Source organism: Pinus tabuliformis, chromosome 8 (genome assembly GCF_031772625.1).
Source record: "Pinus tabuliformis cultivar Carrire ecotype Pingquan chromosome 8, CPIR1, whole genome shotgun sequence".
Taxonomy (NCBI): domain Eukaryota; kingdom Viridiplantae; phylum Streptophyta; class Pinopsida; order Pinales; family Pinaceae; genus Pinus; species Pinus tabuliformis.
In genome coordinates, this window is record NC_142294.1 from 736,291,111 (window position 1) to 736,579,468 (window position 288,358).

The 288,358-nt window shown below is 38.3% G+C and overlaps 1 protein-coding gene across 4 annotated transcripts; it reads right to left on the reverse strand.

The window, feature by feature from the left end:
• Nucleotides 1–36,936: 36,936 nt before the first annotated feature.
• LOC149237685 (glycosyltransferase family protein 28) lies at nt 36,937–224,472 on the reverse strand. Of its 4 annotated transcripts, none has more exons than XM_089372744.1 (5): nt 224,319–224,472; nt 223,382–223,485; nt 168,045–168,320; nt 37,686–37,785; nt 36,937–37,566 (listed from the first exon to the last, which is right to left on the reverse strand). In XM_089372744.1, exons 3-5 carry the CDS (start codon nt 168,213–168,215, stop codon nt 37,310–37,312), a joined length of 528 nt encoding a protein of 175 aa, XP_089228870.1. In that variant the 5' UTR covers nt 168,216–168,320; nt 223,382–223,485; nt 224,319–224,472; the 3' UTR covers nt 36,937–37,309. The 4 variants fall into 4 exon arrangements, with proteins under 4 accessions (XP_089228870.1, XP_089228871.1, XP_089228872.1 ...); XM_089372745.1 differs by lacking the exon at nt 224,319–224,472 and adding an exon at nt 224,130–224,310; XM_089372746.1 differs by lacking the exon at nt 224,319–224,472 and adding an exon at nt 223,978–224,120.
• Between the last annotated feature and the right edge of the window lie 63,886 nt (nt 224,473–288,358).

Below are 288,358 nucleotides of genomic sequence, written 5' to 3' on the forward strand. Positions count from 1 at the left end.
ATGCATAAATATCATATATTACAGTTATGATGCAGGATTCCTATTGTTCTTGGCACATATATGGATGAGGATTGTTGGCTGGATACATGGATGATTATTTAATGTTGCATTGTTGGAGACATGATGATGATGAGTTCTTACCTATATGATGATAGGTTGTTTCATACATATGTTGATTGATATTCCCAATTGATGATACTTGGTCCATGCAGATCTGGATGGCTATGGTGTTTCTCACATATGATAGAATGATTTTGTATATACAGAATTCTGTTCAAAAGGATGAGTTGATACGGACATACCTTGATGATTCATGCACTAATACAAGTTGCTGGTGACAGATGCTATGGAGCATATCATTCAGTGTCGTTGCTGATGTTTATCATGATCTTATTTAGGTGTTTGGTCTCTGTTATAAATGTCATGTATATCATTCGATGTAAAGGTCATATCAAGACTCATGATGTAATAGTGTGTCTCTATCTATTGTAGTCATTTTATGAAATATTTCAGTCATATCAAGGTCATGTAACGGCCTATGTTGGTTTCCCTACTATGCCTGGGATGAATGATGTAATGTACTTGGTTGTCATTTTCTGGTATATCCCCACTTGGTTGGGAGATGGATGTATGTATGAGTATTTGGTGATAGGAAGGTCATTTATGATGTATAGAGTCATGTACTTCTTGTAGAACATCTTTTTACAGACCTTGCTTAACAGTCAGGGGGAGCATGAACAAGCATATTTCAGCAGAGCAGAGATTTCAGCATGTTCTCAGAAAAAGCATGGACAGATTGGTGCACCATGGCATATACTAAGGGGGAGCTCATTCAGAGATTTCAGCAGGTACTCAGGGGGAGTATGGACAGCAAAGGAAGAGAATATCTTGGTTCGCCCTTTGCCCTTGATGTCAAAGGGGGAGAGTGATTTGGTATTGTTGCCATCAAGTCCAAAGGGGGAGATTGTTGGCATTATGATACATATGTTGTACTTGATGGCAACCCACTCATCTCAGATGATAAATTATAGTGCAGCAAAGTTCACACACTTTCATGAAGATAAAAGTTTCTTTCATGTAGAGAAAAGTTCACGCACTTTTATGAAGAGAAAAGTTTATTTCATGTAGAGAAAAGTTCACGCACTTTTATGCAGAGAAAAGTTTATTTCATGTAGAGAAAAGTTCACGCACTTTTATGCAGAGAAAAGTTTATTTCATGTAGAGAAAAGTTCATGCACTTTTATGCAAAGAAAAGTTTATTTCATGGAGAGAAAAGTTCACGCACTTTTATGTAGAGAAAAGTTTATTTCATGTAGAGAAAAAGTTCACGCACTTTCATGCAAGGAAAAGCGCGTATATGTTGGAGAACTTACCTTTGGTCCATGGTAGTTAGTCCTTGGTATTTGAACCTATGGACCATGGTACCTCGTCAGAAGTGTTGATCCCAAGTATTGGGTTCGTGGTATTGGTTTATTATGGTTTTGGTCCGTGGTATTGCATGTAGAGAAAAATTTCACGCACTTTCATGCAAGGAAAAGCGCGTATATGTTGGAGAACTTACCTTTGGTCCATGGTAGTTAGTCCTTGGTATTTGAACCTATGGTTTTGGACCATGGTACCTCGTCAAAAGTGTTGATCTCACACACTTTCATGGTTGGTTCATGGTATTAGTTCGACAGTTTTTGATCCTATGGTTTTGGCCCGTGGTATTGCATCCAAAAGGGTTGATCTCACGCACTTTCATGGTTGGTTCATGGTATTAGTCCAACAGTTTTTTGATCCTATGGTTTTGGACCGTGGTATTGAGAAAGGACTAAGGCTATAAAAGAGGAAGGAGATCATTTGGCAAAGTATTATATGAATTATCTGAATATCTGATAAAGTGCTAGATCTGGAATACTGTGATTGGGTTATGGTGCAGATCTGGATCTGAGCTAAAGAGGGATCTCACCGGTTGAAGGAGAACAAGATCTAAGGATAGATCGGGATCAAATGGTTTGAAATGAACTATCTCTATATATTTGATTATTCTTATTCTAGATTTGTATATTGAATGATCTGAACTGGGTATAACTTAAGTTTGAAATCGCTGCAAGTCATGTTTGAATATTTATAGATCTGTACGTGGGTTGGCTTTGGTGTAAGCGCGTATATATGCAGGTTTAGTTCATTGTAGTAGCGTATACAATTTGAGCTATGATATTTGAAGTCACAGGTGGTTATGGTTGTTGATGGGTGCTGACGACAGCTTAAAGATTTAGCTTGAGTATTGATGGATGAGAACTAATATTGGATCATGATCAAAATGACTCATATTTGTGTGATCTGATGGACTAGATCTGGGTGCTAACACATATATTATCCTTGTATATGTATTGATCTGGTGTTTGGGTGATTCAGAAGATTGATTATGTGCTTCAATGATATTAATGGGTCTAGTATGAAAATTGGATGAAACGTGGCCTTTCAGATTATGTGTTGTGCTTCAGGAATATCCAATCTGAAAATGCATGAAACGTGGTACCTGGAGGAGAGAAGATTGTAGGCTGGCGCCTACGTACTAGTATCTAAGCTAGTACAAGAGCAAAGGGGGTTGTAGCTCCCGTACTGGTATGAGACTGTACCAGTACTAATATTGTAAAAGGATTTTCTTATTAAGAAGAAGATTGAGATGACTTGCAGCAGGTGGTTTTCTCCCACATTGGGTTTCCACCTTATATCATGGTGTTCATGTGTGTGACTTATGTGTGATGATCTGTTCTATTTTACAGCACCAATTTACTGTTAATATGGTTGATAATGTTCTAATGCACTCATTAAGGATCAACTAACTGAATCTGTGGAAGTAGCATATATGAATCTGAATATGGAAATGAAAAAGTTTTATTAATGCAATAATACTGATTCACCCCCCCCTCTCAGTATTATTTCCAACATGGAATCCTTCTTTGTCATCCCAAGTGTGACATCAAATCAATTGAGAAAGATGTAATCCTTTGAGTAATAGATATAATAGTTGTATAATTTCATTATTTACATAATCATACATATGTAAAATGTTTCATATCCTTTTGATATGCTAGAAAATGACTCAATGAGGGATAAAACTCAAGGGAAAACTATGAAGGGATTTATCACTTTTGAGCAATGTATAAATCCATAATACAATGACTATTGTCTCAGATTCTCATGCATGAAAACAATTACCACTTTCTCATACGTGCCAGAGACTAAGACACAGTGAAATACAATGATCATATTGAAATATACTGCTCATCTGCTCCACCCAAAACCGTTCAAATAAAGCATCCTTTCCTTGGAGGATATAGTGGTATAAGCATTGAAATTCAAGTCCAATTCCACTGCCATTTTGAGAATTTATGTTAGGCCCCTATACTAGTGTAACCCCTTATTGTTATTAGTACAACCCACTTATTATATTGATGTACCCATGTAGTGCCCATATTGTTACTAATGTGCCCCATAGAAGCCCACTATTGTTATTATTGTGCCCTTACATTATTATTGTTATGTCGGTTCTAATTATGTTATGACCCCTTAGACTCCTATATATAGAAAGGAGGTCTTTTCATTTGTATCATCCAGGAATTGTTCATTTATGTAATGTAAAGGAGGTTGCCCCCTCGAAGAGGCTGAATTCTAAGGCGTTGACCTATCTTTTCTATCTTTTCTTGAGATGGTTTCTTAACATTTGGTATCAGAGCTTTAGATTTTAGGGTTTCACTGCTCCAAACAGGTCATCGTGGCATTTTCGCTATAATTTTTTTTTTGCAACGTTTCAGAAGTTTCAAAAGAAACCCATTTGAGAAGAAATCGTGCTGAACCTTGGGTCCTAATTTTAGAGCTTTTCGCACTATATTTGCGGAGATATGATTTGAGGAAGTTGGTCTTTTTGAAGACTCCTAAATTACATTCCAAACAGGTGACATGGGGAAAATAGTCATAACTTTCTCTCTGAGCATTGGATTGAAATTTCGTAAGAAGGTAAAGAAAGAGGACGGACAGTAGTTTCTTGTATATATTTTTCAGAGCCAAAGGTCGAAAAATTGACACGTGGCACTTCATACAAGTTCGCTCTTCTGGAAAGGTCTATAATCAGGTCATCTTGGGAGATTGTGCATAACTCTTTTTTGGAGAATTCAATTTGGATCAGACTGGTGGCATTGGAAAGAGGACACAGAGGGCTACTACAGGTAGCAATTTCAGAACTTAAATATTTGCAAGTACAGAGTTACAGTCGTTTCAAGATCGAGGTCCTAAAATCAAGAAAAAGCAAGATGAGGAAGTTTGATGGCAAGGATCCGGTAAATTGGATACTTCAGATGAAGCAATATTTTGATCTACATGGTGTACCACTGTTACAAAAGGTATGTATTGCATATTCATATTTAGAACCGGATCAATTTTTATGGTATAAAGGGCTTTGTTCTCGTAAACAACTTGTTACGTGGTCAATTCTCACGGAGGAAATGATAGCACATTATGAGGATACAAAGAGCAACACCTTCTTTAGAGCAACACCACAACAATTGGAAAGAGTAAAAGGGCTTTGTGACATATTTGAAAGTAAAATTATGGCAACAAGGAAGTCTAACCCTCACAACTTTAAAGATGGACGTGTTGTTTCTCCTAGCCTTCCACAACCTACAAGGGTTACACCACAACAATTGGAAGAAAAAAGAGAAAAAGGGCTTTGTTACAATTGTGACAACAAATGCACTAAAGGTCATAAGTGTGCTGAGAAGAAATTATTACATAGAGTATGAAGAGGGGGAAGAAAAGGATCAAGAAACATCAAAAGAAGAGGATATATGCCAGGACCCGACCCCAGAGAAAGAAGAAATGAATCAGAACATATATTGTAAACTATTGGCAAGAATGACCACTCCTCAAACTCTCAAGATAGAAGGACATATCAAGAAGAAAAAGGTGCAAGAAGTGAAAGATCACATCAAGAAAGAAGAAATGAATCTAGCCATATCTTGTAATTCACTGGTCGGAATTACCACTCCTCAAACTATCAAGATAGAAGGACATATCAAGAAGAAAAATGTTCAAGAAGTGAAAGATCACATCGAGCGTCAAGAAATGAATCCGACCATATCTTGTAAAGGATTGGAAGAAATTACCACTCCTCAAACTCTAAAGATAGAAGGACATATCAAGAAGAAAAAGGTTCAAGCAGTGAAAGATCACATCGAGCATCAACAACAAGTTCTCCAACTTTTAAAGGATAACGCCACTTCGGTGCAAAATCAAATGAAACAACAGGTAGATCAACATCATAGTGAAAAATGTTTTGATGTAGGTGACTGGGTATTTTTACTGCTACATCTAAAGCAAGCTATTTATGAGAAGGAAATGTTGGCAATACTACATGCACTTAAAAAATGGTGACCTTACCGAATGGGAAGACTCTTCAAGGATGAGGATGTGGAAGCATTGTTTTGTGCTATTTCTATTATCCAACCAGATTGGATAAATGAAGCAAGGGATGAATGGAAGAAGAACAAAGAAGTATGGCCACTTATTCAAAAGTTGCAAAAGATCCCAATTCAAACAATATTGCCAAATATTGAAAAGGAAGGGAAAATCATATTGGAACCTGGAGCTGTCACAGAAACAAGAACCCGACAGCTACGAAATCGATCAATTTCAGAGTATCTCATCAAGTGGAAGAACTTACCCGCTAAAGATTCCACATGGGAGGACAAGAATTTTATACATAAGCATCAAGAACTACTCAAGCGTTGAGGACAATGCTTTTTGAAGGAGAGGGGCATGTTAGGCCCCTATACTACTAGTGTAACCACTTATTTATTTAGTACAACCCACTTATTATATTGATGTACCCATGCAGTGCCCATATTGTTACTAATGTGCCCCATAGAAGCCCACTATTGTTATTATTGTGCCCTTACATTATTATTGTTATGTCGGCTCTGATTATGTTATGACCCCTTAGACTCCTATATATAGAAAGGAGGTCTTTTCATTTGTATCATCCAGGAATTGTTCATTTATGTAATGTAAAGGAGGTTTCCCCCTCGAAGAGACTGAATTCTAAGGCGTTGACCTATCTTTTCTATCTTTTCTTGAGCTGGTTTCTTAACAATTTATTATTCCTTTTGGAACACATTTAATTTTTTGAAGATCCATATGGTATGTTATACAAGTAAACATTGCATGAAATATTTTCATGTTAGTTTTACTTGCTTCCTTGTGATGCAATGCACTATCAATCATTGGTCTAATATGGATGAGTATGAGAAAAGGAATGTTGACAATATGTTCCCCAATGCCTAATATATTCACCTCTATTAGTTTTATCAATTATATATATATATATATATATATATATATATATATATATATATATATCTTAAAAACCATAGCACCTCTAGTACTTTATACCAACATATTGATAGAAGTTCATTTTTATTTTTTAGTGTTTAGTAATACATCATTGGTGATGGAATACCCTATTATTTTTGCTTGGAATCATGATTGAGAGACAGTTCAACTATAATGAGCCCATCTCTTTAGGTGTTTTCCTTCTCAATGTGATATAAGATGGTGGATGCTTGCAACCCTTTCCACAATTTGTAGTGGTACTCACCTTATCTGAAAAATTGCCTAAATATGAATGACAAGTCACACACACATAGTGATTTGCATAATAATATCATTCCACAAGCATATCCCTTAACTTTGTTACTATTATTTTCTGAGCTTCTTTTTGTGTAGATGAGGTCATGTTGGCTTGTGGAGGTTGAGGATGTCAGAGTTTTATATTAGACAATCTCCTGATATTTGTTCTATTGTTTGACAACTTTAGTCTTGTTTGATAACTCTGCCAAAATGGATTTTAGGCTTGTTTTGTTCATTCACATTTTCTCTTTTGTTTGATATATGGTTGATAACCATAAATGGCCTTGATTTTTTCATCCACTTTCACTCTCTTGTTTTAAAACTCTAATTTGGTTTGGTAACATAATTTCAAAGAGACATGTTGTTAAAGTTGTTGTACGAATTTCTATAGCCCACCATTGTACCTTCTCTGCATGTGTTCAGGTCTTGGAAAACTGCATAGGTACTGACAAGTGTTCCCATGAAGAGAACACTTACAATAATACAAACTCTAACATTCCCTCTTACTAAGGAGTGTGGTCTTTGCCAAATGTAAGATGTTCCCTCTACATTTCAAAAGTCCCCTTTTCTAGGGGTTTGATTAAATTGTTGATCTCTTGCAAACCAAAGGAAACAAGGCACTAGATCATTGCTTTTGTTTTTACTTTGAACTCTTCAGAATATTCAAGGTGAAAACCTTTTGTACAAGGAATATTGCATCAACAACTTGTCAAGCTATGTTTTTCTCCTTGTCAACTTCATTGGTCAAACTCTTCCTACACCACTACATGAATTGTTCTAGATTTCTTGTGATAATAAACTCATCTATATATAGGGCCAAGACAAGTGTATTAGATCTAGCAAATAAATACTTGACATTTGAACTCAGTTTGTTTTTGTTTATTAGTTTTTCTTGCTTGTGTGGTTAGTGGTGAACTTGTTCCTTGAGAGCATCCTCCTAGATACATTCACATTATGTTTCATAGTGCCCAAGGCACCATACATCTCCTTGGAAATGTTCTTCTTGGTGATATGAGGGATCAAATGATCCTTCATATTTTCATTTGTTCCTTTTTAGTTACATTTATGGTTTATTCATAAGTAAAATGGGAAAAAAATTGTTTCTCTTTGACTTACTTATTGCATTTTTAGTAGTGCCTTTCAATTGCATTTCTTATTAAATTTGTTTGAGTGGTAGGATCTTACTATTTTTATTTTGAAAAGGATATAAAATATAAGTGGTGTTTTCATTGCATAGTATGCTTGATCCTTGAAAAGAGTTTGCTCATGTATGTTGTTTGGATGATACCTAATCTATTGAAGGATAAATGTACAATTATTAATTTTCCAATGCTATTAAATTTGCCATTTTAAGCTTCTAAAAACATCATTGACTACACTCTCCCTAAATATTTTATACATACCCCTCTTATCTATTCTCCTAAACCATGTACCTTGAAAAAGGTAGGACATGCACATGGAATCTCCATATTTCCTTTGTTTTCATCTTCCTGACAAATACGGTACTCATCCATTGTAGCATCTCCACAATTCATTAGTGATTCATGTTTAAAAACATAATGAAATGCATTAATAAAACCTGGAACTGATCTTCAAAATTTAAAAAAAAAAGAAACAATTACCACAATATCAAAACAGAAAAGTGAAATTATGCAAATACTTCTCAATTAAAGCATCAATATTGGTCAAGAATATTGTCTCCCGTCTTCACTAGTAGCATTTGTGGCATCTATGCATGAGTATATTTGGAATCCGTAGATGCCTTCGATGCTACTAGTGAAGACAAGATGCAATATTAGTTGTCTTGACCAAAGATAATGCTCTGTTTGAGAAGTCTTTTTAGAATTGCACTTTTCTATTTTGATATTGTTGTAATTGTTTCCTTTTTATAATTTTTGAAGATTAATTCCAAGTTTCATTAACATTTGTCATTTTGTTTTTAATCAGTAATCACTAACAAATGATGGAGATGATACAATGGTTGAATGTCGTATTTGTTAGGAAGAAGACAACAAAGGGAATATGGATATTCCCTATGCATTTTCTGCCATTTTGAAGGTAGAGGGTTTAGGGGAATAGATAAGAGGGGTTTGTATAAAATATTTAGGGCTGTTTAATTTAATGTGTTGATTTCAGCTATTTTCTAGTATAGAGATTGGATATTGGGGAATTGAGAGTGATGTGAGGAGAGGGGGGAAGGGCCATAAGAGCTTACACCTTCATGTGGTTGGCCCTATTCAATAGGGAATAAATTAGGATTTGGGTAATCTTGGAGCAAACCTTCCTCGATCCAACAAAGCAACAAAAAAAAAATGTTGACTTCGTTGTTTCTTTTTCAAATCAAGGAACTTTTGATACAAGATTATACTACTCTGATAACTCATTCTTGAAGCCAAGAGAAAATCAATCAAGTATTCATGCACTCGAATATTTATAATAAATATTTAGTCATAAAAATGTTTGCTAATTTATTTTATTATTTTGATGTTTCTTTATCTACCTTTAATTCAATTTATGTGAATTGCAGATATTTTTATTATCAATTTATTTGTTTTCATCCCAGGTTTGACATCAAGTCAATTGATATGGAGCTTTACTAGTGAATTTTAGGTATGTTATAGAAAGAAAGTCAGAAGTTCATTGTTTTGTCATCAAAATTGTTTAGAATCACTCTGCATATATCAGTTACAATATTTGAATCTACTTAGTTAGTATATTGTTTTTGAATTGTCACTTAGTATTTTTTTCCATTAAAAACCTTGTGGGTAAGTGCAATAAATATTTCCCCATATTTGTGGATGGAATCACAAGTAAACCTGTCAGCATAGGCTAATGTATTGAACCCAAGGACATTCAAATTGGGCACTTGTTGGCATGGAACTAACCAAATGCCCAACAACATTGGTAACAATCACTTAATCCCTTGTGCTTAAATTACCACTTAATGTTGTAGACTTGGTCTAGGTACATTGGTCTAGTCTAATTTTGACCCTGTCTCCTTTGCCAACTCTCCAAATCATCCAATTCATAATAAGTGGAAATGTTGAGACAAAGGCTTTCAAATCCATCTATGGCTACTACCATTCTCTTAGAGATTTATATTATTTCCTTTGTATTTAATGCCAAATATAATATAACTTATTTTATGGTTGTTCATGTTCTTGTGGATCCATATGGACCAATGTTTAGTTTCCATGTATTCTGGATCCTCAATCTATATGCCTTGTCCAATATGACCAACTCAAGTTGTGGGGATCATTTATTTATTATTTTTTGTCATATCAATTTATGAGAGTAGATTTGGGAGGGTTATAAGCGAGGCATATTTGATACATCAAGGAGAGGGCTCCGAAATAAGTATACACTTTCCACATACAATTTTAGACCCCCCACCTTTCATTAACCATCATGTACATTGGAGGGGAAAAATAACTTTCAACCATTGATATGCCTCCATGGATGATGTGCCCAAAAAACAAACTTGCATTTTAATCTATCGGAGAAAGTGCCAAAGCCCACCATTTTTTTTAATAGAAAATGAGCTCTTGTGCATAATAAATTTCTCAAATAGAACTGATGCACACTAAAAAGCTAAAATATTCCAAGCTACAACATGATCGATGCTACAACATTGGAACTCTATGTATCTTAGATGAAACATCATACCTTTTTATATCACATTAGCATGTTATAACTCTACCAACAAGGTTTACCATTGTCTTTCATCATACATTGCTATAATTGTCCACATGACTCAATTTACCAAATCCACATGTGGGTAAGTGACCGAGGTTCTTTTTTATCACACGTGAAGTTTTTTTCACTACTTGACATGATTTGTATTGTACTTTACTCAACCACTCACTTCCTTCATCATCCATTAAACATGAGTGACCATCATTTTAGTTAGCGGGAGGGCTATCATTCCCTACAAAATCACTTCCTTTGAAATCTATCTTGTACTTTCATTGGGATTTCATGTTAGTCCATAGAATTAATTCCATTCTTGGTCTTAACCACCTTCGCTATATTATTTCCCTTTCATTTCTAATTTGGTAAGTTAGGTTACTTTTACTTCCCTACAACTCAAAGTGTAGTGTGTCTTCTATTGCAACCAAATCGATCACAATGCTTCCCCTCACACAATGCAACCATGGGAGCCTCACTCATCCACCATGAACTTACACAATTAATGTTGTTAAAGGCATATGATGAGGTGTGGTGTATTTTCCAAGTTGCAAGGTGGTTGACATATTTTGAAAAGCTATAGGGATTTGATGAAGAAATTGCATTAAAATTTGCACAAAATCTATAGGATACCTAGACAAAGGTAAGGGGGTTGCAAATTACAATGAATAAAGAGGTGATGGCCAAATTCACAGGGTTTTTATAGGTTGGGGAACCCATGGTTTAGTTCCTCTAATATCTTGTCCTCTCATGGCCTCCTTGGTTTCTAGGAAGGTTTATTTGTCCATGTCCCTTAAATCATACCATGGTACCTTGTGTTCTAAATTATATAAGGTGTGGAAAACTATCAAGTGGATGAGCCCATGATGGGATAGTGCCTCTTATTTACCTTCCTTCACCTTGGTGCTTATTTCATTAAGTGATTATAGAAGAAAGTATGTTATGTTGAGAGATTCTACAGTTGTGGGTGAGATTGATGTCTTAGCTGGTAGAGAAGCCTAAATTGATATGAATAAAACACACTTAGTCTACCTTCACAAGAAATATACTTCAGATATGGTAGGCCACTTCATTTTAGGGTGAAGGTAAACTCTCCATTCTTACTCCATTTTTATCCTCCAAACATTCCTCATGTTCAAGGAAGAAATTATTCTTGGCAATAGTGACCTCTTTCCTCTCCCCTTTATCCCAAGGAATCCCTAATGGGAATCCATACACCCTACTAATGATCTCTTCATTTACAAATAATTTGAAGCCTCTTACAGTGGTGATGCATGCCTTTTCTCCAATATTCTGGAAATTCATAGAAAATTATTTAGAAATCTCATCATCATATGCTTTCAACTTATTAAGGTAGTCTATCAAGTAGCTCCTTTATAAATTCTCAACCACCTCTAGGTTTTGGTAAACCATAAAGTGTTATGTAGGTTCCCTTTTGATTAAAATTTGTTCACATTTTTTAAAATCTTGTATAATTCTTTATACTATAGGAAATATGATTTTTTAGATGGAGAGTTTTCAAAGGTTTTTTCTTTTAATTACACACAAGAATAGCTTTAACTAGAAAAGTGGATGGAGGAGCAATTTTTTTATTATTAGAAGCTCAATGATGGTTAACTAGTTTACCATAGAAAAGACACAAGAAATTCAAATTTTGAGAATAAATTGGGAGACCAACCTATTTCCCTATTGTTGTCATCCCATGCTTTGTTCATTGTTGTTAACTCTATTGTTGATCCTATAATGCATGATTCTTGTAGGAGATGGAATAAAACTGTTGAGTATTCTTTTGTGAGCAAAGAGCTAGTCAAGGGATTCTTTTTGCATGGAGGATTGTTGTTTTAGTGATGGCTCCCTCCAAAGGTGGTGATCCTTATTTTTTACTAGGCACACAGTATATTGTGATTGTTGTTTTAGTTCAATAGCCTACTATCATCAAGTTTTTTGTCATGAATTGTCCCTCCCTAATTTACTTGTGATTCTACATCGATCATCAGACGAAGTGGAAATTGTTCACTAATTATGAGTTCATGACATCTTTTCTTACCTCTTTCTACTAACATGTGTGGTCATCAAGCTTCTCTTTGGTACTATCGAGTGGGAGAGTTATGATTTTGATTTATTTTTGTTATTACCTTCTTTATTGATCTTGCAAACATGCATAGTGATGTTTACATGAAAATCAAAGAAGAGTAATCAAACCAAGTATGCCATACCTGTGTGATCAATTGTAATTGAGCCACTGGAGTGAATATCAAAACCAATGATAATGAACAATGTTGTTGTTGTGAAATTTCTTGGTTACAAGGGATCTTGTAGAATTAGAGAGGATCCTATAGAAGGTTTAGTATCCTAATTTTTATTGTTGTTGAGGGTCCCTCTAACCATGGTAACTCTTTTTATTGATGAAGAGATTGAATTTGGTGAAAACTTATCCCTTTTGTAGTTTTTTTTATACACTTGTAAGTTTCTTAGATTTTCCTGTAGGAAATCATGTAAGTGTAGTTTTCCCTTTTTTGTTTCTTGATTTTGAGCCTTGAATGTTCATAGTGGCTAAGTGGAGGACAAGAGGGTTATGAAATTCGTACATGATATTGCATTGGTGATGTAGGGTGAGGGTATGGATGGAAATACAAAACAATGAACTACAACACAGTAAGAATCAAGCATAGCTACAACCTAATAACCACCTCACTGTTTTCCCAATCTATTACCATCTTAGAGCCTCCTAAACTTATAACTCCTTTAAATGTTTAAGAGACACAATAGATAAGAAAGTTTAAATTGCTATAAATTCTACCTTCTTGTTAAAACCTTTTTCAGGAGCATATCTCACTTGCAAAAAATGAGTTTGTGATAAAAACGAAACCACACCTACTTCGCATCCAGGAAAATGGCCTTGTGTTGTCCCATCGAAAAATCCCTAGAGATTGTATTGAACAAACAAAGGCATAATCGAGACTTCTAATTTTAAACTTTGGTGCAACTTTGAATTCAATACAAATCATAACAATTATATCAACCATTATTTCTATTGGGATGTTTTACAAGAAAAAAATACTTGTATTTCTTGCCCAGTATATGCTATTGATCCTATGTTGGTGGATGCCATTTTTTTTTTAATTCCAAAGCGCATCGGATTTCTGACGCATTATCCGTCGGATGTACAGTGGTGCCTTCAAATATGGTTTCCATCCGTTGGATTTCTAACGCATATTGGTTGGATGTCTCTCATCGTATGTACAACGACAACCGTTAGAAATGGTTTCCCTTCATCAGATTTTTTACGCATATTAGTCAGACGTCCCTCATCATATTTTGTACTTTTCCATCCAAGAACTGACACAACATCGTCAGATTGTTGAAAAATTCTCATTGTATTTGGTACTCTCTGATGGCCTATCATCAGAGAACACCCGTCAGATTTTGCACTTTCATGTCAAGTCTCTGATGCAGTTTCATTGGAGAACTCTCGTCAGGTTTTGTAGTTATTTGAAGAATTTATGACATCGTATCGTCGGGTGGCACCTCGGCTATCCGATATCATTTCCATCACATTACATTATAAACACTGATGATATGGTGTTGAACGACCGCCCTCTCCCATAGTTATTTGACGATGGAGGTTGTACAATGGGAAAGCTGGGAAAGCTGTTATTGCAGTGTTTGGGTCTCCAGGGAAATCAGGGAAGCGAGTTTACATTAGACAAAAAAATAGAGAATTCAATAATAGAGACAAAAACAACAAGAACAATATGGACAAAAATTTGGGTCTTATGTGTCAAACTACGTAGCAGTTAAATCCTACCCAGGTCTACCTAAGTTTAGTTTGTTGGAATTGTAAAGGTTACCCTTGGAGGAGGGGACTTGGGTTAGGGCCTATTGCGGAAGGTAGAGACATAATTTGTCTCACGGAAACTTATGAGCATGATGGTTGTAAAACCCCTGTGTTTGATGGTTATTTGAAGTTGGCAGTTTGGAACAAGGTAGCAGAAAATGGCAAAGGGTATGGGGGAATACTAGTTTTAGTGAAAGAAAAAGAAGGCCGTCACATTCAGTTAATTAAAGAACATGCAAATAAACAATATTTATGGTTGAAAATATCTGAGAATGAGAATCACATAAAAATTGCAGCATGCTATTTTGCCCCTCAAGTCTCAAAAACTTACAAAAATAAGGGGCTTGATAGCAAGGATCCATATGTAGCTTTAAAACAAGATATTGATGTGTACTCTCTGCAGGGAGTTCTTTTAGTGAGAGATTTCAATGCTAGAACAACAAATAATCAAGCTAATATCCTTTGTTGCAAAGATGATAACAATCCTATTTGGATCACTAAAGAGGAGAATCCCCAATGGGTGAGGTGTTCAAAAGATGACAAAGTTAGCAATCATTTTGGAGATGAATTGCTTACACTGTGTGGGGCTTTCAATTTAATTATTTGCAATGGCCTAGATAGATGGAAAAGGTCTGGGAACTTCACTTGCAACAAATATAATGAGGCAAGTGTCGTTGACTATGTGATGTGTTCACAAAGCTTAATAGAAAAAATAGATGAAGTTAGTATTGGTGAGCATATTTGGGACTTAAAATTAGACCATGACCTAATTTTTATAAGGTTATCATGGCTAGAAGAAAGGCAGCATAGAAGGAAAACCCAATGCTCTTAGCAATCACTATCAAGGGGCAAAATTCTTTTGACACAAGAAAATGGTACTATCTTCCAGACAATGTTAGAGAGATTAATTCAAAAGGAGAAAACTGGTTGCAAACGCTTCAGCAGCCATGAGTTAACAAATATAATCCAAAGTGCACTTGAGAAGTGCAAAAGAGCAAAAAATAGGAAATTAGAGTCAAATTGCTTTCCTGTAAATGCTTGGTTTAATGAGGAATGCAAAATGGCAAGGAGAATCTTGAAAAAGGTAGGAATAGAGAAGATGGATGTAAAGTTATATAAGAAGATACTAAAAAGGAAAAAAGACGAGTTCATACAAACATGGAGAGAAGAGTTAATATATTTAAACAAGAAATAATCCAAAGCTTTTCTGGCAAGAACTACAACCAAGGAAGAAGCAAATTGAAAATAATATTACATCCAATCAATGGTTTGAATATGCAAGGCAACTCTATGAGAAAGAATTTGAGGCGGAGTCCCCCCCTAGGATCGACACAAATTCAAATCTCTTCACATTATAGGGGGTGGAGAATGGAACTAAGAATATGAAAACAGGGAAGGCAAAGGACTTGGTTGAACTTCAAGCAGAGTATCTAAAATTTGGAATGAACACTTTTGCACCACACATCATGAAAATATTCAACAACATCATTCAACAAGGATTCCCAAGAGACTGGACAACTAGCCTAGCAATACCCCTTTTTAAAAGTGGAGACATTAATAATCCATCCAACTATAGAACAATTATGATTAATTTTTTGTTTGCAAAGCTTTTCGACAGCATGGTAGAAGACAGAATTAGCAAGGGGGGAAAAGTAAAAGAAAAGAGGGCAAGAGGACAAGTGGGTTTTAGGCCGAAACATTCTACAGTGGATCATGGCATCACATTGAGACACATTGTTGAAAAGGTTTGGGAGGACAAAGAAGAAGTATTTTGTTGCTTTGTTGACTTCAAAAAAGCATTTGACACAGTCCCTAGGGATAAGTTGTGGCGTAGAATGGAAGAACTTGAAATTTTTGTGCATTACAGAGTCACTGTCCATAGACTTTATGAAGTGAAAGTCAAAATTAGAACCTCAGCAGGTATTTCAGAAAGCTTTAGAAGTGACATTGGAGTCAAGCAAGGTTTCCCTTTATCCCCCACTCTTTTTGGTCTATATATTGATAAATTGGAAGAGTGGTTAAATCTGCGAGGTGGAGATGGTGTTCGGTTGGGGGAGTTTGTGATAAAGCTTCTTTTATATGCTGATGATATTGTATTGATTTCTAAATCGGCCCATGGATTGCAAATGCAATTATATGCCCTTGAACATTTTTGTAGAGCAGTGGGGATGCAAGTCAATACTAGCAAGACCAAAATAATGATTTTTTCTAATAAAAGGAAGCAGAGTCATCATACTTTCTTCTTTGAGGACAACATTCTTGAAAAAGTAAATGAACACAAGTACCTTGGGATTGATTTCAACAACAAACTCAATTGGGAGGACTGCAGAAAGAAGAGAATTTTAGGAGGGTGGAAAGCATTATATGCTCTTCAAAACAGATGTAGAGAGGCAGAGTTATGGGATTGGAAAACGATTAAAGTGCTTTTTGGACTCCTAGTTTGTCCAGTGATGCTATATGGGTGTGAATTGTGGGCTAGCAGCACTCCCGTCTCAAAATGGAAACAAATTGACAAAATTCAAAAACGCTTGATCATGAGCAAGTCAAAATAAAAAGTTCGGTACCTTATGAGATAATATTGAGTGAAATAGGAGCAACTTCCATTGAAGCAATTGCTATGGTGCGGCTCATAAAATACCTAAAAAGAATTGAACAAATGAGAGTAGGTAGATGGCCTAATGTTATCTTCAATGAAGGCATCAGTGAAAGAAAGAAAACATGGATGAAACAAAACTACACATGGATGCAAAAATGGAATATCTACCTCAATGCATGTCCCACAAATAGCAAGGAGCTAAAGGATTTTGTTATGGAGAAGTTTCGTAAAAAGGTATGGGGAAAAGAGTTGGGTAGAAAGAAGAAATATTACATTAAGGAATTCAACCCTACGTGTGATTTACAACAAAAAGAGTTCATTGGAGCTAGCATTTCGTGGAGGGAAAAGGTTCTTATTGCTCAATTAAGGACCAACTCACATCAACTTCGGTGTGAAACAAGACAGTGGAAAAGGCCTAAAGAAGTTTGGGAAGAACAGGTGTGTACATTTTGCACGTTTAGAGCTGTGGAATCGGAAAAGCATTTCATTTTGGAATGTGATGCATTCAAAGACATCAGAGAAAGTTATGAGAACATGTTAGCATCAGTTTCTTGGCATTGTCTTTTTAGCGAGGAGATTGTTGGAAGGTTGGGTCAGCTCATCATCAATTTGAATCGGAAAAGGACTGAATTGTAAAGAGTGAAAAATAGGGAACTAATGGTCTCATAGACTATTTTTAGTCTCATGGACCTTAAAATATCATTTCATTTCCCCTTGTTGTTAGTTATTCGACATTGGATGTGTGTCAGATATCCGTTGGCTATTTTTCACATCGGAATGTTCCACTGATTTTCATTAACCAACCTAGGAAACACGGTAAGTAAGAGTAATGCCACAAGACCACGTAGTCTAACGAGGCAGAGGAGTTGCCCAGAAAGTTATGGAAATTCCGGTTATATTTAGAGAAAATCCGGCAGGAATTTTTGTAAATCCAAGTTATAGTTGTTAAACTTCAAAATTTTAGGTGTCTTAGTCGTTTTTGATGGTGTTGAATCCATTTCCACCATCAAAAACACAATTTGAACACTACCTCTACCAGATTTTTTGAATTTTTTTTGCCCGGATTCTGGCTACTTTTGGCCGTTCGGGCAATTCCTCCGTCTCGTTAGATGACTCCCCACAAGACTGTCTAATAACCGAAGAAAGGTTGTTGGATTTTAGTGCACTATGCAGTGATGCCAATAACTTATGTATATTCCCAATCCAAACTTCTCTTAGTAATACAATTTCTCCTTGAACCATCTTATATGTTTTCAAACCCTGTTTTTACACCTGCATCTCTCATCTTGCTTATATAAATCAAACTTCTGGCCAATCCTGACATGTGCAGAACCTTAGGGAGTACTCTAATCCTCCTACCCATGAGTTTCAACTCGAATTTTCCTCGTCCTATGATTTTGGTTGTTGAGTCATCTCCTTAGAAAACATTACCACCATCATATATTTTATACTCACAAAACCACTCCTTCTCATGAGTTATATGAAATGATTCCCTTGAGTCAACCAACCACACCTCATGATCTACATATGTGCTTGAAGAAGCCAAGAACACATAAGCTCCATTTGAGGAGGTCTTTGCCTCTATATAATGAGTATCATCAAATCCTTTCCCTTTCTCAACAATTTTTTATTTACAATATTTTTTGTAATGCCCTTTTTTTCTACGCCTCCAACATACCTTTACGATTTTTTCTAAATATTTAAATCTTCCTCTAGATTTAGATCTCCCAATTGTGGGGGAGTTATCTTATAGACAAGCATTGATGTTCTAAATTTCCACATTTTCCATCTCATCTCCTATGATAATAAGGATGAGATTATATTGTTGAAATTTAAAGTAGTTGAATTACTACCTATGGCAACAACCAAACTATCCCACGAGTCTAGTAAAGAACACAACAAATTGATAAATTTATCTTCATCTAAAATCTTAATATCAATAAATAATCATTGACTTACCATAGTATTGAAATCATTTAGACGCTTTGTCATCAAGTCTTCATCCTTTATCCTCAAGTTATGCATTTTTCTATAGGAATAATTTGTTCACGAGGACTCAGACTGATACAAAGTCCCTAACTTTTTTCACAATTCCTTCATCGTAGCTTCTCCCAAAACATTTAATAATACTAAATATGAAAGAAACACTCATATTTTTCTCTTTTCCTTCCGATCCAACTTGGTCTAGTGTCTATCGACATCCCTATTAGTACAAAAACCAGATCCATAATGATCCACCAATCTTTTTTCACCAATAGATCTTCCATTTTGATCTTCTACATCTCAAAACTTTTCCCATTGAATTTTTCGATCTTTATCTTTGAACTAGTCACCATTTCCTTTTACCATAGGAATTGATTCCATAGATCTCCCACTCTAATAAGGCTTACTATAGGCTCGAGAAAAATCCCTTGACCACAAAAGTATCCCCTCGAAGCCAAAATTGTTATGATACCAAATATAGGTTTTAACCATATACAATTAGTTTCTGCAAATCGCTTCTTAATAAAATATATAAGAGGCAATGGGAAACAATATATATTTTCTTACCATATTACAATTATATATATGGTGATGTCTATAAATTTCCAATCCATTTACCCTAGATTAGAATACAATTGTAGTTGCTTATCGACACTACAAAACTATGGGACAAACCACCATGCACCACAAAACTGCTAAAGGAGAAAACTATGATTTGAAAATCACCAAAAACATTTCAAAAAATGCCAAAAAAAAAAGGGGAGGATTTCCCCCCTTGTGACCTCTCTTGCTGCACCCAACGCAGTGTACAATACATGCATATAGTCATGCAAAGAATATAATACATACCCAAAAATTTTCATATGCATACATACATATTTCCTCCTTATTATTCCATAGAGAAATACCCTAGACCATGAAATATTTGAAGCATTTGTTTCAAGAATATAAGGAAGATGATCTTTTGGTAACCTTAGGGAAGGCAAGGATTTTACCTTGGCTTTGATTCTTTAGACTTATTTTGTCATTTCCTGTAAGCATAGATGATATTCTTTTTCAAACTCTTGTACAAATACGTTGTATCTTTTGCTTGTCCCTTATAAAAGTATTTGACATAGTTTAGGACACCAAGAAACATTTGCAGTTGTTTCTTATATTTAATCTCATTAGGGAATGCAACGAGTTTTTGTAGTACATGTTCTTGGAGCTATATTCTTCCTTCTCTTATGATAAGACCTGAGAATTCCATTCTAGTCTTCCTAATTTCCACATTTTTAACAAAGAGGACAAATCCATATTGTTAAACCTTCTAGTAAAGCTTTTCCAAATGTTCTTTATACTTTTTCAAATCTTTTGAGCAAATAATAAGATTATCAATGTATACAATAATGAATTCCAAATCATTGAAACTATCTTCCACCCATTTCTGAAACATTGGTGGAGCATTCTTAAGACCAAAACCCATAACTCGCCATTGGTATTGGTCATGAGGAACTACAAAGATAGTCTTGAACCTATCTTTGATTTTTATTCCTAATTTCCAAAACCCACTCTTAACATCAAATTTACTTAACACATTACATCCTTTAATCTTTTGAAGCAATATATCTTTATTAGGTATTGGATACCTAAGTGGAATTAGTGTTTTATTTCTATTTTTGAAATTTATGATTATCCTTGGCTTGCCTAGTTTATACTCTAAATGGTTGTTGGTATAGAAGGTTGGGGAAGCCCATGTGATTATTCTTTTCTCACTCAACTTCTTCTCCAATAGATATTCTATTTCTTACTAGCAATAAGAGTGTTCTTTGGGGGACATTGTAATGGTAGTTGCTTTATATGGAATAAATTTAAGCTATTATATATATGGAAAATCCACAAAATATTTCTCTCTTGACCAGAAAGTAGTAGGGACTTCAACTATGAATTTTCCTTTTATTTTTTTCACAATTAGAGATAACACTTTTCCTGAATGTGGGTTTGCATTTCTAACCACTTTTTTATTTTCATGATTTTATCAATTAATTCCTCTGGTTCATTGACGCAGATAACACTATATAAAATCCTAATTTGGTAAGTATTCTTACAAGGAACTTTATTAAAAATATTTCCAACCATCATGTTGACTTCATTTTTTCGTAGCGTGAAGGGTAGGTGTTTTTGCAAAAAACATTGACCAAGAAGAATATCCTAACCAATGTTGTATTAATCTATAGTGCATTGCAATTCATTAACAAATATTGAAATTTTTTTAGTGAACTTATTAACCATTAATACCTTACCCTTGTTTATATAGTTTCCCAATAGTAGAATGGGATTACTGCAAACCTAACACAAGAAATCATAGCCCTTATGACTACTTGGGCGTCTAATTATAGGATTTGTATCCTCTAAGCCTTATCTCTATGGGAATAATTACTCAATCTTTGATGCCCTTTGTTTATTGGTATGGGGGAGTATACCGGATCAGACCTTGGCTTAGTTCCTTAGGCTCCTCTTGAGATTCAACTTCAAGAACTACTTTGGAAAGTGTTTGTGCTTCATTTAATGAAGCCTATTCCTCTGGCTATAAAATCGTCAAGCGTTCTTTGTCTTTAATAAGTTCTTATGAAAGATTTTCTAATTTAGATATATTTTCTTTTATTTGTTGTTTCAATTTTCTTATTTGGTATTGACTTTGCTTCCTTTTACTATTGTGTTGAATGTCATGTTGTAGGCTCTAGTCTTTGGAGGAATATTTGGAGTATTTAGGAATGAAAAGGTGGTTGGAAAATCAAACCATATTTTGTTAAGGGGGGAAGTAAAAATGAAGGGGAACAAATGATTGGGAAGATTCTAATGGATTCGCCACAATTTTGCAAGGACACTGTGAAGAAAGATGATTGGTTTGAGCAGAGAGATATATTTTCCAATGAATTTCCTAGACATATGCGTTGGCTAATTGTATATGGAGTTCAATAATTTTAGAGGAAAGATCATCAGAAGACAACAATAACATATTTATACATAAGAAGTCAATATCTAAAACATAATCCGAGGTGGAATGTGCAGGGGATGATTGTTCATTAAAAGAGTCAAAATTAGAGTAGTCAATACTATATACAACTTTTGCATCAAAATTAGAACAAAGGTCAAAGTATGTTGAAGCAATGTGTGATGAAAACAATTATAATATTTTCATACCTTTCATTGATTTCTTCTAAGGGCACTTATTGGTCTAGTGGCATGGATTTCCATAAACGTATCATTTACTTATTTTCCTTGAATTGTTATGCTTCTTAAATGAAACTCTTTTCTTGAAACGTTGGCAAGACTTGGAGCGTTGTTTTTAATTTCCTTTGCCTAAAAGACTGAACAATGACTAGGACCATATGCTTGCTTTGGCCTTCTCTTAAAAAAATCATAATCATAGCTTTCTCTGAATTGGTTATAAAGAGGTTGGTTGATAATATTGGAGTGATTCTTAAGTTGTTTAGAAGATTGGAATTTGACACATGCATCCAACAATATTTTCTCTATTTCTTAATGGAGACCTACAAGAGAATAATATTAAAAAAAAAAAAAAAAAAATCCTTGCTCTTCAAATATATTTCTTTCGAGTTTAGGGATAATCCCTGGTGATGATGCACCACAATATTTTTTTTAGTTCAATATTTACCCCATCTCCATATCAGTATAGCAATTATTGCATCATGCATTTGTATTCATTCCTTAAAGAGAGATCACATAGTATTTGGAAAAGAAATATATTAGCATATTAGTTTTTATCTAATTTGATATCCCATAAAATTTTGTACTGAGAACCTTGACTAGGTAGGTTAGGGGCAGTTGGTCTCCTAGTCCTTGTTGAAAAATGTGTAACGAGGTTCGGTCTTCATTAGTATGAAATGTATTCTTGTATATATAAAATGAAAGAGAAAATATTATTATTATTAGAGCATGGGTTTCATGCTCAAGTTCTTTTATTTTATAGGTCAAGCACCCCTTGAGTGCTTCTAGGGTTTGTCCTAGGTATAAGAGTCATTGTCATATGTGGAAGACCCTGTGGGCACATTGTAAATTGTAAAAGAAAATTTATTTTGTCTTGAAAGTGTCAAAATACCTCCAATATAAAGTCGACCTAATGAGCTATCAAGTCGGCCTACATGAAGAGCCACATCCACCTTAGAAGGAAGCTTATATATAAGAGGAGCTTGTCCTCCATTTGGATCATTCAGTCACACATATCTCATGCGAAGAAGGAAGCAGAATAAGGTCTAAGAACGAGATAATTTCAAGAATTCAAAGCCGAAGTGGAGAACCTTACAGAAAGAAGAATCAAGCTACTAAGATCTGATAATGGAGGAGAATATACATCCAAAGAGATTATAGCATTCTATAAGGAATCCGAGATTAAGAGGGAGCTGATAGTTCCATACAATCCCGAGCAAAATGGAGTTGCAGAAAGAAAGAACAAATTCATTGAAGAAAGTGTAACAGTGATGATACACAATCAAGATCTACCTAAGTTTCTATGGGGTGAAGCAACAAAGAAAACAATCTACATACAAAATCGATGTCCTAATAGACCTCTAGATAACAAGACTCCAGAAGAAGTGTTCACTGGGAAGAAGCCATCTGCCAATCATCTATGAATCTTTGGATGCACTGTGTATATTCATATACCAAAGGACAAAAGAAAGAATTTGGATCCTTCCGGTGTGAAAGGTATATTTGTTGGGTATAGTAACTCATCGAAAGCTTATAGAATCTATATGAAAGATGGACATCACATTGAAGTTAGTCGTGATGTCATATTCGATGAGAGAATAGCATTCAAGAATTCAAAAGAACTTTCTATAGATTCTGATGACGAAGAACTTCCTATGTTTGAGGAAGAAGTCGACAAGGAAGAAGGATCTCACCATGATGAAGAAAGACCTAGTGAACCTATTCAACCCGTGGTCATTCAAGAAACAATGGAAAGACCTAACTGGTTGAAATCTACACTACTTGATGTAGAAGATCATGGAGCAACTCAAGGATCATTTAGAGAAAGTAAAAGACCCAAGAGATATTATGGGTATGTTGCATACATGACAAAATTAATACAAGCAGAACCATCCACTTTTGAAGAGGCTATAGAACATCGAGAATGGAAAGGTTCCATAAAGGAAGAATATCAATCTATAATGAAGAATGGATTTAGGGAGATCATACCTAGGCCTGAAGACAAATCTGTAGTTACCTCCAAATGGATCTATAAGATCAAGCATGCAATTGATGGAAGTATAGATACGTATAAAGCAAGATTTGTGGCAAGAGGGTTCTCTCAAGTTGAAGGCATCAACTATGAAGAAACTTTTTCCCCCACAAAAAGATATACAACAATTCGATCATTAGTCTCTCTGGCAGCATCGATGGGATGGAACATCCACCAAATGGATGTCAAGACTGTGTTCTGAATGGAGCTATAGATGAAGAAGTCTACATAGAAAAACCCTTGGGATTCGAAATCAAAGATAGGAAGGCATATGTTTGAAGATTAAGGAAAGCATTATATGGGCTCAAGCAAGCACCAAGGGCATGCTAGAATGGATGCATATCTACAGAGACTAGGCTTCAAAAAAAATATGTTGACTCAAACCTCTATATTAAGGTTGTAAACAATGAACCTGCAATTATTCTTCTGTATGTAGATTATCCTCTCTTGATAGGTGTAGAAGGTTGAATTGAAGAATGTAAGAAACAATTGGCAGCATAATTTGACATGAAGGATCTTGGGCTAATGCATTGATATCTGGGACTAGAAATCTGGCAGGAACCTAATGAAGTCTATTTAGGTCAAGGTAAGTATGTGATCGAGATTTTGAAGAAGTTCAACATGATGGACTATAAAGAGATGACCACTCTGATGATCACAAATTTGAAAAGACTAAAAAGTTCTGAATCGAGCCTTATGGATCCCTCTAGCTATAGAAAATTGATTGGCTTATTAATGTACATGGTAAATACTCGACTAGACATATTTTTTGCAATGAATGTACTCAATCAATTCCAAGTGGAGTCAAAGCATGATCATTGGATAGCGTAAAAAACATATTCTGAGATATCTACGAGGAACCATCAACTACTGCCTGAAATATGATAGAAGGAATGATGTTCAATTAACTGGTTATATAGATTCCGACTGGGGAGGCAGTGAACAGGATGGACGAAGCACCACAGGAGGATGTTACAGTTTGGGATCATCTATGGTCTCATGGATAAGAAGAAAAAAAAGCATTGTTGCTTTGAGTAATGCTGAAGTCAAATATGTTGTAACATGCAAAGTTTGTCAGGAATCAATTTGGTTAAGGAAGCTTCTATCTGAATTATTTGAAGGATCGATGAACCCTGCAGTGATACGTTGGGATAACACTAGTTGTATTCGTTTGTCTGAGGACCTAGTGTTTCATGGGAAGACAAATCATATCAACAAGTATCACTATATATGAGAGCTAGTACAAAATATTGTGGTGCAGCTACAGTATATCTCCACTGATGAGCAGGTCGCTGACATATTGATAAAATCTCTTCCAAACAAGAAGCTTGTATACTTAAGGGAAAATTTTGGTTTGGTGGATTTTTCCTCCCTAATTGAAAGGGAGAGGTAGACACAATATTCTTGTCTTCACTTCGGAAGAAAGAATGGAGGATTGGGTAACCATCTGGCATTCGATACTCTTTGAGAATGTGGTAGGGCATTCAAGACAAGAGTATTCATGGACCGATATTCTTTGAGGATTAGCTACCTAAGATAAGAATAGTCCAAAGGGAGGTCATACTTTGTGAACACCTAGGTGGGGTATGTACCTTGGAGAAATAATGATGATGGTGTTTACACATCACTGGTCTTGCTAGCATTGTGCTCTGATCTTGTGGAGAGATAGAGTTTTTAGTCAAGACCTTGCTATATGACAATGTTGGGTATTATGATGCTAGACAAATGGGTTACCAATCTGACTCTTCTTATGAAATCTCTTGAGATTGAGAATGATTATGTACCTCCTATGAATACCTCCCTAGTTAAGAGGGAGTGTTGAAAAATGTGTAACTAGGTCTGGTCTTCATTAGTATGAAATGTATTCTTGTATATATAAAATGAAGAAGAAATTATTATTATTATTGGAGCATGGGTTTCATGCTCAAGTTCTTTTATTTTATAGGTCAAGCACCCATTGAGTGCTTCATGGGTTTGTCCTAGGTATAAGAGTCATTTTCATATATGGAAGACCCTATGGGCACATTGTAAATTGTAAAAGAAAATTTATTTTTTCTTGAAAGTGTCAAAATACCTCCAATATCAAGTCAACCTAATGAGTTGTCAAGTCGACCTACATGAAGAGCCACATCCACCCTTGAAGGAAGCTTATATATAAGAGGACCTCGTCTTCCATTTGGATCATTTAGTCACACATATATCATTCGAAGAAGGAAGCAGAAGAAGTTCGAAGAAGGAAGTGTGAAGAAGAGAAGGACGAAGAAAGTCGAAGTGTTTGGGTCTCTCTACATTCTTTTGGAAGTGTGAAGTTAGGGTTTCTACGTTGGGCAAGTCTGAGGTTCGATTTTGGAAGCAAGAAGAGAAGGAACACAAGTGAAGGTCTCTTATGGCTTCCTACTAGCCCTAGGACTCAAGTCAAGGCAAGTGAGGTCAAGGAGAAGGCAGTTAGAGGGATATCTAAGTCTCCTATAGAAGCAGCAACAGTTGTTGGGAGCAGAATTTCAGATCTATTGGGAGGTCAAAGATATTGTAGCAGGATGTTGAGGAAGACTTGATCTTTGAGGGTATTTGTCTAAGTCTAGGTCATGTTATTCATCAATTGAAATATTTGAAAGATAAGAATATATTTTCGGTTTTTCCCCTGAAGAGGAGGGGTTTTGGCCTTGGCTTTCAGCCTATATATTGTGTCATTATTCTTATTGTTTTGATAATTGTTTGATGTATTGCACATTAGAATAAGAAAGATCAAAGCTAATATGTAGAAAGATAACACAAGAAGTTATCAAGTTAAGAGAATTAACATATACATTGCCCTATTGAATTCTCAACAGTCCTACACCTTCTTTGAGGATATTATCTCTATGCTTATGGGATATCTATGGCTACGAGTGTGCCAAGTGACTTGTGAATGCCCAAGATAGTCTTGTAGATAATTCGATAAAGGATAATTTATTATTGGATACAACTCTCTAGGTTCTTATCCATCCTTTCCATGTGTGCAATGCCTTCATGATTTTTGTAGGGGATTTGCAATTGAATTCAAAGATAGGGCTTAAGTTACTAAGAGTTGAAATGGTCGGATTTTCTATAGAATTAGCAGGATCTAGAGGTGGCCTTTGTTTTTTATTAGATGTTGACCAAGTGAAAGGATCAACGAATTGGTATCCCATATATTCTTTTGTATGATCACTTTCATCATAATAATATTTTTTTAGGACCTTGACGCCAGTGACTTGTTCTTTTATTTCCATCCACTTCTGTTGTAACGCAAAGATTGACCTTTGGTGCTTTTGCTACTTGAATTCATTTGTTTATGAATTCTAAGTAATCCACTTCACTGTTTGTACCCTCTTCAATATTACAACCTTAAAAACTAAGTTAGTAGAACTCAATTTTTCCATCCAAATTTTGCTAAGGTTGTGCTCATCATCTCTGTACAAAAAGGGAGGATGCGGAGGAGGAGGTATCACATGGTATTTTATCTCATTAATCACTACTATTTGGATAATGCAAGAGAGACATGTAGTGAACATGGTATTAATTTCATCTTCACTAGATGACCTTGATTTACTTTTTTGCATTCCTTTGTGAATATTAGAGATATGTTTTTTCATTCTTAACATATCTCTAGTTAAATCATCAACATTTTGGTGTAGAAAAGATGGTAATTGCAATAATTCAATTGTTTTTGTTGTATTGAGATATGGTCCTCTCGTTTCTTTTTATAAGAAAGGAAATGCATCTTAGCTATCATGTTATGGTCAAACATGGTGAATTGAGTATTGTTAGGAGGTAGCCCTCTTTCTGAAAGCCCCCTAGGACTAATACTAGATTCATTTCCCCTTGAGAGTGATGGAAAAATAATTTTGATTACTAAATCATAAGATTATAGACAACATTTACAATCAGAGAGGGGTTTGCTAGTTGAATCAAAGTCAACAATTTTCCTTTTCAACTGTGAAATAACCTTGATGGTGTCTTTAATAATCATTTCTTATATCAAGGGTTTGTTGTCTACATTTTTTGCAATTTATTGCAGTTCCTTGATGATCACACCTTTTTGCAATAGATTTTTTTTTGGTCTGGAGGATAGACTAGATGTAGAGAGAGATCTTGATAATATCATAATTTCTTTCCCATAGTTAGATGTTCTAATATTTATTCTCTTGGGTTCTTCAAGAATGCTACTAATTGTTAGGTTTCTATACTCCTTATTCTATTTGGGTGGTAGTGTGATCGGTGTAAATGCGGGGATTATGAGATTCCATTTGTCTTTTCCTACCACAATAGTTTCGTCTGTGTGTTGGGAAATAGATCTAATCAAACGAGACATTGTGGTGATCACAAACCTGAAGAAAACATATGTTTGGAGTTGGGAGACATGGGACTAACTAACCATGTTGAAACCCTTTAACTAGATATAGGCTTGTATGCAAAAGTTAATATGTGGGTTAGTCAAGCTGAGACACTCTTTGGGAAAAAATGATGTCCATATTGAACCATTAGGCAAAGGGGCCTTAAATCTAGCTATAAGTGCACCCTTAAAGCTTAAATGTATTAAATCGATGATACAAAAAAGACAAGAAAAATTTAGGCCAAGTCTAACAAAACCGTTGATTCTGAATCAAATGAGACCAATATGAATGTATTTCTATCTTTTCTTGAAACCGAATTCAATATCTATAGGTTTAAGCAAACAAACATGGTGGGAAAGTTTTTGCAAGGAGACTGTTATAATAGATGAAGTGTATCAAACTCTTTGGAGAGCTTTGAGACCAAAGAGCTTGGCTTCATAAACTTTAGATATAGGAACTTTAAACATACACCTGTTGGGGACAAAACTAAATACATTTATATCCACTACTATACAATCTTGAGTATTTTCATAAATAATTGCCTCATCATATTTTCGCTTTGACACCATCACATTAGAGTTTATAACTAGTAATAAGTTACTGTAGAATTGGGTAATAAGAAGTTCAAAGGCAAATACCAACTTATAATCTGGAATTACTAGAATAGATCTTCAAAAGTCTCCCTAGCTTGGCCTTTAATTGAGCTATGGGGTCTCTATTAAATGAGCCACTCATTTTGAACTTGAACCTTCATGTCTCGACTCCTTGGCTCTAATACCACTTATGAGGAAGCATGATCAAATAAGCTCAATAATGCATACTCAAATTAAAAAAGTGACATAATAGTAGAAGACCACAATGCAAAATAATACAAAACACAGACAAGAGAGCAATCTTCTAAGACTTGAATCTTTTTATTAAAGAAAATATAAGACATACAAAGAAGCTTTTATCTATAATATATAACAAAAAACATAAATAATATATATATATATATATATAATTCTTAAATTAGTTATGTTTATATATATATGCCTAGGTTGATGCCATCCCACATGTTAAATAGAAAAATGATTTGTCCAACAATGGGATGTTGTCACTATGATTATGCAAGACTCAGTGGAGTTTGTATGTCCCTTGGGATAGTGTAACTCCCACAGTTGGCTACCACCCTTAACCATTCCCAGTGAGATTTGAACCCAAACCTTGATGGGGACTAAACCCCCACATACAAACCAACTAGTCTACACCTTATATATATATATATAACAAACATATCATATATTATGTTGTATAACAATAAATATACCTAGCTCCAAGGGTTAGCTCAATTGGTTGAGATCTTGTCATTAAAGCACCTTGATGATGGGAAATTATAGGTTAATTCTCCTAGACACTCGAGGTTAGGTTTTGCTAATAAGTCAGTGGGAAGCGATCCCTTTGGGTGGATTTGCTTGGATAGTTTTCGTGGACATAGCAGCCACCAATCTCGGGGTTAGGTTTTGCTAATGAGTCAGCGGGAAGTGATCCCTTTGGGTGGATTTGCCTGGATAGTTTCTGTGGACATAGCAGCCACCAATCTCTAGTGTACGTGAACCCCACACACACACACAGATATATATATATATATATAACAAAAAAAATATAATATAATAATCATGAATATAATACAATCCCCAAGGGTTAGCTCAAGTGGTCTAGAGCCAAATGTGAATTTCTTTGATATTGTTTCTAGTTGTTGTTGATCACAGGTTCAACTCTTTTTGATTCCCTTGGGGCAAGACTCCGTAATCAAGGCCGATAGTTTACCCGATTCACCATCCACGAAATGTGGGGAAGTACTCCAGGGTTTCCTGTGCTTCATTCCAAGTAAAATAATAATAATAATATAATGAATTTGTCAATAGAAAGTTGGCACACAAAAAATTGGTAGTTAAAAGCCCCAATGAAAAGTGTTCTATTTTTTTAGCTCATTCTAAAGATTGGGTATTCACTTGGGATAGGCTCTAAAGGAGAAGCTTTGAGGGTCCCAAAGTTTTTGCTATTATGTCATAATGTAGCTAAAATTATCCCCCTTTTTTTGTTTTTGGCATGATCCTTCACAAGACAAGTGTGGGATCTCACTGAGGCACAATTAAATATACAACACTTATGAGACAAACAAAACTTAGAGGACTGCTTCAAACCTTACTTTGATATGCACAACCTTAAGATGTCCAAATCCCTACGCATTGTTGTTTCATGGGGCTTGGCTAGCATGAAACAAAAGTTTATTTGAGAACAAAATTACCCCTCTAGTGAAGGTCACGCTACAAGTAATTGCACTCCTTAAATGCATACAAATCACCCAACAAAATAAAACCTCCTCACATTGTGGGTGAGGTTGAAATTAATAGGGATGTCATGGGGCTTTTTCGAAAGTACTAGCTAGGAGAATGCACTTCTTTGTGGTGTGGATTTCATTCTCCACTTCTTAGCAAATCACTTCATTACAGGAAAAACCATTTTGGGTAGCGGCTCAAACAATATCGACGAATTTAGTGTACTTTTTGCAATGCCTAAATGTGTTGTTGAAAGGAACATACAACAACTTTGGGTCTTTGGAAATTTGAAGTCGGTTACTCATTGGATGCAGGACAAAATTTAGAGTAGCAATAAGGGTATTCTTCAAATTGCTAATCAACCAAAATTGAGTGTGGTGCAATTATCGGAGATCGCATTTTCACATATTTTCATAGAACTGAATATGCAAGCAAATGTTATTTCTAAGGCGCTACTACCATAGGACTCTTACATTTGTGAAGAAGAAGAGGATGATCAAATCATTGATCATCATGAGAGCAACTTCATAGACTCTTATCTCTTTAAAGACATATCTATGAGCTTATATGTTGTATCATGTAGTTTCTTAATTGGGGACAATATGACTTGGAATTTCTAGTTGAGTAGTATATGAATATTTTGTTCCTCTTACGATTTGTTATGATGCTACTAAGAGATCTTGACTAATCTAGACGTATACTTATCACATCTATATATGTACTTACAATTTTATTTTGAAATAAAATGTATGATTTTTTCTTTGGAAAAAAATCATGAATATATTATTATATAACTAGCCCATATATATATATATATATATATTGTAAATGCACAAAAAAAATTGAATCTTTCATTCTTATTTTTAATTCTTATCTCATAACTATATACTAAACCAACTTAGCAACTATCATTAATGAGATAATGTACATTTACCTTCACTGGATAACATCTCTAACTTAATGTGTCATGGGATATGATTTATGACACATGCTTAAACGATTTCAACATTTTTCTCAGAGGCCCATTTTAGATGCCAAATTTACCTTAATGCCAATGTAGATTCATCTTAACTCTAGATCTATTGAGCACCAATTGGGATCAAATTCCTCATGGTGCAAACCTTACTCTAAAAAATGTTTGCATTAAGGGATTCGATTCCTCTCAAAACTCAATAGATTTGAAGTTTAGATGGAACTAGTCTAGTGGATACACACAAACACACACTTGATAGATCTAGAGTTAACATGGATCTAGTCTAGTGGATGTGTGTGCTTCAAATGTATTGCAGCTACTATTTAATTTCTTTTAGTGGATATACATGCATGTGTGTGTGTGTGTTTCAAGTGTAATGCATCAAAAATGTAATTTCTTGTGTGTGTGTTTCAAGTGTAATGCATCGAAAATGTAATTTCTTGTGTGTGTGTTTCAAGTGTAATGCATTGAAAATGTAATTTCTTGTGTGTGTGTTTCAAGTGTAATGCATCGAAAATGTAATTTCTTGTGTGTGTGTTTCAAGTGTAATGCAATTGACATGTAATTTCTTTTAGTTATACTACTAATATTATCATTGTCACACATGTTACATGAGAACATCTTCCCCATACTAGGGTGTAGAGTGCCTCTTAGAGCAACTACCTATCTAGCCAATTTATGATAAGCGCCTCCTAGCACAACTATTTATCTAGCCATTTCATGCATGTCAGTTGATTTTATGTTTGATTGAGTCAATGAAATTCAATGTTCAAACATAACTCCATGTATATCAATTAACAAGGTTGTCACCATGGCTTGAGAGATTGGCAACAATATCAAGTCCACCTCAAGCAGGAACTTTTCTTTTATTATCTAATTAATTTAATGGCAAACAACTACAATATGCAAGTTCAAGCTAGTGGATATATATACACACCAACAGAACACATGCATTTGTGTTTTTGCAATTGTAATGCAATTGCAATGTAATATCTTTTAGTTATTATTATTTAATTTTTTTGGTTGTCACACATATGTTACATGACAACATCTTCTCCATAGCGTGTTATAAAGTGCTTCTCAGCGCAACTACCTATCTAACATTTAATGCATGTCCTTTGATTTTAATTTTGACCGAGTCAGAAATTTAAAGCTCAAACATAACTCCAGGTATATCAAGGAACTAGGTTTTCACCTTGCTTGGGCAGTTTGCAACAAAATCAAGTTCACCTTAGATAGGCACCCTTTTCCGATTTTGTCTAATTAATTTAAGGGTAAATGTTATAGATCTGATCCAAAAGATATATGAGAATAGAAATGACCTAAGAATAATATGATCCAAATATAGAAATGATTCACTTTATTGATATCAAAACCCTTAAGGTAGGGCAACACCATACATTCACTCCTTAAGGAAGGAGAACACTCCACAAGCCATATGCCTGTTCATACAATAATCCTTCACTATATTCCATGTGGAGTCTTTAGCCTCTATATAGGCCTCATACATACAATACCATGGGTCATTACCATGGTTCCCTCATACCATCAACTAATACCATGGGCCCATTACATTATTATTAACTACTTGTGGTCTCTTACATGACATGGGTTAACCACCTTATTTATTACTATGGCCCATCCCATTATTACATTATTACCTTGGGTACCTCCTTCGGTACCCCATATTATCCCCCCTAGGTATATAACATTCCACCCCCCTAAGCATGTTTCGTCCCCGAAACATGGGAAGAACATAAATAATAAGATCTACTCAAAAGAGTAGTCCACTGGTACCATGCATGTGCATCTAGCCATCCAAGAGAAAGGTGAACCCTCGATCTCGCTGGTGCCTCACTCGCTTGAGATGGAAGTTGACCATGTCAGCTCTTCTGTGCTGATGTGTAGTAGGTGGATCTTCGCTCCTCGCTATTCATCATACAGGGGTTGTTGTCCTTGTGGCTACTTGGTTGCCATCTTGTTGGTTGTTTTCTTGCGGGGTGATGTGGGTGATGATATGTTGAAGTTTTAACCCACGGTGTCTTTTTCTTTAATTCTCCCTACTGTGGTGTTTGTTGTGGTGTCTTCTTTTCTAATATGACTTCAACCATTGAGCCCTCCTCTAATGTATCATCGCCTGTAACATTTTCTTCTTCAACCTCTGTTTGTGTTTGATTGTTGATCATCAAAGGCTCATCATCTGATAGATAAGTCCCTGGAACATCTTCTGCTTCCGCCTCCATGTACTCTACCTGTTTATTGATGGAAATATCATGTAATGTAATTTTCTTCTTTTTATACTAGAGCTTCAGAAATTTTTTTTGCACATCAATATTGATTGTACCCGCAGATTCCATCCAAGGATATCCCAAAACAACATCCATATTATCCATATCTGAAGCATAAAAATCACCATGAAACACATACTTATCCATAGAAAGCTTCAAATCCTTATAAATTTGAACATCCTCATCATCAACCTGTGTATTTTCAATTTGTTTTGTTGGAACTTGCAATTTTTTTGCCAAATTAACATTGATAAAATTATGTTTACAACTAGGATTGATAGAAACAATGATCTTCTCTTTCTGAATTAATTCATGAACCTGCAATACGGATATACCGATAGGAAATAACCCCACATGTTTCTCCTTATCTTGTTTTCTAGCATGAGACCATCTGTCTAAAAGTAATTTTTCAAATTCTTCATCGGGCAGGTTGGAACACTTCTTTTGGTTAAGTAATCCCCACCATGTGGTTGCCTCATCTCTAAAGTTCTGCACTATCCACCATTTCCAATTGTTGTTCCATAACCACTTCTGTTTTTTTATGTATTCTTCAATAGTAGGACCATTATCTTTTCCTGTAAATAATAGAACCTTGCTAGAAGCCATGAAGAGGGTTTTGAAAAAAAATGGTGAAAATTTGAATTTGTCACAATTCTGTCAATATTGCTCAGAATCCCTATTATGACCTGTTTTCAGAAATGGAACAATCATTCTGCATCTACCCATGTGATAGAAATCTTGATCCAGACACTAGAATTTCAAATCTATGCTGCAACTCTCCCGTCGTCACCCAAAATTTCTGAAAAAAGAGTCTATTTTAAATCAACGATATCTCCCTCATCCGGACTCCGATTCGACTGATTTTTTTTTTTTTGAAATTGGGTATTTTTTCACAAAGAATCCAGATCTGCAATTAGATTTTGCAGATCTTGCACCAGGACGTCCAGATCTATACCGCAAACTCGCTGCCCTGAAAATTGTCTGCAACTCCACTGATTTTTAAATCAGCGATATCTCCCTCATCCGGACTCCGATTCAACCGATTTTTTTTTTTAAATCGGCTATTTTTTCACAAAGAATACAGATATACAATTATATTTTGCAGATCTTTCACCAGAACGTCCATATCTGATCTGCAAACTCGCCGCCCAAAAATCCCTGCAAAAAATAAAAAATAAAAAATTCCACTTTTGTGCCCAAGAAAGTGCTCGATACCACTTGTTGTAGATCTAACCCGGAAATATTATAGATCTGATATGAAAATATAAGAAAATACAAATATACCCAGAAATAAGATAGAAATAAATAGAAATGTTTGTTGTAGCTCTAATACCACTTGTTGTAGATCTAACCCAGAAATACTATAAATCTGATATGAAAATATAAGATAATGCAAATAAACCCAGAAATAATATGAAATGATTTTTTATTGATCAAAACCCTTAAGGTAGGGCAACACCATACATTCACTCCTTAAGGAAGGAGAACACTCCACAAGCCATATGCCTATTCATACAATAATCCTTCACTATATTCCATGTGGAGTCTCTAACCTCTATATAGGTCTTATACATACAATACCATGAGTCATTACCATCGTTCCCTCATACCATCAACTAATACCATGGGCCCATTACATTATTATTAACTACTTGTGGTCCTTTACATGACATGGGTTAACCACCTTATTTATTACTATGGCCCATCTCATTATTACATTATTACCTTGGATACCTCCCTTGGTACCCCATATTATCCCCCCTATCTAGCCAATTTATGATAAGCGCCTCCTAGCACAACTATTTATCTAGCCATTTCATGCATGTCAGTTGATTTTATGTTTGATTGAGTCAATGAAATTCAATGTTCAAACATAACTCCATGTATATCAATTAACAAGGTTGTCACCATGGCTTGAGAGATTGGCAACAATATCAAGTCCACCTCAAGCAAGAACTTTTCTTTTATTATCTAATTAATTTAATGGCAAACAACTACAATATGCAAGTTCAAGCTAGTGGATATATATACACACCAACAGAACACATGCATTTGTGTTTTTGCGATTGTAATGCAATTGCAATGTAATATCTTTTAGTTATTATTATTTAATTTTTTTTGTTGTCACACATATGTTACATGACAACATCTTCTCCATAGTGTGTTATAAAGTGCTTCTCAGCGCAACTACCTATCTAACATTTAATGCATGTCCTTTGATTTTAATTTTGACCGAGTCAGAAATTTAAAGCTCAAACATAACTCCAGGTATGTCAAGGAACTAGGTTTTCACCTTGCTTGGGCAGTTTGCAACAAAATCAAGTTCACCTTAGATAGGCACCCTTTTCCGATTTTGTCTAATTAATTTAAGGGTAAACAACTACACTATGCAAGTTCTTATGGCATTTTTATCCATTATATTTTGTTTTCCTGATGGTAGATTTCAGTGCAATTTTCAATTTTGGAGATTAATATTGAGTTCATGACCTCATGCCTCAAACATAACTACATGCTTATTAGACACCCACATCTTTGCCATGGCTTGGGAGGTCAGCACCAACCTTACAAATTTTCGATCTTAAATCTATCCTTAAACCATAGACCTATCAATCTAAACATAGTTAGCAATAACATGTGAATTTCCTTGTGGTATATTTCATTTGTCATATCCATTTGTAATTTCACTATCTCATTCGTTTTTACTTTTCAAAAGTTGGAGGAGAGTATAGTTTCCATCATAATGAACTATTGCCCTACATAATTTATGTGGCATGTTTTTTGTGTCATAAAAATAAATTTATACAAAATATCCAATCCTTTCAGATGCTTCAAGGATCCAATTCAACAAGATTGAGGTAATATATAAACCCATTCTACAACCATATACTCTTGTTTGGCTAGATATAGACTTCAAACCAAACAAATTGTGTATGTATGTGTTAAAATGGGGTTCTGCACGTAAGGTGGAATAAACTTTGGGATGGCTAATAAACTGCATGTTCTTTCTCTTGGCAATTAACATTTTGTCTCTGGAGTTCTTTACAGAAAAAAAACATCTCAAGATGCCCTGTTGAATTCTCACAACCATGACAAACAACACATATATACAATAATTTCAATCTTCTTCACCTCCCATACAGAATGCTCCTTGAAACAAAATAATAGTTTTAGCTCCAATCTTCATCTCATAAAACATAACTGATTAGCAACTCATAGCATGATTTAAATAGAAAATAGACACAGACACATAATACTGAAGTTCTGCATTCAATTGTATTGAACTTGAGGCTGCAGCTTCACCATTTCTTGCTTTGGAGCAGACATTGGTCACATGAAACAAGCATGCCTTGGACCTCAGTTGTCAGGAAAACCTAAAAACCGGTTGATTGATTCAACTACTGCCATAGGACTTGACAGTGGATAAGGGAGGAGTGACCCTAGATCCATGTGTAGTATAGTTTCTTCTAGAGTTTCAGGGCGAGCACAAAATAAGAACTTTCTCTCTGCAAGTGCTTCAGCTAATTCACTTTGATGATTATCCATCAATGCTTCATTAACAACAACAACAAGTGGCTGACCTAAACGGAGAGTTTCAAAAATACTGCCTGAACCTGCACAAATTTTTAAAATCCTTTACAACAATTATTGCAATGTCAAAAACTAATGACTTTACACTATAGAATGGAGATACGGTTGTAATCACTTCAAAACTTCTGAAATATCAATTTACCTGCATGACTAATCACCAAGTCTGCAGATCTCAAAAACCCAGCAATATTTGGTGAAAAAGTGAAGTAATCAACTTTCAGGCCTCCGTCTTCCCCTTGAGACTGCACATATAGATTTAGTCAAAAAAATATAAGCAGGATACACCATCAACATATAATACTGCTTCCAACTAAATAAATTCAGAACAGGCACACCAGGTCTAAAGGCATATACAACTGGCGAGATCAAACAATTAGAAGGCAATTTTACAAGTCAAAAGTCTCATATTATCCATTGACTTGGGCTAAAAGGGATGATATGATTGTGCAAAGACGGATTTTGACAATTTGACTGCCTCACATTCATTCACGGGACATTAGTACCTTTTCTTCAATAAAGCAACTTGATCAATACAATATGCAACATTTATGAGGAAGACCATGCCTGACAGTAATACAACAGGTCAAGTTATTTTCAAAAAATCATTCAACTATAAAACTAGCTGATAAGATACAGTGATTACAATGGGAAACTGATATTCCAATCTGAGATACCTGAAGGAACTTTAACACGTGACTTAGTTTACAAACTACTACTTGATGCTCAAAAATAGTGCACAAATTTATTTTCCACTGAAAACAACCAAAGTAGAACAAATGCATGATGTGAATGTGCAGTCCCTATACATAGAATTAAATTACACTGGTCAACAAAGCAAACCACAAGCTCCACGGCATGTGGGTACAAATTTATTTGTGGAACTTCATCAAACAAAATATTCATGCACCACCATTTCCTCAGCATCTTGTTAACCCAAAAATTGAATTAATACAAACAATAAATGCTCATAATGTAGTAGTAATCTTCAATCAGAAACTATTACTGAGACTTGCTGAAGCTTAGAAAACGTCTCTTTTTTCCAATTTAGGCATATGGTTGGAATGGCAGCAATCCCACTTTCCCTAATAGGCCAAGTGTTCAATTTTGTAGCAAAGGTCAGTCTTCATAATTAATATTTTATCCCTTGAAATATATGTAATAATTAGTATAAGACATTTTCTTCATGTCGGTTTCAAAAGAGAAATTTTTGAATTTCTAAAAGTTGATTTTTTGGCCTCCAAATGACAAGTCAGCCCTCCAAAAGATGAAGTTGGCCTCAGTGAGGGAACACACCCATTCGGGCTCTTGAAATGCCCATATATAGGCCATTCATCCTCCTCCACAAGGCATTAATTCAGATCACTTCTGAAGCAGAGTTTGGATCATCACAAGGACGAATCTGAGGTCAAACCTGAGACAAGAAGAGGATGAAATCTGAGGTAAAGCATAGACGAATCTGAAGCAGAGTTTCTGGGCATACTAGAGCAGCAGGGCTGAGATCTTTGGGTGCAGAATTAGGCCAAATTTCAACCCTAACAGATCAGACCAGGTCGAATTATCTGGGCTGGAGATTGACTTGTCTAGAGGGCAGTTTGTCCAAGCGTGACTAGGGCTATGTTACTGGTCAGTTTGACTTTATGTTTGACTTGAAGATTTAGATGTATCTCTGTTGAACTGAATAATTTCCCAAAGGAAAAGGTTGTTGGGTTTTCCCCATGTGTGTTTTCCCAGGGTAAAATGTTTGTGTTTCTTGTCTGGCTGTCTCTTTATGAGCCTACTGTCAATTTTGTTCTACTGTTGAAGATCTTCTGTGTAATTTCTTAATGATTAATGTGCACACGGGGATTTAGAATAAAAGTCATTAGAAGTAATTATCGGCTAGAAGGCCTATGAAAAATCAACACCAAGCACTCAAATGACTTGCGGCATATTTGTCAAAATATTAAGGTGGAAAAGGCAACAACATCACTTTGGGCTCTGATTCAGAGGTAATTGTTAACAGCACATGAAATCCAAATTTCACATAGCCTCCATTGTGATAAATAATATGTGCTCAAAGTCAACAGAGACTCTGCTACTTTCTTGCCGATATGAAACACCCCTTGCAAAGCATCTTAAAAAGCATTCAAATATAGAAGAATCACATTAAGCTTGGAGCAACCTGGGTACATGAATGGGTCACACCATTGAGAACATAATGGGAACAATACTGAATATCAAGAAGCAAGGAGAAAATTTACACTGGTATAATTAGAAAAACTTTATCTAGACCTGTTAAAACCCAAGATTGTTATGGCAACAAAGATATTCAAGAAATACAACAATGATTGTCATCGTAAATTGCCAATTGTCTCATTTTTCACTCAGAATTGGTTGCTTGTTCAGAGGATGATCAAGGAGCAGAACCTCCCCACTCTTAGAGGAGGCATAGAAGTTTTGACAAGATCCAGCTAAATATTTAACCATAACATATAAAGAAGATTTCATTAACTAAACTCCAGTGCACATTCTTGCAGAGGACAAAAATAATCCATTATAAAGAACCATCAAACTGTAAAGTTGTAAGATTGATAGTAATACTCAATTGAATAGTTAATTCATTGCATATGAAATTAATGCAATGTCACCAGAATTACTAAAGCTAATAATATCTTTTATTAAATTCTGAGATAATTACTTACAAGGACATGAATGTGATTCCTCCTAGGGCAGGAACACATCAAACTTATTTAATTTATGGAGCAAAAGTTGTTACGCAACACCCATATCAAACAATTGCCAAAGTTAATAACAATTATCTTTTATTAAATTCTGAGATAATTACTTACAAGGACATGAATGTGATTCCTCCTAGGGCAGGAACACATAAAACTTATTTAATTTATGGAGCAAAAGTTGTTACGCAACACCCATATCAAACAATTGCCAAAGTTAATAACAATTCAAGGTGGTTTGTACAAAAAATCCCAAAATAGGGTACTTTTATTGAAGTATGGGGGTTTACGCAGTGCATTATATTAGATATCATTTTGGGATTCAACTGCGTTAAGTAAGTCATTCACGTATGACCATTTCCATGAGAGGTAGTCATAACTGAGTAATTTCTCATGATTTTTGAATAGTTCACTTAGCACTCATTGCATCGGGTGATGCTCACAGGGGTGAAGAAGTGGGATTGAAACTAGTGAAATGAATCACATAGCATCAATCATCAGTTCCGGGGCTTGCACCCGGTAACCAGGACTTCCCAGGAGGTCACCCATCCCAGAACTCCTCTGGCTCAAGCGCGCTTAACTGTGAAGTTTTCCCCACAATCAAGCCCACTTAGCTTGCTACCCCATTTGCAAAACCTTAGCAAGTATTGTGCCTCATGAACCATTCAAGTAGAGATCCCTTGACTCTTTTTGAATTTAAGTATGGGGGTTTACGTAGTGCATTATATTAGATATCATTTTGGGATTCAACTGCGTTAAGTAAGTCATTCACGTATGACCATTTCCATGAGAGGTAGTCATAACTGTCTAATTTCTCATGATTTTTGAATAGTTCACTTAGCACTCATTGCATCGGGTGATGCTCACAGGGGTGAAGAAGTGGGATTGAAAATAGTGAAATGAATCACATAGCATCAATCATCACTTCCGGGGCTTGCACCCGGTAACCAGGACTTCCCAGGAGGTCACCCATCCCAGAACTCCTCTGGCTCAAGTGCGCTTAACTATGGAGTTTTCCCCACAATCAAGCCCACTTAGCTTGCTACCCAATTTGCAAAACCTTAGCAAGTATTGTGCCTCATGAACCATTCAAGTAGAGATCCCTTGACTCTTTTTGAATTTAAGTATGGGGGTTTACGCAGTGCATTATATTAGATATCATTGGGATTCAACTACATTAAGTAAGTCATTCACGTATGACCATTTCCATGAGAGGTATTCATAACTGACTAATTTCTCATGATTTTTGAATAGTTCACTTAGCACTCATTGCATCGGGTGATGCTCGCAGGGGTGAAGAAGTGGGATTGAAACTAGTGAAATGAATCACATAGCATCAATCATCACTTCCGGGGCTTGCACCTGGTAACCAGGACTTCCCAGGAGGTCACCCATCCCAGAGCTCCTTTGGCTCAAGCGTGCTTAACTGTGGAGTTTTCCCCACAATCAAGCCCACTTAGCTTGCTACCCCATTTGCAAAACCTTAGCAAGTATTGTGCCTCATGAACCATTCAAGTAGAGATCCCTTGACTCTTTTTGAATTTAAGTATGGGGGTTTATATTAATGTACCAATACGAACTGGTACTTGCAACATGCAAGAATTGATCCGTATTCACTCAGTCTATCACCAGGGCAATTCACCAGTATAATTCTTAATTTAATTTATATTCTTTTCTTTATGTCTATAAATCAACTATGTTGTTAACATGGACTTTGCATTTAAACAAAGCTATCAATGGAAGAAAATTCGCAATCTCACATATGTAAGGACACAAAGATTTACCTTGGTGAAACCTAATGAGGGAAATAGCTTTGTTGGCTCTTTATTCTCAAGGAGGATTTAAAAAATATATAAAGTCTAGAATGCGCTTCTATTCTCATGTCGGATACATCAACGATCATAGAGCGAGTATTCATTTGCTTCGGTTCAATCATATCAGCAATAATGCTTTGAAAACAGTCTATCAAGATGAATTTCTCCTCCTCTTGCGTGCTCTTCAGGAATGATGGATGTTCTAGTGGTTGATCATGTGTACTTCTCCTTCCTGCTACAAAGTTGTCAAATGATCTGCTACTTTTCCTTCCAGCTGAAGTGCTCCCCAAAGAACCTCTTAATCAAGAATCTATGAACCCAAATCCAAACCCTTTTACTCCTTTGACTATGTTATTATGACAGTCTCTCGACTACACGAAACATCAAGGGAAATCGAAGAGACTATCACTGCTTCTTTTTCCAAGTGATGTTTTTTGTGTATGGATGGGAATTCCACATGGTCGAACTATTGCTTGACAAGTGGCTTCCTCCATGTTGATCAATTGATCAAGTCCCGTCACTTTCCTCGTGCTATTGATTGTTTGGTTACAAGACTGGGTCTGATTGACTAGTTTCTATCCATTTGAAATCAACCATGGTGTAGTTGTACACACATTCCTTGCTAGAGGATCAATCAGTCATGCTCTTGGATGGCTTTGTCATATCCTTATGCATCAATCTACCTTCATAAGTGTCTTTGTCAAGGTACAATGTTAGTTGACTACAATGCTTCTAGTCAATCGATTTTCCTTTGTTTACACTTGCACAATGATTTTCTTGGGTTTGACAATCCAATATTCTCCTTCGGTTGATTTACTCTCAACCCTTTATACTTTTATCAAGCCAACCATTTCTCTAGTCGAGGATCTTTTTGGATCACACCTTCACAATTGGAGGCTTTGGGTCCCAAAAGCTACTAATGAGAGATGAGAAAACAAATTTAGGACTTTGCTTCTCTCATATCATTTTGCTCTCTTTGGTCACTATCCTATGAGTCCAATTTGCCATAATTTAGTTTGCCCTCTTTGAGTTTCTTAGACCACCTTCTGCATCACTATATCCTCCTCCAGCTCCACCAATGTGATTGGTGCTATCTCCTCAATTGTAGGAAGAAATTGGTCTTCTTCTTCCCCATCCAGCATGGACGATTCAACCTGTCAGAAAAATATATCTGCATGTATGGAGGTAGACTTGAATACATATCAACCTGTAATTTCAAATGGTCCATACTGTTGAAAAGTAACTAGGTTCGGTCTTCATAATGACATGTGTAATTATGTTTTTATGTAATTAATGAAAAGAAGAAAAATAAAATTATTATTGTAATACTTGTCTCATGGGTTTCATGAGCAAGGAATTTTATTTTTAGTATGACTCCCATTGTGAGTCCTTAGGATTGGTCATAAAATCAATTTGAGTCTATGTCATGTATGAAAGACCCTTCTTGGGCATATTACACTTATGTAAGAGTCAATAGAAATGTCAAGTAGCCCTCCAAGACAAGCACAAGGCATCCCTCTTCAAGTCGGCTTCAAATGAAATTAATTAATTCCTCCAAACAGTCATGTTGGCTCACACTATTCAAGTTGGCTTATTACCTTGGGAGACAACTATAAATAGGCAGCTCGCATTCCATTCTAAACAGAGAAATTCTGTGAAGTGAAGTCTGAAGTCTGAAGTGCGAAGGTCATAATAGAAGCCCTAGAACCAGCGAAGTGAAGGAAAGGAGCAGCGAAGTCAACAGACTTATTTTGGGACTGTTTTTGGGCAGAACTCCTCTCACACGTGTGGAAAAAAGGGACTGTTATTACTGCAGAAAAGAGCAAAGTCTGCTGAAGAAGCTGAGTTAGAAGTAGAGAATCGAGATCATTCAGATCAGCGAAGGAGATTAAGGGGTTGGATTGCCATAGATATCTCACGTGTGCTGCATCTAAGGTTCCCTAGGAAGCCAAAGTAAGGTACAGGTCTGAAGCAGTGAAGAGGAAACCGAATTCTAAAGGGTAGCCGAGAAGGAGAAGCAGAGGTTTGACTCAAGCAAGAAGGATCCCATCAAGGAAGATTTGTGACTTGGTCTTGGAGTGGAAAATAGGTCAAGGGTTTGGTCTTGGTATTCGTCAATTGGAATCTCTATAAGAAGAAGAATTTGTTCGGGTTTTCCTCTCAAAGAGTGAGAGGTTTTGGCCCTGGCTGATAGCCTATATTCTGTGTCTCTTGTCTCTTTATGGTTTATGCATTGGTAGTTGTTTGATGAAGAAGAACACAAATAACCTAAATAAAAGAAGATCCTAATCTAAAAAAGTAAAAAGCACTCACAAACAGTTACTAATAGAAGAGAAATCATTTAATTGCTATGCCCTAGATTTCTCAACACATTCCTCAAAGGCTTCAACTTCTTTGTTGCCCCTTGTATGGATTCTTTACTAAGATATAGCCAAACCTCATTTGGTACACATTATTTGTGATCATTTATGCTAGCCATAGAGTTTATACTTCTCCTGACTCTTCTTGAGTTGCTCTTCCATCTGTAAGGGAATTTATCTAATCTTGCCTATTAATATTCCTACTCTACTTGCATCCTCATGCAGTTCTTGTTCATCCTCTTATTGTTGCCCATAAAAAATCAAAAGGTGAAAGTGGAAAATATCTGTAGCAAGCTTCAAAAGAATACTTCTGCATTAAAGAATGTCAATGTACTACTTTGTTATAAGAGGGTTGAATATAGACTACTTGTTCATCCCAAGTCTTCGCGTATTTCTTGTTGTAGCCTCTCAATAGTTGCACCAAAGTTCTTCAATCTACCCATCAATTTGTACATGGAAGGCAGTCAAATGCTTCAATTTAGTATCTCCATTCTTTCCCATAAGATTTTCCAAAACTTATCCAAAAGCACTGCATCTCAATGAAAGTCAAATTTGGAAATCCAAAATGTACCGGCACATTTGAAAAGAAAAGTTTCACTACTTCATGACCCTTGATGGTCTTCAAGGGATAAGCTCCCACTTCTTGTTAAAACAACCCCAACTACATAATCATGACCTACTCAAGACATTGGTAAGCCTCCAATGAGATCCATAGAGATACTTTCCCATGGTCAAATGGGAACTTGTAATGGCATGCACAACTGAAGCTTCATGTTGCTTGGTTTGCTAGTGCTATAAAGAAAACATCATCATATATACCTAGAAACTTGCTCTTGCATCTTAGGTAGATTTTCCATGGTACTTCCAAATCCAAAATGTCCATCAATGTGGGAAGTAGGAGCGTGATGATGGTCTCCTCCACCATATCTTTGTTAGTCTTTGGTAGCATCGGAAGTGCTCTAGCCTTGAAAATTGGTGGAGAGGCTAAGGCACATGAGTTCTAAAGAACCCAGAAACCATTTGGTGAAATTCCACCCGGATTGTATTTTATTAAAATAATTTATATTTTTAATGGGGTTCCTAAGTCTAAACTTAGGAAAATTAAAATATTAATGGGTATTAATCAAAATATGGGTGAAAATGATCTGGAAAGCGGATCAAGTCATGTTTTAATCTTAGCCGTTGATTAGAGACTTCATCTCGATCATTGAAGTCTCAATGAGAAAAGTATAAGGAGGCTTGGGGTTCATTTAGAGACACACAGAGAGATTGAGAAAATCGATTTTCTGAGGTGAGAAGTTCTCAGGAAGAAAATCGATTGAGGAGATCTTGCAGTAGAGGGGCAGTGAGAATCCAAGAGAAAAAATTTCTGAAGAGTACAAGGCAGAGAGAGGACAGAAAGATGCCTAGAGGAGGGCTAGCGTTGGCCTACGCAACGTTGACGCAGAGGCAACACAATCAGTGAGGCGAAGTCAAGTTTCTGTTGAGGGAATTTGAAGTTTAGTTACCGGAAGCCGGGTTGTGAGACTGGAGGCAGGAAAGTCGATTTCTCAACTAGCAGAGGATCCAGAGCAGAGAGGCAACGTAATACCCAGGAGGGGTGACACAGAAGCTACCGAAGGTGACGCAGTTGGACACAGAGGGTGACACAGAGCCTCCAGAAATGAAGGATCAGTCGTTGTTTCTCCAGTGACAAGGTGAGATCATTTCACCAGTCTTTTGTCCAGTATTTTCTCTGTAAAGGATTGTTAGTTGAGCATCCTAGATTTGTACTCAAATTTCTTCTCTTGCATAATAACAAACCCTCAGAGCATATACACCGGTTTTCCCGCATTGGTTTTTATCGGGGACTATTTTTTCCAAAAATAATTGTGCCCTATGTATCTTGTTCTTTGCTCAGTTTTCTGTTTCATGTAATCAAATTTAAAGTAGTGTAGGTTGCAGAAGTAATTTGCTTCAGTGTTATTCAGAAAACAACTTGATAATGTATATTAAAATCAAGTAGGTGAAGTAAATTCAAATTTGCTGCAATAGGGGTTCCTTGAGGATTAGGAATTTTCACATGATATCAAAGCATTGATTTTGAAACAAGAAGAGCAGATCCAACACCGAGCAGAGAGGCCAAAAGCTTCACTTGGCAACAACTCAAATCCCCTTGAAGGGATTGCGCAGTCCTTGCCAAGAAGCAGAGATTCCGAGGAAATATCTCTCTGAGAGAGTCGACAGAGGTACGATTTCCAACTTGTGAGTTTGTAGAGGCAGAGGGAGTGATGCAGAGCCTCAGCACAATGCTTGAAGGGCGTAGTTTCTGCCAGGGCAGAAATTCGTCGAAAAAGAGCGAAGACACATAGAAGGGGAATTTTCTCCTCAAAGAACTTTTTGCCAAAAAAAGTTCGAATTTCTCACTTGCTAGGTGTAGCATAAAAACTTATGTTGAAGCACGAAAAGACTGATAGCTTGAAGATTTTAATTATAAAAAATACACAGAGGTATTTAAAATAATAATTTATTATTATATAAAAATGTATAAGATGATTTTGAAGGTACAAAGAAGCCCTACTTTTATACCTTAGCAGGTGACCTTTCGTGAATGGCCATGTCTTTTACACGTCTTTTCACTTAATTTAATGACTAATTAACCTAAATAATATTTAATTATTTAATATTTAATATTTTATTTTATTTAGCTAATTGTTATGAATTATATTCATAACATAGCCTCTCCCTTCGAAAGCTTTGTCCTCAAAGCTTTAATGCTGGGAATTGTCTTTGTGATGGTTGTCTTCTTGGCATATAATCTGGGCATCGTTTTCATCATGTAGCTCGTCAATAATATTACCTTGGAATTTTTTTATTTTTATTTTTTTTGTAACTTCAATTTTTTTTTCTTTTAATATAATAATTATGTTTTCTTTTTTGAATTTTTTTTTCACTGATATATATATATATATATATATATTAGCTATAAATTATATATATACTATATAATTATAAGTTATATATATATATAATATAATTATAATTATATAAAATTGTTTAATACATAATTATATATATATATATATAGATATATAGATATATATATATATATATATATAATTGTCCAAATGGCACGACCGAAGTCCAAACAGCACGACCACATGTAAATTGATTTGTCGTATTGTATGATCCAGCGTACACAAGTAAACTGATTCGGTATGACCCAGCATTTGAAATAACGACGACTCACTTCCTCCCCAAATGATTCCAGTGGAAACCTGAAGTTTCTACTACACATTTGCTTATACAAGGGAATCAGATCAATTTCAGTAAACGGATGATATGTTTTGATGCCTGCGTTTGCAATGTAGCTAACTGCACGGTCAATTTCGAAATCACTTTCAGTAGGCTTGCACTGCAATTGAACAGTCTGCCCCACCTGATAATTTGTCCCTCCATATATAAAGCAACCGGGAAGGTTTCCAGACTCAAAAGAGAGAGAATTATTATTCCCATCCAATCCCGGGAGTACATTGAAAATGGTTGATTCAGCTTTCTGTGAAGCAATCAAATTATTATTCATTCCTTGGTGAGCAATAAATATTCTAGGACGTTCAGATAGCTCTAGAGAAACATTTTTTTCCATTAAATCCATGGCCGAATATGAATGTTTTGTGTCGTTGAGAGGATTTTTTGAATCAGAATCTACAACTCCAAAAGTAGCATGAGCTTCCTTATCTGCCCCCTCATCTGGAAAAGAATCCATTATTACTGATTCCGAACTATTGTTGTATGATAAAACAAGTGTATTGTTGTTGGATTCATTTGAACCAGATATCTTCCATTCTTGACTGAAGGTGAATAACTGAGAAGCATAGCCAGCAGGTACGGTTGTGATCCACCCAGAAAATGAAGTTGCATTTCCTATTTTTAGGTCCCAGTCTCTATTAGTCATGCTAGAAAGCAGGTAAGTGCTAAACAGAATTGCCTGAACTGATTAAAACCGAGCCCGATCATCTTTTATTCGTTCAGTCCTAAGGCTAGCAGGAAACGATAAAGATAACTTGTCCCTTGGTATCCATTTCCTTGTAACTGTCAAAAAATTTCCTGTGCCTGGAAGTACTAGATTTTCTGCATTCAGTGTTGCATGCGCGCGGCCGATAGTTGTCCATAATGGTATTCATATGTTGACAATAGACATAGCCTCTGACTGCGAAGTCTTTAGGTTTGAGAACTCACGCATGACCGGGTCCCATGATGACAATGGTTGCACCACTTGTTTCAAAGTGACTCCTGTTGCATCCCATGTACTTGTGCTAGATACGAATTGTATAATATATATGCTAAGGTTACTGCCGCCCTCCTCGAAGTATATGGAGTCTCCCAGCTTTGACAATGACTCGATTCCAAAAATGCACCCAACAGCCCGCATATCACGTGCAAAACTCTGTTGAGGGTCTCCTAAGACCTGCTCTGGAGTAGTGTAAAAAGGAATCCTGTGAATGTTGCTAAAGCAGCCTTTGGTTCCAACAATAAGTCATCCAAGCCCCCAGTCTGCAACCTTTAACAGGCCTGTATTCTCATTTACCAACAAGTTGCCGGGTTTTAGGTCTCTGTGCAAGATTCCATTCCTGTGGCAGTGTTCAACTCCCTTAAGCAGCTGATACATATAGCTCTTGATGGTGAGAGGAGATAAGTCATGTTCTCTCGTATTGACCTCACTTGAACTTGAAGCTGGTCCCACATCCGTTGTATTTTCGGGCAATGCAACTTCTCTTTTGATGATTACTTCCTCATCATCAATATAATCATCAGAATCTGTATCATCATCTTGCTCTACATAATTTTCAATGACTTCATCCTCTTTGACATAAATATCAGCTTCATTGAAATCATTATCATCATTCCGGTCAACATCTTCTTCTTTTTCTTCTTCCTTATTTTTCTCTTCATCATCTTCCTTATTATTCATTTTTTCGACATTCTTTAACTTCTGCATTTGATTTTTCTAATTGCTGAAATGTTTCTTGAATTTCACTAAAATGTTCGACGCGTTCACGATGTGAATGTAATGGCACATTGTGAGGCGAACTGCGTTCAAAGGCCTGCATGATTATATCATGTGCCATGGCTCTGATACCACTGTAGCATAAAAACTTATGCTGAAGCACGAAAAGACTGATAGCTTTAAGATTTAATTATAAAAAATACACAGAGGTATTTAAAATAATAATTTATTATTATATAAAAATGTAAAGATGATTTTGAATGTACAATAAAGCCCTGCTTTTATACCTCATCAGGTGACCTTTCGTGAAGGGGCATGTCTTTTAGACATGTCTTTTCACTTAATTTAATGACTAATTAACCTAAATAATATTTAATTATTTAATATTTAATATTTTATTTTATTTAGCTAATTGTTATGAATTATATTCATAACACTAGGTCACTGAGCAGTGACTAGAGGAGTCAATTCGACAGTTTGGGTGAGATGGCATCGCATGGGTTCAGAGATCAGGACAGGTTAGAAGGAGCTTCCAACTATGTCATATGGAATCTGGAAGAATACGATCTCGAAGCGTACGTCAAGCGTGTTGTGTTTATTCCTACAGAAAATGATCAAAGGAAGAAGTACAAGGCCGAGCAGGGGAAGGCGAAGAGGTTCATACTCAATGGAGTTCGAGATCATTTGGTCACACACTTGCAAGGCAAAGATACAGCCTGAGAGATGTGGGAAGCTTTGTCTTCACTGTATGAAGGCTCTTCCGAACAACGGAAGATGTACTTAGAACATAAATTGCAGCTGACATTGATGCAGAAGGGAGGAGGGGTTAGCTTCTATCTTCAACGTCTTCAGGACACCAGAGACCAGCTTCCTGTAGTGGGGTCCACTCCTCAGTCTACCGCGATGGTAAGGATGGCCCTAAATGGAGTCTCGGATGAATGCAAGTCTTCGTCCAAAGCATATTGGGTAAGGAAAGACTACCTTCATGGGAGGAGATGTGGGCAACCCTTCAACAGGAGGAATTACGGAGGGACCTAGTAAAGGTCAACCTCAATGGCAGCAGTGGGAATGGCACGAAGACCAAGGAGGAGGAGGAGAACGCAACCCTAGCATCAAAGGGACAGCAAAAGCAAAAGAGGAAGGACATTTCAAAGGTGAAATGCTTCAGATGTGGTGATATGGGCCACCTTACATCCTAGTGTCCTTTGAAGCAAAAGGCTAAGGATGAGAAACAAGACGCTAAGGTTGCTCTGGCAAAGATTGACGAAAATGAGTTTGCCATGAGTGCCCACGCATCTCCAAGAGGGAAATGGGGCGATATTGAGCTGTATTTGGGAGGACTACATGTGGGCAGGATCCTTGAGGAGTCCACCTCTTGGATCAAATGCATGCTACGAGAGCCTGAAATTCAGTAGTAGCGAGATGGACTTAGTGTCATATGATACAGTGGATTGTTTGGAGGACAGATGCAATAGCCGGAGACCAGAGACTGATCAATGTAAAGCAAGGTTGGCAGCAGTGCAGTTGGCATGGTGCAAAAGTCAACAGCGGCGCAAAAGATTCAGAGAGTCAGATACTAGTAGCAGTCAAATTCCAACATTCATGATATTATGCTGAACATAGTTAAGTTCAATTAATTTTGGATGTTTTTCAGTTGCTTCTCTCAACAACTGAGTTGCAGTATGAATGCAATGTTAACAGTGGCAGTGCTAGCAACATAGCAGATGCAGCGTTTGAGAGGGAGTTGTAGTATAGATGCAGCAGTGACATTGGCAGTGTCACGGGCAACAGCACAGTGTTGGTGGCAGCAACAGTGCGGAAAGGAGATGCTTCAGACACAGAGCAGCATGGAGGTGGACATTGTTGCTAGAGCACTTTCCTCGCTAAGAGGGAGTGTTAGTTTTTGGTAGCATCGGAAGTGCTCTAGCCTTGAAAATTGGTGGAGAGTCTAAGGCACATGAGTTCTAAAGAACCCAGAAACTGTTTGGTGAAATTCCACCCAGATTGTGACGTGCTATCTAACTATTGTGAAAAAATGCATATGGTCATATGTTAAGTTTACGTATGTTCTATGCTTAGAGCAATTTATTTTAATTTTCACAGTTATATCAATATCTTTTCCAGATTAGCAATCACATCAGGGTTAAATTAAACTGCAGATAGAACATAAACATAAATCGCAGAAGACAAGAGGACACATGATGTGGCGCTAGCCAGGGACAAACCCCAATGTGGGGAAACCCTTCGTCAATTCTTCTTATATGATATTCAGTAGTTCAGCAGAGAGAGAGAGCGAGAGATAGTACATTTACAACAGAAGTCAACACTTTGACTTGCCTAGATAAGAGCATAGATCATCTCTAAGAAGATGATACATGAGATTAGTTGAAGACATGCTGCTTCAACTGATTCTCCAAGGTGACTCCTTCACCTATCATCATGCTGCATCTCGTCATCATGCTGCACCTCACCGTGCTGCACCATGTTGCACCCATCATCACAATGCTCCATCTCATCATGCTTCATCAATCATGACAGTACCCATCACTGTACTGCATCATGTACCATCATGTGCCATTGCTGCACCTTGTTTTGCCACCATGTGCTTGCTGCATCTTGCTTACCATACTGCTGTCCCAATTGCTATTGCAGCACTATGTCTTGCTGCTATCCCAATTGCTATTGCAGCACTATGTGTCTTGTTGTTGTCCCAATTGCTATTGCAGCACTATGTCTTGCTGCTGTCCCAATTGATATTGCAGCACTATGTGTCTTGCTGCTGTCCTTCATACTGCTGTTCTTCACCTTTTAGTTGTTGTGACCATGATGACTGGTTAGGGCACCAAACACTGTTGTAACAGTCCTTCAATAGTCAACAAAACAACCCTAAAATCTGCGGTCCTCCTTGTGTAGGTGTTCTCCACTTCGTTGAAGGTGTAGGGCACAAGATAGCCCTCAAATCTGCCTATGCTACCCTTGGCTGTGGTGGTATGGCCTGCGGCCTACCACACAGAAATCCTGTAGGTTTACAGCAGCCTTCACAAGGGTTTATTCTACACAAAATAGTCCTTAAACAGCTGTGGTTTAACCTCCAGCCCTGCGGCCTTCTCTGCTCATCAACCAGCCCTTCAATGCATCAGAAACAACCCTTAAACATGCCATAGAACAGTCTGTTTTACCCCAGCAACTTGGCCTCCCCTTTACAAATGCCCACGCTGTCCTTAAGCTGTCTCTCCTTGCTGCAGTTAGGGCATTTCTCTTTGCTGCAGCTAAGTCTACTAAACCTGCAGTGGGCTCTTTAAGGGCTCCACATGACAATGGATCTTGCTGCGTATAGAAGCTCTTCTAAACAGTGGTAGATCTCCCTTCTTTGTTGCGGTTAGGGCATCCTTTAGGCAGCGTATAAGGGCAGGTTTGGGCAGCGTATAGGAGCCCCTTTAGGCTGTGTATAGGAGCCTCTTTATTGCGGCCATATCTCCTTCATGACTGCGTTTTAGGCTTCCTTTGGACAGCGTATAGCTAGGGCATCATTATCATCTTCATGTCTGTGTTTTAGACTTCCTCTGGACAGCGTATAGCTAGGGCATCATTATCATCTTCATGTCTGCGTTTTAGACCTTTCTCTGGACAGCGTATGGCTAGGGCATCATTATAACAGCGGTTAGGACATCCTTCTTGACCTACGATTAGGGCTTCATCCTCTTAGATTTCTCTTGCCACTAAAACCCAAAACAAGTGGAGAGAAATCAAGAGTGAAGTGTGTGTCTAAATGACTATCAAGTCATCTCCTTTTATACTAAAACGTTGAGCACATGAGGGGTTTATTTGGTTGCTGGCCGACCTTGACGAATTGTCTTATAACACAAATAAATTCATAACTCCATGAATACTTATCGGAATCGGATGATCTTTAGATCAACCCTACACCTCTCGATGAGAGGGATCCAAGAAAAATATCAGTTGCCATAAATAAGATGACCCACATGGAGTTTGGCCCTAGCTGCCAATTTTAACATCGTAAGACCATAACAACATAGAAAATGCACAAATTGACATAGGATATACATGGTAGAGTGCAAAATCCTTGAAAGAGAAACATCCACAAAGCAATGGGAAAAACTCAAGTATTTCTCTCAATGTTCTTCTTTATTTACAATGAGGACCCAAGTCCTTCAATTGTAGAGTAGATGCTTGCATGAAAACTGCTCTTTTATTTCTAGTTCACCAAGCCAAGCCATTGGATCTATCCATGCAATCGATCATTACAATTTATTCATTTTGCATGTGCATGATTAATTAAATAATGTGCACATAATCATGCACCAACATCCTCATTATCAGATTGGCTTGGAGTTGAGAGGAAGGAAGGAGATTGTACATGCTATCCCCATAAGGGGGATATTTGTGCATAATTATGTGCACATTATTTGATTAATTCTGCACATGCAAATAAAGTAATTATGCACAATAAATGTAATTAACCATCCTATGGATAAATCCCAAGTTCAAGTAATCTTAACTTCGAGAATATTTGCGTCACTAGCTTAGTGAACTAGAAATAAAAGACAACTTTGCATGTAGTTTGCATGCAAGCATATGCTCTATAAATAAAAAACCCAAGTCCTCATTGTACATGAAGAAGAAAGTTGAGAGAAATAATTGAGCATTGTCCCCTTGCTCCATGGACATTTCCCTTTCAAGGGTTTTACCATGTGTATCTCCTACATCAAATTGTGTTTATTGTTTTGCTATGTGGGCATGTGAATTTTCTCACATGGCATCAAGGCAAGGGGTTTGACACTTAATTGATAGCAAGTTGACGTAGGCGTGCAATCTTCTAGGTGAAATCAGTGAAGAAGGTTAAGAGCATGCTTAGGTTGAGAGACAAAGATTCCCTTATCAAATTGTTAGATTTAAATACCAGGGAGATAATGAATGAGGCTTAAGCCAAACTTCTCAAACTGGTGCATAAGACTAAACTTCATATGGTTGATCAAATGGTGATTATTGCCAATGATAAGTAGGTCATCAACAAAAAGAACAAGGATGAAGAGTTCACCATTTGCATGTTTATTGTAGCACTGGGATCGCAATTAACATCTGGAGAAACTGAAACCAAGAAGGTAACTATCCATCTTTTCATACAGAGCTTGGGGGAGTTTTCTTTAGACCATACAATGATTTCTTAAGATGGAAAACAAGGGAGCATTCATCTTGAGAAAAATCTAGAGGTTGTTCCATGTAGATTTCTTCATTCAAATCCCCATGTAGAAAGGTATTTTGATGTCCATCTAACACACTTCCCAACCTTGAGAAGCAACAAGTAAAAGAACATGTTGTACTTAATCCATCTTTGCAATAGGGTAAAAAGTTTCTAAGTAATCAATACCTTCAACCTATGCGAAACCTTTCACAACAAAGCAGGCTTTAAACATAGCCACAGTTCTATCTATAGAATACTTGGTTCTATACACCCACTTGTAACAAACTATCTTGCAATCTTTGTGAAGAGGAACAAGATATCAAGTGTCATATTCCAATAAAGAGTTCATTTCTTCTTGCGTAGCTACTTTTGATTCAAGTAGACCATTTCCATCTTTATAAGCTTTAGGGTCTTATGTACAATCATCGAGACTGGAGAAAAAATGCCTATTATTGGCCATATGATGAGAGGCCTGTGATTTGGTTGACATGCCACCGTAGAATTAGAATGAGACTTAGAAGAGGTAGAAGGGGAAGAAGAATCTCATTGAATATTATGCTTTTTCATCTTGGCTAATTTGACCACTCTAGACACAACTATGTAAAACGTATTTGAAACTATGGATCTAAGAAGTTCCCATGTGACCAGTTTTCAAAAGGACTGGAAATCTAGCTTGATCTAGAATTGAAGTTTGCCCTAAATCGCTTTGATACCATGTGACAATATGTACATATCCACAATATCATAGCAAAACAACAAACTCAAAAAATGACACAAGATATACATGGTGAAACCCTCAAAAGGGAAACATGCACGGAGCAACAATGATATGACCCCAAGGAGCGCATATATGAGCTTCAATGTATATGATAAGAACCCAAGGAGATGCATCTATGGGGTTAAATGAACATGTAAGGCATAAATGTATATGTAATAGTAGTCAGCCTAATGATAAAGGGGCCACATGTGCAATGTGTAAATATGTATATATATAGAGATCATGTAGTTATTATGGAGGAGATGTGATTTGAATGTATGAATGTATTGGGGTATTCGGAGGAGGTTCCATATTATTTAAGGAGTTATTGTGTAACTTATCTCTCTTATTTATCATTGTATCGTTTCATCAAACAGTGTGTGCTATTGGCTGTAGGTGCATATTTATGTAATTTATTCCAAACAAATATATACAGTGCCAAATAAATGCTCCACAAAACACTTCCTGTAAGATAACCCTTTGGAAGTACCCCAAAATTGCCCACTAATATTCTGAGCTTTGTTGGGTTTTTCAGTGAGAGGTTTCGTCAAATAGTTGTTATGTGTTTGGCTGTAGGTGTCCCTCCGTTATATTTTATTGCAAGTAACAAATACAGTGCCCAAGAAGCTATGGATAGACTTCAAATCATCAATAATAAACTTGTATTGCACTCAGGAATTACAGTCCTTCATTGAGTACGTGTAACAACCTTTTCAATTATGATAATAACTCAGAAATGTACATTACGTACTCCGGCATTTTATTAACTTATGAGTAGAAATTACAAAGCACACTAAAAGAGGAACCTGAGATTTATCTCAGCAAATAAAATGCTTCAGTATATCAGACACAAGTTTGAATGGTCCAGCAGTAAAGTCTTCAAGAGTTACAGCTCCAAGATGACTACGAAATATTTCCCTTTGCACAGAAATATCAATCCCCCATTGTACGAGAATTCTCATCCAATGAAATGAGAAGGTACTCAACCTCCGCTAGTATATGAAACTCGTCCCTGAAAACACCACACTTGGTCCTCTTTGAAGTATGACTCTCGACCAGCAATACACTAGGAACTTGACCCTCTGTTTGTCACTGAACTAAGCCCCTTTATGCTGATAATATTCGGCCCTTGTAACAGCCCTTGGTACAGTAAGCAACTTGACCCCATTTCTTAAAGAAACTTGGCCACTATAACAGGGAAACTCGAACCCTCTTGGCAGAGACAGAATTAGCTATTTCGACCCACCAATCCAGCTAGCAAGGGATATGAACTTGGTAGCTCAGAACTTGATCATCCAGCAGATATACACTTCAGTAGCTAACTCGATCAGCAAGGGGAAAGAAACTCGAACCACAGGAAGAGCAGAACTCAGCCTCCATAAACATCATGGCTTGGTCAGCAAATGAGAGGTAACTCAACCTCTTCATGGGTATGCACAACTTGTTAAAGAAATGCAGAACACCAAATATTAGTCCATAAAATCAACTAATAACACTATGGACTTACTGTCTTTACCTGAAATCTCCTTCTCCACTGAAGCACAATGGTGAAATCTGAGTGATTCTGCTCCCAAACTAGCAAGGGTGTATGGTTTCAACAACAAAACCAACAACAAGCAATAAGGATTTCCAAAAACCTTAGACTCTTTCTCAAGATCTGTCCAAAAAAAAAAATCTCGAGTGAGAAAATGCACAAATCAGGAGAGACTCCTCAATTTTCCCCTTTTTATAACTCATTTGCCACTTTTGCCATCCTTTTACCCTTTTATTTTAATAAAGTCACTTTAGCGGGTTTTCTCACTTTATAATTTAAAAGCGTTTTTTCATTAGCCTAAAACCCATGTCCCATTTTCACCATTTTAGCTTCTATAATGTTTTCTCCTAGGCAAATCATGTTCCCTTGATTAATTTTTGTCATCCTAGCCTACGGGAACCTTATTAGGCTAGTGGATCCCCTTTCTTCTGACTCCTAAGAAAATAGGGACATTACAATCCTCCCAGCCCAAGATTGCTTGTCCTCAAGCAGCTTTAGCCCTGGATGTTGGAGCACCTACTCCCCTTCCCATATGGCATCTTCAACAGGCAAATCTTTCCATTTCACCAAGTACTCCTTTATCGTCCTGTTCCTCAAGCTTTGTTCCCTCACCTCCAGAACTAAGATCAACTCCCCTTCCTTGCCTAGTGGTGGAAGCTCGATAGAAGTGACTACATGTTGTCCCAAAGCCTTTTTGAGGCTAGAAACATGGAATACATTGTGAATCTTACATCACTCTGGAAGCTCTACCTCATAGGTCACCCCCCTACGTGCCTCACAATCCTGTAGGGCCCATAGAACTCGGGCTTCAACTTCTCTACCCGTTGCATTTTGAGTGATAATTGCCTGTAGAGTTGTAGATGCTTGTCTGCATAGAATTTTTGTTTGTCTTGAGCTATCTGCAAATTGTCTTTGAGGACCCACAATATGTCTTGGCTCTCATGAATCCAATCCTTAGCCAGAGGGGCTCGACTATCCCCAAATACCCAATACATGAATGTTGGAACTTCCATACAGGGCCTTGAAGGGTGTCATTCTGATTGACATGTGGTAAGTGGTGTTATAATAGTGCTCTCCCAGGTGTAACCACTTAACCCATGCTTTTTGTTGGCCAAATACATAATTTCTGAGATAGCCCTCCAGCCATTTGTTGACTATCTCGATTTGTCCATCAATCTATGGGTGGTATCTAGTACTAGGAGATAGCTCCATCCCAACCAGCCTAAACAACTCCTTCCAAAATCCTCCCATGAACCTACTATCCCTATCACTCACAATGGTCTTAGGTGGCCCATGCAACCTATACATCTCTCAAAACAACAACTCTACTACCTGTGTTGTTGAGTATTTGGAAAGTATGCAAAGAACTGTGCAAACTTAGTGAGCTTGTCCACCACCACATAAATACAGTCCTTCCACAACACCTGTGGAAATCCTGAGATGAAGTCCATGGAAATGCTTTCCCATTTTTGCTTCGAGATGGGAAGTGGCTAAAGCAACCCTACCAGGTGAGCATGCTCTGCTTTGTTTTGTTAGCAGATGTTGCATTCTCTCACAAATCTCAGCACGTCTATCTTGAGGCCCTTCCATGTGAACCTCTCCCTGATTTGTCTACAAGTCTTCAAGTAGCAGGGTGCCCTACTATGGGTGAGTTGTGTGTTGCCTGCATAATCTTTTCCTTGAGCTGAGACTCTGGTACCAGATAAATCCGGTCTTTGTAGTAAACAATGTCATCAACGACACGATACCTGTCATCCTCGATTAGCCCCTCGAGGATATCACAAGAAAAATTGTTCTTGGAATACTCCACTAGCATGATGGATTTCAGTCTCCCGTAATCTCCATGAGAGAGAGAGTGGATGGAATTCTAGAAAGGGCATCTTCTACCACATGGTTCTTTCCCTTCACATACTCAATCTCAAAATCGTATGCCTGTAGTTTGTTGATCCACTTTTGCTGCCTCTTGGTCAACTCCTACTCCATGAGGAACCATAAGCTGTTATGATCAATTTTCACTTTAAACTTGTTCCCCACTAGTTACTGTATAAACTTGGCTAGTGCCTACATAATGGCCAACATCTCTTTATCATATATAGGATACTGTCGCTCATAATCCTTGAGTTTGCAGCCCTCAAACACAATAGGGTAGTGATCCTGCATTAACACTGCTCCTATCCCTATCCCTGAAGCATCACACTCGAGAACGAATGTCTAAGTGAAATCTAGTAGTGCCAGCATAGGTCATGAACTCATTACCTGCTTCATCCTCTCGAAGGTTCCCTTTGCCTTATCAGACCAACTAAAAGCTCCCTTCTTTGTGAGGTCTGTAAGATGTGTTGTCAGCTGTGAGAACCCCTTAACAAACTCCCTGTAATGTGCAAATGCCCAAGAAGCTCTTCAGTTCAGTCACATTCTTTGGGGTAGGATACTCAATGATTGCCCAGATCACTGAACCTCGTTCTCCCGATCACATGCTCCAAATAGAGCATCTCAATCATATTGAGCTCGCACTTGGACTCTTTTGCATAGAACTCTTGTTCCTCCTAAATTCGCAACAAAAAATACTTCCGCAACTGTTTGTTGAACACATGGTTCATGCAACACTGAAATGTTGTGGGTGCATTGGCTAGCCCAAATGGCATAACCAGAAACTCTAGTGCCCATAGTAGCAACTGAGAGCAATCTTCGGGATATATTGCTCACGAACTTGGATCTAATGGCAGCCCAAGAGAAGATTTATCTTCAAAAAATACTTTTCCCCCCTCAGTTCATCCATTAGCTCATCAATCCTTGGAATGGGGTACCAGTTTTTTATTGTCCTTTTATTAAGTGTCGGGTAGTCAATGCACATCCTCAAGGTGTCATCCTTCTTCTCAGCCATCACCATCTAAGAAGCAAAGGGGCTAGAACTACGACAAAAGTGGCCCAATCTAAGCACCTCCTTGATAGCCTTCTCAGTTTCATCCTTATAGACCTTGGGATGACGAGAAGGGTTGGTCATAACAGCGTGTACCCCCTCTTCCAACTCTATCACATGCTCAAATCCCCTATCTAGAGGTATGCCTGGAAGAATGTTAGCAAAAGAATTTTGATGTTTGTGTAGTAATACCTGAATGTCCTCTGAATACTGTCAAGGTTGCTCCAGTTGTCCCACTTTATGTCTCCATGTTGTAACGCTACCTCCATACTCTGACATGACACTATCTTAGGTGGATACTAATGCATGGTCTGCAAAAATATCTTCTAGTCATCATGATCTATGAACTATATCTCAATCCTCCTCTGATCAGTAGTGTATCTCCCAAAGGAGTAAAGCCACTAAACACCAAGTACCACATTGGTATCTAATACGTCCACCACAAAGAAATCATCCATCAATGTGTAGTTCCCCATGGTTATTTTTAGTTTGGGGACCCATCTAGTGCACTCCATGTGATGACCACCCCCATATGACCACCGTGAATCCATCAAACTCCTCCATTGGAATCTCCCTCAGAACCACCAACGTTGTATCTATAAAGTTGTGGAATGCCCCAATGTCAATCAACATTGTCACCTTCTGCCCCAACATGACCCCCTTAACTCTAAATACATGGTACTTGCGAAGTCCTAACATGGATGAAATAACATGGCCTTTAGCCCCAGTGTGTGATGACTCCTCACTTGTTGCCGGATGTCCCTGCTCCTGTATTTGTCCCTGTCCTGACACCTCATCCTCATCATCACTATTACTCTCTGAGTAGAACTTTATGTAGTGTGCTTTCCCAGCTTGTCCTTCCTTGCACATCTGTGTCCTAGCACCCAAGGCTCCTAACAGCGGAAACAAAGCTTCATCTTCCTCAACTCCTTATAGGGCTCCTCATCTAGCTTTGATTTCCTGGTGTACTCCCTTTAAAAAGGTTTAGCCTATTTACCCTTTTGAGGGAAGGATGTATTTGGAGGAAATCTACTCGTAGGAACAACATCTTGCATATCTATGCTTTTGCTGACTGCATCCCGTAGAGTGGCAAGTTGGAAACCTTTAACCCAACCACGTAGAGACTTAGGTAGCCCCTCAACAAATAACATCACCATTCGTGCCTCAAATGTGTTATTTTCCCTAAAACTCAACTATTATAACTTCTGAAAATTGCAAGTAAATAACAAAACTAAAGTTTAACTTCTTTTACAAAAGCATGTTGAGTTTTTTCTAACATGCATGCAACAAAAAATAACAATAATACCCAGAAATAAAAACACAGTCACAACAACATAAAAAAACACAATTTTACCCAAGAAACCCACAAGGGGAAATCCTGCTTTTCTAGTGGCTTCTATTAGAGTGCCCTTAGTGAAAATTCTTCAGAAAAAATTGCAGTGAGAAGGAAAAACTTTCCTTTTGATAGATCTAACCAAGAAAAACAAATTGCCCCAGCAGGAAAATAACCCATCTCACAGCCTCCATGCGCATGCTACACTATACAAGTTTGGTACAGGTCGTACGACCCCCCTATGTGTCTGTTTTGCACTTTTTTTTAGCGTTGGTCACTGCTACTTGGTCATGTAGTTGTTATGCTCTCTTGCTCTTGTGCCCTAGCGTGCTGCTAAAGCCCTGTCTTTGCTGTAGCTATGCTGCCCTGATTTCTAAAGCCTTCACCATACAATCTAATGCATAGCAATTCCCTTCAGTGCCTTTTTCCCTCTTCTAAGTCGACTTGGGCCCACAACAAGATCTATGGCTGGGATGCCATTGATCCAAAGGCTCAGATCAACTCAAATTTAACTTAATGAAATTCAAATATTTCCAAAGTTAACTTTAGAGAAAAATATTAAAAAAAATTGTGCCTTAGTGGAATGTGGGTCCCTTGCCAAGTTTAGTTCACTTCCAAATCTGGCTGGACAACTTTCTCTCCAACTTCAACAATATGTCGATGACCACAACTACCAACCTGTAAAACTCTGAGATATATGCCCCCAAACTACCAGTCTGCTTGAGCTTTTCCATCTCTCTGAAATGAATCTCCGACTCTTTCTGTAAAAGAGCTCTCTCAATCTCTGAGTAAACTCGGAATATGAGGTTATGCTGTCATGACCAAGGTCACTAACCCATGGTACCATCATTCATGGGCCTCTCCATCCAGATGTAATGTAGCCAACTTAATGGCATCGACCACTGTCATCTAATGTAGATGGAAGTATGTGTCCAGATTTTGAACCCAAGATCTAGCTAAGCATTTCAATGACCCATCAAAACATGGGATAGACACTTTCCCAGTGTCTTCTGAAGCTCATTATTTTGTCTCACCGCCTTCTAAACACCTTTAGGCTTGTTTTTCATCTGGAGATTGCAAAAATATGTGAAACTCATGGTAGCTTAAAAGTCTCGTCCCAACCTCCTATACTCCACCAAATAATCTCCAAAAGATATTTCCGAGTCATTCTGCTCAACTTGGTCATCTGCTACCTCATTAAGAAATTGTGGCATAGTGGGTCTAGATGACCTACTATATATGTAGAGGTGGTTTTGCATGGTATTGCGTGCAAGGATGGCTTCTTTGCGATTAGACCACTTTCCATTAATGGGATCCTTAGTATGTTGCTCGCCCATCGGAATCTTGACGGAACCCCCTTTGTTAGCTAAGTTTCTCATCAGCTCCACCATCTTCTTTTTGCCCTTAGCCAAATCATTCAGGACGCTAAGAAAGTTGTTAAAATCTTGATTCTTCTTGTCTCCTATGATTGTTTTACCCTTCTCAAACGATACTTCTTCCTCTAAGATTGGAGTGGGTTCTATGACCTTGTAGTGTCTTTTATAAGTGAAGTATGGGTGGTCTTCGGAACTCATCAACTATGGTTATAAACAACCCCTCAAACCACACAGCTATCCAAGACCATGCTCTTATACCACTATAAGATACCCCTCCTTGGAAGTACCCCAAAAATCCCCACCAATATTTTGAATTTTGTTGGGTTTTTTAGTGAGAGGCTTCATCAAACAGTTGGTATGTGTTTGGTTGTAGGTGTCCTTCCCTTATGTTTTATTGCAAGTAACAAATACAGTGGCCATGAAGCTATGGACAAACTTCAGATCATCAATAATACACTTGTATTGCACTCAAGAATCACACAATCCTACATTGAGTATGTGTAACAACCATATATAACCTTTTCAATTATGATAACTCAGAAATGCACATTACATACTCAAGCATTTTATTAAATTATGAGTAGAAATTACAAAGCACAGTATAAGGGGAAACCTGGGATTTATCTCAACAATAAAAAGCTTCATTATATTAGTCACAAGTTTGAATGGTCCAACAGTAAAGTCTTCAAGAGTTACAACTCCAAGATGACTATGAAATATGTCCCTTTGCACAGGAATATCAATCCCCCCTTCCATGAGTATTCTTAGCCAATGAAATGAGAAGGTACTCGACCTTTTCTAGTATATGAAACTCGTCCCTCAAAACACCAGACTCGGTTCTATTTGGAGTATGACTCTCAACCAACAATACACCAGAAACTTGGCCCTCTATTTGTCACTAAACTCGACCCCTTTATGCTGATAATACCCAACTCTTGTAACAACCCTTGGTACAGTTAGCCACTCAACCCTTTTTCTTAAAGAAAATTGGCAACTATAACAGAGAAACTCAGCACCCCTTGGCAGAATAGAACTCAGCGATTTCAACCCACCAATCCAGCTAGCAAGGGCTATGAACTCGGTCTCTATGGTAGCTCATAACTCAGTACTCCAGTCGATATACACTTTAGTAGCTAACTCAACTAGCAAGGGGAAAGAAACTCAATCCATGAGAAGAGCAGAACTCGACCTCCATAAATATCATGGCTTGGTCAGCAAATGAGGTAACTTGACCTTCTCATGGACAATGGAACTCGACCTCTTCATTGGTATGCACAGCCAGTTGAAGAAATGCAGAACACCAAATATTAGTCCATAAAATCAATTGATAACACTGTGGATTTACTGTCTTTGCTTGAAATCTTCTTCTCCAATGAAACACAATGGCAAAATCCGAATGATTGCACTCCCAAACTAGCCAGGGTGTATGGTTTCAACACCGAAACTAATAACCAACAATGAGGGTTTCCAAAAAACGTAAGCTCTTTCAAGTGAGCAAATGCAAGAATGAGGAAAGACTCCTCATTTTCCCCTTTTTATGACTCATTTGCTACTTTTTCCACCCTCTTATCTTTTTATTTTAATAAAATCACATTAATGGGTTTTCTCACTTTATAATTTAAAAGTGACTTTTCATTAGTCTAGGACCCATGTCTCCTTTTCACCACTTTAACTTTTGTAATGTTTTCTCCTAGGCAAATCGTGTTCCCTTGATTGATTTTTACCATCCTAGCCTATGGGAACCTTATTAGGCTAGCAAATCCCCTTCCTTCTGACTCCTAAACAGATAGGGACATTACACTTCCAACAACAATATAATATTTATTTATAAGCATGAATGAGATACATACCACTGAATAATGTACACCAACAATATTAAGAAAAATAGAATGATAAATACCAACAGACCCTTGGAGTGTGTATGGTTGTAAATGACTCTCAAAAAGTCTAGGAAGGTAACAACAAACAATATTATCTTCACCAGAAGCAACAACACATGTTCAGTGTCGGATTTGGTACATATAACTCATGAGAATGTTTCCCTCACACAACAATATAATATCAACTCTTCCATCACCACTTTAGCAAGTAAACATGGGTCTGTTAGGCAATTCAAACAGGCACCACAGAGAGGAACTCGACCACCCGAAAACAGTATCTTGACCCCATTACTAACTCAACCATTTTTATCAGATCTTTGCACCCATTACAAGCACTGTACTTAGTCCCACAAGAGATGAAACTCAGTTGCAAGGTAAGGATAGAACTCGATCCCTTTTTAACCATCTCAGCCTCCACATAGAAGAAAGACTCAACCTAATACTCAACAATGGCTATGGAACTCGACCTCCTCAAGGGTGTGGCTCAACCTATATAAAGAAGATAGAATACCCATAGCTAGAACATAAAACCAACTGACAACATTATGAACTTTCTTCTCCTGTTAATGTCTTCTTCTCCGCTCAAGCACAATAGCTAAATCTAAGTGATTCCTCTCCCCAAACTTGCTAGGGTGTATAGTTTCAACACCAAAACTAGAAACCAAAATTAGAGTTTCCCAAAACACTAGACTCTTTTGCAAGAGCTCTCCAAAAATTTTATTCTCAAGTGAGCAAATGCAAGAATGAGGAGAGACTCCTCATTTTCCCCCTTTCATAACTTGAATCTTTTGCCCCCTTTTTTCCTTTTTCTCCCAAAAGCACTTTTCACCTATTTTATTTAATAAAGTGACTTTTTATTAACTAATTAAAGTCACTCTTAACTCCAAAAAATGCTTAATTCACCAGCATGATCACATCGTCCTTCTAAAGCCCTTTTTTATCATCCTACCTTGTAGATCTTTTCGCCTTGATTCCAACAAGCTATTATAGTAAGGTGTTTCTCCAAGTATTCAACCCAAAATAGCACCTTAAACGTAATTAATTAAAAAATGCCCCTTAATAACTTTGTTTTACAAAGATCATCAGAATGCAGCAGAACCAAGATCGAACTTTGCAGAATTGATCCTCATGGTGAGAAATGGCAAGTGATCCTAGTCAAACCCCATAAAACTCCTCAAAACCCTCCGGGGCCACCAATAATGCAATCCTTCTTCTGTGACCTAACTGACATAAGCTCTGGAAATCACTCCTAATCTCATCACAAGGTAATGGAAAAACTGGGGACATTACAGTCTCCCCTCCCCAAAATTGCTTGTCCTCAAGCAATTCCATCACATGTTGTTGCTCCCCAAATTGATCCAAACTAATACTGGGGTCCCAAACCATCCTAATCATCGTGAAGCATTCCTTGCTCCACTCACTGCCCAACAAGGTATAGGCACCAAAAGCCCTCTACATGTTGCCAATGAGTATGGCATCTTAACAATTCAAACCCTAACCAACTCCTCGAGAAAATGCCATACAAGGAAACCAATCTCGTGTACCTCAAGAGTGAACCACTGAAGGTACAATCTAACTCCTGCTAAGAAGGATCCTCACCTGCATGAGCTAACCACGACCACCTCTTGCTGATCATGCTGCCACACTAGTGAGGCACCCCATAACAACAATGAATCACTAAATGAGACACTCTCCAAAAAAATGAGGTCCAATAGAAGATCTGATTATTCTTCCCTTGTAAAGGTTAGCTCATCCCTAACGATAGTTGAATTGCCAAGCCCTGTAATGCCTAGGTCCCATGCTAACCTCAAAAAAAAACTGCAAAGCTAACATTGTGCTACTCTGGTCATAATTATTTGCCCATCGTGCTCATACCAAATCCTCCTTCCCTAGAACCACATGCAAAAATATCTATAAGGTTTGAACCCACAAACATAAGGCATATCCTGCCAAGGCATCTCAGTGAGGTCAAAGTCTAGCGGTTTACAACTAGGCTCAATCCTAGGTAACAACAGGGTAAACCTATCTCGCCTTACGGTGTAGGCCTCCCACACGTCAACCCGGGAATAAACTAGATCACTTGCAAGTTGTTGTCATAACCCCACTCATGAAAAGGTGGAGTGATCCATCAATCAATTGGATCCTTGGATCCCATAGCCAAACTAGAAGCTCACAACTCCCAAACCCTATTGACTGCTATAGTGAAGCACTGCTAACTGTTGGAATCCATTCGTGCCTCATCTCTGATCCCTATATGCAACCAATAGACGAACACCATGTATCATGAATCAATCTGGTATGCTAAACTACCCTGCTCGAGCCAGATCACACAACAAACTCTATTATCCCGTCCCCTGATGATGTATCCAAATACTACCTAGAGTCTAAACATCCTCCTATAAGAGAGGTGTTAATTTTAGGCAACAATGGTATGTTCTATGCTTTAGAGAAATTTTAATTCAATTTCTTTATGAGCCCAATATCAATTTCAGTTTAGCAATCACATAAACATGTACGTAAAATGTTGATAGAACATAAACATAAACAATAGAAGACAAGCCAAGACAAGAGGACACAAGATGTGGCACCAGCCAGGGACAAACCCCAATGTGGGGAAACCTTGATCAAATCTTCTTTTAGTCTTCAATAGTTCAGTAGAGAGAGATAATACAATTTACAAATTTTGATAATTTATAACAAAAGCAAAAGAGCCCTAACCAAAAAAGTCAACGCTGGTCAACAGGGCAAATTTGACCCTCAAAGATTCGGTCAACTTCAGTCAACTTTGGCCTCCAAACAGCAAGATGAAACAACCCTCAAAACAGTCGAATTCTGCCCAGTCAAAGTCTGGTCAAACAGTCAACCTGCGGTTAGCCCTAACCACAGTCAATGCTGGTCAAAACTCCTTGATTTTCATGCCCAGAATTGCGGCTTGCTTAGACAGAGATTCCTCACCCAAACCGAAGTCAAAATAGGTCAATGCATCAAGTCAATCTAGTCAAACAACCTCCCAGCAACTCGGTCAATGCAGCAAACAAAAACCTAGGTCACACGTGGGGAGAGAGGATTGCCTCGAATAGTGTACCCAATCACAAGAGGAGAGAGAGATATGTGTGATGAGATGATGGTGAAAATGACTTGAGGTCTCCTTTTTATATGCAACGTTGAGGACAAATTGGGGGCTTGTGTGCCTATTTTGCTTGCTAGTCGACCTCAACAATTTGTCCATAATATAAATAAATTCATATCTTCATTTGTACATGTCAGAACCAGATGATCTTTAGATCAATCTTACACCTCTCCGAGAGAGGAATCTAATAAAAATATCAGTTGTCATAAATAAGATGACCCATCTGGAGTTTGGCCCTAGTTGCCAATTTTAACACTCCCTCTCAACTAGGGAGAACTCCCCCTGTTAATCCATCTACCAATCTGTACCATCTCTGCCATCCATGCACTGCTTTGCTCTGCTCTGTTGAACTATGAAGAAGAAGAAGTGATCGAGAATGTATCATACCATTCTCTACTGACCCAAAGTCAATCCCAATGAAAAGAGAGTGTCTCATACCACTCTTATTGACCTGAAGTCAGTTCCCATTGATCCTAGATCAATATCGGACATCCTAGCATAGGGAGTATGGTAGTACACGATGCGTCCATTGGTAGTACTATGGTCCCTATTCTCATTTCCCTACTCATTGGCCAGATGAGAGGTACTTCCCATGAGTCCCAAACTGCATGGGTAGGATGTCTTGGCAGGAGAAGGATGAACCACTTGTCCTGCTCACATGTCGCGAAGGGGTATCACAGGGGAAGAATGAACCACTCACCTTGTACACAACAAACCAGTGTTGATAATATCGCCGAAATATCGGCGATATTCGCAAATATCGCGATATTTTCGGCGATACGAAATATCGGCTACGAAAAATCGCGATATTTTCATGTTTTCAATTTCTCGCGAGAATTCCGAAATTTCGCCGATATTTTCGTAAAAATCGCGCTACGACAGGAAATATTGCCAGGTTAGGTTAAAAACGAATTATAAAATGGTTATTGTGTTTTCGATGCCCGTCACTTTGTTTTCGTGCGAGCTGGAGAGTGAGACGGAACCGGTGGCGGTCGGTGCTGCGAAGGAGGGTTCACCCGGTGCTTAAAACTTAAGGTATGAATCTTCAATCGTTCACATTGAATCCGACGTCTTCACTGTTCAACAGTCAACTTCAGTGCCGCTGGTTTACAACTGTGTTTCAGTTTTATAACATGTTGCAATGTGCATATAGTTCAAACTTCAAAGTTTCAAACTTCATAATACATATCACATAACTTCGTTTTAACTTTTAATCACCGCTACCAGCCTACCACTATATATATTATAACCGTCAGGAATCCACGAAGAATGAAACTGCCTTACCGCTGCATAGTGATTCATCTTTGTGGGTCGATTTCTGCTGAGCATTTCGTGTGTCAAATATTCCTGGAAGGGTCAAGTTATCAGTCACAATCAGCCTGTGCGTGTAGCTGAGTTTATTTGCTAGGTGGTGGTGCCTATCATCAGAAGTACCTCTATTTGTGGACTGTCAAGGGACTAGTAAAAGGGATGAGTTATTAAAGGCTAAGCTGCGTATTATTTACCTACAGTAGACTGAGTTCCTGACTGCCATCCTGGTGCTATTCTATAACCAGACTCCCTGAATTTAAATGTTGATATATATATATATATAATATATATAGTTGTACCCTCTTCAATGTTGAACTTGCTGTAGCATGTTTTCCATTGGTATATATACAAACATTGGTTTACATTTTACAACTGTGTTTTATTATTTATACAATTTTCTAGCTCATGAAATGTCATGATTTTTTAAGAGGAAGTTGACCTCAAGTAGCCAACCTATTGTGTTGAACCTGAATCTGCATTTAAACTTGTGCTTGTTCTATGAAACATCCACTCAGGTGTTCTGGAAGTTATTGCAGCTTTGTCTATTGTTGTGCTTGTTCTATGTTCGTCCTTTCTTCATGCATTTAGAATGAAGTTCAGTTTCTCCATGACATCTTACCATTGCTTGAGTATATAATTTTCAGTCACTGAGATCCATAAGAAGATTGGCAGGCTCTATGTCTCTTTGCTATTTAGGAAATTCAAAGTAGGACATTTTCCAGGTTTGAGTCCTTGATTGGACAATTATCACTATCAGGGATCAGCAGGATATGTGATGTTATTTTAATTTTTGTTTGAGTCCTTGATTGGACAATTATCAATTTATCACTATCAGGGATCAGCAGGATTTGGTATCGCCTTTGAAGTTTGATGTATCATTTCTATTTGACATCATATATATCAGTGTTTTCTTCATATTTATGTGCCAATGTGTTTAGTTCATGTTGTTATTGCTTTATATGTTTAGAAATCTGAAAAAAATGAATATATTATGCATTTTTTATGCTTGCCGATATTTGCCGATATTTTCGCCGATATTTCCGATAAGATATTTTCCGGACCCTCGCCGATATTTTCCCGATACCGATATTATCAACACTGCAACAAACCACTAGGGGAAGGCTGAACCACTCACCCTATGGTTTCTCACTGCTCCAAGAAGTACCCCAAGCCCCTCGGAGCACCCAGAGCTCAATGTCCATCTCATACAGGATTCTCATAAGAGGGTCTCTCCATGACTCCAAATCATTCTCGGAAGGCTAAGAATTTGACCTCCCCAGGAGCTTTGTCAGAATATAGGCGACCTGCTCATTAGTCCCAATGTGATGGAGCCTTATTGCTCCTCGTTGTACCATATCCCAGATAAAGTGGTACCTGATATCTATATGCTTGGAGTGATCATGAAACACAAGATTCTCTGATAAATGGATCCCACTCAGGTTGTCACGAAAGATCACGGTCGTATCCAGTACATGTCCAAATTGCTCACTAAAGAGCTTCCTCAACCAGACAACGTCACAGGAGGCCATAGTAGCAGCTATGTATTTGGCCTCGGCGGTGCTCAAGGCAGCCGATTTGTGCTTCCTACTCATCCAGGATATCGAAGCAGAACCCAAAGAAAAACAACTTTCAAAAGTGCTCTTGCGATCCACCACATTGTTAGCCCAATTAGCATCAGAATAACCATGCGGCCTCACATTTCCGGCAGTGTATCTCAGTCCATTAGTGATTGTTACCCGAAGATATCTCAGAAGATTCTTGGTGACAATCCAATGTATATGATGAGGCTCAACCATATATTGACTCAATGTGTTAACTGCAAAACATATGTCCGGACGGGAGTTCACCAAGAACATCAGTGCTCCTATGAGATGACGATACTCAAAAGCATTTCTCAATTCAAGTCCAACAGCACTACCACATAACTTCTTAAAGTTAAGTTCCATTGGAGTAGTCACAAGCTTGTAGTCCACCATCCCAAATCTTTCCAATATCTTCACAACATATTTTTCTTGAGAGAGGAAAATTTCAACTAGATTTTGCCAGACCTCCAACCCTAGGAAATAGTGCATCGGTCCTAGGTCTTTCATCTCAAATGTAGAAGCCAACTCCCTCTTACATTTGTGAATGAGAGGGTCTACACCTGTCAGAAAGAGGTCGTCCACATAGAGTAATAGATGAGAGGTTTATCATTTTCAATCTTAAAGTAAGGTTTCGTATCGACTTCACTTCTAGTGAATCCCAGCTTCATCAAATAGCTATCGATCCTCTCATACCAAGCTCGTGGTGCTTGCTTCAATCCATAGAGAGTTTTCTTCAACCTGCATACATGAGATTCCCGATCATGAACTTCAAACCGCTTAGGTTGTTTCACATAGATTTCGTATTTGATTGAACCATGCAAGAAGGCGATCTTGACATCCATCTGATGTAGGTTCCATCGTTGCGAGGTAACAAGGGCTATGATCAAGCGGATGGTGGTGTATCGAGCAACAAGTGCAAATATCTCATCATAATCTACACCTTCCTTTTGAGAGAAGCCTCAAGCAACAACGCGAGCCTCGAACTTTTCTGCACTTCCATCATCCCCATGCTTGATTTTGTAGAGCCATTTAGAAGTAACAACCGATTTGTCCTAGGATCTAGGGACCACATCCCAGACATCATTCTTCATAATTGACTCGTATTCTTCATTCATAGCATCCTTCCATACTTGTTGCTTCATGGCTTCTTCGAATGATGAAGGCTCATTTTGAATGATAATGCTCATGGCAGTCAAATATCCTTGGTACCTGTTCGGTTTCTTGCTTTCATGGAAAGTTCCCCTTGGTGCAATGTGCCTCTCAACATCTTCGAGAGTCTCCCTAAGCCATGAGGGTCTCCTCTTGGAGGAGGAAGGCTCATGAGGGAGTGGATCAATAGGATCCATAGGTTCATCAACATCAGGCATTGTTTCGTCCTCTTTTTCACCCTGATTTCCTGTGTCAGCTTCTTTGTCCTTCCTTAGGATAGGAAGGTTGTTGATCTTCCTGAGGGCCATATCTTCGTCAAAGGTGACATCATGACTTATCTCAACTTCCTTTTGACTAGCCACATAAATTCTATATCCCTTAGAATTTTCACTATAGCCCACAAAGATTCCTTTCTTCCCAGATGCACCCAATTTGCTTCTTTTCTCTTTCGGCACATGAAAATATATGGGGCTTCCAAAAATTCTAAAATGAGAGACATCGGGTTTCTTACCAGTGAACATTTATTCGGGAGTCTTGGAGTCCAATTCTTGATGAGGGCATCGGTTTTGAACATACACAGCGGTATTTGCAGCTTCACCCCATAGAAACTTCAGAAGGCCTTGATCATGAATTATCGCACGGACAGCGTCTACAATAGAGCGATTCTTCCTTTCAACCACACTATTCTGCTCGGGAGTGTATGGCATTGTAGTCTCCCTCTTAATGCTGGCTTCTTTGCAATAATCTTGGAATTCATTGGATTCATACTCGGTCCCATTATCAGTCCTCAATATCTTGATTTTCTTCCCAGATTGGTTTTCGATCAAGGCTTTGAAATGTCAGAACCAGGTGAACACTTCATCCTTCTTCTTCAAGAAGTAGATCCAAGTCTTGCAAGAATAATCATCCACAAGGGTGAGATAATATAAGTATCCTCCCAAGGAGTTTATGGGCATCATACCAGATATGTCGAAGTGGATCAATTGCAATATGTTTGTGGTCTTGCTATTACTTGAGGGGAATGGTCCCCTTGTAAGTTTTCCTTCGGCACATCCCGGACATACACCTTCATGCTCTACTTTGAACTCGGGCATACCTGTCACCATCTTTCTCACATTGGGTAGGGCCTTATAATGAAGATGGGTGAACCTCCGGTGCCATAAATCATATTGTAGAGATGTGTCGCAAGACATGGCTCCCAATGGACTTCCTCCAACTTGATACAAACTATCAACCCTGAACCCAAGAGTAAAAGCATCCTTGAAATTTCTTTTCCAAACATGTACCTTTCCATCGATAAAAGCCACCTTGAATCCTTTATCTTCCATTGTTGAAATGGACACCAGGTTCTTCTTGAGATCGGGTACATATAGTACTTCTTGCAAATGAATAGTGTTACCTTGATTCAATTGAAGGGTCACAATCCCTACTCCCTTCACGGGATAGTTGGCATCATCTCCAAGGATGATCTCCAAGTTTGTCTCCTTTTCTATCAGATTAGAGAGGGCTTCCTTGTATCTGGTGAAGTGCCTTGAGGCACCACTATCAATCAGCCAATTTCCCAAACTGTCTAGAGCAGAGGCAGTGGAGAGGGTTGATATAAGATAGTACTCCTTTTGCTTATTGTTAACAACATTGGATTCATCCTACCTGGAGTTCCTTGATTTCTTGGAGGGTCGACCATTTCCTTGATGTCCCTGAATTCATTTTTCCTTTGCCATTGGACCTACCATTCCTTTGATCATTGTTGTTGTTGTTAAAGTTGACCATGGAGTTGTTATGATAGTCATCATCTCGAGGTGTATGCCTTTTATTAGGACACTCCCTTACATAGTGGCCAAACTTATTGCAAACAAAGCACCTGCCCTTCCTTCCTCCCTTAGATCCAAGCTTTCCATGGAAATGACCTTTAGACCCTGCGTTATTCCTCCTTTTGGCATGAGTGGAGAATGCAGTGGGGTTGCTTCTATTAGAAGGCATTTCTTGCTCCACCATTCTTGTTTCTTCTTGAATGCATCTCGACATCAATTCTTCAAACCCTGGAATTCGATCATTGTTGAGTATAGTGGTTGTAAATACATAAATCTCAGGTGGGAATCCTCCAAGGGTGGTGTAGAGCCTTGAACTTGTACCTTCCCATACACCTCTTAGCCTCCTTTTCCCACTCATTTCATCCACCAAGTTGATTAAATCATTGTATTTTAGGACTTTTTACATGGTTTTCTAACTATGCTAATGACTGTTGTTTGGTTTAGAATTTTGGTTCAGAGTGCTGCGTTTCCGCAGCCAACACAGGTTTCCGCAGCTGATCCAGGTTTCTGCAGCCAGCACAGGATTCCGCAGCTGTTTTATTAAACGATATGTTACAGGTGTCCTCTGAGAAGATGAGCCACATGGGCAAGTTCCAGGGGTCAAGGACATGGCACGTGTCCCTCCAGATCACCCAGAACAGCCATAAAAGCCCGCGGTCAACGAAGAGGCAAATACCGGTCAACAGAAGTGTTCAGTGGTGGCACGGCTCTGCGTTGCTCTGTTTTTGGGCACGTGAAGCTAGGTGGCATCATCCTCAGCCACGGAGACAATCTAGAAGCACGAATCCAACAGCCATACTCTCCAAATTGAATGAACACGATGACAGTTACCTAGATCCAGGGACGCAGAGGATTCACGTGTTTTTAAACAGCTGGTTGAATAGCATAGATCTCGTTAAAGTAGTTTGCTTTCTCCTTATAAATAAAGCGTCCTTGAACGCTGTAGAGTTAATTGTTTGGTAATCGTTTTTAATGTAATTTTGAGCTCCCCACTGTACTTTTACATTTGTTGTCAATACATGAGAAGACTGTTTTGCATTTAAGCGTATAACTGCTCCTTGAACCGACTGAAGTAGGCAGAGGGCCCCTGTTTGCTGAAGCCCTGTACAGTAACCTTTAATTTCCTGCATTTCTTTTTCTTGTTTCATGTATATTAGCTGTACAGATGTCTTTTAAATTGCTGCGTTTTTATTTCTTTTCAACATGTATATTAGCTGTACATAAACTTTGATTTCTGTTGATTTACATTTCTGCACTTTTATGTTCATGATTGATCAGTGTGTTATGCAGGTTTCTTAGGCAAGCCCGGGACAGTTTTCCTTCTTTTCTTTTCATAACTAGTGGCATGCGTGATCATCTTGTCTATGTTGTTGACCTTCATTGTTTTGCAGTTTTGATTTTCCTTACTGTCATTTCTTTAACTTGCATATTTACTTTCTGCTCTTAGATATCAAGTTGTTCATCTATTGATGGTTCCTTTTCCATAATCAAATAACTTTATTGGGAGCCAAAATATCACTTAGTATAGCTTGATTTAGTTTGCTTTAGAACTCACATTACTTGACTTATTCATAACTGTTTCTTACATAATAAATTCAGCTGAAAGGCAAAAGGTTAAGAGAAAGTTAACGTATTGTGACTAGTCTCTTTTATGTAGTTTCACTTAGATTTCACATTGCTTAACATTTCATGATATCTTTTCATGGAGAAGATTAAGTTGAAGAGTTGAAATAGTGTGAGATAGTTGTTCTTACTTTTAGTTGGATTTAATATAGATTTCATTTTCATTTTCATTCAGCAGTAGAGATACTGGGCCGATGTCATTAGTCCTTTATTTGATGTCTTTATTTTCCTTTAAGAGTTGATTTTATTGCAGTTGTTATTCAAGCTTTCTTGTAGAATACTTTTTAAGTTTTGAGAAATCATTTAGAGATCACCACAATCATCCACATTTCACTTGCTTTATTACATTTCCATCACATGACAGTAGGAAAGATACATTCGAAAACAAATTTAAAAAAGCTAAAAACGACAAAAGACTAAGAAAACGGTTACCTAAGTACATATAGTACACCTCACTTCATCAGCTTACGAGCCCCGGGTTGACATTTAAAAGTTGCAATTTAGACATCACTAGATTGACCAAACAGGTGGTGAGAGTAAGTTCCTTGTCAAGAATGACTTCTCCAATTGAGAGTAGATCATTTTTTATCTCAGTAATCCTCAAGAAATAGGATTGAATGTCCTCATCCTTGCCCTTCTTAATATCCTTCAACTTATTCTTGAGAAAGAGAATTTGATTAGCATTACTAACCTTGAACATGCCGACCAACCTGTCGTATATCTCCTTGGAGGTCTTCAATTCAGAGATATAGGCCACCAGATGCTTGTCAATGGAATCCCTGATAATCTTCTTCACTTTGACTTCAGCCTTATTGTACTTGGTCTTCGCAGCAGCCGGTGCATTTGAAGGAGGCTTAGGGATTTTACCCTGCACATAATCCATCACTTCCTTCTCTTCCAAGGTCAAATCAAGAGACATCTTCCATCCATGATAGTCAGATTTATCATGGAGCTTGTCTTCAGTCAGGAAGTAGGATGAGGAACCCATTGAGTCTTTTGTCCTTGTCCAACTGTCTTTGGTGATTGCTCTTTCACTCTTGCTTGGGCTTTGTCTTCACCTCAGCTCTGATACCATGTTAATTTTAGGAAACAATGGTATGTTCTATGCTTTAGAGCAATTTTACTTCAATTTCTTTATGAGCCCAATATCAATTTCAATTTAGCAATCACATAAACATGTAAGTAAAATGTTGATAGAACATAAACATAAATAGTAGAAGACAAGCCAAGACAAGAGGACACAAGATGTGGCACCAACCAGGGACAAACCCCAATGTGGGGAAACCCTTGATCAAATCTTCTTTTAGTCTTCAATAGTTCAGCAGAGAGAGATAGTACAATTTACAAATTCTGATAATTTATAACAGTAGCGAAAGAGCCCTAACCAGAAAAGTCAATGTTAGTCAATAGAGCAGATTTGACCCTCAAAGATTCGGTCAACTTTAGTCAACTTCGGCCTCCAAATAGCAAGATGAAATAGCCCTCAAAACAGTCGAATTATGCCGAGTCAAAGTCTAGTCAAACAATCAACCTGCGATCAACCCTAACCACAATTAATGCTGGTCAAAACTCAATTTTCGTGCCCAAAATTGCGGCCTGCTTAGATAGAGATTCCTCACCCAAACCGAAATCAAAACAGGTCAACGCAGTCAAACAACCTCCCAGCAACTCGGTCAATGTTGGTCAACACAACAAACAAAAACCCTAGATCACGTGTGGAGAGAGAGAAGATTGCCTCGGATAGTGTGCCCAATCACAAGAGGAGAGAAAGATGTGTGATGAGATGATAGTGAAAATGACTTCAGGTCTCCTTTTTATATGCAATGTTGAGGATGAATTGGGGGCTTGTGTGCCTATTTTGTTTGTTGGTCGACCTTGACAATTTGTCCATAATATAAATAAATTCATATCTTCATTTGTACATGTCAGAATGGGATGATCTTTAGATCAATCCTACACCTCTTCGAGAGAGGAATCTAATAATTAATATCAGTTGTCATAAATAAGATGACCCATGTGGAGTTTGGCCCTAACTGCCAGTTTTAATAAGAGGTCTACCATCCCCTGTGCCTCATGCTCATACAAGGCCGCAGAATTTCTTGTCGAAAGTGTAGCATGCAACTCCATCAGACTCATCTCCCTAAGTGTGAACTCAAGAGTAAAACATATGCTAAATCTGTAGTAGATCACTCCATACCTAAGCCTAAATCCATCAACTCACGCACTAGCCCTATGACTCAATAGGGAAATTTCTCTCTTAATGCAGTGTGTCTCATCCAACAGTTTTGAGTGAGCCTCCGATGTCTTGATGTTCATGATGAGATCAGTAAGGGGTGACAACCAAACCCTCTACGATAGTAAGCAGTACTGAAGAGTGATAGGTATGTGAATTCCCAAAGGTATGATCAGAAGTCCATATGGATATCCAATGGTAACCTTGTGAATGCCACTCTCTCTGTCTCTAATCTGTTGATATCTCGATGGAAAACATGATGCTCATCCGTCCCCTCACTGATCCTAGAAAAACAGGAGCGACATAACTCCTCCCATGCTGATGGGGATGATATTGTTTTGTTGATCCTTAGTGGCTCATGCGCCCAATACATCAATGGAAGAGAATCGTCTCCATACAATGCCCTACTTGGTGGTATAACAATGGCATCCCGTTCGAATGAAGCCTGTGAGAGCACGTTGATCATCTTGTAATCCCATAAACGGACAATGTTCTAGGATATAACTCGACCCCTTTTTAACCATCTATCTCAGCCACCATGTAGAAGAAAGACTTGGCCTAATACTCAACAATGGCTATGGAACTTGACCTCCATCTATACATAGGAACTTGACCTCTTCAAGGGTGTGGTTCAACCTGTATAAAGAAGATAAAAGACTCATATTTAGAACATAAAATCAATTGATAACACTGTGAACTTTCTTCTCCTACTAATGTCTTCTTCTTCGTTGAAGCACAATGGCGAAATCTGAGTGATTTCGTTCCCTAAACTAGCTAGAGTGTATAGTTTCAACATTGAAACTAGCAACTAGAATGAGGATTTCCAAGACTCTAGACTCTTTCTTAAGAGCTCTCCAAAATCCTAATTCTCAAGTGAGCAAATGCAAGAATGAGGAGAGATTCCTCATTTCCCCCCTTATATAACTCACTTGACTCTTTTGCCCCCTTTTTCTCCTAAAGGTACTTTTCACCTCTTTTATTTAATAAAATGACTTTTTATTAGCTAATTAAAGTCACTTTTAACTCCAAAAATACTTATTTTGCCACCATGATCACACCGACCATCCAAAGCCCCTTTATATCATCACGCATTGTAGATATTTTTGCCCTGATTCCAACGAGCTATTACACTAAGGTGTTTCTCCAAATAATCAACCTAAAATAGCACCTTAAGCGTAATTAATTAAAATATGCACAATAATAACTCTGTTTTACAAGAATCGTGGGAATGCAATGGAACCAAGATTGAACTATGCAAAACTGATCCTAATGATGAGAAATGGCAAGCGATCCCAGTCAAAATGCGTAAAACTCCTCAACCCTCCAACCCCACCAATAATGCAATCCCTCTTTTGTTCCCTAGCCAACATAAGCTCTAGAAATCTCTCCTAATCTCATCAAATGGTAATGCAAAAATTGGGTTCATTACATTGTAATTGTGCTCCACACTCACATTGGTGTACATGGTGTGTACTATTTTCTTGTGATATTTTAAGGTTTTGGTTTATGACATTTGGTGTTGGAGCATATGATCCTAGAGTTAGGGTCTTTCTCCTCAATCAACAAATCTTTACATTTTCACTATGCAAATTTTTTTTTAAATCTTAATATAGGAAAAATTTTGGGAAGGTTGAGGCAACATATCAAGATACCTAAGGTCAAATTTCCAGGATCTTGTTCATTATACTTATTGAAATATGGCCTGTAGAAGTCAGGGTTTATGACTAGTCCTAAAAATTAGTCTCAAACAAGTCATCTTTTCATTTTCGCTATAATTTTTTGTCGATAGAGATTCAGATTGTGAAATTTTCAAGAGTAACGTAGACATAGTAAGTACTTGTTGTATAAATTTAAGGTTATGATTCCTTGTAATTTCAAAAATACAAGGGTTTTTTTAGGATTCTTGACTAGCCCTAGCATCAGTATCAAACAAACATTCTTGGTACAATTCTCATATCTAAAGCTAGAAGGAGCCAAATTGAGTGCGATCAATTTCGTTGTTAAGACAAACTATATTACTCTCGAATCTCAATTAAAAAAATTAGAATCCTATCAAAATGCTAATGAGGGGGGTAGAGCTCATGGTAGGCTTTTTCCCATGTACAAAGTATGTCCAAGCCATCTTTTGCATTTTTCATTTTCTTTATTTGTGACTTCATATGCTTTTATCTTTCTTTTAGTTGATTAACATTTGGGGGAAATTTTTTGGGTCTTGACTTAGAGATGAGGATATAGGGTGTCAGTCCCAACAACAAATGACAATAAATCCTAAAAATTAGTCTCAAACGTCATCTTTTCATTTCCGCTATAATTTTTTGTCAATAGAGATTCAGATTGTGAAATTTTCAAGAGTAACGTAGACATAGTAAGTACTTGTTGTATAAATTTAAGGTTATGATCCCCTGTAATTTCAAAAATACAAGGGGTTTTTTAGGATTCTTGACTAGCCCTAGAATCAGTGTCAAACAAACATTCTTGGTACAATTCTCATATCTAAAGCTAGAAGGAGCCAAATTGAGTGCCATCAATTTTGTTGTTAAGACAAACTATATTACTCTCGTATCTCGATTAAAAAAATTAGAATCCTATCAAAATGCTAATGAGGGGGGTAGAGCTCATGGTAGGCTTTTTCCCACGTACAAAGTATGTCCAAGCCATCTTTTGCATTTTTCATTTTCTTTATTTGTGACTTCATATGCTTTTATCTTTCTTTTAGTTGTATCAACATTTGGGGGAAATTTTTCGGGTCTTGACTTAGAGATGAGGATATAGGGTGCCAGTCCCAACAACAAATGACAATAAATCCAAAGAATGGATGTGGATAATAAGAGAAAAATGGGAGCTATATCAATCAGTCCTATTAGTGTCGCTCTTGAAGGAATGACCTCAAGGGAAGCCACACTGGACTAGGGGCAAATGATAACCTCCTAGGTGATGCATGGGAACAAAGATACAATCAATATCGGTCCATCATCCAGCTTAGCCCGTGATCCATATTAGTATTCCCCAAAACATTAAATGAAAGCACTTGATTACAGAAATGGTTATTGTACTTGTTGATAGATGACCCACCATCCTTCAAAAAACATTGGTTGTAGCATAGGTGGAGCCTTTTGAAGGAAATCTATTTTGTGAGCCATCATAGGGCTGCTAGTTATCTGGTTAACTAATGGGGAGAAAAATTTTCTTCTAGGGGTTACCCACTTTTGGTGGGCATCAGGTAGAAGTAAACCCACAAAGCCATGTAAGTAAGAGATAGTAACCTATGGAGTAGGAAGGTCAATCTGGAAACGATATTGAGGTGAAGACGGTGTTCCCAAAACTTTGCCTACATGATGTCATAGGAAATAATTCATTTGCAATGGATCATTCACTAGAAGAGGATTTGGATCTTCTTAGTCCTATTCTAGTAAACTCTTGGTAAACAAGGTCCCCAATCCTTGGGTACATAAAGGACTGCGGATCTAATGATTATGCCGAAGAGATGCATCTGGGAAGAGGAATCTTGGAAGTAGATTTGAAAGCACTATTGTTGAAGCTATGCAAGGGATCCAGATCTGTTGCAAAGTTTGGAAGGAAAACATGTCTCTATTTGAAGCATAGACTTGAAAATTGGATGTCCAAGTCTATGAAGGTTCATATGATTTAATTTCTTGCACTCAAAAAATGAATTATAGTTGTTAGTTCACAATTATGTCCACATTATTTAATTAATTGTGCAAATGCAAATAAATTAATTACACACAATAAATAAATTGTAATTATCCATTGCACAGATAAATCCTAAGTTTCAATACTGTTAACTTGGAGAATCTTTGAGTTATTGGCTTAGTGAACTAGAAATAAAATGACAATTTGCATGTAGTTTACATGCACTTTTTTGGTTTATAAATAAAGGACATAGGTCCTCATTGTATGTAAAAAAGAAAATTGAGATAAATAATTGAACATTGCCCAATTGTTGTAAACCAAAACCTTAGAGTATCACAAGAAACCAAAACAAAATACAATGTACACAAATGTGAGTGTAGAGCAAATTACAAGATAGATATGAGAGAAAAGTTACACAACAACTCCTCAAAATTTTGGAATTGAGGGTGTCTCCTCGGAGGAACAAAGAGAAAGATATGGATATCTATTCTACCTAGCAGTAGAGTCCCCCAAAGTGTGGATCCTGAGAAAGAATAAAACAAGTCTATAACTGTTCTCCAACATAAATGATGGGCCCTATTGCCTCAAAATATAGCAAGCCTTGTGAAGGGAAATCACAAGGCAAACACTAGACTAAGGTAGGGACTACCACAACCACTACGTCTTACTCTTTTGTGGATTTCCACCACTAGGGAGGCTTCCCTTTTGTAGCTCACCTAGATTGATATGCTAAGTACATGGAATAAGGTGACAAGATACGCTAATGGAGGACAACTCTTCCTAAGAACAAGGCTTAGCAAACATGATAGGGAAATTTGCATCCTCCAATATGCCTAGTTAAAGCACAACATGATCTAGGGCTTGAGTAATACCAAGCCAAAAAGGACTCACCTAGAATCACAAGGCCAAGAAAAAGGTTTCCAAGCAATGAGTACGTTCAACCTATGGAACAAGAAGACTTCAATGGGCCTCAAGTTAAAGCTTGTGGAAAACTAGGGCAAGATCTACCTAAGTCTGAAGAGTTTAGCCTTAAAATGGATGAATTAGCCACTAAAAGGAGTTTATTTTGAGGTAATCAACACTCCTTCCAATGTTGAATCCTCCCACAAGCAAACAACTCCAATCCTAGTTGAAATTTGTGTGCTAGCCCTAGTTAGCAACTTATCCTTAAGGAGTCGAAAATCAAATTTAGAGAGAGAAAATGAGATTTAGGGTAAGTTTTGTGGATGATCAACAAAGTGACCAAGGCTAGTGCCTAGTCTTTGGGTGATGGAGTCTATGGGATTGAAAGATTTAACAGATCTTGGCAAGGAGTAAGGGAATAACAAAACCCTAGCTATCACTTTCGTGAGGGAGCAAAATGAATTGGGAGAGCTACTTTAAATATTCACCAATGGGATTGCCATTCACATTCTATAAGTAATGCATACAGTGTTATCATCTAGATTCCATACAATGATTTTCAACAATAACTAGTACAATAAAAACCCTAGATAATTAACCATTCCATACATTAGACACAACAATAAAGATTTATCAAATCCAAGGTACACTTACAAGATAGAATGCATGAACAAGCTTTTATTGCTCCAAAATGACATCACTAAAACCAAACAAATAGCTCCAAATAACAAAATACACCATAGAATCACATCTCCACAAGATACAAGAAGGTCAAAAATCTCCAAGAGGGCCGAAAAAAGTCACAAGCCAATGATGATCAAATGAAATGTATCTATCCTCTTTATATGAGGATTATTACTAATAATTATGCCCTTAAAGCCCCTAAAACAAGTTTGATGCTAAAATGTACTTAGGTTTTAAGCCAACCCATTAGCTTTATCAAAATATGCCCTAATTTTCCCACACCTGTGAGTTGTAGCTTCCATAACACTGACATCATCCATCAAAGATGCTCCAAATAACATGTCCAAGGGTGATGAGGTGTCCAAGAAGGTGTAGATGCCTATGAAGTCCAAAATTTGAGGGTTGGCCCTCAAATTCACATCATTACTTCTTGTGGAGTTTGAAGATTTAGTTGGGGTGCCACAAAGTGGTCTCCATGGTTTTCCAACTGCTAAATGAGGCGTCTTCTCCGATGTTATGGCTTCCTCTAGTGCAACAATCCCTCCCTAGTCTCTCAGTGTGAAACCATCTTCATCTAGGTTCTGAATCAGTTGCTCCCCATCAAGTTGTGTCATGGCCAGCTTGGGGGCATGTCGGGTCCAACTATGTCATCCTAAATAATCCTCAAATCTAGGTCAGAGTCAAACAATGTTCTAGGTGTCGGAGGTGCTCAGGGACATATGTCCTCTAATAGTGTTGCTATGAGGCTCCAAACTCTCAACGCTTCATTTGTTTGGCCAATGTACTCCTCTGAAGGGCCTTGGTACCTATGGAGTGGGTGCCTAAGGCTTGACTTGCTAAACCACTTGACAAGAACAATGTGGATTCTAGCACAAGCAACCAGTCATTATGGACAAAGATCAATAATGCATCTAACTTAACCAAACTTGGATGTTAGAAACAATTTAATACTTCAAACAATGATCCCTTTCCAAAATCAAGGTCGTGATCTCGGAAAGGTGTTTTCACCCTAGGTAGGGATGGATAAAGGTCAACCCTATTAGGTGCTTTTAGCCCCTAAGGGGAAGTAACAATTCCCTGGTCCACCCTTCAATTGATAGGTGTTAGTCAATAATAATAATGTGGTAAATGGAGGAGAGAAGACTTCATGGCCAAGTGTCATGGTCAAAGGGACTTGTTGATGGGGGTGTTCACATCCCGAATGCATAGAGATGTGAGGAGGGAGCATTCGTGGATGCATGAGTTACCAGCTCGAACTTGGTTTTTCCACCCCTCTTCTGTGCCTTTTACTTCTTGATTATTCCTTGTATTGTCGCTTAAAGCTCAAGGGTTAGAGCTTGCTTTGTATGATGTGGCAATTTTATTACCCCATTAAGATGAGTCAATTGATCGCTCATCAGGGTTGGGCCCAGTGTTTTCAAAACCGTTTTTAAAAACCGGTTACCGGTCTAACCGGCCGGTTAGCAAGGCCGCCAGTCTAAACCGGCCAAAAAACCCGGTTGGAAAGGCCATTTCGCCATTTTTTTGCCCTAACCGGTGAAAATTGGCCGGTTTAGGACAGAACCGGCCGGTTTTAGGCACGCCCACCGTAAAGTTAAAAAAGCATATTTTTCACTGTGTTTCAAGGGTTTTGGGGGAAACTAAGGGTGTTTCAACCCTAACAATGTTGGCAATTAATGCTAATGTTAAATTCTTAAAGTAAAAGTGACATTTCCTTTAATTTTCATTTTCATCATTTTACTTAAATTTTTAACATTACCATGAAATGACTCAGGATGTTTGAGAGTGGTTTCGACCTCATTGGATTTCATATGGAGAAACTAGAATTTTAGATTTCACTTAAAATTCAGCAGACTTAATGGTTTTCAGGATTTCATGGTTTGGGGGTAAACAATAAATGCAATCGGAACTCCAAATGATGAGCAAAACTCCTGATCTAGATCCCATTGTGTTGGAAGATATTGATCCAACATCAGAATGGGTGGAGGAGACTGAAGAACCTGTGTTTGAGGTTGATTTTGATATCGAAATGGCTTTAGCGGGGGATGATGCAGATTATGCGGTGGCATCAGAACTAGGATCAATAGCGGCATCAAGGAAAGGCAAAGAACCAATGGAAGGCACTAGTCATGCAGGTCGACAAACTTGTGCTTCCATTAGGTCTGCTTCTATTGTCATTGGTGGCATTGATATTGAGGTTGCAGATCAGGTTGAGGCATCCTCAGACTCTGAACCAGATGATGTCTATGTAGCTCCTGATGATGACCCTGTGTCTAGTAGTGGTGATGAACTTGATGATTGATCATGTGTACACTGTAGACTTGTAGTAGGCCAATGGCCTCATAGCTTGCAGTATTGTTTTTGGACTTTATAGGCCATTTAGAGCCTCATTTCTTATGTATTTTTCTATTTTGTCGATGATATGTATTGTACTCGGTGCCATTTTGATATATTCACCTTTACATGGTATATAAATGAGCAAACTTTGCATATTTTGTCTCTATTGGCTTGGAATCATGGTTTTACATCTTAAAAATAGTTTTGTTTCATTAAAAATTAATTATTTAATGTATTTTTTTAAAACCAGTTCGTTTAGACCAAACCAGTTCCGATCGGTAAACCGGTTCATTAGGTGGACCGGTCCGGTCACCGGTTCCGGTTTTAAAAACATTGGTTGGGCCATGGAAGGGTTCATCTTGATGTAATGGAGCATCATGTGCTCAGGAACTAAGTGAGCCATTTGAGGTAGGTACTAGGTAGAGCTCATGCTAGGCTTTTGCCCACATGCTAATTCTTATTATCCCGACCATCTTTTCCATTTTCATTTTTCTTTCTTTTATTTTGTTATGGCCATGATATGTTTTTTTTGTTTCTTTTAGTTGCATCAACCTCCCAGGGAAAAATTTCCAGGCCCTGCTCAAGGTATGTGAACATATGAGTTCCAAATCGCCAAGAACCAATCACAAGTTGTAACTAAAGAATGGGGTTGAGATATAGGGCTTGTAATGTGGAATGGAAGGTGTTAGGAAGGTGTTAAGTATGTATAGAGAAAATGGAACACACTATCCCAATCATGGCTTCCCAGGTAGTGCCCCACCTATAACCCAAAGGGCCTTAATGGAGGTCCCACTAGACTAGGGTCAATGATTAACCCCGCGAGTGAGTTGAGAGAACATGAATACCGTCAAGGTCTATAAATCTTCCAGACCACCCCATAATCCATACTAAATGCCCTAAAACAAACAAGTATAAGCATCCGGTTACAAAATGATCAAAGTACCTTTTGAATGGCAGACCACTTTCATCCAAGTGATAATGTTGGATGGGTGAGAAGCGCATCGTTGATACAAGTGGAGAGGGCACATGGCATATCATCAACTAATGGTGGCTAGCAATGGTTGTTGGTTGTATGACCAACCAAATGGTTGTCAAATGTAGGAAAATGTTTCTCCTATGGGGTTACCCATTTTGGTGGGTAACATTTGGCTCTAACTTAGGGACATCAACTCACCGTAGAGCGCATGATCCAATAGCTCATACGTTCATGAGAACTCCAACAATCCCTGATCATGCAAACATGTAACCTACACATTCCAATCAACTTGTTTGGGAGCATGTGCATTGGGTGTAGGGCATAACCCACGTTTTATGTGATGATATAAATCTGCATAGAAAATAAAATCTATTCTAAATGCAATCTAATCTATAATGAACCATGACATGAGAATGCAAAATTTTAGGATGCTCACACAATATGCAATGCAACTAACTACTATGCACGAAATAGTCAATTTCCATCAAACAAATTTAGGCAACTCCCTTTTACCAGTGAAGATAAAATTTCACCATCATGTTTAGCAACGTAGATCCCATTCCCACTTTGCCATGGATCCTAATAGGAATAGGGCCTTTATCAACCAAGACAAGGTCACCAACTTGGTATTCTCTCTTTGGTCTTTGGACCCATTGCTTTTTGGTGATGGTTGGCCTTGCTTTAGACTTCTTAATATGGAAAACCTCTTGTGAACTAGGGGGACTATTTGACTTCGAGGGCCCACAAGAAGGAGTTTGACTCACAACCTTTGGATTCTTGCTAACTATGGCCTTATTATTATTAGGGGTAGGGAACAGGAAGGGCTCAATATCTTCAACATGATCAGGAATTTGAGACTCCATATATAAGACGAAATGTGTCCCATCAAATGTGGGTACGGTGGCATATGATAGATCCATTTGCAATTGGCCACCTATTGAAGCACACCATTTTCTTGATAGTAACATACCCCATGCATCAAGAACATCAATGACTACAATGTCCATCAACACCGATATATCCTTGTTAGTTGCCAAAGATACCTTCACATCTTTAAGAAGACCATAGACAGGTATTGATTTAGAATCAAAATCACATACATTCTCATATGGTCTAGTCATATCCATTTCTAACTAATGCATAGCTTTTAATGGAATAACATCTGCCGAGGCACCTGAGTCAAGCATACAGTTATGCAATATAAGATTATTGATCACTAGAGACAAGAAGAATGGTTCATGACCTCCATTTTTCCTATCAAAGTACATGTTTTCCAATATGATAGGAGAATCCTCACGTTCATCCTCAAATTCAAAGGCCTTCCTAATTTTCCTCCTTTGAGTAAGAAGCTTCGCCATCTCTATAAGAGGGACTTGCACATTAACCTTAGCCAAAACATTTTTCATATCCACATCCAATGCAATATCATTGTTCCTAGGTTTTGACTTAGGTTTATTTTGAGTTTGCACTTGAGAATTGTCCTTATTTTGGGATGCATTACCAGAGCTAGAACTTGCTTGGGCTTGGTCAATATTTCTCCTAGAATATTGTATACCCTTGAATCTTCCACTATTCTCAAAAACCATGCTTGGTTCAACTTGATCACTAGTATCTACACTATGGACTTGATCAGGCTCTGGTGGAAGTAAGTATCATCACCAAGCAAGATATTAAAGGGAGCACTATCATTCACTATGTTCAAGTGCTCAGGAACTTCCTCCTCCTCCACTTGGTTGTAAGGGCGGTCTTCCTAAGAGTGATACTCTTCACAAGGCTGACACTAGGGGGACTCTTCTTGGCGTTGAGGCAAGGGTGGTTAAAACACTTTACTGATATGCATGGTCTCCCTCGGGGGACTTTTTCTTGAAGGACTTGTCCTTTTCGATCTACGATTTAGGAGGTAAGTTTGATGGAGTTACACTTTCTCTCTCGATAATGGATAATTTGTTCATCAACGTCTTTTGCCCTCGCATTAGCTCATTTGTAAGTTTATAAATTTCTAGGCAAAAGCCTACAAAGTAGGATCCACTTGAGAGCTAGGATTATCCATAGGTTCAATCCTAGCCCTAGGGTAATTGAACAAATTATCCTAGTAGCATTTATGTTTTGCTTCACTTCAGCAGCCATGAGTTTAGCTTTTGTTAGGTTTTTAGGACCTTTGTCTCTACATGGCATAAGTAAATGTCCATGGAGAGATCTAATATACCTATCAAGGATGGTATCATCAATAGCCTTATATCTTCAAGGATCTCTTTAAGGAGGTTTTCAAACCTTTGAGTATATTCCTTCAAAGATACTTTCTCAATTATAGTGATTTTAGTGGTCTTCCTAGTAGTCTTTCTCTTTATTGGAGCTACAGTATTGTCTAGAGAACTACAAGAGGATTTGGTATGATTTGATTCAAGAGTCGCCATAAGAGAATCTATATTGTCATTTTTAATGTTCTCTTAAAAGAGGGTGAAGCTTAATCTTCAAATTGTGAGGAGGCTGACTTAAATCCTCCCCAGCAACGGTGCCAAAAATGTTGCCTCAAAACCTATTAGGTCTTGTGAGGGGAACTCACAAGGAAAAAACTAGACCAAGGAACAACAATATGAGGTGTGGCCCACTGTCACCATAGCCACTACCTCCTACTCTTTTGTGGACTTTCACCACTATGGAGGCTTCGCTTAGGTAGGTCACCTACTTGGATATGCTAAGAACATGGGATAATGTGACAAGGTAGGCTAACCGAGGACAAATCCTAAGAACAAGGCTTAGCAAGCATGATAGGGAAATTTGCATCCTCCAATATGCCTAGTTAGGGCACAAAGAGATATAGGGCTTAAGTAATAGCAAGCCAGAAAGGACTCACATAGAATCACAAGGCCAAGAAAAAGGCTTCCAAGCAATAAATACCTTCAATCTATGGAACAAGACGCCTTCAACAAGCCCCAAGTTAAAGCCTAGTGATAGATTTGGAATCAAAACCACATACATTCTCATATGGTCTATAGTGATGTCCATTTCTAACTGATGCATGACTTTTAATGGAATAACATTCGCTGAGGCACCTGAATCAAGCATACAATTATGGAATATAAGATTATTGGTCACTAGAGACAACAAGAATGGCTCATGACCTCCATTTTTCCTATCAAAGTACATGTTTTGCAACATGACAAGAGAATCCTCAGGTTCATCCTCAAAGTCAAAGACTTCCTAATTTGCCACCTTTGAGCAAGAAGCTTAGCCATCTCTGTAAGATGGACTTGCACATTAACCTTAGCCAAAATATTTTTCATATCCACATCTAATGCAATATCATTGTTCCTAGGTTTTGACTTGGGGTTTATTTTGATTTTGCACTACAGAATAATCCTTCTTTTGGGATGCATTACCAGAGCTAGAACTTGCTTGGGCTTGGTCAGTGTTTCTACTAGAATATTGTATACCCTCGAATCTTCCACTATTCTCAAAAACCATGATTGTTTCAAATTGATCATTAATATATAAACTATGTACTTGATCGGGCTCTAGGTTGAAGTAAGTATCACCAAGCAAGATATTAAAGGGAGCACTATCCTTCACTATGTTCTAATGCTCAGGAACTTCCTCCTCCACTTGGTTGTAAAGACAATCTTCCTAGGAGTGATACTCTTCACAAGGTTGACACTAGGGGGACACTTCTTGGCCTACCAAGTTGGTTGGGGCAAGCGTGGTTAAAACACTTTGCTAGTTGGCACGGTCTCCCTCTGGGGCCTTTTTCTTAAGGACTTGTCCTTTTCAATCTGCTATTTAGGAGGGAAGTTTGATCAGTACCCCTTTCTCTCTCCATAATGGATAATCAAATTTTTGGGCAATATCCTACAAACTAGGATCCACTTGAGAGCTAGGCTTAACCTTAGGTTCAATCCTAACCTTAGCGTAATTGAAAAAATCAATCCTAGTAGCATTTATGTTTTGCTCCACTTCAACAGCCATGAGTTTAGCTTCTGCTAGGTTTTTAGGACATTTGTCTCTAAATGGGATCGATAAAATGTCCATTGAGAGATCTAATATACCTATCAAGAATGGTGTCATCAGTAGGCTTATATCTTTAGGTATCTCTTTAAGGAGATTTTCAAACCTTAGAGTATATTCCTTCGCAGATACTTTCTCAGTTTTAGTGGCTTGAAGGAACTTTCTCAAGAAGGATGCCTCCATCTAATGCTATAGCCCATCTTTTCTTGAATGCTTCACGAAAGGTATCCCAATCATCAATTCTACCATGTGGCAAACTAAGATATCAATCCCTGCCATTCCCATCATAGGTCAAGGCAAACAACATCATGACTACATCTTCTTCCATTATTAACTTTGCAATCACTACGAGTAAAACTCATGAATATGTTTCTCTACAGTAGTGGCATCCGACAACCACTCGTAATACTTCTCAGGTAATGGATGCAAGGCATCAAGGAGTTTTCTCAAATCCAAGGGCCTGAATGCAACTACAAGCCATGGCTTATCCATGGTGAAAGGGGTGGTGTTATCTACAAAGAGCATTCTAATCACCAGACTGTTCAAGGTTGATGTAGATGCTTTAGTTGTCTTCCTAGTAGTCTTTCTCTTTCTTGAAGCTTCGCTATTGTTTGGAGAACTACCAGGGGTTTTGGTATGAATTTATTCAAGAGTCGCCATAAGAGAATCTATCTTGTTGTTTTGAATGTTCTCTTAAAAGAGGTTGAAGCTTAATCTTCAAATTACAAGGAGGTTGACTTAAATCCTCCCCGACAATGACGCCAAAAATGTTGCCTCCAAAACTATCAAGTCTTGTGAGCGGAACTCACAAGGCAAAGACCAGACCAAGCAGCAACAATATGAGTTGTGGCCCACTATCACCATAGCCACTACCTCCTACTCTTTTGTGGACTTTCACCACTAGGGAGGCTTCCCTTTGTTAGGTCACCTACCTGGATATGCTAAGTAGATGGGATAAGGTGACAAGGTAGGCTAATGGAGGACAAATCTTCCTAAGAACAAGGCATAGCAAGCATGATAGGGAAATTCACATCCTCCAATATGCCTAGTTAGGGCACAATGTGATCCAGGGCTTAAGTAATAGCAAGCCAAAAAAGACTCACCTAGAATCACAAGGCCAAGAAAAAGGCTTCCAAATGGTGAATATCTTCAATCTATGGAACAAGAAGCCTTCAACAAGCCCCAAGTTGAAGCCTAGGGAAAACTAGGTCTTTTTAAGGCAAGATCTACCCAGGGAAAAAGAGTTCAGCCTTAAAATGGATGAATTAGCCACTAAAAGGAGTTGATTTTGGGGCAATCAAAACTCCTTCCAATGTTGATCCTCCCACAAGCCAACAATTTCAACTATGATTTTGGGGCAATCAAAACTCCTTCCAATGTTGATCCTCCCACAAGCCAACAATTTCAACCCTAGTTGAAATTCATGCCCTAGTCCTAGCTAGTAGCTTATCCTTAAGGGGCCAAAAATCAGATTTAGAAAGAGAAAATGAGATTTAGGGTCAGTTTTGTGGATGATCAGGAAAGAGACCAAGGCCAATGCCTAATCCTTGGGTGATGGAGTTAATGGGATTGAAAGATATGTTAGATCTTGGCAATGAGTAAGGGAATAATGAAACCCTAGGTTCCAAAACCCTATCTATCACTTTTTTGAGGGAGCAAAATCAATTGGGAGAGTTAGTTTAAATATTCGCCAATGGGATTGCCATTCACATTCTATAAGTGAGTAATGCATACAATCTTATCATTTAGATTTCATATAATGATTTTCAACAATAACTAGCATAATAGAAACCCTAAATAATTAACCATTCCATACATTAGACACAAAAATAAAGATTTATCAAATCCAAGGTATGCTTACAAGATAGAATGCATGAACAAGCCTTTATTGCTCCAAAATGACATCTCCAAGACCAAAGAAATAGCTCCAAATAGCAAAATACACCATAGAGTCACATCTCCACAAGATACAAGAAGGTCGAAAATCTCCAAGAGGGCCGAAAATAGTCACAAGTGATGATGATCAAATGAAATGTATCTATCCTCATATGAGGATTATGGCTAATAATTATAATTATAAAGCCCCAAAAACAAGTTTGATGCTAAAATGTACTTGGGTTACAAGCCAACCCATTAGCTTTATCAAAATATGCCCTAATTTGTCCACAGGTGTGAGCCATAGCTTCCACAATGTTGACATCATCCATCTAAGAAGCTCCAAATTCCATGTCCAAGGGTGATGAGGTGTCCAAGAAGGTGTATATGCCTGTGAAGTCCAAAATTTGAGGGTTGGCCCTCAAATTCACCTCATTATCTCTTGTGGGGTCCCAAGATCCAACTAGGGTGCCACAAAGTGGTCTCCATGGGTCTCCAATTGCTAAATGAGGCATCCTATTCTCAAGCGTTATAGCTTCCTCTGGTGCAACAAGCCCTCCCTAGTCTCTTAGTGTGAGACCATCCTCATCTGAGTTCTGAAACAGTTGTTACCCATCAAGTTGTGTCAAGGCCAACCTGGAGGCATGTTGGGTCCAGTTGTGTCATCCTGAAGAATCCTCAAATATGGGTCAAAGTCAACCTGCATCCTAGGTGTTGAAGGTGCTCTGAGACATGTGTCCTCTACTAATGCTGCTAAGAGACTCCAAACTTTCAACACTTCACTTGTTTGGACCAATGTACTCATCTAAAGGGCCTCGGTACCTGTGGAGTGGGTGCCCAAGGTCTAAGTTGTTGAACCACCTGACAAGAACAACATGGATTCTAGTGCAAATAACCAGCCATTAGGGACAAAGATCAATAATGCATCTAAATGAACAAAACCTGGATGTTAAGGGAAATTTAATACTTCAAACAAGGATCCCTATCCAAAATTAGGACCATTATCTCGCAAAGGTGTTTTCTCCCTAGGTAGAGGTAGCTAAAGGTGAAATCTATTAGGTGCTTCCAACCCCTAAGGGAAAGTAACAGTTCCTTGGTCCACCTTCCAACTGATAGGTGTTTGTGAATAATAACAATGTGGTAAATGGAGGGAAGAAGACTTCTTGGCCCAGAGCCATGGTCAAAGGGACTAGCTGATGGGGGTGTACACATCCTAAGTGTATAGATGTGAGGAGGGAGCATTCATGGATGCATGAATTGCCAGCTTGGACTTGCTTTTTCCACCCCTCTTGTGCGCATTTTACTTCTTGATTATTCCTTGTATTACTGCTTATAGCTCAAGGGTTAGAACTTGCCTTATATGATGTAGCAATTTTATTATGCCTTTAAGATGAGTCAGTTTACCACTCATCAAGGTTGGGACATGCAAGGGTTCCTCTTGATGTAATAGCACATCATGTGCTCAGGAACCATGCTATGGCCATATGAGGTAGGTGGAGCTTATGCTATGCTTTTGCCTGTTGGAAATACTGAGAGGGGGGTGAATCAGTATTTCTTACTTTTTAATTTTTTTTTAATTGTTCTAGTGATTGCCAACAACATATATAGATATGTGTATGTATACACAGAACACAGAAATCAATAGCTGAAATTAATGCTTTTATTAAAACTCAAGACGGTGCAATGAAATAAATAAAATATAAGTATAAATCTGATTGTGAATAGTTGCCAAGCTCCAACTTGGACTTCAGTGAGGCTCCAACCTCCAGAGCACCAACTTTGTTTTGCAGTGGTTCTGCACTTAGGAGCACCTACCCCCAATGACTTCAGTCCTGTTCAGTTATGAGGCTCCAACCTCTTGGGCTCCAACCCAACCTTGGTATAAACAGGTATGTTGTTGCACACTATTCAGCTGAGGTTGTCTCACTCCTGCTCCTGCCTCTGCTGCTTTTACTACCTCTACAGCCTCTGCTGCTTCTACTACCTCACACTTTGGTTCTTCACCACACCAACAGCAACAACAGTTCTCTGTTTTTACTGTTTTATACATTCTCATGCCTTTGTCCATTCATTTCCGCTTACTCAATGGCTCTTTGGCTTCCTCCTCGCTCGCTTGAGCTTCGGCTTCCTCAATACTCGCTCGACCTTCTGGCTTCCCTCCTCCATTCGCTTTAGCTTCCTCATGTTTACCTTCGATTGATGTGCTGAAAATATAATGTCGTCGCGGAGAAATTGGTGTTTCAGCAACGCCGCAATCGGTGTTTCAGCAACGCCGAAATTGGTGTAACGGCAAATTTTTCACAAGTGTTCAACAGCTGCGGAAAAGGTTGGTGTTTCAGCAACTTTTCTCCAAGTGTTTCAACAGTGTTCAACAGCTGCAGCAGCCTTCACCAGCGTTCACCAGCAACTTCATACAACGCTTAACTACCTCTGCTCCTCTTGGCTCCGATGGCTCTGTGTGCTCCTCTTCTTTGGCTCTGTCTCCTTCCTTGAATATTGCCATATTGATATCAGTGACAATCTATGTCCAACATTGCCCACGTGCTAATTCTTATTGTCTTGGTTATAATGTTCCCAGGAAATTAATTGCCCAAGAGACAAAGTAGCCTATCGATTCTCGTAGGCTATAGTCCTCAATAAAGGGGAAAGCCCCAAAATACCCAATGTTGGTGTAGCGAAGGGCAAGTTTTGGGGCAGCCAAACAAAAAACCCGAAGTTGAGGCTTGGTGTGAACCTAACTCAATCAATTAAGGAGAAAAATCCCCTCAAAGAAATCTATAAATATAAGAGGGATAGATTCATTTGATCATCATTGGAATGGATCATTTTGTCTATGTTATTTTTTGTTAGGGTCCCACCCTAACCCCCTTATTTATGTCATGGGATCACGTCATAGTCAAGAGTCAATAAAGCCCATATTAATATTTGTAAGTGGTTAACCCGCAATTAATGACGGGACCACAGTTAGTTGCAAATGGGCGGTAGTATTAGATAGATGGTAAATGGGCGGTAGTATTAGACCGATGGTATTAATAAAACCTACGGTGTTGGCCCGTGGTATTGCATGTATGAGTCATATATAAAGGATAGAGACTCCCTGCGAGGAGTATCGTGTCTTGTTTTTGTGATCGAGCTCTGCTCTATTGGAGGTTGCCCCCTCGAAGAGGCCTGTGAACATTTCTCTCTGAATAATAAAATCATTGCTATTCTGTGTTCTGGGTATATTTTCTTCGCATATTTTGTGTTCTCGGTATCTTTTCTTCGCAAATTCTATGTTTGGGTATTGCTTTGCAGGTTAAGAGCATAACAAGTGGTATCAGAGCACTTTCCAGGGCTCAATGGGATCTCCAAATTTTAGCAAAAATTTTTTTGGCTAGAGACGTGTTCCGGCGTCTTTAAACCACGGGATCTGTCGTTAAGCGCATAAACCTGCGGATTTGGGGAGGCATGCACGCAGGAAATACAAGAGGTGGTCACGTCTGTTGGACTCCCTTGTAACCCCTGTGGGTACCCCTTCGAGTAGTAGCGCATTAGACAGAACCGCGCATGGACTGTCTTCCACGTACCCTCTGGGTATATAGGAAGCCCCCTAGCTACCTTGAAGCCTCACCATAGATAAACCTTCGGCCGTCTTGTGGCTACAGTACACCGAGAACAGCACTCGGAGAGATTACTCGCCCGTACGATAAAGTAGTCGGGTTGTACGGCTAAGGGTACGGTCGATCCTCCTTAGTTAGAGCCATGAAACATTGGGCCGAGTACTACTGTCAGACCCTTATGTATATTGCGATCTGTAGCACCTGACACTCCCCAAGACCATAGTTCCCTTTCTATCGAGGGATCACACATCATCTATTCCAGAGCAGCAGCAGCAGTTGTTCCACCATTCAGATCTCTCAGATCCACCAGATCGGATATTCCAGATCAGCAGCAACAGTTGTTCCACCATTCAGATCTCTCAGATCCACCAGATCGGATATTCCAGATCAGCAGCAGCAGTTGTTCCACCATTCACATCTCTCAGATCCACCAGATCGGAGTAGTTGTGAAGGGTTCCTGTACCTGGATATAATTTTCGCAGGACGTTTGGCGGCATTGACATTTTGAGGATTTGGCGACTGCAGTATTGATCAGGAAGGAGTAAAACTCCGTTAGGAGTTTTCCAAAAAAAAAAAAAAAAGTCTGAGATCTTCCGAAGTGCTTATTTGTGATCTAGCCCATCAGCATCAGGACAACGAGCTGAGCACGGTGGTACCATTCAATTTCTTAGAAAAAAAAAAAAAAATTTGGCGGTCCCAATTTTTCATCAAGTTGGTGTATGGTAGAAACTAGAGCTCAAGCAATGGCCAATGAAAGACTAGACAAACTTGAAACAGATATGAACGAGCTCAAAAATACGCTTGATTGACTAGCGAGCATGGTACGGCAAGCACTCGATAAGGGCAAGGAGCCAGCTCTTGAGGAACCCTATAATGACCATATACACCATGAGGGTGAGTCTAGCCACTCTCCTCACGTCTGGCACACCCATCCACCACCTCCCAAGTTGGATAGTCAGCGACCTCCCAAGTTGGATATGCAGAAATTTGATGGTTCTAAGCCGTCCGCATGGCTAGCACAAATGAAACAGTATTTCAAATTGAATCGTCCCCAAGATGATTGGACTAAGATTGGAGTGGCGACCATGTACTTGGACAATGAACGATGGCAATGGGCGGAATGGCATCAACATCGCAATGCACCTTTTTCGAGTTGGGCCCAATTTGCCAAAGCTCTTCAAGATCGCTTTGAACAGGGAGACTCCTTTTTGGGCCGTCTCACTAAGCTCCGACAGATGGGTACAGTGGATGAATATATCACCGCTTTTGAAGCCTTAGCCTTCCGCACTCAGCATCTCTCAGATGAGTTCTACACGGAATGTTTTATCAGTGGTCTTAAAGAAGCCATCAAAGCTCAAGTTCTACTCCACCACCCTCCCACATGGACGGAGGCTTGCCAGGTAGCCTGTAAGGTGGAACGTGCCATAACAGCCCAATACAGCCGCCCCAATTTCCCCACTAAAGGTCGTCCCCCACAAGCTCACACCACGACTCAGACACTTAAGGTCCAAAAGGTGTCCCCTCAGGAAATGGCCGAAAGAAGGAAGCAAGGACTATGTTACTACTGTGATGAAAAATATTCCCCTGGTCATAAATGCAAGGAGCCCAAGTTTTTTCAAATAGATGCCACTGACTACAGCTCCACCGAGGAAGATCCACCTCTTGAGGAACCGGAGGCGATCGAAGAAGACAGCCAAAAGGAGATTGTATCTGACGACCCAGTTATTTCGCTCAATGCGTTGGCAGGAATCTCTTCCCCGCAAACTCTCAAAATCAGGGGTTTTCTTAAACATCGCCCAGTAATAGTCCTGATTGATAGTGGAAGTACCCATAATTTCATCCATCAAAAAATCGCCGAAGCAGCGCACTGTTTTGTAAGGGCAGTTTCTAACTTCCAAGTCCAAATTGCAGATGGGGGCACAATGAAATGTGAAGGCCGTTGTGAAAATGTCAAACTTCAAATGGGGGATTATCAGTTGAAAACCCACATGTTTGCCATACACATGGGGGGATGCGACATTGTCCTCGGTGCTGAATGGCTCCGCACCCTTGGGCCAATCACAATGGATTTCCAGGAGTTATATATGAGTTTTAAGCAGAACAACTCCACACATACCCTCCGTGGCCTCCAGGCGGGAGCCCCTTCGGTCATCAGCTCGCATCGGATGGAGAAATTGTTAAAAAAGGGCCATCATGGAGTGGTAGCACAATTTAATGCCATCCAGGTAGTCGAAACCAGACCTTTGCCAATTCATCCTGAGATGCAGCAGATTTTAAATACCCATCGGACGATCTTTGACAAGCCTCATGAGCTTCCACCCTCGCGAGGGGAACATGATCATAGCATCACCTTGGTTCCAGGGGCTCAACCCCCAAATGTGCGGCCATACCGATATCCGTTCACTCAAAAGAATGAAATCGAAAAAATCATCAAGGAATTATTGGAAGCAGGTGTCATTCGTCCCAGCATTAGTCCTTATTCATCCCCAGTGGTCATGGTCCTCAAGAAAGATGGGGAGTGGAGGATGTGTCCCGACTTCAAGGCCCTCAACAAGTTGACAGTCAAAGATAAATTTCCCATTCCGGTGGTTGACGATTTGCTGGACGAACTCAATGGGGCTCAATTCTTCACCAAGTTGGATCTTCGCTCCGGCTACCACCAAATTCGCATGAAGGAAGTCGACATTCCCAAGACGGCTTTCAGAACTCATGAAGGCCATTATGAGTTCCTGGTCATGCCATTTGGTCTTTGTAATGCCCCTTCTACTTTTCAGAGTCTTATGAATCACATCCTCAAACCATATCTCAGAAAATTTGTTCTTGTCTTCTTCGATGACATTCTCATCTATAGTGGCACCTGGGCGACACATCTTCAGCATGTAGATCTACTCTTGCAACTGCTCCGCAAGCATAAATTATTTGTCAAAATGTCTAAGTGTGCGTTTGGCATGGAAGAAGTTGAGTATTTGGGCCACATTGTGGGGCGTGAAGGTGTCAAGGTGGACCCCAAAAAGATCCAGGCAATACAAGAATGGCCGCAACCTAAGACTTTGAAGAGCTTGAGAGGATTTTTGGGTCTCACAGGCTATTATCGTAAATTTGTCCACAACTATGGCCGCATAGCGAAGCCCCTCACTCAACTCCTAAAGAAAAATTCCTTCTTCTGGACCGAGGAAGCACAACAGGCATTTACAGCGCTCAAAAACGCCATGTGTACCACTCCAGTCTTAGCATTACCTGACTTCACCAAATCCTTTGTCATTGAAAGTGATGCTTCGGGTACAGGTATTGGGGCGGTCTTAATGCAGGAAGGGCGACCATTGGCCTTCACAAGCCAACAACTCAGTGGGAAGAATCTGGGCCAATCTACCTACGAGAAGGAAATGATGGCCATCTTACATGCAGTCGAGACTTGGCGACCTTACTTATTAGGGCGACGCTTCCAAATCCGCACAGATCATCACAGTCTTAAATATTTTTTGGAGCAACGCCTATCCTCCCCACAACAAAACAAATGGTTAGCCAAAATGCTGGGATATGATTATGAGATCATTTACAAGAAAGGGAAAGAGAACAGGGTAGCAGATGCATTATCGCGCCAATTTGAGGAGGAAAGTACTCTGCTCGCAATTTCCCTTCCCATTCCAGACTGGATTGAAGAAGCTCGCAGGGAATGGTTTTCACACCCAGGGCTCTCCCAACTCATTTCTCAATTGCAGGTAGATCCTAATTCCAGCACGGGCTACTCATGGCAGAATGATATTCTTCGCTACAAGGACAGAGTCGTCATATCACCAACATCTACCCTCAAAAGTCGCCTTTTGGCAAAATTGCACTCATCTCCCATTGCAGGACATTCGAGCTTTCAGAAGACGTATGCTCGCACCAGAAGATCATTCTTTTGGACAGGCATGAAAAAAGACGTCCTTACTTTCGTAGCCGAATGTGATGTCTGTCAATGCCACAAAGGGGAAACCGTCAACACACCAGGCACCTTACAACCATTGCCCATTCCGGCCTCAATTTGGACGGAGGTTTCTATGGATTTCATTACAGGTCTTCCAAAGTCAGGGAACAAGTCAGTCATCATGGTGGTTGTGGACCGACTCTCGAAGTATGCTCATTTCTGTGCCCTACCCCACCCGTTTACACCAACCTTGGTTGCTCAAACTTTCATGGATCAGATCTTCAAATTACATGGCATGCCCACTTCAATAGTGTCCGACCGCGACCCGATCTTCACCAGCAATTTTTGGCAGGAACTCTTCAGATTACAAGGCACTCAACTCAAACTCAGTACTTCATATCATCCGCAAACAGATGGTCAAACCGAAGCTGTCAACAAATGTCTAGAAACCTACCTTAGATGTTTCACTTCAGAGAAGCAACACCTTTGGGCACAGTGGTTACCTCTGGCTGAATGGTGGTATAACACCAACTATCATGCTACCACCAAAATGACTCCCTATGAAGCAGTATATGGTCAACTTCCGCCTTCCCCTACTTCTTATCTCAAGGGATGCTCCAAAGTACAAGCAGTGGATCAACTCCTACAACACCGCGCAACCATGCTCGCCCATCTTCGCGAGAATCTTCATCAAGCTCAGAACCGCATGAAGCAACAGGGCGACCAACATCGCTCAGAGCGCCAATTTCAAGAAGGGGATCAGGTCTTTTTGAGGCTGCAACCATATAAGCAAACATCACTCAAAGATAAGGGTTGTCAAAAGCTCGCTCCAAAATTCTACGGACCATACCAAGTACTTCAGCGCCTTGGAGAAGTAGCTTACAAGTTGGCTTTGCCACCTACGGCAAAAATCCATCCAGTTTTCCATGTATCGTGCCTCAAGAAATTGATTGGGAACAATTGCCGAGTTCAAACCAGTCTACCTGAGTTAGACGAAGAAGGGTCAATCTGGCTTCAACCTGAACAGGTTCTAGACACCCGAGACAAGCACCTGCGCGGCCGCATGATTAAGGAGGTCCTCATCAAATGGAAAGACACCTCTCCGGAAGATGCAACTTGGGAACCAGCCACTATTCTTCAGCAGTTTCTGCACCTTCAGCCTTGAGGACAAGGCTAGTCTTAAGGGGGAGGGCATGTTAGGGTCCCACCCTAACCCCCTTATTTATGTCATGGGATCACGTCATAGTCAAGAGTCAATAAAGCCCATATTAATATTTGTAAGTGGTTAACCCGCAATTAATGACGGGACCACAGTTAGTTGCAAATGGGCGGTAGTATTAGATAGATGGTAAATGGGCGGTAGTATTAAACCGATGGTATTAATAAAACCTACGGTGTTGGCCCGTGGTATTGCATGTATGAGTCATATATAAAGGATAGAGACTCCCTGCGAGGAGTATCGTGTCTTGTTTTTGTGATCGAGCTCTGCTCTATTGGAGGTTGCCCCCTCGAAGAGGCCTGTGAACATTTCTCTCTGAATAATAAAATCATTGCTATTCTGTGTTCTGGGTATATTTTCTTCGCATATTCTGTGTTCTCGGTATCTTTTCTTCGCAAATTCTATGTTTGGGTATTGCTTTGCAGGTTAAGAGCATAACATTTTTTGACCCTAAGGCTCTAGAGGTTTTAAGACCCCTTTTACCCTACTAATTTCAGTGGTGAAAGATTCCAGCCTAATTATCTATCTAAAACTGCGAGGGATATTGGATAAATATTTAAGGAAATACATGGCCAATTCCATAAAACAGACTAAGGAGACTCTAAACAAAAAGCACCGAAATTATCCTAGATAACATGCATTGGTCTTGAAGTGTATTTCCTATAGGCAGAGATCTCCTGAGGCAAGGTATTCGTTCATCATTCTAAAGCAATGCAAGTGTCTGAGGTATATAGAACAGTGAGTTGAAGTAGGTCGAGACTCTTTCTGAGACCAACATTGGGTAATTTCGTTCACTGTATTTCTGGTCAAATTTTGAAGTTGTGCAATTAATTTCTATGGCTGCATGGACAATTTTGGAGCAGTTTGCAACAATTTTGGAGCCACTTTGACTAATTTCCCTAAAGCAACTTGACCACCTTTTGTAATATGCCTGGATCGATTAAATTGCAGTTTGACTTTTCTCTGTGGTCGCAGTCCAAAATAACCTGGAGTCGCACTTGCTAACCATTGAATCAATTTGACCTTGTAGTATTTTTGGGCAGATTAATTACGAACAAAGCGCACATTGGAGCAGTCACCAGAGAAAAAAAAAATTGGTGAGACAAGTGTGGATACGCTACCGGAGTTTAATTAAATTTATATAGCTAGAATTTATTTGGATTAGTCCTCAAATCGTAGAAGATAAATCTAAGTCATGGAAACTGTTAGAAGGGTTTTTTCAAACAAAGCATGAATTTTCATATGTGATGGATCAATAAAATATTGATTGAACATTGGTTTGTTGGATCATTAATTTGTTTATTGTGAATTTTAAAATATTATCATCCATTACTTCTTATCAAAATAATATGTCTTTTATGAAGAGGTGTTTGTTGTCATGTGAATGCATTAGACGTTGTTGGAAACCCTAAGTGAAATAAAAAAACCCTAGGAGAAATTTTGCCCTAGGCCATTACAGTTGTATCACAGTTGGCTCTCCTGTAAGCCTAAAGGGTGTTTGAAGATGGGATAGCTGGAAGCATTTTTTGGCAAGGAATATGAAGTGTCTTGGAGGAAGCTGGAAGAGCAGCAAGTTAAAACTATGAAAAATTGCAATATTCGAATTTGGAACAAAGTGGTTCTTACAAAAATAGAGTTGGACAAGGAAAATGAAGAACCCAATGCTAAGAGCACACAACAGAAAGCAAGTATAAGGAAATGGAACGATTTTTGGGTTAGCTACAAGAAAAATAGATCGAGTGATACTAATGGTGAGCCCAAGACCGAAACTAAAAGTGCAAAAGAAGTTGAAGCAAGGATAAAGGCATACCCAGAAAAGTGGTCATGGCTATACAAGAAGCAGACAAGTGCTTGGGAAAATCTAGCAAAAGAAGAAATGGAGCATGATGATGATTTTCAAACATCTGCTTCAGATCATTTAGTAGCTACAAACATTGAATATGGAAAAGATACAGGTGTGGACTAGTCAATCTAACTGCATAAGTTGTGATTCAATAGAAGAAGAAAATATTGAAACCCTAAGTCCCCTGACACTGGGACACAGGACACAAATACGAGAGACCAACATGAGACACGAAGACCCCCCCGAACATGACACGTAGGACATGTTATATACTATTATTATTATTATTATCCAATTTTAAGGTCACAGCCAAGCCAGACACCAAATTGGTGCATGAGACCCCCTTGTTTATGGGACAAGAGACCCACCTCTGCACAACAATTTGACTACCAAGTCTACGAAGGCATACATACTCTACCCCCTGTGATTTTGAACCTATGGCCACTTAGGAGGAAACACATGCTCTTAACCATTAGGCCCATTCAAGCTGTATAATATATATATATATCTATCTATATATATATATATATATATATATATATATATATATATATAACATTGATAGATATTACACACATTCTCATGGTGATACAAATTCAATCATACATGTATATTGTAACATTATGCATATAATCATGATTCATGATTCATCAATGATACAAGTTTACAACTAGAACTTACTACTACATCAATGACAAATACAATAAATTGACATTAAACAACACAAGAAATTAACCATAAACTGTAGTTTTCTCATTAAGTCATCAAAATCAAAATGTATTACATAGGTATCGAGTCCTAAGGACTCCCAATTAGGAATGCCAATGGAAAATAGCAAATACAAAATAGTGTAGACACTAGAACCCGAAACCACAGAACAAGAAGGAACAATCTCATAGGTTGTTGCTAGCAGGCTATAGGTTATGCCTATAGCTCATCAACGTCAAAATCAACATCAATACCTCCACTGCTATCTTCTGCAACTTCCTTCTCTGCATCTGCTAGTATGGAGCATGACCCCTCAAGAGTATCACCATCTTCAAAACTGACAAGCCCTAGCATTGGCTCATTAAGATCCAAGTTGGCCAATGCCAACTCAACACTATTGTCCAAACCCATATCATCAGGAAACACATCCCACATCTTTGTCTTTCCCTTCAACCACTCCTCCCTCTGCCTATAAATAAGATGCAGGTTGGATTGCACATACACCATTGTCTCTGCCCTGGACTGGCAAACCTTGATGAAATTGAAAGAGGGGGCATTTCTGATGGGGACATTCCTAGGGCTTGTCACTTTTGAAGATAGTGATACTCTTGAGGGGTCATGCTCCATACTAGCATTGGCCCATTAAGATCCAAGTTGGCCAATACCAACTCAACACTATTGTCCAAACCCATATCATCAAGAAACACATCCCACATCTTTGTCTTTCCCTTCAACCACTCCTCCCCTTGCCCATAAATAAGATGAAGGTTGGTTTGCACATACACCATTGTCTCTGCCCTGGACTGGCAAACCCTGATGAAATTGAAAGAGGGGGCATTACTAATGGGGACATTCTTCCCCTTCTTTTGCCCCTTCCCTACTACCCTTGATTGAGCCATGAATGTTGTAAAAATAAAGAAAAAATGCATTGTTGTAAGGTTGTGCATGTAAACAAAATGGACAAGTAGACTATTGTAGCAAAACTAGAAAAAAAATGGAAGGGAAATCCACTTACCTATAGCTTGAATCACCTCCAAAAAGACTCCTATCACCTTTGTTGGTTGCTCCCATAGTCCCACAACACCCAAACAGCGAGAGCAAATGGGCAAATGCAGCCCAATTCCATCTTTTATCAAGCCCGTTGGTCGCTTTTCAATAGACACATGTTCGAAAATCGTGATTCTCTCTAGGCACAAATCAGACTCCTTCCTAACACGACCCCGAAATTCAGACATACACAAACAGTGAATCGAAGACGTGTCAGCAATGAATCATGTCGAACACACTGGATCTGTGACACATGGGGGGGCGACGAATCTAGTGACTTAGCTGACATCATTAAGCAAGAAGAAGAAGAAGATATAAGTGATATCATCTCTCTAGGACAGCAAGAGAAGGAGCTAGGACCCAAATCATTGTCCCCAAGAGTTTCCATTTGCAACTATAAAGGTAGTGGAAAGACTTTTACAAATGCTTTGAGGAAGCATTCACATGTGCATACGGGACTACATGTTTGTCATTATGAAGGCTGTGGCAGGAAATTTCTAGATAGCTCCAAGTTGAAGAGACATTTTCTCATCCATATGAGAGAAAAACATTTTACATGTTCACATGAAGTTTGTGGTAAGGCATTTTCTCTAGATTTTAACTTGTGTGCACATATGCGAACACATTCACCAAAGAACTATCATATTTGTCCATTCGAAGAATGTGGAAAAAGATATGCAGGTGAATACAAGTTAAAAGCTCACATTAAGTCCACACATGAGAGGAATTTGGCCAATGCGATGAAGCTACCCCCTCAGACAAATGGATTCGTAAACTTCTTCAAGGTGTCAAACCTTCTGATCATCGAGTATTCGTTGCTCAAGGAAATGGTTGCCTTTCATTTCAAAATGACGAGCAGTGGCAATATCATGAACGTGCAAGAAGGATGGGCTATTGTCAATAGAGCCAAGACAACAAAATCCTGGATATGGAAAAAAATTGGGCTATTATTTATAAAGCTACCCAAGAGCTAAGAAGTCGGTTAGAAGAAGATCTCAATTGTCAGGTGATTGCGGACAAGAGAGTGGTTATTGGCACCATCGCCTCCTATATGTGCGATTACACAATTCGCAATGAACCATCCTACCCCATCTACCTCTATAGTAGATACAAGGATTCTCCACTTGAGCCATATGCCCTTCCAAAACCTGTTTTGTATTATGTTATTTGTCCAAATATAGATCCGCTACTTTTCGCATCAGCTGAATTTTTTCAGCAGTCGAATATTGTATATGAGGCGTGTAAACTTGGGACACATACTTCCGTGAATACTGGGGGGAAATCAAGTTTCAATTCAAGCAGATGGGACTCATCTGTTGTTGTACGTATCGAGTGTCCAACACAGATTTGAAAGACAGACCACAATTTGTCTTTCATTGGTTTGGTAAATGATTACTTAATGACACTTGAACAAGGTTGGGATGTCAGCAGCTACAACAAATCTCTTTCAAGGGTGTTTAGGAACCCTCAAATTGGTATAAATACACCAGGAAATCAGAAAGACACTGAGAGTCACCCTTGCATGGTGCTTTTATGATATGCCCCTTTGCTGAACCATCTACAGTACTTCAGATTGTTGTGGAAGCTCGCAGTTCTTTTGGAGCAATAGTTAATAGTCTAGACAGAGAGGAGGTTGTTAAATTATAGTCAAGTTGGGAAGGCTCTAGACTATGCTGCTACCCTAGATGAAACAGTGAATTTAAGTGTTCCTAATCTATTTGGGTTCAGTGTTTCTAAGCTTGTTTTACAAGTCCTCATGGCTGAAACGATTCTCAAAGCTAGCAGGCCTCCAGTTACTGAGTTAGTCACTCATAAAGAAACAACTTTAACTGTGTATAACAAGGATTCTCAAATCCCTCACTTGACTCCTATTTATGACACATCACAACAACCCACAGTGTCACATAGAGCTCTACCAGGAGCTATGCACCTGAGCTTAGTTGTTCAAGGACATTGGAATGATTGTGGTATATCTCACACAACTAGGGGAACACCTTCATTATCAAGAGACAACTTGATACAGGATGCTTACAGTCCAGTGGTTGAGATAATTCTTGGAAAACCTGGCAGGGAGAGTCAACTACATGTGATTCTAGCAGGTCTGGACAGTTTTCTTCCCAAGATGATGTGCACTATCTGTTTGAGCCACTGTTTATTTTGGCAGAACCTGGCTCCTTGGATAACATTGTTTCTAACCCTGTGACTAGTGCTGCTACTCTGGATTCGGTAAGAACCACATCTGATGATGCAAGTGGGAGTACCCATCCTTCAAATTCAATTGGACCAAGAGATATTGGTTCAAGCATTGTTGCAGAAGGACTAGAATCTGACTGTATAGGAACTGGGAACCAGAAAGCATAGAGCCTTGATTGCTGTTATGGTGGGACTGAAGATTGGAAATGGCTCATTTTTGTGTGGATGGAAGATCGTGGAGAACTACTAGATGTCCATATATTTCCAATTGGTGGGGTCAGTGGGCGCAAGATACTAAATGCCTTGGAAGTCTTTTTATTCAGGTTTTGCAGCAAGGATGCCAATATCTATCAGTTACTCCTGATGTAGGTGGTTGCAGACCAAGGAATATTGTGATTGCACGTATTGGATGCTTTTATGAACTTGAATGCCAAGAATGGCAGAAAGCAATTTTTGCAGTAGGTGGGAATGAAGTTAAAAAATGGCCTATACAGTTGCGGCAATTTTCCCTTTGATGATAACAAGTGGCAGTGGTAGTACACTTCAACAGCAGGAAATCAATATGATCCAAGATAGGGCTTTGACTTCTCCCAATCCATCATCTTCTCCTTATAGTTCACATTCAAAGTCATCTAGTTTCATTAAAGGCAGCCTTGGGCAAGTGAACACAAGAAAGCATACTATGCCCGGAAATTTATAAAGCGTATCAAAGGGTGCTTTTCTATGGGTCTGGTACATCAATCTAGTGGACTTGTCATTGCTTGAGGACAAGCAATGTCAGGAAGGGGGGACCGTAATGTTCCTGAGAGATTAATTGCCCAGGAGATGAAGTAGCCTATCGATCCTCATAGGCTATAGTATTTGATAAAGGGGAAAACCCCAAAATACCCAATGTTGGGGTAGCTGAGGGCATGTTTTGGGGCAGTTGGGCAAAAAACCCGAAGTTAGGGTTTGGTGTGAACCTCAATCAATTAAGGAGAAAAATCCCGTCAAAGAAATCTATAAATACAAAAGGGTTAGATTCATTTGATCATCATTAGATTGGATAATTTTGTCTCTGTTCATTTTTTACCCTGAGGCTCTAAGGGTTTTAAGACCCCTTCTATCCTACTAATTTCGGTGGTGAAAGATTCCACCCCAGTTAGTTTTGTGTTTTCTATTTCTACTTGTTCTAGCAAACAAGGAGTTATTTGTCTAACACTAAGGTATTTTGGGTAAATATTTAAGGAAATACATGTGGCCAATTCCATAAAACAGACTAAGGACACTCTAAAGAAGAAGCACTGAAATTATCCTAGATAATGCACATTGGTCCTGAAGCATATTTCCTAGAAGCAACTGAGATCCCCTGAGGTAAGGTAGTCGTTCATCATTCTGAAGTGGTGCAAGTGTTTGAGGTATATAGAACAGTCTGCTGAAGCAGGCCAAGACCCTTTCTGAGACAACCATTAGGTAATTTCGTTGGCTGTATTTTAAAATTTTTGGTCAAATTTTGAAGCTACGCAATTAATCTTTGTGGCCGCGTCGATTATTTTGGAGCAATTCTAGAGCCACTTTGACTAATTTCCCTGACGCAGCCTGACCACCTTTTTGTAATATTCCTGGATCGATTAAATTGCAGTTTGACTTTTCTCCGTGGTTGCTATCCAAAATAACCTAGAGTCACACTGGCTAACCATTGAAGTAGTTAGACCTTATAGTATTTTTAGGTAGATTAATTACGAACAAAGCACACCTTGTAGTCACGAGGGAAACAAAAATCCAATAAGACAAGTGTGGATACGCTACAGGAGTTTAATTAAATTTATATAGTTGGAATCTAATTGGAACAATCCTCACATCGTAGAATATAAATCTAAGTCATGGATACTATTAGAAGGGTTTTTTCAAACAAAGCGTGAATTTTCATATGGGATGGATCAGTAAAATATTGATTGAAAATTGGTTTGTTGGATTATTAATATGTTTATTGTGAATTTTGAAATATTATCATCCATTACTTGTTATCAAAATAATCTATGTATTTTATGAAGAGGTGCCTGTTGTCATGCGAATGCATTAAACATTGTTGGAAACACTAAATGAAATAAGAAACCCTAGGAGAAAAATTGCCCTAGGCCATTACACTGGCCATCTTTTGCATTTTGATTTTTCTTTCTTTCATTTTGTTATGGCCATGATATTTTTTTGTTTCTTTTAGCTACATTAAGGTTGTGGGGGAGCGCCCCCCCTCCCGTCCCTGTTCTGAATTCGCGCTCTGGTCGGGAGCTATTCGAGAATGCGCTCCCAAAATCGCTCTCGCCTCCCCCTCCTGTCCCTGCTCCGAATTCACGCTCTGGTCGGGAGCTATTCGAGAATGCGCTCCCAAAATCGCTCTCACCTCCCCCTCCTATCCCTGCTCCGAATTCACGCTCTGGTCGGGAGCTAGTCGGGAGCGCACTCCCGAAATCGCCCCCCCCCCCCCAATCTCGTCCCTGCTCAAAATTCGTGCTCTAGTCAAGAGCCATTCGGGAGCTAGTTGGGAGCGTGCTCCCCGCAAAAAAAAAACGCTCCCTTCTGGTTTTTCAGGAGCGTTTAGGAGAGCGGTCGGGAGCATTCACTCCTTGACTGCTCTCGTACGCTCCAGGAATGATTTTTAAGAGGAGGGAGCGATCACTTCCCCCTCTTAAAAAGCGCTCCCATCCGATTCCGAAAAAAAGGTCGGGCAGCCAAGAGGGAGGGGCGACGACCAACGGTGAAGAGGGAGAGGAAAGGAAGGGAAAGGGAAAAAGATAATAGACCCTCTCCCCTCCCATTATTCACTTCATCCATTGGAAAGCAAAAGGAGCAAGAGAGTTTGGAGCAAGAGAGAGTTTGGAGCTTGGAGAGAGGATCTTGGTGAGTGGAAGAGGGAGGAGCTTGGAGGAGCTTGAGGAGATTGCAAGGGGTGATTGGAGCTTGGGATTGAAGGCCAAAGAGGTAGGATCTACACTTTAATCTAACATTTTTTTATGTTCATATCTAAATAAATAATTTCTCTATTTCCCATTCTTATTCCTCCATTTTTTTGCAAACTCAAAACTTCAAAGTTCAAACATCATGGTTATATGGCTTGGCATTTTCTTCTTCTTGGTTCCTTTTTTGGTTCTTATGGTGTTGGAAAGTAGAAGGAGAGTTGATCATGAAGGAGAGGATGAAAAAGTGGGTTATAGTGGACTTGATGAAAACCCCAAAGAGGAGTACCTTGGTGAGGAGAAAGAGACTGAACATGATTCAGCCCAAAAAACTAAACAATACCAAACCCCGGTGTGGAAATATGTTTCTAGGCTTGAAGGAGGGAAAGGGGGTGGAACCACTAAATTTGAATGCCCCCATTGCAACAAAACTTACACAAGTTCATACACCCATGCCAGAAGGCAACTCTGTGGGAAAAGGGCATGGGATGAAGATAAACCAATAGGAATCAAAACTTGTGCAAGTGTGTCAACAACAGATAGAGCCAAATACATAAGGGAAGAGGAGGAAGCCCAATACAAATCTAAAAAATCAAAGGGTTTCTTTGAACATAGCTCACAATCACATCAACAGGCACAAAGAAATCCTTCAGCATCCTCCCATGGCAGTGGATATGGAGGCATAGGACCAAACATCTCTTTAAGGCATAGAACTATATCAGATTTCCTTGATGAAGGGTGTAGGAATGATGTGGATTCAAAAATTTACCGGTTTCTCTATGCATGTGGGATACCATTCAATGTTCTTCACTCACCTTATTGGCATGAAATGGTTTCTGCCATAAATGATGCCCCTAAAGGATACAAGAGCCATGGGTATGACAAGGCTAGAACTGTTGGACTTGATCATGAAAAAGCAAAAAATATCACATTCTTTGAGTAGAATGACAAATTCTTGGACTGAGCATGGGGTGTCCATTGTATTTGATGGATGGACAAATGTAAAAGGCAAGCCATTCATAAGTGTTCTTGATGTGTCTGTTAGTGGTGCCATCTTTCTTTCAGCATATGATATATCAGAGAAGTTCAAGACCTGCATCAACATTGCAGAACTATTACTTGAAACAATTGAATATATTGGGCCATACAATATCATCTAAGTCATCATTGATAACACTGCTAATTGTAAGGCAATAGGAGCAATTATTAAGGATAAATACCCCAACATATTTTGGTCTGGGTGTTTGGTTCACACAATGAACCTTTTGATGCATGATATTATTAAGAACAAAAACCAACAATACAAATGGATTGGTGATTTGTACAAGAGAGGCAAACAAATGATAAAATTTATTACAAGTCATAGCAATAGCCATGGACTTTTCCGCAGTCACTCAAGATTCGAGTGGTTGAAGATTGTTTAGAGTAGATTTGCTAGCTATTACCTCACCTTCAGGCACCTTTTGAAGGTAAGAGAGTCATTGGCTAGCATGGTATCAAGTCCACACTAGCAGGTATTAAAGGAAAGGGTTACAAATGCCACTGACAGGCAAGTTTTTGAACAGGTGGAGGAGACCGCTCTTGATGGTCTGTTTTGGGCACATGTGAGGCAAGTATTGGAATTCACCAGGCCCATTTATAGCATGATTCGTTGTGCATATATAGATAAACCAGTGATTGGAGAGGTGTATGAGCATATGGATACCATGTTGGGGCAAATAAAATATATTGTTTAGAAAGATGATCCCAATTTGTATAGACTTATTCATAATTGTGTGTGTACACGGTGGAATAAAATTAATGTTCCACTACATGCCTTGGTGTACATCCTTATGCCAAAATACTATTCTCCATCTTGGTTGGGCCAACTTGCACCTGGGAGTGGGGTTAGGGTCAAACCCCATACAAATCCAAAGGTATCTACAAGATATATGCAAGCATTAGACAAGTTAGTACCTAATAGGGAGGAGTGTGCTAATTTACGTCTTGAATTAGGCAGATACTTCAGTTGCACTGGTTTGTTTGGTTCTTTGCATGCAATGGAAGATAGAGGCAGATTTGATGCTCTCACATGGTGGGAAGCATATGGCGACATGGGACTTTTGCCAAAATTGGCAAAAAAATTCTCTCACAGGTTGTAAATACTTATTCTACAAAGAGGTGTTGGAGCACCTACAGCGTCATACATAATGTGAGAAGAAACAGACTCAATGAAAACCAGGCAGAAAACTTGGTTTATGTGCACTACAACTTGAGGTTGTTGAGTCATTATTGTGATCGAGCTTATGAGGATCCAACATATAAAATTTGGGACAACCACCCAGAGGACGATAATTTGGAGGATGGCACTATACATCTTGAAGAATTGGAAGCAGAACTTATGAGAGATGAAGATGAAGCAACAACAACCATGCCACCCCCACCATCCAGTAGCAGTGCCAATGCTCGAGTTCCAAGTCTTGTTCCTTTGTTGTCGCCACCTCCATGTACATCCTCATGTGGAGGGCATGTGCCTTCTGGTTCTGGTCGTGCGACTGTGCGGGAGGAGACTCCTAGAAGACCACCACGACCTGCTCAGAAATTAGACATTTCTCGTGGCGGCAAGAGGAAGTTGTAGATGATAGATTTACTTGTCTTTTCTAGTTTCTAGTAGTTTTAATAATTGTTGACTCTTTCATATTTATTATGATATTTTTTGTAAACAATATATGACAATTTAAGTTTGAAGTTTGAAGTTGGCAATTATAACTCATTGGTAATGAATTATGAATATGATGCTTCGTGAAAGTTGAAAGTTATTTCATTTCATTTCATGTTAGATATTCTTTGTTGTAATGGTTACACTTAGCTTACAAGTACAACTTTGGTGATCAATTATGATAAATGTTATATATTGAATTTTGAAAGCTTGAAAATTTAAGATTGATGAATCATGAGACTGAATATGTTGTATGTTACTAACGTGTGGATGTGGTTGATGAGGATTATAACTTCTAGATGATTGTTGTTATATGGTTCAATCTATGTTTTTTATGCTTTTTATATCTAATTCATCATTCCACGTGCTTTTGTTGACATATATGTATCAAAATATAAAACATACAAAAAATATATATATATTATATAAAAAATCGCTCCCAAATCGGGAGCTTCTGAAAATGTCACTCCTGCTCCCGCTCCCAAGTAACCTTGAGCTACATCAACCTCCCAGAGAAAAGTTTGTAGGCCCTATTCAAGGTATGTGAACATATGAGTACCAAATACCCAAGAACCAATGACAAGTTGTACCTGAAGAATGGAGATAAGATATAGGGCCTGTAATGTGGGATGGAAGGTGTTAAGCATGATATAGGGAAAATGGAACACGCTATCTCAATCATGGCATCCCATGTAGTGCCCCTCCTATAACCCAAAGGGCCTTAAGGGAGGTCCTAGTGGACTAGGGTCAAAGATTAACCCCCCTAGTGAGGTGAGAGAACACGAATACAATCAAGGTTTGTCAATCTTCCAAATCATACCATACTCCATCCAAAATGAACAAAAACGAACAAGTAAACACCTAATTTGCAAATGATCAAAGGACCTTTTGAATGGCAGCCCACTTTCGTCCAAGTGCTAACGTCGGATGGGTGAAAAGTACATGACTAATGCAAGAAGCAAAGGCAAATGGCATATCAACAACTAATGGTGGCTAGCGGGGGCTACTGGTTGTATGGTTGACCGGTTGGCTATCAAATGTCGAAGAAAATTTTTCTCCTATGGGGTTACCCATTTTGGTGGGTAATAGGCCCTAGACTCAACATGGACAATGGACTATGGCACTTTTCATTTGGAATGGATCATATACTTGAGCATGATAGATAGCACCCTTTCAACACATGTCCAATCTACAAAGGAGAAAAATAGTGCCCAAATCTTGGCCTAGTAAAGCACTATGTATTTTGTCATGGTGACAAAAACATACATCTTCACAAGGATGTCTTGAAAATGCAAATGGAAACAATAGCACTTGGGCTTGACCAAGGAATAATACCCCTTGCAAAGTCAAGGTTGGAACACAATGCTCATGGTGAACCTAGGGCCCATGAATTGGATGCCCAAAAATGTTTAGGCCATAGTAATCTCCATTTTTCCCACAAGAAAAAGAAGTGAATAGCCTCCAAATATTGCTTGTAAGTGCAAAAGATCATGACCTCAGTCTTGGTTAGGCTGACCACCATCCACTTGAGATCATGGAAACTAGCAAGGGTATCTAACTGCCTCAGAAGGCCCTCAAGGGAGGAGACTAGAAGGAGCATGTCACTACAAAGTTCATATCTCCTAGAAGAGATCATTCCTTATGGAAATATGAACTAAAGTTGTTTATTGTTGAGCTTAATGATAGAACAATTGTTAAATTTGGAAACTAGCGCCAAATTCCACCTCGGCACAGCTCATTTGTTGGAGATGATGATTGCATTGGATTCCTCTTTTCGAGAGGTTCAAGATTGATATAAATATCATCTCATTCGGACAAGCGGAAGTGTGATTTTGAATTTATTCCCTCACATGTGTAAATTCTACAGGTCGGCTTCATCATTATGTAGGCTCAAGAAGCCCAATGGATGTGTCTCTTCACCCACAATGAAGTGTATAAATAGAAGAGACCTCACACCTCATTTGGACATCCATCACTCACACATTCTTCTCTCTTTCTTCATCAGCTTGGTTCACACAACTTGGGCAGCTTCTCTCTTTCTCACACGTGCGACTAGGAGAACAAAATTTATGGGCTAAATCACATAACCAAAATTGCAGAATTTCAAATAGTTTGATCAGCGTTGACCGAGGTTGTTTTGACCAGTTTTGAGCGCAAAATTTTGATTTCCTTGGGCCGCATTGATTGGCACAAAAATCAAAGTTTTCTGGGAAGTTTGACCTACATTGACTGCAAGTTGACCAAGTTTACCAAAGTTTTTGACTGTTTTGGGTTGACTTTGACAATTGTTGGAGGCCAAGTTTGACTACCTTTGACCGAGCTTCAAAGGAGGTATTTGACTGTTGTTTTGACCATAGTTGACTCTCTAATTAGGGCTGAAGTTTGACTACAGAATTTGACAGGGTTGATTTGACTTTGTATTGGGTTAGTCAATTTGACTTTTGTACTCTCTCACTCTGCTGAACTATTGAATAATAATAAGAAGAATTGATCAAAGGGTTTTCCCCACATCGGGGTTTCTCCCTCGCATCCGCCAAATCTGGTGTCCTCTTGTCTTGGCTTGTCTTCTGCAATTTTGGTTTATGTTCTATCTGCATTTACTGTCAATGTGATTAATGGTTAATATGACTGCTACTAGAAATAATTGGAAATTGTTATTGGGATACTAAAGGAACATTGAAGTAAATTGTGCTAAGCATAGAACTTTGCCATTGTTATCTAAATGAACATGGTATCCGAACCCAGGTGAAGACAAAGCCCAAGCAAGAGTGAGAAAAGCAATCACTAAGGAAAGTTGTTGGACAAGAATTTTGAGCTAGCTTTAATGACGACTATATCATACTTCAAATCCGACTATCATGCTTGGAAGATGTCTTTGGATTTGACTTTGGAAGAGAATGATGCTATGGACTATGTAAAGGGAAGAGTGGTGGAGCCTCCTTCAAATGCACTTGTTGCTACAAAAACAAAGTATAAGAAAGGTGAGGTCAAAGCTAAGAAAACTATTGTAGATTCCATTCACAAGCCTTTGGTTGCCTATATTTCTGATTTGGAAACATCTAAGAAGATGTATGATAAACTAGTTGGCATGTTCAAAGTAAACAATGCAAATCAAGTCCTCTTTCTCAAGAACAAGTTGAAAGACATCAAGATGGATAGAGGAGAGTCCATTCAATCCTACTTCATGAGGATTACCGAAATCAAGAATTTTCTTCTATCTATTGGAGAGGTTGTTGGCGACAGGGAGCTCACTCTTATTGTGCTTGGAGGTCTTACAAGAGAATGGGATGTGTTTAATACCACCATCCTCAACAATGACAAGATTCCAGGTTTTGATGAATTATTGGCTGGATGCACTCAAGAAGAAATAAGGATGATGGAAAGAGATAAGCCCTCAAAAGGAAATAATCCTACTACTTTCTCCACTCATGCTAAAAGGAAGAACAATGATGGTACAAGGTCAAGGATTTAAGCCAGGATTCAAAGAAGGAAAAGGAAGATGCTTCAATTGCAATAGGGTTGGCCACTATGCTAGATAGAGTCCTCAACTCCAAGGGATGATGACAACAACAACCACAACAACTACAAAGGCAATGGAAATCAAAGGAACAACAAGTTCAACAACAAAGGAAAGAGGAATGCTCCCGCTGCTCGATATGGAAATGGTCGTCCTCCCAAAAGGTCAAGAAACTCCAGGTATGAGGAAACTAATGTTGTAGATAAGCAAAAAGAATTTTATCTTATTTCTGCCCTCACCACTGCCTCTCCTCCGGACACTTTGGACAATTAGTTGATTGATAGTGGTGCCTCAAGGCACTTCACTAGGTACAAGGAGGCCCTCTCAAATTTGGTTGAAATGAAGACAAATTTGGAGATCATACTTGGGGACAATGCCACCTACACCGTGAAAGGAATAGGTATTGTCACTCTTCACTTGAATCAAGGTCAAACCGTCCATCTTCAAGAAGTATTGTATGTGCCCGATTTGAAAAAGAACCTGGTATTTATTTCTGCGATGGAAGATAAAGGGTTCAAGGTAGCATTCGTTGATGGAAAGGTATGTGTTTAGCAAAGGAACCCGAAAGATGCATTTACACTTGGATTTAGGGTTGAAGGTCTCTATCAGGTTGGAGGAAGTACTTTGGGACCTATGACTTGTCCTACTTCTCTTCAATTCGAATTATGTGTGAGGTCCTATTTTACACAATATATATATATATATGATAGTTGTTGCTACAAAAATATGACATTTATAATTTTATACTAACCAATATGCCAAAATCCATAATTTACCTTAAATATATCATTAATCAGATATTGAATTTGAAGATTAAGTGCAAAGGAACACCTGGAAATTAGCTTGGAGATGTTTCCCAGTTTGCTCCCGCTCCTGTTACCAAAATACCAAAACCTTCTAGCCAAGCTGAGCACAGCCTTGGTACTCAGCTCCAAAATACTTCCGAAATGCAGTATTTTGGTTCCCCGTGCCCAAAAGCTTCAGGAATAATCGAATCTCTGGCTCTGATTCAGATTTTTCGTTCTCCTTCTAGTCTTTCTTTCCCCCCAAAATTCCTCCCCCAGTGGCTCTGCGTACTTGGGATAAATACCCTTCTTAGGTGGTCACTACCCTCTTCCACCGCCCATCAGCAGATTTTTTTTTTTTTATTTGACATTCATAGCTTTACGTGTAATCAGGAGGTGAGGGTACGAATATATATCTTAAAGTATTTGACATGTTTTAAACTATAATAATTTTATCTTTTATAAAATTTTAATTATAATACAAAGTCAATAGTTATCAAATGTTTATGATATTAATTTAAAAACTTTAACTTATAAATATAAATACATATTTATATAAATATATATATTAACAATAATTAACATATAACTTTAAACTCTATATGATCAATATTTATATTAGAATGATTGGAATTGTAAATTTTATTTAACAACCTTAGAAGTACGAAGTATTTCATATGTATCTTTTGAATGTCAGATTTTAGGTAATATTTCTCTTCTTGATAATTTAGGTGTTTTAGACCCTTTTCATTCATTTAAACATTTTTCCTAATTATTTAATAAGTATACTAGTGCAAGGCATGAGATGTGTGCATATGTAGCTATCATATGCATACATCATATGCATGTTAATACTCTTTTGCTTATAGATTGAAATGGGTCATTACATTATGGCACTGAAGATTTGCTCAACTTCATTACAAAGCCTTACCTAATGTAAGAAAGATGGTCACAGGTATCCCTGAATTCAACACAGATCATGAAAGTTTGTCAAGGTTGTGCAGCTAGAAAACATACACAGGGACCATTCACTTCAAGTGAAAGTCAAACTACCGATATTTTTCAATTGGTTCATTTTGATCTATCAGGTATGTTGCCCGTAACATCTATGGGAGGATACTTGTACTAGGAAATTTTCGTGGATGACTTCTCTCGCAAAAACATGGATCTATTTCTTGAAGAAGAAGGATGAAGGGTTCAAATGGTTCTGCTCTTTCAAAGCCTTTGTCGAAAATCAAATAGGGAAGAAGATCAAAATATTGAGGACCGATAATGGAACCAAATATGAGTCAAATAAATTCAATGACTATTGTAGAGAAGCTGGCATTAAGAGGAAGACCACTACTGCATATACTCTTGAGTAAAATCGACTTACCGAGAGCAAGAATCGAACAATCATAGAAGCTACCCGTGCTATGCTTCATGACCAAGGCCTACCGAAGTTCTTATGGGGAGAAGCTGCCAACGCTATTGTATATGTTCAAAATAGGTGCCTGCATCAAGCATTGGACTTCAAGACACCTGAAGAAGTTTTCTCCAGTAAGACACCTGATGTTTTTCATTTAGAATTTTTGGTTGTTTCGTATATTTTCATGTGCCGAAAGAGAAAAGAAACAAGCTAGATGCATCTGGGAAGAAAGGAACTTTTGTGGGCTATAGTGAAACTTCGAAGGCATATAGAATCTATGTGCTTGGTCAAAGAGAAGTGGAAATAAGTCATGATGTCACCTTCGATGAAGATTCTGCCCTTGGTAAAGTCAAAGATCTTCCTATACCTAAGAAGGACAATGATGATGATGCAGGAAAGAAGGATGAATCTCTAATAGATGATCTGATGGCCGATGTTGAAGGCTCGATTGATCTCATTGATCCACCTCTTGGTGAGCCCTCTACCTCAAGGAAAAGACCTTTGTGGCTCAAAGATACTCTCGAAGATACTGAAAGACATGTTGCACCAAGGAGGACATAGCCACTTTCTATACCTACGTGGGTTATGCCTTTGCCCTAGCTACGGGTGGTGCTAGTGCTAATTAATCGACAGCCGAGATCTCATTCGGGCACAGAAGTGTATTTTCTTTTTACTCAACTAGGCCATTTTAGAACTTTTTACCTAGGATAGGTAGGATGTCGTCCCCCCCCCCCCTCATAAGTGAGAAAAAAGGCCCACATCAATAGACGAGAGGTTATCACTCTCAAGCCTTGCTCTTTTCCCACCACTTCGAAAACCATCACCTGGCCCGGAGATGGATCCTCTAGTTCGAAAGCCAGCATACCTCATCACAAATATATGATAGAAAGAGATAGGGTATATTATCTCAGTTATATATGTAATTATTCTCCATATTTCCACAATCGTGAAAGCAAGAAGCCAAATAGGTACCAAGGGTACTTAGTTGCGATGAGTACCATTGTTCAATCTAAGCCATGTATGTTTGAAGAAGCCGTAAAGCACCAAGTATGGAAAGATGCGATGAATGAGGAATATGAATCGATCATGAAGAATGATGTCTGGGATGTGGTTCCTAGACCCAAGGACAAGTCAGAGGTCACTTCAAAATGGCTTTACAAAATCGAACATGGAGCTGATGAGAGTGCAGAAAAGTTCAAGGCCAGGTTCATTGCTCGAGGCTTCTCTCAAAAGGAAGGAGTGGACTATGACGAGATATTTGCACCGGTCGCCCGATACACCACTATCCAATCCATCATTGCTCTTGCTGCCTCTCAAAGATGGAGCCTACACCAAATGGATGTCAAAATCGCATTCTTGCATGGATTGCTTAAGGAGGAAGTCTATGTAGAGCAAACTGAGGGGTTCAAAGTTCAAGATCGAAAGACACACGTATGCAGGTTGAAGAAAGCCATCTATGGGTTAAACCACGCCCCTAGGGCTTGGTATGAGAGGATTGATAGTTATCTTATGAAGTTGGGTTTTACAAGGAGTGAAGCTAACCCGAACCTATACTTTCAAGGTTGAAAAGGAAGGCCTCTCATTCTGGTCCTTTTTTTGGATGATCTTTTTCTTACAGGTGCAGACCCTCTCATTTATCAATGCAAGAGGGAGTTGGCTTCCAAATTTGAGATGAAGGACCTAGGTTTGATGCACTACTTCCTAGGCTTGGAGATCTGGCAAAAGCCAAGTGAAATTTTCCTTTCTCGAGGAAAATACATTGTGAAGCTACTCGAGAGATGTGGGATGGTGGAATGCAAGTTCGTGTCTACTCCGATGGAACTCAACTTCAAGAAGCTATGTGGAAGTGTTGTGGGCCCGTTTTCGTGAACCCTTCTGAATATCAACAACTTGTGGGGGCCCTAATGTTCTTGGAAACTCCCGTCCTAACATATGCTTCGTTGTGAACAAGTTGAGTCAATTTATGGTCAAACCTCATCACATACATCGAATTGCTACTAAGAATCTCTTGAGATATCTCCAGAGCACAATCAACTATGGTTTGAGATACATGCCAGGAATTTGAGGCTACATGGATATACTAATGCTAACTGGGCTAGCAGTGTGGTGGATTGTAAGAGCATGTCTGGATTTGCTTCTCATTGGGATATGCTTCGATTTCTTGGATGGGCAGGAAGTAGAAATTGGTTGCACTAAAAACCGTCTAGGTTGAATACATTACTGCTAGTATGGCCTGTTGTGAAGTTGTTTGGTTGAGGAAGCTCTTTAGTGAGCTATTTGAGCACGTGTTGGATACCACCGTGATCTTCTGTGACAACCAAAGTGGGATTTGCCTTTCAGAGAATCTCGTGTTCCACAACCGCTCCAAGCACATTGATATCAGGTACCACTTTATCCGAGATATGATACAACGAGGAGCAATAAGGCTCCAACACATCAGGACGAATGAGCAAGTCGCAGACATTCTCACGAAGCCTTTAGGGAAGGTCAAATTCTTAGCCTTAAGTGAGAGACTTGGAGTCGTGGAAAGACCCTCATATGAGGGTCCCGCATGAGTTCGACATTAACCTCTGGGAGCTCCTAGGGGCTTGGATACTTCTTGGAGCTATAAGCGACAATAGGGTGAGTGGTTCACCTTCCCCTGTGATACCCCATGATGGTTGACATGTGCGTAGGGTGAGTGGTTCACCTTCCCCTGTGATACCCCATGATGGTTGACATGTGTGTAGGGTGAGTGGTTCACCTTCCCCTACGATTGCGGACACATGTATGTAGGGTGAGTGGTTCACCTTCCCCCACAATGGACATATGCATAGGACGAGTGGTTCCCAGGAAACATCTGCCCAGGAAACCACACTATTGGTTGCAAGAAATGCTTGTTAGGGCCTCCTCCGTTGCTCAAAAAATTCCACGAAATTAACCTCTGGCTCTCCTCCAATAACCAACAAAAACCCACGAAGGAATTAGCCAAATGTTGACCTCGAAATTTTGGCCCAATTTCCCTTAGCTCCTCTAACTGTTGGGTATTTTGACCCACCTGTAAATATTGCTGTTAAATTCCCCCAAAATCGCTAAGATATTCAGCAAAACTACCTCTCAGGCCTATCTCCCAAACTCAACCCCAAATTCCTCCTCCTCCTTGTGTCCCACATGTGGCATTAAGTAGGACTGCACAGGCCCACACAAACTGAGCTGAACCTGCCCCAAAAACTCACTTAAATGCTCCCGGATTGATCTGAAGCTGATGGATACTCCCTACTAGGGTTGGCACTCGAGGTCCACCGAAGCAAGGGTGAGATTCTCGCCTGAAAATCTCTTGTGCTCAACAGCGCATGCAGACTTGGCTTCCAGCTCAAGCGTGCTAGTCAAGGTGAGTGTTCAAATGATCAAAGATGCCCAAAATGAGTGCCTCCTCTTATTTTGTCATTGTGCCTCTCAATTGCCCATGTGGGGCCCAGCCATCGAATCCTTCATCTTTTCCCTCCAAGGAATGCGTATTTCCAAGAGTGGGTCGTATTTCCTCCTTGGAGTGGTCCCCACCATCCACTAACCATTTGATTTTCCCTTTTCTCCTAAGTTGGGCCCTTGCCTTAGCTCCAAAAACTGAAGTGGGGTCCCACAACCCACTTTTCCTAAGTGTAAGTGCAAAATATGACAAAATTGGCAAAATCGATATTTCCCCATAGTAATATTGCTAAGTGGGAATATCACAGTCCTCCCCGCCAAAATGCTGCTTGTCCTCAAGCAACTATAATGATGGATGTTGTAGTATCTTCTCTCCCTCCCAAGTGGCATCCTCATCGGGCAGATTCCTCCATCTGATCAAAAACTCCCTGATGACCCTGTTCCGCAAGTGTCTCTCACGGGTGTCCAAAATGGCCTCTAGCTCCATAACTAAATGCCCCTCATCATCCATGGGCAGTAACTCTATAGTTGCTGTCACCTACGACCCCAGTACCTTTTTCAGGCAAGACGCATGGAAAATGTTGTGACTCAGCTCCCCGGGAGTAGCTCCAGCGCATACACCACCTCCCCAACTCTCCTGGTCACTCTATACAGCCCATAAAAGTGGGGCTTGAGCTTCTCGCCACCCTTCTGTTTGAGTATGGATTGTATGTACGTATGAAGTCTCAGGAAGATCAAATCCCCAACCTCAAACTGCCTTTCTACTCAGCCTCTGTTAGTGTAGAGCCTTTGTTCGTTTTGCGCAATCTATAGGTTATCTTTTAGAGCCCGCAAAATATCTTGGCTCTCTTGAATCCAATCCTTGGCCTTTGGGGCCTTGTTGTCCCAAACATCACATCAGCGAAAGATAATGCATCATAATCGTAGAAAGCTCTAAATGGGGACATACCTACGGACATGTGGTATGTTGTGTTGTAGCAGTACTCGCCCAAATGCAACCACCATATACATGCACATTACTGGCCCATCACATATTTGCGTAGATAACACTCCAACCACTTGTTTACAATCTCCACCTGCCCATCAGTCTGGGGGTGATAACTAGTACTCGGGGTGAGCTTTGTGCCCACCAATTAGAATAAATCTTGCCAAAATCCCCCCATGAACCTACTGTCTCGGTCACTGACAATAGTCTTCGAAAGACCATGAAGCCGAAACACCTCCCCAAAAAACAGTTTAGCCACCTGTGAGGCCGAGGACCGGGCTGAAATAGTGAAGTGGGCAAATTGCATCAATCTGTCTACCACCACATATATGCAATCCTTGCCTTGGACTGTAGGCAACCCGGTGATAAAATCCATTGAGATACTCTCCCATTTCCCCTCAGGGATGGGAAAAGGTTGTAACAACCCAGCAAGGTGTGTTTGTTCACCCTTGTTCCTTTGGCACATATCACACTCCCAGACGCGTGTCAGAACATCATCCTTAAGGCCCCACCGTGCAAAGCACTCCATGATAGTCCTGTATGTATTGGTGAACCCCTGATGCCCTACTAACGGTGAGTCATGGGTAGCCTGCATGATCTTCTCCCTCAGCTAAGAGTTGGGCACTAAATAAATTCGGTCCCACTAGTAAATCACCTCTTTCATCACCCTATACTGGTCATCCATCACTGCACCATCAAGGACCTCACATGCAAATCGGTCCTTGGAATACTCCACTAGCAACTGTGCCCTCCAATTTGGGTATAGACTTTAAACGGAAAACATACGCTATAGAGGAATACTTGTAAAAGAAGGAGAAATTGTTATGAGGATGCCTTCAAAAGTGAGTGATAATTGCTACAAGGGTGATGATTCTTCAAAACTTCTTCTTTTTCCTTTGATAGAAAGAGATATAACTGTTGCAAGTGTGCCTTGAGAAGGAGATAACTATTGTAGAAGTGTCTTCAAATATGCCAACAAGATGTGATCTTCAAACTGCCCCTTTCACCTTAACTATAATTCCATGTTGAGAAACCAAGTGCTAGTAGATAATGATTGATTTCTCTTAACTTGATAATTACTTGCGAATGTTTGTTGGCTACTTATTACTTATAGTATCTTCTTCATCAAGTAATTACACAAATGTAAAAAACATGAAGATCACAAAGAGACAAAAAACACAAGAAATTAGGCTCCAAGCCAAGGCAAAATCCCACTGTTGATTTGGGGTAGCATCGGATGTGCTCTAGCCATGAAAATTGGTGGAGAGGCTAAAGCACATGAGATCTCCAAGACCCATAATGGTTTGGGCAAATTAGAACCGGTTTGGGAAATATTAAAATAATTAATATTTTTAATGGAGTTCCTAAGTCTAAACTTAGGAAAAATAAAATATTAATGAGTATTAATATAAAACTGGGTTAGAAGGTTCCAAAAGTCATGGATTAAGCCAAATCTAATCTTAGTCGTTGATTAGAGATTTAATCTCGACCGTTGAAGGACCAACAGGAAAAGTATAAGAAGAGGCTTGAGGGTCAGTTGGAGAACACACTAAGGGAGACCAATTAGTTCGATTTCTGGAGTGAGGTTAGCTGAGAAATTAGAACTAGTGGTCTGGAGAGTAGCAGGAGGCAGCAAGTACAGAACAGAGAGTCAGGATCAGCACCAAAAGACCAGCGCAGAGGCAGAAGAGGCAGACACAGAGGCAGCAGGAGACTGCACAGTCACTAGAGGGCCTGTGTGGGTGACGCAGAGAGGCCCAAGGCTGACGCAGACAAGCAGGGGCTGACGCAAAGTGTCTGGGAGCTACGCAGAGGTTAGCCAGGCTGATGTTGGGACTGGGAGAAGTGCTAGAGAATTTTTCTCTCTGTTGGGTAAGCCAGTTTGGCACCCTGTTGTACAAAAGAATTGTTGAATAATAAAATCCTCCCTTGCTGCACCGGTTTTCCCACATTGGGTTTTTCCGGGGACTGTTGTCCAAAATAACTGTGTCGATGTGTTGATTCTTGTGCATGTGTTTGTTTCTGAATTATGGTGTGATATCTGCAGCAGAATTTATTTTAATGTTTATTGAAGGAATTTCATAAATAACTTATTGGAAATAAGTAGGCAAAGTAAATCAGATGTTGCAGTGATAGAATTTTCACATGGTATCAGAGCAAGTAATCAGAGACAGGAACTGAAAATCAGTTATGGGTCGAGACCATGACGCGGAGGCATCCACGTCAGGAGACTCACATAGATTTTCAGAAATCTGCACAAGAGAAAGTGATTTCGATTTCTCTATGTTGGCTTCCAGGCTGGAAGAAGAAGTGGCTTGTATGACTAGTTCTGCATCATCAGAAGTATGGTATATAGACAGCGGAGCCTCTTGGCATATGACGGGAATCAGAGAATGTTTCTCGGATTATCGAGAAGAGAAGATGAACTTTCAGATCACCATGGGGAACAAGGCAAAGTGTACTCCAGTAGGGAAGGGTACCATAGTTTTTCAAACAAAATCGGGAGAACGGTTTCGTGCTACCAATGTGCTGCATGTACCAGGATTGGGGATGAACTTACTTTCCATGCGCAACTTCAAGGAAAGTGCTATGTCGTCTTCTTCATCAAGGAGAAAGTATACGTCAAACACCCAGGTAGGAAAAAGAAAGTGCAAATCGGGATCAAAAGTAACAGGTTGAACAGATTACAACTAGAATCACCAATGGCACTAATAGGCAGTCATGGAGACAAGGACTTGAACGAACTATGGCACAGAAGAATGGGACATTTGCACCATGGGGCTTTGAGAATTCTCGGAGCACTGTAACAAGAGTTTCGGATCTTAGTATGGAACGAGATGGTGTATGCAAAGGATGTGCTTTAGGAAAGTATGCCAAGGCAGCATTTCCTAGAAGTAAAAACAGGGCCAAGAGTGTACTAGGATTGATACACTCAGATATCTGCGGACCTATGTCCACTAAAGCTTTGAGTGGTGCTGAGTACTTCCTTACCTTCATTGATGATCACTCAAGGAAAACTTGGATTTATTTTCTAAAAACCAAGGACGAGGTTTTCTGTCGATTCAAAGAGTTCAAGGCTCTGGTGGAGAATCTGACTGGGAAGAAAATAAAAGTTTTGCGCTCAGATAATGGTGGAGAGTATGTCGATAAAGACTTCACTGATTTTTGCGCTATGGAGGGCATCAGAAGAGAGTGGACAACTCCCTACAATCCGAAGCATAATGGAGTAGCAGAAAGGAAGAACGGGACTATTGTAGAAGCAGCTAGGTCCATGATGCATGATCAGGATATGCCAAAATTTCTGTGGGCAAAAGCATGCAACACAGCAGTCTATGTTCAGAACAAGACTCTTCATCGAGTGTTGGGCAAGATTACCCCAGAGAAAGTTTTCACAGGGAAGACACCTGAAGTCAATCATTTCAGGATATTTGGGAGCTTAGCATATTGCCGCGTACCCGATGAAAAGAGGAAAAAGCTGGATCACACTGTGGAAAAAGGATATCTAGTGGGATATATCGAGAACACTAAGGCATACAGAATCTATCTTCCAGGGAGCAAGAAGGTAGTGGTTCGACGAGATGTGAAGTTCATGGAGGACAGGGCTTTCAGAAAATCTCGTGAGATGCCTTCCGAGGAACAGTCAAAAGAGAAGCAGTTGGTTAAACCTATTCAACCAACGGAAGTAAAGAATTCTTCCTCGGATTAGGAAGATTCACAAGATGAGGAGGAGCTAACAGAAGCACCTACTGGCAAAGGAAGAACTAGCAGGGAACTTCCTCAGATTCTGCGAGATGCAGAGGACTTTATCAGTGCGCCAAGAAACAATAAGAGGGAGCGAAAATAACCAAATAGATATCAGGCATTAGTAGCTCGGGATGGGAAGCCTTCTAGTTTCCAGGAGGCAGCTCAACATCAGGTTTGGCTAGATGTGATGGTAGAGGAGTACAACTCCATAATGGTGAACGATGTTTGGGACGTAGTGCCAAGGCATCAAGATAGATCAGTGGTAGGTTCGAGATGGATCTACAAGATCAAATACGCTGCAGACAGCAGTGTTGAGAAATATAAGACCAGGTTTGTGGCTAAGGAGTATGCTCAAAAGGAAGGAATTGACTACGAGGAAACCTTCGCCCCAGTAGCAAGCTATCCATCTATTAGAACCGTGATATCTCTTGCAGCACAAATGGGGTGGGAGATTCATCAGACAGATGTCAAAACAGCGTTTCTAAACGGGGTAATAGAAGAAGAGGTATACATTGAACAACCAGAGGGCTTTGAGACACATGAGAAGAAGTCTCATGTCTGCAGGTTGAAGAAAGCCTTGTATGGGCTGAAACGAGCACCTAGAGCATGGTATGGTCGAATCGATGGCTACTTGCAGAAGATGGGATTTGTCAAGACTCACACGGATCCAAATCTCTACTATCTGGTTGTAGAGAATGAGCCGCTAACCTTAGTATTGTATGTGGATGATCTCTTTTTGACTGGATCATCCAAGCTCATTGGGGACTGCAAGAAGAATATAGCCACAGAATTTGACATGAAGGATTTGGGGCGAATGCATTATTTCCTAGGGTTGGAAGTTTGGTAGCAGAAGGGAGAGATCTTCCTTGGGCAAGGGAGGTATGCTGCAGAAATCTTGAAAAGATTCAAGATGGAGGACTGTAGACCCACGGCTACTCCAATGATCACCAATTGGAAGAAGATTGATGCATCAAAAAACAAGGATGTTGATCCTACCTTATATAGGCAGCTCATAGGGTCCCTGATGTATCTAGTCAATACCAGGCCAGACATTTGCTACACTGTCAACACCCTCAGTCAGTTCATGGTGGAACCAAAGAGGGCGCACTAGGCAGCAACCAAACATGTTCTCAGGTATTTACAAGGAACAATCGATTATGGACTCTTGTACAACAGGGTAAGAATATCAGATTGAGTGGATTTACTGATGCAGATTGGGCATGAAGTTCAGTGGATCAGAAAAGTACCTCTAGGTACTATATCAACATTAGATCAGGAATGACTTCCTAGTGCAGTAGGAAACAGAAGTTCGTGGCACTGAACTCATCTGAGGCAGAATATATGGCGGCGAGCACAGCATCGTGTGAGGCCATATGGCTTATAAAATTGCTTGTGAACCTATGCAGAAGAAAAATGGAGGTGACCAAGATCATGTGCGATAATCAAAGTTGCATCAAGCTCTCTAAGGATCCAGTGTTTCACGATCGGTCAAATCATATTGATATTCGGTGTCACTTTGTCAGAGACTATGTCCAACAAGGAGCTCTACAGTTAGCTACACTCCTACAGGAGAACAGGTGGTAGACATCCTTACCAAGGCCCTTGGAAGAACCAAGTTTGATTATTTCAGGGAAAATATGGGGATGATAAAGAATCCATTTCAATAGCAGAAATGGGTATGATGTTGCAGTGCAGTATCAGTCAGCAGTAGCACGATGCAACATGATGAATAGGAGTTTGCAGTGCAGATGCAATGTTGAGAAGAAGGACAAACAGCAGCACGGATGGAGAGGGAGTTGCAGTACAGAGGTAGCAGTGGCAGTGATAGAGCCATGGGCATCAGTACAGGATACAGCAATGCAGAGGATGTTGGGCAGGGAGGCTTAGCATCAGCATAGGTACCAATGCCGTATGATCAAAGTAATGCTCAATGTGGAGTATTACTAGAGCACAATCCTCGCTAAGAGGGAGTGTTGATTTCGGGTAGCATGGGATGTGCTCTAGCCATGAAAATTGATGGAGAGGCTAAAGCACATGAGATCTCCAAGACCCAGAAATGGTTTGGGCAGATTCGAACCGGTTGGGAGATATTAAAATAATTAATATTTTTAATAGAGTTCCTAAGTCTAAACTTAGAAAAAATAAAATATTAATGAGTATTAATATAAAATTGGGTTAGAAGGTTCCAAAAGTCGTGGATCAAGCCAAATCTAATCTTAGCCATTGATTAGAGATTTAATCTCGGCCGTTCAAGGACCAACAGGAAAAGTATAAGAAGAGGCTTGAAGATCAGTTGGAGAACACACTGAGGGAGACCAGTCAGTTCCATTTCTAGAGCGGGGTTAGCTGAGAAATTCGAACTGGTGGTCTGGAGAGAAGCAAAAGGCAGCAAGTACGGAACAGAGAGTCAGGATCAGCACCAGAAGACCAGCGTAGAGGCAAAAGAGGCAGACGCAGAGCCTCAGGCAGGCACAGAGGCAGCAGGAGACTGTGCAGTCACTAGAGGGCATGCGCGGGTGACGCAGAGAGGCCCAGGTTTAACGCAGAGTGTTTGGGAGCTACGCAGAGGTTAGTCGGGCTGAGACTGGGCCGGGGAGAAGTGCTGGAGAATTTTTCTCTCTATTGGGTAAGCCAGTTTGGCACCCTGTTGTATGAAAGAATTGCTGAATAATAAAATCCTCCCTTGTTGCACTGGTTTTCCCACATTGGGTTTTTCCGGGGACTGTTGTCCAAAATAATTGTGTCGATGTGTTGATTCTTGTGCATGTGTTTGTTTCTAAATTATGGTGTGATATCTATAGCAGAATTGATTTTAATGTTTATTGAAGGAATTTCATAAATAACTTACTGGAAATAAGTAGGCAAAGTAAATCAAATGTTGCAGTGATAGAATTTCCACACCCACAAGGGGGAAAAACCCAAAAATCCTTCTCTTATAGAATCATATCGAAAAGAGATATCCAAGACTCAAGATGAAGACCAAAAACTACCACAAAGATCCAAGTCAGCCCTCCTCCAAGTCTCCTCCAATCAAGTCAAAGTCAACATTGGTCAACTTTCTGAAAGATAGTCAACTCCTGAAATTTCGGCCCCTAAAATTTCAGGCCTGCAATACCTTAGAAAAATTTATACGTGTGAACAGAACTAGGGCAAAAAACTCTTCTCTCTCTCCTTTGACTTTCCTCTCTCTCCTTTTGTTGAAAATATTAGGGAGAAAAGGATTCCTTGATTTGTGCCTTAATCATAGGAGCCAGAACAAGTTCCTTCTTGTGCATTACTCGAGTTTCTTAAAATTAAGAGATTCCCTATAAATTAGAGCAATTTTCTATAATTTAGGAATCAATCCCTAAAAAATAGGACGAGTTAGGATGCAGTTAACTAATGTGTTGAAATTGAAAGTCAAGTTCTTAATTTTCTTTTGTGAGTTGATTGAGGAAAAACACAAGTGATTGAGTTTCAAATGGTTGATTTGAAATAGGACGAGTTGCATGAGCAATTAACTCATGCTAACTCAATCAATCACAAAATCATTCCTTGATTAGAAAAATCGCTAATTTTAACCACATTCGAATTGCCTTTAAAAGGGGGAATGAAGGCACAAGTGTAATCATTGTTTTGGTGACCACGAGTTGGTGAGACCAAGCAATAGGAAGCACAAGTTTGTGCATGGAGCCTGTGAGAGGAAGAGTGTGCATGAGAAACTTGTGCACAGGTTAGTAGAGGGCAACAAAGATCGACAGTCTTGCAAAGGTTTCAAGCTTCGATCAAGTAGGAAAGACAATTGTATCTTTCAAATTGAAACATTTGTATTTTGTAACAAATCAATTGCTCAGTTTTTCTATCAATAAAATTCTCATCAAGCAGAGGGTTTTCCCAATTGGGTTCCCTAGAGAGTTCTGTGTTTTTGAATTGTGTGAATGTGCTTTTATTTTTGTTCCTATTCTGCGACATCTAGTACAAATTTTTTGTGTTTATGTGAGAAGAAATTTTATTTCAGATTGCTCATATTAGCATATCAGAATTTCGTGTATTTTCTACATGGTATCAGAGCAGTGAACAAAATCTAGACTAGTACACGAAGAATGCAATTGGAGGAGGACTGTCCTAGTGGTGTTTGGACAAAGATTTGAAGCAACCTAAGAATAGTAAGTGTATGGACTGTTAGTGGTTGATTTGCAAGCCCTAGATCAGTCAAAGAGTTGATTATGTGTGCGCAGTTTTGGAGGCCCCGAGGAGAGTGACAATAGCGTTGATGTGTCATAGTGACAAAGCAGGTTTGTGTGCCCTAGGAGCAGCGTTTTGGAGCAGCCAGAATCTTAACAAGTGGTCAGTCCTTTAAGTCCTCATGTACAGTGATCATTGAAGGACTAATAAGGTGTTAAGAGGAAGAGTTGTGGGGCCCTAGTTCAGAGGGTTGCAGTTGGTCAACCCACTGATAAGAGGGCAGACCCAATGCACAAACTTCTTTGTGGAGCTAAAGGCCCGCTAGTGGGGCAGATCAGTGAGCCAAAGTTCATTGACACAAAAGGAGTTGTGATCATTGATAGTGGCAGATCGTGGAGATGGAGATGCAAGCATTCTAAAGTAGCAGAAGTTGTAGTGGTCAACAGAAAAGGAGGAAAAGTACTTGCCAGATATGTTCAAGGAGCATCCTTCTACATGACCAGGAACAAGAAGAGTTTCAGTCACTTGAAGGAGAAGGACACGCAGTTTCAGATTGAGCTAGGAGATGATCGTCAGTGTGCAACTAAAGGAGTTGGTACTGTCAGTTTTCAAAGGGAGTTAGGTAATGCTCTTCATCTCAGAGATGTTCTCTATGCTCCAGGATTTAGGCAGAACCTTGTTTCAGTAGTTGCCCTTGAGGACAAGGTATATGATGTCATCTTCAGCAGAAGTACCTCCAACATTTAGCTTTTGGATGTAAGAAGCAAATAGGTGTGACGGTGAAGAATCTCTGCAAGTTGCAGGTAGAGATAGAGCAGCAAGGTAGGGAGTTCTCAGAGTAGCGATGTGGTGGTTGAGCGAGAGCAGGATAGACCTCTCAATATGGAGCCTCAAACAGTGTCTCAGTTTTTGTCTAAGCTTGTTGGAAGTTAGGCTAACCAATAGGATGATGATGAAGACCATAGCCTAGGGCAAGTGGAGGCATCCACTCAATCAGAGACTTCCAGTATAGGGAAATTTCAAGCCAAGTGGGCAGAGGATTTGGTTAAGGGAGCTCATAAGAGAGTTGAGTCTCCCAGTGTCAAGAAGCAGACACCTAGGTACACAGGGTACATGGCACTTATAACTAAAGTGGTGGACTCGTAGAGCATGGTAGGAAAGAACAAGTCTTCAAGGCAAGTTCCGCAGAAGAAAGTAGGGAAGACTTCTAGTTCAAAGAGAGCAGTTGCAACAACGAAGAACTTAGTAGAGTTGAGATAGATCCAGGTGGAGGAGGTTCTTCCAAGAACAGCTTCCTCGCTAAGAGGGAGTGTTGAAAATATTAGCAAGAAAAGGGTTCCTTGATTTGTGCCTTAATCATAGGAGCCATAACGAGTTCCTTCTTATGCATGACTCGAGTTCCAACAAATTAGGAGATTCCCTATAAATTAGGACAATTTCCTATAATTTAGGAATCAGTCACTAAAAATTAGGACAAGTTAGGATGCAGTTAACTGATGTGTTGAAATTGAAAGGAAAGTTCTTAATTTTCTAGTGTGATTTGATTGAGGAAAAACACAAGTGATTGAGTTTCAAGTGGTTGACTTGAAATAGGATGAGTTGCATGAGCAATTAACTCATGTTAACTCAATCAATCACAAAATCATTCCTTAATTAGAAAACTCACTAATTTTAACCATTCGAGTTGCCTTTAAAAGTAGGAACGAAGGCACAAGTTTAATCATTGTTTTGGTGACCACGAGTTGGTGAGACCAAGCAATAGGAAGCATGACTTTGTGCGTGGAGCTTGTGAGAGGAAGAATGTGGAAGAGAAGCTTGTGCACAAGTTGGTAGAGGGCAACAAAGATCAACAGTCTTGCAAAGGTTTCAAGCTTAGATCAAGCAGGAAAGACAAGTGTGTCTTTCAAATTGAAACAGTTGTATTTTGTAAGAGATCAATTGCTAAGTTTTCCCAGAGGATTCAAGCAGAGGGTTTTCCCAGTTGGGTTCCCTAGACAATTCCATCTTTTTGAATTGTGTGACTGTGCTTTTATTTGTGTTCCTATTCTGCTACATCTAGTGGAGAAATTGTGTTTATGTGAGAATAAATTTTATTTCAAATTGCTCATATTAGCATATTAGAATTTCGTGGATTTTCTACACCTTTGACATTGACTGTCTTCTTCTTGTTCGACACTTCAATCTATTGAATTTTTACCTAGGGAAATGCTTGGAACACATTTCTCACACAGATAACAATTATTAGCATTAGCATTTTGCATTATTAAAATCAGTATTAAGAGAATTCATTCATTGGAATGAAAGAGCAATAGAAAATCATAATAGAAATATCAAGAAACCATGAGACACAAGACACAGAAATTAGGCACACAACCAAGGCAAAACCCACAAGGGGAAACCTAGAGAAAGTTCTTCCTTATGAGAGTGAGAGTTTCCAGATTCATCCATACATCGTAAATAACAATGTATTTACTCCGACATTGTTAGGTGGAACATACCATAACTTAACATGGAATCTGGAAACTCACCTTGTCGCCTTTGTCTTCCATTACCGAAATGGACACCAGGTTCTTTTTGAGGTTAGGTACATATAATACATCCTGTAAGTGGATCGTATTACCTTGATTCAATTTAAGAGAGACATTGCCTACACCTTTCATGGGATATTTCATATTATCTCCAAGGACAATTTCCAGGTTAGTTTCTTTCTCTATCAAATTATGGAGAACTTCTTTGTAACCAATGAAGTGCCTTGAGGCACCACTATCAATAAGCCAAATTCCCAGCGAGTCCGAAGGAGCAAAGGTAGATAGAGCAGCTGGTAGATAATATTCATCCTGCTTATTGTCAACAGTGTTAGATTCATACCTGGAATTTCTAGCCTTCTTGAATGGTTGTCCTCTTCCTTGATTTCCAGCACTCCTTTTACTTCTGCTATTAGATTTTCCATTCCTTTGATTGCCATGAGAGGGATTTTGATCATCGTCCCAGTGTGAGTCCCTTCTATCAGGGCATTCCCTTGCATAGTGACCTGCTTTATCGCAAATGTAACATCGTCCTTTTCTTCCACCCATAGGTTCAGCCTTTCTTTTTTATTTAGTCCCAGAATTATTTCTTTTCTTAGCATGAGAAGAAAAGGCAACAAAAGGACCTTTAGGTATGGGCATTTCTTGCTCTTCTATACTTGTTTCTTTTTGAATGCATCTTGCCATTAATTCCTCGAAACAAGGAATTACGTTATTGTTTAGAAGAGTAGTCCTGAACATGTACCATTCGGATGGTAATCCTCCAAGAGTCGTGAGTGCCATTTCCCTATCAGTAGTAATCTCCCCAATAGATAGGAGATCGTTCTTGATCTCAGCGATTCTTAAGAAATATGCTTGCATGCTCTCATCTTTGCCCTTCTTAATTTCCTTCAGCTTATTTCTAAGAAACAAAACTTGATTTGCATCATTAACTTTAAATAAACTCACCAGTCTATCATAGATTTTCTTGGAGGTGTTCAGGTCAGAGATGTAGGCCACCAAGCGCTTGTTGATAGAGTCCCAGATGATCTTCTTTTGTTTTGACTTCACCGGTTTTCCATTTGTTCCTAGCAGCAACAGATGCATTTGATGGAGGCTCAACAATATTGCCTCTCACATGGTCCAACACTCCTTGATCTTCTAAGGTTAGATCGAGAGACATCTTCCATCCGTGATAGTCAGCGTTCTCACAGAGCTTGTCTTCAGCAGGGAAGAGTGTTGAGGACCCCATAGTTCTTTTAGGATAGCCTTGCCAATCTTCTCTTTGGTGATTGCTCTTGCTCTTGCTCTTGCTCGGGCTTTGTCTTCACCTCAGCTCTAATACCATGTTAAGTTATGGTATGTTCCATAAAACTCCGACTTCGACTTTGACTCGGCCGAGGGTTGACCCCGATTCCGACTCGGTATCGACTCGGTCAACTCGATTTCAATGACTCGGTCGTTGTAAAAAATACATTAGATATTTATTTTTTTTATAAAAAAAACATAATTTTAAAGATTTTCATTCATGTTTCCAAACACACAACATTAGAATATAGATAGAAGACAACATATGATCAAACTAGGCTCATGAATATATCCATTATATCAAAATGGCACCTAGTGCACTGTCCAATACATGCATGATGATGATATAGAGATCAAAACAAAAACACATAACCAAGGAGGCTAGAAATGGCGTTATCCTCCAAAATAGATTGCAAGTCATCAAGGAACTAATACAAGGGTCCAAGAGTGTTCCTCACTCCAAGAAAGTCCCAAAGTGCATGTGTACATCTTCAAAAGGTGCATCCTCCACCATGATGTCATCTAGGAGAGACCCTATGTCACCCTTTTCAAGCATCTGAGTGACATGGCACCCCTAAGGGTAAGCATTGGCATCAAAGAGGGATGTGCTAGCTCTCCTAAGTCATCTCAATGATAACCATCCTCCTCTGTGCTTTGGAAGAAGGCACCATCCACCAAAATAGGGTCAAGGCCAGCCAAGGGGCATCTTCAGTGCATTTGGGCATATCATCAAATAGTTCAACGTCCAAGCTTTTAAGTCTAGTGTTTTAGCATTTTAGCATTTGGAGGCTCATCAATGGGTGTAGCATCACGTGGAATCAACTCAAGGCTCGATGCTCATCTTTGGAGAGCCAAGGTTGGGGCCACAAAGTGAGTTTTGCTTTAAGAAAGGGGCACAGAACCTATTGGAAGGTTTTGAGGAAGAATGAAGCTATCCCTTAAGGAATCTCTACTACATATGTGATACCACCTAAACAAACCTCTCAAGATCAAGTGAGATAAACTTATTTAGGGACAAAAAACCATTAAAGTATCATCGAGAAAACCTTGGAGTCCCCCAAAAGCAAAAAAAAATTTAAAAAAATCGTTGTTTTTTAATTCACAGACCGTTGTCATCCAACACGGCCAAGTAGGCTCGAACTCGGCCGAGCCGGCTGGGTTATTACCGAGCCGGCCGAGTTGTTAGACAACTTGGCCAATTCGGTAATAACTCGGCCGGCCGAACCAGTTCACTAGCCGAGTTGACCCGGTGAAGCCTTGACTCGGACCAACTCGGTCGAATCGGTTCCGAGCCGGCCGAATCTTAAAACACTAGGCAAAACCCACAAGGGGAAAACCTAGAGAAATTTCTTCCTTATGAGAGAGAGAGTTTCCAAATTCATCAATACATCGTAAATAACAATAGCAGAATAATAGCTAATCCAGTAACCAAAATCATGATCAAGTGCCATGTCAAAAACCAGACACTTGAAATTTTGGCCCTCCCTAGATTTTGGCCTCCTCCTGAAATTTTGTCCCTCCGGTAATTTCGGCCTCATCTTGAAATTTCGACCCTCGTATAATTTCACTGGATCAGAGATGATTCAGGGAAAATTTTGTGTCCAAATGAGGAGAAATGATGTCTTTTATATAGCCTTCGAGTAGGGGTTCAATGGCTGCCTCTTATGGGCCCAACCGACCTAAAACATCATGAGGCTAACTTGAAATAAATTTGTAGGCAAATTTAAAAATTCAAATTTCCCATTTCTTTTCCAAGATGAAAATACCAACCATGGCTATCATATTTGTCAACAAAATCAATGTGATGGATGTGAGTGAATGAATAAGCTTCCAAGAGGTTGAACCGTCTTGTATTTGTAGCTATCCAGGAGGGTCGAATAGCTACCTCTCAGACCGACTTGTCCAAGGAGGGCGAATTTGGTCTTGTGATAACACTTTGACTCAAAAATAAAATTCCATTTTCTTTTTCTTTCAAAAGTCCAAATGAGACTTGACTCAAGTACTTTTGTTTTTGACCCATGATAAATTCTCTTTGACTCAATTGACTCTATAAGCATGAAGAACATGCTTAGACCAAAAATAAATATAAATATAATAATAAAAAATAATAAAAAATTCATTTTATTACATTATGAAGATCGACACTAGTTACATTGTTCATAGAAAGTGCTCCAAATGGACATGGGTTGACTGGGTCTTAGAGGGTATTTATGACAATTTTATGACTTAAATAAATTTCTTTTAAATGATACAAGATGCCCTAATAGGATCTTTACATATGATAATGGCTTATTTCACTTCTTGACTCAATGAAAAAAACTAGAAGCACTCAATGGGTGCTTGACCTATAAATAAAATAATCTTGAGTGTGAAACACATGATACAAGAAATAATAATAATAAATTTTTCTTTTTCTCTTTACATCAAATACTTAAAAACATGATTACATTAGACATTATGAAGACCGAACCTAGTTACACATTTCAACACTCCTTCTTAACTAGGAAGGTATTCATAATCGATACAAGGAATTGATTCGTAAACTGCTGTGGATATTCCACTGGACAGTTAGTCACAACAGATCTGATAATATTATATTAAAAATATGAGATTATACACTATTACAGTTTTATTTAATTTCTAGATCTATAAAATTAACTGTAATTAGTGCATGCATGTAAAAGTAAATCAAGCAGAAAAGTAGAGAACGACAAAATAAGCTCACACACACATAATACACAAGATATGCTCTCTGGGAAACACTTTCGGGAGAAAACCTAGCAGGGAGGTGAGGCTACTTAGCTCTCTTTCTCTGTCTGGAAATATGGATGCAAATACAAAGAAGTAATGTCTGTGGCCCATGGGCTGCTACAATGCACAGATCATTTCTGTGTGCTCTAACCCCTATCTCTCCTGGCTATCTTTGCTCAACTATGGAACAAAATGTTCTCGAAAGAATGGAATGCCTCTTCCTCATAGTGGCCCGGTTATAACACAGCCCGATAGCCTACTAGTGGTTAAGTTTGACTACATCAACTCTTAACTAGAGTTACAAAATAGACTCTTATAGAGCCTTTTACATCACAAACATGTGGCTAGCCCCTTTTCCATGAATAATGGGGGTTGACGCGACATCCTCCTGAACTATAGGTGTGAAAATAGGAAGGTCAACTTCTGAGTGGCATAACTTTTGCATACGGAGATTAATGCGATTCTTGCATCGTTGGAAAGCTCTCTGTGTGTAGAATAGCATTAAAGGGTGTTGTGCTTAAGTGGAAAAATTTTACCCCTAAAAACATCAGCTGATGACTCAAAACGCTCCCAGAAGGTTTCGGACCTCGTTTCGCCAAACTGGGTCCCGCCGATAAAAACGGTCCCGTGAGCTAATTCCTCCACTTTTTCCAATCCAAATGCATCGAGATGGATGACAAACAATATAATGATCCAATTTGGATCACACCTCCCCATTTTGGGAGGCTTTTGTCCCAAAAAGATTTTATTGAATGAGGTGAGGAAATTTTTCCTCCACCTTCTCTCTGGTGTACCATTTAGCTTTGCCTAGAAGTTGTCCCTTCAACCCAATCTGTCAAAGGTCTTGTTGCCCTTGTCTTGTAGTTCTGGACCTCTTTTGCAAAACTGTATCTTTTGTCAACTCTACCTAATTGTTTGGTGCCAAATCCTCCACAGAAGGTAGGACTTGTTCCTCTTCCTGATCTAGTATGGAAGGCTCATAGAGTTTCAAATTCTCTACATTTACAACTGAGTAAATGCACATATATGGTGGTAAACTGAGTCGATAGGCATTATCACCCACCTTTTCCAGTATTTCAAAGGGACCATACCTTAGAGCCTTGATTTTCTTACCAGACCCCTACAGCCTCTCCTTGTTCAACTGTAGCCATACTCTGTCTCCCACCTTAAATGATTTCTCTGTTCTGTGTTGATCATGCCTGGCCTTATACTTCACCTGCAACTTGTGCAGTGTTTCCTGTGCCTATAGATGGATCCACCTGTTCTTCTCTATAAATTTTTCAGCCCTCAAAGCATCTCCTGTAATGTCTTCCTTCACTCCTCCTTGTTGCTCATATGCAATATCCAAAGGTGAAGGTGGCAATTATCCAAAACAAGTTTCAAATGGAGACTTTCCAGTAGAAGTGTGGGCCACTTTGTTATAAAAATGTTGTATATATACCATATTTTCATCCCAAGTCTTCGGATGCTTCTGGTTGTAACCCCTCAGAAGTTGCACCAAAGTCCTATTAACTACTTCTGTCTATGGATGGAATGTTGTAGATCTGTTCAACTTCGTGTCCATCTTCTCCCATAATGTAGTCCAGAATGCACTGAAAAATTTTGTATCCCTGTCTGAAATGATGCTCCTTGGTATCCCAAAGTGTACCCAGACCTGTCCAAATAACAAGTTTGATGTTTCTTATCCACTAATGGTCTTTTTACATGGCATTAGAACACACATCTTGCTGAACCTGTCAACTACCACAAACAGGTAGTCATGTCCCTTCTTGGTTGTCGGTAAACCTCCCACAAATTCCATGGAAATGCTTTCCCAAGGACAAGTAGGTACAAGTAAGGGATGATACAGACCCTGTTTCTTGTTGCTAGGCTTGCTGGTACAACAAAGCATGCATCCTCTTATGAACCTAGCTACTTGTTCTTGCATCTTGGGCCAATACACATACCTCTGCAAGTTAGCCACGGTCTTCCCTACACCAAAGTGCCCTGCAACCTTGGAGGTGTGAGCCTCTCTAATCAGCTGCAAACGCTCACCTTTAGGAACACATAGCTTATCCAACCTGTAGAGTAACCCATCCTGGAGATGGTAGTCAACGGTGTTGTCGCCATCATGCACATGACTCTGACTCTGCAACTGCTGATACACCTCCTTGAAGTCCTCATCTTCTAAATATGCCTCTTTGTATGCATCATGGGTGAATGGCTCCATGTGCATAAGAGTCCCCAAAGCTGTAATCTTTGATGTGGGTGGCCTTGAAAGCATATCGGCCAACTTGTTTGTGTTGCCCTTCTTATACTTGATCACCAAATGAAACTGTTGTAAAAACCCCATCCACTTGTAATGTTTGGTCTGTTGTAGCTTATTTTGGGCCTGCAGGTACTATAACGACTGGTGATCTGTGTGGATTATTGTCTCATTTCCCATCAGATAGTGCTTCCACTTCTTCACAGCTTGCATCATGGCATAGAGCTCCTTATCGTAGGTAGGGTAGTTAAGAACTATCCCATGAAATACTTCAGAATGGTAGCAAACGGGCCTTCCTCCTTGTATCAAGACAACTCCATAGCATACCCACTCGCATTTGTCTCCACTTCAAAGGGTCGTTGCAAGTTTGGTAATGCTAGTATTGGTGCTTCTCTGATCTTCTTCTTTAACTCATCGAAAGCCTTCTGCTGCCTTTTTCCCCACTGTAAACTCTTGCCACTTGCTGTTATGGCGTGGAGCAGTGCTACTACTGCTGAAAACGAGGCTATGAATTTCCTCAGGTACTGTGTTGCTCCAATGAAACTCCTAACCTTAGTAACATTAGTAGGCACCGGCCATTTCATGATGGCCTCCATCTTGGAAGGATCTATCTTCAATTCTCCTCCACCAATCACATATCCCAAATACACCAAGGATTGTTGCACAAACTCGCACTTCTTGAGATTTGCTAGCAATTGGTGCTTCTTCAATGTTTCCAGCACCTGCGTCAAATGTGAAATATGCTCCTCCCAGGTAGCACTATATACCAGTATATCATCCAAATAGACAATAACAAATGAATCTATAAAAGGGTGCAGTACATCATTCATTAATCTCATAAATGTAGTTGGTGCATTACATAGGCCAAATGGCATAACTAACCACTCATACAAACCTTGCATGGTTTTGAAGGCGGTCTTCCATGTATCTTCTTCTTTGACTCAAACCTAGTGATATCCAGACTTCAAGTCCAACTTGGTGAAATACTTTGCTTGCTACAACTGATCTAGTAGATCGTCTATCCTAGGCAAGGGGTATCTATTCTTGAGCGTGATTTTATTCAACGCCCTATAATCTATACACATCCACCAAGTCCCATCCTTCTTTGGCACAATGATGATGGGTGACCCACATGGTGATGTACTCAGTCGAATGACACCCTGTTCCAACAGCTGCTGCAACTGTTTCTTCACCTCACTTGCTTCTATAACAGACTGCCTGTACAACCCAATATTTGGCAATGGGGAGTCTGGCAATAGCTAGATCTCGTGCTCCACTTCTCTCTTAGGGGGTAGCCCTTTAGGCTCTCGGAACACGTCCTTGTATGCCTATAACAACTCCTCCAATTGTTGTTTTTGTTTCTTAGTACACCCCTCTAGGGATGCCTTGCCTCTTATTGACTCCTCTACAGACTGATTTTCTCTTAAAAACAATAAAACATACTTCTTGCTGGAACTAATCAATTTCTTGGCTTGGTTGGCACTTACCAGTGAAATTTTCGACTTGCCTTTGTGTGTGTTGATGATGAATGATTTTCCATCCTTGATGAGTTGGTACTGGTTAGCTCTCCTCATGAATATTGCATCACGCATGTACATGTATGGACTCCCAAACATAACTCCACATACATCAAGGGGAACCACATCCATATCTACTTCATCAATAAAATCAACACTGATAGCAAATCTAATTTTACATTGTTTTGTTACCTTCAGCTCTGCATCCTTATGTACCCATCCCAGTGGATATGGGTTTGGATGATCACGAACTTCCAGCCCCAACTTCTTGACTAGATCTGCTGCAATGAGATTTTCCTATGATCCTGAGTCAAACAGAGCATCAATCTTCGTCTTCTTTACTTGTATCTTTACATGGAAAAGTTTGGTCATTTCTTTCTCTTCCTATTGTTGAAGGCTACTCAGATTCACCTCCTTCTGCACTGATGTACAGACGATCTTCTCATCCACGTCTGAGTTGCTTTCAACTTGGTTGCTCGAATCAGTGGCCATGAGATTCTTCTTCTTATTATCTTTCTTCTTGTTCTTCAGGTTTAGCTCTAGATGCAACTTCCAGCACTTCTCTGTATGGCCATCAATGTTGCAGTGGTTGCTAGGATCTTTGCACTGGTGTGTTGTGGCTGCCGTCTTTTTATATTTTCCCCCTTTTTGCTTCTTCTTCCCATCCTTAGAAGCATCTTGTTGCTCCTTTTGCTTCGATCCACTTAATTACACTCTTTTCAGGCCTATGTTCTCCAAGGACTGTGCCTGTACACAAACCTCGTCCAACATTTTGGGTTTGAACAGTGTTGTCGCACAGAGTGTCTAGGCAGCGCGACAACACTCAAAGTAAGGGTTGTCACTCTTAAATTCTTACTCACTCCGTTTAGACTCTCTCCTAGACAAGTCAAGGGGGTAGTCCCTAGGTAAATGGATGAGGATAGCCTGTGAAAAACAAACTCTAGGAGATTTTAATGAAATGATTAAATCAGATGAATACGCCAACGTAAACAAGACACGACCACGAGATAGAGACAATTATAGACCAGTGCCTTCGATATTTGAATTAACCATCAATAAAACAAGCTATCTAGAACGATTTTCAATATGTGACGAAAAGTGACAATCATAAATAATCCACAAAAGCGCCCAACACTGTCACATGCAAAAGACTCCAGATTTAAAATTATTTTCGCTGACTGCCCAAATCTAGATTTAATAAATTTTCTTCAACATGCCAAAAATGATTAAAAATGTTTATCGCACCTTGACCATAGGAAAATCATAAAAATTGCATTTAATGACCAAATGACACTAAGGAATTTTAGGTTAAAATTTTTTAATTATTCCTTAGGAATTTAAATTAATCAAAGGGTTAAAAAATTAAAATTTTTAATGGGCCATCGGCCACATTAAAAAAATTTAACGTTTAAGCGAAAACCCCTTAATTCATTTCACTTTTAATTCTCAAGTCACCAAAAAATTTAAGAGTTTTAGAAATTTTTTAATGTTTTAAATTTTTAGATTTTTTTTTAGTTTTTAAATGTTTTTAGGATTTTTTAAATATTTTAGATTGTTTATTTCTTAAGAAAATCAAAGTCAAAAATAAAATAACCAAAACCAAAAATAAAAAGGAGACCAAAATGGAACCTTATAAAAAATAAAAATAAAAGAAATGCTATCAAAATATATAAAACCTAGAAAGATTATGCGCTAACACCCTAACTACATACAAACCGAAAACTGAAATAAACTCAAACAATATAACCCAAGGTAACACACCCAAAAATCGAAATGATTTGTGTTTGTCATTGTGCAGGTATACTTCGACAGCGGAAAGGAAGACCAAGGGAAAGCTTTGCGATGAATGGCAGCAATAGAGGGTTTAGATTTTGCAGGTTGAAGGATATACACAGCGAGGAAAGAGAGAGAGTTGCGGGTATGGACAAAGAAGGTAGCGAGGAGCAGTGAGGGTCGAAGGAATACACTGGCAGCATGCAGGTGGAGAGGGTTGCGTGAGGTAATACGCAACAATCAAAACCGCGGATTAGGGAGAGGGTTTGGACGTAGGGAAGAAGGGACTGCGAGGGAGAAATGGGCGGCAAGAGGACTGCGTGCTACAGATTTCGAGGCTATGGAGAACGCAGCATAGGGAGCCAGGATCAGTGGAGGGAATACGCAACTGGAGAAATGGTTCCAGATGAGGAAACTGCAGGCCAGATGGGGAAGATCGTGGTTGTAGGTGCAGATTCGAAGAGCGAAAGGAGGGTTCGGGTATGGCTGATAGGTTTTTTTTTTTTTTTTTAATTCGAATCTCCACAGCAAACCCTGATACAGGCACAAATAAATCTGCAAAAATGATAGCCCAAAACCCGGGAATCTCACTTAAAGTGTTGAATTCTTCTGCTTTAATAATGAAAACCTTAAAAATTTTCCAGATTGAATTAAAATATCAAATACATCTGCTTCAGATTTGACCCTGAAACCCTCAATGAAATTCCATATCTGAAAACTAAATTAATTCCCTGTAAAAATTATGCTGATGGACCTCCAGAGATCCAAATCTAACCCTCCAGGACCTACATCTGGACTCTGCACAACTTTCAGCATCAGATCTGCAGCTGCAAAACAACAAAAAACACCCAAACTATATACACTGACCCAAAAACACTAAAACCTTGAAAACCAAAGTTAGAAAACCAAAATTAATTACAAATCTATGTACAAAAATGGCAGATCTATCAAATCTAGGGAGTGTGAGTCCGACTCCGCTCCCAGATCTGATGATTTGCGGCTCTCAGCAGCCATATCTAACGATTTAGCATAGAAAATTTAAAAAATTTTGAATTTTAGAGGAGGTACTAAGCTCAAAACCCTTCATGCATCACCCATAAAAATAATATCTTATGATAAGCCCGGGATCAAATTTAAACTGGGCTCTTCAGAAAACACGGATCGGGAGTTGGCTGGTTCAGCCAAGAACTTCCCCGAATGCCCGATGATCTAATAATCAAGGATTCTCCTGCAAAACTCAATTCAGCCATCAACATAGAGTGAGAAAACAATAATAAAATTCAAATCTAATAGAGATACCTGCTATTATATTCAAAACTAAAATTATCATTCAAACCCCAGCGACTGAGCAAGATACATGTACTCAAATCGCTCTTCAGAAAGCTATATCAATGGCCAAAAAGAAATATATGCGTGAAAATAATACATCTTACAGCATTTCCATGAAGAGCAACACCAGCAGAAATTAACCCCAAAGTCTTTCTTTATTGCTCATAAAAAGATTACAAGAGAGCTTTTTGCTAGTACACGATCAAAAGATCGGATCACACTAACTGACAAATGACCTCCTATTTAAAGATAAATCCTCCAACGGCTAGTTTGAATGATCTTTGTCAAAGTGATCTCGACCGTTGATGAGGATCAAAATTTCTTTTAATCTCATCTGTCGAAATTTTAAATATTGAGGAAATTTCGAATTTTTCAATTAAATGCATTTTAATAAATTCAAAAATTAAAATTTTGCATTTATTTCCTCAAAATTTTGACTTTGACTTAACCCCAGGGACCCAAGGCATAAAATTTAGCAAAATAATCAATTAACCTTAGTCCCTGGACTTGTTAAGATTTAATTTTTTAAAGGATCCACGAATTTTACCTATCAAAAACTTAAATTTACCTAGGACCTAGGACCTATGAGGGGATAAATTATTTTTCTAACCCTCAAGACACTTTACATCATGATTTTTTACATTTTTACATCTCAAGGGGGAAAACCCATTTGCAAAAGACCCTCACAGACTACCCAGTTCTGCGACACAAATATAATCTAGCAGATCAAGCGATTTGTAATAAAACAACCTAACCAAATATTTAAGAATATTCCGAAATCACTTTTACATAGGCTCAATTTAGAACACTAGGACTCCCCTAAGATTCCAGTGACAAAATCCATTCCAGCTTTGGGGTAGGCTGAAGGAAAACTCTGTCGACCATCCGAGAATCGATCGATGAAACAAAAAACCTCCCAAATTGAAGATCGTTACCAAAAAACTAGGTTTACCTAGGTGATTACATACACGACACGGATCTACTGAGATTATTTACATTATACACATCCAGACTGGGTTTACATTATAAGATGATCCTCAGGCTGACGATGATCGCTGGATGGCAGGAACACGTCGATCAAGCGCTATCCCTTTTGCAAAAAAAAGGGGGTGTACTGCTATGGGTCGTTGACACGTAGTGGTCAACATCTGGCTCTACTTGGGGACACGTTGCTGCATTGGAGGAATGTGAGAATCCAGAATCTGCATCCAAGCAACACACAACAAAACATAAGTAGCATCCATCCAAAATCATCATATAATGTTAAGCACAGGAAAGATATAAGCTCTTCATTTATTAACTAGTCTAACAACATGAAAAACCAAATCTAACTACAAAATGAAACACTGAAATAACAGGGCATAAGGTTAGAAATACAATACAAAGATGCCCCATGGCATCAAATGCGTTCAATATAGTGCATACTGAGCATTTGCCTGCTTTCAGGCAAATCTGTCGGTTGCTTCTCGAATGTGCCATGTCCAACCCTGCATACAGTAGGACTTTTTTCCATCCGAAAATCAAGCTGCTTACGACCATCTGATGCATCAAATCTCTTTCTCATTCACTTTCTCTTACATCTTTTCTTTGTGGCAAGTTGTATCACAGATAGCGTGGAACATTCTGCTTGAAAACTCTCAAATGAAGTATGTAAGATATGCGTGACATGTCTTTCTCCATTTTGCATCTGATTTTTATCGTTTTTAATTTTATCGGGATCACCTTCAATTAACTAGTTTTCAATGGAACAAATGACCTACTCATAATAAGATGGAGCTTGTTGCAGTAGATAAGGAGGCTTCTGATCTGTTGACGTCTCCTTATTTCTTTCATCCTCTGACCAATGTTGAAGCTTTTGTACCTGTATTGTTATGGCATCCATCTGGCTAGAGTGTTCAACCTTCATAGCACTGACTTCCTTGGCATGGTCTTCCTCCATGCTCAATAACTTATTCTGAAGACATATCTAACTAGCTTCCATATCTTTTATTACTTTGTCGTTCTTTGCTTTCATGTCCATGAAACAGCTTTGCATATAGTTTATCTCTTTCTTATGATTTGCTTGCATGGTAACCGACTGATTATTATAATCGAATGTCATGATGGTCATTTCTTCATCCATAGTTAATAACTTGTCTTGCTTAGAATTAATTTCCCTGTCATGATTAGCTTTCATGGTTTCCATCTCCTTATCTCACTTTTCCAAGAGGGTGTATAAAGTTCTCATATCCTTGACGTAATCAGTGACGAAATTTTCTTGATTAAGCTCCATATTTTTTATTAGCCGCATTAGCTCTTCTATAATTTGCTTATGATTTTCCCTTTCATTGTCGACACTGATTTGACAACTTGTCCCTATTTTTTCACTGTCATGGATTTGATCTGCAACAGTACAAGTGGATGGCACATTCTGATATGGAGAATTGTCTTGAAATCTTTCATTGACAGTTGAATCCTTCACAAAATCACTTTCATCCTGTTGCATAATTTTAGGGGCACCATGTCTATCTTTAAAAGCATTGACAATGTCTTGTAAAGAAGCGAAAGAATCTTCAGGACAATTATTAAACCAATTCAAAGCATCACCCTCTAAAGAAAAGGCAAATAGACGCATTTTGACATCTTCATGATCATATTGGGGAGAACTACGAGCATTATACGAGAAAACCTGCATAGATGCTTTCTAACAACGACTAAATCACCACCTGAGAATAAATACAATTTATGAATGGCCACTTCCAGAATATCATGGAGAACATCAGTAAAATGACACGGGGCAAACGAATAATCCATGATGAATAACAAGGGACCAAATGGATGATAGAGAGAGACCTCTGCTCAAGAAAATCAAGAGATCCACAAGAAGCGAGCTTCGAGTAGAAATTCTTGTAGAAATGAAAGAAGTGGAGTCACCACTTGAACATGAATCTAACTCTAGGATCCAAAAGGCAACAAACAACCGGATATAAGGGAGGGCTTCTTGTCTGAGAAAAAAAAACGAAAAGAAATGGAGTCGCCACCCAAACAAGAAACGAACCGAGATGTGTAGGTGCTAAAAGTGCAGATGGAACGATTAACGAGATGACAAAAGATAGGGCGATGAAAAGATCAAATGACGTTAGGAAGTGTTGTGCCGCTCGACAAGCTAATGAATGGCGGAAAAGATGAAATGATAGAAAGATGAATGATGAATGATGAATTTCGTAAAGCCCAGGCCCAATAAATCGGTCCCCGGCAACGGCGCAAAAAATGTTGTCGCACAGAGTGTCTAGGCAGCGCAACAACGCTCAGAGTAAGGGCTATCACTCTTAAATCCTTACTCACTCCGTTTAGACTCTCTCCTAGACAAGTCAAGGGGGGTAGTCCCTAAGTAAATGGATGAGGATAGCCTGTGAAAAACAGACTCTAGGAGATTTTAATGACGGACAACTTGATGAATCTAAATGATTAAGTCAGATGAATACACCAACGTAAATAAGACACGACCACGAGATAGAGACAATTATAGACCAGTGCCTTCGATATTTGAATTAACCATCAATAAAACAAGCTATCCAGAACGATTTTCAATATGTGACGAAAAGTGACAATCATAAATAATCCACAAAAGCGCCCAACACTGTCACATGCAAAAGACTCCAGATTTAAAATTATTTTCGCTGACTGCCCAAATCTAGATTTAATAAATTTTCTTCAACATGCCAAAAATGATTAAAAATGTTTATCGCACCTTGACCATAGGAAAATCATAAAAATTGCATTTAATGACCAAATGGCATTAAAGAACTTTGGGTTAAAATTTTTTAATTATTCCTTAGGAATTTAAATTAATCAAAGGGTTAAAAAATTAAAAATTTTAATGGACCATAGGCCACATTAAAAAAATTTAACGTTCAAGCGAAAACCCCTTAATTCATTTCACTTTTAGTTCTTAAGTCACCAAAAAATTTAGGAGTTTTAGAAATTTTTTAATGTTTTAAATTTTTAGATTTTTTTTTTTTATTTTTTAAATGTTTTTAGGATTTTTTAAATATTTTAGATTTTTTATTTCTTAGGAAAATCAAAGTCAAAAATAAAATAACCAAAACCAAAAATAAAAAGGAGACCAAAATGGAACCTTATAAAAAATAAAAATAAAAGAAATGCTATCAAAATATATGAAACCTAGAAAGATTATGCGCTAACACCCTAACTACATACAAACCTAAAACTGAAATAAACCCAAACAATATAACCCAACGTAACACACCCAAAAATCGAAATGATTTGTGTTTGTTGTTGTGTAGGTATACTTTGACGGCAGAAAGGAAGACCGAGGGCAGGCTTTGCAATGAATGGCAACAATGGAGGGTTTAGCTTTTGCAAGTTGAAGGAAATACACAGCGAGGAAAGAGAGAGAGCTACGGGTATGGACAAAGAAGGCAGCGAGGAGCAGTGAGGGTCGGAGGAATACACTGGCAGCATGCAGGTGGAGAGGGCTGCGTGAGGTAATACGCAACAATCAAAACCGCGGATTAGGGAGAGGGTTTGGACGTAGGGAAGAAGGGACTACGAGGGAGAAATGGGCGGCAAGAGGACTGCGTGCTACGGATTTTGGGGCTATGGAGAACGCAGCATAGGGAGCCAGGATCAGTGGAGGGAATATGCAACTAGAGAAAGGGTTCCAGATGAGGAAACCGCAGGCCAGATGGGGAAGATTGTGGCTGCAGGTGCAGTTTCGAAGAGTGGAAGGAGGGTTCGGGTATGGCTGATAGGTTTTTTTTTTAAATTCGAATCTGCACAACAAACCCTGAAACAGGTAGCAAATAAATCTGCAAAAATGATAGCCCAAAACCCAGGAATCTCACTTAAAGTGTTGAATTCTTCTACTTTAATAATGAAACCCTTAAAAAATTTCCAAATTTAATTAAAATATCAAATCCATCTGCTTCATATTTGACCCTGAAATCCTCACTAAAATTCCATATTTGAAAACTAAATTAATTCCCTATAAAAATGATGTTGACGGACCTCTAGAGATCCAGATCTAAGCCTCCAGGGCCTAGATCTGGACTCTGCACAACTTTCAGCTTCAGATCTGCAGCTACAAAACAACAAAAAACACCCAAACGATACACAATGACCCAAAAACACTAAAACCCTGAAAACCAAAGTCAAAAAGCCAAAATTAATTATAGAGCTATGTACAAAAATGGTAGATCTATCAGATCTAGGGAGTGTGAGTCCGACTCCACTGCCAGATCTAATGATTTGTGGCTCTCAGCAGCCAGATTTAATGATTTAGCACAGAAAATTTAAAATATTTTGAATCTTAGAGGAGGTACTAAGCTCAAAACCCTTCATGCATCACCCATAAAAATAATATCTTATGATAAGCCCGGGATCAAATTTAAACTGGGCTCTTCAGAAAACACGGATTGGGAGTTGGCTGGTTCAGCCGAGAACTTCCCCGAATGCCCGATGATCTAATAATCAAGGATTTTCCTGCAAAACTCAATTCAGCCGTCAACATAGAGCGAGAAAACAATAATAAAATTCAGATCTAATAGAGATACCAGGATACCTACTATTATATTCAAAACTAAAATTATCATTCAAACCCCAGCGACTAAGCAAGATACCTATACTCAAATCGCTCTTCAGAAAGCTATATCAATGGCCAAAAAGAAATATATGCGTGAAAATAATACATCTTACAGCATTTCCATGAAGAGTAACACCAGCAAAAATTAACCCCAAAGTCTTTCTTTATTGCTCATAAAAAGATTACAAGAGAGCTTTTTTCTTAGTACACGATCAAAAGATCGGATCACACTCACTGAAAAATGACCTCCTATTTAAAGATAAATCCTCCAATGGCTAGTTCGAGTAATCCTTGTCAAAGTGATTTCGACCGTTGATGAGAATCAAAATTTCTTTTAATCTCATCGGTCGAAATTTTAAATGTTGAGGAAATTTCGAATTTTTCAATTAAATGCATTTTAATAAATTCAAAAATTAAAATTTTGCATTTATTTCCTCAAAATTTTGACTTTGACTTAACCCCAGGGACCCAAGGCATAAAATTTAGCAAAATAATCAATTAACCTTAGTCCCTGGACCTGTTAAGATTTAATTTTTTAAAGGATCCACGAATTTTACCTCTGGAAAACTTAAATTTACCTAGGACCTAGGACCTATGAGGGGATAAATTATTTTTCTAACCCTCAAGACACTTTACATCATGATTTTTTACATTTTTACATCTCAAGGGGGAAAACCCATTTGCAAAAGACCCTCACAGACTACCCAGTTCTACGACACAAATATAATCTAGCAGATCAAGCGATTTGTAATAAAATAACCTAACCAAATAGTTAGGAATATTCCCAAATCACTTTTACATAGACTCGATCTAGAACACTAGGACTCCCCTAAGATTCCAGTGACAAAATCCATTCCGGCTTTGGGGTAGGCTGAAGGAAAACTCTGTCGACCATCCGAGAATGGATCAGTGAGACAAAAAACTTCCCGGATTGTAGATCGTTACCAAAAAACTAGGTTTACCTAGGTGATTACATACACGACACGGATCTGCTGAGATTATTTACATTATACACATGCAGACTGGGTTTACATTATAAGATGATCCTCAGGCTGACGATGATAGCTGGATGGCAAGAACACGTCGATCAAGCACTATCCCTTTTGCAAAAAAAGGGGGTGTACTGCTATGAGTCGTTGACACGTAGTCGTCAACAAACAGCATCACTTGCTCACGCAGATAGCGGTGCAAACCCCCCAAATACTTGAGGAGTACATCTAGGTTCTTTGGAGAGATACCCAACATTATAGCCATCTTTCTAAATTTTGTGGTGTACTCCTGCACGCTTTGGCCCGGCTTTTGCCTGAAGTAATGCCACCGGATCCACTGGTCTTCCACGTACCCAATGGGATAAAACTGTGACTTAATGAGGGTTTTGAAATCCTCCCACTTAGTCACTAGAGGTTCTCCCTCCAACCTTAGGGTTTCCATGTGGCTCTCCCACCAAGTCAATGCATGGCCCTCCAATTTCAGCTACGCAAATGAGATCTTCTATGCTTCCTCGATCTGATGGACACTGAAATAAATTTCCAGTTGCTGCAACCAGTGGTTCAGCTTCAGAGCGTCGATCTCGCCATGGTATGGCTTGATATCGACTTTTTCTTCCACTTTAAATAGGGATTGGTTCACGACACTCGAACTGGGTTGATCTTTTTCGGGTTCTTTCTTCGGTTGGTTATCTGCATCTTCCCAATCTCCCGATCCCATTTCTGATTTGTTCTTTGCATTCAAACCCCCTTCTTCTCCAAATATCACTAGCTTATTGCTTAGGGCCACCATGAGGAGGTTGACATTGTGGTTTATATCCGCAACTTGTTATTCGAGCTGCGAAAAACCTCACCTCTAGAGGATCACAAGGTTCGTTTACAAATTCTTTGCCCATGATTAGGGTTTTACAATTTTCAGCCTCGCCGATCTAGATCCCTGCAATCTCCACAAAATACCCAAAGAAACCCGCTTTGATACCAAATGATCAGTAAACTGTCATGGATATTCCATTGGACAGTTCGTCACAAAAAATCTGAGATTCTACACTATTACAGTTTTATTTAATTTATAGATCTATAAAATTAACTGTAATTAATGCATGCATGTAAAAGTAAATCAAGCAAAAAAGTAGAGAATGACAAAATAAACTCACACACATAATACACAAGATATGCTCTCTGGGATACCCTTTCGGAAGAAAACTCAGTTGGAAGGTGAGGCTACTTCGCTCTCTTTCTTTGTCTGGAAATATGGTTGTAGATGCAAAGAAGTAATGTCTGTAGCTTGTGGGCTGCTACAGTGCACAGAGCCTCTCTGTGTGCTCTACCTCCTATCTCTCTTGGCTATCTTTGCTCAACTATGGAACAAAATGCTCTCGAAAGAATTGAATGCCTCTTCCTCCTAATGGCTCGGTTATAACACAGTCTGATAACCTACTAGTGGTTAAGTTTGACTATATCAACTCTTAACTAGAGTTACAAAATAGAATCTTCTAGAGTCTTTTACATCACAAACACGTGGCTAGCCCCTTTTCCATGAATAATGGGGGTTGACGCGGCATCCTCCCAAACTATAGGTGTGAAAAAAGGAACGTCAACTTTTGAGTGGCATAACTTTTGCATATGGACTCTGATTGACGCGATTCTTGTGTCATTGGAAAGCTCTCTGTGTGTAGAATAGCATGAAAATGTGTTGCGATTTGGCGGCAAATTTTTTCCCCCAAAAAACATCATTTGATGCCTCAAAACACTCCCGGAAGGTTTCAGACCCCGTTTCACCAAACTGGGTCCCACCGGTAGAAACGGTCTCGTGAGTTGATTCCTCCACTTTTCCAATCCAAATGCATCAAGATGGATGACAAACAATATAATGATCCAATATGGATCACGTACTTTGACATTCTCATACTGAAGAATTCTCATAAGAAGATTCATATTGGTAAGCCTATTTTTTCAACTTATATCAGTGCATCTCATCATATCAACTGACATTGTTATATAGCAAGGCCTTGACTAACAACTCTCTCTCTCCACAAGAATAGAGCACAATGTTGGGGAGACAATGGTTTATAGACACCTTCATCATTGTCTCTCAAGGCACATACCCCATCCAAATGTTCACGAGGTATGTCCTTCTAGGACCATTTCCATCTTGGATTAACACATCCTCATGGAATTTCCTCTTCGACTACTCTTGCCTATTGGATGCCCTACCTCATCTTCAAAGAGTATCGAAATCAATCTCGGATGCTTACCCAATCCTCCATTCTTTCTTCATAAGATGAAGACAAGAATGATGTGTCTATCTCTCCCTCTTAACCAGGGAGGATCTGTTCATTCCTAGAAGAGGAATATACCCAAGATCCCTCTTAACAAGGGACTTGTTGCCAACAACAACTCTCTTTGGTGGAGATCATGGTACTATCAGCTGCCTATAGGGCTCCTCCTTTCGGCATCATGTCATGAACTTCGACTTCTGCATTATGAAGCCTTATGCTTATTTGTAGGGCATCGGCCATCTTCTTCATCACTTCCCTTCAATGAAACATCATGTTGAACCAATAGTCATGTCATCCTTCTCTTCATCGGAAAGTGATCTTCTAGTCATCATCTGGCTATATTCATATAACTATCTCTTCTAAGTCATGTTTCTATCAAGATCTTCCATCCAATCTCATGAATACTAGTTGTAGGTGACTTCTAAAACCTTCTTCCAGTAGCCCTATCTCAACCCAACCAGATGTTTTCAAAAATCAAAATGAACATCAAATCAAGGTTATCTCTTTATGATGGCCTTTCGTCGTGACATCAGCTTCCTGCAACATCAACATCCTTTCACATATCGTATGAATCCATCTCCAAGACATATATTACCAAGGTTCTCCTTCTCCAACATACATATCAAGGTCTTCATACCTTTTCCATGGAGATGTCATAGCTAATCCTTCTAGTTATCAGATGTTGATCACTTATCTTATCTTACTTGACAATAGATGCATCTTCTCACGAACTCTTCTTTCACCTTTCTTCGCATATTGTTTCCTTAGGATCGTCTATACACAATTCCTTCATTATGGGAACCATAGTTGCCAACCACTTCATATTCTTCATGAGATCATATTATGTTGATTTCATCTTGTCAATATGTAGAAGAATTCTAGGCACATTGACTACATGCCTTCATGCATCATTCTAATGGAAGAGTTTCTTCTTCTTTCATCATGCTCATGAGCTAGAGCATTCAACCATTGTATCAGCAACTATATAATGACATGACTTTATCTATAAAATATATACATAGTTCTTCTTCCTTTTGATCATCTAGACTTCTTTCCGACAACTTCCTTTCCTTGCATGAAGATGAAAAAATACTTCAACCAAATTGACATGCTACACTCCTTTGTCACCATACCTTCTTAACCAATGGATCCCACACAAGGTGGAATATAGATTATCAGAGAGACACTTCTTCTAAGAAGAGTTGAACCTTCTAATGAATATTCCAATGGAGGATCTTGATGATCCTCATTCTGCAAATGCTTCTTCCTAATGATAGTGATGTATGATGATCTCTTTATCTTCTATCTTGCTAGATGACTTACTTCAACCATATATACTACTACTTCAGTTATCCTAATATGCTTTCAATGAAGATGCCATGAGCTACTTCCTTTCTCTCATGATGACAGTTTCAACTATATAAACTTCTACTTTGGCTAACCTTCCATGCCTCTAAGATGACATCATCTCTATCTCAGTTATAATGCATCTTATCATACTTGTGATGTTTTCCATCATGACTACTATCCTCTATAATGTGATGTTCATTTTTCCAGTGTTCCTTATGGCATCGTTAGGATGGACTTTCAGAGTTGGGGCCAGACAGGTTGTTGAGAAATCTAGGGCATTCAAAGTTAACAATTTCTTTGCTTGATAATTTCTTGTGATACACTTTTACTTCTTAGCTTATGATCTTTTCTTCGTTATGTTATTATTGTGTTCTCTTCATCAAGACAATTCCAATATGCACAATAAAAGACAAGTGACACAATATATAGGCTTCTCAGCCAGGGCCAAAACCACCTCTTGAGGGGAAAACCCAATCAAAATTTTTCTTCTAGATCTTCAATTGATAAGTACAAAGACCATGACACAGACCCTTGAGTCTAGTATCCTCTCAAGAACCTTGTCACTAACCTTGATACTTTACCTCTTCCCTTCTTCGCCTTCTTCTTGATCTTGAACTGCTCTCCTCAACTTCCTTCTAGAGAAACTCAGTCTCTATCCTTCACACTGCCTTTTCTTGACTTCCTCTAGAGAATCTCAATCTCTAGGTCTTCAATGGTCTCTTCTAGAGAAACTTGGTCTCTAGATTTCTATCTCGGCCTCCCAGAAGAATCCTTCCCTTTGCTGCACCAGAAGGAACTCTTCTTCGCACATCCCCAGAAGAAACTCCTTCACTATCCTATCTTCGCACTGCCTAGAAGAATCCTTATCTTCGCACTTCCAGAAGAAACCCTTCCTTCATACTTCCCAAAGGAAACTCCTTCATATTGTCCAGAAGAAAGTATCCTTCGTTATAACCAGTAGAAACCTTTCTTGTCCTTCCATCGCACTTCTTCTTCACCCTTTCTTCGTACTTCTTTTGACCGAAAGCTTGTCGAGTTACTTGCTTCAAATGGAGGCCGAGTGTGCTTATATATACACCTGATACCATGTCCTTTAGGCCAACATGACTTCTTGAGGTTAGGCCAACTTCTTCTAGAAAGTTCCTTCATCGTTGTAGGTCGACTTGAAGAGAATAGATGACAAGTTCTTGGAGAATACTTTACATAGATAAGATTGACCTTTTACAAAGTGCAACATGACTTCATTACATGACAATGACTCTCACATTTTATAACTAGATGACAAATAAATCCTAAAGACTCTCAATGTGAAGTCTTGACTCAAAACCAAAATCCCTTGCTCATGAAACCCATGAAGCAAGTCAACAAAATAATTTTATTTTTCTTATTTACATCTCATTACATAAAATCATGTTTACATGTCATTATGAAGACCGAACCTAGTTACACTTTTCAACACTCCCTCTTAACTAGGGAGGTATTCATAATGGTACTTAGACTTTCTCAACCTGAAGAATCTCTCATAAGAAGAATTCGGATTTGTAACTCATTTGTATAGCATCATATTAACTAGCATTGTTACATAGCAAGGCCTTGACTAACAGCTCTTTATCTCCACAAAATCTGAGCTCAATACTAGCGAGACCAATGATTTATAGACACACTCATCATTGTCTCTCTTGGAACATACCCCACCCGGGTTCTCTCAAGATATGTTCCATGAGGACTACTCTTATCTTGGACTCCCCAGTCCTCAAAGAATATCGGCTCCACGACTACTCTTTCAGGGGATGCCCTATCTCATCCCCAAAGTGTATCGGATGCCAATTGATTACACAATCCTCCATTTTGTCTTCCCAGGTGAAGACTAGAACAACATGTCTATCTCTTTCTCTTACATCGGGAGGACATATTCCAATAATGGAATGTACTCAGTCCTATCACAAAGGAATGTACCTAAGCTTCCTGCTTAGGAATTTCCAAGTTTCTTCCAAGTAAGAAACTTCTTTACAGGCTCTCTCTTAACTAGGGAACTACAGTAGCTCCTCATGTGGAACAACCAGCTACTTGAAGAACTCCTCTCTTCTTCTATGTCATAAGTTTCTTTTTGTCATGGAGTCTTCATCTTTTGGATCACTTCATCATAGGGCACAGACCATCCATCACTTTCATCCATGAGTTAGTCATGTCCTCACCTCGTTAGAAAGTGATCCATTAGGTTTCCATCTGACTTTGCTTTATGTCATACTACTTTCTTCATGCCATATTTTCGGAAGGGCCTTATGTCCTTCAATATGGTCCTCTTGCAATTCATCCACAGATCTTCCCTTCGGCAGTCCTACATAAGCCCATGTTAGTTCAAAAATAAACAATGAATTCTTAAATCAAAATTACCTTTCTAATGGTCTTTCATCACATCTTCTTGTAGGTATCAACATCCTGCATACAGATTGACACATTCTTCAAAGATATTCACTATCAAGGGTCTCTATCTTTTTCCAACTTCCATCAAAACCTTCATATCTTTCCGGGAGATATTCTAGTCAAATCTTCTTGGTCTTCGGATGTTGAATGCCTTCTTCCTTTGTTGCACAATATCACAATCTCTTCCTTTCTTTTCACACACTTCATTCTCAGGAGCTTCCAATCAAAGTTTCTTAATTGTAGTCAGCGTCCTCATGATTCATATGAGAACATATTATGTTGATTTCATCTAGTGTAACTTTATGCTTTGCTGCAATATTTCGAAGGAGGAGATTCTTTCTTCTCTTGATCATATTTCCCAAGATAGAAATAGTGATCCATATTATCTACAACCATATGACATGACTTTCAAAATAATCTATGTAAGCATACATACCTCATCTTTCCTTCAGCCATCCAGAATTCCTGTAGCAGCTTCATTTTCTACTTTCTTGTTATGTCATCACACCATCATTTCTTGAATCCCACGAGTTGGAATTCCTGATGAAACTCTTGCTTCCTTTCTAGATCGGTGAATCCTTGGATGAGTATTTCATCAAAGAAACTTTTGAGCATCTTTCATATCCTCACCCGGCAGATGTTTCCTTATTGACTATTGTATGATGATCCCAGTCGATGATGACCTCTACTTCTTTTTTATGAGATTTCAATGAGGTTTCCAAGAGCTCCCATTCTTTGTAAATAAAATTTCTTTCAGACATTATTTCTGCTACTCATGTCACGAGCTCGCTCTTCTAATGCTTCTATCATAATGTTATTTTCTAATCTGTTGCATCCTATCTTATTTACATTGCTTCCTATCTATAAATTACAAGTGAAAAGTACCTTCTAGTGAAGAAGATCATCTCAGTCATAGTAGAGATATTTTTGCTTCTTCCTTCTTAAGCTTCTTTGTCTCAGGTTCTTTCACTTCCTTAATATGGGCTTCTTCCCTGTCCCTCTTGTGTTTAGGACAATCTCTTCTATAATGCCCAAGTTTCTGACAACCATAGCATCTTTCCTTAGCCATGTTCTTCTTCTTTTTCTTTGGAGGATCAAACTTTACAAATTTCCCTTTTCTTCTTGACATTGATTGATCCCTTCTATCTGAGTTCTTGTTACTTTCTTTCTTCAGCCTGTCTTCTTCTGCCTTGCAGAGAGACCATAATCTGATGAATGGGATAGCTTCCTCTTCACTAGTAGATATGAGGTTACCTTGCTCATCAGTTAATGCATTTAGAATAATGGAGATTATTTCGTTATCAGATACCATCTCTCCTAGATCCTACAATTGTCCTTTTATTTGAGATGCTTTTGAAAGACACGACGATATCCCTTCATCCTTTGACACCTTCAATTTATATAGATCAGATCTAAGTGTTATAATCTTTTCTATCATGCTCTTAGAGAAAATTTCTATCAGTTTATCGTATATTTCTTTAGATATCTCCAACTCGACTACATAGGAAATGAGTGGATCTTTGATAGACTCCTTTAGAATCTTTTGAGCCTTGAGATCCCTTTCCATGTATTCAAATAATGCTTGTTCTTCGAATGGCCTGGAGACCTTTCGATGAACATGATCAATGACTTCATTTACTTCGAGGACTATTTATATCCTCCTTTTCCATGCAAGGTAGTTTGATATCCCAACCAGCGTTTGGTTCTCCTTGAAACATGAAATCATTTTCACTAGATTATAATAAAAGGTACTTACTTGAGAAGATAGGATCTTCAACTTGATGATGAACTTGTTGCTTCAGATAATCTCTTTCAAGTGAGATCCTTGCTTTAATAGAGAGAAGATTTCCTTTCGATCCAACCTTCCTTAGATTTGAAGAGCTTCCACTTCTTTGGTGATGTATGTTCTCTGGATCGCTTCTAGGGTTATGATCTTTCTGCTTGCTTCCTCCTTGTATATGCCTTCAAGACTCTTGTTGGTGTAGATTTCTTCGATCTAAGGTTTTGAAGATCTTAACCTGGATAGCCCTTCAATTTGCTATGATCCTTGTTCGATGCTTGATGTCTTGTGTGTCAACTTGATTTGAATGCCCCTTTCTGACTTCAGCACCTAAGCCCCAATACCATGCTGAGAAATCTAGGGCACTCAAAGTTAACAATTTCTCTGCTTGATAATTTTTTGTGATACACTTTTACTTCTTAGCTTATAATCTTTTGTTCATTATGTTATTATTGTGTTCTCTTCATCAAGACAATTACCGATATGCACAATAAAAGACAAGTGACATAGTATATAGGCTTCTCAGCCAGGGGAAAAACCTGATCAAAATTCTTCTTAAGCATTAAAAACAAATTTGCCAACCTATCAAGACTTCCTATTTAAGCATTAAGAACATTGCTTGATGTAAAATCTCATGGTTTTAATTAGTTTAGGCAATTGTTTGCTATGTTGCACAAAATGTTTAGGAACCCGGCGTTTCAGGCCATACTATTACCAAAAAGCCAAAACATGGCCGAAATGCGGGCATCATCTAATCATGTATGAGAGTTAATATAGACTTGGTTTTCCTTCTAAATTGTCATCTATGGGTCTTACTCCTTTTTTTCTTGCAAGATAATGTTTTATTCACTTATTTATAATTTTTTTATATAAATATATGTATGACATTTTGGTCGACATTTCCATTTTTGGGAGGTGATGTTTCTAAACATAACCGTTTTGAAAACTCCGAAATGTTTCGACGTTTTGTGCAACATAGATTGTTTGAAACTGAGAAAGATTTTAAAAAACTGTATGTTGCTTCGAAACGTCGTTTAAGGGCTAGGAATAATCTCAAAAAATATTTTCATTGCTTAGAAGATTTTTTACGAGCTCAACTTCGCTATGCCATAAGGCAGATAATAAACTTGAAGAGAGTAGCAGAAATCTGACTCCGGGATAGGGTATGATATAAAACAAAGTTACTGAACTCTCAAGACCTCCTCTTTAAGCATTAAGAACATTGCTTGAGGTAAAATCTTATAGTTTTAATTAGTTTAGGCAATTGTTTGAAACTGAGAAAGATTTTGAAGAGTTATCTGTTGCTTCAAAGAGGTCATTTAAGGGCTAGGAATAATCTCAAAAATTATTTTCATCTCTCGGGAGATGTTTTACAAGCCCAACATGACTATGTTATAAGGTAGGTACCAACTACATCTGGTGAAAGAAGTTTATCACCCTAAAATAGCAAGCACTTTGGAGTAAAAACAATTCGCAAAGGTATTTCTACTAGCCAAATATGGAAGAAAAAAACAAAAGTTTGTGGAAGGTTGTGCTTTATATTCCATTATAAACCAGCCAACAAGAAGCGGGGATTATGCATGCTTTTCACAATACCTAGTAGACCATGGAAATCTATTTCCATAGACTTCAGCCAAAGTTTAGTGACAATAAAAAAGGAAAATGACCACACCAACGCAATAATGAATTTCTTCAGGAATATTGCTAGAGTGACCACAACACACAAAGCTCAAAATAATGTTTCTGTAATTACTATTATGTGGCTCAAAGAGTAATTCTTAGATGTTATGAATAAAATATATATAAAAATAGTAAAAATAATATAAATAATAATAGACATAAACAATGATTACTTAACTAATAATTAGTAAGGAAGAGGCAAGTATCTACAAACATGACCGCTCATGAAAGGGTACTTACTTGGCTATATATGTAGGACCCTCACTCTCAATTGTATCATCATTCATACATTTTAATATATATTATTGTATCCTCAATGGAGATCTTTATATTCCAAGTCTTTTGGAGTGTTTAACCTGCTATAACGAACCTTGTTCGCTATATTTAGAATCAGAGTTGTTCAATCCTCTGGCCACACTCAACCGCTGCACAGAGTTAGTCTGACCCATGTCTTTGGCCGTCAATATTCATCAACATTGTTGTCGTTGAAGCATTTTGCTACAAGAATTTTTGGAGTTTCTCCATTTTCGCTATTAGGCCCTTGGCCATCTAAAAAAAAATATCCAAATAAAAAAAATATATATACATATAATTGAAAAAGAAAATTAAGAAAAAAAAAAAAATATATATATATATATATATATATTAACTAAAAAAAATCAAGATAGAGAAAAAAATACAAAAATAAATAATGAATTATAAGTCAAATTTTTTTTATAGAAATAAATAAAATCATAAAAAAAACAAAAATTTAAAAATAATATAAATAAAAAAATAAAATTGTACCTTTGACTTTCATTCCCTTACCGTTGTTGCATCCACGCCGGAAAGACAACCACATAGCCACGGGTTGACAGCCCCCACAAACGTTGCCACTCCTGTAGTCGTCCAACCCATCGTCAACCACAGCAAATGCTGAAGTCGCAGCTTGATCTGGGAACACTCGACTCTGTGCACGCTGCCACTAAAATATCTCACAACCCTCTATAGCCATTGGACTACTCCGCTCGACCATGTTCACCGTTGTCTGAAATTTAGTTAGCCTTTCCACTTCCCCGTCCTGTGTTCCTCCGCCACCCATCACCACCGTCGCCTGTTGCCCTGCCATCGCTGAACCATATTGTTCGGATTACCCTTAGCTTGCAACGCCCATCTTGAACAGTTCTGCTAGGATTACTGATATCGAATCACCATCAAATGACAACTGTTTCTCTCAACCATTGCCTCTGTTCGGCCATCGCTTTGCTAACGTCATCACAATTATCCACACTGATACACCAACCATCATACTACTCTGCCTGTGGTTAAAATTAAATTTTTTAAGAGCCAAAATTACAGTGAGCAATTATATATTTTCCGCTGGGCTATGGTAATTCATAGGCTATATATATTCCGCTAGAAGTCACAAAGAATTTCAGGACATAAATACATTATAAAAAATAAAAATAAGAGAGAGAGAGAGAGTCAAAAATCAAAACGGCAGAATTCGTTACGGATTAATACTAAAGTCTGAAGGAATAATAAAGTTTTGAAGGTTTTGAAGAAAAAAATATGGGGTTCTTTTCAATATGTCCTTGTTGTTCAGAAGGATATTCTAATTGTCAAGAGTCATTAAGAAATCAAAATGTCGTCTGCACAAAATGTTACAAAATTGTTACTTTAGTTGAATGACTAAGTGATACAAAAAAACAATCATTAGCAAGAGATATGAAACAATTAATGGTAACAATTGGGCAACAACATACATATTTTAATAAGGAAATGAAGAAAAAGGAATCCAAATTACAAGATAAACACTCATCATCACCCCTACAAAACGATGTAATCCAATGCACCAAGAAATTGCAGTTGAAAGAACAAAAGAAAGACAGAATAGCCAAACTTCAGGAAAACAAGAAATTGTTACAACAGGAATATGAAGATCTTGCAAATATACATTACAAAAAAGTAATGGAAAAGGACAAAGAAATTTCTCGCCTCAAGGATCACGTTGAAAAATTAATTGCACATGGTATGAACAAAGTTCGTCTACTCAAAGGAATGATCTGATACCAAATGGTACGAACAAAGTTTGTACTTAAATCAAATACTCCAGAAGACTTGGAATATGAAGATTTTGCAAATATACATTACAAACAAGTAATGGAAAAGGACGAAGAAATTTCTCGCCTCATGAACCACGTTGAAAAATTAATTGCACAAGTCAAGAAAACTAAGGTCACAAAGAAGGAACTCATGAAGCAGTTATCAGAACAAGAAGAGGAAAAATTATGTTTAAAGAGCCTTAATAAAAATTTATTAGAACAAATCAAAGATCTAGAAGATGAAAAGCTTAAAAGTCAAAACATTGAAAATAAGGTTGATAAATCAAAAACCAAAGAACTTTTACGTCTGAGAAACCATAATCAAAGTTTGCTCACACAAATTAAGAAACTTAAGGATGATAAGAAATCATTAAAAGACAAGTTAGAACAACTTACTCAAGAAGAACTATCAAAATCTCCAATTGTAACAGTCCAAGTTGAAGATAAGGGAACTAATACCGATTCAGTGAATATCATAACTCAAGAAGAAGGCAAACCGGTTGAGGAAAAGACGTCCTTAGATGTTGCAGTTCAAATGATAAACATCCCAAGTGAAGGTTCTGTAACCAATGCAACAACATCGTCACCTAAAGTAAATCAGAATACCGCCACACAAATGATGAGGGAAAGACAAACCAAAAGAACTATTTATCTACATCTGAATCACAGGAACATACATCTCAATCAATCTACAAATCCGGATTCCGTATCACTCTGATCATAAACAACAAACTTATGTTTCGAAGACTACTAATGTCAGTGCAATTCAATCTTGTGATAACAATTCACACGAAGTATCCAGTAACCACAAGATTCCACAGAATATTAATTTAGGATGGTCAATTCCATTCTCAATGCAACGGTTTTGTTATCACTTAAAAGATCTTATCAACTTGTATCAATGAAGAGGACAATTCCGAGATGAGAAGACATTTGAAACAGGAAAAGAGATCAAGCCTTTTCATTAGCAAGCTTTGAAGACAAATATTTTTAAAGGGGAAGGCAATGTTATGAATAAAATATATATAAAAATAGTAAAAATAATATAAATAATAATAGACATAAACAATGATTAATTAACTAATAATTAGTAGGGAAGAGGCATGTCTCTACAGACATGACCGTTCGTGAAAGGGTACTTACCGATATATATATACAGGACCCTCACTCTCAATTGTATCATCATTCTTATTCATACATTTTAATATATATTATTGTATCCTCAATGGAGATCTTTATATTCCAAGTCTTTTGGAGTGTTCAACCTGCTATAATGAACCTTGTTCACTACATTAGATGCCACAGTTGGAGCTAGCTCATGGATTGGAAAAGAAACCTATCACCAGTAACTAAGAATCAACAGAAACACGTGTATCCATTATAGTCTAGAGATAAAGAAAGTACATAGAAAAATCTGCCAGTCTTTCTCTAGTAACCTATTATCACCTATGGTAATAGGTTAAAACTTAAGAGACAATTATGCAGTAAGGCAATGGAAATCATGGAATCTGTCATAATAGTGCCCCGAAGCACTCTAACAAAAATTGGAAGACTGCAGCTCCTGAAGATGATTTTAGTGCCTAGTCAAGAATTGTTCAGTATATTGTCTTGGGAGTTATAGTTCAGGTTAAAAATGTTATTGGAACAAGCCAAGAAAGGTACAAACTGCAATTGACTAGTCTACAAATTAATAGACTTGCAGTTTAAATAGTGAGGCAGATATGTGGAGATTGAACTATCTAAAGAAAGTGGCTAGTTCAACTGAGATAGAGTCTAATCATAGGGATTAATTTTAAATTTCTCCATGGATCTGTCTCTTGCAATTGAGAGCTATATTAGGCTCACTTATCAATACTTTGGTTATTAACTTTACCCCCGGCCTTATAAGAGATTTTGATTGTTTGAACTACACTAAATATCTAAAACAATAATATCACGTTACAACTATTCTTGCAAATATGAATGCTTCTTGGACAATATTGTCATGTCGTAATGATTTTCTTCTTAAGGCTGCTTCATTTGCTCCATTAATTTCTAGTTTTAAGAAAAGTGTACATATTTATTGGTCAACTATGGTACATTCTCTCATCCTAAGCATTTCTGGAAAGTGAGTGTGTGGTAAAAAAGAAAAGAAGAGAAAATAAAACTTCAAAAAAGTGTTCTTGTTGTCAATGGGGTCATGGTTCAGCATGAAAATGGCAGCATGCCAGGCCACCCACCAAGGCTTATACCTCCTGCAGGCATAAATAAATTGTTGGGGCCAAGTGCAAGTCTTGGGTGATTTTGACAGAAGAGCACCCCATATTGTGCCAGCCTAGCTGAACAAAGGTTCTTGTGTTCAATAGTTTGCCCTTTGAGGGCCATTTTGGTGCCCAACCTCTTCAGGCTATAGTTAAAATGCTTCATTTTGTGTTTAATTGAACCACTTTCAAAAAAGGAAAAAGGTTGCTCATGTGTAATTAGGGAGAAACTCCAATGAACCCTACTTGGAAGAATGGGTTGTATAATGGTAAAGGCCAATACAACTAAGACAGATTCTAATCCTAAGGATTTTCATCATTGTTACTTTGCAATAGATACATCTCTTAGACTTCTAGTTATGTTTGACTCATTTATCAGTACTCTACTACAATATTATCTGTCAACCTTAATACACTTTCTCTAGAAATCTACACTACAATGAATATCTAGTAAATAAAATCTTCTGATTATTGCAATGAAAAGTTGCTACTGGGATAGTTTTATGATTTGATGCTCCATCCCAAGCATTTCTAGAAAGTGTTGAGCACTCCATGTCAACTATCCCATCGTTGTACACTTTTTCGCGCAAGGATTTCCATCATGTCCAAGCACTCAGATGATCCACAGATTCATCATTATCAGCTATATGTACACTGGAGTTTTGTCAATCCATTTTGCATTTTTTAGTGTAAATGATCCTAGTAAGACAAATGTATTTAACAACCTAGGTAAATTTATATTTCTAATGATGATTTCTATCCTAGGAGGTTCTTAGTCTCACTGATTCATGTGTTTCTAAATATAGATGATCGACAGAGTTTTTCCCTCCAGCCTCACCCCAAAGCTAGGGTGGATTTTGTCGTCAGGATTTTAAATGAGTCCTAGTGTTATTTATCAAGTCTTTGTAAAAGTGATTGGAAATAATTCTAACTATTTGGTTAGATTATTTTATTACAAGTCACTTAGTCTACTAGATCATATTTTGTGTCGCAGAAATGGATAATTATTGAGGGTCTATAACAAATGGGTATCCCCCTTCATGGGTTAGAAATGTAATATTTCATATAAAAAGTTTGATCCCTCATAGTTAGACACCATGGCTAAATATTAAAGGGTTGGAAAAATTAATAATCCCATCATGAGTCAATCAATTAAAATTTCTGTCTAAAATAAATTAAAAAGCTAAAGCCATAAATTTAATTAATTCGTGGATTTTAAAGTTTTTATTTTTGGAGGTCCCCGACCAAAGGAATATTGAAAATTTCAAGATATTTTGAACACTTGGGCCATAGTAGTCAAGTCAAAGTCAACTTTTTTGCAGCAATTAACTAAAAATAATCATGTTTGAGTTAATTAAAAGTGAAATTCAAATTTCCTCAAAATGTAACTTTATTTCAACGGTGATGATTAAAAGATCATTTGATCTTCATCAATAGTTGAGATTGCTTTGATGGGGATCAAGCCAACTAGCCATTGGAAAAAAATTATAAATGAGAGGCCCCTCTCCATTATTTGGATCCAATTTTTGAATCGTGTACTTGCTCTAAGAAAGCTCTTGTAACTTTTTCTGGTTAATAAAACGCAAAGACTTTGGGGTTTCAGACCATGGTGTTCCTCTTTCAAATTTACGTGGTAATATTATTCTTGATACTCTTCTTCTTTTATTTGCATTTGCTGGTTAATAGCCTTTGAGGATTGATCTGTGTACAGGTATCTTGCACAAATTTCTGGGTTTTAGAATATCATTTTGATTTGATAGAAGTAGTAGGTATCTCTATTTCTTGATGATTTTATGATCATTTTTGAATCTCTATTAATCTAACAATCAGATCTAAGTGTGCAGAAGTTATCACTCAAGATTTGGACATTTGAGGAAGTGCTTAGCTGGACCAACTGACCCTCAGTTTACAGAATCTAAAGAGCCCACTGTTTTTTTTAATTTCTAAAGTTGTCTTATAAAATATTTTATTTGCAAGGTTGCTCTTAGGCTTGTGCCTCTTTAAAATTTCAAATTTATTTCTAAATTTGTGTAAAATTTGTTTAAATCTGGCTAATAGAGGGCTTTGATCTGCAGATCTGCTAGATCTGTAGAATATTATTGTAGATTTGTAAATATCAAGTTTTCTAATTCATTGGGGTTTTGGGTATTTCATATTTTTGTATATACATGTTTTGGGGTTTGTTATCTTTTGTTTATGCAGGAACAGGTCTGAAAATTGCAAGTGATTTTTGTGGATTCTGGAGAGAGGTCTAAGCCCCGAAGGGCATCTCCATTTTGTTTGCAGGTTGAAGAGAAATTGCAAGAGGATTGTGGGCAAATTTTTTTAAGGGCCTGGAGGCCCTGTGCTGGCCATCTCCAGCTCCTTCTCGGCCTCCCTTCTTCATACTCGGCCTCCTCCATTTTTTGGCCTCCCTCTTCTCCTCTCGGCCTATCTTACGACCCCCTCCTCCTCGGCCTTCTCCCCTCTCCCTTGCTACCTTATGGCCTGCTCCCTCACCTCTACTCTTCTTTGTTTTTCCTCTCCCTTCTCGACCTGCCTATCCCTCTCTCCCTCGGCCCTCCTCCTTATCCCTCCAGCCTTACGACCCTCACTCTCGACCTTCTCCCTCATCCACTCTCGGCCTCCCTCTCTTCTCCTTCAAGCCCTTCCTTCACCCTCCTTCATCACTAAATTTTCTCCATAAATTTCCCTAAAAAATTTAATAAACTTTTAACAAAAAGTTTATTTTCACAAAAAAATTATGAGTTGAGGATATCCAGTGATTTGGGCAGCATACCTCCAAGTGTTTTCAAGCCCCTAAGAGTTGACTGGTGCACACCCTCTAACATTTCCTCATTTCATTTTGAAAATAAGGTTAATACTGCCATAGATTTTCAATTAGCTGGAATTTAGCAGCAAATTAAATTTACATTTTTTACGGTTGTACATCGCAAAGATAGAAATTATCTTCAGTAAATTTTTGCATGCTAATTGACAAATCTTTGAACATTAAATCACTGTTGTTCAGTAATTTATTTATGAATTTTTAGATCAAATGCATCAGTAGATCAGGAATAGTTAATCTCAAAAAATTTCTAAATAGTTAATTATTAGTTTGTCAAGTAAGTTTTTGTTGTTATATATAGAAGAAATCTGAAATTTGCATGGTTATAGGACTGTTGATTTAGAATATATTGTTGGTATTGACATTTGATTTAAAAGCAGATTGCTAAACTGATATTTCATTGATGTAATCTGAGTTTAAGTACTTAGTTTTATTTCTGAAGTACATTTGTTTTCACATGCTCATTCAAGAAATATTAACTTAGTTTCACTTATGCATCCAATGATCTTTGATTGAGTACTTCATGCAAATGGATTTCTGAATTTAAAGTGTTTTATTTCCAGCCATTTACATTTCAGTCCTATTGTACATTTCAGTGATTATTTGTGCAAATTTTACATTTTACATCGCTGGTATAAGTACCTGTTTTCACATTAAGATCACCATTTTTTTGAGCCGCAAGTTAAATAACATTTAAGACATTTCAGAAATAACTTTAGGCCCCCATTTAACTAAAATTAACCAAATCCCTCCATTTCACATAGCTTTAAGTTTCGCATTTTCATATGAGACAGTCAAGTCATTCAGCATCAGTTTCCCATCCTTTACTTGGACCTTATTTCCTCCACAAAATAGTTGATTCCACAAGGCACTAGTATCATTTTCCTCAAAATTAAATTGAATCCTTTGAAATCTTGCACAATCTAAACAAGTATTAATTGCTTAGTTGTCTCTCGAACTGGTTGTTTCCCAACTAGTTTTCATTCATTCCATTTCTATAGGGTCTACCCCCCTTAGTCTGCTATAGAGAGACAGCTCAAACGGAGTGATTGGGGATCAGTGTGACAGCCCCCGATCTGAGCCGTTGTCGTGGTGCCTAGACATTCTGTGCGACAACAGAAAGCATTCAATAAAATTCAAGTGTCATTTTTGTAACAAAGTTGTTCCAGCAATTACGGAAAAAATTGAGCTAAACCAGATTTGGACATGTGCCACTTTGGATAGTACTCAAAGATGGGAAACAAAATCCTTTTTGTATCAAAAAGGAACCCCACCCAAAAAGGGCATTCTAAATTATACAAAATTTCTATTACAATGATTTCCATGTGATATTTGTATTTGCAGTCAACATATCCTCAAATACCAAGCAAACTAAAACTCAACAAAACACAACTCATAATAGGTAAAAAGTAAACCCTGCCCTTAGTGGGCACTGTAGATGTTAATCAGTTGACAAATTAATTAATACATGCTTAAACTAAACTAAAATCTAATTCATATCAAGAATAAAGAACAGCAGCTTCATGGGCAGAGGAGTAAAACCTTTGTTGGGAAATATGTTCCACGGCCTAGTTGAATGAGCAGACTGGTGTACCCTTTGCTTGCTAGGGCTGCTTTACATTGGATAGTGTCAACTGCCTTGACAAGGGTGTCAAAAGAAGTAGTACCAACTGTCACAAACACCGTTCTCTCTCTTTCTCTGTGTGCATCCATAAGTGCCCTCACTTCACCCACGAATTAGTGCCAACCACAGAGTATTCTGTGCTTACAAGGATACATCCACTAACATAAATCACAGCTTACGTTTAGCCCTGTCACCTGTAACTCATGGAATGGAAGATAATCTCAAGTGAGAAATAGCTCAAATGGTTTCTATGTCAATGTTAATGCGTTAATAATTCATAACACAATGAAAATTTGATTATTTTAAAAGAATGAATTTAGTGGTGAGATTATAACTGAAATTTTTGAAGAGTAATAATATCTCTTGAGGAAAGAAAAGAGCCTTGAAGAGCAATAATTTTATAATAACACAAATAGCTGCGATTAAGGCTAGCATTTTTATTAAATAAGATAAGATGATTTTGTTAATATCCACAAGTGACAAAGGAGTTGGTCAATGAGACTCAAAAATTCAACCAGTTATAACATGCTATGGAGTGCAAAAGAATACACCCAGAAAGAAAACTAGAAGATAAAAAGATACAAGTGACTATAAGTATAAAGTAAAAGTAAATGTCAAAAAGATATAGCCACTATATATCATTTGACAGAGATGTAAACTTAAAAGGGGGAGAATAAGTATATGCAAACACATCTACCATTGAAAAGGTGCAAAGAGCACCGAGGGTTGAGAGGGCTCAATTGTTTGAACCTAGGAGGAGCTCAAAATTAAAAACAACTAGCAGAAACTTCTTTAACATTTAAGGCTGATACCAATAATCTAATAATAGCAGTCTAGACACCTGTAGTAGGCTGGCAAGTAGGCATGCATTGAAAGCTGGTGCCCCTTTGTGTCCTTGTGTAGGTGGGACATCCACCCCTGAATGTAGGGCTATATATAATTTCACTGATATGTTACAACTTCTGCCCAACTCTAGGGGATCTGTGAAACACTTACGGCTTCCAAACGCTGAAATAAGCTTGAAGGAGGGGGTAATCAGCCTGATGGATCTGGAATGGCCCTTGAGCAACTTGATTGGTACAGTTATCATTTTGTTTTTTCAAGCTTATTGAAATGGTTTTTCATTTCAATCTCAACAAGCACTGTATGTTGGTTTCAACAAAATGATATTAGACGAAATAAGCATTAGTTGGTGTTCTATTTCATTATTAGTTTTACGTAAGTGCAATAAGGTGGTTTTTGTTTTAATCAATAAAATGTTTGTGATAGCTAGATGGTATCTAAAATTTTGAAACAACATTTTATCCATGGCCTAAAATTTTGGTACTAACACAAGGCATGGTTGCAGGTGCACACGATGTTGACTAATGAGCCCACGTTTGTGCAGACATGAAATTTCTCTCTTTGCTGCTATATGCAGACTGTCACTGTAAAGCCTGAATGTTTGATTGTAATGTCCCCATGAAGTTAATTGGTCCAAGGGATGAAATAGCCTATATCTCCAATCTCCATAAGCTATACTATATAGTCATTGATAAAGGAGAAAACCCCAAAATACCCAATGTTTGGGCAGTGGAGAGCAAGTTTTGGGGCAGCTGGGGCAAAAAAACCCAAAATAGGGGTTTGCTATGAAACCCACTTAATTAATTGAGGAGAAACCCCCACAAGGAAATATATAAATACAAGAGAGTTAGAATCATTTGAGCATCATTGGATTGGATTAATTTGCCTCTGTTTTCTTTGAGGCTGAGGCTCTGAGGGTTTTAAGACCTCTTTTTCTGATTAACTTCAGTGGACGTGATCCCACGATGTCTAATCTCTTTTGTCAAGTTTCGATGGAGTGATCCCACCCTACCTAGACACTCCTTTCTTTGTTCTAGCACAGTTCATTGGAGCAGTCTAGTTTGGTTTAAGAGTTGAAGATTTACAATGTTCTGGCAGAACATTTTTATCTTGAACAATTCGGATCTATCATGGAAGCAGCTCTCTAAGGTTAATTGACCAATCAACAAGCATCCCTCAGCAAGCAGCGCGGTTTGGATACCGCAGGTCCACAGCCACAGGGCCACAACCACAAGGCTGAATTCCTGTCTGGTACTGCCCTCTTAAGACTGCAAATCGCCCTAAACAAAGTGACTGGACCCTACTGCAACTTCAGCCACTAATCCATGAGGCCTTCCTGAAGCCATCTATTACAGTTCAACTCTGCTGGTATTTCCAGGGCAAATCAGGCCCCGATGCAGTAACAGTACAGCAGATAGCACTGTAGTAAGCGACACTCAGATTGGACACTATAGCATAGTCAAATTTGAACATTGATTTGCTAAATTCTGATATTGCAAACAGTGCTATGCTGGTAAATTGATTGGATTGGATACATTCACTATTGTGGACAGTTAACCCTATCTTCTGTGGTTTTTCTAAAGAATTATGTCACTGTCAGTAATATAGACAAATGCTATACTGTGCATCATTGGGTGAATTTACTGTCCAATATCTTATTGAAGTTTGATTGAAGAAATATACTACTGCTGAAGACCATTATATTGTGCATTAAATTGATGGATGCCCACTATGAATAAATAAATGTGTCCTGTTGTTGAATCATTGGGAAAACCCTAGAAAAACATAATCCCTAGGGAGCAAAAAAATAGCCTAGGACATTACAGTGGTATCAGTGCTTGCTCTCCTCCCAGCCTGGAGGGTGTTTAAAGATGGAACAGTTGGAATCATTTTTTGGCAAGGAGTATGCAGATTTTTGGCAGAAGTTAGAAGAGCAGCAAGTAGAAACTATTAAAAGATTGCAAGAATGGAACCAAATGGCACTTATAAAATTAGAAGAGTTAGACAAAAGGGTTGCAACACCTCAAGAGGAGAAAATCCTAAAGAGCCAGTGGTCTCTGAAGCTATGCAGCAAGAGCATGTCATTCAGACAGAAAACATTCCTAGTGGCAGTTGTGCCAAGTGTAATTGTATTACCAATAAAGATGAAAGAAGTCAGCTAAATCTCAGGGAGCAGGATGGTCTTCTCAAGGAAGGGGACACGCTAAGGAGGCAGCCTGTTGTACCAAGCATGGAAACTCTGTGATGTTAGTTAATAAAAATGATGGGCTCCAGATGTTGAGCAGCTCTAGCATTCTAAATTTTGCCAGTGATGTTTGTAATGATTATTCTGGAAAGATGATGAATGGGCAACTGATGATGGATCTCAATATGAGGATGGAAAATATCTTTTTTCAGATGCAGACAAGAGTGTGCGTAATTTGTACACTCTACACAGTATATTGGTCCATAGCAGGAGTGTTCGGGGTGGCCATTATTTTGCATTTATTAGGCCTTCTCTCTTGGATCAGTTGTACAAGTTTGATGATGAATGCATTACAGAGAAAGATGTTAAGAAAGTTCTGGAAGAACAATATGGTGGTAAAGAAGAGATGCCATGGACAAATCCTGGCTTGAACAATACTCCATTTAAGTTTACAGAATTCAAATTCTTACATGCTTGTCTATGTTAAAGGGAGTGGTAAGGACAAGATTATCTGCAATGTCGATGAGAAGGATATTACAGAGCACCTAAGGGTGAGACTAAAGAAAGAACAAGAGGGAAATAAAAGGCAGAGGCACATCTTTATACAACTATAAAGGTTGCCCGCAATCAAGATTTTTCTCATCAGATTGGTAAGGATATATATTTCGATCTTGTCAATAATGATAAGATCCAGACGTTTTGGATTCAGGAGCAATGTCCTTTCGCCTCTTTCAGGGAAGAAGTTGGGAAAGAATTTGGGGTTCCAGAACTATTTCAGCACTTTTGGCTGTGAGCTAAGCGTCAAAACCATACATACCATCCTAACAGGCCTTTAACTCAACCGAAGGAATCCCAATCTGTTGGCAACCTGAGGGAGACTTCAAACAAGGCACACACTGCAAAATTGAGATTACTTCTGGAAGCCAAACATGGCTTGGATTTTCGATTGCTCCCACCTCCTGATAAAACAAAAGATGATGTACTTTTGTTTTCAAACTCTGTGATCCAAAGAGAGAAGAGCTCAGGTATGCCATGGTTGGTTTTCCATCAGATGAGGAAATTGATCTTTTTGAGGAAATCAAATTTGAACCAAATGTCAAGTGTGAACCCATTGAAAAGAAAGTTACTTTCTGATCTAGCCAGCTTGTAGATGGGGACATCATTTTTTTCACAGATTCCTTGCATCTGAAGATGAGGCAGAAGCAGGCAAAAGCATAGAGAATATGGAGACAGGAGTAGAAAAAAACATACCAGCAGCAGAGAATGTAAAGATGGAAGTTGATGGCGCAGTTGCAAGCTTGGAGTGGGAGTTCCAAGGCAAGGAAATTGACGGTTCAACCAAAGACTCAGAATTTGAGTGGCAGGATATGGAAATTGATGACACAGCTAAGGGCACAGAGTCTAAGCGACGCAGAAGCAAACTAATGGTGCAGTCATATGTTTGGAATGTAATCTGCAGGACAAGGAAATAGATTGTGCAGCTGGTGGCTCGGAGTGTAATCAGTGAGACATGGGAACATCTGCTGTAATTGAAGTCTTAGACTGTAAGCAATAGGGAAAGGATACAATGGAAGATTCATCTGCATAAGCTGTCGGAGAAGTTGAGATTGGACATTTTAGTGCTGAGTTCGATGGTAGACAAAAAGAAGCATACCAAGTCCGAGTCCATATCCCTCATTAGAGAATTCAAGACTCTGATCTTCATCCTCAAGAATGCTCAAATACATCCTGTTCCATTGAAGTTCTGGTTCACTCCAATGTAGAAAATTCTGTGATAGCAATTCAAAAGCATAGAATTTCAAATGACGATAGAAAAACTATTAACGGGAGTAACGATGGGAAACTATATGTTTTTAATGAAAATTCGTCGAGCAGAAGCAATTTGGTTCCATTGTTCTGTGCTAAGGAAGAGACAAACTTGCGGAATCAAATTTCTGCGAAGTAGATACCACCAGCTGCAGAGAATATTGACTGTCTGGAATCAGATACTATAACTACTATGGAATCATTTTTAATCGAGAATGTGGGGAGGAAGCTGCGCGTGAAAGAGGACAATGGACCTGACATATACACATTCTTGAGAGATTGGAGAGCCCACCTCTTAGTAGAATACTCCAAGAATAAGTTTGCTTGCAAAGTATTGGACAGACTCATTCATGATGGCAGGTACAAGGTGGAAAACAAAATTATCTTCTATGAAGGTGAGATTTATTTTGTCCCCAAATCTACACTCAGGGAGAAACTCATTAGAACTACACATGACAAACCAGAGGAAGTTACTCACCCTCAGCTCAAGAACTATACAACAGCATATATAGCATAGATTGCTGGTGCAAATGGAGGCCATGAAGAAGAGCAAATTGTAGTAGCAGACCCCTCCAAAAAGCTTAAGGGAAGAAGCACAGGTCGCACTAGTTATAACAAGTGCTTCAAGGAATGTGGACAAAGATACGCAGCAACAAAAATGCCTCTTCGATTAACCAAAATTACAGGAAGAAAAGATCTGATCCATGGAAATAAGATGATTTTCAGCCCACCTCCAAGTCAGGTAGTCATTATGAAGGCTGCCAAATCATTCTTGTCGAAGGAAAACAACTGCAAAATTTCAAGAGCAATTGCTGCCACTTAATCTTCACAGTTTGATGGGTTGTTCTCCCACACAGTGCTGAAGATTTTCAATGGCCCGCCATGCCTAGAAGACAACACCCTAAAAATTGGAAATAAGTCACCTTCAAGGGAAAAGGAGCCAGCAGCAAAGCATGGACAGCATGTGGAAAATATTGCAAAGGTTTCACTACTTAAGGGAGGATCCACCACCAACAAACTGTTTCTAAAGACTTATATTTGTATCTTTTAACCAGAATTCACTTATGATGAAACAAGTGAAAACAACAGCTATGGCGTGATGATATGCTGGCACGTTAATTATCAGGCAAAGGAAGGAAGTTACAAAGGCTGAAGAAGAGTTTTTGGAAGCGCAAATTTTGTTGCACCCAAATTTGTCATTGCTTGGGGACAAGCAATGTTAGGAAGGGAGGGAAGTTGCACGAAACGGGGAAACGGGTACGAGTTTCCGAAACGGGCATGGGTACGAAACATGACCCCCCAAATTTTGGAAACGGGGAAACGCAATATATATATATATATATATATAGATTAGGACATTTAAGAAATATGTGCAATCATAAAGCATATATGATACATTCTAATTTATTACATTATGATTAAATTGTCAATGCATAAACTATAAGTCTCTAAATTTACATCACATTTACTCATGAATGATCACATAATGAAAATAGCAATATCCAAAATCAGCCACGAGAAATTTCTAATTTCTTGTCTCGTGCTTGATTGGGAGTCTCCTCCTACATAGTCGAACGACCTTAGTGCTCTTGATTAAATACAAGTTCCATACCCTAGTATCCTACATGCTCTTGATTATTGGGAGTCTCCCCTGCATAGAGGGCTTGGTTCTCTTGATTAAATACAAGTTCCATACCTTAGTACATGACAAAATCCAATGGAAACATTGCAATCCCCCCAATCCCGAATCCTGAAAAACAGGTAAGTCTGTTGGATTTTGAGTGAGACCTAAAATTCTACTTTCTCCATATGAAATCCAATGAGGGCAAAACCACTCTCAAACATCCTGAGTCATTTCATGGTAATGTTAAAAATTTAAGTAAAAAGATGAAAATGAAAAATAAAGGAGAATATCACTTTTACTTTAAGAATTTAACATGGTACTATAGGCTTGAACATTAGAATGCCCCACTCAAAATCCTCTTTTTTTTATAACTTGAGAGGCATCCAGAAGATATTTCAGTCGCCCAATAAAAAATTAGAAGCGAAAAAATAAAAAATAAAATGCAAGAATAAGTCAATTTAGAAGAGGAAACTTCGTAGTACGACCTGGAAACGTGTTTCCGGCCGCACTGGGCACGTTTCCTCCTCAAGAAACGGGCCATTACGGCTGGAAACGCGTTTCCAGGCCGTACTGTACGAGTTTCCTCATTTCCGTTTCGTTTCCGGCGAGAAACGAACCCTTCTCCAACGTTTCCTGCAACTTAGGAGGACTATAATGTCCCCAAGGGATTAATTGGCCCAAGGGACAAAGTAGCCTATCAATCCCCGTAGCCTATAGTCTTTGATAAAGGGGAAAACCCCAAAATACCCAATGTTTGGGCAGCGAATGACAAGTTTTGGGGCCGATGGGGCAAAAAAAGCCCAAAATTGGGGAAAACCCCACTTAATTAAGGAGGAGAAACCCCCAAAAGGAAATCTATAAAATAAGAGAGTTAGACTCATTTGAGCATCATTGGATTGGATTAATTTGTCTCTATTTTTCTTTGAGCATGAGGCTCTTATGGTTTTAAGACCCCTTTTTTTATTAGCTTCAATGGAGGTGATCCCAACCTATTTAATCTCTTTTGTCTAGTTTCGGTGGAGTTGATCCCACCCCTACCTAGACACTCTTTTCTTTGTTCCAGCACGGGTCATGGGAGCAGTTTGGTTTGGTTTAAGAATTAAAGATTTACATTGTTCTAGCACAACATTTTTATCTTGAACAATTTGGATCTATCCTAGAAGCAACTTTCTAATGTTAATTAGCAGGCCAGTAAGCATCCCTCAGCAAGCAGCGAGATTCTGGCGACAACATTTGTCTGGGTAACGAGGTTTGGAGACCGTAGGGTCATAGAGCCACGACCGCAAGGTCATTGCCACAAGGCCGCAGTCGCAGGGCCAAATTTCCTATCTGGTACCACTGTCTTAAGACTGCAACTCACCCTAAACAGAGTGACCGGACCCTACTGCAGCATCAACCACTAATTTGTGAACCCTTCTTGAGGCCATCTATTACAATTCAAGTCTACTAATATTTCCTGGATAAATTGGCCCTCTATAAAATAACAATATAGTAGATAGCACCGTAGTAAGTGACACTCAGATTGGACAATATAGCATAGTCACATTTGAACATTGATTTAATAAATTCTAATATTGCAAACAATGTTATACTGATAGATTGATTGGATTGGATACATTCACTATTGTGGACAGTTAACCCTATCTTCTATTGTTTTTCTGAAGAATTATGTCACTGTCAGTAATATAGACAAATGCTATAATGTTTATCATTGGGTGAATTTATTGTCCAATAGCTTATTGAAGTTTGGTTGAAGAAATATACTATTGTTCAATGTCATGTCCCTTCTCAAACACATTTGTAACAGGGTGTTTCCACACATTTTTGCACAATTTTGGCTAAGGGAAAGAACCCAACATTTTTTACTTAGGGACTTAGGAGGAGATTTGACTTAACTTGGTTGCTAGTGTAAGGTGGGGGCCACCCACATGGGAATTCAAACTAGACCATTTGAATGGCTTGGAGGGAATTCGAAGCGCTGGACGGAGGGGCCCACATGAGGCAACGAAGACCCACAAAGATAAAAGGAGGAGGCAGCTCTCATTTGGATTCATTTCTTACACCTTGGAATCAAAATTATTTGACTGTTTGCTCTGTTGTTTAGCTGAGTCAACCGGTTGTTTAGCCACGAATCTCTCAAGTGAGAAATTCAACCTCTACTTCGGGGGACCATCCGTGCCCGCCTTAGAGAAGCAATTCCATAAGTATTTCAAGAGTTTCGGGAGTGTGTTACAGCACTACCATTCAGCCACAATAGGGAGTGCGTATTTCTAGCTCGCTGGAGAATACGCAGGGGGAGTTTGGGACCTATCGGTGATCAAGCATTTGCCAGGAGAGATAGAGGATTGGGAAAGTAGCAAAGGGCCAACCTTTCTTGTGAATTTTGGAGCCAGCATCCCAGCAATTTGAATTACTAGGCTTGGGGACAGCGCAGAGGGCAAATCCAGCAATTTCGTGGAGCTAAGGAGCAGGTGCCATAGGCCGAAAGCCCATCTAGGAAGTCAGGGGATTGACAGCAAAGGTCAGCCCAGCACTTTGGGTCCATTTCCAGGAGGATTTACACGTAGATTCCAGCAAACCGAGTTTTGCAGTTGCAACTGATGCTGGGCTCCAAAGGGGTCGAATTTCAAAAGTCTAAACCAGCCAAATTCCTTCATGGGTTTTTCTGGGTTTTCTGAGAGGAGTCCGTGGTTAAAACTTCAGAATTTTCCGGATGATATTCGGGCCTGAAATCACAATTTTTATAATAGGGTGAATTGCCAGTTAACTATGGAATTCGCACCACTTTGTGGGTTCGAATTTGGCTCGGAGATAGGCCAAACCCTTTTTGGGTTTTTGTGGGTTTTGGTCAAAAGCTTGAGGTTAAATTTGCAGTATTTTCTAAGCATCGGACGTGGAGTTTCTTGCAATCCCTTTTCGGCCAACAATGTATTTTTCTGGGCAGCGCAGTGCAGATTGGTGCAGCAGTTGGGCAGCCTTCAGTTCAGCCATTTTCTCACCTCGGTCTGTTCATGCTTGTCCATTGAGACAAGCCTAGGTGCACCATCCTATTATCCATTGTATTTTGCCTTCAGAAACGTAATAAAATGGCTCAGGAGTTCCTTATTCGCAACATTTCCATGGGTGTTTAATGTGTATTTCGTTTTTATATTCTGTTGCATAGATTATTTGCTTTATATCACATGTATTCCTATTTAGGAACATTACATTGAAGATCATTATATTGTGCATTAAATTGACGGATGCCCACTATGAATAAATAAATGTGTCATGTTGTTGAATCGTTGGGAAAACCTTAGACAAACATAATCCCTAGGGAAAGAAAAAAATACTTGGGACATTGCATTGATATGCTTGCACGTTAGGTGTTTTACTACATGAAACATGTTTATGTTTTCTACCAAGGTTTTGGGATGGATTTTGGATCTTTCGAATTTTGGCTTTTAGTTTCTTTTTCTTATTAGTAAAGGTTTCATGTGAAAAACTTGAGAGGAGATGTATCCTTAATATCTAAGAGGAGATAAATTCTACCATGTGAAAAGAAAAATATGTGCAAAGCACATTGTTTGTATCAGTCCATCAATAGAGGTGATCCACATAAACTGAAATGAATGCAAAAAGTGTAACAACCAGCTACAACTTATGTAAAAGAAAGTGTAACAACCAGCAACATTGTTCTTGAATCGCATGATACCTCTCCCTTTAAGCCATTTGGTTGAGGCATTTAGGGAAAGAAGAGATAGGCCAGCTCAAAAGTAATATATCCACTCCTTGATAGTTATCACCACATCTCTCTAACATACCTCTTTGTCCACCATCAAGAGTATGGGGCACCTAGGAAAACACAATTTCTCGTTTCTTTGTATTCTCATACACAATTTTTCCTTCACAATTTGAACCCCAGAGATCGACTTAGCACATTAGTCTATGATAACCAATGGCTCGTTGAATATTCATTGACCATTTGCACAGACCGACTGTCTGTCAACCACCTGTTGACCATGTATGTGGATCAACAATTTGTTGATTTACCATTGACCATGTACATAAATCAACTGCCCATCAACCATATTCGTGAATTTACTGCTCGTTGACCTCCCACTAACCATTCAATTCGGATTTATTATTCATCGACTGTATACATAGTCAACTACTAGTAGACAACCATGCCCTTCTTATGGTGCAATTTCAAAGTCTAACAGGAACTAGAGCAATGCATAATGCCTAACACACATAAAGAACATGTGCAACAAAATTATTAAATTAACAACAATGATTAACAAGGTGATTACATCATGATCAATAAGAAACACAGGAAACACAAGAATGCTTCTCTTTGTAATTATCCACTGACTGGTTGCATACCTCAAACATTCAACCTAGCCACGGACTTCATTGTGCTAAATATCTCAACAACAGTTCACCCTCAAGCTAGAGCTATGACTCCAACAGGGCAAAGGCTCATCTAGAGCCAACTATAGTCATACATATAGTACCAACAAGTACTAGGCCAAGTACCAACTCCAACAGCCTCCATAACTACAATTTTGCATCCCCTAGCCTACACAATCTAAGGTAGTGCACCCCTTCTCTGTCTCTTCAATCCACCAGGTTATAACACTACTCTTCTTAGGCTTTCAACACAGACCAACCAGAAAATCTCAAAGTAATATAGCTTTGAGAGTTCCAACTACTTGAAGGAGTCTTCCAAATAACCCTTAGGCGGCAAGCCTCACACTTGACAATTATTCACCCTCCAAGCTTCAGCCTTACCCAAGATGACCAAGGCGAATTGGCCATAGAATTTTGCCAAGGAATTTAATACAAGTTTACCAAGTTATAGGCTCAATGGCTATCCAAGCTCATATAACCTCCAATCTGTAGCACAAACCAACAATGAACAAGCAATGAACCAACGAGATACTAGGGAGCAGGAGTGGTTGAAAGAACATGGAATGATTAAGAGAATGATGGGAACAAGAATTTTGTATGCATGTGATATTTTTGCCAAGTTTCACGAGGAATTCACCCCCACCACTTGGAAACTCACACAAACCACTTCCCCTTCAATTTTTGGACTTAGGCTTATGTCATGTAGTTGTCTTCGTAAATTTGGGTTATATTCACAAGTCACGTTTGGAATATAATATTATTTTCATGGCTTAGCAATCATGTCATGGTTCCACTCTCTCAACTTTTCCTCTTGTGGGTCCTAGCCCTCCATCTCTTATGTCTAACTTGATCCACAGTAGTGATGTATTTTATTAATATGGGTGTGATTAACATATTACATTGTTACGCCCGTTGGCCTTAATCACATAGGAACTCTAGAAAAACATATAATCATATGTACAGAGGCCCCAAAACAAATATAAACACATGGGCACATAGGCCCAACACAACGTGGCTCACTAGCCTAATAAAAATATGTACAAATACAACATAAGGGTCAACATGGAGTAGCTAAATCTTTATCTTTTAATCAGAAGAATGAAAGATGGCTTCTCTTTTGGAAATTTGATGAAGCCTCAATGGAATCTTCCTTTTCCTCTCAATCATCAACTCTTTCAGCAGAGAATATCAATTTTCTCCATTTTTGCTTTGGCCATTGGGAACTAGATTAGAAAAAAAGGTCAGCTCTATTTCACAAAAGCATCATTAGTGTTGAGACCGGGGCTGCAGGGTGTTAAAATTGGAAACTAAGGCCAAACTCCATGTGGATCATCTTATTTATGGCAGCTAATATTTTTCTTGGATTCCTCTCATCGAGAGGTGTAGGATTGATCTAAAGATCATCCGATTCCGATAAATATTCATGGAGATATGAATTTATTTGTGTTATGGGACAATTCGTCAAGATCGGCCAGCAACCAAATTGCCCTCACTTATGCTCAACGTTCTAGTATAAATAGAGGTGCCTTGAAAGTCATTTAGACACACTCTTCTTGTGATCTCTTCCTCTCCACTTGTCTTTGGGTTTTTGGTGGGAGGAAGAGATCCTAAGAGACTACGCAGCCCTAAGAAGACGATGCCCTAGCTCAACGCTGTCATGGAGAAGGTATGCCCTAGATCTAAATGCAGGCAATGGACAGAAGGCTCTACGTCCTAATATGGTAGTCTACATGGAGGGCAACTCTTATGGTGGACACAAGCCTAAACGTTGTCCATAACAAAGCTGCCCTAAATGTTGTTCATAATATAGCCACCTTAAATGTTGTCTCCTAGCCGCAGCACAGAAGGAAGAAACCGTGAGTAAAGGGTTGTTTTAGGGTCAAATCATGGGTCCGAGTTGATGTCATGGAGGCCAAGAGTGTTAGCTGTTAAGCCGATTTCTTGAGGGCTAAACTTTGATGCTTTGGACATGTTTTAAGGACCGAAAGCCACAAGTTATTGTTGTGCTAGCTCGCAGGCCATAGCACCACAGCTGGGCTTGTGTAGGGCAGTAAAGGGTTGTCATATGCCCTAAGGCAACAACGTAGCAAGGGAGGGGTTCTCTTAAAGTATGCCGTAGTCTTTCAAGGGTTGTTTGGGAGTCTGTTGGAGAAGTCTAAGGCTACAACAATATGCCCTAACCAGACAGTCACAAACAGTGATAGGCAAACAAGGTTGGAGCAGCATGGATCAGTTTGATGTTGCTGCCAATGTGTGAGGGTAGGTAGGATTGTCTTGATGGCCTAACCTGTCCATGATGAAGGCTGCCCAATCTAGTGTTAGAATGTCATCCAATGCAGCAAATAGAGAATCCTCTAAACAGTGAACTAATGCAGTACATGATAAGATGTGACAACGTTGTTATAAGGTGCAGCATGATGTGGAATGTTGTTGCAGCATGATAGGCATCATGAAGAAGTGTAGTGTAGCATGTTGTGTGCAGCACTTGGTAACAAAGTGCAGCACAGTGATAATAAATGCTACAATGAGATGCAGCATGATGAGCACAGTGAGGTACAACATGAGGCAGTACGGATAAGTGCATCAGATGATAAGGTACAACATGATGATGCAGTACAGGGAGGTACAACATGATGATGTAGCACAGGTAGGTGCAGCATGATAATAAGGTACAACATGATGATGCAGTTCAGGGAGGTGCAGCAGTATGATGTGTGCAACATTGTAATGAGGTACAGCATGATGATTGGGTGCAACACAGTGAGGTGCAGCATGGTGATGGAGTCACCTTGGATCAGTGGAAGCAGTATGCCTTCACCTAAGCTCTGATCAGCTACTCATATGCTATCTTCTTAGAGAAGATCTCTGTTCTTATTTAGATAGGTCAAAAGGTTGACTTCTAATGTATATGTACTATCTCTCTCTCTGCTGAACTATTGAAGAACATATAAGAAGAATTGATCAAGGGTTTCCCCACATTGGGGCTTGTCCCTAGCTAGCGCCACATCTTGTGTCCTCTTGTCTTCGCTTGTCTTCTGCGATTTATGTTTATGTTCTATCTGCATTTTACTATCATGCTAAATGTGATTGCTAATCTGGAATTGATATTGAGCTAATATGGAAAATTGAAGTAAATTTGCTATCAGCATAGAACATACCGAAAATTAACATGGTATCAGAGCTGAGGTGAAGACAAAGCCCAAGCAAGAGTGAAAGAGCAATCACCGAAGACAGTTGGAAAGGACAAAAGGCTCAATGGATTCCTCATCCCACTTCAAATTCACCAAGGGTGAAGTCGAAGCAGAGAATATTAACCGAGTGGCACAGCAGAAGCATTTGATGGCCTACCTAAAGATCACTTCAATGGGAAGTCTGGATTTAAGGGTGGAAGGAAAGACAGATGCCTTGCTTGCAATAAGTTCGGTCATTATGTGAAGGAGTGTCTGAATGGTAGGGACACATCACTTGATGATGATAACAATCATTCCAGGGACATTGTCAATGATCGGAGGAATGACAGGTAATGCAAGTCATCAAGGAAATAACCGACTCTTCAAAGGAAGCAAGGAACCCCAAGTATGAAGAATCATATGTTGTTTCTGATAAGATAAAGGAGTGTTATCCTATATTGGCCCTCTCCACTACTTCTCCTCCAGACTGTTTGGGAATCTGGCTTATTGATTGTTGTGCTTCAAGGCACTTCATCGGATACAAGGAATCTCTCTCTAATTTGGTAGAGATGGAAACAATCATGGAGATTATACTTGGAGTCAATGCCACCTATCCCGAAAAGGGTGTATGGAATGCTACCCTTCAATTGAATAAGGGTAGCACGATTCATTAACAAGAAGTTCCTTATGTACCTGATCTCAAGAAGAACCTGGTGTCCACTTTGGCAATGGAAATCAAAGGTTTCAAGGTGGCATTCATTGATAGAAAGGTACGTGTTTGAAAAAGGAATTTTTCAAGATGCTTTTATTCTTGGGTTCAGGGTTGGCAATTTATATCAAGTTGCAGGAAGTCCATTGGGGACCATGTCAGTTGACACAACTCTTCTATAGCACCAAAGTTCTCCTTATTATGGGGCCCTACCCAATGTGAATCAAATAGTGACAAGGATGCCTGAATTCAAGAAGAACATGAAGGTACATGTCCGAGATGTACCAAAGGAAAATCTTACAAGGGGACCATTCCCCTCATGTAGCAGGTCCACAGGTTCGAAACAACCGGAGGGATTTGAGATTCATGATTAGGAATCTCATGTATGCAGGTTGAAGAAAGCTCTCTATGATTTAGAGCTAACACCCTGGGCTTGATATGAGAGGATTGATAGTTGTCTGATGAAGCTGAGATTCACTAGGAGTGAAGCCGATCCAAACCATTGCTTGAAGGTTGTGGATGATAGACCTCTCATACTGGCACCTTATGAGGACGACCTCTTTCTGACAGGTGCAAACCCTCTCATTTGCAAAAGTAAGAGGGAGTTGGATTTCGGATTTGGAATGGTAAACTGCAAGCCCGTGACTACCTCGATGGAGCTTAACTTTAAGAAGTTATGTGGTAGTGATGCCGGACCTGATTTGGGAAATGCCTCTGAGTTTCATAAACTCATTCTAGCATTGATGTTCTTGGTGAACTCCCGTCCGGATATATGTTTTGCAATTAGCATGTTGAGCTCATATATGGTTGAGCGTCACTAGATTGGTGCCAAGAATCCTCTAAGATATCTTCGGGGCACAATCTCTCATGGTTTGAGATACGCTGCCGGAAATGTGAAGCTGCATGATTATTCGAATGTTGACTGGGCAAGCAGTGTGGAGGATCGCAAGAGCACTTCTGGATGCTGGTTTTCTTTGGATTCTGCTTCGATACCCTAGATGATCAAGAAGCAAAAGACGATTGCTTTGAGCACCGCTGAGACCGAATACATAGCTACGAGTATGACCTCGTGTAAAGCTGCCTGGTTGAGGAAGCTCTTCAGTGAGCTACTTGGACAAGTGTTGGATACCATCATGATCTTCTGTGACAACCAGAGGGGGATTCGATTGTTATCGCTCCAAGATATAGACATCATGTACCACTTTATCTGAGATATGGTACATCGAGGAGCAAGGAGGATCCTTCATATTGAGACTGATGTGCAGGTCGCCGATATTTAGATGAAGCCCCTTGGAAAGGTCAAATTCTTGACTTTCCGAGAATGACTAAGAGTCGTGGAGAGGTTCTCTCCTGAAGGTCCTGTATAACATGGACATTGAGCCCTAGGAGCTCTAGTGGGCTTGGGGGTACATCGTGGAGCCATGAGCAACCATAGGGAGAGTGGTTCAACCTTCCCCTAGTGATTTGTTGTGTACAGGGTGAGTGGTTCAGCCTTCCCATAGGATACCCCTGGCGACATGTAGGCAGGATGAGGGGTTCATCCTTCTCCCGCTGAGACATCCTACCCATGCAGTCTGGGACTCATGGGAAGTACCTCTCATCTGGCCAATGAGTAGGGAAATGAGGATAGGGACCATAGTAGTACCGATGGACACATCGTGTATCTATCGTACTCCCTATGCTAGGATGATATTGATTTGGGATCAATGAAACTAACTTCGGGTCAGTAAGAGTGGTATAACTCACTCTCTTTTGGAACTGATTTTGGATCAGTAAGAGTGGTATGATACACTCTCTTTATTTGGAACTGATTTCGGATCAGTAAGAGTAGCATGAGACACTCTCTTCATATGGGACTGACTTCGGATTAGCAGAGAATGGTATGAGACATTATCGATCAATTCTTCTTCTTCATGGTTCAGCAGAGCAGTGCAGGGCACTGATGGCAGAGATAGCACAGTTTGGCAGATGGATCAGCGGACGGAGTTCTCCCAAGTTGAGAGGGAGTGTTAAAATTGGCAAGTAGGGCCAAACTCCATGTGGGTCATCTTATTTATGGCAGCTGATATTTTTCTTAGATTCCTCTCATCGAGAGGTGTATGATTGATCTAAGTATTCATGGAGAGATGAATTTATTTGTGTTATGGGACGATTTGTCAAGGTCGGCCAGCAACCAAATTGCCTCCACTTATGCTCAACGTTTTAGTATAAATAGAGGTGCCTTGAAAGTCATTTAGACATACATTGTTCTTGCGATCTCTTCCTCTCCACTTGTCTTTGGGTTTTTGGTGGGAGGAAGAGATCCTAAGAGACTACGCAGCCCTAAGAAGAGGATGCCCTAGCTCAATGTTGTCATGGAGAAGGCATGCCCTAGATCTAGATGCAGGCAAAGGAGAGAAGGCTCTACGTCCTAATATGGTAGCCTACATGGAGGGCAACTCTTATGGTGGACACAAGCCTAAAAGTTGTCCATAACAAAGCTACCCTAAACGTTGTTCATGATATAGCCACCTTAAACGTTGTCTCCTAGCCGCAGCACAGAAGGAAGAAACCGTGAGGAGTAAAGGGTTGTTTTAGGGTCAAATCATGGATCCGAGTTGATGTCATGGAGGCCAAGGGTGCTAGCTGTTAGGCTGAGTTCTTGAGGGCTAAACGCTGATGCTTTGGACATGTTTTAAGGACCGAAAGCCACAAGTTGTTGTTGTGTTAGGCCGCAGGCCATAGCACCACAGTTGGGCTTGCATAGGGCAGTGAAGGGTTGTCATATGCCCTAAGGAAGCAACATAGCAAGGGAGGGGTTCTCTTAAAGTATGTCACAGTCTTTCAAGGGTTGTTTGGGAGTCTGTTGGAGAAGTCTAAGGCTACAACAATATGCCCTAACCAGACAGTCACAAACAGTGATAGGCAAACAAGGTCGGAGCAGCATGGATCAGTTTGGTGTTGTTGCCATTGTGTGAGGGTAGGTAGGACTGTCTTGATGGCCTAACCTGTCCATGATGAAGGCTGCCCAATCTAGTGTTAGAATGTCATCCAATGCAGCAAACAGAGCATCCTCTAAACAATGAACTAATGCAGTACATGATAAGATGTGACAGCGTTGTTATAAGGTGCAGCATAATGTGGAATGTTGTTGTAGCATGATAGGCATCATGAAGAAGTGTACTATAGCATGTTATGTGCAGCACAGTGATAATAAATGCTACAATGAGATGCATCATGATGGGCACAGTGAGGTACAGCATGAGGTAGCATAGGTAAGTGCAGCAAATGATAAGGTACAGCATGATGATGCGGTACAGGGAGGTACAGCATGATGATGCAGTACAGCATGATCATAGGTACAGCATGATGATGTACAGCATGATGATAGGTACAACATAATGATAGGTATAGCATGATGATGCAGTACAGCACGATGATAGGTACAACGTGATGATGCAGTTTAGGGAGGTGCAACAATATGATGTGTGCAACATTGTAATGAGATACAGCATGATGATTGGGTGCAACATAGTGAGGTGCAAAATGGTGATGGAGTCACCTTGGATCAGTGGAAGCAGTATGCCTTCACCTAAGCTCAGATAAGCTACTCATATGCTATCTTCTTAGAGAAGATCTCTGCTCTTATTTAGATAAGTCAAAAGGTTGACTTCTGATGTATATGTACTATCTCTCTCTCTGTTGAACTAATGAAGAACATATAAGAAGAATTGATCAAGAGTGTCCCCATATTGGGGTTTGTCCCTAACTCCCTAGCTAGCGCCACATCTTGTGTCCTCTTGTCCTGGCTTGTCTTCTGCGATTTATGTTTATGTTCTATCTGCATTTTACTATCATGCTAAATGTGATTGGTAATCTGGAATTGATATTGAGCTAATATGGAAAATTGAAGTAAATTTGCTATCAGCATAGAACATAACGAAAATTAACACAGGGGAGCGTCACCCCTTGACCCCCCTACCCCCGCCCTTGCACCCGCTCTTGAAGCGTGCTCCAAACAGAAGTGCTCAAGGAGTGACCTAGGGAGTGCACTCCTGCAAAAAGAAAAAATCACTCCCCAGTAGATTTATTTTCTTTTCTTCACCAAAAAAAAAATTCTCTACTGTTCAACACCCTTGTAAAAGTATGCAACAAAGCTAGTAAGAAGGAAAAGGGTTGGAACAACAAATTTTACATGCTCCCATTGTAAAACAACCTACACTAGTTCATATACTTGTGTAAGAAAACATCTCTGCAAGATTATGTCGTGTGATGAAAATAACACTATATGAGTCAAAACTTGTGATCAAGTGCTAGCAAAAGATAGGAATAGATACAGAATAATACCCAACTACAATACAATTCCCTCATACAAACCAAGGGTTTCCTTCTAGGGCCAAAAACCCTAAAACTTCTATTGTCAGATCTTTTGCCCAATGAACGGTCCAGATTGACTACAAAATTACAATATTTTAAAAGGCAATATTTTGGGCCCCCTTGCAATAGTAGTTGGGGGGAAAGTCCGCCCACACCCCCCCTGTTAGGGATTGGTATCCAAACGTGGTCAAAACAAGATCTTTGAATCAGGAAGATAATCAAGCTCCACAACCAACATGATGAGAATAGAGATGTTGTAACTTGTGCAATGTGGACTTGTGGCTGATGAAAATTATAACTACTAGATGATTGATGTTATATGGTTTAATCAATGTTTTTATGCTTTTTATAACTAGTTCATCATTCTTCATGCTTTTGTTGACATATATGCATCAAAATATATATAAAATATATATTATATAAAAAACGCTCACAAAATCACTCTCGACCCAAAAGCTTCTGAAAATTGTTGCTCCCTACTCCCACTTTCCGCTTCCAAGCAGCCTTGGTTGAGATTTATGAGGATCAACAAAGAATCAATGGAACCAAATCTCGCCCAAATTCTGAAAAAGCTTCCTAACAAGTGCACTAGAGAGAGATAGGTTTGGTGAACTCCAGAGAGTACAAAAGCCAATAACAAGGGATGAAAAACAGAAATACACAAGCATGCCTAAGAGAAAGATGCTAATCACAAAAGAATGTCAAAATTAATTAGGCTTATAACACTTTGTGTTTCAGATCAAGAATATCACAAGATGAGTTTCGAGAAATGAGAGATTGAGTTGTATATTTATGCATGTAACACAACACATGTGAGACGTCCCTTCAATGGGGGAGGCATCACTTTAAGAGGGAGTTATGGGCTGAAAAAACTAGGGTATGCACCCTGTTACACCTCAAAATGCATGAGCATTTTTGAGGGATTCAAGCAGCAGATTTTCATAAACTTCTTGAAGTTTAGTTCCAGGAAAGTTCAATTGCCATAAGAAAGGTATACAGTAAGCTGGAGGGACTCAATACTCAGTAAGTTTGTCACAGTAAGCAGCCCATGAATATTCAAGCATATGGATCAGATTATTACCTTATGATCTGTTTCAAGAAGACATGGGCAGCAATAAATGCACCCTTGCCTTAGCAATCAAACAGAACAAACTCATCACAGAACTCTGCACATATGACCATTTTTTAGCAAGGTTTGTTCCTATTATTGGTCTCCTTCATAAAAAACATTTCAAGTTCTGTCCCTGAAAAATATAACAAAGTAATATGCCAGCTATAAGGCTGTTGATCTTTTTGCTGATATGACTACTCAGAAACAGATTTGTGGTCCTACTTCATCAATGGAGCCTGTACAAGTAGCACTGAAGGCTAATCTGTGCAGCAACCAATTAACATCACAGATTAGAAGGACATCTTTTCCAGATTTATAAGTGGGTAGATTATTCATCAAACAGCAAACAGAAAATGGAGTTTTGCAAAGAATTTCCCCAGATCTGTGAAGCTTGTTAAAGCACCTTGATCAGCCAAGCATTCTAGATGAAATATCAAAGATTTATACCAGCATTACAGCCTCTTCAGCAAACAGAGTTTGAAGAAGATTCGGGTCTGGTTTGACAGTGGCAAAAAGGTATGTGGCTATTGGGCAGTAAATGCATTTTTTAGGACCTATTTTAAGCACTTTAATCAGCCAGCGATGACGACACATTATTGACATACATTCTAGAAATTATTTGGGTACACGAGTTCTGATCAATCATTCATTCCCAAAGCATTCCAAATACCAAAGTGCACTTAGAAGATTTGATTGAAGGTAAAGTCCATAGGCTTTTTCATCATCAAACAAGACCTCAGAAGCAATTTTTTAAAACTCTGACTCGGGTTTGGAACCGGCCGAGGGTCAACTCTGACTCAGCTGGTTTGATTTCAATGACTCGGTCGTTGCAAAAAATACATTAAATATTTATTTTTTTATGAAAAAACATAATTTTAAAGATTTTCATTCATATTTCCAAACACAAAGCATTAGAATATAGAGAGAAGACAATATATGATCAAAGCAGGCTCATGAATATATCCATTATATCAAAATGGCACCCAGTGCACTGTCCAATACATACATGATATAGAGATCAAAACAAAAACACATAACCAAGGAGGCTCTAAATGGCCTCTACAACAAAAGTAAACTGTAAAACATCACTAGTCACCAGTGCTATTGGCTACTGCTAGAGAAGCCAACATCATCTGACTCAGACTCTGAATCAGAGTCAAACACGGAAACCCATGGCTCCTCATCACCATCTCCAACTGCAACTGTAGAAGTAGTAGCACTAGCAAGCACAGCAGTTGCATGCTGAAATAGACGAGATATGTGCTCCCGTCGTGGCTAAGTAGAGGAAGTGCCTGCAACTGGAGGACTTGGGGTTGGGCCTGGTAAAAGTGGATCTACATTCAACTAAACATTATGTTCAACTAATGCCTCCATCTGTATATCCAAATCAAGACCAATATCCTCATCAAAATCAAACTCTGTTGGATGACTCTCCACTACCCAATCTAATGTTGGATCAATATCTTCCAACACAATCGGATCTGTATCAAGTCTTTTGTTCAGCAATTGGATGCGTCTTAGTCGGAGATTGTATTGGACATAGACTAGATCATTTAACTATTTTTGTTCCAAACGGTTTCTCTTCTTCGTGTGAATCCTCTCAAAGACAGACCAATTGTGCTCACACCCAGTAGCACTGCAAGTTTGACTCAAAATACGGATTGCAAACTTCTGCAATTGAGGACAATGGCTACCAAATGCCTCCCACCATTGTGTTGCAAAAAACATAGTTGTGTAATGAGTTAGCTCAACAAATTATATCCAACTTTCAAATTATAAACAATTTAACAAAATAAGAATTTGAAAATTGAAATTGTTTGTTTACCTGGCTCATCTGCTTCCCTTGCAATCCTTGCTAGGTTCTTGCCAAAGGTACTTGTGGCTCTGCTGAAACAAGTGATCTGTCAGCGTATCTCTAGTTGATCACTCTCCTTAGGGACCATGCGGTCAATGCAGTCAATCAATCCATCTATAAACCCCCCAATCAAAGCTTCTACCTCCAGAGCTTTATATTGATACCTTGGGTTCAAAGAAAACCCAGATGCATGTATAGGGCGATGGAGTTCATTGTTCCATCTTTGATCAATGATTTCCCAAATGGGTCCATACTTAGCCACTCTATCCTTGTACACTTCCTTTATTTGCTCATTTGCTTGATCCATAGCCTCATAAATGAAGCCCATAGCCAATCTTTCCCTATCCACCAACCACAACACCTTAACCAATGGATCAGCAACCTTCACAATCTCTGCTGCCTTTTTCCAAAATATTTCTTCATTAACTTTCTTTCTCACATCTTTGTAAACTTGTTTGCGAGACCATTGACATTCATTCCATTCATCACGGGAAAACACCCTTTGCAAGCTTCTATGTTGGGAAAGCATAGATTGCAATGTCAAAAAATGAGTTGCAAATCTAGTGATGGTAGGCCTAATAATATCCGTCCCCCTGTGTGTTTCCTCATCAGGCTCAAAAACTATGAGTGAGTGTAGATATATTTTGTTATGACTTTGGCATACTCTACAGTGTTCTTGACCCAATCTATTTTGCCAATATCCTCAACCAGGAGGTCTATGCAATGTACAGCATATGGGGTCCAAAAGATGGTTTTGTGTTTTTCCTAACATTTTACCAGCAAGAACATAGTTAGAAGCATTATCTGTAATGATTTGAACAACAATTAGCCACCCCCGCCTCTTCAACAACTTCATCCAAAAGCTGAAATAACAAGTGCGCATCTTTCTCCCTATCAAATGCATCAACTGATTTTAGAAACATGGTTCCCTACGGGCAAAAGATAAGAAAGTTTATGATGGTGTGGTTCCTTTGATCAGTCCATCCATCTTACATGATGGTACATCCTGTTTTTTCCCATGAGCTTTGAAATCTTTCAAATATTCATCAATGGACGAAACTTCTTTTTGCAAAAGAGATCCCCTTAACTCATGCACAATAGGGCCTTTGAAGCCCTTTCTAACAGCAAATATGGCATCAAACATAGGTTCATAATATGGTGAACAAGAAGCATTGAAGGGGATATCAGCATCATACCACCATCTAGCTATGTAATCATAGGCAATCTCTCTCAATTCCTTCTTCCAATGGTCATCTAAAGTGGGTTGCATTTGACCTCTATTAGCTTGAGGACCATGTGCACTATCAAAGAGAGAGGAGGGTGTGAAATAACTTTTGATATCACCCTTCTTTTTCATTTTACCCTTACGCTTTTCTTGAATAGACTCCAAAGAGGGAGGAACATAGCGAAAGGGGTTGGATGCATCAGTGCATGGGATAAATGAAGAGGCCTCATAATCAAAATTGGGGTTGCAAGCCATCATGTGTTTTATACTCCTCTTCCTCCCAATTTCAGCCTCTATTTCTTTTTGCCTAGCTTTTTCTTCCTCAAACTTCTCAAATTTATCTAGCAACTCCTTCCTAATCTCCCCAATTTGTTCTGATGGTGCTTCACATGGAGTAATTTGGCCTCTAACACCAGCCAAGTGTTGTTTCAGCCTATGAATGCCCCCTCCACCTCCCTTAATTTTTCTATGACAAAATTTGCAATGCATTTGATTATCAATCATCTCAGCATATGCCCAAGCAGCATCTTTCATTCTAGGAGCCATTTTCTAATATTTGGACTTGGAAATGAAAGGAAAAAATCTGAAAATGAAAACAAACAAAAAAAGCAATGCTTCAATGTTCATTTCTTTTACAAAAATTACTCTTTTTAACTTTCAGATTTGCAAAGAAAAACAAGCAAAAAGAGATTTTAGAAGTGAAAAAAAAATACCTCTAGGCTCTAGCCTCCTCAATGCTGCTCCAATGGCTCCAACAAACCAAGCTCCTTACTGTTGCTCCAATGATTGCGCAAGACTCCTCACAGCTACTCCAAAAACCAACTCCACAACTCCTCACAAATTCTCACACAAATGCACTGAGATAGATGTGAGGAAATGTGAGGGGGTTGGGTAGCTTTTATAGGCTTGGGAGAGGTAGATGGCCTTAAAAAAAACCTAAAACCAAAATATAATTCTGTTTGGGGTCCGAATTTCCCTCCAAAAAGAGTCGTTGGGCGTCTTTGACCGGTTCGGCCGATTTAATATGGACTCGGCTGAGCCAGCCGGTTTGTTATCGAACCGGCCAAGTCAGTGACTGGTTGGGCCGGTTCGGTAACAAACCGGCCCTCGCACCATTTTTTTTGCCGAGCCGGACCAGCCAGGCGTATGGCTTGGTCAGCTCGGCCGAATCCGAGCCGACTCGATCGATTTTAAAAACACTTCTCAAAAGGTATGGTTCCGGATTTGTCATTTTGAGTTCCAATACCAATACTTTGACTGGAGACAAAGAAATGAAGTACACACATGGTTAATGTTGAAATTCTAAGGCTAGAGCAATAGAATACAACTTTTTGTCAAGTAATTACTTCCTAATGATTTTCAACTAGTATTTATGCCACTGCTATCATTGAATAATTACACTTCAGAAAATCTCAACAGTAAATGCAATGGAAAAAATAAAGATCATAGAAAGACAACCATGCACAATAGAGACAATAATTTTACCCTGGGAAACCCAACAACTTTCCTGTTTGAGAAATTATTCTTCTGCAAGATTTACAAATCAGATATTTGTATAGAAATCTGTACCAGTATCCAAATCAAAATACCAATCAAACTTGGCCAAACTGTTGTCCTTTGAGGTCATTTAGCCTTGTTTCAGCTACAACTTGCAGCCTTCCTACAACTCCTACAGCCTTCTTGTCGCTCGCCTTCTTGCTCCACACTTGCGTTGTCTAAGAGGGATAAGATAAATGATGAATAGAGAGAAGAAAATTGCTCTTTCTTGGTGGAGAAAATGAGGCATCACACCCTCTACTTATACTTGTCGAATGAGGTGAACTAACCCAAGGGACGCACACCTTCATAGGCTGGCCCAACTTGACTTTCATGAGTTGACTTATCACTTCAAATCAGTGTTGAAACTATCGGTATCGGCAAAATATCGGCGAAGTTCCATAAAACATCTTATCGGCAATATTGGCAAACATAAAAAAATGCATAATATATTCTTTTTTTCATATTTTTAAACATATAAAGCAATAACAACATGAAATAAACACATTAGCACATAAATATGAAGAAAGAATTGATATATATGATGTAGTGGATGTAAAATAAAAATGATAAATCAAAGGCAATACCAAATCCTGCTAATCTCTGATAATTGTCCAATCAAGCACTCAAATGTGGAGAACCAATACAAAATAACATCACATATATTAAAGTATCTCATCATCATAAGTTATAACTTATATGTAGCAAAACAAATAAAACTAGCAGTTATTTATCTAAGATCAGTGCCCTCTCCCTAGCGGCTATCTTTCTGTCTTTTTCATCAATTGCTTCAAAAGCCTTTTGTATAACCTCCGCACTAGAAATCGTACAAGGCATTACATCATGTTCAGGAAGTCTATCCAGATGGTATTTCAATCACGTAACTCCTCGTGACATCTTGGTCCCACACAATTTGCATGATAGATATGCCCAATTTGTCCCACCATCAGGCTCCCCATACTCCCAAAGTGGGTCCAAGGCTTTTGGCATATTTGTAGTGAACTAATTCAAACCTAGGGCACCAAAAAAATAGAAAATTGACATTAAACACCCCATCACAAAAAATAATAAGTAATAACCATCTCATTTAAAAATAAAAATAAAAATTACTACATTATTTGCAATGTGAATGAAAAATGGCAATAAGAGGCTACATAAGAAAGTTAAAAAAAATGAAGCTTGTTGTCCAAATATGGAGAAAACCCTTGCATTGCCCCATGGGCATAAAAATCATAGTAAATGGAAAAAAACAAAGAAGCAAAATGTTGGTAGGAAAAGAGGCAAGCAAGCATAACCCTAAATCTATGAAAATAATCATTAACATAGGGGTTTTTAGAACATACCTGTTAATGGAAGAAATGAAGTTTGTCTCAATGTTCTTCAATCTTTCATCCACAAAAAAATCTTGGTGGTGATAATGGTTTTTTGATCCTCAATCCCTCCTTGACAACCACCACAAAGCTCTTCCCCTTCCTTCTCCAAGACTCAGAAACCGAAATGAGCAAATTCTCTTTTCTAGCTATGGCCCATCCTGGCCAGTGATTTTTCCTATCGTCGTAGGATATTTTGTCAAGATATCGGCAACTTCTCGGAAATATCGCAATATTTTCGAGAGAGGAATATCACGATATTTTCTCGGTGATATTTTCTCAGCGATATTTCGACTTGCTGAAAATATCGCAATATTTCCGAAAATCAACACTGCTTCAAATATTAAATTTTTCACAATTCTTCTACGTCGACTTCAAAACCATTTAGCAATACGAGAATACCTCCTGATGCTACACAAAAATCAACACTCCCTCTTAGCGAGGGAGGTATTCTCCTTAACTGAAAAATAGATTTTCCCTTAGCTGAAATTTCTCCTACACAAGAAAAGTTCATGAGCTTGCTATGTTGATGTAGTCTCCTCACATGCACATCTATAGATATAGATCACTCCATCCTGGAGCAAGCAATTTGAGTAACACGAGCCATTTACCCCTGACCAAATCAGCATGGCCCAACCAAATTAGCATGGCTTCTCAGGTAAATGTATCCATCACCATTGGTCAAATCAGCGTGGCTTCTCAGGAGAAGGAGTGCCCTTGGGCAATTCACCCATGGCCAAATCAACATGGCTTCTTAGGTGAATGTATCATTCTTCCTTTGGACAAATCAGCATGATCCTACAGATGCCCAATCAACATGGCTCCGACACAAGAATGTTTGCCCCATGCTACAATTGCCCTGGGCCATTCACCCCTAGCCAAATCAACATGCCTTCAAGGGTAAATGTATCAATCTCTCCTATTCAAATCAGCATGACCTTAGCCAAATTAGCATGGTTGTATGGGAGAAAGTCTACCCCAATCCTACAAACATCAACACTCTAGGCCATTCACCCCTAGCCAAATCAACATGGCCCAAAGGGTGAATGTATCATTACCCCCAAGTCAATTAAGCATGACCATGTGGGAGAATGTTTGCCTTATTCCACAAGCCGCAAAAACATCAACACTCCCTCTCAATGAGGGAGAAATTTTACATCACGCCATTTTTTCCCTTGAAGTATACGAAATTCGCTTTAGACAGAGGCTTGGTGAGAATGTTTGAAATTGCTCATTTGTGGATATGTATTGGAGCTTCATTGATCTCTTCCACACCATGTCTTAGACCATATCCAATTGTACCATGCAAGTACCTCAACACATGCTTTTCCGCATTCCTCGGCTCAACCATACATTGGCTAGCTTCCTTCACCGGATCCATCACCACAACTACTTTTTGGTCACCATAATAGGGCGCTCCCTCTGACATTAAAGAAAATCCTCCTGTGGCAATCTTGGTTGCTCCCTTTGTCATGGAAGTAAATCCTCCTATCAATTTTGCTCGCTCTATCACAGAAGCATGCCCAATTGTCTAGCATGGTCCCCTCATAGAAGGTGAACTGCTCCTAGAGACCTCCCATCTCTAAGCATCTAGTTTGACAATCTCAACCCATGATGTCCTCTTGGAAGGTTTCCACTTCCACTTTGCCTTACTATCTACTCCCTCTAAACTGGAAGCTCTTCCAATCATATGGCACAGTCCAAGACATCCTAACAATCTGTACAATCCTCCCTCTCCAACACCAATCACTCCTGCTGAGTCTATGCTCAAGCCCTTAGGCCATTGAAGAACCTTACAATCTAACCACTGGAGCAAAAGCATCCTCATAGTCCACTTCCTCTTTTTGGGAGAACTCTCTTGCCACAAATCTCGCTTGGTACTTCTTGATGGTGCCATCTGCTGCATGAATTATCACCTTAGCAGCCTCCGCAATGGACCTATTCTTCTTTTCCGCAAACCCCATTCATGAGGCCATGGAAGAAAGGAGAAAAACACATAACCAAGCAATCATTTTCTGATATTCAAAGCATACAAAATAAAAGAACAAGAGGCTAACCAAAAAATCAAAGGAGAAAAAATATGATTAGAATTACTTATCTCCTGATTGAGAAATAAATTGCTAAGGGTTGTATTCACTGTCAACTCCCTCTTGATCCTTGCCTCCTAGCATAAAATCATTGAAGTCCTTAGAAGTATACTCTCCTGCATTATCTGACCTCAAAACCTTGATCTTTATCCCTGTCAAGATTTCTACCTAAGCCCTAAACTTTTGGATCCTCTTGAAGACTTCATCCTTGGCCTTCATGAAAAAATCATTAATGAGTGTCAAAAGAAGTAATCTTTCTGAAGTCCATCTACAATCTAATTAAGCTTAGATTCCTTTGTATTTTTTTGAAATTGATGTTCATAATCATCGTCAACGTTGACTGTTGATGCATGTTGTTCTTCCTTTCTTTTGTTCTAAGGACACTAGAAAGCATAGTGTCCAAAATCATGACAACTAAAGCACTTCATTTTTGACATATCCTTCTTCTTCGTATCCTAAACTGGAGCGGGTATTCTACCTATATTCTTCTTATCAAACTTTCCAAAATTTCTTCTCCTTTTTCCTTTCCTTGCATGAGCTACAAGGGCTTGAGCTTCTTCACGCTGTGGACTTTGCAAGTTGTCCTTGGACAACAATCTGGCCTCCTCTTGGAAACAATCTGGCCATAGCTTATAAAACTTGGCAGCTTTTCTCGTGCACAATTTCCCTGAATGAATGGATCCCATGAGGAAGGAAATCCATTGAGAGTCACTGTAACAAGCCTTGTTATTGAAAATTGGTTGTCATTGATGTCAACTCCAGCAGTAGCCAGAAGAAGCCCTACTTTCCTCACTCTTGTTATGGCATATGATCATGAGAATGCATGCTAGACCATCATCATTTGATTGCACTCGTCATGTTGTTTTCAAAGGTGGGTGGCATGCCTCGTAACTCTTCACGGTTGAGGAGATATGACCTCTTATAGCTGAAGCCCCAAGTCTTGGTCAAGGTGCCCAAAATGAATGGTAAAGGTAGCTCTATGATTGGTCCAAATTTTGGAATAAAAAATTCATAAAAATAAATGTTGCTTATGTTGAATTTTGGATAAGTATCATGGGTATTGGCAGTTGCAAAAAGTGCCTCCATCACCCCTTTTCATTGACCAAGTCAATCCTTTAAAAGGAGGTTTTTATTTTTTTAAATTTTAAAATGTTGTTCATATCAGCCTCATTATGGGGGCATTTTTTATTTAAAATTGACTTTTTTAGGGAAGGTCGACCCTCCTTTTATGCCCCCTTTTCAAGTATATATAGGGAACTCGTGATACCTCAAAAGGCATTGTTCCACCCTTCATCATTCGTGTGATTAGGTCTGAGATATCTGAGGCCAAGGGCGGAATTGCTTATCTGGAGGAGAGGCTGAATTTCTTTCTGTTTTGGTTTTCATTTTTCTATGGTGAATTATTGGGCTAAGACCAAATGTTCTGAGGCAAACAAGGGCCTGATCTGAGGCCACGTCTAAAGCAAGGAGACCAAATTTTGTTTGTCAAAATCTACCTAGACTGAGCTCTGTGTGGAGGTCAAGTTAGGCCAGTGTAGGCCACAGGACAAGGGCCAAGTTAACACAGTGTCAGCAGCAGGACAGGGTTTGAGTTAGCCCTGTGTAGGCCACAGGACAAGGGCCAAAATTAGCTTTGTTATGGCCATAGAAGAAAGGCCTCTGTAGGCTGAGTTTCAGGGCAGAAGAAAGGCCTGACTAGGTTGCGTTTCAACGTAGAGGGAACAATTGTTAAGGACAAGGTTTCAGATCTATTTGAAGTACATATCACGCTTGTTCTGAGGTCCTTTTGGAGGCCTAATTAGAGTTTGGTTGGGGCGTGGAGAAGTTTGTTCATTAAATTGTCCTGGGATTGTTCTAATGCCTATTCAAGCAATTGTTTAAGAGCAAATAAGGTCCTGGTTAGACCACACGCTGAAAACAAAATTAAAGAACAAATTAAGATTGGTATTAGGGCTCCTCCAAAGGTAGATCAGAGAACAAATCTTTGGATATATCTTAAGCAAGTCAGAGAGCAAGGAGACACATACTAGTGACAACTAGTTCAATTTCATCTTCTCAGTAGCATGATGACCAAACCTCTTAAAAATTGATGTGAAAGATCTTAGGTATGAGGCTTCTTTTGTTACATTGTTGGTATTGTACTTTGCAATGATTTTGATAAATGCTTGACAAGTTCCAGTACAAAGGGTTAATGAAATAAAAGTTAGATCTACAGTAGTCAATCTTATATCAACAGACTTGTAGACAGTGATCTGGGCATGTAACAGCTGAGACAACAGTGAGGTATCATTATAAGTGGGTCATTACCCTTGGTAAGGGAGCCCGTAAAGGAGGCTTCAATCTCTGCGTTACAAGGCAGAGATTGAAGCCTCCTTTAGGTTGGTGCTTAAGAATATTTCAAGATGGCAAGGTGGTGCTAGGGCAACAGATTGAAGCTAGCAGGGTGTTGATGCATCATTCCAATTGGTGTTGGTAAAGCTAGGGTGTTGGTGCATCCTTTCAGGGAGTTGGTGCTTCCTAATAAAGTTGATGCTTTTCTAACTGAGTACTAGGGAGTTAGTGCTTCCCTTTAATTGGTGCTAATAAATTCTTGTACTCTTTATAAATATTAGAAATCATTCCATGGTTTTCTCCCACATTGGATTTCCATGTAAAATTTCTTCTGTATTGTTCATCTAATGTGATGTTAATATTGTGATTTGATCTAATGCTAATGATTTTTAATGCTCTGTAAGTGAAAAATTAATTAAAAGAAGTGAAACATTGATTCACTCCCTCTCAGTATTTCCAACAATTGGTATCAAAGCAGGTTCCTTCACAACACTCTAACCACTGGAAGGTAGATCATGGATTGCACCAAAAATGGAACTCCATTGTTTGATGAACAGAACTATGTGTTTTGGAGTGGAAGAATGAAATCATTTGTGCAAGCATAGGGATTTCATGTCTAGCACTATGTAGAAATTGGATGCACCAAACCTCTCGCTCCTCCAATAGATGATGTTGGTAAGAAACTTTATGAAAGCAATGCAAAAGCCAAGAATTTTATTTTAAGTGGCCTAGAAAGTTCAGTGTATGTTAAAGTAATGCATTGTAAATCTGCAAAAGAGATTTGGGACAAGCTTCAAAGCATATATGAAGGATATAAGAAAGTCAAAGAGGCCAAGCTTCAAACCTTCAGAGGACAATTTGAGCAATTTGAGCAACTGAAAATGAAGGAAGATGAGCATATTGTAGCCTACTTTCTTCATATTGATGAGATAGTAAACACCATGGAAGGAATGGGAGAACCAATAGAGAATAAAGTGATTATTCGAAAGCTACTAAGATCTCTTTTGATGAGATTTGATTCTAAAGTCTTAGTTGTAGAAGAAAGATCAGATCTTGCCATGTTGAACATGGATGAACTGCATGGAATTGCATGGAATACTTACAGCTTACGAGATGAGAACAGGACAGGAAAATCCATCTAAAAGAGAAGCATCTTTCAAGGCATCTAGGAAGACAAGGAAGAACAAGCAACAGTCAAAGCCAAGCTCCAGTTGTAGTTGTAGCGAGGATTCAGATGAAGAAATAGCCAATTTTGCAAGGAAGTTGAAGAAAGGAACCAACAAGTACAAAGGTAAGCTCCCCTTGAAGTGTTTTAACTGTGGTAAAATTGGTCATTTTGCTTCAAAGTGTCTCTATGAAAAGTGTTCAAACTTCAAATAGTGATGAAGAAGAAGCTCCTAAGAAGGTAAAGAAAAATTAGAAAAGAGATAAAAAAACAAGCTAAAAGAAAATTCTTCAAGAAAAGTCTATATTCAAAAGAAGATTGTTCTTCATCTGATGAGGAAAGCGACAACGACAATGACTCAGAAATAGTGTTATTCATGGCATTGGAAAATAAAAACGAAACCCTTGAAGATGATGAAGTCGAAGGAGAAGTACATCTTGAGAGAGAATTGGTCAGTGCCCTAAAAGATTTGAAAGTAGAAAGAAAAAGGGTGAAGGCATTGGAGAAATAGCTATGTGAACTAAAAGAGGATTCTCAAAGTCTCAACAAAAGGTCTAAAGAATCAGAGAAGACCATCATTAGTTTGAAAGTCTAGTTAGAGGAAGCCAAAATGATTGAAGAAACACTCAAAATCTAGTTGGAAGAAAATGCCAAAATAAAGAAAAGTTTGGAAGCACAGATAGTTTCACTAAGAAAGGAAGTTTAGAAGAAAAATGTCCAACATAATTTCGTAAACAACACTAAAATTTGGATGAAATAAGCAACAATCAAAGGCCATGCGACGACAACTCTGGGTTAGTATACTCGCCAACCCTTGTTGAGAAAGGTTCAAGCTCCATGTCAACAGGAAAAGAAGCGAAACAGAAATCATCCTAAACTCCCACATGTGAACAAAAGATGAGTATGAGTAAACCCGAATTGGTGCTCAATGGAGGAAGATGTATGGTGTATATATAGTAGATTAGAGTGCCCAAATGGGCACATCCCTTGGGCTGGGCTGACTTAAGCACTTTGAGTCGACTTGACTTTTTGAAGGCAATTTAAATTCCAAAATCTTCTTTTATATTTATTTTGCCGGCCAACTTAGAGTAGCTGGGAATACCGACCGCAGCTAACCTAAAATTCAACACTCCCTCTTATCTAGAGAGCTATTCGCTTTGACTTCTTTAGATGATCACTTATTGAAAAACTTCTCTATTCCAAAAAAAGGTAGAATGAGCTCGCTATGTTGATGAATCCATCCACCTCATATTCTATACCAGAAGTTAGAACCACATGGAAAGCATACCACATCAACATCATGCAAAGGAATCTAGTCACCCACTAGACATTTCCCCTTTGCAAAGGATCTAGTCACTCACAAGCCAATTACCCATTGGATGGTCAAGCACCCCCTGACATAAGACCAGTGTTGCATGACTCGTACTCATATAAGACTCGTCTAGCTATTGACTCAACAACTTGTACAAAAATCGGGAATGACCCGTATAAGACTCTGCAAAATACAGACTCACTCTATTTTCCCTTTCCCTCTGCCTGATCTAAAAAAAAAATTGAAATCTGCTACTAGGGACAGGTCTTATATGGGTTCGTACGAGTTTGATACGAGTTGTATGCGAGTCAACGAGTCAACACGAGTCTTATGCGACTTCACACATGTAAGGGTCTTATGCGCGGGTTCTATGAGAGTAACTCATTTCGGCATATTACTCATCAAGACCTGCGAGGCTTGAAGGATCTTATAAGGGTCGTGCTTCACTGCATAAGACTAGTCCTTGTTTCACCAATCCACCAAGTTGTCATTTGGAATCAGGCACTCCATAACGCACAGTGAAACCCTAGGCCCATTTACCATTCCCACATATTGTCACATGTTATTGAATGGCAAACCACTTGCCCAATGCTATAGGCACTCACTCAACCCACTAGCCAAATAAACATTGGCAATTTGGTCAAGTGACCCCTGGTCGAGGGAGCGCTCTGGGCCATGATGCTCACTAGGCCAATCTCCCTAGCCACATTATATGGCCCCTGGTCATTACCAATGACCTGTCGATCCTAACCTAGGGAGAATCTTCGCCCCTTGATGCTACAACATCAACACTCCCTTTAATCAAGAGAAGCATTCTCAACCACTCCAAGCTTGTCCCTGAAGTATACAAACTTCATCCCAAGACAAAGGCTTTGTGAGAATGTCAATGACTGCTTATCTGCAGAAATGCATTGGAGCTTCACTGCTCTCGTCTAGACCATGTCCCAGTTCTTGATCTTAATGTGCTTCGACCTATCATCACAGTCGTTTCCAACATCTAATCAAACAATCCTGTGAATAGCTTCCGAAGCCACATTGCTTCACAACTCGCCAAACTAGCTAATATACTCTGCTTCACTAGTGTAGTCAGTTTCCTGCCTATCATAGTAGACCTCAAGGTGAATCATCATCATGGCATGCAGTTGTACTTCATCATTTGAGACATGTCTTAATCCATATCAAACAGTACCACGTTGATACCTCAACACATGTACCACAACTAGTTTCCGGTCATTCTAATCGGTGCTCCCTCTAACACTTCGCGTCTTCAAATTAGTTACCATGGGAATGGTCGTGGACTGGTTGTTCATCATCCCAAATCTCTGAAGGATCGTAATAATATGCTTCCTTTGACCAAGTAAGATCTCACCCAACTTTTTGCCACACTTTTAGTCCTAAGGAGTAATGTATCCAACCGAGATCCTTCATCTTGAACTCAAAAGTCAACTCTCTCTAGCATTGAAGCAAGGCTTCTTGCGGTAATCTTGATTGCTCCCTTTATCACGGAAGCAAATGCTTCTACCATTGTCACTTCCTCTTTCACGTGAGTCCTTCGGTTTCTGTCAGAAATAACTCATCTAATAGCAAGATCCACCAAGACTCATCAGATAATCACCATGCCTAAGGTCCATACAAATCCTTCTTTAGTCTGCAAACATGAGATTCCCTCTCATGTACCTCAAAGCCTTGAGGTAGTTCTATGTACACTTCTTCTTCCTCAATTAATCCATTGAGGAAAAAGGTCTCCACATCCACCTGATGTAATTTCCAACCCATAACAGAAATAACAGTTCTAATAGAAGTGTACCTAACAACTACAGCAAATGTTTTCACATAGTCCTCTCCCTCTTTCTGGGAGAATCCTCACGATTCTTGCTTTGTACTTCTCTTTGCTGCCATCTACCGCATAAATCATCTTGTAGATCCACTTGGAAGTCATTACTTACTTCCATGTAGGTCTCAGCACAATTGCCTTCATCATAGCATCATGCCTGCTTCCTCTGAACTAGATGGTCTTTCACAATGTTGCACGAAGCGGAAGCGAAGCGGAAGCGTTTTTTGGAAGCGGGGACGCTGAAGCGTCATTTTCCAAAAATCTAGGAAGCGAAGCGTCCACGAAAGCGTCTGCTATATATATATTTTTGCATTTATACTCAAAACAAACATCCCAAATACCAAATTAATTGTAGAAGACATGAAAACATGCATATTTTTGCATAAATCAAGATAGATATAACATCCATTGTACATTAATGATCTAGAATCTAGATTCTTCTCCTCTTGTCTAGCCTTTGCCTCTACCTCGATTGTCTAGGGATATTAGTCAACATTGCCCAATTTTGATCAAACTACCTAATTCAAGACTTAAAATATGGTAGAAAAAGCTTAACATGTTTGATCGATGATTTTGACTTGATTGAAAGGTAATTTTTTGCTAAGGGCGTGCCGCGTGACAAAGGAGTTCAACAATTAACACCACCAACACTAGGGTACATATAGGGCTTGGTGCTCTTGATTAAATGCTAATCGCATACCTTCATACTTGATATAATCTAATGAAATGCCACAATCCCATTGATCCTGAATTCCTGAAAACTGTTAAGTCTGCTGAATTTTGAATAGGATATGAAATTCTATTTTCTCCATATGAAGTCCAATGAGGCTGGAACCACTCTCAAACATCCTGAGTCATTTCATGGTAATGTTAAAAATTTAAGTAAAAGGATGAAAATGAAAAATAAAGGAGAATGTCACTTTTACTTTAAGAATTTAACATTACCATGAGGAAGCATCTGCTATATTTATATTTTTTTTGCCTTCATTCGTCACCCTAACCCAAGGTGGACCCACCCCCAACAAGCAAACTCACCTAAAATTTAAAAAAAAAATTGAAAAAAAAAACGATTTTCTAAACGCTTTTCCCGAAGCTTTTCTGGAAGCGTACGGGAAGCGTATGCTTCCTCCTCTGAAGCGCCACGCTTCCGACGCCCGAAGCGTCGTACAAAGCGCGCTTCGGCACTTCGGAAGCGATGCTTCTGTACAACGCTTCCAAATTTCCAGGAAGCGGCTAAAAAAGCCGAAGCGGCGCTTCCGAATTCAGAAGTGCCGCTTTCGGCAAAGCTTCCTAAGCGCTTCCGTACGGGACGCGCTTCGGGGCTTGGAACCGTGGGGGGGGGGCGCTTCGTGCAACACTGGTCTTTCAGCCATTAGGCACCATGTCAATACAATTTCTTACACAAATCATTGACCCTGGGAGAATCCTCTTGCCACAAACTTTGCTTTGTTCTACTAATGCTTTTATCTGCTGCCCGAACCCTGACAACCTTCATGATGTATCTATAATCCTCACTATAAATCATGGAAGAAACAATTATAACCAAGCAAAAGATACAAAGACAAGAGGTAAACCAAAAATGAAATGATAACAATCAAGAAAGATATGAAGTACTTATCTTTGAGGATTGTAAGGAATTGACAGCTCCCTCTTGATCCTCGCTTTCTTGCAGAAATGAAATACATCTGCAAACTCATCATCAACATGTTTCTTTCCTTTCCTTCCTTACATGAGCTAGGGTTATTTCTTTCAACAAAAACATTGATCTAGGTCTAGCTCTAGGGTTTTTGGACCCTAGGTCTTTCTCATCCAAGACTTCTAGTCTTCCAGGGTTTACAAACCCTAAGCCTTCCAAATTTAATTGCAAATCCGACAAACTTTGTCATCTGCAAATTATCATGTTGTAGTCAATATACGTGGGACAATTTATCAACCCCACATCCAAATGTCAAAAACATAAGTGGAAAAAGAATGTGCCATAAAGTCCCCATGCCTCTGCATATGATATCAGTTGTTGAAAATGTAGCGTGGGAGGTCTTTTGGCTTGTGCCTTAGCCAGTGAAAACCTCGATTTGTCTTTCTCTAGCATGGTTGCGAGCTCATGAGATAGACTTTAGTTACGATGAGTTTATTTCCAATTTACTAGAATGATCATCAAGATTGCAGGCATAGTGTTGGAGCTTCAGTTACGTAGAGTTTTCTTCAGTTTGACTACTGGACAAGGTGGCAATTACAAGTTTAGTTAGAACGAGTTAAGTCTTTAGTGTTGATTGAAGAGAGAACGAGTTAAGACTCCAAGTGTTGATTGGAGAGAGAACGAGTAGAACTCTCAGTTAACTTGCAATCACAACTTGAACTTCTAAATTGAACTAGGCCTTCTTGCATGCTCGAATTCTATCTATAAAGAGGAGGATAAAGGCACATAATTCACAAGTTTTGTGAGATCATTCTTTGTGTGTGTGCGCATAATTGAGGAGCATGTGTGCTAGGATTCAGGAGGCCACATGGGCACAAGGAAATAGGGGATTTGCGCTAGGAAACAAGAGCCCTCTTGTGTTCTAGGAGATACGAGAAGTGTGCAATGAAATAAGGGCTCCAGTGCACAAGGAAATAGGGGCAGGGATCAGAGACTCTCGAGGCAAGTCAAGGCTATTTAACAGAGGACAAGTGTGTTCTTACTCTTAGAGACAGATTGCTAGCTGCAAAAGGCAGCATGAATTGTAATAGATCCAATTGGTCAAGAACTATCAATAAAATACCACAACAAAGAAAGAAGGTTTTTCATTTTGGGTTTCTTGGGTAAATAAGCCTGTAAATTTGTGTGCATGTGTTTTTATCTCTGGATTATTTTCCGCTCCTTATAATTTGTTAAGAAACTCTGTATCTTGGTGAAAGCAAATTTGGTTTCAGTTTGCAGTAGCCTTGTTTTTAGTAATTCATCTAAGTAGTTGCAGAGTTTCAAGAGAAATTTAACATGGTATCAGGGTAGAGATCAACATAAAGACCAACACCAAATTGTTCAGTCAGTGAAGAGCGCAGTTTGTTGGAAAATGTAACTAGGTTCAGTCTTCATAATTATCATTGTATTTGTGTCATTATATATTTGATGTAAAAAGCAAAAAGAAGAAAACGAATTTTTTATTTCATTAGATAAGCATGTTATTCATGTTTCAAGGATTCATTGAGTCAAAGTCCTATTTGGACTTCTTGTAAAGAAAAAGAAAAAGAATTTTTAAATGTAATTTTGGTCAATTCACCTCAAGAAGCCAAGTCGACCCTCTTGGATGTCAAGTGGGCTCAATAAAAGGTTGTGTCTTTATTGGCATATGAGAACAACTATTTATTGGCATATGACCTCCACCAAAAGTGCAAGCAATTCGGGGCTTTCTGTGGTGAGTTCTGAGAAAAAGGGATGTGAATTTCAGAGGCTATATCTTTGTGAATGAGTGGGAGATCCTGAGGCTATACATATGAAAAGAAGTGTGAATTTTCTATAGAACATGACCTGAAATAATGTGAGCCTTCCTATGATAGATGATGTGAGCCTTCCTGTGACAGATGATGATATATGATGTGAGTCTTCTGAGAAAGATGGTCTGAGTTAAAGTTCCCTGTGATAGATGACTCAAGATCTAAGTCCCCTGTGGCATATGAGCATTAATTGGTGCAAGTCACTGTGACTGAGATTGATGTTATTTCCTGTGACTAAGATGATGAATTTGGAGGGCTTGACTTGGCATCTTGGAGGTTCGATTCCTGGGTCTTGGATTTATCACTTTGATCTGATTCTATAAGAAGAGTTCTTTGGGTTTTCCCCTTTGTGTGGTTTTTACTTGATGTGGAGCCTATATTTTGTGTTCATTGTCTATTGTGATCTTCATGTTTATGTTTTTGATAATTGTTTGATGAAAGAAACATAATAAAAATAATAAAAAACCAACAAACATTCACAAGCAATTATAAAGAAAGAGAAATCTAATCTAATATGCAATCAACATAATTTCTCAACATGGGATCAGAGCTAAGGTTAGAAGAAGGAACTCTGAAGATCACATTATGTTAGCATTTGAAGGAGATCATTATCATATATTCAAAGTCTGAATTTGACAGATCAGTCCAACATATACTCTTCGTCTGGTATCTGACCTAAAGATAATGATCACTATTCTGTGAAAAATATGATCTCTGAAACATTGATATACAAAGAGACTGTGGAAACCCTAGACAACAGATCCAAACCTGTGGAAGCCTACTTCTGAAAGATTTGAACCTAAGCAGATAGTTATGACAAAGTTTGGAGTACATATTCTTGTTGCTAATCGAGGGCTTACATTATATTCAAGGCATCTGAGCTTTAAAAGTATCTTCCATCTATTTGATTCGAGCTCCAAGATATATATCACTTCATAATAAAAGCTACAGACCTATGACAATATCTCCATATAATTTGAATATTCCTGTGACTGAACAAAATGACATGCAAGGATCCAAGCATGCTACGGAGTTATTCTACTTCTCTGAAAAAGACAAGCATCTGAATCTCACTATATTGCAATGACATCTAAGATCCTTTGTGGCTTTTGGTGAAAAACTGTTGTAGCTTCTGTCTCTGTGGATTGGGTGAAATTCTAGGCATATAAATGATCTTCTATATCTGTGATACAAAAGGTTTGTTGTATACTCCTTGTTCAAGCTCTACTCGCACAGCTCACTCAATTATTTTGTATACTCTCTATGATGGTTTGCATACATTCAAAGTGGTCCGTATATGGTTCGCTATTCTTCAATGTGGCATTGACATATCTCTGTAGTGACTTGTCTACACTCTACATCATGGCTCACATTTAACAAAATTTTGTCATTCGCTATTTCTCCAAGGCTCACTCTCTACTTATGTGACACGCACTCTATGTGATGTATAAACAATGTACTTGACATATACAATAGTAAAACTACGATCTATATGACTCTAATATATATATAATAATGACCTTTGATATAGCATGATCGAAGCCTTCGTATGGCAGTAAACCTGTATACTATTTGGCTGAAACCCTAGATATGACAGTGCTTTATTGATTTGAGGGACGTGACAAAGTCTGCAAAGAACGAGATATATATATAGAGTCTAATGCTCACTACAACATCTTTAAGGATGAAACTGTGGCATCCAAATTTGTGGTCAATCTAAACAATCATGAATAAGTCTGATACAAAACATATGAAAGCGATTGATAATGTTTCTCCAGTATGATCAGATCTTTTGGTACTACAACATATCTCTGAGATTCTTGTAGAATAATCTGAATTGGAGAAACAAATCAAGGTAACAGATGGCCCCTATGTGAAAGGTCTCCAGATCAAGGTTTAAGTTATGAAGATCTACAATACAAGACTGAGCATCATTGAAACAAATAGAACTATGACGATGTATGACAACCAAAAGCTTTGAGTTATCCGAGTTTGAAAGAACCATCTCTGGAGCAATGAGTATATCTCTTCATAAAATAGAACTGCAAAAAGTATAAGAAGTCAGTGACATAAACCAAGGCTTTATAAACTGTGACACCAAATGAAAAAGCAACCGAGACATTGAAGATTTGTTGAAGAACTATGAAGCTTGATGAACGAAGGACTGAAGTCAATGAGAAGACTGTTGGGCCTCAAAATAGTCCTTATTCTCACTCCATTATTCACCAATACCTTCACATTACTTCCATATTACCTTCATGTCACCTCCATTCCACCTCCACATCATTACATTTACCTCATCATTGGCTTATATCTATGCTTTTCCAAAGTTTATTAATTCTTAACATTTTAAAGTGGATTTATGGTTAAAACTTAGAAAATAATATGCTTATACTTATACCTAACAATTAGAATGAGTTTGTTGACATGTGTAGGTACAAAGGAAGCTTCCAAGGCATCCTTATGTGGCACTCTATGTTCAAATTCGAATTTGAGAAGATCATGAACCTCATGGAGAAGATCATGGACCTCATGGAGGAGATCATGGAGGACAGGGTTATGTGTCACCATTGGCTGAGAAATATGTGGGTCAAAGAAGGGAATAGTGGGTCTACATTTATGAGGTTGTTATCATAGTTTCTGTATAAATAGGAGCACTTCCTCCATTCCAAGAGGAGGACTCTTGGAGCATGTATCCAACTTATGATGGAATAGAATAAAGCTTCATTTTACATAAATTTCCATTATATAGTTTTAGATATGAATTGTGTTAATGTAGTATATGAATTTATGGAATAGCTTGTCACTTTGTTCTTAGGAGAATTGAGCTCACTCTAAAAGGATCAAAGGAACATTTTATTTCATAATAGATCTTATTTCATTGCTTAGATGTTTGAGGATTTGTTTATGATTGATGAATGAGTTTTAAATTAAAATCTTATCAGCATATGAGGGAACAACCAAGGGTCTAAGTTAGGCTCTTCCTCTATTTGATTTGCATGATAATTGAAATCCATTCTTTTACTTTTAAGTTTCAAGTTATTTCATATATTATGCTTATGAATGAATACTAGTTTAGTTTGGATCAATATATGAGGGAACAATCAAGGGACTAAGTTAGTCTCTCTCTCTACTTGAATCTGAACAACAATTAAATTCATTCTCTTGTCTTTATTTCAAGTTTCTAGTTTTATGCAATCAATGATTTCTTTTCAATCTATAATACTATAGGGAAGGACGACTGGGACCTCCTCAATCAGAAGCCTCTTCCTTGCATATTATATTGAATCGGAAATCATTTAGTTAGTCATAGAGTTAGTTGCCTACTCCTACATATATTTTGCTAGCATCATCACAAGCTTACGAGTTTCCCTAGTTGATAATTTAATGAAAGCAATTAAATTGCCCAACAAAGACCATATTGAGATTTGGTTGCAGAAGTTAGTTTGATTTCAGCAAGCAATCTCAAGGAGTTACAATACTCAAATACATGATGGAGAAGAGGTAAGGTTGCAGAGGTATGTACAACTTTTATGTGCATTTCATGATATGTGTCAAGTTCTCTAGATCATGGTGACTGTCATATGCATAAAACATTAATTAGAGACTGTCACATATAAGAGTGTGATAATCAAGTATTTAATCGCATATGAAGACTAGGTTCTGTAATCAAGAAATGTAATGGATAAAAGGCATGTCAGACAGTATCATTAAGGTTTTACAATATTTTACAATGCATGGATGACAAGTCTTGATGACTTTGAAGGATCTGGGGTTTGCAATTCTTGAGTAGCAGGTCTTAAAGAGTTTGGCATCTCAGGTTTATAAACCCTAGCATAGTTTGGAACTAAAATAAACCATAGAAACAAAACCCTATCCAATCATATTTACTATAGATAGATCTAACACTTGATGTCTTATGTGAGAACAAGATTGGTGAACAGGTCCAAGATTAAGGAGCTAATCCTCCTCAAAAGATAAGTAATTTATATCTCCTTGTTTGTTATATTTGTACCTTTTCCTTTCTTGTTCTTTCATTGTCTTCTAACAAAGGTTGTCGGGTCAAGACAAGATTTATCTAAATGCTTGACTAACAAAAGGAAGAAGTGGAAGAACATGGCAAAGCATGAAGAAGAAAGGAGCAGTTTGAAGTTTGCATCAAGAAAGTCGATTGAAGGACAAGAAGTTCACTTACTTCATATAGAAAGGAGTTGTAAAGACACTGATAGATACAATTTTAAAGCTTGCTGATTGGTTCGTTCCAGGAACACATTGATTGATGATTGAAAGCTGAAGAGCATGACGCAGAACTCTGTTGCAATATGTGGATGTTGATCTCAGAGGGAGCAAGTAGCATAATTTGACGTGACAAATCCCACACCTTGACTAGAGGCTATTGTCATTCGGTAACTCTGATATTGATGATTTGTTTGGGATATGAATTGGCTCCCTACAAGGACATATTGCAGAAGTATGTATAGGCTAGAAAAGATAGCAATTGAGATAATATGATGTACCTACAGCTGTTTGGCTTAATTTGATTTGGCAGCACATGATTTGAGTGGACATGGCTTGGAAGAGCGTGAGGAGGGAATTCTGATTTGTAAGAAAAAAAGGCATGTGCTAGCAGTTGTGAGGAAGTTTGGATCCTTGAAGATGATAAATAAACCATTTGATGAAAAAGTTGCATGAAGATTGTCAAGATCCAATAAGGTCGAAGTTTGATATGATGTGATGTTGCTAGGAGCCGAGAAACCATGTCATGAAGATAGAATGTGAAAGAATTTGGCTCCATAAAATGTTTGACATCGAGGAAGGTCAAAGCTCAAGAATGAAGTAATGCGAGAAAGGAGCCTTGCAGCGACAACTATAATGATGAAGAACAAATAGTTGATGTATTGATGAAGTTTGAAACTAGCTAAGGCTTGTGATTATGTCCCCCTGATTGAGAGAGAGTAAGGATCTCTTCCCTAGTTGAGAGGGAGTGATGATGGACACTATATTCTCCATGTGTCATGCACTAGGCCAGGACTAACAGTCGTAAATCTAGTGAAGGCACTAATAGGGGGAACGGAGGATTAAATAAGCATCTGGGACAAATACTGATACTCCTTGAGGATTTGGAATCCAAGATACGTAGTAGTCCCATGCATTAATACTCTTTGAGGATAGGACAGGGTATTCCAAGATAAGAGTAGTCAAAGAGGACCAATATTCTTTGAGGATTGGGAATCCAAGATAAGAATAGTCTTGGAAGGACATATCTAGTGAACATCCAGATGGGGTATGTGCCTTGAGAGTTTATGGTGATGGTGTCCAAATGTATGTCTCCCAACATTGTGCTCTAAACTAGTGGAAAGTTAGAGCTTGTCAGTTGCTATTTTTGAGATTGACAATGTTGGTTATGATGTTGATTGCAAATGCTTGATGATGGCTTATCAATTTGACTCTCCTTATGAGTATATTTCAATTTGAGAGTATCCTTGTACCAGTTATGTAATTATGAATACCTCCCTAGTTAAGATGGAGTGTTGAAAATTGTAACTAGGTTCAGTCTTCATAATTATCATTATATTTGTGTCACTATATATTTGATGTAAATAGGAAAAAGAAGAAAAAGAAATGTTTATTTCATTATATGAACATGTTCTTCGTGTTTCTAGCATTCATTGAGTCAAAGTCCTATTTGGACTTCTTGTAAAGTAAAAGAAAATTAATTTTTAAATGTAATTTTGGTCAATTCACCTCAAGAAGCCAAGTCGGCCCTCCTGGATGTCAAGTAGGCCCACTAAAAGGATGTGTCTTTTCGCACATGAGAACAACTATTTATTGGCATGTATCCTCCACCAAAAGTGCAAGCAATTTGGTGCTTTTTGTGGTGAGTTCTAAGAAAAGGGATGTGAATTTCAAAGGCTATATCTTTGTGAATGAGTGAGAGATCTTGAGGTTGTACATCTTAAAAGAAGTGCAAATTTTCTATAAGATGATCTGAAATAATGCGAGCCTTCCTATGACAGATGATGATAGATGATGTGAGCCTTTTGTGAAAGATGGTATGAGATAAAGTTCCTTGTGATAGATGACTCAAGATCAGAGTAAGTTCTCTGTGGCATATGAGCTTTAATTGGTGCGAGTTACTGTGACTGAGATTGATGTTATTTCCTATGACTAAGATGATGAATCTGGAGGGCTTGACTTGGCATCTTGGAGTTTGGATTCTTAGGTCTTGGATTTCTCACTTTGATCTGATTCTATAAGAAGAGAAGTTGTTTGGGTTTTCCCCTTTGTGGGGTTTTGCCCTGGCGTGGAGTCTATATTTTGTGTTCATTGTCTATTGTGATCTTCATGTTTATGTTTTCGATAATTGTTTGATGAAAAGAACATAATAAAAATAATAAGAAGCCAACAAACATTCACAAGCAATTATCAAGAAAGAGAAATCTAATCTAATATGCAATCAACATGATTTCTCAACACAGTTCAAGCAGAAAGCTTACACTAGAGTTTTGAAGATCAGTTTTTGGATAGTAGGATGCATTCCAAGGACTAAGGGCAAATCACTGTTTAGAGGGAGCCTCTAACTTCTGCTCATGGAGGGAGCGGATCTCAGTGGTGTTGGAAGATAATGGGGTGCTAGAATTTTGGGCGAATCAAATAGTTCCACCTCAAGATGCCAAACAACTGATCTAGCATAACAAGAATGACACCAAGGCCAAGAGGATCATTTTTGAGGGGGTCAAAGACCATATTATCCTTCATCTCTGTGGGAAGAAGACAACATATGAGATGTGGAAAACCATCTTAGATTTGTATAAGGGTTCCAATGATGCCAAAAGCTTGCATTGAAGAAAAAGCTAAGAAATATCCAGAAGGGAAAAGGAGAGCCCGTCATAACGTACCTTTCCAAGTTTACCCAAGTTCAGGATGAGCTAGCTCGAGTGGGCAAGACTGTAGCAGACAAAGACCTTGTGATTCATGCTCTACTAGGACTTCACAAGTCTTGGGAGAATTTCTAGGATGTAGTCAGTGGCAGAGAGAATATTCCCAGCTAGGAAAGGTTGTGGTAAGATTGTGTCTAAGAAGAAATTCGGAGAGGGATGAGAGCTAGAAGATCAGCGAAGATAGAGCCTAGAGGAGGAGGAAAACTTGCCCTAGCAGGCAAAGGCAGGAAAGCCAAGGGCAAGTAGATCCAAGCAAACGTCGAGTCCAATCAGAAAGGCGAGAAGAAGAAGAAAGATCTTAGCAAAATAAAGTGCTTCATTGCCACGAGTTTAGGCACTATGCCACTAAGTGTCCTAATCAGAAGAAGGGGTCCAATAAGGATCATGTGGCCACATCAGCTTGATGTAGATGGGTTTTCTTCTCAGTTTATTGATAACTTGCATGGCAAGCTCAATACATAACAGTGTATGGTATATTGATTTTGGAGCATCCTTCCACATGACAAGGAACAAGTATTTCAACCAGCTGAAGGAGAAGGACATGCAATTTCATATTGAGCTAGGAGATGATGGCAAGTACATGACTAGGGGAGTTGGTATTATCAGCGTTGATAGGGAGTTTGGTAGCTCTCTCCATCTCAGGAATGTCCTATATGTTCTAGGCCTGAAGAAGAACATTGTTTTAGTGGCTACCCTAGAGGACAAGAGTTATGATGTCATCTTCAACAAAGGTAAGGCTTACCTCAAGCACTTAGCTTCTATCAGTGAAGCAAATTAGTGTGAGGATGAAGAATCTCTACAGGTTGTAAGTTTAGACATGCACAACCTTTAGCAGCAAGGCAAAAAGTGTGCAAAGCAGAGACGTAGGAGAACTTTAGCATAGGCGCATCAGACACTTGCATCATGGGGAAGATCCTTTGGCAGATAGCCACAGGACTACCACAATGCGTGTTTGATCAACATGATGTTTGCAAGGGGTGCACACTTGGCAAGTATGCCAAGTCATCTTTTCAAAGCCAAGACAACAAAGCCAAAGGGATTTTGAAGCTAGCACATTCAGACGTATGTGGACCCTTCTCTTCTCTGTCTCTCATGAGACACAAGTACTATGTCACTTTCGTAGATGGTTATTCTCGTAAAACATGGCTCTTCTTTATGAAGAACGAGGTCTTCTCCAAGTTCATGGAGGTCTTCCCTTTCACCTTTTACCTGGTTGCCATGAAGAGCCTCCTCACGAGTCTCCTCCTGGGTGAAGTCATCCCACAACCTATCCCAAGTTGGGAGATCCTCCCATGCCACGACTCCTTTAATTAAGGCACCCCACAGCTCTGTGAACTCATTCAAATTTGTCCTTACCAATTTTGAGTCAAACACTTTCTCCCTTGTTGCAACAAGATCATCTCATAGTTGAGATATTCTAGTGAGATAAGAAGAAACAGTTTCGTTCTTGGACACCTTGATGCCACTGAGATTCTCTTTCAGCATCATCTTTTGATTCTCATTGTCACTTTGGTATAACTTGGTGAATGCCTTCCACATTTCTCTAGTTGTTTTCTTCCCAGATATGAGGGATAATATGGTCCTTCACTCTATCCAAGATAATCTTCCTAGATTTCACGTCCTTCTTATTATGGGTGGCGAGGAGTATTACATCGATAAGAGGGATTTGAGTTTGTGCTACAAAATCCCAGATCTCGTTCTCCTCTAACACCAATGCAATCCTTTCCTTCCAAATATTGTAGTTGGACAAACCATCCAGGCAATCTTCAAATCTGAGACCGGTTGTCATCCTGTCCAGCGAATCAACCACTACCAAAAGAAAATTCTCCTAATGAACAAGTTTCCTATGCTTCTATGTCCTGGGACGCACTGTCACTATCCCTCGCGACACACCTCCATGTGTTGAACCCCAACTACCTATCTTGTGTGCGCGTACATTGTTTATTGTCGAACCCACACACCAACTTGTCAACTCCAACTAACATGGTCTACATGTGTTACAATCTAGTCACGACACACGTCACGATGGCCCACAACCAATGTTACCTTGCGCGGCACAACCTTATGTTGTCACTGGTTCCTCTGAGCCCAACTAGGGACTCTTGATCTCAGACGCACGACTATGGAACTTTGACTTGACAACTCAGCCTATCTCCTTCGCCCTTGCAATACCCACGTGTTGTTCAAATCTTGTGTATCATGTTGTCGCTGCCTTACCATGCCTCCCAACCTACATGCATATGTTGTCTGGTGGCTGACCTCTACCGATCACCGAGTGTAACGCCCCCTTACAGCCCTAACCTTTCGTAATGACTCTTATTGTGTGGATTTCTTGACGGCCCACTTGTTGCAGCCTCTGACCAGTTGTCGACTGCACCCTACAATGCCCCTATCGACTTGCTATAAACTCTATGCTAATAGCCTGCACTTCCGCTATCGCATGGCCACTATACTTTGTTGACGTTCTACATTGTTGTCTCTTGTCAGCCCAATTGGTGGCTCAGCTTGTGAAAATTCTATTGCAGTTAATCTGGTAATTATTCTCCTACCTTTTAATGATTATTTGTCCCAACAAATTAATTTACTGCAAATATTGAATAAAAACACAACTGTAAATTTCACCAATTAATAAACTACAAGAACTGAGAAAACATTACACATAAAATAGACACCAAGATTTTTAGACAAATTTTCCTTGGAAAAACCCCAAGGTGGGGAACCGGAAAACTAGTTTTCAATATGAGGGTTTTATTAATCTTTAGCAAATCTATAATTGAAATAATACATAAATTGCTTGCCGTAAATTGGCAAAGCACCAACAAATTGTTTCCTTCACTTCTACAAGCTAATTCAACCTCCTAGAAGCTATTCGACCCCTCTAAATCAATTCAACCATCCTATATGGCCTTGAATAGACCCACACGTGTGGCCCTGGAGAATAACTCAGTCTCCTCTGGAAACTCACACCACCTAGAAAAACAATTTGACCCCCACTGGAAAATCGATCTTCGCTAGCACTCTCAACTTTCCCCCTGCAAATCGATCCCTTTGGCAAATTTAGTGTCGCACTGGAAAATTGGCCTCTCTCTGTCAATTCGTTCCAGTTTCTCTATCACTAAGAAACTGGAAATCGTTGTGAAGAAATTCTCTCTAGCAAATCAATCTCAATCACTACTGAACCCTCTATTGGTGTCAACCCATGCTATCATTGTGCCTTTGCTCACACGAATTGTTTTTCTCCAAGAACCCCATCACGATCTAATCACAATTAATGGCTAAGATCATCTTGACCTCATCAAGTCACTTTTCTTGAAGTCACTAAAGAGAAATTGACTTGTCTCAATTAATATTAATTAATTAACTACTTTCCCTAAATTAGACTTGGGAAAAACAATTAAAAACTAGTTAATAAATCTAATTAAGACATTTTCACTTAGAAAAATAAACTGGGTTTGGAGATAATTAATCCACTTTTCTCTTATCCTCAATGACACCTCCTGAGACAAGAACACATGTCTAAGCTACATAAACTAACACAGCTAGAGGCCACTATCACCCGCCTCCTTTCTCTCACTTGTAGTCTCACCTCAACTACTAACTTGGTTGAATTTGTTTCGACGGTTTTTTTTGTACAATATTGCCACACCAAGCTTTGACCCTGCGTCTCTACCTACCAATGGTACTGCCCATGTCGACCTAAACCAGTCACACTAATATTGCCAACCACTCCTACTACACGACTAACATGTTCTACAACTGATCTTCGTCATTGATGTGTCAACCGACTAGCTAGTCTTGACGGCTATCAGTTGCTCCGTCAACTAAGTGGGTCGTCAAGCCTGTTGGCCACAGCCCCTGCTGTTGTTTTTTATTTTATTTTTTTGAAATCGTGCGACCAAAAAAATATTGACATCTGGAAAAAAAAATCTCTTAGCGAGTTGATTCACTTCGACCCTTAAAAAAAATTCCATTTGCACGATTGTGGCCAAACTTGCTTCTAGCGATCCATTGCAAACCCGACACCTGCAATTCCGAGATCTATTCGAAGTTTCGGCTCTGATAAAATGTTATATTTTACAAAACCTAGACCCGACATTTAATTCCAAGCAATAAATTACAAAATAAACACACAGTTAGATTCCTAACAAAATTATTTAGCGGAAGCAATTAACAATCTGAATCACATGAATCGCAAATAGATTCATGCTCAACAAATCACATAGACATGAAAGGTGTCTATGTTATTCCTTGTTCATGTGGGACCCCCTATATTGGTGAGACTGGTCATTCTATCAATCAAAGGATTAATGAGCACTCAGCCGACTTAAAACATGGGAGGACCCGATCCTCCACCTTAGCAGAGCATGCTGAGAAGACGAAGCATCACGTTTGTATTGAGGAGGCACATGTTATTGCTAGGGTTTCTCAGTTTCACCACCGGAAGTTTAGGGAAGCAATTGAGATTGAAAAAAGGTCGAGCAATCTCAATAGAGATGACGGCTGGAAAATTAGCAGTCGCCGGATCCCTGCCCTCTCTTCCTAGTCGTTCCCCCCCTCCTCTGCTCCTTATGGTGTTCTTCTCTATGGAGCCTTCCTGTCTTCCCCCTCACTCTCTGATCATCGGGGTTTCCTTTTTTATCGTACCTTTATTTTCTATGTTTTAGATTTTGATATTAAAAACAATTTTGTTTGATATAAAACAAACAAACAAAAATTATCCTTTTATAAAAAAAAAATCTAACTAAATCTTGATGAAAGTTGCTTAAGATTAACTAACCAATTTAAAACAAACTTCTTCCTTCCTTACAATTAACTATATTTAACATTAACCCATTTTGGATTAAATAAAATTAAAACTAACTTACAATTAATTAACTAGATACTTAATTATATAATTTTAATATAATATTAAATATTTAATTATATTACTTTTATATAAATTTAATTTTGATTCATATTAATTAAATACGTTACCTTATAATAATAGATATTAAACTAAAGTTTAATTAACTATTAATTACATATGGGTTTAATATTAACCCTTTTAATTAAATATAATTAAAACTAACTTACATTTAAGTTACGTAACATTTAATTAAATAACTCTATCTATATAACTTTTATATAAGTTTAATATTGGTAATTTTGATTCATTTTGATTTATATATAATAGATATTAAACTAATTCTTAAATTAACTAACTTAGTATTTATTTATATAACTTTTATATAAGTCTAATTAATTCCTATATACACATTACCTTATTTAAATATGGTAATAGGCATATAACCGACTCACTTATTATTTAACCAATTTTGTTTTCCTATCCCTATCCCTTGATCCAGTCCAGTTAGTTGTTTCCTAGTCAAATATAGTCATTAGCCAGTCTGGTTGCCCAGGTCAATATAGTCGTTGCCTGGTCAAATTTAGCCATTGGATGTTCTGCTCTATCTATTTATCATGCAGCCAGGATCTGATTCTTCAACTTGTCCTGACGATGAACCACACTCGTTGGTTCGAAACACGTCGACAAATGCATTCTAATGTGATTTACGCCGAAAAATCTTCTCAAAACTTGATATGGATCACAGAAGCCTCAATTCCACAAATCAATTCATCATTAATAAAACTCAGAAATTTCTTGGGCTCTTGTCCTAGGATAATGGCCAATTAAGAAAATATAGATTAGAAATTAGAATACTTTGGATCTGATCCAATAGATCTGCTCTCTCTTGCAAATTTGGATCTCCAACCCCTTTGCACTCTCTCAGACCCACCACACACTCACTGAGATGTCGCTCTCAACCTTGTGTTGTTGTTGTGTCTTCTCCTCAACCTTTAGGCTCAATTTATAACTTTTATAAGCTAAGATCGACGGCCAAAATTAGCTAGTCAAGTTAACTGAAGATAAGTTACTTAACTTTAGTTAACTTTCTTATCTTTAGCCTCCTTTACTTTAACTCAAGTAACAGTCATAAATTTAGCTTGCATTACATGCATATCTCATGCATGTCACATGGAATTAACCTGCATGCATGCAACTCACTTGTACACTCCGCATGTCGCATGCAATCAACATGCAAGACAAAGGTCCTTCTAGTCAAGACACGGGGCTAGAAGTACCTGCCCTAACTACAAAAATCAACAAGGAGTTGGGTGTGAGTTTGTCACCATGTAAAGCCTTGGTCATCCATATGAACTTTGCGGACCAAAATCTTATTAACCTCTGTCAAATTTGTTTGGGTCTTAATGTATGCCTAGAGGTTGTGGTGCCATGAATTGGGCTTGTCCCCATTTACAGCTCCATCAAACTAAAGGACGGAGAGTTTCATATACCACTGAAAGAACTATTAGATAATGGGGATTCCCTAGGGGTTGTGGTTCTAGATGCAAGGCTTGCTGCTATGTAGTGATCAGTTGTTGGATCAAGGTTATCATAGTTTGCAACATTTGGGTTTGGAAGTCATTCTACTATTAGTGTTGTAAAACCAGTGAAACAGGAATCGGCGTGTAATCGGCAAAATCGCGCGTTAAACTCGGCTCGGCGGCTAAACGATCCGACCGAAAACTTTACGAGTCAACTCGCGTTGACCGATTCTGGGTTGTCTTTTACTTTATTATTTGTGGCCGCCAGCAGCGTATAATTGTTTCTTTTCGCTTTTCTATTTTCTATTCTCACTCTTAAGAGTCTTAGACTCTTAGTTGCTGATTTTTTTCTGATTAGTATGCAGTTTTTAACTTTTTTGTAAACTTTTAGAAGCATATGCTTCTAAGGACTCAAGACTCAGTGCTTTGGATCATGTGTGGACTCATAACACATATGAGATACTTATTTATTCATGATATTTTGGACATCTATTGATATTATGCATTGTTTGGACATACCTTTACCCAATATTAACGAAAAATGTTTTTTTAATTCAATATATGTGTATATTTTTATTTAATGAATTCAACGATTTTTTGCCGATTTTTTGCCGATTTTTTCCCGATCCGATTAAAACTCTTCGCTCTTTTGCCTCGCCGATTTATTGCCGATTCCGAGTCTGGTAACATTGTGTAAAACTAGTTGTTCCGATAAGAGTTGTTGCTCATGCATATGCTTCAACAGGATCAAAGTAATGCCTGAACCTTGAGAGTTGCCATAGTCTTTGGAAGGATTTCAAGGAGCCATAGCATAGCATAAAATGACAATATTTACTCATCCGCGTTCCAGATATTACAGTAACAGAATGGAGCCTGAAAAAAAAAATCACGTGTGGTACCATATCGTGTACTTTGGTTGTGGTTTCATGGGTTTTGATAAACAGTGCAATTAAGTAACCAGAAATATATCTGACACAAGCAAATCATGGAGAAGCACTGCAAAAAAGCTGCAAAGAACCAACAATTCTGCAGATCATAAACATAGCCAATGATTGTAGAATTTTTGCAAAAATAAAACTGCAGAAACACAAAAAATGGAAAGCACAACCCAAGCAATAATATGTGAACTACATGTCAGGCCTGAAAATATTACTCTGGTGAAGTCGACAAGCCTGCACATTGCAAATTGCTCAAACCACTTGGAGAGAAATCAACAGAGAGTCCAACATAGAAATAAGTCCCAAGGAGGCCAGGATGATGGAGATCTTGTAAATGTTTAATCTTTTAGGCTTTAATACCAATGAATAATAACACAAAAACAAGATGTAAAAATGACTCACACACAAGGAAAACCTAATAATAAGTAGGCAAATGGCAAGGAAGATTGTTGCAACGTACACATATGTACACTATGTTGTACCATCTATAATAAAGTACGAGATAGTTAGAGAGTGATCATACTTGATCAGGTCTCATAGACTTACAAAATACCATACATATCTAAATGAGTGATCAAGTTTGATAGAGTCAACTATGAATTATTAAGAATGAAACAGGAGAAAAACAAAATAAATAAAGTACAACGGCATAAATTACAAATATAGTACATAGTTTAAATAAGTCCACTTAGGAACTTAAGGCCTAAGCTTGTTGCAGTCAAAATTTGATGATTAGAGGAGCCATCCAAGGGGAACGCCTAGCACAATTGTACATAACTTGTGGACCATCATTTACCTTACGAAACAAACTCCACCAAAGGTTTGAGCTTTGACTTCCTATAGATTATAATGTCTGCCTTTCTATCTTGAACAATCTTGCCTGCTAGTACCGCATATTTCTTTCCACTATGCACCAAAACTCTAACATTCCAAGAATTTAATTTTGCTCTCATGATCAGAGATTTGTTGATTCATTAAATCATTAAAAGCATTGTGAAAAGGAATTGTAGAAGGTATAATTGTGTCCTTGGGCTCACTTTTGTCTATTCCAACCTATTTTCACCATTTATCCTCATAGCATGGTGTACTTATTGCATCACAGGTCTTGACATTTTTTCATATTAAAGTGATAGGAAGAAGTAGCTTCTATATGTTGACCAAGACAAACTCTAAAATGTGCCACGTTTTCTCTTCTTCCCCATCCCCTTGGATGTTATGAGAGTTGTGCTTCCTCACTCTTGTGTTCCCAATAGTGTCATGCAGTCACTTCCCTGAGGACATCATTTTCCAGTACATCAGCCCTTTTACAGTGATTGATGACTCCAATGAGGAGCCTGCCTCTCACTCTATTCATTTGGCCTCAACAGCTAGCTTCAGCATCCCTGGACATACTCTCTATTGTATTCCACCCATTCACCCAGATTTAGTTGTTAGCATTTCTCTTGTACTCCTATCTTCTCTTAAAGTTTCTTTTAGCTAGGGAATTGATCCTTATCTTTATCTGCTTTTTGATAGCATTGATTTGGGAGTTTCTTTCACAGTCCCGCTTTTAATTACATTGGATATCCTCTCTTAGTCCCATTGACCTACTTTTGTGATGATTAGTTAGAAACAAATAAAATCTTCTCTTAATCTATTTGATTCCAACACCAAAAATTCCATGCAACCACCTATATAAGCCAATCAAGAAAGTTTATTCTATCCACAGAGAATATCTCTTTTGAATAGCATTGTTGATGTCAAGCTGAGCCTATCAAGATTGTACATAATGTGGCATATCAGTCATGTTCCACAGCCCAGCTTGTACAGTTGCTTTAGTACTACTCTCATTTAAAAGTTGCACCGATGCTGGCACTTCCTAAGCCACACATTGATTCCACATTCCAAGAGTTGGCCTTTGTCCACCTTTTCACTGTCTTCATAAGAAGGCATTCTTCTCATGGATTGAAAAATTATTGCCTGCCTGGTTAATTTGTCATAGATTTCTTGAGCTATAGGAACCTCAGACAAATCACCCATGTAGTAAGCGCTGCTCATAGAACCTTCTTTTCTTGATCATTATAGAATATTTATGAACTACAAAAGAGGCTTTTGCCTCATTAAACTCCTTAAAGTTGTCATTGTCTGCTAAAGAGTTAAGAGGATACTCGTTTTCAGTACATTCAACAGATGACTTGAACTTTCTTTTGTCTTTCATCTCCAGTAAACCCTACTCCATGATCCAATGGATCCCAGAGTCATTAGCAAATGTCATAATTTTATTTATGTTTCCATTAATTTTAACTTCTGCTGTCTTAATTTTCTTCAAAGAAGATATTTTTGAAGATGTGACAAACATGTCATTCTAGGGAACAAAACTTTTCACCCAATTATCATTAGACTGGAAAACATGCTTGTTGAAGGAAATTTGCAAAAAAAAAAGCCTTCGTTGTTGTTGACTTTCATTAACCCCATTTGAGATACAGTCCCAGCTTTTTTCCATGTGGAAGCTATGGTTCATGAATGATATGGAACCTTGGCTGAGTTTGCTAGACCATGAGTAACTGTCTTTATTTTTCTTCCCCTCTTAATATGTTGTCTTCAGTGCATGCAGCTGAGAAAACAGGCAGAAAAAGCAAGAGATATTACCTGTATCAAGGGATGGCTTGCTGGGAGAATCTTGGAGGGCAGCCTCATGGAGACGTTCACTCGTTTCAAATCATCTTCAAAGGCCCCACGAATCCATACCGTTTCTGCAATACAACCCCAACAGAAGTGAAGAATCATTGAAGAAAATTTGGATAAACAAAAGTGACTGAGAATTCTACTGCAACTATTAGTGGCAGCAAAAGTATGTAGGCATCAGCGCAATTGGCACAATTCTGCATGTTTCCTGTAGATTTTATTAGTTCCTGCATTTGGCATATGAGTATAGTCCCCGCTTTACACGATTATTTTGATTTGGCATCTATGCTAAACTTCACTGATGTTTATAGAAATCACACTTTCAATCGGAATTATTTTAAAAGAGAAAACGCTTTTGTTTATTTAAATTTGATAATTCTATTATTTTATTCGCTGGAGGATGGTAATGGAATAAAATTCTTGCGTATTTGGCCCTTCTTTGTCGGATACAGAATTACTTCTATGTATTCAAAGTGACAGATGTGAAAGTTTAATCAGGAATGTCAATTGGCTCAGCGAGACAAAATATCCTGAAATTCGCTATGGGTACTTTCACTAACCCGGACCAGGATATAACATCCCATAGGGAAGAAATTCTGGAATCTCGATCTGACCCAGTTCAAATGGCTTCCTTGCAAATACAATAGAATTTAATCGAACATGTTCCATTTCGTCCCTGACAAATTTGTGGAAGCTAAAGCCGAAAACCCACTCATTGTTTAATCGTAATCGAATGGATCATTCGATTACACAAGTGCCAAAACATTTCATCAAACAAAAAAAGGCAACGAGAGGTGGCACAGCATCAGAGCGCCAGTGATCTTATACAAATATTTCGATGATCCGAATTGTCATTCCAAAAAACAGAGACAGATTGTACAGAAAGATATTGCACCCTTACCACAAGAGTCGGCATGGTGTTGAATCCAATGAAAAGACCATTGACATCTCCTCTTTCGGCCTTTTCCGTTCGTGTTAGTGGCCAAAGAGGTTTGCACATTAATGTAATTGGGATTGTTTTCAGGTTGTTAATTTTTTAATCCTCACACTTAGATTTTTATCTTTAATCTCTCTTTTCGCCCGGAGAGCCTTTTTACAGCGTAGCAGCGAGTCCAGATGAGTCTACATTTATTTTAAGTGAGAAAGAAATGAAATTATTTTAAAGTTTATGAGGTTAAAGATGGTTTATGGGACACATTGCTTTTTCATTTGATTGATGTATTCGGCTTTTTTTTTGTGAAGCTTCAAAATAAATGCTCCCAGTTTCTCGACAAACTCCTTGCTAAATAGATTATCCCAAGAGCTAGCTGCCAACGTATCTACAAAACTTTCCCTGTTGTCTTTGAAGGCCTCACATTCTAAAATGAAATGTTTTTTTGTTTTCACTTTTCCTAAAGAACAAAAAATGCATACTCTTTCCTCCCACACTTCCTTTGGTCTTTTCCACCGCCCTGTTTCACAATGGAGTTGATAAGAATTAGTTCTTAACTGAGCAATAAGAATTTTGGCTCTCCAAGAGATATTGGTCTTTATGTATGCTTTTGGTTGATGACTATGAGTGGGATTAAACACTTCAATATAGTAATTTTTCTTTTTTTCGAGCTCTTTATTCCAAGTACGCTTGTGGAACTTTTCCATAATAAATGCTTTTATCTCTTTGCTGTTTATGGGACACACGTTCAAGCAAATACCCCATTTACTAAATCATTTGTTATTTTGTTGCATCCAAGTTTTTTTGTTCTTGCACAATCTATCATTAAATACAACCTTAGGCCATCTACCCTCTTCCATTTGCTCAATTTTTTTTACATACCTTATTACTCGCACCATAGCAATTGCTTCAATAGGAGCAGTCCGTGTTTCACTTAACAAGATATCATAAGGAACTGCACTTTTAATCTTAAATGTGTTTGTAATCAAATGCTTCTGAATTTTCTCAATTTGTCTCCACTGCATGTCGGATGTACTGCTGGCCCATAGTTCACAACCATAGAGAATCATCGGAATCACTAAAAGCCCAAAAAGAGTTTGAGTGGTTTTCCAGTCCATAACTCTACCTCTCTACACCTATTTTGAAAAGCATAAAATGCTTTCCAACCCCCCAAAGTTCTTTTCTTTCTACAACCATTCTAGTGTAGATTTTTGTTGAGGTCAATTCCAACGTATTTGCAATCTGCAACTTCTTCCAGAATGTTGCCTTCAAAGTAGAACTTATGCTGGTTATGTTTTCTTTTCTTAGAGAAGACCACTACTTTCGTTTTGCTGATATTGACTTGCATCCCCACACTTCTACAAAAATTCCCAAGGGATAGTAAGTGCTATTGCAAACCAAGGGCCGATTTAGCAATCAGAATAAGGTCATCTGCATGCAAAAGAAGTCTTATAACAAACTTGCCCAAATAGATACAATCACCCCCTTGCGAATTTAACCACTCCTCAAGCTTGTCGATATATAAACCAAAAAGGGTAGGAGACAGTGGGCAACCTTGCTTGACCCTGATATTGCTTCTAAAACTTTCAAAAATGCCTGTTGAAGTTCTAATTTTGACTTTCACCTCTTCATACAACCTATGCACAGTTGCTCTCAAATGTTTAGGAACCCCAAGTTCCTCCATTCTGTGCCAAAGCTTATCCCTAGGAACCGAGTCAAACGCTTTTCTGAAATCAACAAAGCAACAAAAGAATTCTTCCTTTTTCTCCCAAACTTTTTCAATGATGTGCCTTAAAGTTATACAATGATCAATTGTGGAATGTTTAGGTCTAAAACCTGCTTGCTCTTTAGCATGCTTGTCTCTTTCTTTTGCCCACTTGCTAATTTTGTTTTCTTACATGCTTCCAAATAGCTTTGCAAACAAAGGGTATATCATGATGGTCCTATAATTGGAGGGATTATTGACGTCACCACTCTTGAAAAGTGGTATTGCCAAACTAGTTGTCCAATATGTGGGGAGCCCTTGTTGTATGATGTTGTTCAAGATTTTTGTAATGCGAGGTGCAAGAATCTTTGAGCCCCACTTTAGATATTCTGCTTGGAGTTCAGCTAAGTCTTTTGCTTTTCCAACACCCAACTTCTTGATACCCATCTCTAACTCTTGTACCGTGAAGAGTTTGGTATCAGTGTTGACCAAGGGGGGAGGGTCAACCTTGGGAACCTACTCATAGAGTTGTCTTGCATATTCAAACCATTTAGAAGTTGTAATATTATTTCCAATTTGTATCTTTTTCGGTTGGAGCTCCTCCCAAAATAATTTGGGATTATTTTTCCCAAGGAAGATTAGTTCTTCCCTCCTTGAAACCATGAAATCTGTCTTTTTCTTGCTTAATAATTGTTTGTAATCTTTGAGCTTTATGTTATCCTTGTTTGACTCTTTCCACATTCTCCTTGCCTTTTTCATTCCTCGTCAAACCAAGCATTAACCGGAAAGCAAATTGTTTCAGACTTCTTAGTTTTTGCTCTTTTGCACTTTGCAAGTGCGCATTGAATTAAATGTGTTAGTTTGTGACTATGAAGGTTGTGAATTGTAATTTTCTCCTTCTCAAAGAGCCTCTCTTGTGTCATTTTGAAGGTATTACAATTTTCTAGGGTCAAAATAATTCTTCCATGTGGGAGATTTTGTTGGACATGCTGAATTTTTTACTCTAATTGTTTCTTTCCAATCCAAGAGAAACATAAATAAACTGGCTTGTGATATGATTTCAAGTCCCACAATTGATCTCCAATCAAAACTTTCTCCATTTTCTCGCATAAACCATTCGAGCAAATTACATAATCTACCACACTTGCTCCATTGTAAGTATTGCTAGTGAAATTACCGGACTTTGCCCATCTAGTCAAGCCATTACAAATGACTAAATCAAAGGCCCCACATAGAGTAAGCAATTGTTCACCAAAGATATTGTAACCCTTGTCCTCTGAAATTCTTTCCCTCTGATGATTATTTTCTTCTGTAAGCCAAATAGGTTCACAATCATCTTTACAACAAAGAATGTTAGCTTGCTCACTTGCAGCCCTAACATTGAAATCACCCACTATAAGGACTTCACCTAGCTGCAAATATGTTGCAATATCCATTTTTAGGGCTGCAAATGGATCTTTGTGGTCAAGCCCTCTACCTTTGTAGATTTTTTAAACCTGCGGCACAAAATAGCATGCTCTAATTTTGATGTGGTTTCTATTTTCTGATTATTTAAACCAAATGAATTGCTTACTCGAGTCTTCTTTTTCTAACTGAATGAGATGACCTTCTTTCTCCCTTACTAAAACCATGATACCCCCGTGTCCTTTGCCATTCCCTACTGCCTTGTTCTACACTGCCATCTTCCAGTATCCTTCAAACATAGGTGTCTTGCACCCTTCATGCTCATGTGTTTCTATAAGGCAAATTATGTCTCTATCTTCCACAATAGGCCCTAACCCAAGTCCTCGTCTCCATGGGTAACCTCTACAGTTCCAACAAACTAATCTTAAGGAAACCTCGGTATGACTTGATTGCTATTTATTTTGACAAACAAGAGTCACATTTGAGTCTTTGTCCCTGCTTTCCCATACTGACCTTGCTTTCTGATTTCCTGTTGAAGATTTTGTTGCCTCTTCTTTATTACCATCTTGTTGCTTTGTTTTGGAAGGAGGTCCAAATCGTGCTACCACAACTTTGCCTTTATAAATCCATGATCTCTTGCCTTCATCTCTTGCTGCCCTAACCTTTAAAATTTCCTCCCTTCTTTCCTCCTGTTGTTTTACAGTTAAATCTTCTTATAGGAAAAACGAGAACCCCTCAAGTGATGTTTCTTGCTTAGAATGATATATTTATCACGCAAGCTAGGCATAATGACTTTTATGGGCCTGGCTCTCTCCCCGTTAAACTTACCCACCCTCCATGCTTGGCATATTTGTCCTTGCCATAACAACTTGTCTTTCAAGAAGTCTCTTGCAAGATCAAGAGTACATTCATTTTTCCCATAGTCTTTCACCCCTTTAATAATTATGTTCGTTGCCCTATTTTGTCTTTCCTTGCCTTCACTATCTTGCATGTTGTCAATCTAAATATTTGTTTCTCCTTCCTTATTAGCAAAATTGCTAATAACTTGAGCCCAAGTTTTGGAAACTTTAGTGAAATCTCCTTTTGTTTATTCTCTTGCATTCTCTTTATGGTTGTTTATTTGGGCAATCATTTTCCCTTTATCTTGGAATGATTTCACATTCACCACCTCTATACATTCTGCTACATATTTCTTTATGTTTTGCACATCTACCTTCATGCGTTGCCATTCTGTCTTCCCTATCAAGAGAGCTTCTTGTAGCAATGCCACTTGTTTTTTTAAAACTTTATTTCTTTTTGCTAAAGTCTTGTTCTCAGTTGTTATTATATAAATTTTATGATCTCTTTCATGCCCTTTAGCTTCTAAGACCTCCAACCTTTGTTTTGCATTTAACAATTCTTTCACATAAATATCAGATGACCAGGTGAGAGGTGTGGATGTGGGACTATATAAGGTAGAATCATCTACTGAATTTAAATCTAGGGAGTCTTCATAGTCATCAATTTTTTTTTCACTCAAAAAAAGGTTTATACTTGGAAAGATTTGATCCCTATAAGAATTTGGTAGATTGGCAGAAATATATATATATATATATATATATATATATATATATATATATATTATTGGCAAAATCATGAACTATTAAAACCTTTAAATCATGAATTATGGAAACCTTTGGCTCAAATTGACTATTTTACTTTAGTTTATTTTAATTATTTGTGTTTTATTTTATTTTTTATTTTTATTTTTATGTAATTTGACCAAGTCAAAAAGTTTATAAGACAGGTTATTACAAATCTCTTCCACATTGGAGAGCACCTCTTAGCGTAATAATGTAATGTAATGTTCACTCGCTCAAGTTATTGCACCGAGAGGCGCTCTCGAGCCCAGGTTGGAAGAGATATGTAATGTCTTGTCCTATCCTGTTAAACATTTTGACTAGATTGAATTAAGTAAAAATAAAAATAAATTATAATTATAATTATAAATATTAATAAAACATTTTAACTCTATCAAATTAAATAAAAATAAAAATAAAAAATCAAATTAATAATTGTATTTATAATTATAATTAATATTAATATTAAACAACCAATGGGGCATAGAAAATACGATGATGGGGTGTATTGTGTGATGATGTGGTGATGGGGGGTGTCTAATCGACCAACACTTGGCAGATGGGTTGTGTATAGAGCTTGTTCCGCCTCCACGTGCTCCTTTATTTGAATAACGATGAGCTGAACCAGCTCTAATTTCTCACAGGCAGACGTCCATTTTGCATGCGACAACAATAAATACTCTAGGCTGCACAGGAATTCGAACAGTTATTTGATCCGAGCGATGAAGTGTGAGGTTATAGAGAGAATTGGATCGCAGTTCTTGAATGACCTGACAAGGTCATGGCAGCGGGAAAATAAGGAATTTGTGGAATGGGATAGTCAAGGGCCATGTGGAAGTGTTGTTGGTCTAGATTTGGCAAATCCTACCTAATATAGACAACTTGTGGGAGCTTTGATGTTCTTGGTGAACACACGACCAAACATATGCTTTGTTGTTAATACATTGAGTCAATTTATGGTTGAGCCTCATCATATAAATTGGGTTGTTGTAGATAATCTTCTGAGATATCTTCATGCTACTATTCACCATGGACTAAGGTACACTATCGGGGATCTGAGACTACATGGATATACTGATGTCGAATGGGCTGGTAGTGTGGTGGATAGGAAAAGCACATCAGGGTGTTGCTTCTCTTTGGGGTCCACTTTAATTTCATGGATGAGCCAGAAAGAAAAGTCTATTGCATTGAGCACCACTGAGGCTAAATATATTGCAGCTGGTATGGCTTGTTGTGAAGCCATTTGGTTGAGGAAGCTCTTTAGTGAGCTATTTGAGCACGTTTTGGATACCACCATCATTTATTATGATTATCAAAGTGGGATTCGCCTCTCATAGAATCCTATTTTAAACAAATGATCCAAGCATATTGATATTAGGTACCACTTTATCCGACATATGGTACAACGGGGAGCAATAAGGCTCAAACACATCAGGACAGATGACCAATTTATTGACATCCTTACAAAGACTTTTGGGAAGGCCGAGTTCTTAGCCTTCAGAGAGAGACTTGGAGTCATGGAAAGTCCCTCCCATGAGGGTCCTAGTTGAACATTGAGCTCTAAGAGCTCTTGGGGGGCGTGAGACTTCTTGGAGCTATATGAGGTCTTCCCTTGTAGATACCCCAGCATACATCCTACCCTTGCAGTTTGGGACTCTTAGTAAGTACTTCTCATCTGGTTAATGAGTTGGGTAAAGTGGTTAGGGTATATTTGTATTATTGATGGATGCATGAGGTACTATCATATTCCCTATGACTAGGATGCATGATGTTCAACAACTTGATCACTAAGAATCAAGCCTGGTAAGGGTTCTACCCCTCGACATGAGAACTTGCCTCTGTCATTTTGGCGAGGGTGGAAGTGTCTTGTGACCCACACTCTTTCGATCCTTTCTTATTGAACTATGATATTAATCTTCAATATAGACGATACAAGTTGCAAAGATGGTACATGATGGACATGGTGGCATAATAGTGGATGGATGTTGACAGGTGGAATTCCTCCCTAGTTGAGAGGGAGTGTTAACGAGTGCAACTAGGGGCTAATTCCCCCACTTGGAAGCCCCTCCTTTGATGGCTTATTACACCATTGGATCACCCTTGATGGTATCTCCCTTCACATTCAAAATCATAAATTTTGCACACCTTCCAATGACACTTCTTCAAGTCAGCCTCATCATCAAGTTGGGTCATTGGTGATGAGAAATGTCCCTTGACCACCACATTGATCACTATAAATACACCATATGGTCTCCCCATTTTGGCACTTCATCACAAAAAATTCTCTCTCATCATCTGATTGGTTCATACATTCGGGGCAACTTCTTCTCTCCACACATGTAAAGGACTTTCTAGGCATCTTTGACTTATGCATTGACTCTTCTGATTCAACTAACTTTGACCAACATTGAATGAGAAGATTTTGGCTTTATTTGACTTCGAATTTCACTAGGAATGTTTTGTTGTGGCAGGTCACGTCTATTGGCACGTAGATTAGGGTTTCTGGGCAGGTTGACCAGTGTTGACTATGGGCTAGACCACATATTTTGATCGAAGAACGTTGATTGAGTTTGTCTTTTTTTTCTTCATTATTTTGTGTTGTATTTGACCATCTCTTGAGGCGGAGTTCCTTACTTATTTGGCCGAGATCTTTGGAGGTAGTTTGGTTGGTATTTGACCAATGTTGACTTGACTGGTTAGGGCAAATTGACTGTTATTGACAGTTTCAGAATTGCATACTTTGACAGGATCGGAATGGGCTTCTTGTTTAGGCATTGGATATTGGTTGGTCATATTTCTTTGGATAATTAAGGTCTTGATTTTAACTTTGTCATCATTGTGCTAAATTGGATCTTCTCTCTCTATTGAACATTTGATATTGATCAATAAGAAGGATTGGTCGAGTTCTCCCTTATGGGGTTTTTCCTTGGCATTAGCCTAAATATCTGTGTTCATTTGCTTGGCTTATCTTCTTGTGCATATTGTTGATGATGTTCTGTCTACAATTATTGTTAATGATGATCTAAAGTAAATACTAAGTGAATATTGAAGTTTATTGTGATTTCTATGGAATCTGAAGTGGAATTGTTATTGGGCTAAGAAGACATTGAAGTAATTGTTGCAAGCATAGAACATACCATAGAAATTAACAACTCTTGAAGAGACGATCAAGAAATTTAAATACTTGTATGAATAGAGCGAGGGTAGACTAGATTTTCAAAAGTCTTGGAGAGATGAGAAAAAGGATAAACAAGACTAGGGGAAGAAAACATTTCAATATCCTTTCTTTAGAAATAGTCCTAATACATATCATAGATATAACTAGCTTAGAGTAGATCTAAGATGGAAAAGTCTTTGAGAAGAAAGGCAAGGAAACCAACAATAAATGGCAATGCCAAGAAAACCATTTGTATAGAGATTTCCCTCAAAAATAATGTGGAATGAGGAACATGCACAACATAAAGGAGGCATTACAGTGAAATATCTGAGCAAGAACATCACAAGTATATATGTTTCCCTAGAAAAACAATAGGCATACCATTAGTAACACATGTTTGAGGGTGGAGGTACGATTACCAGTCAACCTACTACAATTTTAATTGGTTTGAGAGGAAGTCATAACTATGTTGCCTTTGATTTAGATGAAAATTTTCATCTGAAAAGATGCAAGCATGAGAAATCATGGATGGTTAAATTGGCTACTAGAAATAAAAGGAAAATTAATGAAATTGTCAATGGCTACCCATTATATATGGATTATGTTAGCATTGTTGTAGACATGAACATAACATCATTTGGTTCTTTTATTGTTATTATTGGAATGGGCTATTTGGATACACATGATAGTATCGGAGATTTTCATAACAAGACTTTCACTTGTCTTAATGAAAAAGAAAAGTAGAGGATAGTGAAATGCATTCCCAAACCCATTTATATAAGGAAAAATTCACCCTTATACTTGAAGAGATGTTTCAAGAAAGGGTGTCAATTGTATGTAACTCATGTAGAAGATCTAGGAAAGTCTATAAGCCAAAATCTTGAGGAAATTCCAGTATTGTAGGAGTATGTAGATGCATTTTGGGAGATACCAAGTTTACCACCAAGAATAGATATTAATTTCCCTATTAATTTCATGCATGGAGATATACAAGTATCTAAGACTCCATACATAATGAATACACTTAAGTTGAAGTAGCTGCAAATGCAATTAGAAGAATTGTCAAAGAAGGGGTAACATTGAAATGTCTCTCCTTGGAGAACACCATTACTTTGTGAAGAAGAAATATAGGTATAGTTGATTGTGCATAAACTTTAGACAATTGAACTAGGTCACTATGAGAAATAAATGTCTTTTACCAAGAATTGATGATCTATTTGATCGACTGAGAGGAATAAAGATCTTTTTGAAGATAGATTTGAGCTTGGGATACCATTATATAAGGATAAAGAATGAATACACTAGTAAGACAACTTTTATAACTAGATATGGGCATTGTGAATTTTCAGAGGTGTGCTATTTAAACTAACAAAGGCACTAGCTATCCTCACGTGCATAATGGATAAAATATTTAGAAAACACTTTGATAAGTTTGCCATTGTATTCCTAGTTGACATTCTTATTTATTCAAGGTCATAGTAGGGGTAGAAAGAAGACTTAAGGTTAGTACTACAAGTACTAAGAGAAAAAAATATATGTGAAGTTAAGTGTTCCTTTTATCAAAGGTAGATTTATTACTTGGTATACATCATCTATGAGGAAGGAATAACAATATATGGATAGAAGATTGAATTTTTTAAGAATGGCCTACACCTAATAACATAGATGAGGGAAGGCCATTCATGGACCTTGTTGGAAAGTATAGAAGATTCATAGAAGGTTTTCCAATATTGCTCGTCCCATTACATCTTTATAGAAGAAGGGAAGAAAATTTGAATGAACACCAAATTGTGAAGAAAAAATCCAATTGTTGTAGGAATTACTTAATAATGCACCCATTCTTGAATCCTAAGATTGTCAACCCACATGAAGATTTTATGGTATATATAGATGTTTGCAATGGAGTCCTTACTCAAAATGGGAATGTGATCTATTATGAATCTAAGAATCTTAAGGAGAATGAATAACTTTGTCAATTTCATTGAAATAATTCATGCACTACAAATGTGGAGATGTTATTTGACGGGGAGAAAGTTTAAGTTAAGAACAAATCATAATGGGCTAAAACATTTATTTGAACAATATACTTTAAATACCAAGTAAATAAGATGATCGGAGTTTCTCACTGAGTATGACTTTGATATTAAACACATTAAATGGAAGGAGTACAAGGTTTCTAATTCACTCAATACAAGAGTACATACTACAACCATTAACATGTGCAAATATGATTTGAGAAACAAAATTCATGAAGTTGTTGCCTCGGATGAGTGTTATTTGCATAGAAGGAAGGTTTAAGACAAATGAATGTACAACATAAGTACGAGTGTGATAAGTTGGAAGATAATGGTCTTCTTATGAATAAAAACAAAGTGTGTGATTTCTAATTCTTGTAAATAAAGGAAACTAGTTTTAAAAGAAATTCATAATGGGACATTCTTGTTGTCATAAGACAATTACAACAATAAGAAGTTAACATTTTTTTTCCACTAATGAAGAAGGACGTGGCTAATTATATAGCCAAGAGTATGGAATGTTAAAGCACAACAGTTCAACATAGACATCCAACAAGTCTTCTATAGTCATTACCAATTTCAAAAAGGAAATGATAAGTGGTAACTATTAATTTCATCACCAAGTTTACCAAGATAACAAGGAACACGTGATTCAATAATGATAGTTGTGGACAAAATAATTAAATTTTCTCACTTCATTTTAGTTAAGGTGACTCATAAGAAAACTAATATAAAAGAGCTTTACTTAAAGGAGATTGTGAAGTTGCACAAAATACCTAAGATAATTATTTCAAACAGATAGCCAAAGTTTACCTCAAACTTTTGAAAATGATTATTCAAGGGTTTTCAGAAAAAATTGAATTTTAGTACAACCTATCGTCCACAAATGATGAGCAGATAGAGAGAGTTAATCAAGTGATTGAACAAATTTTGCAAGTGCATGTGATGGATAAGTCATTGAAATGGGAGGATTACTTGCATTTAATGGAATTTTCCAATGTTAATGGTCATTAAGCTTCATTGAGGATGAGTCCATTTGAGACATTATATGGAAAAGATTGTAGTACTCTAGTTAGTCGGGACAATCTTGTAGATATAGTGGCACTTAGGCTATAATTTCTTAGAGAAATGGGAGAGAAATGGTCATGATAAATAAAAATTTAAACTGGGTAGTACAAGATAGGAAAAATAGCTATGTAGATAAAGGAAAAATATGACTGGAATTTAAAGTTGAGGGGAATGTGTTTTTGAAAGTGAAGCCAAAGAAAAGTTTGTTAAATTTGGGGAGTTCCCAAGCAGCTAGATATTGTGGTCTTTTTGAGATCCCAGATAGAATAGGACCTATTGCATCTATGCTTGCATTGTCTACTACCATGAAAATGCATAATGTAGTTCACATGTCATCATTGAGAAAGTATGTGCATGACTCTAACCATGTCATTTTTGGACTTTGATTCAATTGGAATTAAAAGGATACTTATAGGTACAAGAAGTGTGCATACTAGACAAGAAAGTAATTATACATAGGAGTAGAGTCATAGGGTCGGTAAATGTCCAATGGACCCACGACAACCTTGAAGAAGCAATGTGGGAGTTGGAGGATGCAATGTTTTAGGCATATCTTCTTTTATTTTGAAAAAAAATGATGTACAATTTTGTTTGCAATTGTATATAATGATGATTTGCATTGAGAGTGGTGAAAAATATAGGTGGAGGGAAATATAAAACCCTATCTTTAATCCTTGATTCAGTGTTGTGTATATACATGATGAATAGATGTAAGCAACAAACATTCTTGGGGTGTTTTCATCCACATCTTCCACTATAGTTACCTCCCATATGTTGTGCACATTCCTCATCCTACCTTTCTTTCAAAGGAAATCTCTATACAAATGGTCGCATTCACACCCCCAACATTTGATTAGCTAGCTTTCCCTTTTCCCAAAGGATTTTTCCATCATAGATCCACTTTAAGCTTGTGTTGACGGTGTTGGACCCACCAACATTAAGGGGATCTCCCTGGTATGAAGTCCCAACTATACCTCACACTGTTTGGTGTAGGATTCCCATCTGGTACGATGGCCTAGTTTCCATTATCTAAGAGATTTGCCTTAGCTCTTATTGTTTAGCACATGAGACTGTTATGCTTGTATCTTCAAGAAGCGAGGTGAGTATGCCTAGTATGTGTGTAATGTAACTTTGTGTCTGGGTTCTCTTACTGTAAGGGAGAGGGTAAAAGTGAGCCTCTAGATGAGAGGTAGTAGTACCAACTAGGGAGAGACATACGCGAAAACAACAAAGGTTTGTCCAGCATAGAGTGGAGTAGTCCACATGGACGAGACAACATTGATAAACAATACAACGCATCTTCAACAATGTAAGTACGAAAATAACCAAATTAGTTCAACTATATTAGTACAGGTTAAGCGAACATGCATTACAAATGTTTAAAGGGTAGTCTTACAAACATCTACAAAACATGTGTTAAAAGGTGTTGGCCTGAGGCAGGCTTCTAAATTAAGCAAAAGTTCCAAGACACATATGTACACCATACATCACTACAAACTCTCGAGGCTATGTGGGAGGAGCCAATGTGAAAAGTCATTTTCTCATACAATGAGGGGGTATATATAGCCAAGGGTGATACTTGACCCTTGTGACTCTTAGACTTCCCTGGTGACCGTTCAACTTCTTAGGACTTTTCAACTGACTTGACTCTTCAACTTCATATGTGCGTTCGCTGGGCTTTCACTTTATATTACATTTGGTTACAAGAAGTATGGCCCATAGTAGTGATGTGGCGGAGACAACTCATGACACAACTCAACATGACACTGCTAACATTAACTGTTGACTATACTGTCCATGTCAAGCTACTATGTTGTCGAGTGATGGATGTGCTCTCAATGTGTTGTGTCTTCACCTCTGCATGGAAAAGTGTTGTGAGGTCTTCGATGGTCTTGGTCTTTGCTTGATGATTTAGTGCATGTATACCTTTCACTTGCTGGTCGATGTGCTTTGTATGTTCGTTCAGTTGTGAGAAAGTCTCCTAACATGCGCTCCTTCTTCATCTCGTTCGTTATCGTGCCATGTTCCATCAAATTACCTATTCCTGCAATTCACTCATGATGGGATGACATCAAATCCAAAAATCTCCTAGTCTAGCATGATGCATTGTTTTCGGTTTTGGGTCCAGGTGACCGGGAGGGAGGACAAGACACTGAAACTGCGCAGAGCACAACTCAGGCCGGGATGAGGGGCTCCAGAGTACTATCGAGAAAAACTACACAGAGGTCACTGGGAGGCAAAATTGCGCAATTAGGGAAAACTGTAAGATGGAACCCAGCAGGGCAGAATTGCGTAGTTCCTGGGAGGAAGACAAGGCAGGGTGTTGGGGGGAACTGTTGGACAGTTCTGCTCAATTTTCCAGATGAGGACTGAGCGGGCCACTTAGGGTCCATCTAGGAATCTACGCAATTTCTCGGAGGGAGACAAAGTAGGGCATCAGAGGGCACTGGCAGGCAATTCTGCGTAGTTTTCCGGAGCAAGGCATGATCAAGCTGTTGGGAGTTGCTAGTCACAACTACTATTATGAAACCAACTCACAAAAAAATAGAAAAGATAGATAAATGCCTTCAAAATAAACCTCTTCAAGGTGGAAACCTCCTTTACATTACACAAATGAACAATTCTTGGATGATACAAATGACAAGACCTCCTTTCTATATATAGGAGTCTAAGGGGTCATAATATAATCAAAGTTGAAATAACAATAATAATGTAAGGGCACAATAATTACAATAGTGGGCTTCTATGGGGCACAATAATAACGATATGGGGACTACATGGGCACAACAATATAATAAGGGGGTTGTAATAATAACAATAAGGGGTTACACTAGTAGTCTAGGGACCTAACATGCCCCTCTCCTTCAAAAAGTGTTGTCCTCAATGCTTGAGTAGTTCTTGATGCTTCTGTATAAAATTCTTGTCCTCCCATGTGGAATCTTCAGCGAGTAAGTTCTTCCAATTGATGAGATACTCTAAAATTGATCGATTTCATAGCTGTCGGGTTCTTGTTTCTGTGACTACTCCAGGCTCCAATATGATTTTATCTTCCTCGTCAAGTTCTGGCAATATTTTTTGAACTGGGATCTTCTGCAACTTTTGAATAAGTGGCCACACTTCTTCATCCTTCTTCCATTCGTCCCTTGCTTCGTTTATCCAATCTGGTTGGATAATAGAAATAGCACAAAACAATGCTTCCACATCCTCATCCTTTCTTGAGAGTGCATCTACAACAACATTTTGCTTCCCTTTTTTGTAGATGATTTCAAAGTCATAACCCAACATATTTGTGACCCATTTTTCTGTTCTTCTAAAGATAATCTTTGTTCTAAAAAGTATTTAAGACTATCATGATCCATTTTTACCTTGAAGTGTCTTCCCATTAGGTAAGGTCGCCATTTCTTAAGTGCATGTAGTATTGCCAACATTTCCTTCTCATAAATAGCTTTCTTGAGATGTAGCTGTAAAAATACCCAATTGCCTACATCAAAACTTCTTTCACTGTGATGTTGATTTGCCCGTTGTTTCATTCGATTCTGCACCAAAGTGGCATTATCCTTTAAAATTTGGAGAACTTGTTGTTGATGCTCAATGTGATCTTTCACTACTTGAATCTTTTTCTTCTTGAAATGTCCTTCTATCTTGAGAGTTTGAGGAGTCGTAATTTCTTCCAATGCATTACAAGATATGGTTGGATTCATTTCTTTATGCTCGATGTGATCTTTCACTTCTTGAACATTTTTCTTCTTGATACGACCTTCTATCTTGATACTTTGAGGAGTGATAATTCCGGCCAATGCATTACAAGATATGGTCGGATTCATTTCTTCTTTCTCGATGTGATATTTCACTTCTTGAACCTTTTTCTTCTTGATATGTCCTTCTATCTTGCGAGTTTGAGGAGTGGTAATTCTTACCAATGCTTTACAAGATATGGTCGGATTCATTTCTTCTTTCTTCAGGGTTGGTTCCTGGTGTCTATCCTCTTCTTTTGATGTTTCTTCATCCTTTTCTTCCTCCTCTTCATAATCTATGTAAAATAATTTCTTCTCAGCACACTTATGACCTTTAGTGTATTTTCTATCACAATTGTAACAAAGCCCTTTTGCTTTTTTTCTTCCAATTGTTTTCATATCATCGATATCAGCTTCCATGGAACCAGCTCACAAAAAAATGGGAGAGTGCGGGACAGGAAGCATGGGTCTTCCCATCATGGTTGCACAATTTTTAGAAACAGTGCAGAGCATGGCAACACAAGGTGTACCAGTCAAGATTGTGAATTTTTTAGGAGTAGAGCAAAGCAAACCAGCAGGAGGGCCTGCTAAACAAGTTTGTGCAGTTTCTGGTAACAGTGCAAAGCAACGCAACAGAGGCCTAACTCAGCATGACTGCACAATTTTTGTAGGTAGTGCAGGGTAGGTAGTTGGGCATGTATGCATAGTTTTTGAGAGTAGTGCAACCCCGGGTCACAGTGCAGTGCAGATTTCCGATATACCAGAGAGAAGATTGATAACTGATCTTGTGGGAAGCACAGATTAGATCGGGCTTGGAGATAACTTTTGTGTAGTTCTAGGAGACAAACCAACTCCTCACTTCCAGGATTGTGCAATGCAGCTGTCTTGGAGGAAAGCCTCAAGCACTGCGTAGTGCAGCTCAATTGGGGTCTGGTTGGATCTGTCCGGTTGACAAACTTTCAAGAAAAATGGCTAAGTGCGAGAGCAAGTGAACTTGTGTAGATGTGACATTGTGATCAGACACTTAGCATGACTTGACAACAAGACACCACAAACCAACAAGACAAACATGTGCTCAGTGAGATTGTCTTAAGGTTAAGAGCGATAAGTGTGACACTTGAGACAGACCTTCAAACGACGATGATGACACTTGCGCTACGGTGCTTACAAATTTGTGTGTGAGTACGACTAATGTTCATAGATTGAAGACAACTCATGCACACAAAGGCCAACCTTCAAAATCGCTAGAGCAAGATCGCAAGCATGAAAAATCAATCAACATGCCAAAACACGACCACTGGTCAGACAAGCAAAACGGTGTAAAGACTCAATAAGAGCTCATGGAATGAGCTCGAGTGTTTGCAACCATTAGTGGAAAAACGAAGGAAGCCTCCAAAATTTGGATGCTGGCCAAAATTTTAGAGGGTGTTGCAGCCGCTACAACAACTTGTTAGATTTGGTAATATGTATTATTGTTGTTCTTAAGGAAAGGAGGTTGAAATCTCTTCTTCCTATAATCTTTTTTGTCCCTTTGCTTATCTCTCCAAGGATCCTAATAATACACATTGCATTTTCTCTGGTCATGCAGTTATTTGTCCTTCACTGTCTCTTCAAGAGTATTAGGTTCATCAAACTAAATTTTATCTTCGTATAATACAAGAAACCACTTAGGAACCTATGTATCTTTTCCTTCTTTTCTCTAATATAGATAATATACCTCAATAGTTCCAAATTCTTCTTCTTATATTCTTCCATGGTAATATTTCGTAACTTGAGTTCAAAGAATTCATACATCTTCTTATCATAGCAATACTTAGAAAGATACTTATATTGGATATACTTATTGAACTACATCTAAGAAATCCTCCTCTCATTAATGTGCTTAACTTACTTTAGCTAGTCCCACTAAATAGAGGCTTTCCCCTGTAGATACTAGATGGAAAATTCAACTTCTAGATTGGATTAATAAATATTCATGTGAAAGTAGTTTCTTATTCCCATTAACCAATCTTCAACATCTTCTCCCATCATGCTTTCATAATCAAATATTAGTGGCTTGATCTTCATAAGCTCTCCTTGCAACTAGTTTTTCTCATGCCTTTTCTATGTCTAAATAGGAACATATATGGGTTTCTTTTTTATTCTTTGAATATAATATATGGCTTCCTTTTTTAATATGTTGGTGAGTAATGATGCCTTTGAGTTCTAGTAGGACTACTTGAGTGCCTGGATATTTATGGTTTTCTTTTATTAAAGGGACTTTGCCTCCTTCCTCGTACCTTGAACTTGATCCAATATTCACTTACTTTTGCAAATGATTTAAGCTTTGGAGTAGCTAAGAGTTTGATGGATTTGGCTTCTCTTGGGCTTTCAACATCTTCTATTATCAACCATATATATTTTCACCTCCATCTTGAAGATACCTATAGTTTCTACCAACTCCAATGACTCCATTTTCTTTATATGTCCCTTGCATTCAATCTCTTCTATACAAATATCTAAGCCTTTATCTAGGTCCTTGTCGATCTTCCATGTCCCCTCTGCAATATTATTCTTCAATTATGTTGTCTACTTTTCTTTGTTTAGCTTTGACTCTATAATAAGTTTACATCCAATAAAACAATTAGACACATCTTAATTCTAGGTCAATATCATTTTCTTTTAAATAGTAGTAATTATATATTTCATCAGCTTTATCAAATCAAGACACCTTTTTTCTTCCCAAGTTTTAAGGAATTCTAAAGCACTTCTCCAAGAGTTGAGCCATCAAAATTATTCCCCTTCGAATTAGCCTTCCAATGACTACACCAATACGAAAACTTCTAAGCTAGAAGTTATGGCTCTAATAGTATTTTATCCTCATGGACATTTTGTCAAACATATATCCTGCAAATTGCATTTCTACTCAATTTTCCATGGAATAGAACTCTACAATTCAAAAATTACCAAAATTGTGCCTCCATATTCTGTAAGAATAACCTATTTTGGTATATAAGTCATCATTCCAATAATTTCCATCTTCAATAATACTTCCCCAATGATTATCCTTGAGGTATTTTGTCAAACACTTGACAAACAATTGCAATTTCTTCATATGCAAGCCAACTTTTGGCCCATACAACACTAATATAATGACTAAGAGCTATGATACCATATTGTAACGTACCCAAGACCCTCTACGCTCTGTTGAGGACATGGGGTACTTCTTGGAAACACAAAATGTTAGTCCAATTGGTTACTTTAGCTTTACCCTTAGACCTACTACTAATTAATTAACACATTCAAGAAAAAAATGCAGGCTTATGTAAGAATAATAAACTATTTAGTCACAACTGCACCACAAATTATACTTGCAAGATTACACATGAAAATAAGACTAAACAAACTAGAAAGTAAATAAACCCATGACATTAACAACAATAATTTAGCACAATTCACATCTAAATTCATGAATAAGTATATTTCTGGAAATTTTCTAACAACTAGCTCCAAAAGAAGGATGTCCAATCCAACCATAGACTCCCTACTACACCAATTCTCTCTACAATAGAGGCCACCCCCTATATGAGGCCATGAATATACAAGGGTTAAATTTTCCTATGGTTGGATTTAGTTCTCTTCTCACAAAGCAAATCCCAAGTCCATGGTTAAGATTTACACTTATAATAGTCCCAATCTATATCCCTCTTTCACCATCAGCTTACACAATCTATAAGGAATGGTATCCCCTTCTCTTCTCAGCAGTCCTTCCGGCTGTCTTGCTTCCCTCCAAGGCTCCAATATAGGTTAGCTTGGAAATATCACTACCCATTTATAGTAGGTCTATGGTTGATCTAGATTAGGTAGTAACTCTCTCAAATTTCCCACAACATAATGAAAATTCGAGCTCTCCCAAATCTCCTAGCCAAATGACTACTCAAATTGTCCTAACATCTGATAACTTGAATTCCACCAACAAATGGTAACCCAAACAACACTAAGATTCAAACTAGAATGGTAGTTTGAACATATTAGTCACTTAAACCCCTAGTACTCCAACCCCTTTGATAAGTTTGGACTCTTGGTTTTATTCCTATTAGCCCAAAACATTTGAAACCTCCCCCAAAAAAATTCAAAATCTCTCTCTCTCTCCCCCTTGCATGGTTGAACAAGGCATAGGGTAATTGTGTGTATGGTGAAAACCACATGTTGACAGAAAGTACATGGTTATCCTCTCTTATAACTAATACCAATCATTAAGAATACTAATTAATAAAGGTTAATGCTTTAGACTTATCGATAAAATAATATTATCTTTCTTTATCCCCTTAAGCCCCCTAAGTCTTCGTTTTGTCCCATCTTGTGGAGTCATAGCCCCGTTTATTTTGTCCTTCTCTTATGTAGCATGTGATGTATTTTTATTATTATCATTGAATGTAATCTTAGATATTACATCATTTTGCTTTAATCCATTAATTATATATACACAATAATATTATGAGAATCAAACGTGGGTTGTTATATTTCAAATGTAGGAAGGGGATGAAGAGTACTAAGAAAAAGCATATTTAACCCAAGAGAAAGTAATAGGGTTTAGACGGAGGAGAGTTATACACTAAACTAATGCAATTGGAAGGAAAAGTACTAGAAAAAAGATTCTTTGGAAAGTAACCCTACAATACAGGTCACTTGACACTCTGTTATCTAAATTGTTGAACTAGATAGTAGTGAGATAAATTTTATTTTGTTTTATTTTTGGAAATATTACTGACCATGGAGGATAGCACTAGTGTTGTATTAAAAAATTTTCTTACTTTCAAATTGTAAATAGAGGAAAAAGTGTGTTCTAATGTTATAGATAATGCTAGGTGTGTTTTCTTGAATTGAACAAGTATAAGATAAGGGTTGGATGGGAAGATTATTCTGAAGGCATTATTGTCATTAATGGAAACATAGCAGCAAGATAGGTCACCAAGAGACGCATTGTTGTGATGATTGTATGATTGTGATGCTTGACTGAAGAGATGCATCTTGTGGAGATGAGAGGAGATGCAACTGAGAATATTTTGTGAACAACAAGGAGAAACAAAGTGTTGTTCAGTTGTGAGCAACAAGGTATCACTGTTAGAGTTGATGGCTTGTATTACAATGGCAAAAGAGCAACAAATATGCAACAAGATATATGGCATTGTAGGTGTTTTTTGATGGCTTGGGTATGCTTGTTGTTGTTATTAATGGATTAACAGTTGATGCTTATGTTGTTGCTTACATATGCTTATTCTTGGTGCTTGATGCTTATGGTTTTGTGAGATGCATTGTACAACAAAGATCAATGTTGAAAAGGTTCAAGGCAATGCATTGATGCTTGTTGTAATGTGTGCCTAATAGGAATGTGGTCAACTCTTGTGAGAAACAAAGCATTGGAGAGTGAATGTTTTAAGCTTGCATATGCACTACGTGTGAGGATGATTTAAAGGCTAATGTATATTTTCATATGGCATTGGAAATATGTTTTGCAGGTTGATTTGAAGGTTGATGTAAGGTTAATTAATGTATGATATTGATACTTGGTATGCTTGATGGTATATGCTCAATTAATATATGCATAATTGAACAAATATTGCTGACGGTATGCTTATGTCGATGCATGTATTGGAGGTGAAGGAGAACAACTTGTTGGAGCCTACTTTCATATGGGTGTAATTAATGGCATGGTTTCCTTGGAGCTATTATGTTACATATCCTTATTGGTCACATATGATTGTTGATTGTTGATGACAAAATATTGTAGAAATTGTTGTGATGCAAGGCAAAGAAAAAGATAAAGGAAAAGGAAAAGGCATAAATAATATTGTGGTACAAGGCTATGGCAAAGACAAATGTGTGCAGAACAAAGTTGCAGAGATGTTGGCTTGCATATGTTAGGGCTTTTGCTGTTGTAACCTTAAAGGTGGACTATATTAATGCATGCCATTTGAATATGTTGAAATTTACTTTATTGGCATGAAGAAAATGAATGCATGCCATTTGGATGTTATAAAACTCATTTTATGTATTTTAGTATCCAAGAGTTGAAACGGTTTTGGAATTGAAGAGACACCCTTGGAATGCAAAGAGACAATTTTTTTTCATTTTAGATTTGTGTATGTGTAATACTAATAACCATCAAAGTCCATTTATAAAATAGTGTGATATTAAAAGGGAAAAAAAGGTTAGAGAGTTTGAGAATGGAAGACCTGATTTGAGTTGTTTATTACCTGACACATATAGAACATAAGTGACACAGATTTGTGAAGAAGAAGAAGCAGAGACAGAGATGGAGGTATGCATATTTATAGACCAAGTAACTAGCACATTGTTTTCTTTATGTATGAGGGATTGTAGTCTCCTTTCAAGTTGTAGCTTGATAAAGAACAAGTTGTAGCTTGTTGAGGTAGGAGCCTCCTATGGGTTGTAGCCTGCATAAAACTTATGGGAGTTGGAGCTTCCTTGCATGTTGTAGCTTGCAAATTTTTTGAGGTAGTAGCCTCCTGTAGGTTGGAGCCTACAAAAAATCAGATGTAATAAGGGAGTAGGAGCTTGCCTTTGCATCACAACAATAACAAAGTCATGGTTTTCTCCCTTTATGGGTTTCCACTTATATGTGGTGTCCATATGTGATGATTTTGTGTGTTGATTTTATGCTTCCATGAAAGTTGTTATGTTGTGGTTCATATATTACATATTGTTCATATATTAAATTTGTATTTTATATGGTGTTAAACTACTCATTGAATAGTTCAGATAAACATTAAGAAGAAAAGAAAAAGTTGTCCATGAATGTACTAAACTGATTCACCTCCCTTCTTAGTTTAGTTAAGTTTCCATCATAGTCCCCACACGAAATTGAGAAAATTTGTTGTTTTATAAATTAATGTGTGAATCTCATAATTTTTTCTTAACAAGTTGTAAGTGTAGACATACATAGAGATAAAGGTCGAAGGGAACATTATTGTCTCTATTGAACCAAATAGGTATGAAATATTCTCTTATTATTAATGTTTTTATATGATGGTAAGGTTTAAGTTATGAATTGGTCTTTTTGGGGGGTCGCCAATAGAATCATGACATTGATAACCAACAATATGTGAATGCTCAATATAATATTTTAAAAAACGGTCACAAGTAATCTAATGGTTGGATATATATTATCAAAACCAAGCCCAGAAGATCCATTAAAGGTAGGAAAAATCGATGATAGATGATCCAATGAAAAATGCATAGTCATGAGTGATAACTTAGATCTAAGGCTATCATCAGAGGTTTTAGGTTAGAACAACTGATTGGTTGATCCAGGTGGATATTGGTGGCCACCTGCCAGGTCCACCTGGACCCCCACCATTGTCTTTCTTAGCATTTTCAGTTTCCTTAATTGTAGCACAGTTTACTATTTTTAGCAGTTTTTCGGGTCCTGAACTTCCGGAGCCGTTTTGAGGCCCTAAACGACGTTCTTTTGGAATTCTGGGGCGACCGAGCCCTATGTTGCCTCCCAAAGTGGTAGTACTCGGATAGATCTTTCTAACGAGCTATCGTACGCGTCAAACGGAGATCGTATGCCAAAGTTACGACCCCGGGAAATTGATGTACCAATTTACCCAAACGGGGCCCACAATTTGGCGTTTCATCTTCTAGGGTTAGGTTTCGGTATGTGAAGGGTTTTCCATTGTTTCTCAACAATAAATAGGCCTTCGAGCCTCATTGTAATACAGTTCGGAACAGTTCAGAGGCATGTAGCCGCACATCTCTTCTCAGAGATAGCTACCATCGCCCTAGCTGGTTTATTTCCATTTCTGGTTGTAAGCATATTTCAGTATTTTCCATTAATGAAATGAATCATTATTTCCGCTGCATCTATGTGTTTATGGTTATTGCATCTCTGTATTTATGGTTATCTCTGTAATCTATTGCGTTCCTGTTTAAATCCGGATCAGTGGTATCAGAGCGGTCTGCTTTTTCTCTGTTTTTCTTTGCATGTCCCCAACGAGGTCGGGATATAAGGAGTTAGGGCTTGAACTGGTCAAACCTTTGCAAGACCAGCCCCACAAATCCCGACGGCCTCCCATGGCGGACGAGAAGAAAGACGAGGGGGCAGGAGATCCTATCAAAATCTTGCTCGAAGAAGCGCTTGAGCGGCAAAGGAACGCGATGATGGATAGCTTTGCGCAGATCCTTCAGCGGCTACCCAGAGGCGACGCATCGACTTCCAACAGCGACTCTGGAAACGCCACACCATTTAAGGTACAAGTTAATTTTGAAATCCCCATCTTCGAGGGTCAAATAGACGCAGATGCCGTAGATAAATGGTTAAATCTGCTAGATGGGTATTTTTCTGTTCATGAATTTTCAAATCGGGAAAAGATTGTTTTTGCTCTTCTCAAAGCAGCCCCCCACGTCAAGGACTGGTGGGAAACCTACTGCGAGCAGAAGGATGAAAGTACAGGCTCACTATTTTCAGCCGCACCCACTTGGAATGACTTTCGAGATGCCATCAAGGAGCAGTATTACCCTGTCGGAAGCTATGAGGACAAATACATCAAATGGACCACACTGCGGCAGGGACGAGACCAAGATGTGCCAGAGTTCACAAACATTTTTCATACCCTTCGCACACAGTTGGGTATCAAAGATTCTGAGCTGCATCTGGTACTCAAATACCGTGGCTGCCTACACAGATACATCCAAGAAGAGATGGTTTTCTTGAACATTTCCTCACTCGGCACAGCATACCGATACGCTGTCAAAATCGAGCAAAAGTTCAAACAGAAGAAGCGAGACTTTGGATCTGCAAATCCGAAGCCCAAAGGACAAAGCCAAGGCGGGGCAGCCCAAGACAACCCGCCGAAGTCGCAAGAAAAGAACAACACCACGAAGCCGAAGAAGGACACAGGAAAGTGGTGTGAGTTCCACAAGAGTCCCACTCATAACACAAGTGAGTGTCGGACCAAGCAGTCACTCGTGGCGGAGTTGAAGGCTTCCGAATTAGATGCATGTTCCGACCCTGAGCCAGAACTCGACAAGGGGAATGGCAAAGGGAAGCAGATCATTGATGCAGATCCCAGCGCCATTGTTGCCACTGCCAAGATCCAGAAAGATGAGCCCGAAAATCCAGAGGAAGGGGAGCGTCTTTTCCACTCATAGATGTGGGTGAAGGGTTCACCGCTGCGATTCATTGTCGACAGTGGTAGCCAAAAGAACCTGGTTTCAGCAGAGGTCGTGAAGCGGTTGGGCCTACCGACTACATCGCACCCGCAGCCGTACAGTATCGAATGGCTTCACGAAGGACGAGATCTGAAAGTTCGCCAACAGTGCCGCCTTCCCTACAGCATCAAGCCCTTCACCGACGAGGTATTATGTGATGTTACACCTCTGGATGTTTGTGATGTATTATTAGGCCAACCATACTTATGGAGGCGACATGCTGTGTATGAGTCCAGGCCTCGTGCTGTCATTATTTCTTTGAATAATTCATTATACAGGATACCGGAGGTAGCCCCACCTACCGCCACATCTTTGATTACTACCAAGAAAGGCAGCAAGCTCATATCACAGACCAGGAAATTCATCTGTCTGGTTCACTCCCAAAGTAAGGGGAAGATCGTTGCTACATCCATGACCCCTACAAAGGGTTCCTCCACGCAACAGCAGCAGCAAAAGGATACGGTCATGACAGAACACAGAAACAACTTCTCCTCACCCAAAGGGGTACCACACAAGCTTCAAGTGGGAAACAAAGTCTGGTTGCATCGACAGAAAGAACGCCTTACCAGAACCCATCAGAAGCTCAGACCACTCCAACATGGTCCTTACAGCAGTACCAAGGCTATGGGGAACAATGCTTTGGAGCACATCATTCCTCCATTCCTTCACCGGCACCAAATGTTCAATGTGGACCATCGTCAACCATGCTTCCCACCATCACTGGACACATCAGAGATTGCAGGACAAGTTCAGCAGATGGAGGAACTCAACGCAATGGGGACCATTGCTTCCTAAGGGGGGAGGAATGATCCAGGTGGATATTGGTGGCCACCTGCCAGGTCCACCTGGACCCCCACCATTGTCTTTCTCAGCATTTTCAGTTTCCTTAATTGTAGCACAGTTTACTATTTTTAGCAGTTTTTCGGGTCCTGAACTTCCGGAGCCGTTTTGAGGCCCTAAACGACGTTCTTTTGGAATTCTGGGGCGACTGAGCCCTATGTTGCCTCCCAAAGTGGTAGTACTCGGATAGATCTTTCTAACGAGCTATCGTACGCGTCCAACGGAGATCGTATGCCAAAGTTACGACCCCGGGAAATTGATGTACCAATTTACCCAAACGGGGCCCACAATTTGGCGTTTCATCTTCTAGGGTTAGGTTTCGGTATGTGAAGGGTTTTCCATTGTTTCTCAACAATAAATAGGCCTTCGAGCCTCATTGTAATACAGTTCGGAACAATTCAGAGGCATGTAGCCGCACATCTCTTCTCAGAGATAGCTACCATCGCCTTAGCTGGTTTATTTCCATTTCTGGTTGTAAGCATATTTCAGTATTATCCATTAATGAAATGAATCATTATTTCCGCTGCATCTATGTGTTTATGGTTATTGCATCTCTGTATTTATGGTTATCTCTGTAATCTATTGCGTTCCTGTTTAAATCCGGATCAGTGGTATCAGAGCGGTCTGCTTTTTCTCTGTTTTTCTTTGCATGTCCCCAACGAGGTCGGGATATAAGGAGTTAGGGCTTGAACTGGTCGAACCTTTGCAAGACCAGCCCCACAAATCCCGACGGCCTCCCATGGCGGACGAGAAGAAAGACGAGGGGGCAGGAGATCCTATCAAAATCTTGCTCGAAGAAGCGCTCGAGCGGCAAAGGAACGCGATGATGGATAGCTTTGCGCAGATCCTTCAGCGGCTACCCAGAGGCGACGCATCGGCTTCCAACAGCGACTCTGGAAACGCCACACCATTTAAGGTACAGGTTAATTTTGAAATCCCCATCTTCGAGGGTCAAATAGACGCAGATGCCGTAGATAAATGGTTAAATCTGCTAGATGGGTATTTTTCTGTTCATGAATTTTCAAATCGGGAAAAGATTGTTTTTGCTCTTCTCAAAGCAGCCCCCCATGTCAAGGACTGGTGGGAAACCTACTGCGAGCAGAAGGATGAAAGTACAGGCTCACTATTTTCAGCCGCACCCACTTGGAATGACTTTCGAGATGCCATCAAGGAAGTATTACCCTGTCGGAAGCTATGAGGACAAATACATCAAATGGACCACACTGCGGCAGGGACGAGACCAAGATGTGCCAGAGTTCACAAACATTTTTCATACCCTTCGCACACAGTTGGGTATCAAAGATTCTGAGCTGCATCTGGTACTCAAATACCGTGGCTGCCTACACAGATACATCCAAGAAGAGATGGTTTTCTTGAACATTTCCTCACTCGGCACAGCATACCGATACGCTGTCAAAATCGAGCAAAAGTTCAAACAGAAGAAGCGAGACTTTGGATCTGCAAATCCGAAGCCCAAAGGACAAAGCCAAGGCGGGGCAGCCCAAGACAACCCGCCGAAGTCGCAAGAAAAGAACAACACCACGAAGCCGAAGAAGGACACAGGAAAGTGGTGTGAGTTCCACAAGAGTCCCACTCATAACACAAGTGAGTGTCGGACCAAGCAGTCGCTCGTGGCGGAGTTGAAGGCTTTCGAATCAGATGCATGTTCCGACCCTGAGCCAGAACTCGACAAGGGGAATGGCAAAGGGAAGCAGATCATTGATGCAGATCCCAGCGCCATTGTTGCCACTGCCAAGATCCAGAAAGATGAGCCCGAAAATCCAGAGGAAGGGGAGCGTCTTTTCCACTCACAGATGTGGGTGAAGGGTTCACCGCTGCGATTCATTGTCGACAGTGGTAGCCAAAAGAACCTGGTTTCAGCAGAGGTCGTGAAGCGGTTGGGCCTACCGACTACACCGCACCCGCAGCCGTACAGTATCGGATGGCTTCACGAAGGACGAGATATGAAAGTTCGCCAGCAGTGCCGCCTTCCCTACAGCATCAAGCCCTTCACCGACGAGGTATTATGTGATGTTACACCTCTGGATGTTTGTGATGTATTATTAGGCCAACCATACTTGTGGAGGCGACATGCTGTGTATGAGTCCAGGCCTCGTGCTGTCATTATTTCTTTGAATAATTCATTATACAGGATACCGGAGGTAGCCCCACCTACCGCCACATCTTTGATTACTACCAAGAAAGGCAGCAAGCTCATATCACAGACCAGGAAATTCATCTGTCTGGTTCACTCCCAAAGTAAGGGGAAGATCGTTGCTACATCCATGACCCCTACAAAGGGTTCCTCCACGCAGCAGCAGCAGCAAAGGGATACGGTCATGACAGAACACAGGAACAACTTCTCCTCACCCAAAGGGGTACCACACAAGCTTCAAGTGGGCAACAAAGTCTGGTTGCATCGACAGAAAGAACGCCTTACCAGAACCCATCAGAAGCTCAGACCACTCCAACATGGTCCTTACAGCAGTACCAAGGCTATGGGGAACAATGCTTTGGAGCACATCATTCCTCCATTCCTTCGCCGGCACCAAATGTTCAATGTGGACCATCGTCAACCATGCTTCCCACCATCACTGGACACATCAGAGATTGCAGGACAAGTTCAGCAGATGGAGGAACTCAACGCAATGGGGACCATTGCTTCCTAAGGGGGGAGGAATGATCCAGGTGGATATTGGTGGCCACCTGCCAGGTCCACCTGGACCCCCACCATTGTCTTTCTCAGCATTTTCAGTTTCCTTAATTGTAGCACAGTTTACTATTTTTAGCAGTTTTTCGGGTCCTGAACTTCCGGAGCCGTTTTGAGGCCCTAAACGACGTTCTTTTGGAATTCTGGGGCGACCGAGCCCTATGTTGCCTCCCAAAGTGGTAGTACTCGGATAGATCTTTCTAACGAGCTATCGTACGCGTCCAATGGAGATCGTATGCCAAAGTTACGACCCCGGGAAATTGATGTACCAATTTACCCAAACGGGGCCCACAATTTGGCGTTTCATCTTCTAGGGTTAGGTTTCGGTATGTGAAGGGTTTTCCATTGTTTCTCAACAATAAATAGGCCTTCGAGCCTCATTGTAATACAGTTCGGAACAGTTCAGAGGCATGTAGCCGCACATCTCTTCTCAGAGATAGCTACCATCGCCCTAGCTGGTTTATTTCCATTTCTGGTTGTAAGCATATTTCAGTATTATCCATTAATGAAATGAATCATTATTTCCGCTGCATCTATGTGTTTATGGTTATTGCATCTCTGTATTTATGGTTATCTCTGTAATCTATTGCGTTCCTGTTTAAATCCGGATCATTGGTCCAATGGGAGGGGCCCTAATGCAAACATTGAAAAATAAGATTGGAACAACCATAAAAATAAACATAGGTAATAAAAGGTCTAAGATTATCAAGGAAGGTGATATAATGGTTATAGATAATTTTAATAAGGGTATTGAAAATAAAATTGAAAGATCAATCAAATGAAATGGGACAAGGAAAGGTCATTATTCCTCATGGAAGGTGATTCAATGGTCAGAAGCATTAGGGAAAGACATTGGAACTAATGTTGAAAATTTCATTGAAGGAAATGAGACAAAAAAGGCTCCATGATTTGTAGATGGGATATGATCCAACGATTAAAATGATCCCATGGAACTCTAACTAGAAAATAGATTCTTTAGTAGTGTCAACAAGTGTTTTCATAACACCAAATATAACCCATTTGAACTATTCAATTTAAATTATTCACAATCCATCGACCCTAGATAACAAATAACATTGGTAGGTTTCGTAGGGTGATGAATTTATCAAAGATCCATAGAAGTAATGGATGAATTTGTAAAACACCATAATGATTTTAATGAAGAATCAAATGATGATCAAGAATAGAGAGGGAATCTTCCATCAAATATCATAGTGTTCTGAATGTAATAAGAGGACATAAGACTAATCCCTCACTTCAAATTCCCTTTCACTGCGACATTGATATGCTTATTGGTTCATCATATTTTGTTCTACAACCAAGTTGTCCTTCAATAGTTTGAGAATCTCTTGTTGGTACCATGTGCATTCCTACACTGTTTGAGATTGTACATCCCCCTTTAGGTGTGATGTGATGGATGGAGGATGATATCCATAAAGTTCCATAAATGGGGGCATTTATTATTTGACAACAATAGCTGATAGATTAAAAAACACGTTGTTGCTGCCACTAATGGATCTGCGCAGCCCTAGCCAGAGAACGCAGCACGTAGCTATCCCTCAACGACCTCCTGTTGCTGAGGATCGAGCAAGATGGATTCACTAGAGGATGGAGATCCTCTCTCTGATCGCCAGCAAGAAAATGAAGGAACAACAAAAGCATTTGCCTCTCTCATTTCTGCAATGGGTCCGGCAAAGAATCAACCGTCAGTAACTAAGTTTGTTAAAAGATTGGAAGACATCCCTGAAATCTCACTCCCCCCTGCTCTCCCCCGTAGAGCAGCTCTGACCCTGGTGGAGTGTGGATTAGTCAGGCAGTTTACTGGGTTATGGCCCTTACCCAAGACCGTCCAAAAATGGGTAGAAAGGAACTAGATTGCGTTAATAAATGGGAAAATTTCAATCAAGTTCTGTGGACAAGGGTACTACACTTTCCACTTTGAAACCAAGGAGGATCGTGATATGATATTTAGGAATGGCCCATACTTCATGGATACAAGGGGACTGTACCTAAATAGATGGACACCAGATTTTGATCCAGAAATGGATGTACCCAGCGCTGTTCCAGTCTATGTTAGGTTGCCGCATCTTCCCCTCCATTGTTGGGGAGATGATTCAGTTAAAGCTATAGGAAATGCAATTGGGAAATACATAGAAAGGTGCGAGACAAAGGAAAATATGCATGCATGCACTAGAATCTGCGTAGAAGTGGATCTAGGGAAAGGGCTTCCAGAAGCGATCAAAATCAAAGTGGATCAGTGGACGCATATTCAACAGTTGGATTATGAACAAATCCCCTTCAAATGCAAGGTATGTCACAAATATGACCATTTTGCTAATAGATGTACAAAAAAAAAATGAAAATGAAAAGATTGAAGATCCAGAAAACAAATGGGAACAGGTTAAAAGAAAGAAGACAGCCAACAAACAACCCACTCATCCTTCTTCGCAGCCCCTCATATCTTCTGACCCCCTCCCTCTATCACCAAAAGTAGATAACAATCCTCTCATTAGCTTAAATCCTTTTGAGCCACTGGACCCCTCAGCCCCCCATCCCCCAGACACAGATCCAGATCAAGATCCCCCCCCCATACTCTCAACCCCCCAGCATCCCCTCCAATCTCAAACACTCAATCTCCTCCCCCTCCCTCAGAAGACAAAATTCTAACAAGAAATCAGTCAAAGGAAACAATTCAAAATGTAGAATATAAAAGAAAAAGCAGGAAGAAAGTCAAACAAAGAACTGAGGGATGAAGCGACAGCAAAGGAAATGGCATTAGGAACGCAACAACCAATGGAATCTTTCTTGGGAAGGAGCTCAGGAAACAATGATAAAAGCCAACAAAGAGGGAAAGGTCCCTTGCACCACCCAACAAGCAAATAATGATAGTGGTCTCCTGGAATTACCGAGGAATGGGATCATCCTTTAAAGAAAATGCCACAAGAGACATTCTGGAAAAAGAAAATCAAGACATTCTTATGATTCAAGAGACCAAAACAAATAGCCATGAAACTGAAAATATTAAAAAAAAGTCAAAAATTATGAAGGGGAAGCAATACAGGCAATAGGAGCGTCAGGAGGAATCTACACAATATGGAAGAAAGGGCTCTGGGAATTGATACAAAAAAAAAAGATCAGCACTGGATACAAACGGACCTAATGCAAATAAGCACAAAAGAGAAGTACAGTGTCATAAACATATATGCCCCCAACTACTACAAGGAAAAAGAGCAATGTTGGGACACCATAAAGGAGGCACTAAAAGAAACACAAACTGGGAAAATAATTCTCGGAGGGGACTTAAATTTGGTAAGAAGTATAGAAGAAAAGTTTGGAGGGACATATCACACAGACCCATCCAGGGATGCTCTGGAAGAGATAATGGAACAACACAACTTAATAGACATTCCCCCAAACAAGGGAAAATATACATAGAGTAACAAAAGAGTGGGCAAAAAGAACATTAAAGAAAGGCTTTCAAGAAAACATAGCAGTAGCGCACAACTCTATTAAATCAAAAAGTTTACATACCACGACATCTGATCATAAGCCGGTGGCAATAATGATGACAAAATGGAAAATCAAGGACCGCTCCCATTTAGATACAGCCCAATATGGGACAACAATATAGAATTCAGCGAACTAATCAAGGAAGCATGGGCACCAAGAGTATTAGGATCACCCCAATATATTTGGGAAACAAAATTAAAAAAATTTAAGAGCCAATCTAAAGGAATGGGCAAGAGCAAACGAAATGAAAAAAAGAAGAAGGAAAAAAGCACTGCAACAGAAAATGGACAGCATGCAAATCGAAAAAAAAAGCAAAGAAGAAGACAAGAAGGATTATCTAAGAGAGAAGGAGATATTTTGGGAAATATACAGGGAAAACAGGAAATAGGAAGAAGAGGCCAGACTGAAATCTAGAAGCCTGTGGCTCAAGGTAAGGAATAAAAACACCTCCTTCTTCCACAATACTATGAAGATGAGAAGAGCAAGAAATCAGATAGAAAAAATACAAGCTGACGGTAAAGAGGGCAAAGGTGCAGAGGAACTAAAAAATGCAGCCCACAAGCACTTTAAATATTTACTTTCAGCCAAAGAAGAAACGGTTGAGTATGAAAACTTCCTACAACATACAAAAAAAAAATCAAAAAAGACCAAAATGCAGAAATGTGCAAAGAGATAACAGAAGAAGAGGTAGTGGCAGCCATATGGAGCCTACATCCAGACAAAGCCCCAGGGCCAGATGGTTTTACAATAGCATTCTACAGATTCCATTGGAATACAATAAGAAAGGACTTCTTAAGAATGGTGAAGAATGTCTTTAAAAAAAATAAATAGGAAGCAATACAAAATCCTCCTATCTCGCTTTAGTCCCAAAAGAATCCAATCCCTCCACTTTCAATATATTTTTGCCCCATTTCTCTTTGTAATTCCTCCTATAAGATCATAACAAAAATAATTGCAAATAGAATCAAGGAAGTGCTTCCAACAATCATATCTGAAAATCAAGGGGGATTCGTGCCCAACAGGCAAATCATAGATAATGTAATTATTGTATAGGAAGTTGTACATTCCAGTATGCAAAGAAAATAAAAAAGAATCATAATCAAATTGGATATGACAAATGCATTTGACAGGGTCAACCTCCCATATCTAATGGCAGTCCTCAAGAAACTTGGATTTTCAAGAGAAATAATAGAAGTCATCTAGGCTTGCATCTCCACTCCTTGGATCGCTCCTCTCATAAATGGAAGGCCCGACGAATTTTTTCAAAGCATAAGAGGCCTTAGAGAAGGATGCCTTCTCTCTCCCTTCCTATATATTATAATGGCGGAAACTTTAAGCAGAGCCTTGGAAAAACAAAGAAAGGAAAGAAACATCATCGTGCTCAGAATAGCAAGAGGAGTAAAGACAATAAACCACTCTCTTTTTGCTGATGACACCCTGTTGTTGGGAGGGGAATCAACAATAATTGCAAGAATGTTCAAAAGAATATTGGATGATTTCCTACAGGTTTCAGGTGGGCTCTTAAATAACACAAAATGCAAAATATATGGATGGAATACCCCTCCAGAATCATGCAAAGGATTTCACAAATCCTAGAAATCCCCATACAAGAAAAATGGACTCACTTCTTTTACTTGGGACTCCCTATCTCAAAAGAGAACATGAAGGCAAAAATATGGACCAAAAAGATTGAAAAAATGAAAAACAAAATCCAAAACTGGGGAATGATGTGGCTAAATATGGTAGGAAGGGTAATATTAATTAAAGCACTCCTAGCAGCACTGCTTATCTACCAATATCCAATAATCTTGGCCCCAGCAAGTGCCCACAAACAAATGGAGTTAATCTTAAGAAGCTTTTTATGGTAGGGGGGGAAGCAAGAAAAGGGTCAGGTGGGAGCAAGTATTTTTACCATATGAACAAGGAGGCTTATCAATCCAGCTACCTAGGCTCATGAATGCAGCCTTGGGAATGAAAGTAATATGGAGACTGATCACAGGAAAAGAGAGTTGGTGGAAAAAAACACTCATCTCAAAATACATGGATGGCTCTAGGAAAATATTGCTTAATGGAAATATCCCATCAAGACAATGTACTCAAGCCTGGAAGCTAGTAAAAAAGGCAATTCCTTTAATGAGCAACTATATCTCTAAAATTCCAGGCAATGGAAAAATAATATCGATTTGGGAGGATAGAATTATGGGAAAAGAATCACTAAAGACTCACCCAGAAATTGAAGGCATTCAAAAATGGATGATAGGAAAAGGTCTAAATACTCTTCACTCAATCTCTCTTTGGAACCAAAGAGAATGGCAAGATTGGCAAATCTTAACAATCCCTGCAAATCTGGAGGTGCAATGGAGCAAATTAAGGCAACTTCTTAAAGGGGCAGCACCAATAAACTATGATGAGGAATATGACTTCCTTTGGGATCCAAGTGGTGGAAAATACACAGTCAAGACTGGATACAAAATCCTACAAGAATAACCAAGTCAACAAGACTGGGATTTTCGGAAGACAGTTTGGAAATTAGAAAGTTTGCCTAAGATCAAAATGTTTATATGGACTCTCTTAAAAGGGAAGATCTTGACCAATGAAAACTTTAAAAATAAAGGCTTCCAAGGCCCATCACGATGCCCAATGTGCTTGCATACTGAAGAAAACATTCAACATTTATTTCAAGAATTCATTTTTGCCAAAGAGTGTTGGCAGCAACTCATAAGCCCTCTTGAAATCAATATAAATTTTGAAAAGCCTTTGCTGGATTTTCTCCAAACTTTGGAGAAGGCCTATCCATATAAAACAAAGAAGAAAGTCACGATACAAAGGATCTGGAAATGCATCCCAGTAGTTCTTTGTTGGCAAATTTGGTTGACGAGAAACAAGTGCATCTTCAAAAACCAAACTCTAAGAATAGGGAAAACCCTCTCAAAAACTTGGGGATTAACTTGTAAAATCCTTAATGTCAAAGGAACAACATCAACAGACTATAACACTCTTCAACAAGAAGAGTGATATTGGCTCAACAAAGCCATAATAAATAGCAATGGAAAAAAAGGACAAAGGAGGACAACTTCAGAAAATAGCTGGAAAATGAGAATGAATGAAGAGGAACTCGCAACTTGGAAAAAAATCAAAGAAGACATTGTCTTTACTTTGATGGGGCCTCAAAACATAATCTTGGAAAGGCAGGGGCAAGGGGAATTATTCTTGATCCGGGTGGGAAAGAAAATGTTACATATGAATGGGGACTTGGAGAAGTCTCAAATAATAAGGCTGAAGCCTACAGCCTATTAATGGGAACAAGAATAATAATAAAAAGAGTGATACAAGATCCCATTATAATAGGAGACTCAACCATAATAATAGAGGCAATGGCCCGTCACAAAAATCCAAGCAATGAGTTCATGAATAGAATATATAGGAGAATCAGGAAGAATTTAGAAGGCTCAGGAGATGTAATCTTCAGACATGTCTTGCGAACCCACAACCAACAGGCAGACCATTTCGCTAATCAAGCAGTGAAAAGAAATGAAGGGAGCGTTCGGGAAAACAAAGAGGAATATCACAACTCTGTCCCATAACCTCCATCAAAAGATCACAAGCATGATTTCCATCAAAAACAAGGAACAAAGCGCACTCATAAAAGAAATTAAAAAAAAAAACAACAGTCAGAACTCAGCAAAAGGCATATCTTTGCAATGACAAGTAGAAAGTCACGAGAATTCAGAGGAAACATCATAGCAGCTCAAAAAATTGCATTAGTGTTGGCAGCAAGGACGATTGCGATCTTGGTCACAAGAACCACGCAGCAATCCATCCCATCGGCGAAAGGCATTGGGTAGCCTCTAGCTTCTACAAATACATTTGGAAGCGCAACATATCATGCAACTCCAATCCAAGGCAAGCTGTATGTTTGAATCGCTCCTCATCTCCCATGTTCTGCTCCAAGTGTCTCCGCCTTTCCTAAACTCCTCCCTATTTATTCTTCACTGCCCACGAAGCTTGCATCCTGTCATCTCCTCCAAACTTCCACTGTTAGGCCCCTATACTACTAGTGTAACCCCTTATTGTTATTAGTATAACCCACTTATTATATTGATGTACCCATGTAGTGCCCATATTGTTACTATTATGCCACATAGAAGCCCACCATTGTTACTGTTGTGCCCTACAATATTATTGTTATGTAGGCTTTGATTGTATTGGGACCACTTAGACTCCTATATATAGAAAGGAGGTATTTTCATTTGTATCATCCAAGAATTGTTCATTTATGTAATGTAAAGGAGGTTGCCCCCTCGAAGAGGCTGAATTATAAGGCGTGGATCTCTCTTTTCTATCTTTTTGTGAGCTGGTTTCATAACATTTGGTATCAGAGCTTTGGATTCTAGGGTTTCGCTGCTCCAAACAGGACATCGTGGCATTTTCGCTATAACTTTTTTTGTGTGACGTTTCAGAAGTCGCCAAAAAAACCCATTTGAGAAGAATTGGCACTGAACCTTGGGTCCGAATTTCAGATCTTTTCACGCGAGATTTTCGGAGATATGATCTGCGGAAGTTGGTCTTTTTGCAGACTCCTGAATTACACTCAAAATAGGTGACCTGGGGAAAATCGTCATAACTTTCTTTCTGAGCATCGGATTGAAATTTCGTAAGAAGGTACAGAAAGAGGACGGACTGTAGTTTCTGTTTATATATTTTTTAGAGTCAAAGGTTGAAACAGTGACACGTGGAACTTCATACAAGTTCGCTCTACTGAACCAGTCTATAATCAGGTCACTGCGGGAGATTGTGCATAACTTTTTCTTGGAGAATCCAATTTGGATCAGACTTGTGGCATTGGAAAGAGGACGCAGAGGGCTACTACAGGTCACAAGTTCAGAAATTAAAGATCTGAAAGTACAGAGTTACAGTTGTTCAAGGTAGAGCTCCTAAAATCAAGAAAAAGCAAGATGAGGAAGTTTGATGGCAAGGATCCGGTAAATTGGATACTTCAGATGGAGCAATATTTTGATATACATGGTGTACAACTGTTACAAAAGGTATGTATTTCATCTTCATATCTAGAACCAGATCAATTTTTATGGTACAAAGGGCTTTGTTCTCGTAAAAAACTTGTTACGTGGTCAATTTTCACGGAGGAAATGATAGCACATTATGAGGATATAAAGAGCAACAACTTCTTTAGAGCAACAACACAACAATTGGAAAGAGTAAAAGGGCTTTGTGACATAATGGAAAGCAAAATTATGGAAACCAGGAAGCATACCCCTCACAACTATAAAGATGGAAGTGTTGTTTCTCCCAGCCTTCCACAACCTACAAGGGTTACACCACAACAATTGGAAGAAAAAAGAGAAAAAGGGCTTTGTTACAATTGTGATAGCAAATGCACTAAAGGTCATAGGTGTGCTGAGAAGAAATTATTTTACATAGAATATGAAGAGGAGGAAGAAAAGGATCAAGAAACATCAAAAGAAGAGGATATACATCAGGACACCACCCCAGAGAAAGAAGAAATGAATCAGACCATATCTTGTAAAGCCTTGGCAAGAATTACCACTCCTCAAACTCTCAAGATAGAAGGACATATCAAGAAGAAAAAGGTGCAAGAAGTGAAAGATCACATCGAGAAAGAAGAAATGAATCCAACCATATCTTGTAATTCAATGGATGAAATTACCACTCCTCAAACTATCAAGATAGAAGGACACATCAAGAAGAAAAATGTTCAAGAAGTGAAAGATCACATCGAGCATCAAGAAATGAATCCGACCATATCTTGTAAAGGACTGGAAGAAATTACCACTCCTCAAAAGATAGAAGGACATATCAAGAAGAAAAAGGTTCAAGTAGAGAAAGATCATATCGAGCATCAACAACAAGTTCTCCAACTTTTAAAGGATAACGCCACTTCGGTGCAAAATCAAATGAAACAACAGGTAGATCAACATCGTAGTGAAAAATGTTTTGATGTGAGTGATTGGGTATTTTTACTGCTACATCTCAAGCAAGCTATTTATGGGAAGGAAATGTTGGCAATACTACATGCACTTAAAAAATGGCGACCTTACCGAATGGGAAGACGCTTCAAGGATGAGGATGTGGAAGCATTGTTTTGTGCTATTTATATTATCCAAACAAATTGGATAAATGAAGTAACGGATGAATGGAAGAAGAACGAAGAAGTATGGCGACTTATTCAAAAGTTGCAAAAGATCCCAATTCAAGCAATATTGCCAAAAATTGAAGAGGAAGGAAAAATCATATTGGAACCTGGAGCAGTCATAGAAACAAGAACCCGACAGCTACGAAATCGATCAATTTCAGAGTATCTCATCAAGTGGAAGAACTTACCCGCAAAATATTCCACATGGGAGGACAAGAATTTTATATAGAAGCATCAAGAACTACTCAAGCGTTGAGGACAACGCTTTTTGAAGGAGAGGGGTATGTTAGGCCCCTATACTACTAGTGTAACCCCTTATTGTTATTAGTATAACCCACTTATTATATTGATGTACCCATGTAGTGCCCATATTGTTACTATTATGCCACATAGAAGCCCACCATTGTTACTGTTGTGCCCTACAATATTATTGTTATGTAGGCTTTGATTGTATTGGGACCACTTAGACTCCTATATATAGAAAGGAGGTATTTTCATTTGTATCATCCAAGAATTGTTCATTTATGTAATGTAAAGGAGGTTGCCCCCTCGAAGAGGCTGAATTCTAAGGTGTTGATCTATCTTTTCTATCTTTTCTTGAGTTGGTTTCATAACATCCACCCATCCTCGTTATGCAAATCCTCAGCTCCCAACCTCACTCCTCCAAAAACAATCATCCCCGCCTCTTAACTCCTCCCTCCTCAACGACCCTCCTTCCTGACTGTCACATTCAGGATCGCCAAGCTACAACAAGCAGTAAAGTTTAGAACGAAAGACAGACATGAAGCAATAGCAGAAGAAGGAATATCTCAGGCAAAACAAGACATAAAAAGCACAACAATACAAGGAATAACAAGCAACACAAGAGGAAGAAGAAGAAAACAAATCAAATGGAATTCAACCCCATTGAAAAGGAAACGAGGAATGATGCATGTCCAGCATGCAAAGCGAACAAATTTATGATCCATCGACTACAAGAGTCACTTAAAGATATTAGATCTGAAATGAGAACGGAGTATAGCTACTAGAAAAGGAACATGGAAATGCAGAAAGAAGAGATCATGGCGCTAAAAACTAAATTCAAGCACTTAGAAGAAGCAATGACATACTACAAAAACAACACTATGAGCAATGAAGGAGAGAACTCGGTCAACTATGACAAGAAGAAACAACCATCTCAGGAGCAGTCAGTCTACAAGCCATGAAAAATTCTCAGAGAATCCACGTTATGTAAATTTGCTTTATTAGTAGGTCAGTATGTTAGGCAGTACTCAAGAATAGTCATAAAAATATATGAAGTTTTGAAATCATGCATAGGAGAAGGGACTGCACTCCCTTCTCATTGCTTAGTTTCTTTCTATGCTACAGCCGATTGTAATAGGAACTTGCTCCACCACAACATTTGGTAATATATCCACTATCCGACCTTGTTAAAAAAAAGAAGAAAAATGAGGACATAAGACTGTGTAAATAAAAAACAATTATATTTGTAGAGGGATCATTCGTTTGGGGAATTCATTGGTGATTCTATATTTTTATTGACATACAATGAATATAATTGAAACACAACATTTTCTTGTGTGATAAGTGATATGCACTTGAGATGCAAAAGGAACACACTAAATATCCAAAAAGCTTGTGCTTGTATTTTTGTACATTTTGGTTCATTCATTACATTGATATTATTACAATCATTCTAAATTAAATATAGTCTATTCAGACAACCAAAATATTACTTCCCGCTTCAAAACTATATAAAACATGAAAGAAGACCAAAGACAAAATGTTGACAAATTTCAATTAAGTTTAGTCACTCAATTCAATAAGCTCTTCTAAAGTATATCCTTGATCTCAAATTTGTAGGCCTTTAAGAAGTATCCACATTTTACACATCTTTTTCTATATGGCTAAGACATATTTGATCAATCTGTCTAGTTTATTATCAACAAATGGACCAACGTTAGTGGGTGAACAAAGAATAGGAACATAGGATTCATATGCAGTAAGATGTCTCAAAGACTTTGCACCACTTGTTTGTTTATGAGGTAAGCTAGGACTTATTTTAGTCAATTGAATAGGAAGATAAATTGATGAAGATGGAGAACCAAGATCCACATCCTTGTTGATTGTGTAGTTTGCTTCCATGATAGGGTCTTTAAAGGCAAGGGTAGAAATGATGAGCTTAGGAAGAAAATGAGTAGTGGAAGATCCATTGGTTCCTCATATTTGGGACCCACCATTTCCATAAACCATAGGGTTGATTTCCATGGAGACAATATTGAACTAGGAATGATGTACAACATAAAATTGTGGAAGAGATAATAAAATGTGACAAGGTCAAGCTTTTTAAGTAGTTCAAATAACACAATGTAACTATGAAGGAAATTGAGGCATGTTATCCACATTGATATAAGTGGCCTTTCAAAAATATGCCATTTTTGGATCCTAATCATACGAGGTAGTTATTAATAAGTGATAAAATCAATTCCTATTGTGTTATCAACTAAGGGATCTTAAGGGATCATGAGAGTAAGATAAAAAGGTAGTAATGTTGAGAAGACTAGAGATGTTGTGGTATGTTGACAAGGAATATGAAAATACAAGACTTCATTACCCAATATATATGAGTGTTAAGTGGTAACCTTTTGCTAATTGACAAATCTTAGTTTTTTTATGAAGAATTTATTAAAGGTAAAGATATGGTAACATGATAGGTGGCCAAGTCAAAGGTGATTGGCCAAGTTTAATTCCTATAATGGTAATAGCTTGGAATAATCCATTGGCATGATGGGAGGGATTCCAATGTAGACAATGGAAATAAGCCTAGAAGATCCATCTAAGGAAATAAGAACAAGAAAAGGTCTAATATTCCTGATGGAAGGTGATTTTTGTAGAAAATCCTATAGATTCACAAGCTCATGCAATGTACTAAAGCACATGACAAGAATTTGCTTCTACTTTCAACCAGTGGAAGCTAATAGATCGATGAAAACAATATGAACAAGAAGAAGATAAATCAATGGCACATAACACAAGATGTCTCTGGGGACAGCCACTGCTCAAAAACCCTGCTATCTGTATTGCATATATTAGAAATATGAGTGATGATACAAAGCTTTTTCTCACTAGAACAATTCCGCACAAGTATGCTCAACTCTCTCAGCTCACAAGCAAGCTCTTGGTGAACACTTAGCCAATTATGCAGCTCTCCAAGACCCCATTTCTCTTGCGTAATTGCTAGGATGAATAGCCTGTATTTAAAGGGAATTCATGCTTCCAAAACTACACAATCCAAACATAGGTCCTTCTCTGATTGCATGCATGATATTTACAACTCAGTAAATCACACAACTGATAATACATTGTCCCTGCACTCTAGTCTCAACTAGGTCTTTCTCAAAATTGACATGCATGAGTTTCTGATGAGGGAATATTCAGTTAACTAGAGTGACACTTGTGGATACACTAGTGCACCAATTGAATATTAACTCTCTATTAGTTCCACAAATAGTTTGGAACTAATTTAACTGAACATAACTCATTAAACTGAGTTATCTAATTACAACTCACAATTAAGCTCATCCTGGACCCTTAAAACTTAGGGAGAACATATACATGACTTCAGAAAGACTTCCAACTCGAAATTCCTAAGCTAATTAAGTTAATTAAACTTAGTTAACTATTTAAAAGTTGCAACGAGAATAGAATTTGATTTTAATTCACAGTTTAAATTCAAGGACAAATTTAAATTGGAATTTTTTGTTTCCATTTCTCAACACTCCCTCTCAACAAGAAAGAGATTATCAACTACCCCAATCTAGTCTCTATGAAACTCGAATTTACATCTTGACAATGCCTTTGTCAAAATATCAGCATCTTGCTCCTCCATGGGAATGTACTCTAACAACATAATCCGCCTCAATACACAATCTCTGAGATGATGATATCATATATCAATATGCTTGGACCGATCATGAAAAACTGGATTTTCAGAGAGTTTGATACAACTATGATTATCGCAATAAATCACAGTTGGATCCATTTGCTGACCAAACAAACCAACCAGGGTATTCCTTATCCAGATGGCCTCATATGTTGCCTCACTCGTAGCCATGTACTCTGCCTCTATCGAACTGAGTGCAACCGATCTCTGTTTCCTGTTATACCAAGAAACTGTCGCTGACCCAATACTGAAGATCCCTCCTGATGCACTCTTCTGGTCGGATGGACTCCCTTCCCAATCTGCATTAGTGAAGCCTTGAAGCTTCACTCCCTTTGTCCATCTATACCATAATCCATACTGAGAAGTGCCCCTGAGGTATCTCAACACATGCTTTGCCGCCATCCAATACAACATGGTAGACCTAGCCATCTCTTGACTAAGCTGGTTAAATGCATAGCAATATTCAGTCATGTGTTCACCAAGTACATGAATGAACCCACAATCTTCCTGTAAATAGTAGCTTCCACTACTTCCCCTGAAGTAGCATCCTCCTTACTCTAGTTACCTACTAGAGGAATCTCCATGGGTTTGTTGCTCTCCATGCAGATTCTCCTCAGTATCTCGTTGGCATAAATTCCCTTACACACAAACAACTCCCCATCTCCCTACCATATGTCCATGCCAAGAAAGTAATGCATGAGCCCCATGTCCTTCATCTCAAACTCTCTTGCAAGGTCCTTGTTGGTCCTCGATTTTGATCAATTTTGCTTATTAAAAATCCACTTAACTTCCATCATATTCCACTTTATTTTGACATTATTATGCATATTCAGGTAAATAAATTATGTTTTTCATTTTTTAGATATTTTTGCAAAAATTTGGTTTTAAGAGTATTTTTGGGCAGAATTGGAAATTCCCATAATAGCTCCGTTAAAGTGACATATGCAGGACACCTGGGATCAATATGGATACATATTTGGAAAGCTTAGGAACCAAGGATTAATGAAAAACTATTGGCTCGGTTAAAATGAGTAAATACAACCTTGATCAAAGCTGGTCAAACTTTACCTGTCACCCAAAAATCCCTATTAAAACGGGCAGTTTTATGAATTTTTGGAATTTTTCTAGATTTATTGCAACCAATGGATGGCTTTGACCCGATGAAGTGGGATAGCACTAATGATGGTTGTTTCATACTTTTTATCTTATTTGGGTATCATTTTGCCTATTTAAAGAGAGATGTTCATAGTTAGAGCATGTAGACAAACTTATTATTATTTTTGAGATAATTGAAGACATAACTTTTGCTTCATGATTTCCTTGCGTTTGTTGGAGTGAATGAGTTGTTGTAGCTGAGTATTTTAACAGTGTACCAACAAGGTTGGAGGGTCCCCATCCAAGCTAAGTACACTTTGTTGTATCATGTTTATATTTGTGCATATGCTAGTTTGATTTTCCATGTTCATTATATTCATTTTCAATAAATATTTGTAAATATTTTTAATGTGAATTTATTTTATGAAATGTGTTAAGTGAATATTTCTTCTTTTAGTGATTGGCTTGATGTGGAAGGACAACCAAGTTTCCTTGAGGGAGCCTCTTCTCTGTGAGCTAGGGCTAAGACTGAACAAGATTCACTTCTTTCAAGCTTTCTTAGATTAAGTTTTTATGCTTCATTACATTCTTTCATGCTTACTTAGATATTGGAAATGTTATTATAGAATTGTTGAGGGAGGACAACCAGGTCTCTTTGAGGGACCCTCTTCCTTGTTTTTCTAAAGTAGCTTAATTTCATTGACCAATAATGCATGCTTTTATGGAATGGACTTAGATAGTTTTTGCTTCAGTTGTGAGAAGTAATTTATAATATGTATTTCCATTTTTAGAATGATTTATATTTATAATATGCACTTTTGTTCTCATAACTACTTCCTATATTAAGTTTTATCCAAAAGTTCATAAATTGTGTTTTGCTTCTAAGATTACCAACCTAGATTGATAGTAAAATACATGTCTTAATTTACACAATAAATTGAGCTGACATTTTTGGCGTCGTTGCCGATGAAGCATATTTTGGATATAATTAATTAGGAAGACTATAAAAAAAAACATAAAAAAAAAACATAGATAGGATTTTTCATTATGGTCATTTATGCCTAGGTATAGAGATGAAAAGGGTAGATACATAAAACAAGACCCCCCAACTACTAAACCATTGGTAGAAGCAAGTCTGCCTCCATTTGAATTAACTACACCAATTGTTGGAAAACCAACTTGGGAAGAATTAGAGGAAAAACAACGTTCAGGACAAAGGTTAACTCTTGTTGAAAGACAAACTTTGTTAGCCTATGAAGTGAAAAGAAGACAAAAACAAACAAAAATACCTTCCATAGGAAAACAAAAAGAAACAAGAAAAAAATTTGATCAACCCATTCTTGAACAAATAGATCAACCTATTTTTGAAAACAAAGAACAAGTTGAATCTCAAATTGCTATTGAAACAATTGAAACTACTGAAAAATATATGCCAAAAGAAGGGAAAGGATCTACCATCCTCACTCCTGAACAAAGGTTACAATATGGAAAACAACAAAAGGAATGACAAAGGAGAAGAGAAGAAGAAGCCATAAGAGAAGCAGAAAGAAAAAGAGAAGAAGATCTCAAAAGAGAATATGATCATACAAGAAGACAAGATGAAGAAAATGATGAAGAAGCTACTTTTGGATTTCTAATTGTAGATACTAGAGCAATTCTATGAGAAGAAGTAAAAATGAAGAATATTCCACCTTCAGTTTTACCAATTTTCTATGGAATGTCTACTAAAGATCCTAATTCTTTTATGTTCGAATTTGACATCTTATGTAGAACTTATGGTTACACTGATGATACACATAAGCTTCGTCTTTTTCCTACTACTCTTAAAGCAGTTGCATTAAAATGATTTATGGGGATTACAAGAACACTCTATTACTTCTTGGGATGAAATGAATAATTTTTTTCTTAATAAACATTATCCTATTGCTAGCCTAGAGATTCAAAAGAGGATATTTAGAGAATGTCTCAACAAGAAGATGAGAGTTTGGAGGAATATTTGGAATGATTCCTTTACAACTTGCAAAAATCCAAACAACATTCTCTAAATCCTGACACCATTAGAACATTTTTTCTTAAAGGAATAAGAGATGAGTATATTGATATTTTGAATGTAATGGGTAAAGGAGATATTTCATACATGCCATTTGATGAAATAGTTGAACTATGTCAAAAATACTCTCGAGGAAGATCCAAAACAGGAAAAAGAGATGTAACTTCTAGAGCCTCCAAATCTGTAGTAGGAGGAGTGACAAGAGTAGAAATAGGGAATTTGTTAGAAAAATTTAAAACAAATCTTTTGAGTACCTTAGGAACACAAGTTGATTTATTAAAATCAAAGAAGAAACAACAAGAATAAGAACAATCAATGTCAATATGTTGTCCTAAGTGTAGGAAGAAGCATATTTTACAAGAATTTCCTTTGGATAATATACATGTTTATGGACTATGTACAAAAAATCATGTTACAGGCGATTGTCCAACATTAAAAGAGTTGCAAGCAAGTCAAATAGAAGAAACTCAAGGATTTTATTATATGGCACCAAGAAGAGCTTGGCAACCACGTTTTGCAGGCACATCTCAATAGTTTCCTCATCAAATTCCCAAAAATTTTCAATATTAGAATTCATGGAATACGCTTATGCCATGGCAATTTTGGCCTTCTCACCAAAACCAAAACCAACCTTCAAAACATTGGAGAGGATATGCTTATGGAGCCCAACCTACTCAACAATTTTACCCTCAACAATGTCAATCTTATCCATCATATCAACAACCATATCCTCAACAATCATTTCCATATCAACGATTCCAACAATCCACTCAATCAAATCCATTTCCTAAACAATCAATGCCTGCACTAACTCAACATCAGTAGATTTAGTTTCCTTCTAATTGTTGGCCGGATAAATCAATCTTACGGACAAGGCCGATCTCCCTAGTATCAAAATATATCTAGCAACAAACAGGACAAGCAAATATACCTTTCTCTAAACATATTGCGATTCATTAATTAAAACTATAGAGGTGTTTAGACCCTACCTTAAGTCCAATGCTAGTTTGTAGCAGCCATCCTTCTACCGTCTGAAAGAGTTTCCTTTTGAGAACCTGCAATCACAAACAAGCACACATCAAATAACACCTGCATAGATAATATCATAAATCATGTTCATTATGGCGATCAAGGAATCCATAAAATAAACCATAAAACACAGCATATTGAGAAAAATAAACTTGATTGTATTAACTTCGAAATAGAAGAACTTTACAACCTTTGGTGCCTTGATGTTGTACAAGCTCTTCCTAGGGTCCGAAACAGGAATATCCTTTACTTTGACAAGCCTTACACTCTTCCAAATGAGATCAAAGAGGTATGTAATCTTTCCTCACAAAAGCTCAATTAGGAAGACTAAGTTCCAGCAACATTTCGCCTCAAAATATTCAGCTTTCAACCTCCTCAGTAACCAGCCCAATGCTTCATTTTATAGTGCAAAGGAAGGAGGTTACATGTCCACCTATGAAGGGATAGAGTCCTGCTTCAAAGGGATAAGCTCCTCACATCAAGGGGTTAGCTCCTTAAGGTATGGGATGCATGAACCTTAAAGGAGCGAACTTGCCACCTCAAGATTCCTTCCAGAAGCTTTTAGAAATGACTCAAAGTGAGTTTTTAAGAATATACTTGTGCCTTTTTGACTTTTACAGGGGTCCGCACTCATAACATAGATACAGAGCGGTCAGGTACGCAAAAGACATGACCATTAGGTGCAGGACCGCAGGTAATGCTAAGAGAATGTGCGGAACCAGAGTTTTAGAGACTTTTGAGGGCCTTCTCTTATTTTCAAGGCTTGATATGAAGAAATGAGGCTTAAGACTTGCAAAGGAGGAAAGTATGAGTGGTAATGGACTCACATAGATTGAAAAATGTCAAGGTGACAATTTTTAGTGCAACAGTAATCAACCACCACCCATACCAACTCAATTACCAGCCCAACCAGTATAAAATCTGAGTAATAGAGTGGAAAGGTGAGCATATAATATGGAAGAAACCACATTATTTCCTACATAGTATATTCTTCCTATATAAGATGTCCACTTAAGGTCTGGTAAAGTATTACACAAATATTCTCCACCAATCATTGAAGAGAAAACTGAACAAGGAGAACAATCTGAAAAATATCATCCAGAAAATTAAATTCAGAAAGGAAAAGCTATTATGACTCAAAAACCACCTTATCTAGAGAGGTTATTAGAGTAGAAAATCAAAAATCCAATTTCTTTTCCTGAATTTGATATTGTAGAAGAATTACAAAATGCTTATGTTAAAATTCCTTTGTTGCAGGCTCTTAAGGAAATTCTAATTTATAGAAAACCAATAAAGGAATTATGCATTCAGAAAACTGGCAGAAAGAAAAGAGATCCACCCACAATTCAAGTAATTGGAAAATTAGCTAGTCTCATGTCTACAAAATCAACAATTGAAAAATATATTGATCCAGGGATACCTATGGTTACCATTTCAATAAATAATTTTTTAGTTCCAAAAACTTTAATTGATCTAGGGGTTGCTATAAATGTCATGACAACAGAAACAATGAAATATTTAAAATTGCTAAACATCCGACATACTACTACAACTTTAGAACTAGCATATATATCTAAAGTTGTACCGAAAGGAATACTTGAGGACATCATTGTTTCTTTATATTCATGGGAATATCCTGTAGACTTTTTGATCTTGCAACCATAAACAAATTTAGGAGGCCATCTTTTAATTCTCGGCAAACCATGGTTAGCCATAACAGATGCCTTCATTAGATGCAGGTCAAGAAGCATGATTATAGCACATGGAGATGAAAGGAAACATATTACACTCTATCGTCTTGCTCAATCTCCTTCTTTACTATCATGGCTTGATGATTAACAAGAAAACACCCAACCTATTTTAACATTAGTCAAGCCTTCAATTATAGAGAAGAGGAAGAAGATGAGGATTTAATAGATCTTTTTATCTCAGAACCTGATGTTTCTGAACAATAAGAATAACACAATATGAAGCTGCAAATCATCTTTTAAATCAATGCTTTCAAGAAAATTGTACCATTCAATCACTACAGAATTCATTTGAAAGCATTTTTCCTGTTAATTCAATTGCCAATTCTCAAAGAAAAATTGTTGAAATCAATCGGGAAAGAATCTAAATATTGGTAATAATCTACAATCATCACAAGAACAACAGGGAATTGCAATATTACAGAAAAATTCAAAAATTTTTGCCTGGGACTATATCGACATGCAAGGAATTCATCCAAAGACATATATTCACCATATCTATACTGATAATCATATCAAACCAGTGAGACAACCATAGAGAAGAATGAATCCTATGATGAAAGAAATAGTGAAAGAGGAACTGCAAAAACTGTTACAAGTAGGATTCATCTATCCTATTTCAGATAGTCAATGGGTTTTACCCTTAGTTGTGGTGCCAAAGAAAAATTACAAATGGAGAATATGTGTATACTATGGCGACTTAAACAAGGCAACATTAAAATATCACTTCCCATTACCATTCATTGACCAAGTACTCGATTCATTAGCTGGAAAGAGATTCTTTTCTTTTCTTCATGGGTTTAGTGGATACAATTAGATTAAGATATCATTAAAGGACCAAGATAAAATCACATTTACTTGTCCTATAGATATCAACAGCGCCTATAGTAGACAATAGTAATTTACGCTATGCTGGGCATGATTGCAGCACTTCCAAAGCCGACAATGTTGAAGGGGCAACAACTAAGTCTTCAACAATGTTATAATTCTGAGCAGCTTTCGCATATGGATTGAAAGATGATTTCCGAAATATACCTTTAGCAGGCAGTTTGGTTATTAAGTTTGGGTTGGGTTTGTCGATCTGTGGTGGAGCAGACCTAGGAGGAGGTGTTGTTGATGTGTTTGAATTAGAAGATTTTGCTTCTTTAGCATCAACAGGATTTTTACTACCATAATCTTGTGATTGCGTTGGAATCCTGACATGAGACATCATCATAATGGGTTCTTCTGAGGTATTCGAGGAAGAAGAAACCGCTTTACTATCTTGAGTAGGAGAAGGATCCTTCAAGACAACAGGTGTTTGAGAACCTTTAACGAATTTCGAAAACTCTGCTCGATAGGGGCATTCTTTAGTAAAATGATCCTCGTCGTAGATGAAACAAGGATAGCGAGGTTTTCATTTTTCGTCAATAGATTCATTTTTATTTGTTTTATCTTTTGAATTTTGATTGTTTTTATTCTTCCCCTTCTCTTTACTACCGGATTTGGTCATAGATGAATCTACGATATGGACGTCGGCAGAAACTTCAGTGGAAGAATCTCCTTTCGGGGAATCAGGTAAAGTTATTGTAGGAGAAGAATTCTTCTTGATTTTAATACTAACTGAACCAATCACACCATCAGCAACATGAGACCCTGAAGGAGTTGTCGTTTTCGGAAGATTAGGGATTTTTTCGTGTAAAGTACCTGACTACGTATAAACGAGGTCAAGGTACTGAGCCTGAGCAATGACTTGCTCTTCAGTGATAACTCCTGCCTTAGCTACATCTTTAGTGATTTTAGGTAACAATGATTTTACGAACCATTCCGCTAAAATTTGATCCAGAATGAAAACTTTCACTAAACGCCTTCTACGTCGCCATTCATGAATATGATCAGAAATATATGTGGACGTGGATTGTTTTAGTGAAGTTAATAATTCCATGCCATTGTCATATCTGACAGACAACTGAAAATGAGTTAAGAAAGAAGTAGCTAACTGACTAAAATTATAAAAAGAGCCTCGTGGTAACTCAATGTACCATTTGGCGGCAAGACCAATAAGAGTTCATTGAAAAAGACGTAAGCAAATTGAAACATTAATAATGGAATTAGATGCACACCAGAGGTGATAAGTCATCGCATGATTTGACGGATCCTCTCCTGACTTATCCTCAAAATTCGGGATATCACTGGGCAACTTATTAGGCATTGGCGGCCAATACGAAAGATAGTAAATCGGATCATTCGTAAGGCACGGAAAATCAGGTAAATCCAAAGTTGCAATAAATGGTAACTGACGGTTAGGTTCGTGAAAACCTTGTGCAATGAGACCAGCTCCAGGAGGAGGATATCCAGGATAACCTGGAATCGTATTTGCATTAGGAATGTTATAACCTCCCGAGAAACCATGATTAACTGGACCAAACTGGGGTTGTTGAGGCTGTTGATAAGTATAGCCAGGGTATGGTTGATACTGATAAACTGGATTTTGTATAGTAGAACTGGATTGATACTATCCCTGGTACGGTTGACTCATGGCAATTGTACTTGGACCAACTTGTCCTGCAGGCATCTGGACCGAAGTCTGAACCGTAGGTCCTGACTGGGGCATAGAGACTTGAGGAGTTGACACTGATGCAGGGATAGTAGAAACCGGAGCTACAGATACTCCAGAAATAGGTGTGGTAGATTGAACAGAAAATGCAGTAGTTGCAATAGAAATTCGAGGCAGAGTCTGAGGTGATCTAGGCCCAGGCTGCTGAACTAAACCAGGTGCAAAGGTTTGAACCGTAGGTTGGACAGGTTGCTGGGTTGGACCAGAAACCAAAGGTTGTCCAGCTTGATTAGATAACTACACATTAGGTTGCAAAGTCTGTTGAGTTTGAGATGGATCCCACACCATATTCATTCCGGGACCCATAAAAGGTTGTACATATGGAGGACCATAACCTGGTTGAAAGTAGGGATGATAATTAGGAGGTGCATTTCCAACTCCTTGTAAAAATGACTGACTAGAAGGCGATTGGAAACCTTGAGTTGGGTACTGACCTTGAGGTTGATAACCTTGAGGCACGTACTGATTCTGGGGTTGATAAGCATCCTGAGGAATATGGGGTTGACCTTGGGGTATGTACTATCCTGAAGGTTGAAAACCTTGAGGTAGCCCTCCAAGCGGAAACTGACTACCTTGGGGTTGCCCCCCAGGCGATAACTGACTGCCTTTAGGTTGACCCCCAGGCGGTAACTGATTACCTTGCCCCCCAGGCGGTAACTGACGACCTTGAGGTTGAGGATTTGGAATACTACCAGACATCATAAATATCTGTTCTACGTTCAACGTTTTAGTTCCATTATTACTAGGTGATAACTGATGTTTAGTCGGTCGAGGAGTTGCTCCTGAAAAAGTACCAGAAAGTGACTGGTACCCCAAAGGAACAGTAGGACCACCATATAAAAATGTTTTCGGTGATTGGGAAAACATGGATGTCTACCTTGACTTGATTGATCAAGAATAATAATCTCTGGGTGTAGGATGAAAATAATCACACGCAAACAAAGAAAATTTCAATAAAAGCACCTAAAGTTTCTAAAGAAACAAACAATTGAATCACACACCTAAAAAATCTAAGAGTTCAAACCACACACAAATAGTGACTTCCCATACTAAAAACACTAGTTGGTGATGAAATCCAATGTCATAGAATTCAATACAGAAAGGGTGGTTGGAACAGTTACCCTGACAACCTGCTTAATGAAACAGACTGGCACAAGTTTCTTCACATAACCATCTCGAGTGAAGAGGACCCCCCAGAGAGTCCAAGTGAGTCTAGTCGACGTCTGCTCCAGGTACAGTGAGACCCTTCCTTCACGTCATCTTAGGAAATAATCTTAAGTTTATGGACACTAAGGTTACCAACAACAACAAATACAATTGGGGGAACAGTCTACGATCCGATCTACGTGCAAGGGTAGAGTAACAAAGCTCAATCCCCTTGAAGGCTCCTTGACATGATTAATCCGAGGTTTACCAACAAGTGACCCCATGTTCCTCGACAATGGTTAATCCGAGGTTTACCATTTTTAATACACGCAAATCTTCTATCTTTCCCAATGAGACAGACTTGATTGTCTCAAAGGTTCGGACATGATCTCGTGATTGACTCTTTTAAGAGGAGCTTCCCAGATTATATCAATTACAATTGGATTTATTTCCTACCACAAGATATAGCTACTTGTTTGTTTTAACTATCATGGAGAGTTAATTACTCCCTACTCCAAGATACTAGCCTAAGCTATATTGGTGATAAGAGCCCTAGAAATAAAAAGATTGCTAGATCAATTTTAATTAAGCGTTACTTTTATGGGTTGTTTCTTAAGTCAATAGGTATGGAAATGAAACTTTGATGGTGTGAAGACACGACTCCAAAAAACACTAAAAATGCACCTAAAATGATAAACAATCCATTTTTCTTTCAATGAATTTCTAGCTAAAAGAAAGAGTTTGAGAATGAAATTCTTTGAAAAACAAATCTTTCTTTCAATATAGAAATAAAAAGAAGATCCTTTTGTCTTTTTCAATAAGAACTTAAAACGAGACTACTAATTAAAGCTCACAAAAAACCCCTTTTCTTTTTCAAAATTCGAAACTACAAAAAACAAATTTCTTTCAAAAGAGATCCTACAAGTTTTAGAAAACACTCAAAACTACAAAAACTAATTTTGAGATCTAAAAACTTGAAAAACCTAATGTATAAAAGCTTCAAATCTTTTCGAGGACGTTTTACTTAGTTATTCAGTAAACTAAGGATTAATTCGTTCAGAAAAACAAATTAATCAAAAACATCCAAATGTGTTTTCTTTTATAAAAATGAAATTCAAAACTTATAACCAAGTTCGTTCAAAGCTTTGCAAAGAGAAAACAAAATCTATTTCTCACCAAGCGCAGATTTCACAAACCAGTCAGACTCATCAAGAAGACAAAAAGACACCAGGGTAATCTAAGGTTTCTTAGGCATCTAATCTTTGAGTCACTACATAGACCAAGTGAAGACCAATCCAAGCATGCAAAACTTCTAGAAAATCATCTAAAACAAAAATACCAATGGAACTTACTTGCAAGAGATTTTGACAGAACACATGTAGATCTGGGCAGACACTAGAAGCCGTAAAAAAACCTAAACTTAACAGGAGGAAAATAGTTTAGGTTTTAAATTTTTTTTAACAGGGTTCGTAGGCTTCCAGTAGAACCAGATGCGGTACTGCTCTATGTGCTAAAGGAAAATGCGAAGAGGTCCGCACTGTCTGTAAAATGAAAGTGCGGGTCCCTATAAACTTCAGAAAAAACAAAAAGAATCCAGATCCTAAAAACTACCCAATCCCACACATCAAGCAAAAACCAGAAACAAGAACAAGTTTCTCAAGTGAAAGAAAAAGGAAAAACCAAATTCAAGTCCCCAGTGGAGTCGCCAATTTGTTGGTTGGATAAATCGATCTTGCGGACAAGGCCAATCTCCCTAGTATCAAAATATATCTAGCAACAAACAAGACAAGCAAATCCACCTTTCTCTAAAAATATTGCGATTCATTAATAAAAACTATAGAGGTGTTTAGACCCTACCTTAAGTCCAACGCTAGTTTGTTGCAACCATCCTTCAACTGTCCGAAAGAGTTTCCTTTTGAGAACCTGCAATCACAAACAACCACACATCAAATAACTTCTGCATAGCTAATATCATAAATCATGTTCATTATGGTGATCAAGGAATCCATAAAATAAACCATAAAACAAAGCTTATTGAGAAAAATAAACTTGATTGTATTAACTTCGAAATAGAATAACTTTACAAACTTTGGTGCCTTGATGTTGTACAAGCTCTTCCCAGGGTCTGAAACAAGAATCTCCTTTACTTTGACAAGCCTTACACCCTTCCAAATGAGATCAAAGAGGTATGTAATCTTTCCTCACAAAAGTTCAATTAGGAAGACTAAGTTCCAGTAACATTTCACCTAAAAAATATTCAGCTTTCAACCTCCTTAGTAACCAGCCCAATGCTTCATTTTAGAGTGCAAAAGAAGGAGGTTACAGGTCCACCTATGAAGGGATAGAGTCCTCCTTCAAAGGGATAAGCTCCTCACATCAAGGGGTTAGCTCCTTAAGGTATGGGATGAATGAACCTTAAATGAGCGAACTTGCCACCTCAAGATTCCTTCCAGAAGCTTCTAGAAATGACTCAAAGTGAGTTTTTAAGAATATACTTGCGCCTTTTTGACTTTTACAGGGGTCTGCACCCATAACATAGATACAGAGCGGTCAGGTACGCAGAAGACATGACCATTAGGTGCGGGACCGCAGGTAATGCTAAGAGAAAGTGCAGAACCAGAGTTTTAGAGACTTTTGAGGGCTTTCTCTTATTTTCAAGGCTTGATATGAAGAACTGAGGCTTAAGACTTGCAAAGGAGGAAAGTATGAGTGGTAATGGATTCATATATATTTCAGAATGTCAAGGTGACAATTTTTAGTGCAACATTAATCAACCACCACCCATACCAAGTCAATTACCAGCCCAGCCAGTAGAAAATCTGAGTAATAGAGTGGAAAGGCGAGCATATAATATGGAAGAAACCACATTATTTCCTACATAGTATATTCTTCCTATACAAGATGTCCACTTAAGGTTTGGGAAAGTATTACAAAAAGATTCTCCACCAATCATTGAAGAGAAAACTGAACAAGGAGAACAATCTAAAAAATATCATCCAGAAAAGTAAATTCAGAAAGGAAAAGCTATTATGACTCAAAAACCACCTTACCTAGAGAGGTTGTTAGAGTAGAAAATCAAAAATCCAATTTCTTTTCCTGAATTTGACATTGTAGAAGAATTACGAAATGCTTATGTTAAAATTCCTTTGTTGCAGGCTCTTAAGGAAATTCTAATTTATAGAAAACCAATAAAGGAATTATGCATTCAGAAAACTGGTGGAAAGAAAAGAGATCCACCCACAATTCAAGTAATTGGAAAATTAGCTAGTCTCATGTCTACAAAATCAACAATTGAAAAATATTTTGATCTAGGGATACCTATGGTTACCATTTCAATAAATAATTTTTTAGTTTCAAAAACATTAATTGATCTAGGGGCTGCTATAAATGTCATGACAACAGAAACAATGAAATATTTAAAATTTCCAAACATCCGACATACTACTACAAGTTTAGAACTAGCATATATATCTAAAGTTGTACCGAAAGGAATACTTGAGGACATCATTGTTTCTTTATATTCATGGGAATATCCTGTAGACTTTTTGATCTTGCAACCGAAAACAAATTTAGGAGTCTATCCTTTAATTCTCGGCAAACCATGGTTAGCCATAACAGATGCCTTCATTGGATGCAGGTCAGGAAGCATGATTATAGCACATGGAGATGAAAGGAAACATATTACACTCTATCGTCCTGCTCAATATCCTTCTTTACTATCATGGCTTGATGATTAACAAGAAAACACCCAACCTATTTTAACATTAGTCAAGCCTTCAATTATAGAGAAGAGGAAGAAGATGAGGATTTAATAGATATTTTTATCTCAGAACCCGACGTTTCCGAACAATAAGAATAACACAATATGAAGCTGCAAATCATCTTTTAAATCAATGCTTTCAAGAAAATTGTACCATTCAATCACTACAGCATTCATTTGAAAGCATTTTTCCTGTTAATTCAATTGCCAATTCTCAAAGCAAAATTGTTGAAATCAACCCGGGAAAGAATGTAAATATTGGTAATAATCTACAATCATCACAAGAACAATAGGGAATTGCAATATTACAGAAATATTCAAAATTTTTTTCTTGGGACTATATCGACATGCAAGGAATTCATCCAAAGACATATATTCACCATATCTATACTGATAATCATATCAAACCAGTGAGACAACCATAAAGAAGAATGAATCCTATGATGAAAGAAATAGTGAAAGAGGAACTGCAAAAACTGTTACAAGTAGGATTCATCTATCCTATTTCAGATAGTCAATGGGTTTTACCCTTAGTTGTGGTGCCAAAGAAAAATGACAAATGGAGAATATGTGTATACTATAGGGAATTGAACAAGGCAACATTAAAATATCACTTCCCATTACCATTCATTGACCAAGTACTGGATTCATTAGCTGGAAAGAGATTCTTTTCTTTTCTTCATGGGTTTAGTGGATACAATTAGATTAAGATATCATTAAAGGACCAAGATAAAATCACATTTACTTGTCCATGCGGAACATATGCATACAATTTTTTTCCCTTTGGGTTATGTAATGCACCTACTACTTTTCAAAGAGTAGTCCTTGCAATCTTTGCTGATCTAATTCATGAATGTGTAGAGGTTTACATGGATGATTTTACTGTATATGGAGATACATTTGATGATTGTTTGAAGAATATTGAAAAAGTTTTAAAGAGATGCATAGAGACAAACCTATCCCTCAGTAATGAGAAATGTTTTATGATGTTAACTGAAGGGATAGTGTTGGGACACCACATTTCTTCTTCAGGAATCAAGGTAGACCCAACAAAGATACAAGTTATTGTAAACTTAATGCCACCAAAAACACAGAAAGAAGTAAGAAGTTTCTTGGGTTATGCAGGCTACTACAGAAGATTTATTGAAAACTTCAGTAAGATAGTTTTACCCTTGTTTAAACTGCTTGCAAAAGACATTGAGTTTTAATGGACTACCAATTGTTAAAATGCATTTGAAAAATTAAAGGGAAATTTGTCTATATCACCCATTCTCAGAGGACCAAATTGGTCACTACCATTCCATATATCTATTGATGCATCAGACACAACAATAGGAGCATCTCTAGGAAAAAAAGAAATTCAGTTTAAGCATGCTATCTATTTTGTAAGCAAAAATTTAACTTCGGCAGAATTAAACTACACAGTAACAGAAAAAGAGATGCTAGTTGTTGTCCATGAAGTTAATAAATTTAGGCATTATATAACAGGTTATCAAGTATTTTTCCATACAGATCATTCAACCATTAAATATCTAATGAAAAAAACAATTACTAATTGCAGAATTACTAGATGGATGTTATTAATGCAAGAATTTAATATCACTGTTTGAGATAGACCAGGGAAAAAAAACCAAGTAGCAGACTTTCTATCAAGAGTTCATTCTACATATGACCTTACACCTATGTCAGATAACTTCCCTGATGAGAATTTATTTGCTATAACAAGTAAAACCCCATGGTTTGCAGATATAGCAAATTATATATCATCTGGAATATTACCATCACATTTCACAAGCAAACAGAAAAAGAAAATAATTAGAGACAATGCAAGATACACTTGGATTAATGGAGATCTCTTCTATACAGGACTTGATCTTATAATTAGGAAATGTATAAGAGAAGATGAAATCATTGATATTTTAAAAGCATGTCATGACGAACCATGTGGTGGTCATTTTGCAGGGAAGAGGACAACATACAAGGTCTTAAATCAAGGATACTATTGGCCATCACTATTCAAGGATTCAAAGACTTATGTTAAAAGATGTGATCGATGCCAAAGAATAGGTAGACCTGTAGTTTCAGATGAAATGCCATTGGAGCCGTGAGTATTGATAGAGCCATTTGAACAATGGGCTCTTGATTTTGTGGGTCTTATCAGCCCACCATCAAATGGTAAGAAGTACATCTTAGTATGTACTGATTATGTAACAAAATTGGCAGAGACTAAATCATTAAGAACAACAACATAAACTGTAGTAGTTACTTTTCTTTATCAAGAAATATTTGCAAGATATGGAGTTCGAAGGCAAATTGTTACAGATCAAGGCACACAGTTCACCTCTAAGCTTGTTCTAGACCTGACAGATAAATATAAGCTTAAGCATAGAAAATCAACTCCATATCACCCACAGGAAAATGAACAAGTTGACTAAACAAACAAGGTACTTGAGAACATTATGACAAAGACAATGAACATTCATAGAAAAGACTGGTCAGAGAAGCTGAATGAAACACTATGGGCTTATAGGATAACATGGAAAAACACTACTGGATTTAGCCCCTATCAACTTGTTTATGGAAAAGAAGTCTTGTTGCCAATTGAATTTGAGATTCCTACATATAAACTTGCAACAAAATTGGGACTAGACCTGACAGAAGCACAACAACAGAGGATCATGCAACTCAATGAACTAGATGAGATCAGAAAATAAGCTATGGAACATAGATTTCTAGTTCAAAAACAAAGAAAAAAATGGCATGATAAATTCATTAAAAACAAAATATTTCATAAAGGAGACTGGGCACTACTTTTTGATTCTAAGTTCAAAGATTTCAAGGAAAAATATACAACTCATTGGCTAGGGCCATATGAGATAGAAGAAATCTTTGACAATGGAGTAGTAAGGATAAAGACAATAGATGAAGCATCAAATTATTTTATGGTTAATGGCCATAGATTAAAAGTTTATCATAAGTCTATAAACAAAGAAAAATTTTTGAAAATAGTTTTAGAGGACAATGATATGGAAGTATTGGAAAAGCATAGCAATATGCCTTCCCTACCTCCAAAAAAAGAAAAAAAATTGGTTGTGAAAATCCAGGAAATTGGCACAAGACAAACTCGAATTCATATCGGAAAACCAACATGTTTGGAAAATATGAATTCTTTTTCATCTTTTTCTTTCCATTTGTGTTTTGACAGGATCACTCTCCAAAACTTAACAGACTTGAGGACAAGTCTGAAGATAAGAAAGGGGGGAAGATTCACAATAAATCAACAAACCATGCAATGGTTTGATATCAAGTAGTTGTTTATTAGAAGGGACCTGAAATAAAACATCATCAACCAACATCAGAAGGGACCTATCATCATTAAAATATATAGAAGGGACCTGCATCAAATTAATGTCAAAGGGACCTGAAACAACATTGTAGAAGGGACCTGAAACATTATTCAAAAGATCATTGTAGAAGGGAATTGAACAACATGAAAATTCATTAGAAGGAACCTGAATCAATATCAGATGCAAAAACATGAAACAACATTAAAGGGATTACAAAAGCATATACAAGTGTCTACATTTCTATCATCATCTATCATCATTCAAAAGAATCAAGTATGAATGAGCTAGCAAAGGTCATCATCAATGAACATTGAGCTATTATGCGGAAGAAGAAGCACTGTAAGTAAAACAAGTGTATTCTTAAAACCTTTGTTTTTTCAAAAAATTTCTAGAATTGTTAGAACTAATTTTAACTTGGATATGCATCCTATTACATTATACGTTTATCCTACCTACATTCATCATCCTATATTTATCCTACCTATAATCCATTAATTACATCCTACTTTCATCATAATCCTATTTATATCCATTACCCTACCATACATTCTACATTAAAAATTTCATAATCCTACATTAACCCATTATCCTATAAGCATATTTTATCAAAGATTGAGGACACAATGTTGTTTCCATAAAAAATTTCTTTGCCTACAAAACCATAAAGAGTTAGTGTCATTATAAGAAATTTGACTTTGAAATTACCTATCCTATGGTCATTTCAAAAACAAATTAAGGAGCATATAAAAATGACAAGGACTAATTTATAAAACTCGAAATGCAAAACTATATGAAATGCAATATATAAAAGCGGGGATGAAAAAGACATATGTATACTCGCACATACAAACAAAAGTGGGCATGCAATGGAATGAATGAAGTCATGAATGAAGAATGAAGACATATGTATCATTGCATATACAAACAAAAGTGGGCATGCAACGAAATGAATGCAGTCATGAAAAAACAATGAACTTCACAAAAGATGGTTAATGCAACTATGCAAACATTATGGTGATAGGACGGAAATGTAAAGCCGTGAATGAAGAGCGTACGTGAAGGCAGAGGAACACAATCAAAATAGAGACACATGGGCAGCTATGGGTACACATGTCAGAGTATGAGTTGGAGTGGTAAAACAGTCAAAACGTATTCAAACAAACTGTATGTAATTCTATTGCCTTCATTCACCATTCTAACACAAACCTAGTTCTGTGTTAAGCCTTTCTTCCACCATCACAGCTAGATTTAAGCTCAAAAAGAAGAGGAGAATGTTGTGCACTCATATGCATGCATATAACACCCTCGTAGGAGGAAATAAGCAAGAAAACGTAAGTATTGAAGAGAGGGTTGCGCAGAACAGAGAAGCTTGAACAAAGAAGACTCTACGTAAGAATAGGTGAGGAGATCAGAGAAGTTTGTGGAGAAATAAGGGAGGAATGCATTGGTTTTAACGAGAGAATTAAAGCTGAGATCTCCTGTTTTCTAGGTCGACCGAGTTTACAAACAAAATCCTGAAATTCCGCAGAGAAACAAGGTAAGAAATCATTTCCATATTTCTATGAGTAGTTGAAAGAATTTTAGGGATAGCTAAGATCAAGTTAGTGATTGAATTGTGTCATGTTATGATTCAAACTTCAGTTATGAAATTGAAATCTTGCCACCATTAACACCAACTTTGCCATCTATGCAATGCGTAAATCCTCTGAGATGTTGGAGAAGAGTTCTAATCAAAATGACATTGTTAAACATAGGAACACAAGTCATTAACTCAGAGATATCTACAAGTTTGATTCCATATCAGGTAATCAAGCTCGAGTTATGAATTTCTACATATATGGTTGCATATTGAAAAACAAAGTCTCATTTTTATATACATAGTGAAAATTTTCCTACACACGGTGAGCAAAATTTTCATATATATATATATATATATATAATGAAATTTTCGCATATACAGTGAGTGAGATTTCATATATATAAAGAGAAAAATTTCCAACACATAGTGAACATTTTTTTTCTCTATTTTCATATGTACAGTGAGCAAATTTGTTCCATTCTCATATGCACAGTGAAAATTTTAAAAACAGAGAGGGTATTTTCATAACAAAACTTTGGAAAATAAAGATTGGAGCATGGAGTTTAGAGGCAGTGAGACATTGTTACGATATTTTTGACATATTTTTACACAGTGAACAATTTTAAAGAACAATGAACTCCTTTTTTCAGCAGAGCAGAGAAAATAGAGAAAGATTCAAGCAAGGGAAACATTTTGTTTTTCTTCAAGGAACTTTAGAGATCAGGTAAGCCTATTTGCCATGATCCATAAATCAAAATTGCATGAATAAGAAAGCATATATATATATATATATATATATATATATATATATACATATATATATATATATATATATATATATATATATATATATGTATGTATACATATATATATACATACATATATATCTATATAGATATATATGTATGTATATATATATATATACATACATATATATATATATATATGTATATATATATATATACATATATATATATATATATATATGTATGTATATATATATATATACATACATATATATATATATATGTATGTATACATATATATATACATACATATATATATATATATGTATGTATATATATATGTATACATACATATATATATATATATATATGTATATATATATATATACATACATATATATATATATATATATGTATACATATATATATACATATATATATATATATATATATGTATATATATATGTATACATATATATATACATATATATATATATATATATGTATATATGTATATATATATATATATGTATGTATATATATATATATACATACATATATATATATATGTGTGTGTGTGTGTGTGTGTGTGTGTGTACATATAATATATACATAATTTTGTTTATGATGAGGATGTTAACTGTCCAAGGGTACATTAACTAGTACATAGAACATATGGCAACCAAGACTGAACCAAATGAATTCAAGATAGAGAATTTGGGAAAAGAAAGCATAGAAAGACTGTATCAAGCAGGATTGATAGGATTTCTTCAAAATTTTAATGGGCATAATAAGAATATTACCCAAAAATTTATAAATCATTAGGAACAGGGACAAACAAAAGTGGGTGACCTCTCCATACCACTAAACCCATAATTCCTTTCTGGGGCTCTAGATCTTCCCTTAACAGGAGAAGAATACCATAAAGGCTTACACTTCAAAGAAAAAGGTTGGACATTCTTTTTAGAAAGGCAAAGAAAAGGATCCTTTGATAGGTCAAAATGCATTCAAAGGGCCTGGTTCAGGGAACCTTGGTATGAATTAGTTTTAATCCTTTAGAGATACTTCCCTTGTGACAGTAGGCATAGCCTAGTTTAACTTTACCATATTAGGCTATTGCAACACATTAAGGGAGAATCTAAGATCAATCTACCCTATTTCTTCTCGAAAAGCTTGATTAAAATGATAGAGAGTGTAAAAAATAAAACTGAAGTGAAAGAAGCACATGTTTATCACTAGGGGCTGGTTAAAGTACTTGTAGAACATCAGGTAAGAAGCAAGGGATTGATTTGGAAAGAATTCTTGGTTCAACATCATATTGGGGAGCAAACAACAAAAGAAAAATTTGAACAAATGCATGTTATTAGAAGCACAATGAATTCTCCTATATGTATCCTAGGACCCGATCCAAAAAGAAATAGGATAGTGGTTTGGTTGAAAAAGAAAGATCTTTCATATTTGTTCCTAGAAGGTATAGGAAGAAAACCCAAGAAGAGCCAAGTGAGAAAGAAAAAGACCAAGAGGTAGAAATTGTTGAACCTCCAACAGTATCAAAGGAAGTTAATGAGATATTGCAAAGGATGGAAAGGAAAATTCAAGAAGAGCCTTTAGAAAAGGACTCTTACTTTGAGCATGCATGGATAGGAGATACATCATCACATTCATTTGCCAAGGAAACTGTAAGAGAAGAAAAAGAGCTACAACAAGAAGAACACCTTAAGAAGATAGAAGAGTTGACAAGGGAGTTGGAAGTCAATAAGATCTTGGAAAGGCATTTGAAGAAAGAAAATAAGATGTATAAGCAAAACAATAAAAATCTCATCAAATAAAATGAAAAACTAAACAAGAAAATTAATAAGCTTGAAACAGAGAACATTTTGATTTCTAAAGAAGCTTACAAGTGGCTCAATGAAAAGAGCACATGGAAATACAAGTATGAGAAACAAAAGGTGGTGGCTACTATCTACAAAGAAGGGACATGTGAAGGTATTGATTTTCTTCTACTGGTAGCACAGTAAGAGGCTTTAGGATCAAGGACAGCTGGTACATCAACACTCAGAAGATCAAAGAGAAGAAAGCAAGCACGAGGACATGCTTGGAGATCAGCAAAGGGGAGATGTTGGTCCTCCTTTTTGATCAATTTTGTTTATTAAAAATCCACTTAACTTCCATCATATTCCACTTTATATCATCCATATATGCCTTATTTTGACCTTTTTATGCATATTCAGGTAAATAAACTATAGTTTTCAATTTTTAGATATCTTTGCAAAAATTTGGTTTTAAGAGTATTTTTTGACAGAACTGGAAATTCTCATAATAGCTCCATTAAAGTGATATATGCAAGACACCTGGGCTCAATATGGATACATATTTGGAAAGCTTAGGAATGAAGGATGAATGAAGAACTATTGTCTTGGTCAAAATGAGTAAATACAACCCCAGTCAAAGTTGGTCAAACTTGACCTATCAACCAGAAATCCCTAATAAAAGGGGCAATTTTATGATTTTTTGGAATTTTTCAGATTTCTTTTATCTAATGGATGGCTTCGACCTGATGAAGTGGGATAATGTTAATTATGGTTATTTCAACTTTTTAGCTTATTTGGTTATCATTTTTCCTATTTAAAGAGAGGCATTCATAGTTAGAGCATGTAGACAAACTTATTATTATTTTTGAGATAATTGGAGACAAAACTTTTGATTCATGATTTCCTTGTGTTTTTTGGAGTGAATGAGTTGTTGTAGCTGATTATTTTAACGGTGTACTAGCAAGGTTGGATGGATCCCATCCAAGCTAAGTACACTTTGTTTTATCATGTTTATATTTGTGCATATGCTAGTTTGATTTTCCATGTTCATTATATTCATTTTTTGTAAATATATTTAATGTGAATTTATTTTATGAAATGTGTTAAGTGAATATTGCTTCTTTTAGTGATTAGCTTGAATGTGGAAGGACAACCAGGTCTCCTTGAGGGAGCCTCTTCTGCGTGAGCTAGGACTAAGACTGAACAAGATTCACTTCTTTCAAGCTTTCTTAGATTAAGTTTTTATGCTTTCATTACATTATTTCATGCTTACTTAGATATTGGAAATGCTATTATAGAATTGTTGAGGGAGTACAACCAGGTATCTTTGAGGGAGCCTCTTCTTTGTTTTTTCTAAAGTAGCCTAATTTCATTGACCAATAATGCATGCTTTTATGGAATAGACTTAGATAGTTTTTGCTTCAGTTGTGAGAAGTAATTTATAATATGTATTTCTATTCTTAGAATGATTTATATTTGTAATATGCACTTCTGTTCTCATAACTACTTCCTATATTGGTTTTTATCCAAAAGTCCATAAATTGTTGTTTGCTTCTAAGATTACCAACTTGGATTGATAGTAAAACACGTCTTAATTTACCCAATAAATTGAGCTGCTAGTCCTCCTTGCAAGATTTGATCAACTGATCATCACCCTTCAGTATAAGATCATCAACATAAAGTACAATGATTAGCAGTTTACCTTCCACCACTACGTGATACAGGTTCACATCCGCTTCACTCTTCGTGAAGCCCAACCCGGTGAAGTAGCTATCTATCCTGGTGTACCAAGCACGGGGTGCTTGATTCAACCCCCTCTTGGGCCGACACACATGCGACTCACAATCAAAGGTCTCAAAACCTTCAGGTTTCTCTATGTACACCTCTTCCTCAATCATGCCATTAAGGAATGATGTCTTTACATCCATCTGATGTATCTTCCAACCCAGATGTGCTGATAGTTCCAATATAGATCGACCAGTACCTTGCAATAGGAGCAAAGGTCTCATC

Bases quoted from the DNA above. Each gene is read 5' to 3' on its own strand.
- LOC149237685 (XM_089372744.1), bottom strand. From the start codon at position 168,215: ATGGATGCACACAGAGAAAGAGAGAGAACGGTGTTTGTGACAGTTGGT. The intron at 37,786-168,044 runs GTTTTACTCCTC...CTATATGTGCAG, and splicing joins GAACATATTTCCCAACAAAG to TCTCAAGGGGAAGACGGAGG. The intron at 37,567-37,685 runs GTAAATTGATAT...AAATTTGTGCAG, and splicing joins CTTGGTGATTAGTCATGCAG to GTTCAGGCAGTATTTTTGAA.